Source organism: Grus americana, chromosome 6 (genome assembly GCF_028858705.1).
Source record: "Grus americana isolate bGruAme1 chromosome 6, bGruAme1.mat, whole genome shotgun sequence".
In the NCBI taxonomy this organism is placed as follows: Eukaryota; Metazoa; Chordata; class Aves; order Gruiformes; family Gruidae; genus Grus; species Grus americana.
The window spans coordinates 22,886,875-23,125,097 of NC_072857.1; the positions used below are offsets into that span (position 1 = coordinate 22,886,875).

Below are 238,223 nucleotides of genomic sequence, written 5' to 3' on the forward strand. Positions count from 1 at the left end.
AGGCTCGAGGGGACCCGAGAGAAGCAGCTGTCCTGAGGGAGAAGGTGTTACTCGTTCGCCAGCCGTAACCTGCCTCGCTGCAAAGCAGCAGCTCGCACCGGAGGAGCTGAAATTCGAGCAGGAGCCATGTGCCAGGCCCCACTGCCTCTCACCTGCCTCGCACCACAGGCTGAGGCTCCCGGCTGGGCACCGACCCTGACCTGTGCATCCTTCAAAATGTACCTCTCTGCCTTATGTTAGACTTAAGTGCAAACGTATCGGAATTTAAACCCAATTTTCAGTTTTTCCTTCCTTAAAACTAACATAGGCGTCACTGAGAACGTGAGATACACAGCAAAGTCAGTTCTGGAAGAAAGCCTTTTAATTTTATGAGCGCAGCTTAAGTATGACAATGACCTTGATTACTTAAAAAAAAAATCATGGTTTGCAGATATATTGCATTCTGCATATATAAATAAGTATATTCATCACCTGGGCATGGCGGTCATTTTGTGGTTGCTGTGTGGAGACATCCTGGCCATCTACTAACCTACTTTCCCCTCTATTTGAGAGCGGCAGAAATAGATTACTGATGTTGAGTTGCAGATTTGTGCATAACACAGATATTACCAATTCTTTCTTTTGCTTTTAAAATGACAGCTGTCACATTAAGATCTTCACCTCCCACAAGTATACAAGATAGCTCCAAGTTTCTTAGCAATTCGGTATTAACTTGAAGTAAAAATTAGTATGTTTACTTGCTAAATAAGTCTGTTCCAAGACGTATATTTAGTAACAGTTATACTTTTTGGTGGTTTGGGTTTTTTTTTTTTGGCAGAGAGAAGTGATCTGATACTTCAACCAAGGCTTACTTGTTTTCAAGGACTTGATCCTAGAGGGGACTTCTTAGGCTTTACCTAAGCATATTACACCAGGAAATTGCTAGTACTTAGGCATGAAGTAAAAACAGTGCTAGCTCTGAAATATTAATATTTAGCAGCTGGCCTAAAAACTTCTTGCAAGGTTAAGAACAAAACATACTCCTAATCTCACAATCCATATGATAGCATAAGAGAACATGTACCTCATTGCCCGATGAGTGTATCCTGCTGCAGCATGCTAGTTTTAAAATCTGCCAAGTAAGAAGTTAAAGAAATTAGTCTCTTTGTTTATACTTATTTGCATCCACTTAATACAAACCCCTGCTACCCTTACAAAAACATACATAACCAAGCATTCTTTCTGCCACTTTTTCTTACAAACTGTTGCCTACAAGTCATTCCACTGAAATGGTTGGGACTCCTTGTTTAAATAAAGCATCAGTCGCTTTGGCTAGGGGAACAGGATACGAAGAGGAAGATCCCATTCATTACTTCTTCTATCAGACAAGCAATTTAAATATTACCAACACGCCAAGATGTCTTTTAAACTGTCAAATTAACACTATGAAAAATAATCAGATCTTTGCGATATCTCATCATGTGTTAGAAGGCACCTGTCTGAGGGACCAGGAGTGAATGGGCACGTACTGCAGGACTGCCCACCAGAGCACTCATTAAACACTGCACTTGCTGCAAAATACAGGTTGGGGTCTCCTTTTCATAATACAGCAGAGCTATATCTCTTGTTTTTATGAGCTGTTGATGTAGATTGAAAACAGAGTGTGAATTATATAGATCATCTCCAGATGAGACAGTCTATATAACTTTAAAAATACATGGATACATATTTCAGCTCTGTAGCTCATAGAAAATCTACTTTCTAATGTGTAGAAGCTGACACTGATTTCAAGGTACCCCTTTATTTGTAAAGCCACATGGCTTCAGTGTTACCGGTTTAATAGTATCCCTACAGGAGAGAACATCATTAACACCTTTTCAGAAATTTTCAAACATATTCTAAAAGACTTCCTTTATTATATAGCATCGTAAACGTACATAAGGCTTTCCAGAGTCCCCAGCAATGGCCTGCCTTCATTTGGCAATAAAACTTCATGGTCCGGTGGCCAGATGGATAACATGTCACTCACAGTGGTGAGCAGTCAGCTCAGTGTCACCCATCCAAAATATTAAAAACTAAATCCAACTCAAATCATACCGAATAAGTATTATTCATTCTTTTAAAAAAGTATAAATATTAGATATTTTCTTTGCCTCGTAGTTTTCAGGAATAGTCTGCTATCAAATTTTCCCATGTAAACACTACATTACCACCACCATCAGGCATAACTTGAGGTAGTAGATACGGGGAAATCCCCTTTCAATGGGATTGCTCTGGATAATAATGAAGGTGCCACGTACCTACCTACAAGGGAAAGCTTGACTCCAGGCAAAGCCCAAGAAAGCTGGTTTAGTTTTGCTGACTGCTAAGGAAGAGGACCTGAAAATTCAGATCAGAACAGAGAGGAGTGAAATGCCTATGTGCTATTTTTCTCATGAGAATGTGTCAAATAGAAGTTAGCAAAGGTTTACCACAGTAGTAACCCTCAAATCAAGTAAGGACACTTGAAGAACAGAAAAGCAGCATTATTCCAAAGATAAAAAAGATAAAAAAGCTAAGCAACAAAAACCTGAAAAACATTAAAACTGTGACAGCTTTCAACTTTGCCACTGGAATTACTTGCGCAAGAAGCTTTTATCACAGTAAATTCACAGTGTACCCCTAAATCTTTGGAAAAGTAAGAGAAGTTAATGGCAGTTAGCAAAGGAAAGGGCTTTAAAGAAAACTGATGGGCTGCATAGTGAAAATAAGGAAGACTACATCTGGAAACATCTGCATTGCATCTATAAAGCTAACTGTGCACTCAGGTGAAATGTCAGTTTCAAAACTTTTACAAACATCCTTTACAGAACAAAGAGACATCATTTCAAACATTACATGTAGTAAAATCCAGAGTTTATCCCAGATGTTCTTGAGGAAGAATATGGTATTATGGGACCAGTTAAAGAGAGATTATAGTTTCTTCCCTATTCTGAGACCTTCATTGCTCACAGGCACCAAATACATTTTGGTGTCCTCATGAAAAATATGTACTCTATTATGTTCTTAATAACTGGGTATGTGTTATCTTTTCCCCACCAAACTGAATTTGATATTAGCTGGCTTATGTTTGATACAAGCAGCAGATACTGCAATACCTAGGAGTGGTGACTGATCAGGTCAGGTAACAGATTATATGAATAATGTATGTTTACATTACATACATTACATAATGTAAGTTCTAAATAAGACCATTTTTTAATTATGTCAATCATTAGAGGGAAGGCCTCAAATTCACGGGACAATCGGAAGAAGTAGAGGTAGAAGAACAACTTGATTTAGCAGGCTTGTACTTATAGGAAAGAAAGTCAGGAGTTTCCAGACTTACAACAAATGACAACATCCCTGGAAAAGTATTAAACTATATGCTTCTGACCTTAAATCAATCTCTATCAGCTAGAGATCAGGGAAATGTCAGGAATCAGAGATCATTAGTGGCTTTCCTTTGGATGCTTTTGGTATCTATTTCCTTCACCTGCTTCTTTTGATTAAGAGTTCTAAAATAGGCCCAAAGATATTACATCTCTTCTTTTTACCTTTTCATATATTTAATCAGAAATATTTAATATGTAGCCGTCTTCCATCTTCTTGGACTTGGAGCAAATTACCTGCTTCGGCAGACAGTGGAGCAACCCAGCCTTGTTTCTATCCTTTTCTCAAAAAAGCAATGCTCTTCTGTAAGCAATATTCAAGTCATTTGATTTATCCCATCAATTATTTGCAATGACAGTGAAACTGAGTTTTTGTTTGTTAAGAAGGCTTCAAATTCTTTGTAGGTTCCCTGTCATCCCAGCACTGTGGATAATAGACCTGTAGCGGTATTTTCTTAAAGCATAAGCTATTATAGTATGCCATGCTGTATATTTGCCGGTATATATGAATTTTATACATAGCTATATGTATACAAACGTATACATGCACTCACCTACCCCATATATAGAAGGACATACACACACCCTATAACTATGCCAGCACTAGCAGTCAATCTGATTTAATGATCATAGTAGAAAAATATTCTTGTAACTAAATAGACATACTGGTACAGCAGCTTGAGTAGAAAATGCCTAAATTATTTCATCATCAAAATGATATATTTATGACATTTCTAGGTTAGATGGAATGTAGTATGCTGGGAAAACACAACTTGGAGAAGAAAATACTGTTTTCTGTCTTGGTGAATGCTGGTAGTTTGTAGCTTTGACACTCTGTCCTTCTCCTGACACAGCTGAGCACATGTATGGACCCTCCCTGTATCAGACCAATGTGCTCCTGGCCAGTTTGGGCTGGAATGAAGGCTAGAATCTTCCAGTCTGTGTCCTGTAGCTCAGAAGATTCAAAATGCAGTTTTGGCATGAGTACAAGGTAAAATGCCAAGTGACTGTGACAGCAAGTGTGTGCTGTGATAGAACACCATCTCAGATTGTAACAGCTTCTGCACCTGATTCTCACATAGCATTTCTATTTATGAGCAAATAGGAATGTTTCAGTTGTACTAACAATAATTTTCAAGTTTAGCTAAAGTTTTCTAAAACTGATTGAGAGCAATAATATTTTTATAGGAAAAAGTTATTTAGATCTTGATTAAATCAATTTTGAGGCTCACTGAATTAGAGCTGTCTCGCTGAGCCATATACAGCACTACATGCTTTATAATTTTTTTAATATAGCACTTGCTAGCAACTCTGAGCTGCAAGATAACAAAAACATACATAAATAATATACTAGCAAAAATATCTTCCCTAAATATACCAGCATATCAAGATGCAGAGAAGCCAAAATGAAAGAAATGGTATCACATTAAGCCTACATTTGAGAAATAGACACAAACACCATGTAAGCACAGATCTATTTTTATCATCCATGTAATTGTCATAAACTGCATTTATCGTACCTTTGCTATCATAACCATCAGTCAGATCCAGTGATCCACCTCTGCTATGATTATTTGTACTCCAAAGCTCTAAGAAGCCTGCAAACAGCTTCCCTTCAAACCAAACACAGAAATTAAACAGAGGGGTTTTTTACCGTAGAAATGTTCCTCTCGACTCCAGTTTCCCTGCTCTAGCTACTAAGATCGTTAGCTACATTCCAGTCAGAATCAAGGACACTTGTACAATTCCTTCTCGTGTGTGTCATTTTAATAAAAAATAATTTGGTTTATAAATGTTCCCTGGTGAAGAAATGTAAAACCCCATCTTGATGGATGCTACATTCTTTTCCCCCACCTGTCTGTTTTCATTTCCTTCTACTGCTTTTCTTCCTGTGTCCCTTGCAATCTACTTGTCTGCTATTCCCTGCAATTTTTTCCTACACTCAGACTATTCCTTTTATAACGCTGCTCTCAGGTAAACAGGCCCCTCTTATCTGTCAGGCATCCTCTCCATCTTTTTTTAAGCTCATGCTTTTCCACACATCTTTCATACTTCTGTCTCACTCTTTACACCTTCTATCTTCTTTCCTGAAGTATCTGTCTTGCCTGGAGCTTATTTTGTTGCCTTTGATTTTAAGGCATTAGAGACAGACAGTGTTTGCAGAGAGCCATGTCTGTATGTGTTTTCTAATAGCAATGGGGCATGTCTTGATGCTTTTTTCAGGCAAAAGCCATACCAGTTTAGGGCTGTTGGTTTTTTTGTAATTGTTGAATAAGGCCTTCAAATTTTTGCCAAATAACATCAACAATAAGCCTGACAGATGATGAAATATTATATATTAAAATAACAGTATTATAATTTACAGATTCCTTGCCTCTGTTCCCTTCCAGCTCCAGCTGAGCTGGTCTACAGCTTCACTCCACAATGCCCCCTGTGCTGGGAATAGGGGAGCTGCTTCGCTCATCTGATCCGACACCCACCTAGTCCAGTGTCCTCTCTCTGGTTCTGTCCAGACACGTTGTACTCCTCCAGGAAGGTGGTAACAGCCCCATAGTCAGCAGAGTTGAGACAACTTTTCCTTCTCACCCGCCACCCCTCCACACAGACACAAGGTCCTGGAAAACAGCGGTATGGGAGACAAGCTGCCCAGCAGATTCCTGAAGGGTACTGAGAACAAGTTGTGATTTCAGACAGTTGAGGAGGTAACAGAAGAAAGGCTGTTTTGCTTATTATTTAGCTTGTCAGTTAATACTTCCTGATTAAGACAAAGGTGGAAGGTATACATACAAAACCGATCATAAAACAATAAAATTAATGATGCCAATGAAAGCGTGGAGTGGCAGAAAAAGAATGGGCTTCAAAAAGATTGTAGTTGGCTTAGGGAATGAATGGGTGGGTAGATCTTTTGGAAGAAATTCAGACGGAAATGGGAGCATAGGAGAGCTGACAATTACTGAAAGAAGCGTATTAAAGGCACGACAGCAGACTACCCTGATGCAAAGAAAGCACTGAAAGACAGCAACAAGGCTTCATCAGGAGCTATTTGATTAATTCAAAAACAAGGAATCACACAAAAATGTGGAAACAAGAACAGATGACTAAAATTGCGTTCAAAAGAATAGCACACTCACATGGGGAACAAATCAGGTAGGCTGAGGCAAAATGAGTTAAACCAGGAAAGGACCTGTACGCCATTAAAAGGTTAGACACACACACAAAGTAAGGGAGACAAAGGCAGGTTAAAATCCAGTATCTAACAGTAACCAAATAATGTGACACAGAGAAAAGTAAAATATTCAATGGTCTTTTTTGCCTAATGTGTCTACAAAAACCTTAGCATCAGATATGCAAGGCAATTAATTTTAACAAAGGTCAACAAGCACAGACCACAAAAGGGTGGGAATGGGTTAAGTGATATTAAGACATGCCAGTTTTCAATCCTGCTGATTTAGAAGTGTAGTTCAGAAAGCAGTGGATAAAGCCTGCCTCCCTGTAGCCTTGCATGTCCTGTTTGGATTAGCCCAGAGCAAAAACTCTGACTGAAATTTATGGTTGGAATATTTGTAATGTTGTTCGGTGAGTATTCCAATTCCTGATATCATGGTTTCATTTACACTGAATTCCTTGTTGCCATGGAGGACACTCTATTTACCTGCTCATTATCACAAAAACTGTAGGTACCTTTGAGACTACCACTACTCACTCGAGTTCGGCTGGAAAGTGAGCAACCAGTTCAAAAAGCACAGTGTGGTCTGACTGGTCATACAGTGTGATCATACAAACTGTGTTTCCATAGGAAAATGTGCTAAAAATTACCCCAGAACACCTAAAAAGATAAAATAATCTCTGACTGACGATTTGGGGTGGGGGAGGGTTGTGGTTTGGGTTTGTTTTGGGGGGGTTTTTTTTGAGAATTCATTCAAGGGAGGTCCTAGAAGATTAGAAAGGATGAAAATACTGCCTGTCTTCAGAATCAGAGTTCAATTGACTTAACTTTCATAAATACTTCATCCATCTCTGAGGGACACTATCATAGGTTATTAGGCAGTTAGTGTATAGGCATGCAGATAGCAATATGATATAAAAGAATTAAGCAATAAGATGTTAAAATGTAATCTTAGGATCATTATTGTGTCAAAGCTCTCTGATTTCCTTCTTAGGAAGGGCAACAGGCCTACTGAATAAGAAGGAAGCAGTAAATGTGATATCTGCACTTTAACAAAGCTTTTAGTTAGGTCCTCTCTAATTTTGCCTGCAATACAAAAAATAGCGTAGGTGAAATCAAGTAACAGTTAACACACAAGTAGTTAAATATTTCTCCCAAACAGTATTTATCAACAGTTTCCTGACAAAGCAGGATGGCACTGCAGTAACATCCTTCAGGGATTTCTCATTGGTCCTATTCTGTTTGATTTTTCATTGAACAGCTTGGATAATAAACCAGGGAGTAAACTTGTAAAATTTGCAAAAAATCTGGAAGGGGGTTGCAAACACATAGGAAAACAGATCAGAATTCAAAATATTGAGATAATGTGAGAAACAGTGTATCTGCAACAAGCTCATATTATATAGAGAGAAACTAAGTACTACCCATGACAAGAATAAAAGAGTATATCAATATAATATGATGCTTTAACAAGGCAACCGGATTACAGAAAAGGATAGGAAGGTTTAAGTGGATTTCAAACTAAATATGAGTCAACAACATGATGATGTTGCAGAAAGGCATTTCTCATTCCAGGATGTATTAGGAAGTGTGCAGTATGTGAGATGCAGGACCTAATTATTTTGCAATCTTCAGTGCCGCTGAGGCCTCAGCTGGAGCATTCTGTGCAATTTTGGACAATGCACTCCAAGAACAATTTCAACAATTTGGATGGAGTTGAAATGAAATCAACAAGAATGGTAAGTTATTTTGAAAATATGACTTACGAGGAAAGGTTGAAGGAATGGGGCTTGGCTTCCTCAGAAAAAGAAGACTGGGGGGAAAATGCCTATTTTAAAAGGTAGCATACAGAAAGCCATGATCAACAGTTGTTTGTACCCACCTGAATTATAACAAGTAATTGCTTAATTTGTAGCAGAGTAGACTAGAAGAAGAAAAAAAAAACCCCAAAGTTGAAAGGCTTTTTTTTTTTTTTTTTTTAAGTCTAGATTAGATGGAATAGGTTTATGGAGGTTGTGGAATCCCCTTCATTTGTGGTTTTTAACAGCAGCCTACACAAACATCTGTCAGGGATGACCTAGTTACCCATTTCCTGCCTCAGAACAGGGATGGACTCGATGACCTTTTAAGGTCTTTTTCTGCCCCTCTCCTTTTTTTTTTTTTTTTCCCCTGTAATGATTTCAGTACTAGAGAACCTGTTTCCTTTAACTTGGCTGCTATAGGTTAGTCAGTACAACTGCTATAGGCAGCCGAGGCTTTAGTAAAATAAAACAAACCTTCATGTAAAAGAAGAAATGATTCAGAAAATGAAAAAATAAAGAACACTAACTTTAGTAGTTTTAAAACATAAATGTGTCAAGAAAACCCAAAAACAAACAGATAAATAAACCCCAGATTTTTTATAGTGGAAAATGCTATTAACATTTTTTAACCAACTTGCACATATATATCTTTGCAAAAGCTTCATTCAATACTTACTATATTCTGTTCATAATGATGATAGAGTTGAATGTCATATTGAGTGATATGATCAACCACATGGCAAAAATCAGTGCTGTGTTATATTTAACTGAAAAATACTATTCTTGATTAATTACATTATTTCTTAAAATACAGTTCTATTGTCCAAAACATCCATTTTATAACCATCAAGATGTCCAACTGAGATTTTGAAACCTTTTAAAATAACCAGGGTAGTGAAAGGTATTTTGATGTTAATTCTTAATTTTAATCTGGGTTTATTTAAAGAGAAAAAAAATCTATGATTTTCAACAAGAAACAAAAGTGATACATGAAATACAGAAAAACAACTCACAGAAGAACTGTGAATGAAGCTCTGTCAGCACCTCAGGGTTATGATGGTATCATAAACCACATGAGAGCTTTTCTCCTGTGCTTAAGATGCTGTCATCAGAAACCTTCTGTGTCTATCCACAGTAGCCTTAGGTATCACTGTTACCAGTACTTAGATAATATCAAGCTATGCACATGCACAGAGGCACGGAGTGTCAAGCTATAGTTACAGTTGATCTGATGACACTTTCATCCTGGGAGCTAATGCAATCTCTTTTAAAGAAACAAAAACATTTGTGTTGAAGTCTTCATGACTATTAAACTTCTAGATGATTTCTAAGAGTTAATTTAAAAAAATACTTATTTCTTTTTCCATTTTTCATAACTACCAAGAAGGCCTCTTCCAGTTATTTAAGCATGAAAAAAATTCTGTTCCAGAATAACATTTTAAAATATTTATTAAAAACTACTTTCCTAGAACTCTAAAATGGTTATGTTTTCAGACCAAGCTTGTAGTTACAAAACATACATAGCATAAGAGGGTTTTCATACCTTCCAACCAACCAATCAGGAAAAGAATCCAATTCCTACTACTAGCCTGCAGTGGGATAAAAGGAAACGAGTTGGTAAACCACAGACGTCTGGTTCAAAATACGGGATGTGTGGCCAAAGGCCATAACATGTTCTATATTACCAAGATCCCCATCGAAAAATCTGATCAACCTTTCTAAAATAGTGTGAGTTATCAGAACTACACTAAATGGTAATTTATCCAAGATCAGTGTAATTCATACATTTGGCTCTCCTATTTCTGTAGACAGGCATGTTTAATTCTGTGTGTGTTTCCCAGACGCTGCTAGGTGAAAAGGACCTGAGAAGGAATTTACTGAAGTAGCAAGACAAGAAAGGAAAATGCCTATTGCTTCAGTTGGTGTAAGACATTTGTAAGGCAACTGAGGAAATTAGCTTTAATTTCCAGCCTTACACACAATTGCATGCCAGATTTTTACAACACAGAAATGTGAGCAGGAGGACATTGCAGGAACACTGACACATACCAATGAGTCTCTCTTAATTTTCTCTTCCCAAGCTTGTTTAAAGCACACATCAGAGATATGAACTATATAATGTAAGAATTAGAGTAATTGTTTGGGAAACATTGAGAAGAAAGTCCAATGGTTGTGTCTGTGAAAGTAGGTTCTTATGCATGCAAAAAACCAAATGTATACAAGCAACTGTGCAGTTTTTACCTACAAAGTGAAAGTTTGTGCCTATAAATACATGTTTTTGTGGGTGCAATGTATGTAGAATTGCTTCTTTTTAAACCAGCTCAAATTGAAATTGAATGTTAGGCCTTCCCATCTTTCCACCCCTCTGGTATAATACTGCATATAGAATGAATGGCATCGTAAGGGAATTTGTTTGTATCTCATCTCTTTTTTTCACCAAATTGTATTCCCAGACTGTTCTCAGCAGCTGTTCATCTAATTCATCAGCAAGAACTATAGAATATATTCAACAAGATTATACTGCTTTCATTTGGCCCCTTCGAAGCAGCAGAGGCAAAGTAGAGAAGTAGGAGAGGTAAGAATGCAATATGTGAGTGTATAGGAAAATAGAAGATTCCCACAGTCCTGCAACTCAGCTAAACATTAGTTATAGACAACCCCCCCCAAACTGCCCTTTGATGTGTTAATTGAAATCTAGCTTTCCACACGGTCCCAGTTTCTCCTCAACACAAGGGACACTAGCTGCTCTTGAGAAAGAAAAAAATTAAATGCCTGTCATATAGTTTTTCCTTGCTTACTTCAAGAACAAAGGGTTAAGACAGGCATTGAAAAAGCAACCAAGAGATTAGATAAACAAATAAAAATGCTTATGTATGTGTATATGTGCGTATGATAAGACAATTCCTAGACATCTTTCCCTCTCCTCTTGCTGCAACACAGACAAAAGATGGTGCCAAGCCTGTTAGGCCTCCTCCCTTTCTCTTCTGCTGCAGCTTTCAGTAGGCACAATGCTTATTAGTACCACAACAAACAGGGATTTTGTAGTTCAAATGAATCATATCTTCTGGGGTGTAATCAATGGCTAAATCAAAAAAAAAAAAAAAAAAAGGTTATAAGCTAAGGACTCAAACTCAAATCAACCCAGAAAGTAAAAGCAGATATTAAAACATGCCACAGTATGCAGAGATGGCATTGACTCCTCCCTGCACCTAATCAAAGAGGCTCGAAGATCAAACCAGACTCATTCATCTCCTGCTTGTAATGTGCTGTATGGCAGTCCAGCAGTGTTTCACAGAAGTATTAACAATCTTAAAAACTACAGATGGAAAAGAATTCTGCATGTCCTTCAGTCAATGCAGGATTTTTCATTTTGTATTTTTCACTCCTTGGTTCAGTATCAAGCACTGGTGTTTTTTAGCGGTGGATCTGCAACCCAGTAGCTTTCGGTACACTGGAGTATTCTTCATTATGGTCTGGCAATGTTAGCTTTGCTGATTTTTCTAGAAGGTAGAAGAGAGTTTTTTGCTGCACTCTCTCATTAGCTTCCTAATTCTCCAATAAATAGTAAGAGGGTTGGATTCATCATTCTTGCAATTTTAGTAGGAAGCAGTTACTGTCCGCTAATAATAAATATTTATATTTGCAGTTATTTTCTCTGTTATGTTACATCTTGACCCATAGCTGTTCTTTTCACAAACAATCCATATTTGTTGCATATTTGTAAAAGTCAGTATCAGTATGCAGATACCGTAGCCTATTTTGAGGATGTCTTGTTGTTGTCTGGATATATGTGCAATTTAAGTCCTCCATTATGACCTTATTTTGAGATATCCTCTATTTCCCATCTATGTTATATTTCAGTCCCCCTTTTTTAGATTGTCTCGTTTGTTGGCCCCATTCTGGTAATGAAGTGTCTCTAACTGAATGCTTCCAGTGTGGTCCAACAGATGTATGCCAGGATGAGTCTAGTATCATAGTTCATATATTAGAGAAAAATATCAAAACTGCATCCTCTGCAACATTGATTAAGGGACAGCTTGAATCCATAAGGCATTTCAGGGCATACTGCTAAAGATATTGCCTGTAAGAATAGGAAAAATTAATCTATTGCACATACTATAAAAAGCCAAATACTGGAGATACCAGCACATAGCCTGAAACACACCAGCGTGAAATGAGGCAGTGAAGTGGTCTCACTGTACCAAGCTGAGTATCTCAGGATGGTGACATCTAATAGTACAATGCCCAGTCTTGAGTAAAACTTCCAGTACTTTCAGACTCTAAAAGAACTCTGTCACCTCACGCTACTGTTCCATTCCAGAAGGTTTGATATACATACCTTTTTTTTTTTTTTCACTTCATTTTTGGAAATTATTCAATACAGTCCTTTTCTTCCCTTCTTAATTTCTCTCTACCATCTGCATAAACTCCTTCAAGGGTTTTCCTACTTGCAATCAAGAAAGTTCAAGTTTCTCAGGGAGGATCATTGCAAAGTTCTGGGGCCAACTTTAGTATAAGTCTTGTTTTACCATTTACTGTAACAGAAGAATTCCCTAACACAGAAAACAGCCGCTGCTGAGCTTAAAGCTACAAAGCACCACTTGATCTGAGAGTCAGCTGATTTTAAGTGTGCAATCAAATACAGGCAGGGAAAAACTGACTGATGTGTCAGAGTCTCCTTAATTTGGAAGAAGATATTACACAGTGCACTGAAGCACCCATTATGGCTGCTATTGCTGCATATATGTATAAGCTCAGCAGAAGGTGATCTCCATTGCTCTGGCAGGAGGCACCCAGACACTATTCAGAGAAAGAACAAGTGCTTCCATGTCATTATCGAGCCGAGAGAAGCAATCAGAAGTACAAAGTAGAGATCCAATTTCATAGGGAGAGGCTGAATTAAATTTCGGACTACTCTAACAAGTATCTGGGGAGCTGCAGGAAACTATTATGCAATATAATTTTATCTACAGGATTCATTCTCATGCAAACACATTGAGGAGTTATTTTCTTAGCTGACATCTAAACAGCCCTATCAAAAAGAAGATGTTAGTCTTACCTGGAAGATACAGAGCAACAGTCTTCAATCCATGACTTGTATGCACCATACTGGTCAAAGTCCCTCTGTAACGTTGCTGATGTCCACAGCACACTACCTGCTGAGCGGTGGGTCAGTGAAGACTGGGATCCCAATCAAGAGTCTTTTTCCCTCTTTCATGAGGAGCTCCCTGAAACGCGTGCATGACAATATCTGCCTTACAAAAGGCACGACCTGAGGATAGGACGCTAATAAAGAACTAGATAGAACCAAAAGAGAGCTGAAAAATTGAACAGTGCCTTGAAGGGCTTTAAAAACTTACTTAGTTATAAATGGTGTGCTTTATTAATAAAAATCAAAGAAGCTTCACCAGATCTGACATTCTTTGATAAGTTTTGAAAAAATACAAAAAACAAATGCTAACACAGTTCTAGAAAGAATCCCAACTCATTCTGAGTCTTCCTCACTGAGGTACGAAGAAAATAATCTTAAACACACCTGGAAAGCTGGTGACTAACATTAATATCCTGCTCGACAGGATACTTGCATCAGCTATTATTGGCTATGGATGTCATTCAATGTTATCCTCTTTCTATGCTATTGCATTGATGATGTGCTGGCAGAGGCTGTATTTTATACATTAGCTTTCCTAGGAAAGCACAACTGCACCTTAGGGGTAAAATTGTGATCCTACTGAAGTCAGTGGCAAAGCTCTCATTGTTATAAATAGGGCTAGAATTTCACATTAGGAGTTATTGTACGGAGAGATGTACTAATCCTTTATTCCTCATCTGTCTCTCTAGGGAAAACTTATTCTCACTTTTGCAAAAATCTTATATAAGACTCAATGCCGACACATAAAAGAGCGTATCTATCAGACCTGACCACTAAAAGACAATGCATCTCATTTTCTGCCTTCCAAAGATAGATTCACCATTCATATTAAACTGTCATAAAAACAACAGTGAAAGCAATGCCTGTTTCAGATGATGGGATTCAGTCAAGGTTTAAGGATCCTAGGGAAGCAAAGGCAACAGTTTTCTCCCAGATATAATCAAGCATATTTGTTATTCGCATACTTAATAAAGCTCACAGGTGTCAGGAACAGCCAAAATATTTGTTTCATTGCCAACAAAACTTAACCTTAAAGCACTAAAATCAGTTTGCATTTTTTTCCACAGAAAGTCCTACCCAATTTTCCTATCAGACAATTCCACTTCAGGTAGCAAGGGTAAGTGCCTAATAACACACAGGGCTACTTCAGCTACTTGCATGCTAACAACTAATATAATTGTGCCTAGTTTTTTATTTTAAATGGAGACTACCTGCTTCCCATAATAATGGTCCTTCATTAGAGGACATGTTCCATCATGATTTGTATGATACCTACCCAAGTTCCAATGGGAGTTGTATTTTGGATAATAAATGTAAATTCTTTGTTCCATACAGATTTTGGGCCAGTTCTAGCTCCTTTTCACTTATTCTAGTCACTATTTTGATCTTCTTTTTTATGATAGTACCATGGTACACTCATAAATTCATGTGCCAAGTTATTAAAAAGTTTAAAAAAAATCCAAAGAAGTTATAAAATGTCCTGTAAACTTGTTCCAAATCAAGTTTTTAGATCCTCAGGGGTAAAGGATAATCCACGGTCAATCGCACATACTCATTTATTTATAACATTGTTTAGAGGCAAACAAAATAGCAGCAAGACATTTTGCACATTATTTTCTACTTTTTTTATGTATTTCTGTATTGTTTTCTGACCACGTCTCAGGCACGCGTAAAGCAACACAACTGCTATCTATCCAGTTCTAAGAGTTTGTCTGCATGGAGCCAGGAAGAAGCAAGTCAGCTTGCTTTGTTTTGGAATTTTTATTTTGTTTTACACATGCCTGCACACAAATATGGGTACTTATGTTGGAGCACAAAGCATTAAAGAAATATTCCTTTCCTGAAGCTTCTGATACAGAACTGAACCATTTCCAAAGACAACTCTGTTCTAACACAGTCCAGCTTTGCTGTTACTGCAGAAAGATCTGTTGTTCTAGATGACCCATGGTTTATTTCTGAGCTTTAGTAGATCCCTTAAATACCCCAAAGCTCATTCCTGGAGTGCCTAGAGAAAATAGAGCAGGATACTGATGCTCATTTATTATTCTTTGAACAGGCAGAGCAAGGGACAGAAGACAAATGGGCAGTATCCTCCATCTCTGGGAATACGCAGCATTGTTCTATGCTAGCTGTGAGTTTTACGTACCAAAGTTACTGCTACACATGTTATCCTATCACCCTTGCTCTAACCCAACCATGAGCTGATTATTATTCACCAGTATAGGACAATTTCTTAGACAGCCTCACAACCAATTACAGGTAAGCAGCTGTACTGAATCCCAGGACTGCAGCCAGGCCCATTTTGCTGATGTGACAGGTAGAAAATATCCAGCTTCTTTGAGAATCCTTTGTTTATATACGGCTTTAGTGGTCCTTTATGATGGAGGTTATCCATGGCTCTTGTTATTTGGTCCTGATGCCCAGCAATGACAAACTGTTTACTGGATAGCTTCTTGGGGTGGGATTCAACAATCTGAAAGCAAAGTCTACGTAGGTTTTTTTGGAGAAAAAAGTTACGATTTCTCTTTTATAGAAGCTCTCGCTCTTCAGTACTGTCATGCCAAACTCTAGCCCTTCTACCTTCATGTGGTAAAGGGTAAGACTAACCGTTTTGGCAAGGAATGCCACAGGGCAGTGGAAGAAAAGGTCCATCTGGGGACCAGGACACCAATAACTGAGGCTAGCACACATTCAGAATAACTCAGGAGATCCCTGACTGTGGCTCAAAAGAGCAATTGCACTGTTATTGCAAAGTTCCCATAAAGAGAGCGTGAGCACAGGGTTGATAAAGACATTAGCTTTTTCCTGCTTTTCAGGATCAGAACTGAACTGTCACCCTGCCTTAACACAAGCAAGTAGTTATTGCTATGAATAAACTCAGCAATGCTACTTATAATCTTATGTGTCTAATGCTGGGTATATTAAGTAGAATATTAAATTCCTAATCTCTGTGAGTGATTATGGGTATTTTTCCACACAGCACTTCCCGAACATAATTCACAAACTAGATTCATGTCTGATTTCAATATGTTTTTGCTTTTGCATAAAAATCATAAACAAACCCCTGAACATTACAGGTCTCAAAAATCTTATTAAATACTACATTGTCCATAAAGACTTTGTACCTGAGAGATCTACACAAAAATGCTGAAATGGAAAGGGACTGAAACAGGCATATTTATATAGAGGTCCCACACAAACAGCAAGATTTCTCTTACACTTCTGATACAGTTTTCTGTCTGACCCCCAGGGCAAAACTTCTCATGACCAGTATCTGCAGGAAGAATTTACTGTCAACATATACTGTACACTAGAGGGAAAAAGAAGAAGAGCTCAGATCACATTCACACCAACCCCACAGCTCCTTAAGGCACTCAGTTTCAAAATATTTTTGTTCAGTACCATGAGCTTTGTTTCAAGTTTCGTTATGGCAGGTCAGTAGAATAAAAATGAAGGCAGGTTTGCTTACCACTCAAAGCACTTGCCTTCTTTTTAATTTCTCCTGGGAATGAAAAGTACATTCAGCTTTTCCTCCTTTGGCACTACACTGCCCTCATGGAAGATTACTGAAACATGAATTTGTGAAGGCTGTTTCAAGCAGAAGCATGTTCCTATGTATAGGAATAATGTTAATTCCTGTCACTCTGAACATCTAAGCGAGATTGTTGTTAAAGCTGCTTCTAAAGGACCAAGGGAATTTATGCCATTCAGTTCAATGACTTTCATCACCTCTATTAGACTAAACACAAATGTAATATAGCCAAGCCAGATTCCAAAGGTTAGTCTTTCATTTAGGCAAAGTACTGGGGATGCAAAAGCTGTGCAGCATTTACAGGAATCTAACACGGATTCAATAAACCAATTGAACATGAAAGGAACATCCTTTCTAAATGCAAATTATTCAGGTGCGATTTGAGTTCTGTAAAGGTTACTCTTCCGTTCCCTCTCTCTGTCTAATAAATGAGAACACAGAACAGCTTAGTTTCCTTTCTCAAAATTCTTTGTATTAAGTCATCCTGCTGCTTCTATTACAGGCCTTTACTATAAGGAGCAGATACAGACTCTGGACTGCTTCTGTCCTGTGATTGCTGAACACCAACATTAATCTTTTACTAAAGCACTTCTGAGAAGAACTGAAAAACTAATTTTAAAAAGCGAGTCTGACAATGCAGCAATGCACAGACGAACTCAAGCTGCAGGATTTTCTCTTTTCTTTTCATTTTGCCAAAAAGAGCCCACATTTTCCTCTTTGGAAGAATAAAACCACAAATATCAAGAAGGTCCTTGAAAAAGCAGCCCAACAATACTTGATATTAAACTGATCAAAGTGTCAACAGATCTACCTGAACAGGTATGCACAATAGCTGCAGATCCGAGTATGGAATTTCTTTATGATGAGATCTTGTCTTGAGTGAAGTTGGTGGCAAAACTTTTAGTTGGTTCCTGTGGGTCAGAACAGTATTTGTTATATCAGTTTTGAGCTAGGTTCTTAGGAATTGTGGGAAATAAAACTGTTATGTTATGTCATATATGTCATATTAGAGATGGTCTTTACAAGAGGGACTATAATTATGCATAAATTAAATGCTGCATAATAGTCGCCACTGACTAGGAAGCTGTTGTGGGCCTTTCGTAACATTGGCACATTCATTAGAGAAATCCACATTTTATCTGCAAAATTTGCATTTTATATGGAAATTTGATTTCACTTCAACTCATATAGCAGCATCTTCAGAATTAACAGGGATGACTGAAACTTCGGAGCCTTCAGATGAAGAAAAAGACTGAATGAAAATGGCATTAAATTCCACAAGAAAACAAAAACCAAATGATACTACTGGGAATTACTGCCACCTAACTGGGTATATCTCTCTGTTAAAGACACAGGGAGATCACTTCTACTGGAGAAAAGAAGCACAAGCAGTTTTGTGGATACAGGAGATATTTTGCATTTACCATGTTTCTTTTCATACAAAATTCAAATGAAACGTAACAAGCGGTCACACAATATTAGATTTTAAGCTGGAATCATGACTATATTTTAGACAATCACTAAGTCAGGTTTTGTATCTCTGTCTCATCTCAGCTGCATTCTGTGATTATTAATAGTAGCACGCATGCAATAGCTAGTGTTTTGAATGTTGTAGGTATAAAAGAGACAAACAACAGTAAGAAGTTCAATTAAGAAAAACAAACATATTCTGGTTTTCATCATGTGCAAAGACAGCACCCAAAATAAAGAGAATTATAATAAAGACTGGTAATAAAGTCACAAATCAATACCTTCAGCATACCGTGCATAATTGAAAGCAGGATTCAGTCCTCTCCAAAAAACACATTAGAAAGTCCCACATAAAGGGCTGGATAATATAACATTTACTCATTTTCCTCCTAGTAGAATAAACCAAGACTTTCTTGCTTTCTTTGTATCTATCGCAGGCAGCAGAAATACACTTGTAGGTCACGTGTTAGGCATTTATCTTCTGGGGCCCAGAGATCTTGACTCCATCTGCATGCTGTTGAGAAACTCCAAGAATTTAGCAGGTGTTACAGAACAACGGACAAGAAGTCTACAGCTAGGGGCAGGCTACTAACGGTACCTTTTAAGACAATTGTTAGTGCAGAAAGTTTAATCAGAAACAGATTCTTCTCATCATTCTGCTGTAATATTGTCAAGAAATCCCCTTCTGTTGTAAAATTGTCTGTCTGAGTCTTACACCAGTTGGAAGGAAACTGATAAAACTGGTTTTCAGCTAGAAGCAAATAAAAAAATACTCATTTCAAATTTTAACGTCACTTGCTAACTCGTTGTGGTTTTGTAACTCACACATGGCTGACTAACTTTTAAAACCTCAAGCTTTGCATGTTTTAAGTTCTCATAGAAAATGAGGGCACAGTCTCATTTTGAAGCTCACATCTTATAGTAAGGTAATGACTTTTTTTTTTTTTAAACACTAACCAATCAGCAGCACATGAACTGCCAGTGACAAAAGCACTGCATATTGGATGCAATGGCTAGTAGTTTGTCGCTTAATACAACTACAGGTTTTTTGCACCCTGTTAAGAAGTTCTGTTCCCAGCTATTTCACCTCCAAAAATAGCTCTTGAAACACTGTAGGTACTCAGGATGAAAGTTTAAGACAAAAAAACTATTTTCCCTCAAAACAGTCTTCCCTCTGCTGCTATCCGCTTGCTAGATATCCTTCCCTTAATTGAAAAATCACCAAGAGTTTTGCCTACCTGGACTGTAATCAGTCTAAATAATGAAGCATTTGCTTCACTTAGAGCAGAGCCAGGCCCTGGCGCGCCCCTGGGCCATACCTGGCCTGCCAAAACAATACCCATCTGACCTCACATCTCGTTCAAAGGCTCACTTTCCCCCAAAACCTTGGTAGCTGGGTGGGGAGGCGGCACCTACGCTGTGCATGCTCTGCAGCAGCAGGTCTCTGCGGAGGACCAGGAGCAAGTTGTGGCACCTCGGTGGCACCCAGCAGGCTCAATGGCTGAGGTCTGCCCTGGCAGAGAGGTGCATCACCGCTGACGGCAACGTACAGCCAAAGTGACGTAACTGTTGACCAGACAGGATTTCTCCCTCCCCGCCCCACGTTTTCAGGTGGGGAAGCACTCAGCAAGCATGCCTTTGGCTAGGATCTATGCAGAAGGCACAGAATGCTGTCAAAATAAAACACTGAATCACCGATGTAAAATCTCACTTTTTTAAGAGGGAGGTCCTACAACATAATGCTGGATTATACAAATTTATCTACAGTGAAAGTGAAAACGCCTTTTTGTCATTCTGATTCTCTGTCACAGCATTTTGAATGTCAAAGGTCCTATTTTAGCAAAGTTCCCAAACAAACAAACCAAAGTGTGCAGAAGCTCATCAGAAATAAAAAAATCACACCAACCAATGTACTGAATGTTGGTATAATATACCAACTACAAAATTAAAGTTAGTACAAATCTTCTCTGATATGTCTTCAGAGAACTGACAATTTCCAGGCAGACTCCCACAAACTCACACTCCTCACCTCCTGAACACAATAGCTAAAACTCAATTTAACAGCCAAAATTCACCCCTTCTAAAGGCTTAACCTAAGCATCCTTCTTTAAATTAGGTTGCTCTTCTATTCCCTCCTGCAAAGTCTACTTGTTCCACCTCCTCTGCATAGAGCAAGCACACGAGCTATCCTGAGAGTTTTGATGCTTAGCAGAGACTGAAACTTACCACTCTTTATATTTCTTTTAATAAATTTTTAATTCTAAGTAATCATTTTCTGTTTGTCATAGGAGCTACGATTTTCAGGAGTACATGTAATACAGGCACGGCTTTGGTTCTGAGATGAGCACTGTTAAAAATGGAATAATTCAGGTCACCAAAGCTGCATATGAGTGTCCGCTGTTCCCAGATTAGGGCTTTAAATGTTCACCTCTATATTTAGAAACCTAAAACCAAATGGCCAACTTTCCTGATGACTCAGCACCCATACTGACTGCAGAAGAATGTGGATCCCCAGCAGGCCCCTTGTATAAAAGTTCTTAGAAAGTCCAAACATGAAAGTTAGGGTTTATACACTTTTCCAGGCCAAAACCTGAAAGTTGATCAATAACTTTTCTTTTACTTCTCATCCCATACTACCATCAGTTTTAGGAAGAGCTTCTAAGCATACAACCTTTCTCTTTTACCTTACGTTAAATGCCTCTTTAAAGAATTTCTTTTTTCTCATGCCTGGACTTTTCTTTAATTGGATACCAGCCAATTTCCATTTCTCTACCTCCCAACCTGCTGATGTTCTCTGTGCTCATTTTATTTTTATACACACACACACATATATATATGTATGTATATAATCTAAGCCCTTTAGGCTTCTCTTTGGCAAGAACTGTTTTGTTGTGTTTAAAAAAAAAAAAAAGAAAAAATCAGGGAGCACTGAAATACTTGGCAGCACTCTTGGAGAGATAAAAAAGTCGCTCTAGGCTCCCCTAGGGAAAGTTTGCACGTTCGTTGCTGATCTCACCTAGTAAGCTGGGGATGGAAACCAAGAGGCCTGAAGCTGTCACTGTTCATGTAGTACACATGGAGATTTATGTTAAACTTTGTATTTATTCACTTTACAAATACAAATAGTAATACTTAGATAATGTAAGTAATATGTAGGTAATACTTACTTACATTTCACTTGGGAGTCTCAAAAAGCTTTATTAATGTAAATAAGAAAGTAGGGTAGCTGGAAACAAGAATGTGAAAATTATATGAAGTATCACAAACATACTTATAGTATACCTCTAAAAAAAAAAATGCCTGTAACATAGCAGATAAAACTGTCCCATTCTTGATCTCACAAATGGCAGGAAAATCCACTGGAATGTGGTTAACTGAGTGTGTTAACACTCAGTTAATATTTGCCTGCATTATCATCAACAATTTGTGGCTTTCAAAGAGTGTTAGTATGTTTGTTTTCTTTTTTAATCTGATGGACTGATTTAGGAAAAGGAGAATAAACAATTGTGAAAAAAATGGAAACCCAAAGCATAATGTAAGTTTAAATTATACTGCTTTACTGGTATCTCCTTAGAAACACATACTAATATGCAAAGTCTTTTGGTAATGGAATAACACAATTTCTATGAAATCTGAAAAGATAGGGAAACATAAATATGCATTTTCACTTCCTGACAATGCGTTAAAAGAGCCATTTTTCCCTTATTGTTTTTTCCAATCTTATCTTCACAAATTTTGTTATTTTGGACTTCAAAGAACTGTTAAGGTTAAGAACTGGCATACTTTCTTACAGGTACTTTCTCAAGTATCTGAGAGAGAAACATAGCAAAAATGAACACGTCTTAAGCATTTTATTGTAAATCACTTATCTTAACCTACCATGCTTATCTAGTTGGTTGTCAAGTTTCATACTACTTACTACCCATTAGAGAATGTTGTAGGATAAAAAATTCTTAATATTCTACACTAAAATATAAACACACATATGTGAGCATCTTAAACCCAAACCAAATTTATATATTCCCTTATACGAGGAGTGAAAAATTCTATTGTCTCTGTGCAATTGATTTTTTAATTCAATTTTTTAATGATGAATGTAGATGTTCTTACTGACAGAATATTTTTGTACTTCTATGATTGCATTTTTATTTTTACAACGAATATTAGGCACCAGTTAATCTGGATGCTATTTGCAATCAACTAATCTATATCTTGAAGTTTCAAAGAAGATGTTTCAAAGGAAAATAAATATTTACTGTTTCTGATACTCTGCCTCAAGCCAATTGATACAAGATGACAAGAGGGCAAGTTAGTAGTTTGTTAAATATCTTAAGTGATATAATAATACTTACATGCTTTGCAGACTGTGCCATGCAGTTTCTTTTTTCATCTGCTTTAATTTGTTATTAAAATAAGTACATGCAAAATAAAAAGAAACTAAAACCAAGGTTCTTGTTGATTATATTGATTCCTTGTAAACTTCAGTAAAATAGAACATAGACTTATTGCCAGCATGATTATGTTCTTCTCTCTTTGTATAACCTAGCTCAGACTGTTTCCAGTTTAAAAAACAGACCTTATTTCACAGTTTGGTAACTATCACCAAGTATTTATTCAATTTACTAATATTTGCTCTTGAATAACAAGGTGAAATGTTTATCTAAAATAAGGTTATGAGTGTGTTTGTCATAATTTTTATCTCAAAGCAAGTCATGCTCACTGACAATCACAGCTTTGACACACCATCTTTTATTAACACAAACGTCTTCGGTTGTTAGATCACAAAACTTTAAAAAGGATTAAATGATTGATTTTGAACAGCATTGTGTATCACCTTTGGGTCTAGCTCAGCCTCTGTGTAAACAGGCTTAGCGTTGTCATTGAGAATTACCTCCATTTATGCTAGGGATTAACATGCCAGGGTGTCTCTCTGTGAAATCACAGCTCCATTCTAAAGATGCAGCTTCTTGCTACTGTCATTTTCTCTTCATTTTACATAAATGCACATTTAACTACAGGCTGCACTGGTAGTTTGCAGGGATGGAGATTAAACCTGAAGTGAGCGCAGAAGATTCAACTCTGCTCTATTTCAGAGTAAAAACTGTTTCTCAGAGGGATTGTCACCCACATGCAAGTGTTGGAGTGCAAACCTCCTCCTTGAAATGCCTCACACTGTCTTTTCACTTCTCCACCCACCACTCTTTCTCATCCTCTCACTGTTGAGTGTAATCAATGTCATTGGAAACTAAGCTGCCCGATTCCTCAGAACGACATCTGACTACTGTGCTTAATAGGGTATGTAGCAAACAGAGCCATTAAAAATGGCAAAGCTTTTCCTAGCGTAGAATAAAAGACCAGTGGTAGGTTCAGATTCTCTAAGCCCATCTGCTAAACCCTATGCTGCACAACAACCCTTTTATTCAGGTTCAAAGATGCAGCTCCTCCATTTAAAGAGCACTTGTTATTTGGGAGGAAATGGAGGCTGGAGTGTTTGCCTGACACTAAAGAAAGAAAAAATGAATGTTGGCTCTGCAATGAAACCCTCCAATACAGCCAGCCTGACCCAAGCAGAATTAATCAATTGTATGCTCTTTTAGGAAACCAATTACTTTTATTCTTTGGCTTTTGGCTTGTCCAAATGCCAGTTTATAGTGATACTGTCGTAAGTGACAGGAAAGTGTGGTAAGACTGATGTGTCTCTCCCTCTCTCTGGCAGGCACTGTACTGGATTTGTCATTCTATATAAAATACTAACTGCTGTATGATTGCTACAGGACTACATGTTGTCATGCCAATTAGTATGCTCTCTTCTTTTCGACTTTTTTTTCCTCTCTATCTTTTCTTAATTCAGTAAACAGTGCCTACTAGACCCATTTTGTATTCAGGTTTATTCTCCAGCTCCACTGCTGAGCAATGTTAGGATCTCACAAAAGGTAATGAGAAAGGTTGTAGTATTGTTTTGGTTTTTTTTTTTATTGGAGACACTTTAAAATCTTAAACAGTAAATAAGCAGATTTTCCCTTTCACACATATAAAAATAAAAAAGGAAAAATCTAATATAAACCATTTTTGGTAACTCACCAATCTTTTAGCCTTATGAACATTGTGATTCCTTGTGTTTTTTATAGGGCACACTGTATATATTCATCAATTGGTTTGTTGCCTGCCAACTTGACTAATTTACCTTGCTTTTTGTATCGTGTAAAGGGATAAACTAGACCTTCTAAATACTAAAATATAACATTATATGCCATGCTCAAGTTGTCTATCATTCATTTCCCTAACCTGCCTTCATATGAAGTTTTTTCATGTCTCTAGGAATTTTCACCATCTATTTCTACTGCATCTTTTTTCTAGTTGAACAGGACATACTACAGAGAAGACTATACACTGGATTTATGCAGTAGCTATAGAGCATTCTATTTTTACATCACATTTACAAATATATAGCATTCTATTTTTACATCATATTTACAAATATACAGCATTCTATTTTTACATCATATTTACAAATTTTAACATTTTGGTTGTTTTTATAACTAGCAGCATACACCAAGCCTGGGTTTTTAATGAACTTAAAATTTCAGTTAGTATCAATACACACGAATGCTCAGATTATTCGTTGAGTATTTATTAAATTGTATATGTCATCAGTGGGTTTTAGCCATCACTAAACTAATTCACTTGCTTTCTTAATCTTTCATGTTCCCTTCAAAATTGTAGTAACCTGATCAATAAAACATCCTCTGAAAATGGGACTATCTTGTTGCTAACTCCTTTTTCACAGTAACAATTGACAAGATACATCTGGCTACCATTAAGTATAAGAAGCTTTGTAACACAGATATTAGGTTTAATATTCTTGATGATGTACATAATACCTCAAATAACCTAAATTTTCAGCCTCTTGGATGAGCACTCCTTTGCAACTGTGAGAGTGTTTTAAAATAATAAAGATATTCCTTCTCTAAACTGTTGTAATCCCAGAGAAAGCCTAAAGATTATTCTGCTGTTTTCCTTTTAAATTGTATTTCTAGTTTATACAAATTCATTTAAGTTCTGTTGAACAGATGCAAGTATAACAGAAATTGAGACTGGGAGGCACTTCAAGGTGATAATCTGCAGATATGGTCTTGATTTAAATGGGACAACATCAGAACATATGGAGTAAATTTAATTGTCCTACCTTGATTGAACACAATCAGGATGCAGACACTTCTGTTATTCTTTTGTATTTGCTTCCCAGGAGGTTAGGAGTGTAGCTTCTGTCACTATAGAGTTCTACTTGAAAAAAGGTAAAAACATTGTTCCCTCAGGAAAAAGCAAAAGCAGGTGTATCATAAACCTGCCTGTGCTGCTGCAAACATGTGCATAGCACATATAAACTACAACAAATGAAACATTCCATCTTTGTAATAAATTGAAATACATAGTGCACATATGGATGAAAGACAAAGCCTATAATATTCCACCAAGATGTGAAAATACAGTAATGCTTGGGAGAAAAAAAAACTTTGAAGATAGGTCTTTCCACCACCAATCCTCACCCCAATTTGTTTACCCAGGTTTCACCCTATTTCTGTGACAGATCAGTCCCCTTTTCCCTCTTGCCTCCTCCTTTTCATTTCACTTGTCTCTAGGCCCAACATCCTCACCCTGCCACATTGTCTCCTGTTACACATCTTCTCCCTATACAGTGCCCATGGTGTTCTGTTCCTCAGTTCCCTGTTCAGTTCTGCGTCTCATTCTTCTTGTTTTGTCAGTCCATCCAAGCTTCCTCCTTACCCCAGTTCCCAGAGGAAACACTCACTCGTTCTCTTGTCAGCCTTTGAGCTGCATCTTCATCTTCCTCCCCTCCTGCCTGTATGGCTCCCACTTTCAAACCAGGCAAGCTCTTCTTTTAGTTGCTTGGTACTTGCAAAGGGTGGAGGATGGTCCTTATAGCAGCCTTCCAGTTTCTGAAGGGGACCTACAAGAAAGCTGGAGAGGGACCGTTTACAAGGGCATGGAGTGATAAGACAAGGGGTAATGGGTTTAAGCTGAAGGAGGGTAGATTTAGATGAGGTATTCGGAAGAAATTCTTTACTGTGAGGGTGGTGAGGCACTGGAACAGGTTGCCCAGAGAAGCTGTGGCTGCCCCCTCCCTGGAAGCGTTCAAGGCCAGGCTGGATGAGGCTTTGGGCAAACTGGTCTAGTAGATGGTGTCCCTGCCCATGGCAGGGGGGTTGGAACTAGATGATCTTTAAGGTCCCTTCCAACCCAAACCATTCCACAATTCCATGGTCACTAGACAGAGAAGTTCCCTTCTCAGCTCAAAGCCCAGTCCAGGCATGACCAGCAGATACAACAAAGAATCTGCTAAGATGCCCATGGCAACCCATGTAGTTCTTACTGACTATATACTAACTGCAATTGTGTTTAGCAGACTTGTCTGATTTCTGGCTGATTCTCAAGTGGAGGGCAACTGGCACACAAGTGATATAAAAAAACCCCACATGTTCAATCTTTGTTCCAAACACAGAGAGAAGTTTACAGATACTGAAAGGCAAAGTGACCTGTATTATTAACAATAGCAATGTTTAATATTTTTATAATATGTATATATGTTTTATTTCCAAGGTTGTTCAACCACCCATTATGAAGACGCTCTATGAAGAAGAGATGGTTTATGTATGAACTGTCTGCTATTATCACTGCCATTACAAACAGCATACCCTAAGGTATATTTGACTTAAAATAATTTAAAAATACAGCCAATACCACTATATTAACTTAGCATCTATACAATTCATTGCATTCACACAAAAAGAAAAAGCAATTTGTGTTGTACAGAAGGAAATAAAACTCTCTTGCTTCGATCCTAGAAATAACCCAGCCAGCAAACTTTCTGCAGATGTTTGTGTATAGAGCTCCTGTGGAAACTGCTTAATTGTCTGCTATGCACAGGAAAAAGGGGAAATGAGGCATACGTCAACAGATCAAAGAGCACACTGGAGCAGTGAATAAAGATCACACCACAAATCAAAATGAAGTAGCAAAATTTATGTTAAGTGATTTCCACTGGTGTTTAATACAAATTTCAGGATGGTTTGTTACAAATTTTTAGTCATTATTAAACAGCAGAATCTGCAATCAGCCAAGTCACAAAAGGAAAAACAGCAGTTTCCAATACAAGAAACTTTTTCCTAGTGTCACTAGAGTTCCTGCTGTCTCCCCGTCTGCCCTGCATTTTGGTTGTCCTCTTCAGATTCAGTGGATTTGTAGATATCGCACAAGCCCCTGCCTTGGTTTTGCTGAAAAAAAAAAACACCACCATTTTTTATATGAGTTAATTGTTATTGACTAGATACTTCAGAATTAGTGTAGGAAAAAAGGCTGGTTACTTTCTTTACTTTATAGCTGTCTTGTACTTGCTTAAAAACTAAGCAAGGTCTAAACCAGTAAGCACCATTCTCATGTATCCCTGTACCAGCGGAAATGGGCAAAAAGTACACCCTATTGATAAAGCAAACCAAAGCCAATGAAGCCAAAGCCCAATTCTAACAAGATTATCTTTCTCTAATTGACATTTGTATACATTCACAAGTCTGCTTTACCAGCATAGGAAGTCATGCTGAACCAAAAAAAAAAAAAAAAAAAAAATTGCAATTAACAATTAAAATGTTTTGTATTTATATAATGTGTACTTCTATAAATTTATGTAATTAGACATTTCAGGTATATATCTGACTAAAGAAGCAACTTCAGATTTCAAAAGTGAAACTTACAGCCTTTTTTCTACACTGGGCACACTTTGTTTGCAACACCCTAATTTTTCTTTCCCCCAGAAATTAACAATAAGCCATTTTAAACTGCATTTCCTATATAGTTGTCTGCGTCTCCTTTCTTTCATTTCAGTATTTCTACTTGCCTTCCTTTTGCCAATACTGTAATATTATTTTTCTCAAGTAATATAGATAATTTGAAAGTATTTTAAAAACATGCCCTTGATTAAGCTTTTTGAAAACTGAAATGCTACAAAGCCAAAATACAGAAAGTCCTACGCAGATTCAAAAGTTCCTATCGGGAACAATGTCTTTCTCCATTTCCCCTTCTTACAACTGTTCAGACTAGTTACAGTTCACTTTACAGTGGATATTCTACACTTACAAATAGGAGCTGATCTTCTAAAACAGGCACCATTTTTCTAAAAGAGCCAGCTAATACTTACACTGCAAGCTGTGGAAGAGAAACAGCCAATTTTGCTCAAGGCTGTACAAGAATTCAGGGTTTGGTTTCTTATGATGTCACATTTTTGTTAAACTAACAACACAGCATATTAAAATCTTGCCAGATCAACATATCAGTGTGAAAGCCAAAGCAAACATTTCATTAGCCTCTACACATGGAAAATCTGCATCACACACATGAATAAGACTGCATGATGCTCAAGAGCTTATCATCACCATCTACCCCCTGGAAAATTCTACAACTGAAAATGCTTTGTACTAGACTAAGAGTTATACATACTCAGAAGTCACGATTAATAGCATAGGGTAGCAACCTAATTAAAATATAAGCAGTTATTTATTTAAATTTCCCATGCAGATGCTGCAGACTCTTAAGACTTGGGGCTTGAGGAAACACAGCTGTTTTAACCTTTGATTTATACCACAAGAGTTTTATTGCAGGTTACAATAATGCCATTGGTAACCAAAGCTTCCTAAACCACTTAACTCATTAAACAGTATCTTAGTCTAATGGGAGTTTAGAATACACCAGAAATTCAGGATCAGATCCTACTTTCAAAGATACCTTATTGCATCTCATTCTTGAAACAGATCTGGGTTTACGGAAATTAAGCAGGTCCCTCGTGTTGTCAAAGGGGATGAAGATACTTAGCATCTAAATTTTTTTCTAGAAGACAATCAGTTCTACTTAGCTTAGCAGCTAACTACTTGCAAAAAACTGGGTTGTCAGCTGTGACATGCTTACCCTTCAGACTAAAACAAAAGCAAGAAAAGAGACTTTGAGAGTGTCACTATATTAATGGCACTCAAAACTGCATGCATGTTATAGATTACATGCATTCTATATCCTTGTTGAAGAGATTTATTTTATTCAACTGTTTCTTGTCCTCTCCTCCTTGTGGCTAAGTGATTGTAAAATTACATTTAAATAGCAGAAGTGGCATCTTTAAATACTAGCTCAGAACACAACTGCATCTGAAAATAGTGTTTGCATTTTGGTTTTCTTCTTAAAAGCACCTGACTAGTGCCGCTCTGTCCTTTTACTGTCTCTCCGCAGGGTCAATACAAAAACATTGCATCTTTGGCGTAGATCGCCATTTTAGTGTGATTACATTACTCCGTAACAACATTAATAAAATGCACTCTGGACTACTCTTTTTGCTCCTCCCTCTAGCATATCTGACGTACCATAAAAATAATGCTTGTATTTATCCAGGCAAATGTTAACTATTTGGTTTCAGCACAGTTTTGGCATTTTGGTAATTCTTTTCTACACAATGTTCAGTTTCTAACCTACAGCACTTTAAATATAATACACAGTGTCACTAAGCTGTTGCAGACACTTGAGTTTGGTACGTTTCTGATAAGCATGTAGATGGGAAGGGGAGACTTCAGAGGAATAAGTCAGTTGCAGTGGAGGATGCCAATCACTGACTAATCTGATACCTATGTATATGACATGCAGTTAGTATGAGACAGTAACTTACATGCAAATCAGAAAGAGATTTTGTCTTCATTATTTATGCACCAAGAAATTTTCCCCCAAAGAGGAAATACAGTTGCAAGATACATAGTCTTTAAAAGAGACATGAGTCAGAAATTAACATAGCATAGCTTGTAGTGATAGTGAGAACAGATATTCTGTTTCTCTTAGATCTCTGAAACAATTATGCTTCAGTCTAAAACTTTTTACATACAGTGAATTTCAACAGCAACAAGATACATGCTTATACGTATTGACTATTCATATTCAAGGAAGTAAAATAGTGCCTGGTCACAGTTACAAATAGTAAATGCATATCCCTTTATGGCACATAAAGCAGAAGTCAGAAATGCTTTCTTCCCTCCCCACCCCCCCGATCATTTTCACACACATACATTTACCAAAAAAAATCAGGGAAAGCTTTTCAGTTCAATATATTTCTCCTTTTCAGTGGATAACACAAGATTTACAGGAAATATACATACTCAAATTTGCTTCAGCTTCTGGAGTTCGTGGTGCAATTATCCCTAAGGGTGCCTTTTGGTGGTTTCTTCAGGAATATTCAGAGATAGCAGCAATGGTTTTTGGAACTTGCTTTGTATCCATACTCGCTGCATTTTCACTTTTTTCTTCCTGTTTACTTGCAATCGCCGATCAACTAAATTCTGTACTTCAGTTAATCCAGCCAAGTTGAACATGTTCCATACCTCATCTATTTTTCATATGAAGAATTATTGTAATTTAAAAAAAAGACAAGACATTTGTAGAATGTAGTAATTAACAACCTGCAGTTCAACCAAAGATGGAACTAAATCTGTTTTGTGATTTGAAAGACCAAGGAAACTGCCTGTAAGAAGTCTTTTGTTATAAATTCATTTTCACAGCTCTCAATTTATATTACAGTAAAAAATGTTATGTTGAGGCCCAAACCATGTTGGTTATTACTCACAGCATTCCTAGATCCCCTTTCTTTAGGAGGATCAGAGAAAAAAGAAAAAAGATAAAAAAACTATTGTGATGCTCACTTTCACAATTTCCAGCAGCTGGCTTAAAATATACCAGTCTAAGCTGACTGCCAACAGAACCAAGCAAGTGGATGGGCAAAGAGCAATAGTATCCATAACCAGGAATTTAAGTTTAGCTCCTGTAGAAAGAGCAGCCTCACAGCCTAGATTCACCAACACAGCAGAACAAAGTATCAGAGCACTACTATCAACTGTGCTTCCAAGCATGTTTATCTCAATTTTAAGAAATAAATCAAGTATGTCTTTAAATAACAGAATTTGAGCATACCGTTAGACCCAAGATGCTTAGACAAAGAGCATCCTGTGATGTCTGCAAGCAATCTTGCAGGACCCCAGATGCAACAAGTGTACACATAAATGGAGTTGTTTTCTTATAACAGTCAGCTTTGGGCTTTGTAAAAGCAGAGAATTTTAAAAAAAGGCAATAAAACCTTTTTTTAAATTTCTGTTTTAAGATGAGCTTTTATAACCCTAATCATCTCAAGAGACACTCAACCCTTTCTATAGAACTATACTGTTTCATACCTTTGGTAAAGAAATATACCCTGGTTCCATCTCCTCGTACGTAAAAGTTTTCTGACAAGCAATGACCTAAGAAATTAGAGCAGTAATGAAAAAGGACATGTCACTTTATTTCAAAAAAAGTTAAAATGAACAGTGAACTACAAAAGCATTCAGGAATTACCTTTTTTAAAACGAAGTTGAGCTGTATCATATCTTCCATAGTCTCGAAATAACAACATTCCTCCAGGTTTCAGGAGTTTAGCCAATCTGTTTACAACACCTTGCATCCTTAGAAAATAGATGGGATACTGGTGAAATTTGCAAACATAACTGTTTTTTTCTAGATGCTTGGAATATACATAGGTTTCCAAAACTACTGTGAGAAGATGTGTCTATATTTACTATAAAAAGGCCAGGCACTAGTAAACAGGAAGAACTCTTTAGAAAAAAAGCATCTAGACCAAAAATTTAAAAGGAACTGTAAGAGAATACAAACTGGAAAGAGAAAAGGAGCCCTCCTCCTTCACTTCAACAGAATCTAAAGGATGAATTAAAACACAGGTTTTGAGTATATGGGTCATATGGGTCAGTGAATTAACAGTTAGCTATGTGCACTGGTGACCTAGACTGAGCCTTCTTGCTGTACATTGCAAAATCAAGGGCTTGGAAGGCAGACAAAAACTTACCTGATTTCTGATCATACTCACAAAATCAGTATCTCCACACCTAATGGTTGAGGATGGAAAGAAGAATCTGAATAGTATCTCAGGAGAGGAATCTGGCAGAACTCTGTCTGGAGATATTACTAATTAGAGGAGGAAAGTCTGCATCCTCCAAAATGCTGACAAGTTTGTGAATCTTGGCGGTATCATCAGCTCTTCCTTATCAAGATTACACCAGCCTGCTGTATGTATGACAGGAATAAGTACCATACACAGTACTCTTTCCTCTTCACTAGACCAGAGCATCTTCATTCTCTTTCTAATCTTACCTTGGAGCTTCTTATAAATGCATTTGCATTATTCTGCAAAATACGTTACTAATGAATAATGGCTTGGGTTTACCTCACTCTTTCAGAATAAACTGAAGGACTCAGGTTTTCCACATTCATGAAAGATCACAGAAGGCAGTCTGCACCTGGTGGGCTGCAAGGCAGAAAAGTCCACTTGCCTAATTCAACCCTTCTTCCTACAGGGAAGCGGATAGACCATGGAGAAGATGTGGAACCAGAGTGAATGCAAAATGAATGGAAAGGAAAGGCAGGGTGCTGTATCTGAAAAGAGCTAAAGAAGAGTAAGTCCTACTTAACTATACAAAATCAGCATACCATTACTGTGTACCAAGAAAACCTCCTTACACCATCCCTGTCTCTCAGATGGCCTTACCCCCTTGCCCCAAGAATGTCAGAACTCAAGCACTAATGCAATTTGGTCCTTACACAACAGCAGTGCAGGCATCTAACTCTGATTTTGACGGGACAGAATTAGGAGGTAGTTCAGCAGAAAATAATATATCTACAAACAAATTAGAACAAAAAGCAGAATACACTTTTTAAACACGGAATTCCCTTAGAAGCAGCGAAGTGCTTTAAAAGTTGTCCTCTTTGCTCATAGTCAACCCAGGCAACCAAGCGTGCTGCCACAAACAGAAAAGGCAGCACCACCTAAGAATAAGAGACTGCTCAAGACAGGTAGTTGTGCACAGAATTACAGACTTGCCTATATAAACATAAGTTTTGTACACAAAGAAAAAAAAGTACATGCATGAAAAGTGAAAGTGCTTTGAGAAATCTCATCCTATAGGACTAGAGCACATTATATGGCTTGAAGAAAGTTTAATACCTTTCAAATTCTGCAACCAACTTCTAGAGGGGCCTTCTAGCAGAATTGAAGTGTGTTAAAAGTGGGGTACAAGAGCAGCAATTATCAAAAACTAAACACAACAGCCTGAAGAGAAATCATGAGGTAACAACTGTACTGAATACAAATGTGTCCTTCTTACGTGTATTTTCAAGGTCTCTGAAGTATTTAAGTTCTGCATCCTCATTTTCTTGGCTTTCTTTTTCATTTCCCACTTTCAAAGCTTCCAGAAAAAATGTATACTGAGCAAGATCAATCTGGATTACATTTGCCTTTATGCAGTCATTTTAATTCTATGAGATGACGGTAATGACTAACAAATCTTTGAAAAGTGGGTCTTACAACATAGGTAATTACACGGAAATCTTTATGTGTGTATACGCACACACAAAAGCATCCATGTCAGCCTTTAGATATTAACATGGGGGCGGGGGGGAAGAAAAAAAAAAAAGACAAACAGATTCTCAAATGACTAATAGGAAAAGATCCACCAAAATTCTGACAGAACATCTGATTACTGCTTCTACAGGCAAAGCAATTGAATGAATGCATCTCTATTGTTCAATTTCTTCCTGGCAGCATCACCACAGTTACAGAGATCTGAAATCTACTGCTTGAATTGTTTTTGAAATCTGGACCCAGGCTTTGCATGACTCAAGTGCTCATCTCTGAACAAACAGGAAGGAGCAATATCCTATATGGGAAAGATTTTTCTGTAAAGCTAATCATTAATAACTTAGGCAGGGAAACAGTTCTCAGACTAAGGCAAATACTGTTCTGTTTGCCAAGCCCATTTTAATGACATTCTTAAAGTAATAAATGTATTACCACACATACAGCATGTATTTCCCTTCATATGATCTAGTTAAAGGAAGAGTCAGGGAATTTAACTTACGAGCCCTCTTCTGCATTTTTCCCATTAAAAAAGGGCATTTTCACAATCAGCCAGCCTTAACAGTCATAAAGTTTGGCTCATTAGACATTGAGAGACATTAGTAACAAGGCTAACAGCACTCAGCGTAACACTATGCATGAAAATTAGATCAAGTTTTCTTAATCCAAACAAGTTACAAAATTCTGAATGCATTTTGATTTAAAAGGCCTGCATGTAAGCATTTGCATGTGGCTACATAAGCAACCTAAGTCTCTATCAACACATTGTAAGGTGTTAAATCATGAATGTTTGATTTTGATCACTAAAAATAATTTTCTTCTAGAAGACTAGCAGTCCACTTTTTTAATTTGTAATTTTCTTGAATCACTGTTACTTTTAATAGGGATTTATTTAGTTACATTATACCCCTTGTATTTTGACAGAGACAGGAGGCTCACTAATGAATTAACCTGACCAGCTTTTCTCTTGAAGCCTAAAAAGGGGAAACAGCATTTAAAATACCTTGTTTTTTATATATATTGTAGCTTAATAAATAATAAATTAAAGATTCATCACCTTCTTTTACTATTCTTGAAAACCTTCAGTGATAAAAGAGATTTAACCCATTTGCTTTGCCCTTTAGTCTTCATTTACCTGTCAGGATGAATAGTAGAGAGCACAAAGACAAGGAGAATGACATCCAGGATCTCATCTGGAAAAGGATAGGGTAAAGCATCATCACACACATCATGAACAAAGGCAGAACACCAGGCTGAATTGTAGGACGAATGTGACTGTCAGGAAAAAGATGAAAAGAGGCACAGAGAGAACAGTAGTAGTTAATACGTTTACTGTGACTCAAGAAACTTTTTTTCTTCAATTATTCAGCATTGTAAAACATCTCATATAAAAGCCTATTCTGTCTGCTATCTTACTCAAGCTGAGAGGCAAGCTCACTGATGGTATTCATTCCTCTCTGCATAGAGTAAGACTTTGTTCTTTGGAATATTGAAAACTTCAGTTAAAAGTTGTCAAAGCCATCACATTCTTTTTCATGAAGATGGCTTCCTGGCAGCCTCCTGAATTACAGGCTTAGAAGGTACTCTAAAGTGAGCATATGAATTACCTTTACCAGCTCCACTGCTCCTGAAGCAAAATCACAACAGTATAGAAAGGTTCCAGGTGTATTGCTAGGAAAACAAAACCAACATCAGTTAAAAAATTATTATTGTAAAAGATGAAAGTCTACATCAGTGTTCATGGAACTACAGAGGGCCCTTTGGGGTTCTCCACAGGTTCGATCAAGCATGCCTTATTGATGTCTAGCACATGGAAAGCCACATAGGTTGTAATGAACCAATAGGGCAGACAAATTCATAAGAATACCAACAGGCAGTTAGTATAAAAAGGAGAACTATAGCCTTGTCAGGGAGGAAGTGAAAAAGAAAAGAAAGAAGGTCACAGAAGGCTGTCAGGATTGATGACAAAGTCCTGGTGTTGTATTACATAAATATGTCACATTTTCTTACAGAAGCACTGCATTAAGTCTCTCTCATTAGCCCATGTATGCAGTTTAATTAGCAATATGATTTGGGCAGGGGAGAGGTGTTGCAAAAGTCATCCACAGTTTTGTAGAGATTTGGGTTCCCATATGCCACCTTGCTGTGCTTTTGATTATGATTACGCAGTATTGGTTGTTTCCCTCCATTATCCTTTATGTTTTGTAAGCCAAGATGAATAACAATTTCCTGTGGCACTGTTTTCCCTTCCTCTCCCATCCAAGACCAAGCCAGCTGCAAATTTCCTTGTACAATTCATCAGATACTAGTAACTGTAGGGAGAAATTTTTTTAACCTCCAAAAAATTAATTTAAGAGAAACTGAGCAAGCCCCTCAAAACCTACTGAGGGATGACCTCATGGTCAACTCATGATCAATTAATCTCTCTTAAAAAATATTTGAGATTTTGGACAGACAGTTTCTTTAGAAAGGGAATCAATAAACTCTGGCAGTGCCTATAAAATCTCACAGTATACACAGCTGAGTTAGTGACCTCTCTCTAAGGGCTCACAGGAGAACCCTTGTGGACCAAAATATATTCCATCCTCATTGCTGAACAAAACTTTTCTCAGCTCTGTGCCCACCATGAGAGTTGATGAGTTGAGATATTTATCATGGATGAGGACAAGCAGCCTGTCTTTGGACCTAGCCAGTCCCTTGGCTGATTACCTAATTGACTTGTCAGGATGTTATTTCATTTTTTAGAGCAGAATAGGAGCTATGTAAAAAGTCAACTTAAAATAAAGACACAGCTTGATCTGGATGGTGATTTCATCATGCATTGTATTAAAAAGCAGTAACTTAAAATTTAAGGAGGGTAGGGGGAAGTGGTTTAAAAGTTACGTTACAAACCTAAGTCCAAAATTTTTTTGCAACCAGGGTACACTCAGACTTGACAGTGGCTTCTTTTTATATGTATACAAAAGGCAATTTTTGTATTATTAAATTCAGAGTAAACCCAAGTGTTATATAAAGCCAGGCCTGCTAAGAGATGAGAGATGTTTCCACCAGGTCATATACAAGACAAATGTGTGAGTTGTTCAATGTATCAACCAATGTGATTGACTGAAAGGTTTGCATAAGAATAGAGATCTCCAGGAAAAATACCCAATGAACAGATTCTTAATTATCAGAAATACCAACCTATGACTGATGCCTCCTATGAGGAAAACACAAACGTTTGTCTCATCTTTTTTAATACAGCCACATGATATCCTTTCCCTAAATAGTTTTACTTTCCAAAGTTTTCACATGAAACAGGGCTCCCCTTTCATTACATGCTGTCTAAAGCAAAGCATTTGTTGTGGGATGAAGATGCAATGCTAACACAGGTTTCATGACCCTGGTGCATCACTCGATTCCCCTACACTCTGTTTCCATATCTGCAAAATGGAGTATTTTTGTATAGTGGTGATGCTAGCAATCAGAATTCATTTATAGAATAACAAACTATGCCACACTCAAGCTCTTGAAGGTATGAATAAAAAAAAAACAAAACCAAAAGGAAATCTATTTCAGCCCTTCATACACACACAGCCTTTCCAATAAAACCTTCCTGCCTACATGGAAGGGAGGACATGCTGTCGTAACAGCTTTTTCTAAAACCAGGAGCTAAGTGGATTAAGATGTTTCAAGGAATTAAGGAATGCAGTACAGGACTTGTGCCTTCCTTGACACTAAAACCTGAAGCAATATGACAAAACGTACCAGCCAAATTCAAAAATAATACAGCTTCTTACCAGTAGATCACATGCCATCTACTGTCTCTGATTTTGGCCTTTTGAAGATACATCTGGTAGCTTTATTGCGACATATAAGACAACAGAACATTTCACCTGCCTGAGATTATCTACAAGTATCGGTCTGAATGCACCTGAAGACAAACCTCTTGAGCAAATATGGTTCCCTCCAAGACTAGGGTTGACCAGTACGAGGAGTATCTGATCCTACCAACATTATCTGTGGTCTGCTAGCAATAAGAATTTCAGGGCTCTAAAACAGTCCACTCAACACTTCCTGCAGCACTGGTCTGGCATCAACATTTAAAGAAAATTAAGATGATGAGAACAGAACTTTCATATTTGAAAATCCAGCACTACATACCATAGAACTTTCAAAATAGGAAAGACACTGTTTCCAGCACCACAACCAACCTAAAATCAGAAGAGAAACAAAAAGTTAAAATAAATGAGCAAATAAAGTCATGTATTTTTTTTATTTTTGTCTTAAATTAGTTGGTAGGTAGGACCCACTAGACTTAAAGGTATGTTGGACAGAAAAGGTATAAAGAGCTGATACCACAATTCTCAAATCTCTTCTACAATCACATTTCTCCTCAATGTCTTTCTAAAGTTAGGAGAGAGTTCATCTCACAAACTAAACAGGAAAATGCCATATTCTTGTCCAATTTCACCATTTGGCAAGAATGCGTCAAGTACTTGTGCTTTAAGACAGAGCACTTTAAGACATAACTTTCCTTAGGAAATTAGAAACCCAACTTCCAGTGAAAACAGAATCTGACAATCTAGCCCTAAACTCTGATTTGAAGAAACTTTAAGGGAAAACAAAGCCCAGATCCTAGGTTTCTCTGAAAGTTTCTGCCATAAATGAACATAGTACATCAAATTCTAAATGTTTACTTCCTCAATACTTACTAAGTATCTTTATCAGGCTTTTGAGCAATTAAGTGGAGTTCTATATGATGGGTAGAACATTTGCAGTGCATTACCTCTAATATTCTGTAAGTGGCATCACTACCAGGGAAGGATTCTAGCCTGCCAAGTTCTTCTCCACAGATTTTACCCTGAGGATTGTCAGTAGGAGATTTTGCTTCTTTTTTATTACATACATATCCTTGTACAGAAGTAGAACCACCTCCATAATTTTTCTTCCAATATTTTTCTCCTTCCTCAAATATTTCATTTTTGTCTGAAAAACTGTTGGTACTATTTATTTTTGTGCATTCTGAAGATATTTCTTCTGTTTTCAACTCTTCTCTCTTTTTTTCTGGAAGAATTTCTGGAAACTCCAGAAACAGCCAATTGCGATCCTTGAAAAAGTTATTTTTATGAGTCTTGTAAAATTCATTCCAATATTTACTGGCTTCTCTCTCATATTTATCTGAAATTAAAACAAAACCTTGGTGAATATGAGCTTAGCTACAAAATATTGTAAAGCAATATGGAATTTGATCCCCAAGTATACAGTTTAAAAATCCGTAGTTTCCCACATTGTACACATTTAAATAAAAACATATGGATTTTGGATCTTACCTTAATCCGTGCTCAAAATAACTCCCATGAGGGCTTAATTAGATTTTATGTCACTTAGGATGGGGCAGACAGGTTTTCTGCATCATCATTATTTTTACTTTTCTTTAATGTAGTGACAAAATAGAACGGCATCACCAAAATATGCAATCCTAAGTTTCTTACACAACCTTTCATGTCTCAAATTATAAAAGCAATGCATCTTTTAAATTAAATGTTCTCCATGTTTTTCCTATTTAAGAAATATTAACTTGAAATTAATTTCATGATTTATGAAACTCTATGAACAATTGCAAATTTGTTGGTAGCTAGTCATTTGTCAAAAACCCCATCAATTAGAAATCCAGTTCTGTGAACTGGAGTGATAAATGCTACTGCATAGCCAATAGACAGTAATTCACTCTTAACCTTTCAACAATGCAGTTTTGACAGAAAATAACAATACAGTCAGAAGCAACATACTGGCTTTCTTACTTTCAAACCACTTCAGAGAGTCTTACAATAGACTTTTGTGTTAACTTTTAATTCACAAAACATTCTAACTGAATATTAGAATGTCAAAGAATAGGACTGGAAGGTATTTCACCCAGTCGGGGAATTTATACCCCTTCTCCACAGAAATTTGTCCAACTTGTTCTTAAAATACCACCTTTCATATAGGTTTGACAACCTTCTTCTGTAATATATTACAGTCCTTCACCATCTGTACAGTTAAAAACCTTTTCCACTTCCTAACCTGAAATTTCCTTATTGCAATTTAAGTCCAGTAATTCTTGTCCCATTAACCAAGCAGATAAAGCAAAGATTATTCATTTCTCTTTGCAATACCTATTTACTTATTTCAAGTCTTTTACTATGTCTCCTGTAAGCATTCTCTTTTCCAGATTGTCTAAACCTAACTCTCTTCTTTGTTTCCACAGAAGTCATGATTTTTAGACTTCTGATCATTTTCATTTTTCTTCTCTAGATTCTATTCAATTGATTAACTGCTTTTTGGTGCTGTATTCTGGTAAAGGCATTATCAACGCAGAGCAAAAGGAATATTTTACGAGGCTTACAGGCTGTAATCCTGTTTATAACTCCCAGCTTGCCATTTTGCAACAGCATGACACTGCTGATTCAGCTAGTGATTCACCACAACCCTCAGATCATCTTCTGCAAAATGACTACCTAGGCAATTGTTCCAGAACCTAGTATTTTTTTCAAGGAATTATTCCTAAGCAAAGTATTCCACATTCATTTTTAGCAAATTTATATCTTTCAGATCGTTCCCCCCTGCCACCCTGTTTGTCTGGATCTTTCTGAATCCTAATACTGTCCTCCATCATACTTGAAACATCTCTTCACTTAATATCATCTTCTAGTCTCCCATTTCCTGAGGTCACTAATGAAAATAGCAAGCAGAACTGGACACGGAACAAAATGCTTCTCTGCCCAGCACAGCCTTCCATTCTGAAAGGATCTCTCTAGGCATTCATTCACCCAAAAGCAGTTTCATTAGCTCTCACTTGCCTAACTTGCTTATGAAAATGTCAAGTAAAGCAAGTCAGAAGCCTGACTAAGGATAAATTTCAGGACGTCTGCTGTTTTTTCCTTATCCCCAGGGCTTGTAACCTTCTCCAAGAAGGAAATTAGCTTGACTTTACATGATTTATTCTTGAAAAATATTTGTTGGCCAGTATTCATCTCCTTTGTTTTTCCAAACCCAGTGTCTGCAAGCTCTGGATTATCTCTTCCAGTATTTTTCCAGGAATTGAAACTAATTATGTGACTCTTCTCTTTTCCCACCTCCCATTTTAAAAACTAAATATTCTCTTTTCTGCTTCCCCAGTCATCCATGTACTCTATGGATGTACTTTGTAACCTGCTCTTTCTCAGTACAAGAACAAGATCTTTCCTCCTTCTCACTAGCACTAATTGTGCTAGCCACTGGACTGCAGCTAACCTTTTCAAAGGAAGGCTGATAAAAAGATAAGAATTACAGCTTTTTCAATGTCTCTTTTGTTGATGGCTTTCCCTTCCTCATCCCTCCTAAGTAGCAAACTAAATCTTTTTCTTGTTTTTTTCCCCTCATTCCCAAAGCATTTACAGAACTGTTTCTTGTTACCCTTGATGTCTCTTGCTAAGTGTACTTCATATAATGTGTTGCCTTTTTTATTTTGTCCCTGCTCACTTACACTGACCCATTGCTTCTTTTAATATAAACGCACAAAGTAAATATATGGTGCACTTCTACTACTACTCTCATTTAAATCTTAACATACTATTTCTTAAATCGCTACAGCTTTTCAGAGATAAACAAGGCTGAGAATTATCATTAGAGGCACAGACAGGCAGTGGGAAGTGGCAAGGAGGTGGCAGAATGCCTTGTCCTAGAAATCTGCATAATTTTTTTAATTTAGCATTTAATAAGTCTAATTGTATTATTAAAGGGCAAGACCCAACCACGCAGAGTAATTGTACAGACTTGTTTTATCATTTAAGTGCAGAGTTGATTGAGGTCATATATCCCAGATTTCAATAGTGTAAGTTGCACATTCATAGACTGCTCAGCTTCAGTATAAAAAACAAACCTTCTACTCAAAAGGTTCTTAAATCATTATCACTCCCTGTTGTAGTCACTACTTCTCTACAAGTCTGCTCAGAACCCTTGTACTTAAATTCCCATCAAGTTTTCCAGATTCCAGAACTGAAGGAAAGCAATGGCTAAAGTCAGCCTTTCAAATTGTTTGTGTGGTATTACATAGGTTCAAGTGAAAGAACACTTTACTTTCCATTCTTTCACTGATCACTCGTGCACCACTGTGTAATAACCACACATGCAGTATTATTATAATCAATTTTTTTGTTTCATTTTGTATATTTAAGTAGCCCGACAACTAAATTTTCCAAAAGCATGTTAAAAGGACAAAACTAATAAATGTATAACGTTCTGAGACAAAAAATCCCTTACTTAGTCAATTGATTTTTCTCCTTAACAGAATCTTTCAACACTAGCACGCATGCCTGAGAAGAAATTGGACATGCTAGTAAGTAAATCAAATTCCTAAAGGTAGTATCATGAGTTCATTCAGCTTAACTTCTCTTAATGATGCTCACCAGAACTATTCTATTTTAGTGATGTAATAGTATTGTTGAAATCTGTCTTGTCTTTTTCCCTTACTGTAGTTTCCAAGGCCTCAAAATAACCTGCTCATTAGCTTCAGCCTAGTTCACTGTTTACACAAATAGGCCAAAATGTACTTCTACTTGCAGAATGAAGCTGAAGCTTTCTGAAGGAACGCTATCAGCAATGCTCACCTATTCAAGTTCTAAACAGAGGGGCATTCATAGGAAATGTCCTTGGATTCTGGTATTTCTTGGCAATAGACAAATGCCTGATTATTCCATTTCTCACCAGCACAAACTAAGTTCTAATTGATTGTAGATGAAGAATGAAAGGTTCCATGAGCCACATGGTCACACAGCTTACTTTCCAATTATGAACTATTTTTCAACTTTTTATACAAACCAAATGAAAATATTAGATGTCATTTTTCAAAACCAAACATTTTACTCCTGTATTTAGATAAAGAATGAGAGACTTAACAGAAAGAGGCAGGATGACAATCCCAGAGCATTCAAAGTGATGAAGAGCACACAATCCAAGACACATTCCCAGGTAATTCAAATAAACTCCAACACGTGCCCTAGGTACATCAATGAAACTGAGCACAGGATCATAATAACACTATCTGATTTGACAGGTTCAAGACATGCTGAGTAAACTGAGGCCCAGGACACCCAAGTAATTGTTTTCAGAATATCTTTCTAATAAAGGAACAAATTAAGAGTCCAGTCTTCTATGTTACTATCAGGCTGATACTCCAGGTTTAGTATACATAACTAACCTAGAGTTTAGTCTAGGGTTTGGTTTGCCAGTTTGAACCTAGAGCTATCATTCTTCAGAAACGCAGAATACATTAAGTTTCCCTTCTGAAGACAGCCATGAAATTCCTTAATCATTTACAGAGCAGACTCTGCATGATGTATTGGAACACCATCCAGACAAAGCGAACTCACTGATTCCTGAAGCACTCCCAGCTCAGCCTGGCCAAAGCAGCAAGCTGGGACCAGCTAGGACAAGCACAACTTTCATGGCACTTAACTGAAATATGGCGCAATGTACAAACACTAGCTCTCTAAACAGTCCACAAATCATTAAAAAGCATTTGAATATTGTACATGGGAACTTTCATCCCCATCACCCTAGCTGGCTCTAAATTCATTCCCTTTGATGAAGTAACAGTCCTGTGTGGTAGGAGTTTTATGCTGAAGAACTGCAAAAGGAGCCAGAATGTGCAACTGCACCATACTGATATACTTGTTTTACAAAGAGCCTATTGCCCCTGCAAATGCAAAATTGCTCAAAGAAGTAACTGAATTGCTAAAAAACCACAACACTTTAAGACAATCTTTTGAGGCAACGAAGGGAAAAGAAACCCAAAACAACCAACCAACCAATTTAGACAGGAGAAAGCAGAAATATAAAGAGTGTTCCTGGATTTTAAAGCATCTTTAAACGCTCTAATAGCATAAAATATGAATTTTTAAGCCATTATGAATTTGTTACCTTGGTCTTCCCATTGGACTTTCACAAGTGAATTCTCTGCTGCTCTTTCCTTGGCATTTTCCTCTTCTTCTCGTGACCACTGCATGTGGTCCCTACAAAAGGCAGTTGAAGAACCAGTCTTTAAATAGGATTTTCCATAATGTTTTTCCCAAACAGTCACAGATTAGCTACACTGTCTCAAATACATTTTCTTTTTGAATGCAAGCAAATGACCACAAGGAGACTGACAGTTAAAAACTAAGTTTCAATGCATGATAGATAAAAATTAATTACCAGTTAGGTAAAACTCAAGTGATTAAGAAAAATCTTCCAACTGCAAAGAGACTGAAGTAGTATGCATTTTTTTCTTAATAATAGGATTAACACATATCTTGTAAACTGAGTGCATTTATAGGAATGTATTTTGAGTATCCCATTAGAATTGTGTTTAGCTGGATATAATAATAGACCTATCAACAAACACCCTGATGCAAGAAACTTCTCACATTACTAATGTTTATGATGAGGAACAAAGGTCATTTAGCAAAGGAAATCGGCTACTCCTGAACCAGGGAGCATAATCCACCTATTCAAGTGGAACAGGTGGAATTGATGAACAAGATTTTACTTATTTGGGTAACAGAGACAGGAAACATTTAGAAAAAAGAAGAATGAGTCATTCATAAGAAAAGACAAGCAGTGCTGCAATGGTTCCAGAGTCTACGCTATCTACATATATGTGAAGTGGTTCACCAAATGTTATATTAATCCATTAAATGGTCACAGAACCAAGCCAAGATCTGACCCTGATGACTGAAGTGCCTTCCCTGCAGATTCTGTGTTTGAATTGGCCCACAATGAGGAGTGCCCAAAAATGTGTTGCCGGCAGCTTTTAAATGCAAATTGGCTATCCTTCCAAATCGTCCAGTCACAACAGTTTTAGAAATCAGATTAAATGAGATAATATAATTCAAGTAATCTATTAGATCCTAATCCTACTGAAATCAATCAACTGAAAGCCTATGACTAAAATTCCATCAGTTACTATGGGAAAAGGAACAAGGTGTCAACTTGAAAAGAGTTGATTGTCTCTAAAAGCTAACAAGCATCTTCCTGTTCCCCTCTTGGTGACATATAGGTAATTTAATTCTTAGACCTTCACTGTTCCTCTTTTGTTAATTGTGGGAGACTAATTGGTATGTATTTGTCTGCTTGCCTCAGACTTGATTTCCGCATCTTTACTGAAATATTTCTCATTATTGTCCCCAGCAGGTTGCCTCTCCCCTTCCTGTATTTGTTCGTATACCAAATGTTCCTGTGCAGTGTCAAGGCTCTGACAGACATGCTGTAGTAGAATAAAACTGAATGACTGAAGCATTACTAGGCAGCCATCCTCTTGGAAAGACTTGCTTCCCTCACTGCTATCACCATTTTTGACCTTGCCTATTCTAGCAAGCTGAAACCAAGGACTATTCAGATGGCAGTAATATACAGTCAGCCCTTCTGACAGATGACCTGCTGTGGTGTAAGCTTTAACTGATCATTTTTAATCCATCATCATGTGTCTGTCAGAGCCCTTAAGGGTTCTACACACAATACTATAGGTGCCTGAAGTCCTCCATCTTCATCAACAACTTTTTTTTCCTTTTGTCCCTGCTTGGAAATTCATGAAGTTGGAGAAAGATCTTTTGGCTCTTTCCTAGAAATTTCTATATGGAATACCCCAAACAACAGGACTGCAGCAGCACTTCTTGATCAAAATCTGAAAAAGAGGGGACATAGCATAGTTCTTATGCAAACTATTTACATAGTTTGAATGCTTCAAATAAGGGAGCTCCTTCAGCAATACAAGCTGTCAGGAACACAGAAGAATTCTAAGCACGTGAGTGTTTAAAAACAGCAGTGTTTTAAGCTGAACATTGTCAGCAGCAAAGTAAGCTATCCATTTTAACCACACCAGGAACTGTTAACATGAGTAGGCCTGACATGAGATCAAGTGATGCTACTTTCAGTTCAGCTTATTCAACTTAGCCCTTTTCCATTAACTTGTTTGCTAACATAGAGTTTAATTATCTCTGAAAACTAACATGTGAAAACTATGCCAATTACTAACCTGAATAGAAGCAGACTTTTTTTTTTTGCTCCAGTGTTTAGCATCATTCATTACTTCTCTCTCAAAATGACAGAAAAGCACCACAGCAAATATCTAAAGCATTAGTTCCCAAATTTAATTTGCTTAGTATTCCTAGCAGCAATGGTAGCAGCTCTTGGCTCCCTGCCAATTCACACACAGGAGAAAAGAAGGATGCCGTTTTATGAAGTACCAAAGTTGATCAGTGGAAAACAAAAGGACATAAATCCTCATACATCAATGGTAGGGCAGATGAATCTCTTATGCTCACTCTGCATGGTCTATTTAGCTCAACCACCACTCATCCTGATCTTCCTTATCTCCCCACTGAGAACCCTGCTGATTCAGTGAGCTTCAGATCCAAGGACTCCCCCCACTTCATAGCCAGGTTCTTGATTTACGTCCATGCAACCTCTGCTCCTACTCAGTTTCACCTGTTTTCCCTTCTGAGCTACGTCGATTCATCTGCAGATCCACTTTCTGAACCACCCTGTTCCTTTCAATCCCATCTTCACGATCCATACCAACCACCTGCATCGTAGTTTGATAACTCTGTATTAGACTGTCATCGAATGCTAGCAAGAAAAACTGAAGCTACACATGATCATTTATTTGGAAGGAAATTAAAAAAATGAAACAAAACTGAGTTTTGTCAAAGTACAATGTTACAGAAAAAGGGTGACCTTTTTATTAAAATCTTCTCCTACCTAGACTGTATAGCCTACATTTGAATCATCATTCACACTAGTGAAGGATTTTTCCACCTAGCAGGAGGTCCTGAGTCTGGAAGATGCTTAAGAACTCCACTGCATATAGATTTATGAAACACGGAGATAAACTTTACCCTCTTTCAACACAATAACCAGCCAGCTTCCAGCTTCCTTGACCAAGGAACTTAGAGGATTATGGATAACTCCAGATTTGGCCTTAAAGTGGTATGTGTTGGGGACCATGGCTTGGGGACGTCTAGTTTAGAAAACAGTAATAGGTGACCAATCTATTTGCATATCTTACCTCATGAATTAAGCCTAAATTTACAGACTAAAAAGAGTAATGAAGCTATTAGTTTATTAACCAGAAGACAATCTTCCATGTCATATTCTTCTCTTAAGACCTTTTTATTCATCAGAATTTTATTAAACTTTTGAATTAATTTAGATTAAAAAGTAAAATGGACCAATTAACAATTAAAATGGACTACTGAAAAGAATAATAATTTTTAAAAACCCAGCAAGTTGGGAACTTCATTTCAGAACAAAAGCCTGCCCAGTAACTTCTCTGACAGTTGCCAGCAGTGGACACCTCTGAGGAAGGTATAAGAACTACAGATTACTTTTATGAAGTAAGCTTAAGCCCTGAAACTTGTCCTCTGTTACTCCTATGTTATGTTACCCATTGGTTATCATTAGCCACATCCAGTTGCTTTTCTAATTTTGCTAAATCCTTGCTCTCAAAAATGGTGTGTGGCAGCAAATATATTTTAAAATTATGTAGAAAATAATTTCTTGTATAGCTTCTAAATTCCCCACTTTTCATCAATTATTCTTTGTTCTTAAGTTATGAACTATAGGAATAAAAATTCCTGGTTTTCCAAATATCTTACTTAGATGTTCTTCTACTTTCTAGATAGATTTAGATATTCTTCTACCCTTCTAACACTTCCTGTAACACTTACTGTTTTGTAATCATCTCCTTTCCATGCTCAAAAATCCTAGCCTTTTCAATCTCATTTTTCCCCACTGTGTTGACTAGCATTCTCACTCATTTCTGAGCCCCCATTAATCATAAAAATACCTTTCAGAGAAGGAGATGTACTGCTGCAAATCAGGGCAATTCTTATGCTTGTTAATATTTACATGATAATGTTTTCTCTGCTATTACATCACTTATTTATGTTAAAATTCAGTTTACTTTCTTTGACAATTGTGCACTGCATGGAAATCTCTGCTGAACTATCTGTAACATCTTCAGTATACCTTTAGAAGAATACAAGAAATTTACATGTACCTTTTGAAATGGTGTCAATTTTAGAATACAGCGCTAATCCAGTATGCAATGTTACTGTACCTAACTACTAACTTCCTGCCATTTTAACATGGACTACTTACCCTCCACACTTTCTGTCTCCTAATTCATTACTGCTCTATAACAATATTTTGCCTTTCACTCCATGACTAACTACTTGCTCAGCAGCTGTTTACGCAAGTCACTGAGAACTCGTAACTGTCAGGTTACTGCTGATAGTCTCGAGTTCTCTCCAGTGCTACCTTAACACGTCTCTCCTGGCAGTTCATTGTTATATATACACAGAGACACACCATTATTCACCATAGTAAATCATATACAAACATATATGAAAACCAGCTGTGAAGAAACATCTCACCACATGTTATGCTCAAAAACCTTAGAAGGATCAGTTAAAATCCGTGATCCAAGTGGAACAGCTGGTCGTCTCGTACTTTGGTGCCTCTGTTGCATCTTGCTTTTCCTCAGACATAAAGCAGAAAGCCTTGTAATGAAATTCATTTTGTTCAGAGACCTGAAAACAGAATTAACTCAAATTACAGTTTTGCTGTAACTTAATTGTTTATGTCACTTTCATGAGAAACTGGTCAAATAATCAAGCACCAATATCAACTTTAGTAATAATATTTTACTATAATATCAATTTAAATGCTTTTCAGAAAGTAGTAACATCCCTTCAGTGTGCTGAAAGCCCAAATAATCCCAAAGTAGGCTGCTGGAATTAAACCAGTTTAAAGATAGATTATTTGGTATCATTTCAAAGTCCCATTAGGCAGGGAAAAAAAAAGAAAAATAAATATACAATAAAACAATAAACCAAGTTTGACATTGTACCTTTAAGAAGGCAAGCAAGAAGTGATCAGTAAAGAAACCACTTGTTCTAGTGGGTACACACTGTCATTGAGATTGACATTTTTCACCCCACTCACTAGGTAACCATCTTCAAAAGATTTCATTCTAGAACTGTGACTGTAGTTTTAAGCTTTTAGAGAGGAAAGGGAAGATTTTATTTTTTTAAAGTGTAAACATTACACACCAGAAAGCCTTCCAAAATTTCTGCCATGTATTCTCCTGATCTCTGTTTAATGCCCTCTTTGAAATGAATGATTTAAAATGTTAAATTTCTATTCATGCAAAATTATAAAGTACTTGAGATTCTTCTGTTACATGTATAATTCTGTCTTATACTACTATATTTTACTTTACTTGGAATCTCTTCATACAGCATTAACAATAAAAGATAACAAGTGCGCGTACCTAGTACCAGCATTTTGTCTTCTAGGGGGTTTTTTAGTTTGGTTTTTTGGGGGGAGGTGGTTGGGGGTTTTTTTGTATATTCTTGTTAATGTAGGCTTTCTAGGAGATGAGTAAAACGAAATACCCCTCCTACTACTTTTATCCTGATGTGCCTTTGTTCTTTTTTCCTTCAAGTGCTCTGCATATGACTTCAAAAATTACTGTAAGTCCTATTCCTGCTCCCCTCCCCCCCACAACTGTTGCTTCTGTATAAACCACACATAAAAATTTAATGCACTGGAAATACAAAATGTAGTTACAAAAGAACAGGCATAGTTTAAATACAGACATTATTAGAAAACATTCTGTGTGAATTGGTTACAAAATGAAGATTTTTATCTTGAGGAAAATAGTACTATTTAATCACAAGTCTTATACTGTGAATAAAAGAGATTAATTTGTACACATCAATACCAAGTCTGACAAAGGAATGACTTCAATTAAATGAACAATTCCTCATTTAAGGTGTACTTTTGAATGAGTCATGCTTTAAAAAGGGCATTGTTTATTCATTTTAAGCCTACAGAAAAAAAAAGAGGAAAAATATTTAAATTTCTTTTTATTCATCAAAGATTAAATAAAATGGAGTTTGCCTTTTGGCTGTCAATGCCAAATAAAACCACTGGTAAATTTTGGCTGCTGGGACTGCAATGTTACCAGGATACAGGGCATCGCCATACAGTGAAAATGTAACATTTAGTGATATTAAAAACTTAAAACTTCTTCTAATTTTAACAAGTTTATTATGGCTTTTTTTAAAAATTAGTCTCAACAACTAAACCAATTCCAGTTTATACTTTAATTACTACTAACTGTTCATGCTTTGGTTTTGAAAATATGTATGCAGTTTTCATAACAATGCATAATTGCTAACATACATGGACTATTATGAAATTATAATTATGAGACATGAAAATTAACACATCATGACAATTTCTGCAAAATGTGTAATTTACATAAGGGCAATGTTCTTGAAAACAAAAACAAATAGCAAAACCCCCCAAACCACAATCTGATCTAAAATTATTATTAAATTATAGAAATGCCTGGATAAAGATTCCATCATTACACTGCAAACTGTTTACAAATCCTCTTCCTCCTTCAATCATTCAAAAAGACCTGAGTTAGTATCTTGCATTTCCTGTGCCAGCATTGATATTCAACATAAAATACAATGATTCAGCTGCTAGGCTAGTCACATAATTGTTTTTGGCTTTCTAAATATCTCAGTAAGAACATGAAAAGATGCACAGATGGGAATTATAGTCAGATGACTAAGATGATCTTGCATCACTAAAATCCAGAGATGCAGCTCTTTTTATAAGAATGCGATCCTTTGGGTGATAATTGCACAATTTTAGTTGACAAATTCTGAAACATCAAGAAAATGCAAGGAGAGCGGGGTAGGTGGGGGACTGAAGTTTACTGTTGCATCCAGTGTTAAACGTGAAGGAACTCCTTGGAGATATGCATGTATATCCCTGGGAGTTAGTGTGATCCATAGATCATGAGATTAATGGGCAATCTGGCTACTAAAAGTTCCAAAAGCATCTAAATGGCTTGGAAGCCTAAACTACATTTTCAGAAGCGAGTCAATGCTCGATTGTTTCACTAATTGATTTTGTTAATGAAACAGGCAACCACCCTTTCTCTTTGTCAGATAAGATGATCATACCCTGAAGCCATGACAGCAAGAAATGTTGTCTGAAAGAGTTAGGAGTTATTTCCTTGTTTGGAGCCACAGTCAGGAAGGCTTTAAGTTTTGTTATTAATCAAAGCAATTCAACCTTCATCATTAAGGATATTATCATGAAACTGACTTATATTAAAAATGCCTATATTTTGTGGCAGCATAACTATTTTTCAGAAAAATACTTTAAAGAAACAACACTCTTGGTACCCATGCTCAAAAGCAACAAGGAAGATTCCCCGCCCCCCCTCCCCAGGGAGCACTGCCTTTCAGCCCTAAGAATTTTTGTCATTGTTACAAATACAGATCAGGTCCTCAGTTTGGTTCAAAAACTTTAATAAAACAGCCTTAAAGCTCCTCCCTTCCCCAAACAATCTAACGCAGCACCTTTAGTACAGCTTTTTGAAGGTGGACATACAGAAGAAAGTATACACATCAACTGACTTGAAATAATACATTTCTAATTGATGTTGGCATTAAAACCTCTGAGCAGTCACATCCACAGAGGAAAAACTAAAGACACAGGAGAAAAGAACTGTTCCAACCTTGTTTTTTAAATAGGGACTTACACACCAAAACATACATAAACCATTTCACTGATGAGTACAATCCTTGAGAAGTATCAGTTCTGAAAGACATGTCTGAGGGGAAAACAACAACAAAACCCAGAACAGAAATAACCTGTCATTTTTGTCCAAGAACCCAGTTCAATGAACTTATTGGATGAAAATATTTTGACATTTGACTGATCTCCAGCTACAAAGCTAACAACTTTTTCCATCTCCAATCACTAAGCCTACCTGTAGAGCCTCCATTACAAAGGAAAAAATATAGGCTATATTAGGGAGAGTACGTGCAGCTTATGTTAGATTTCCAGACAGAAAAGTATTGTGGAAACAATTGACTTCATACAATTATGTCTTCTGCTTGGCAGCTAGAAGCTTATCTACGCAACATTTGACAATTAATGCCCAATACTCTCCTGTAAAGTGCTGCTGATTTATCACCAAACGCTACCAGAACTCAGAACACCTTACACAAAACAGATGCAAGTGGCCATCGTGGATACTGAGTGAAAAATTCTTCGAGATAATAACACAGAAGGTGTAACTATGAATTACCAGTGGTTATTTTTAAAACACATATGTATTAATATTTCTTAATATTTCAAATTGGGGGGTGGGGGGGAGAGGAGGAGGAGAGGACTTTACTATCAAGCAGACTCATTCATTAAGTGAATGCTAAATGCTATTCTATGCTACCAAGTGACTAAACATGCCCTCTTGGGGCTTCATGATTAGTCTTTCAATGATATACTTAAAAATCCCCCTGTGCACATTTGAAACAATAGGATATTTCGCAACTTTTCCAACTCAGCAAATCTAAAACTCTCAACTGTTTTTCCTTCTCATGCATCATCACCGGGAATGATGCAGGCTCCCTGTGGGCACACACCAACTTCAGTAAAACTACTGCAGAGCACTGACTACCAAGGGGAAAAGAAAAACAAAAAATTATTTTTATTTATTCTGACTCCTGTAGAGACAACGCAGTTAACATTGGTTAAAAAGCAACAGCAGATAAAAAACAAATAAACCCCATCAGATATGATTTTAACCACATGTACGGAAAAGTTGAGTAAGAAGAACCTGTTCTTACACCACCTGCCAGGTAGCCTGTTAAAAAGTCAAGCAAAGAGGAAATAGTTTATACAATGGTAGAGGGAGGGAGAGAGGGAGATAAGACTATTTATTGAAAACATTTACTTGAATCACCATACACCCAGGAGATCAGCAACAGTACATTATTTAGGATAAAATCATGTATGTAGGTACTATATCAGCACTTCTAAAAGTAAGAAAGCAGACAAAGAGCTATTAGGGACAAGCAGAGAGCTGAAAGTCCTCGAGGGTTTAAAAAAATATTATTTAATTCCCTAATTTTTTATTCATTGAGAATTGTTTCTCAGCCACTATTCTCCATTTTGATACTCCTGTTGGAATTATTCTGCTATAGAAACCATTTTTGCAATATCTTATAAAACTACAGGTTTTATAATTGTATTTTTATTCTTTTATTTTTAAGAAGCAATCATACCATTGCTATAGAAAAGGGAAAATGTTCTTCAATTGAGACTATGAACTGCAACATTAATTCTTGTTGGCATATGATTCTATTGATCTCGGAAGACAGTGGAAGCAAAGAAAGCTTTCTCTGCAGTACTGAGGGAATCAACTGTAACAGTTAATATGTTTTTAATCTAATGAAGACAGTTGAAAAAAATGCAACCAAGGATAAAATAATGGCAACTGCAAGAGCAGGGAGCCATGAATGGCCAACAAGGAAGAAAGAAACAGGTTCCTTAGAAATATAGATGTATTTTATTTACTGAGTCTTTAATCAATTAATGTGAACATGAAATAACTAACAAAAGCATTTTATTTGAATTAATTGTATGGATAAAATGTGGAGTTTAGTTGCCACAGGTGACTGATGTAATTTGTCCTGTCCTAAACTAAACCTGAGCTCCTATTTCTTTTTTCACTTGCAAACGCAGGTGATGAAACATTCTGACAGAAGCTTGTAAAAAAATGCTGATTCAAGAAAATCACAGTATTTTTTAAAAAGTAACAATTCTGTTGACACTTCAAAGATTCAAACATTTTTATTATTTTTTGAACATTGAAAGATTTTGTTTTGATCAGAACAAGTGTTTTGTTGAAATTGCATTATTACAATTTATAATAGAGGTGTTCTGACTTCACTATCAAAGACTATTTTGCCTTAAAAATGAAGCTTCGATAAAGTATTTTAACTGAATTCAAAACACTTCAACTTGTGAAGAATGCTTTCATTCCAACTGAAGCTAAAACTATATTTTGATATCCTAGAATCATTCTTGGAATGGAATTTCCACTTTTGTACTGAATCTATTTATAGTAACATTTTCAGTGTTATTTATTCTGCTGTTCCATGTTTGTAACACCTACTAAAGGCACACTCAGAAAGTGTAATTATAAATATTATTGACTGAAATAATTTGAATAATAGAAATTAAGAAGATACCAGTCACTCCTAGTACAAATTTCCTAAATATTGCATAACATAGAGGAAAATTCATAAATAATTCTTTAGGCTAGAATCCTGCAAATACCTGTACACTTACTTAACTTTACAGAGAAGTTGGCTTCGCACATATCAATGAGTGTTTGTAGGATATGGGATTTAAATACTCAAGTATTCTGTGCAATCTTTACTTTTTCCCCCTATTTTCCCCCTTTTTCCATGAGTTAATTCACATCTTTTCCTGTTATTTATACAGCAGAATACAACACAAAACTGATTTACTAAATTAACCTGTTCACAAGTTTAACATCAAGAGGAAGCCATCAATGTTAAACATAGCTCAGAAATAAGGCTTCCTTGTTAACCTGTGCACCCTCTGCTGGCTGGTACTTACGTAGGAAGGAAAAAAGAAAAAAAAAAAAGAGCTGTGTTGACTTTATGTGTACTTAAACATACACAGTAAACATACATTTAAGTCTCCAAATAGATCTTTCGATCACTTAAATTGTTTTTCAAACCTATTTTCCACAAAATACTGAGCATGTAACCATATTGCCCAAGAAAAGATGATTTGTCTCAACACAAACCACATTTTTCTGTTTAATAATAGAACCCTGCCCCATCAGCTCTGACGTCACTGGCAACATTGCAGATCCACCAGACAGTACGCAGAGCATACTGTCCTAACCCGCTCTTCGGAGGAGCAACTGCAACCATCGTGTTTTGTGTGTTTAGTTCACTTCAACCAAATAACTGCAGAGCACCAGAAAATCACAGGAATCTGTCTTTTGTTACAGTATCAGTGAAGATTAAAGGTTCCGCTCAGAGATCCTGAAGAACACACACAGAAACACATAACAGATCAGCAGCTTCCACATTACCCCATTTGGGCGCCTGGCCTCTGGCAAGGAAGTGAAACGAGTCCTTCCACAGACTTCAGTTGCTCTGCTGGCAAGTAGCCGTTGATGATGGCGACAACTTTTGGGACATTGCTCTAAAAATATAAAAATGGAGCGTCATGCATCTCAAGAAGTTGCCGTTGGCCCTGGAGTTTTACACAAATCCTTTAAAATCACACACACACACAAGTCCGGATACACTCCACTCAACGCAGCAGTCTCCAAAATCACTCGTGGTCGATGCCACAGGCACGCGGCACCGCTGGCCACCGGCACCCGCCACCGGCACCCTCCCCCGCGCCCCGCGGGGAGCATCCCCGCTCTCCGCCAGGGGGCGCCGCCCCTGCCGCGCCCCCCCCCCCCCCCCCCCCGCCGCCCAGCGCCGGCGGGCTGTGCTCTCAGCAGGCAGCGATGAAAAGAAAGGAGATAGAAGTTCCCACTTTTTCTCAGCTGAACTACCGCTAACAAAACTTTCCTGCCTTTATTTTAAATAAAGGCAACGGGTAAAATAGTTCCATTTACACGCCCCGCATGTCGATGCGCACTGCTTTTACTTCAGTCCCTTCAGCGCTGGGAAAGGCAGCGGAGCACGGCCTGGGGCAGAGGTCCCGCTGTGCGGGCGGCTCCGCCGGTACCGGCGGGCCACTACTGCTGGCGGCTCTCACCGACCCTCCTCCTGCCCCGCGATCCTTCGTGCGGCGTTTCACCAGCGGCAACGCTGCAGCAGCCACCGTACCGGGAGAACGACCCTGCTCCCGCCCGCTGACTGAGGGTACCCACGCGGCCGCAGCGGGCTGCCGCGGGGCATGGCGGGGGATGTAGTCCGGCCGCGCCGCGGAATTCCGCCCGCCAAAACTACAGTACCCAGCGGGCCGCGGGGGGAAGGCGGTGCTGGTGCTAGGCTGTTGTCGTCTGGTGTTTGTTATTTAATATTGGTCTGTGATGGCGGGGGAGACGCGGTAGGCACCGGGCCAGGTGCCTACGCGCGGCCGCAGTTCTGGCCCCACCCCGGAGCCCTGTCGGAAGGCCTCGGCTTGTGTCTCTCGGGAGTCAAGACAGCAAGGGGCTGTCCGGGCCTTTTCCCGCTTCGCTTCACTTCTCGCCAGGCAAGGCGGGCGGTGAGAGAAATCCAGCGCGGGCCCGGGCCCTGCAAGGCTGCTCGCCCCGCCAAGAGCGGGCCGGAAGCGGGGGAGAAAGGCGAGCCTGCCCCGAGGCCCAGGAATGTGCCCGCAGGCGGCCGCCGGCGGGAAGAGGGTCGCCTCCCGGGCGCCCGGGGCTCACAACGTCTGCCGTGTCCTCACCCGCAGGGCCCACGGCTTTTATGCCAGAGATGCCGGTGTCGCCCACAGAAAAAACCTGGGACTGCTCAGAAAGATAATATGTCAGGTAATAGCGGCGCTTCCCGGCGCTGGCTGCGCCCCTGCGTGTACTGGCTCCCAGCCGGGGTGGTCTGAGCGTCGGTCCTCAAGCCAGGTGCTCGAGAAGTCCCTGGTCACGCTGGCTAACAAGTTTGGGGAGAGAACGGCTGCAGTTTTCCTGGAGAGAGTTACGAATGGCTACATTTATTTCATGAGGCTCAGACCTAGAAACGTAGAGAGGACTGTGCAGTGGCAAAGCTGCAGAAGTACTTGTAAATCTAATAATCATGTTACAAATAGTCTTCTATGAGATTTTATATCACTTATTTCTTTGCCTAAGGTGGCTTAATATTTAATACCAATATTAAATTCATAGCGGTTTAGGGAGGATCAGTGTTAAATTTGAATGTAGTTCTCAACAAAATAAGATAATCGGCAGAGGTCTTAAGGTAAACATACCCCTAATGTGTCAGTGAAATTCATGTTACAGAAAAAATAGGAATTGAAGAAATTACAGACTAAAGTGAACTTGATTTTTTTTTTTTATCAAAGCGATTATTGCTCCTATGCAGTAGTTGATGGAAATGCATTGAAAGTGAATATGTGGAAGTAAATTTGCAACTGCGTTATCTTGCAAATATCTTCACTGGAAGTCAGCTAAAGTGTGCACTTATGCAACTAGATCAACGGGCACACAAGGTTTATTGAAATAAAAATGAGTACATCTGACTTAGGCAAATACTTATTTTTTGTAAGACTGGAACCTTTGTTAGTGGTATAGACCTCCTCATGTCTCTTAAGATATGCAAGAAACTTTGTGTGCAGTTTATTCCATTAGCATATCAGGCACTTTTTGCAAATAACTGTAAACACGTTTTTCTACTTTTCACACAAAACACCAAGAGCAGAATGGAGTCAGATGTTCAGTAAATTCAATTACATATAAAAGAGTTACGTGCATATTTACACTCTGGGGAGTTTTGTCCTTGATTTTAAAAGTTACCATTAAAGTTTAGTTCTCAGTTTTAATTCTAATGCAGGCAGGTTAATGACAAAATATTAATTACCAATGCTGTCCATAACAGCTAATAAAAAGATCTTTTAAATTGGTGCTTAATAAACACAAAAATTCCCTAAAAAATGGGGTTTGTTTTTTAAAAAACAAAGATTTTCCTTTATGTATTCAACAGCAAATGTTCAATTAAAGTAAATTATTAAGCTGCAGGAGGCAAATTATTTTCCAAAAGCAAAGTTTGTTACAAAAACCATTACTGTCTGTTTCAGGAAAGTACTAAATTCAAGAATGTTTGGACAACTCATTCTTTATCTCCTATTGCATATGAAAGAGGAAGAATTTACTTAGACAATTACCGGTGCTGTATTAGCAGGTAATGAATTTACCATTAAAAGTTAGCCTGGCTTACAGTTTTAACACTGTCACTCTGTTTTAGACATGTCACTAACTCTACTCATCCAAATAGCCCTTGTGAATTGAATAGAATTTGCTTATGAACAAAAAATAACCAGGTACATAAATCTTTGATAAATTACAATCAGATGCCCTTGTGTCTAAATGTGACACCCGCTTTTGTGAAGGAAAGTCTGATCTTACTGGTGCTGCATAACTTCAGCTTTCAGAGCACTTTCATAGCAGTGAAAGATGATCAGCATTTTATAATTTTGCACTAAAATGTTAAATGAAAGGTCTGGTAACTAGCAGCATGCTAAAAAAATGTGTCACAAAATCAGCCTATCTAACAAGCTTGGTACTATGTCTATAAATTCTGCTTTGAAGAAGTAAATTATTGTTCATGTAAACGTACAGCGTGCTGACTATTTGCTGGTTTTTTTACTGTATTTTGCAGATCAGTTCTCTGATCTGATGTACTCTCCTGTTCCATTATCGGCTGCAGAGGTACAGCTTGAGGGGCAGCACAGGGCAGGGTAGAGGACGGGAAGCCCTGTGTACACCAGTCCTTGTCCTTGCCCGTCCCTCTGGTGAGGGAAGTAGCAGGGACTTGGAGAACTGTGTTGCTGAGTAAGGTGTGGTCAGAACAGTTTTGAGACAGTGTCATATGATACACAAAAGATAAATTACTCTGTCAGTGTAAACCCCTGAGAGTTAATTAAATTAACCTATCACAGCAGAGATCTAAATCCACTTAGGAGCATTTTATTCCTACATTGTCTGAATGCTTTCCAGTACTGGGTTAACCTGTCCAACATCTTTTGGGTTTATTTTTGTCTCATCCTCTCCATGAGGGGAAAACCTGTGCACAGTACGAAGCTTTTATTCTAGTAGTAGGGGTTTTTTAAAAGTAGCTGTAAATGATGCCGCACCTTTATATTATGGAAGGCAACACTGGAAGAGCTTGAGGGGAAGATTCCAGGGGATCGTTAGTTTCTGGAATATGCTTTCTTTTTACTACATATCACCGAAGTAAGAATGTTACTATTAAGTTTGCTATTTAAAAAAAAAAATTAAAACCAAAATAAAACCACAACACCAAACCACAAAATACAGAGGTTAGCTTTTAAATATTACATTATGCCAACTATTGTTTATTAGGCCTTAGTTTGAGAGCAATTTCAGGTTATAGTTACAAAGTAAAAATAAGATGTTTAGATTTCTGACCTGCCTAAAGAGAAGGCAGGATTTATAAAACTGTATGAAATGACTTGTTGATAGAAAGTTGTTTATAAAGTAGACTAATGATTAGCAATCATTTTCCTCCAGCATTGCACAAGAGCCAAGAATACTTTATCAAAAGCCAAAGTGTTCTAAGTCAGAAAAAATAGAAGATGCTTTATTATTGGAATGCCCACTGGTAAGATTACTTTTTCCTAGAGCATTGTTGTGCAAAAAACCAAATTAATATATTTTAGTGAAACATATTTAGAATAAAGCATTCTTTCCCTGCAAACTATTTTCTCAATTTTTTAATGGAGTTAGGTCATTTAAGGTTTGCAACGTATGCTTATTTATTTTGACTGAACATTTAGAGGTATACTTCTCTGAGTTTCTTAATACCACATTCAAATGCTTTTTTGTGAGCTTTCGTGGAAGATTTTACAAATGGTGCCTTTATGCTTATGCAACTAACTAATTCCTTACAACATGAATTCTGTTTAATTTTTTTCTTTATTTTTTAATTAGCAAGGGCAGTAGGTGGGAGTTTTAGTTTTTACCAGGTCTGTTGACATTTAAAAAAAAAAGCAGCTAAACTGAAGACCCATTAAAGCAACTCTGCTCAAAAGCCGTTCTGCTGTTTCTAGCTAATAGATTATATAATTTCCCTCCTCCCTGAGGAGTTTTTCTCTCATCCAGTGTCCACAGAGCTTAGGAATATTAGCTCCATCCTTGAGGTGCCTAAAAATTAAGTAGTGTGAATACCATTCTTAGCAGTTACTGTTGAGTTACCACTGAATGTCTTATTCTGCAATACTTAAACAATTGTCTCTTCAAGACTGGTATCAATAAGCAGTTATACTTCATTTTTGCAAGGCAAGGAAGTTTTAAAATGTTTCTTTTCTAGAAAAGGTAACTGCCTTGCAGAAAGTGTGACAACAGATTATTTATGTGATAGTCAGATGACTATTTGGCACAGACGTGAGCTTAGAGATCCTGATGTGTTTAGCAGGCAGCTTTCCACCTTTAGTTTTCAAGGAATGTCTATTAACTTTTGTTTTCTTGTTATTGTGTCAAAATGTTATGTATACTCCTGGTACAAACTTTTTTCTGATAACCTTTTGTTATGTAGGGGGAAATGCTACCAAGTCCATCGGACTATAAATCTTCCCTGATAGTCTTGACAGTGCAGAACTGGCTTCTACGTCTCTCTGCTGATAGTGGAGAAATACTGGAAAAAATATACCTTGCCGGTTCCTGTTGCAAATTCAGGTATTAAACATTGACTAGGCTTTACCTAATTAACAGTCATTAGTACTATACTGGAGAAAGGGAATTGTGTTTATTTTAGTACTCTCCTATGCCTGACTTCAGGTTTGTTAGTCTAGCACATTACCTGGAGTACTGTTCCTGCATGCTGTTTCCTAGAGAGGAATTTCAGCAGCTTAAGTATTATGGTCTCAGATTTGGTATCAAATTCCACAAAAGCCACAAAAAAATAGGCTACTATTGGCTTTTCTCTGACAATTTTACAGCCTTTAATACTGCAATAGCAACTTACCAGGAGAGGACCTTTAAGAGCTGTAAAACAAACTTCACAAAACATAAGAAAAATACGTTTAAGCCATTTTTAACTTGCAAGCATTCTTTTCCATAGGGTAGCCATTTTGCTCTTTAAAAGCAGAGCAGTTACTGCTTCTGATAAACTTCATCTTTTTTTAGTTCTCAGAAGAAATATTTCCTTTAGGCTGAAGGATAAGAAAGCAGTGATTTGTGAAGGGAAAGAGACAAATTAAGGTAGTGAATGTTCATACTTTCAGAATTTTTCTCACAATCCTGTGTGAAATAAGCCACTCCTAGTTCCATAGGTTTTGCATTATTGCAAACAGCAAACATCTCGGGCAGCTCTCTCGAATCAGATACTGAACAGTTTGCCTGGACACAGGGATTTGCCTAGTTATGGTAGATTATATTTTATGTGAAATAATGTATTTATTATTAAATGTTTTTTAAATGATTAAGATAGACCTTTCTTGTCACAAATAGGTATCTGAGCTGGGATACTCCTCAGGAGGTAATGGTTGTAAAGTCCTCTCAGAATAAGCTCCCTGCAGCAGCACGGCAGGTAAGTTTGTTGAAAAACTGTCATTCTTAAATTTTTACAAAATTGATCAAAAAAATTTACAAGGACAGAGATGGAGACATTATGCTTTGTTATTATGGCAGAAGATGAAGATGTCCTACTGTTAATAAATGCCTCAAGTATAATAACTATATTCAGTATTGTTGTTCCTTCCCAGGCAGGTATCCAACAGTCTGTATTGTTCTATCTTGCTGTATTCCAAGTTTTGCCTCTTTCATTCATTGGAATGCTAGAAATAAACAAAAAGGTAAGTTAATTCCTCTGTTAATCCTGATCTGTACTGTAGTTGTATAAGAGGCATAGTTTAGGCAATTGTCCCAGAATTTCAGATGTCATACAGCTCGTAAAAGCATAGTGCCCTGAAACATTGATTTGTTCTTGTGGCTGATAGGAGTACTGGGGGGAAGATTCTTAATTCACATGCTCAGAAGAGAAAATACAAATGCATTCTGCTGTTGGGTTACTCTTTGACATGTAGAAGGACTTTAGCGTTTACTTATAGCAATCATAAAAATTAGGGAATCCTAAAGTGTTTGTACACTTCACCTCTTTAAAGAAAGATAGATGTGCCTCTGACCCACTCCTAGTAATAGTCTGTGAATTCTATATGCAGTTACAAATTTTACCAAACTTGTATTATCATTGATACTGAATGGCAAAATTTAAATGTGTCTTGCTTTATCAGTCAAGAGCAAACAACCTTTCTGAGGTCAATTTGTGACCTGTAAGTAAGAGTGTACGTGTTAGGAAACCTCAAGCCAGATGGCAAGTTTTACTGTTCTGGTGAAAAAACAAGTCTATTTTAAGTCAAGAGAGCTCTGGATACAACTTGTAAATGGAACAGTACAAAGATGCAAACTCTGTCTTCAAAGCTCTGTGAGCTACAGTCTCATTTGGGGTCCAGAGGGTTTTAGCTGGTGCTGGGTTGGGTTGAGGCTGTAATTGAGGTTGGGCTGGCAAGCAAAGGAGTTGGGTTAAATATTTTTCATTTGGGCCCATGAAAGTTTAGGGGCACTGTTTATTGTTCTGTTCAAAATTAATATTTAGGACTGGAAAAAATGTTAGCAGTATCAAAGGTATTCTCAATCTGGTTAGGAATGGCATGCCAGATTCATCATGGTCCTAGTAGGCGAAACACCTAAAAGAGTACTTCTTCACTTGGGCCTGTACTGAATATTCACCAGAGTAATTGTTACAGCTAGGAATAACGTCAGTGCAGAATTTGGGATTTGAGAATACACCCAGCAGAGGAAGCAACCAGTGAATGCAATGCCAAGCCTGATACAGATCAGTGGAACATATCTGTTAGATTAGAGTTAGGGTTATTGTTCCAAGACTGCAGAATGCATCTAATGCATCACGTTTACTGAGATTGTACACCACAATAAATTCTGAGTCCAGACTAGCTAAGGTCTCAAGGATAGGAGAGGTTAGGGCTGGAAGACTATTAGAGTTTGGGTCTGGAAGACACTGGAACCTAAGCTAACAAATGTATTGAGAAAGAGCCATAAGACTAAATAAAAGGCAAGGTGTCAGGAACGAATGTAATTTTGGGGACCAAACTGATCACAAGATCACTGATAAGTGTTAAGATTTAGGAGTATTACAGCTTTTGGATTTCTTTTTTTGTTTGTTTTAAATTGTTTTTAAGCCCATTTTAACCCTGTTTTAATTGCTTTTTCACATAATGATTCAGATTAAAGAAATAAAAACTCTACATTTCTAAGCATGTCTATTAAAAAAACCAACAAACTTCATGTGTTGTTATTCATTAAATGTAAAGAATTAGCTTGTTGGGTTTTTCTCGGTGGAGATGTGTTAAGTAGTAGCACAAATGAATACTGCACAATTATTAAAAGGGGTAAGTCAGCTTCTCATACATGTGTCTAATTTGAATTCAGAGAGGATCCTGTACTCTGTGACAGCTGGAGAATGTAGTTTTAGTACAGCTGTACACAGTCATAGAGCCATGATTAGGCTAGTATTTTACCCTGGTGATGCAGAAAGAACAGAAGATCTGAAATCAGTACTTTTAGATTGAGTTGTTAGCTTTCCTAACATTCCTGTGGGATGTTGGGTAATATAATCTATTCATGTATGATAATAACTGGGTAACAGGATATGAAGATATACTGAGAATTGGTTAGAGAATAAATCTGCTTGCAGAGTATGAGTAATCTAACCTCAGGTGTTACTGCAGTGCAAAGTATTATAGCAACTCAGCAGAACAGATGAGTTACAGAAAACTTCATGAACTAAAACACTGATTGTAGGGTTTGGTCAGAATAAAAAATTAAAGCAATTGCAAAATTAAGGACATAATGTCAGTATTTTGCATTGTCTTTCATTTATTCCCTAACAGAATATTTTTCTCTTCCTTTTTTTCACAGATATTTGGCAATAGTGTGACAGATGTTGCTGTTTCTAATGGAATTCTGATTGTAATGTATAGCATAGGTCTGGTCAGGCTCTATAACTTCCAGGCCATCTCTGAACAGGTAATGAAATATGAAATTTTTCGTACAGTCCATGCTATTTTGGAGCAATAAACCATAAATATCCATGTAATGCCACACAGGTAGACAGGGAATGTGTCAAAGGATAGAGTTCTTGCCTAAATCTATTTACAGTTGGAAGATGCAATGGGTACACTATCAGAAAATTCTACCCACACCAGCTACAGGTGGCAAAACGTAAGAGATACAGGGTCAGACAGGCACTTCAGCGCTTGTACAGAGGAGCTATGTAAATGCTAGACCAGGGTGTGCTGCTCTTCACACACCTAGTCTGTAGTTACAGATGAGCGATAAGGCTAGAAACTGATGCGCATAGAAGATTGTTTGATCTGAAACAGAACTGCAGCGAGACTTTTGAGTTTATATTCTTCCAATCAAAAATCAAATGTTAATTCAAAAATAAGACTTAAAGCTGTATCTAACAAGATAAAGAATGCAATAGTAACAGAGCAGTAAAACTAAACAGCAGGTAAACATGCATCAATAAAGCTAAATTGTTCTGTGTTATTTTAGTTCATGGAACAGCCATTTGATTTGGGACATGAATTCAACTGGAATGGTCAAGTGGGAGTTGTAGGAAAGTATCCATTTGGTCTTCCATGTAACATTAAAATAACAGGTATTTATGATCTTTGTATTATCTTGGCTGGTGGCTTTTATGGATTAATTATGACTTATTTCACACCAAGAAAAAACATTAAAATTACTGTATTTGTATTGTGCTGTAGCTATATTTCTGGGTTCACATCATAGTAAAAATGTGCTTTATTTCTAATTACAAGAACTTACCTAGAAAACTAGTACAGCAACTAAGCTATTTGAGAAACTTCATAAGCAATGCATGAAGCAGAAACCCCTTCCTTATTTGTGAGACAGCTGCTCTTGGGAAAGAGGAAGGGCTAGGACAGCTGTTAGTAACACCCAGAAACAGTATACAGTATGTAAGCAAAAGATGTGAGAATGTTTAATCTAACTTGCCAAGGGAATTAAAGGAGACAGAATATAATTTGATATTTTGATGTCAAATTTTGATATCAAAAACATTTCCATTTTGATAATTCTAATTTGTCAGCAATGTACCAGTTTCAATAAAATTAATTCCTGAGGAGAGAATAAATTTTCTATTAAAAACAATTCTTATGCCTCAAATCATTAACTTATGGATGTTCTGCTTTATGTAATGACTTTAATTTCTCTGAAACCAAACAATAATTTTTGTTGGTGCATTTGAGATTAGAATTTGGTGCTAAGAATCTTAATGAATGTCCAAAGCCTGATACTTTCTTTAAGACTTCTTTTTTCTTAACTTTAAAAATACATTCTCCTAAGTTCACACTTGAGGCACTTCCAAAAAAACCTGAAATAGGAGTTTTCATCAATATGAAATAATGCATACTTTTATTTCTTTAATTTTGAATGTTTCTGTATTAAATGGTTTTAAAGGTGACTGTCCACATAAAAAATGCTTTTGATCTTTATGTTCACAGTGTCAGATAGTAACAGGCAGATTTACATAACAGATCAGATTTACATAAACCTGAGGAAATAAAGATAAAATACAGACTTAGTGAAGGCTTTCAGTTACAATGCTATGTTTTATCAAAACAAAGAGATAGGCTGCTATAATTGATGTCTCAGATTCTGCAAAGGGAAATTTCTCTTCATTTTCCTCTCTGTCTCAGTCTGCAAAACCACAATTTCATGTTAGGGGCCCTGTGGAAGACATGCTGTGGGAGCTTTAATAGGAAGCCTATACCAAATTTGCTCTCATGTCTTATAGATCAGTCTAGTTTTTACGTTTGAGATTTACAATCGGTGTACTAGAGAAAACATTTCTGATCTTGAATTATATTAAAGAGTTTGTGGTTACGAAGTTTTGAACTCATGAGAAACATTTGCCATGGTTGCTCTTTGCAGATAGTTGCATTCCTGTGGGTTTTGAGCTCTTTTAAGAATGCAATGGTGGACTGAAGCCACCTCTGTAGCCCCCTCGCTACCAAAACGTTGCCACACAAACCAAATACATCAATGTAATGTAATGCTTCAGTGAGTGAGTTTTTAACAGTTTTGGAGTTTACGCTTGTATTTACTATAATTTAACTACGTGTAATTTTCCTGCTTATTTAGTCCTAGCCTCCCTACAGAAATTGTGTGAAGGGATGACAGTTATTACAGTGCTGGTTTTATGGTGTGTTAGGTACCCAAGAGGAGGTGTGTAGGGATCAAAATTTACAGCCTACCATGTACTTACCACGTCATTTACAGCTATTGACTGGTAAGGAATTAGATTTTGGTCACAGTGGAAGGAATGGAAAGGTACCTTTGAATCTTCGTTATGTCACTTTTTGAAAGGTCCACAACTTAAAACTGTAGTTTGATTTATTATTAGAAGATACAGTAATTTCATAAAAAAACAGGAAGATACTTTGCTGAGGTTTTTTGTTTGGTTTTTTTTTTAACGTTCAGAACAAATACTTGTTAATGCTGCCAGGAACAACTTCATGGCTTTATGTTTAGATGAGGCTGGAGAGTTTTAAGGAAGTGAACAAAGAGGCTCAACTGGAGATTGAAAACTGGCAATGATAGGGAACAGGACTTGTTGAGCAACAAGAGCAAGTGACACAGAGCAGGAGGGAGGGAGTTTGAGGCAGCAGAGTCACGCTATCACAGTGGTTTGGGTGACTATGGCCTTGCAAATCTTTGCCAAATGAACATAAAAAGAAAGGCATATTTTATCAGTAGCCTGTACTGCTTAGGATTGATACATAATTGAAGTGCATTTAAATCTATCATTAAGTCCATCTACCAGAATTTTTGAGGGGCCTTGCTATATATGCTTTATTTAAAAACAAAAAGTTGATAGGGTAAAATATTAAGAAGTTTTCTTGATTTGTTTTTCATTTCCTGACAAATTTTAATATCAGTAGGTCCTCTGCTTATGCCTCCATCTTCAACATTCTCTACATTTTCAGCAGATGCCTCCGTTTTTATAACCTTTACTTTGTTATATCTTGCACAGAACCTCCCATTTCCCACGTGTTAGTCCAAAAGACAACTAGAAGACAGCCACTTTCCATCTTAGGAAAGACTTCATTTCCATGGGCAGTAAACTAATTCCTTTCAATTTAAATGGCTAAGTTACTGGAAACATGCATGAAGGAAAAAAGAGAGAAGCGCTATGTAAACATGATTTCTGATGTCATGTGACATCTTAGCACCATTGGCTAGGATCTGGAAAATTTTCTAGACTAAACAGGACAAGAACAAGTCAAAATTTGGATGAGACCTTTGGGACACAAAAGTCCAGAAAGAACCTTGTTCTCCTCACAGCAATTCAGCTTGAGTTTTTTAATTCTGCCTGTTTAAATGCCCCTTGTAATTGCAGATTTTCTCCACATTTTGTCAATTTTTTTTTCCAGCACTACTTTGCACTTAGAGCTGATCTTCAGTCTAAAATTGATTCAATTATAACAGCTGTAGAAATTGCTTTTATTCAGCTAGTTGGTAGAAGTTGTAAAGCTCTGTGCAGTCCATTTTGTTCAAAGATGCTTCTCTCATGTAGTACGCAGAAGACCTGTAAGAATGGCATATTACATCTGTATAATTTATCCCAGCTGAACTGAAGGGAGAACTAGGTACCTTTAGCCATCAACTACAAAAATTCCTAGATTTTTATTGATTTTTATGAACTCAGCTACAGATTGCATTCATTGTGGTCCACACTTTTGTATTGCACAAAAGGAGAGGGAATACTCAATTTTGGGTATCCTTCTGCATTTAATTCTGTTAAATTTGAGGTTGCTGCTGTTAGTCTGTTTCCAGCTATTTATCACATTCTTCCCCAAGAGAATAGTGACCCCTTTGATACACTGTTTGATCTGTTCATGTATATGTCCTTTCTCATTCAGATGAGCTGGATTAATTTTAATTGTTTGCTACATCTTTGCTTATCCTGCTCATTTGGAATGAAGTAAGTCCAAAGGTATCAGAAGAGCAGTTCAGCATGAAGAACTGAGAAGGCAGTAACCTTCCACGGGGTATTGCAGATGTCTGCCTGGATGCTAGGCAAGGTAGCATAGCTGGTGCTAGAAAAAAAGATCACAGCCAATTATTTCCATCAGTCTTCAAAAGTTCTGAAGAATTAATAGCTTTATTGGAATTTAGAATTGTAAGGATCAATGGAATTATGATTGTTCTGCTACTAATGGTGTTAACGTTACCGAATATTTGCAGATACCCCACCTTTGCTATTTGAAGTATCTTCTCTGGAGAATGCATTTCAAATTGGAGGTTTTCCTTGGCATTATATCATCACACCTAACAAGAAAAAACATAAAGGAGTCTTCCATATTTGTTCTCTGAAAGACAATGCTTTGGTAATATATTCAGATAGCAGCTTCTCTGAAATGAATGTGTATCATGTTTGTCTTCATCTCTTCTTCTGAGTAGTGCTCGAGGTAACAATACCCTTGTTTTCCAGTGTGATGCTCTCACAGGGATCACCCCGCAGTGTTACATCTGCTATCCAGTGGAGTCGTGTAAAATGTTTTCTTCTGAATTAGTACTGCTTCTGGTACTTCCTTCATCCCAATATAATCATAGCACTGTCAGTGCTACACAGCACTGTATTCTCAGCTTAAAAATTAAGGCTCAAGCAGAATCTCAGAATCTCATTACCTGATTCCTTGCATGGTACCATCTTAATGCACTTCTGACGAGTCAGCCTACCAAATGGCATGGCTAAAGAAACATTGTAAGTTTTAAGAAATTGCAGAATAAGTTTCCTTAATGTTTGTAGTTTATCCCTGATTTGAATCTCTCTCCCTAGAAAGATTTTATTACTCAGTTTAATCCCTCTACCTAGAAAAATTTTATTACTCAGTTTAATCCAGCATTCCCAATTATTTTTGTTTATGTACTATTCATCATATATTCTTTTGCGTGAGCTCTCCATCTCATCTTTTATTTTGGATCTGGATTTTACCTGAAGACACTTCTGTAACACAAGAAGCTTCTAGGCCTGTTAGTTCAGGGTACTTCACTGAAAAATTTCTCATCTGTAAACGTCCTCATCTCTTTTACTAGCCTGATCAAATCAATGACCCACCTCCTATCTCTTATTTTCAAAACAGATCTGTCACAACCATATCTGAGGATCAATTTTGATTCGAAGGGACTTGTACTATCCTTCCTCACCTAGTTTTTTCTACATGGGTTCATACATTTGAAAATCTGAATGATCAGGGTCAGCTAAATTTAATAACAAAAAGCCACTGCAAAAATGCCAAGATTTTGACCAGCTTACAGCTGAAATCACAAGCTATCCCAGGCTTACATGCTCCACAAATATTTGCACAAAAGAGGCTGAGCCTGAGGTTGAAGCTCAAGTCGAAGTTTGTGCTAATGCTTTTCTCATGTCTTGACGCGTCTCATGTCTTTGACACTCAAATTGCTGGAATTGTTGAAGTGTTTGCAGAGTGTAGGCTAAATCTTCAATTTGCTTAGTTTCAGGAGAGGTAGGACCATGGATAGCTGTGGTACAAGGTCATTGCTTATTGCATATTTAAAAAGTTGAAACTGTTCCATGGAATATCTTGAGAATTGGAACTGAGTAGTGTTGTTGTTGTTGTTGTTATTCCACTGCCATTCTTTCTGGTCATGATTAGGAGCAATACTTAAAAACCTTCAGAGGTATGTGGAAAGGAGCTGAGTATTTCCTCTGTAATTGGATCTCTGAGAATTTCAAAATACTAATATTCTAAGCTTTCCCTTCTTCAGGCAAAAAATGGCATCCAGGATATGAAATGCTGTTCACTGGAACCTGATTGGATATATTTCCATCCAGATATGTCAGGTAGAATAATCCACGTGGGACCAAATTTGATAAAGTATGAGCCTTTTTTTCTCAAATCTTATTAGAGGAAAAGTTGCATGACTGCATAAATTCAGTAGTTTGACAAGTTGCAGGCCAAAACACTCATCAAGCCCTAGAAACTGTAAAATTTATTAATTTGTCAGAATCAGAAGTTCTGGTAGAAACATGCAGATTTCTACATGATGAATGTGGGCACTGGCAGGCAACACTAGATTTTGTTATGAAAAATGTTCAAGGACCACTGTTAAAATTCCACTGATAAACAAATTACAAAAATAATTTATTTCAGTTTCAGTTATTTCTGATGTTTCCATATACCTGATTTTTTTAAATTATAAATATAGAAGTGTTGTAGTAAGTGGATTAGAATACATGACTTATTTTGCAATTTCTGTTTCTTTTGTAGAGTCTTGAAGCTTAAGGAAGTTAAAAATGATACAGATCAAATGGAGGTTGCAGAAGATTTTACAATTGTGGCCAACAGAGAAAAATGTGTGAGTTTAGTGTCTGAGATCACAACATATGATTTTGAGCAATACACAAGGGTTCTGCGTATGTGAGTAGTCACTGTGGTTTATGGGCTTAATTCAGAGTTTATTGAAAGACATTCCTTGTCTTCATTGCACTTTAAGCTGTATAAAAAAAAAATGCAAACAGTAACACTTACGTGATAGCTTTCTGAAACCTCCAGTCTTTTCTTTAGTTTTCAGCATTCTTTATGGTGTACAGTGTAACCACGTATCACTGATACCAAACATACTTAAAAGATGGTGACAAATTTCCTTCAAAAGAAGGTGCCACCAAGTGATAGTTGTGTGCATCTCTGGTGTTCAGGTAAGTTGATCATACAAATGTGAGAAATGTTTCAAGTCTCTCATAGCTTAGGGGTTAAGTCTTCGTAAGACAACAAAGACAATACATTGCTTCCAAAAGTCTGTTTCTTTTCCTGGCCGTGCACATCTGTCGCTCCCTTGTGACAGGTTTGGCATTCGTGTAACACTTGATGAGCCAAATCACTGCACTGAAATAACAGAATAATAACTCTGCAGAAAAGGTGAGTACTTTTCTGCTTGCTTGGTGAGCTGAACTGGAGCTGGAACAGAACTGAGTCATCAGTGGGTCAGAAGAATGCAGAAGGGTAGAACCAAGTGGTGAGGGAATGATGTAAACCTCCTGGTAGAAATGAGCTGTTATATCACCTCAGTTGCTTTATGAAGTCTTTTGTGATAACAAATCACAAAGTCAATCTAAATGTCAAAAAGGTTAAAGAGACACTCGTGAAGAAAATTTTTTGGCAGTGCCTGGAACTGCCATTTTGCTTGAGTGTACAAAGTTATGTCTTCCCTAAAAGCAAGTTTTTATACTTTATGAGTACTGTACAGTCCCTGGAAATCAGTGATACTAATTTTGAAGCTTCTGCAGAAGAAAAGTTTGTGTATTAAAAATCTACACTAACTCAGGAATAAAACTTCCATTGAATTCAGAAAAGATAAGCTTTATCATCTAATGACTTGCCATGCTTCCAGGGTTTTTTAGGGTTTGTTTAGGTAACTTTGGTTGCAGTAATAGCAAAGAAATACGGGTTCTAATCCTGTCTGTGCTGTCCCTTTTCCTTTTGACTTCCATTAAGACAATGATACCCCAGTTTTGAATGTTTATGGTGTTAAGCCCAGCGGAAGCAGATGTGGTGGTTTAAGATGCTACTTTCCCCATTTTCTGGAAATAAGAGTTTAAGAAACAAATTGGTGGTGACTTAGCTGTCTTAATTCTCATTCTAGCATCTTGGCTCCAGTCACTTCTGTTCTAAAAATTATGGTAGCTGAGAACCTTTGCCACCTCTACAGGACTGAGAACCTCTGAATATAAGTAAACATCAATAATAACTAAAGCCACCGAGTTCATGAGCCCTCATAAAGAAGAGATAGCGACACTAGGGCCATGCATAGCTAATGAGCAAAACAAGATCTGAGAGACTAAAACAAGGTCAGAAAGCAAAAGACATGAAATAGATACATTGCAAATAGATAGGAAGAAACTAAAATGCTCTGAAGTCTAAAGCTGCTTTTTTCTTTATCTCCAAAGGTGCACAACGCTGTTACTGTAACAGCTTCTGGTCGAGTGGTGAAAAAGCGTTTTAACTTGCTGGATGATGACCCAGAACAAGAGGTAACTGATGTAGTGAGTAAGAGCAGTTTGTGGATTATTTAATATGTTTAGCTAGCCAGAAGTCATTCTTGTTTCAGGTGCAATGGCTGCATATTAGCTGTGTTAATCTTTGAGTCCTTTATTCCTGTTCTGTGGCTGTCGTCGTCGTCTTAACTTCTAACTACTTCATTTCCCCTCTCTCTCAGTCATCTTTTCTCCTTGATTGACATTTATGCTTTGGATAGCCTCTCTTTTTTTAAGAACTGATCTTATGCCCCATGATACTGTCGTAATTCTATGCAACTTCAGTGGCACCGACATGAGATGCTAATGTGACGAAACATTACTCTTCTCGCCATTCAAACATCTCCTTCAAACATTTCTTACAAAGCATTTTATGAAATGAAAGAAACATTGGGGTTTTTTTTTTCTCTGCTTTAGGTTTCTCTAGTCTTTGAGATAGTATCTGCATACTATATTTTTCTCTCCCAATTACTTTAATTAGATTGCAGGATAAGGTATTTACACTTCCTCCTGCTTCTTGAGAGTGAAAACACCACATGCCTTGATGTTGAGTCTTTAAGAGGTTATGAAGAATATTTTTTAGCTCTCTGTCTAGAGCTGGAGCTGTAATTGACATAAGCACAACAGTTAAAATTCATCAGTTTCTGGCAGTCATTTCTATTATTTTTTCTGAGGAAATAGATTTTACTATGATAAAAATACAGGACAGTCCAATATAACCCTTATGGTCTGCAGTTCATTTCTATCTACTTTTTTTTTAAATAAAAACTAGAGTCTGCACACTATGGTTTTTTTCCTGCTGTTACACTTTATTTGTGATTCCAGTAGATATTTTTCCATTATGGAAGAAAAAGACTGGCTTGAATTTAAAGAGTATGGTACCAGGTTCATGACAGTGAGATAGAGGCAATTAAGGCAGTTACAGTCTTCACCTTTTGGTCTTAGTTCTTCACGGTCACATACTCTGTGGAGTGAGAGAGAACTTTGAACAGAACATACAGGTGTTCATGTGAATGGAATTACCCGAATATACCCATCCCTTCAAAACCAGTAATGGTTTTAAGCTACACTGTCTCTAACATGTCTGCTTCAAGAGAGGGCATGGAGTTTAAATATGCTGCTTCTGCCACTTTCAAAGTACTCTTTTCTATTTCCTGTGTGATATATATAAATAACATCTACTTGCACATTAGGATTGTTCAGAACATCACTTTGTTCTCTCCTGTCTTCAGGAATTTTGCTGAAATACATTGGACAACTTGTGTTGGAAACAATGCCTGTTGGGTATCAGGCTGGCAAAGTTTTCTTTATCAGATCAGAAGATTTCCAATTCTGCTTTCATCTGAAAGAAAAAGAGCTGTGCAATTTAGGTAGAGAGAAATGTGAATTTGTGTTTGATTTGTAAACTTGAGGTTTTGTTTTTCCTAAGACATTCAAAATTGTGGACTATGAAGATGAATTGGATTTGTTATCCACTGTGGCAGTTACTCAAATAGGAGCTGATGGAAGAGCTCACCTTGACTTTCATTGTAATGAACATGGGATTCTACTTAAGAGTATTCCATTACTGGAGTCCTGGGATGTGGTGAGGAGAATTCCTGTCTTTTGTTTACGCTAACACTTCCCCATACCCATTTACCTACCATTTTTGGTCAGATTTGAAGCAGATATATACATAGTCTTGCCAAGTGCTGTAGATGAGATTTGTACAAAATAATAATTGGAACTCAAAAATTTTAAGTATTCCATCAAACAGTAGTTCGTTTGTCTGAAAATCTCCATGATTTGAAATTAAGATTATTTTTTTGTTATTGGTTGATTTGTTTGGGTTTTTTGGTTGGGGGAGGGGTTGTCCTTACGTATTTCTGAAGTATTTATCAACTTGAATACTAACCCTCTAGCTAGTTATATCAGCTTAATTTTACAACTTGTAAATAGTCTCACTAGCATAACTTGAACTACTCGTGCATATAATTAAGCATGGACCTCACTGTGAGTATATTTGGAGAGATGTAATGGGCTGTTCATACACTCCAAGTTTAGGTGGACATCCAACTTAGATGATCTGAAATGTTCAGCACCTTTGGCACCTCTTTTATCATTGACTGCATATAGGCAACTTAGGCTCTGAATTGCACTTAGATTTCTAAAACAGCAATGTGGGAAACCTCTCAAAGTTTTAAAATTATGTCTTTTATCTGGAAGAGCTGTCTGTGTGTATTCCCACAGAATTCCTGTCTAATCATGGAGGTCACCAATGTTAAATATTTTTTGTTCCCCCAAGGAAAATGGTATGGGTATTAGCAAGTCATGGAAATGGGGACTGCAATCAGATTTTTTTTTTCTCATTTCAGACTTACAGTCATGAAGTTTACTTTGACAAAGACCTTGTATTACACATAGAACAGAAGCCTAACAGGAGGTTCAGTTGTTACGTTTACCAAATGGTCTGTGATATTGCAAAAGATGATGAATGTTCAAGCCACGAAAAACCAGAAAGAGTATTTTGTAAAAAAGGAGGGAGAATTTTTGAATATATTTAAGACATAAACAGCAACTACAGAGACTTCAATTTGGATGTTATTTAAGGACTTCATACAGGTAAATTAGTCAACTACTGGTTTTCAGGCAGGATTTAATCTTAACATTTTGTACTACTTACTACATGAGGTTTTATTTCCTTTTTTCTCTGTAATATTGTGCACTTGTCTGTAGTCCATAATGGCTTTTCATGTATTCACCAGTTCATCACTAGATGCAGCATTTATGCTTCTCTGCAGCAATTGGATTGAAATACCAGACATCAAGGAGAAAGATGTGGATTTACTGATCATGTACCATCTGCTGCTGTCTGTCTTACGTAGTTTCACCTATGCAACTTTAATACAGGCTATTATTTTTAAAAAGTATGTAAAACTATATAGGATAAATTCTATATGTAGTATTAAAGTGGCAGACTTACCATTAAACCACTTAGCAAAATCCTTCTGTTGGTTTTGTGTGAGAAATAAAATCACTCAGGTTTTCTGGTTGTGTTTGGTTTGGTGTAAAGAGAAGTATTAATAAATGATGTATTTTTACTGCCTTTTAAATATATCTTTATTTATATATTTTATATATATTATATATATATATATGTAAAAACCCAAGCAATTCTCTGGTTCTCACTGTGTCAACAGTGAGGAGTTGTTCAGTCTGAGCCAAAGCTACCAGCTGCTCAGCTGGATCACTACGTGCAGCCTGTCTGATGCACGGGGGTATATTCAGATTCTGCAGAATACAAGCTTTCATTTTAAATTAAGAAACACACAACAACACAACACAGGCTGTAGGTTTCATGGAGGTAAAGAGTGTTTCCAAATGCAAGCCAAAGATGGGCTCAGGAGAGTAGCTCTTGGAGGGATGACCAACATCCCATTTCTCACTGCCATCACTATCCTCATGAGTGTGGTAATTCTAAACCCAAATATTTCTCTTCACTGCAAGCTTCACTAATGAAGTGTGGATCATTCTAGCTGATGGAACAGTGTAGAGCTCTAGAAGAATTCTATAAATTATCTATTGTATTTATAAAAAGTGGAATGCAAAGGGAAAAGTGAAATACAGTCATGGAAGGAAAAAGCAACACAAAATGGAGACCTAAGAAGGTAATGAAACAACAGTAAAAATAAAGAGCAGCAGCAACACTCTACTTCCACCCTAGCATCGCTAAGTTTTCACTTAGTATCCAGGAAAGAGCACATGTGCATTATCTACTACTATACAAGTAAGTTATGAGGGTCAAAAGTGATAGGAATCTATACTCTTGGGCAGAAGATCCAACTCTTAAGCAGATAAGGATATTTTATGCTCATTTCTGTTTGAATTATTAAAGCCATTCCTCCCAGAGCAAGACATTTAAACTTCATTGTTTATTAAATAGTGCAAGTACTGCTCATCAAGAGTTACTGTTATGTTTAAGTTATTGCAGACTTTTGCAGTGATATTCTGCTAAATCAACAATTGTACATCAGAATCCATCTTTTGAAAGATGCAGCAATTTCTAATGACCAAAAGGCAGTCCGGACTTCGATTAACATGATTATGGGCTTTGTGTAAGAAATTGTATCACAGTGTGTTGCTGCACTACAGATAATGGCAGATGTTCCATCCTGGAAGGTCACACATAGACATTTTCATTCAGAAACAGGAGAGCTGTTTCTGTTTAGTTTAAAACACCGTGAAAGCTATTTAAGAATAGAGAATCCAGAATTGCAAGCCCTGGACACTTCTGCGAGTACATTCACAACCTTACGAATGGGCTGGGACACCAGAGAAGCAGAATCACTAAATGCTTATGGGTTGTGCTTTTCAAGCTGTGAGCAGCAGTGTTGCAGCGCCCCAGAAAATTCTAAAAATAAACTTCTATTTGAACTGGAGGAAAATCCTGACCACAAACCAGTAGTTTTTTACATTGTTAAAAATAACCCTGTATCTGAACCAAACACAAATACCCACATGCTTGGTGGCAGCCCACCTGAATCAGCAGCTTTTATTTCAAGTTAAATTTTGAAACAAACCCCATCCACCAGAAGAAAGGTAGTATTTTACTTTGCCAGATTTTATAGGTAAGCATTTTTTTGTAACTGCTGCTGGCAGGGCTGTACTATTGCGCAGTATCAAATTGATACAAAATTTGAATAAATGCATTAGATCTGACCTGTAGACCTACAGTTTGATGTCCATTTATGATGATTCTAGAGCACTTATCTTTCTCTTTTTCATCATGTAAATTAGGTACTTGGAAATCTCTTACACAATCTGAATAATTCAGTATACTAAAGAATAACAGTATTTGTAAAGTGGAGAAGTTCTGAGGATACTCATGTGGTTTCCATTACAGAGGGAAAATATTCTTGTGCACATGCCCAGCATAATTATCTCTGCAGTACTGAAGTGTGACATTAGTACAAGAAAAGAGAAACAAAATGACTTTCAAAAAAACAGAAGTAACTTTTTCAAATGTAGTTTATTTCCCATTTATAAATTCAGAAATTAAGATGAATAAAATACAGAAGACAAAAATATTCTTCTTCACTTATGACAGGCAGTAGCTAACTGCTTTATGACCAGGAAACCCATTTACTGATAGTTTTCTGTTTTACAAAAATCAGACTACGGAACTATTAGTGGGAATTTCTGAGTTCCCTTACTTCCTCTGTATTTCAGAGCTGCTGACCACTCATGCCATGTCTTCCAGAGTCTGCAGATAAAGCCTCAAGTAATACATTCTCAAGTAACTGGACCAAGAGCATATTTTAAAAGATTGAAGCTGAAAAGATTGTGCTTCCATTATTTTCACTAGCACTGGATACCCAAGGAAAAAAAGAATAGATATATATACACACACACATATATATATAAAAATATAAATATATATATGAACTGTTAACATGAGTATAGATTCTCGAATGTATATTTCAAACATAGAATTGAAAGGATCTTAGTCACTTTTGCCAACATTCCCAATTAGGGAACTTCACCCAAACTTTCTGCATTTTCAATGTGGAGAAATGTTTATTCTTTTTTCCTGGATATGTCCTGTTACTTTAACAGTACAGTTTCTTGTTCATTTTATTCTCATTTACTCTTTTATTTTCCTCTTATTATTGAGAAAAATGCCATTTATATTACTTAACAGTAACTGAAGACTGCCAAAAACTCACCAGCCGGAAACTTTTTTTCCTTATGGAACTGTGACAGCTATCCCACACGATGGAACAGCTAATGAACAAATTAATTTGCTTCCCCATTATGATAATGATTGCTATTAGGAATATCTGCTAGAAAGAACACCGTATAGGGTGGCATGTAGACTGGGTGTTTTCTTAAAGAGCAGTTGTGAAGAACTGCTGTTAGCTGCTTACAGCAAAGTCTCTGGGCACCCTGCCTGCAAAAGGGAAAATGTTGGTCTAGTAAGTAAAAAGGTCATGGGCTAGTGAATTCATATTGGGTTTCAGTTAAGGTTGTTTGATACAAGCTTTCTGCTGTTGCTGGAATGTACAAAACCTAAATGATATGAGCAAAAAAAGGGGAAGAAGTAGTCAAAATGTGGTTTTCTAAGGCTGAACCACAAAAGAATTTATAGTTCTTTCATAACTGCCAAATATTGCTGCAGTCACCCAGTATAAAACCTTTAAAGAACTTTTTTTCTGGAAGGTACCTTAATTGATCTGATATGTATGTAGCAATGCCTCACTAATAACAATTGCATAGCATATCTGAACCTTTTCTTTCTCTCCATGAACTGGAGAAATGTAATTAATTCATACTAAAACAAAGAATTCAGACACTTCCTGCAAAAGTGTTCCTTTTGAAGAATGGATAAATAGTACTGTAATTGTCAGCTAGCCCTATTCATACCTGAAGAACATTTCTGTGTATCAATATGAATTCCAGATGTCTCTCCTGATACACATACTGAATAGGTTAAAAGAAAGAAACAAGTATTCCAGTATTTAAAATCAATGTTAGAGATATTTAAGGGAACACCTTTGTTTTGCAGCTATTTCACATTCTTAGATTTTCAGAGAGGACCACTTGAAGCTTTCTGGTTGCTAGACTTGGCATTTATGCGACTATAACTTCAGTATTTATTTCTGCTTTACTGAAGTTACAAAATTATGACCAAAATAATCTTCAGAAGCTCCAAAAGAATGTTCTGTCATCGCTTTCTAATGTTTATAGATTCAATAAATTTAAAGTAGTCAAACTGTTTGCTTCGGATAATAGGAGATTAAAATTAACTGCAAAAATAGGGGGGTTTAAAAAATAAAAGGAACTAGGTATCCTAGCAGAGTGAAGAGTTACAATGATACAATTGGTAAGAACTGCTTTGGTTGGTATAGCTTAACATCTCATTTAGTAAACTGGGAGTACGAATGCCTTATTTTTACCTGAGTGGGATATTAGATTTTTAGGGAAGAGTAAGTGCACATTCTTCTCAGGAAGAGATAAAGGAAGCATGGAAGGGGAAACTAAAATTCACTGGAATTACTCCACAGAGTGGCTCAAGAGCTCTGGCTTACTCACGATGCTGGAGGAGAAGCAATGCACTCCACGGGATCCATAGGACTGCAGGCTCACCAGCCAGTCCCCAATAACAGCTGCTTGCCAGAAGCCAGATGGGAAAATTATTCTGTTAACATGTTTACTTGGATGCTCCACATTCAGACTCATACATTGGCAGTTTTTCTGATTATCTTCTGGATTTGCAGTTAGCCTCAACTTTGGGTAGGTATGCATGTTGTCTGCCTCTAATACGCAACTTGCAGCATGGTTGCAGCACATTTCCATGCTCTGGGGCAGAGATCTAAGAAAATCGTGACTGTTGGCACCATGTTCTTCCTATTTTAGCCCTTTATAATGCCACTGCCTCTTCTTTCTACTGCCTGGAAGGTGACTTGATTTTATAACGGTCTTACAAACATTTCTTTTGTGGACCAAAGCAGCATACTTCCAGCATTTCTACTTCAACAAAATCACATTTTTTTTTTCCACTTCACCATGACATCTCAATGATCAGCTATCTGGACAGAGAAGCAAAACTAGGATCCCAGAAGTGCTACCCCTATCTGTATTTGTATTTGATAAATGTGGAAGGAATTTCCCAGTCAGCACCTAGGGACTGAAAAGATAGGAAGGACTGATTTCTCTTGATAAGACTTGCTTTGACCATAAAAAGAGCGCACATCTTGTCTTATCATTGATTATATATTCACTGACAAGGCTGCTGAGCAGTGGGGAAGAAAATGAGAATGCACAAGCTAAACAAAAAGCGCAAGCAGTAAAATGTTATAATCTTCCTTTGGCAGTTCCAACTTCTGCCCCGTGGTTCCACAACTTCAAATTTTTTTTACAAAAGACTTTAAATTATTAGAAAAATATTTTACAACTCACAGAAGCAAAATGTCTATGCATTGAAGCACAATAAAGAGTCTCATTGCACAGGTAATAATGACTGGCCTATAACCAGTATAGAATTTTGGACAAAAGCTGCACTATGTGCCTTATTGTATCTCAGTGAAAGCTCTCTCCAGCGTGGAGTGTAAGTAAAGATTACTTCTAGGAAGGGTCTCATTCAATAGTCACAATTCTTGCAAAGATAAATTAGTGATGCCCTCAACAGCAAAGGTCTGGTTCTGCTGCTTAGACATGGAACTCAGTGCCAAAAAGAGTGAAAGGATCATTCTGGTTTGTTTGTGCCATTCAAACGCTAATTACTTAAACTAATTTGTCAGTATTACTCCTGGTAAGATAACTTCTGAGGGGATATTTCTAAAGCTTCCACAAGAGTCGGTTAAGTTAGCTGCCAGGACAAACCTGGCTGGACTATCTCAGCAGTTCTGTTTGTTTACAAGATGAAGAGCCATCAGGCTTCTGAAAAACTCATTCGAATGCTTTGAGGGACACTGCAACTCATTTGGAATGTCCAGTTGTAAGGCTTGGATCTTCAGTGACTTGTCCAGCATGGAAAAACAGAGATAAAGTTGTAGGTGGTAAAAGACTCTAACCTTATTCTAACTACAGCTCTGAAAAGTCAGTTACTGGTCACTGGAAATTAGACACACTTCCTATATTTAAGAAGTTGCATCAAAAGCACAAAATAATGCTCTATGGTGATATGGTGTGTTGCGTAAACATTCACATACATTTATGTCTAGGCTGCTGCTCTCAAAATGTATGAATGATATAGCAACAACAACAGAAGTTGCCAAGTAGCCATGTATCGCAGGCACGGTACAGGCAGGAGTCCATTGCTGCTTCTTCCGAATAATCTGTGAATCTTTGTCTGTTTTGTAGGTCTTATGTTGTCTGTCTACTTTGTAGGTTCTTCCAGGTCTGAAGTCACAGTCATCCTGACAATGCAGCAACCCAAAGAAAGAAGTGCGTATTAGGCGATGTCCTGACAGAACTGCTAAGACGGAGCACCACACTGACAGAGTGGGGACTGGACTGGAAAAACATCAACGTGCTCTAGAAGATGGAGGCTTTGGGAAATCTAGGGATTACGACTGGGTTTCATTTTTCAGTTCAATAAAATTCTGTGTTTGCTCTTGTTATTGGCTGCTTTAACAGGGTACACCAGTTTGCTACAGGAGTTCATGACGGTCTTCTGAGATACATAGTTTTAGGCAGAAGTAAAATCCACTTGGGTAGAAGTGGGTTGAAGTCCTATATGGGACTGTCAGGGTGACTGGATGTAATCACAGCTTGTTAAAATCAGTGGGGACTGGAAGTATTTTGGAATTTGGGGATTTAGGTTCATAGAAGGCAGATTAAAAGAAATACTTGTTTTATGTTAGTTTGTAGGCTTTACAGAGACAAAAGACATTTTATTAGACCATGTCATATAACTGGAAAGAATGGACACATTTTGGGGCCTATGAATCCTTTTTTTGGAATTACATGTAATAATTTTGTGATTCCCTATATGGAACTGACAAGCACTATGAAACTGATGCTTTGTGAACTGTAACATTTCAACATAAATCTGAAGGTTTTACGATACTCTTTAACTAAACACTAGTTTTTTTAAAATATAGGAGAGATTATTTGATTGTTTAAAAGACAATGAGTAAAGGATTCCAGAGAAGTAGAGAAAAAGTATTTTTAACAGGTAAAAATACTCCCAAATTGATCATGTATAAATACTATGCTGTTTAAACCACATGACATTGTTCATGCATAAGGAGGCACATTTATGTTTTTATTATATGCTGGTTTGCAAGTAAAGAATAGAAAGATTCTGGTGCCCACCAGAGCCGCTCTCTCACTCCCCTCATTCACTAGACAGGGGAGAAAAAGTATAACAAAAAGCTTATGGGTTGAGATAAGGACAGGGAGAGATCACTCACTAATTATTGTCACGAGCAAAACAGACTGAACTTAGAGAAGAGATTCATCTAATTTATTACTAGGCAAAACAGAGTAGAGGAATGAGAAATAAAACCAAATCTTAAAACAGCCCCACCACCACCCCTCCCATCTTCCCAGGTTCAACTTCACTCCTGGCTTCAACCTCTGCCCCCCCCGTGGCACAGGGGGACGGGGAATGGGGGTTACGGTCAGTTCATCTCACGGTGTTTCTGCTGCTTCTTCATCCTCAGGGGGAGGACTCCTCTCATCGTTCCCCTGCTCCAGCATGGAGTCCCTCTCACGGGAGACAGTCCTTCACGAACTTCTCCAATGTGAGTCTCTCCCATGGGCTACAGTCCTTCACGAACTGCTCCAGCATGGGTCTCTCCCACAGGGTGCAGACCTTCAGGAGCAGACTGCTCCAGCATGGGTCCCCCACAGGGTCACAAGTCCTGCCAGCAAACCTGCTCTGGTGTGGGCTCCTCTCTCCATGGGTCCACAGGTCCTGCCAGGAGCTTGCTCCAACGTGGGCTTCCCACAGGCCACAGCCTCCTTCAGGTGCCTCCACCTGCTCCGGCGTGGGGTCCTCCACAGGCTGCAGGTGGAATCTCTACACCCCCTCATCCTTCCTCCATGGGCTGCAGGGGGACAGCCTGCTTCACCATGGCCTTCACCACGGGCTGCAGGGGGATCTCTGCTCCGGCGCCTGGAGCTCCTCCTGCCCCTCCATCTGCACTGACCTTGGTGTCTGCAGAGTTTCTTACATCTTCTCACTCCTCTCTCCGGCTGCAAAAGCTCTAACTTTTTTTTTTCTTCTTAAATATGTTATCACAGAGGCGCTGATTGGCTTGGCCTTGGCCAGCAGTGGGTCTGTCTTGGAGCCAGCTGGCATTGGCTCTATCAGACACAGGGGGAGCTTCTAGCAGCTTCTCACAGAAGCCACCCCTGTAGCCCCCCCGCTACCAAAACCTTGCCACGCAAACCCAACACAGCAATCCACAGAAAACTTAGTCAAATTTTTATGAACATAATATTGAGATGGCCTGCTTGCCTGGTGAACTAATGACAATCTGGCATCCTTGGAAGTTCATGCATGAGTGCATTCATCAGAAGATTCAGGGCTTAGATCTTCACTTCTCTTAGATGCTGTGACTTGTGAAACTTAACGATATTGATATTCTAGTTACCATTGTGACTGGAATTGTCACCGAAATCTGGGAATAAACCTCATAACACCAATGTAGTGTTAAAAGGCAGGCATTCTTTATTGCAGCGCTGGATGCACGGGGGATAGCTCCACCCAATGTGCATGCCAGGTGATCACCAACACACAGGTTATGTAGGATCAAAACATACATATCCATCGTCTATCTCAGAAAGGGCAGTCCTATGATAATCAATTCTTAGAATGCATTTCCATATTCTCCTCCCCGTCACGCATGCTCAGTGATTTGAGTCGGTGGTCCTCAAGGGTCTCTGGTGGTCGTCAGTGGTCTCGCACCCGTGTCCGCTGCGTGACCCTCTTCTTGCAGGCATGTGCAGTATCCTTGCTGTGGATGCGCCTGTCCATAACGACTTACTTCATAAGATTAATATCTCCAAACCTATTTTTCAGTTTGGTAGGGACTGTACATGGAACATAGCAGCATTGTACCTTGCCATGGTCAGTTAGCTTCATTACCTATTACCTTGGTTACAAACTAATTATCTCAACCTGATTCTATAGTTTCTGTTTCACAGCCCCTATTCCACAGTTACATTTCCCCCCTTTGGAAGTTTTGAAATAACTTTTCAATACTTCCACTCATATTTTCCTATCCTAGACACATTACAGATGTTCTTAAACTTGTAACCATAGCATCTACACCCCAGTGTGTCTGCTCATGTTTCTCTTTTGCAAGTTCTAACATAACTCGTGGAGTTACTATTACCTGATTTTCTGGTGTTACCCACCATCCTTCCGTATTCTGAGATGCTTTTAAGTGCTCTGCCAATTGTTCATCTAGTTTGCTGTATCTTGCTTTTAAATTTGGAATTTTCATCTGTTTTACTGGTACTGGTGCAAAGATACCTTGTCCTGCAGCCTCCTCTGCAGCTTTATCTGCCAATCGATTACTGTCTGACCAAACTGATGAGCCTTGGCATTACAGCCACTTCCTTCAGTTTCTGCACATCTTGTAGGAGTTGAAGAACTTCCTCCTTATGCCTTATTGGTGATCCTTGGGCTGATAACAGTCCTCTTTCTTTCCAGATGGCTCCATGAGCATGGATCACACCAAATGCATATTTGGAATCCATCTGTATGTTTACCCTTTTCCCTTCTGCCATCCGTAAAGCCTGCTTTAACACCACCAATTCTGCTTTCTGCGCTGATGTATTTGCAGGTAGTGTCCCTGACTCCAATACCTTGTCGGTGGTAACAACAGCATATCCGGCCATTCGCCTTCCTTCTTGCATGAAACTGCTTCCGTCCGTAAACAGTTCCAGATCAGGATCCTTCAAAGGTTCGTCTGTCAGGTCTGACCTGCTGGAATAAACTTGTTCAATGGTTAGCAGGCAATCATGTTCCAATTTCTCGGTAGGATTTTTTGTTGACAGGAACATTGCTGGAATTGCAATTGCTCTTGTTTTTAATTCCACATCATCTTGTTCCAATAGTATAACCTGGTATTTCAACATTCTGCTAGGGGATAGCCAGTGACCCCCCTTTCGTTCTAAGACAGTTATTACCATATGTGGTACATATACCACTATCTTTTGGCCCATAGTCAATTTTCAAGCTTCCTGAATCAGCAGCACCGTTGCTGCCACAGCACGCAAACATCCCGGCCATCCTTTACTCACGCTGTCAAGTTGTTTGGAGAAGTACCCCACCAGCCGCTTCCAAGATCCCGGCTGTTGCGCCAGCACTCCAAGGGCCAGATGTTGCCTTTCGTGCACAAACAGCTCAAAAGGTTTGGTTAGATCAGGTAAACCCAATGCAGGGGCCATCATTAATGCCTTTTTGAGTTCTTTGAATGATTTGTGGCATTCAGGTGTCCAAATCAAATATTGGTCTTTGGATTCCTTCAGGGCTTCATATAGGGGTTTCACATACAGTCCATAATTTAGAATCCAGAGTCAACACCACCCAATCATTCCCAGAAAGGCTCTCAGTTCCTTTGGACTGTTAGGTTCGGGGATCTGACAAATGGCTTCTTTCTTTCGTTTCCCAATTGTCTCTGTCCTTGAGATATCTCAAATCCCAAATAAATCACTGCTTCTTTCCCTATCTGGGCCTTGTTTCTGGAAACTCTATATCCTCCTTGGCCCAGGAAATTCAATAAACTGATGGTCATTTCAAAACATGTTTCTTTGCTTTCTGCTGCTATCAGGATGTCATCCACATACTGTAATAATATACCTTCTCCTTGATTCTGTTTCTTCCACATTTCTAACTCTTTTGCCAATTGATTTCCAAATATTGTGGGGCTATTCTTAAATCCTTGCGGAAGTACAGTCCATGTTAGTTGCATTTTTCATCCTGTAGCAGGACTTTCCCATTCAAAAGCAAATATGCTTTGACTTTTTGTATCCAGAAGTATGCAAAAGAAGGCACCCTTTAAATCCAGTACAGTAAACCATTTATGTTCCTCCTTCAAAGATGTCAGTAAAGTGTATGGCTTGGCCACTACTGGGTGTATATCTTGAACTATTTGATTTATGGCCCTCAGATCCTGAACCAATTGGTATTCCTTCCCTCCTGATTTCCTTACTGGTAATATAGGGGTATTATATTCTGATTCACATTCAACTAACAGCCCATATTCTAAAAATTTTGTAATTAATTCCTCTAATCCCTTTTGAGCCTCCCACTTAATAGGATACTGTTTTTGTCTTACCGGCTTGGCTCCAGGTTTTAAAGTCACCTTTACCAGTTCTGCCAGTTTGGATCATCCTGGAACTTCACTTGCCCATACCAAAGGGGTTAGTGCATTGTCGACCACTTCTGGAATCTGTTCCTCCTTGGAGGAATCCTGTAACATAAACACTCTCGCCTCTATGGCTTTTGATTCTGGTATTAGTAATCTGATTTCTCCATCTTTAAAAATTATTTGTGCATCTAATTTGCTTAATAAATCTTGTCCCAATAAGGGCAATGGACATTTGGGCATGTACAAAAATTGATGTGTTACCCACTGTTTTCCCAGCTTAAATTTTAATAGTCTCAAGAAAGGCTAGTTCTCTTTTCGCCCCGCCGCACCAACACCCTCTGCTGATTTATGGCTGAGTTTCGCTTTACACGTTTATTATTCTCAGTCAAGATTGCCAGAATTTTTCCATCCCTTTGCATTTGTCTGACTTCTTTTTCTTTTTCTCTGTTGTTATACACAGTCCAGGCTACTTCAAGCATTTTACCTAAGTCTCTGGACTCAGCCCCTCCCAGTTTCTGGAGTTTTTTCTAGGGCTGATTATCCCATAAATATAGAGGCCAATTTTATAGCTTCTTCCATGGTGTTTTTTGGTTGGTTGTTTTTTTTTTTTACTCTGGGTCAAAATTAGTGTATTTTCTAGCAGTCACCTTCAGTCTTTCCATAAAGGCTGAAGGGGACTCATTTAATTCTTGTCTCACTTCATAAAGTTTAGACCGATGAATGAGCAAACATTTAAATCCTGAGAGCAGGTCACACCAAATCCATGCAAATTAAAGCTAAAGGTATTATACAAGTGATGCACAAGTCAAGTTTTTCTTTAAAATGTCAGAGCCCAACATCTATTTTTAGGAGACCAAAGAGAATAATGAAGAAATATATTTGCATCCTACTCCAATCTGGCTTGGTCTTCATGTCTCTATGTAGATGTTTCCAACACTTGAGTAAGCACTGGGTTTGAACTGGCAGATACTCTACTGAAACTATTTTAAGTTCCATAAAACTGTTTCTTTTTATTTTTAAGCCTTGATTTGAGCATGAGATATCAGACAGCTCAAAGACTAGCCAGAGGGAATATTATTTTTTTCTCTCAGTTAATGAATTTCTGATTCATATCTATTTTGACACTATATATATTTCAAAAGTAAGCTCATCAAATACCAGAAAAGTAGTGTTGAATATATGTTTGGGCATATCCTCCTACTACATTTGACAGGCTTCAGAGCCAGCTGAATGCTCTGCAGCAAAGGAAAAAGTGACTGAATACATGATTTGACAAAACTGGTCTAATCTATCAAGTTACATTTCTGGCTAGCGACGCCTGTTGTCTCTTTTGCAATTCTGTTTTGTTTTCTTCTGTTTTCCTCTATAACTTCCCTGCAATGGGCCTTTCCATACCTGTTGGAATTCTCTTAAGGTTTGTGCACTCCCTTTCTTAGCTAGTGGACATTCGATGTATTTGCTGCTATTCAACGGAACAATGCCCAAATACTGCTGCATACTTAGGCCAGAGGCCATATATAAAACTGGTTAGTATCTGGTTTACATTTACAGCACACAGGGAATCCAATGGGAAGTAAAGGGGATGATCATGACAGAAGGAGTGCTCCAAGTACAGTCCATCAGTGTCTTTAAGCACACTCCTACTCCACATTTTCTGCATGCCCTCTCTGCCTCTTCATCACAGCAGCGTTCCTGCTTTTATCTGTTAGTGCTTATGGTTATGTTGGCTTATCTTTATGGCGGTTCTGTAAATGCCTGCCGCCTATCAGCGTCCTCACTCACCACACCCGCCAACTCCACTCCGTCCCACAAGCATCAGCTCCCACACTCCCGTGCCTGGAGCCGGCGGGGAGAGCTGTGGGGCCGGCGCCCTGATAGGGACGGGCTGACACAGAAACGCCTTTTCTAAGGCGCAGTTCTGAACGCGAGGGAAAGAAACTCTCGGCAAGCTTGGAAAAGCTGCTTTAAAAAAGAAAAAAAGCAACACCCTTCTCGTGAAAAAGCAGTGCCAAGACCGCCGAGGGACGCTGTCCCGACGCCGGGGCTGGGCAGCGTACTGCGGGGCGGCACCGCCCGCCGCTCTGCCGGCCCGGGGCCGGGGCCGGGGCCGGGGCCGCCCCCGCCCGCCCGGCCACCCGCCTGGCCCGCCCCTCCTTTGCGGCGCTCGCTGCCGCGCACGGGGCTCGGAAGATGGAGGACTACGGGCGATTCTTGGCGCTGCTGGTCTCGGCGCTGCTGGTCGGCTTCGTGTCGGTCATCTTCTCCCTCGTCTGGGTCTTCCACTACCGCGAAGGACTGAGCTGGGACGGCAGCCCGCGGGAGTTCAACTGGCACCCCGTCCTCATGATCACGGGCTTCGTCTTCATCCAGGGCATCGGTGCGTCAGGACCCCGGGGCTGGCACGGAGGGCCGCGGGGCGGGGGACAGCGGAGCGGCGTGGAGCCGCGGGGGAGCCGGGGCTGCGTGGGGCCGGGGCTGCGGGGAGCGGGCGGCGGGGCGCTGGGCGGAGCCGCCGGGGCGGCCCGCGGCCGGTAGCGGGTGACAGCGGGAGCGGAGCAGTGCGCGGTGTACGGCTGGAGCCGTCCAGGGAAGCCAGCGCTCCCCGAGAAGGCACAAAGAGTCCCTTGTAATAAGCAGAAACTGCTATATATGTTTTTTTGTGCAAGCACTTGTTTACCCTGGCCTGGGATTGCCTCGCACTTTGAGTAATGCTTGCGAGGTGTGCTTTCCTAGTCAGCCTGAATTTATGCAAGTTGAGAATCGAAAGGCCAGAAATGCTGCCCTAGGAAACTTTCTCTCTTTTGGCTTCCTCTCTTTTGGCTCTCTCCCGTGTCCCAAGAGGAGAAAGGAAAGTTCAGTACCACTGAAGCTAGATCCAGGAACGGGGTTTGTGCCAAAGAAAATGTAGCACCATAAGCATCGTTAAAATGCAATTCATCAGCCCAGACTTAGCGTAAATTATTTTCTAAAATATATCTTTAAAATTCATTCTTAATTCTGTTGCCTAAAAAGCATACAATGATTATGATGCAGTGGTGGTTTTTCAGGTTTTTTTAGAGTGTATGAATTTTTGATTGCCTAGAGTTCAGCCTTGGACAGACTTTTAAATGTTTCCTATTACACTTACAACATGAACAGTATCTTTTTTTCCACCCCACACAATTAGTACATTAGGCCTTAAGTGCAAGGTTGGTTCTTGAGGCCAACAGGAATACTGGAGCACCACAGAGGGGCTTATCTGGCCTGTGTATATGTTTAAACTAGAGCTAAATATTGCAAAATAAGGGCACTGGATTGTACCTTAAAAATCCTGACATTTGGGAGTGTCAATTTATGCTAATGGTATTAAAACTAATGGAGAAATTTGATGGAGATAACAGCTTCCAACAGTAATTTTTTATAAAGTCATTGACAAAATTCTTGCTAGTTTCAACATGAAAAGAACTAAGTGAAACATTAGTAACATCTCCAAGAATTGGCAGATAAATACTGCAGAGAACAGTGGAAATTCTCCCATAGTTTTACCACTGACTTTTGAGGGGAGAGGATGGGAAACTTGTTACTGTTCTCAAGTAATGAAGAACTTCTGGAGACTTACAGTATAAATGTAAGCAGGAGTATTTTTTCTTTGTAACAGAAGACAAACTAGAATTTTGTCTAGACAAACTTAGAATTTCATTTTTAATAACCTTATTTACATTTGCTTCATCACTGAATGATATATTGCATTTGTCCAGCCAGAAAACTTGTCCAGCACATCCGGACATTCATTCCAGTGGAACATGTTGTTTGCATCACATGTGTGCTCGTTCGCTCTCTCGCTCACTCTTCAGCAGGAGCCCAGCCCGTCAGAGGTTGGAAGATGCAGGAGGAGTGGGTGGCTGTCTAGTTCTGGCTATGAAGGGAATGTTGTGATTTGAACATAAGCTGTACATTTCATTTTTTCAATGGGAGTGGGGTGTGTACTCAGTTTTGTGGCTTCAAGTTACAAATTACTATTGAGCAATAAACTGTATTTTGAAGTTGGTTTACATAATATTGCTCAATAGGTCATGGGAAGTGTAATTTTAGGCTATAAATAAGAAATGAGAAACACCTGGTGAATTCACTAAGATACATACTGCTGACTGTGATCAAACTACTGTATAGACTTTTTGAAGAAAATAGGGGGAGGTTTTCTGCAACTTTTTTCCTACACATTTTCCTCTTTTTCCTCTGAAACTCAGTTTTTCCCTGTGTTACAGAGTAACGATGTTGCCTCAAGCCTTGTGTCAGTAAGGATATATGTAAAGTAAATGGAAGTTTACCACAGCTCAAAAAGAAAGGGAACATATACAAGGAATTAACTGATAATTTGGGGAAGAAATCATATTATGTAACAAGAAAAGCAAAGTCAGAGACTGAAGTTTTGTAGTAAATCAGATGAAATATCAACAGATAAGATACCACTGTGGATCTGATTCAAATTTGGCTGAGCAAAGTCTGCCACTGAATTCAAAGTAATTTGAATGAGACTGAGGAATAGGATACCTCTCTGCAGAAATACAAGAAAAAGAAGTTTTTAAGTAGTTAAAAGTAGAAAGGAATAGCTAATAAATATCTTGGTTAAAATTGTGTGAAGGATTTGAAATAATAACAAAATCATTAAAGTCTACACAAAGGATAGAAATGTTGTATTGTTGGTCTGTAGTTGGTCAGGTAGAATGGATGACGATAATAATGTGCATATTGGGAAGTAGACATGCCCTGATAAAAGTGTTGTATACATCTTGCCAATCAAATGAAAAAGTTGTAGGCATGTTAATATTAATACTTACTGTTGGTGGATCAGCACCTAAAGGTAAATGATACCTGACAAAACACTGTCAGTGCATAGTAATTGTCCAGATGATTTTCAAGACTTAAAGTGGGAAAAACACAGGCAATAAAAGTCTGTGTGCATATTAGTACAGCAACATTTTTGAAAAGAGTAAGATAGGAAAAAAACATGAGGGAAAAGTGAGTTTTAGGAAGAGCTTGAAGGAATAGTAGTGTGATAGAATGGGTTAAATAAGTAAATAAGGAATTCTGTCTTATTTTACATGTGGAAATGACCAGGGCATGCTCCAAAGGAGTATTTGGATGATAGTTCATGTTTGGCCTGCAAATGATAATGTTTGGTTCTCTCCCAAAGGACTAATTAAGGAATCCATCAAGATACAATGTGGAATAAATGATTTTTGAGGGTTTCCCATTACTCACCTAACAAAAGAATACTTTCTTCTACAGAGTTGCGACAATCTCTGTTGCAGACTGAGAAGCAGCACGGTGGTTTTGGGGGTTGTGTAAAATTGAATGAAAAGTGAGTGAGAACAAGGAGGGTGCAGCAGTCCTTGTCTCCCATCCTCAGATCAGTCTTCTACCGCTTATGAGTCACGTGTAAACTCTATACAATAAAGTTGTAGGTCAATGCTATAAATCCTGGAAGGTGCTTGCATAATTAATATTCCTTATCATATATGATTTATAAATATCATACAACTTGTATTTAAACAGGCTTAAAACATGAGGATGTAGCCTAACGTCAGCAGTATATTAATAAAGGAATACAACAGGAATGCTTACTTAAGAGTTCAGAAGGAAAAATCCTGGTCTGCCACATTACCATGTGGTGTTACAGAGTCAATTAAATTTCATCTGTATGGATGAAATTACCTAGGTGGGTGAGGCAATCTACCAGCTCGCTGTGGCTGAAATATCCCTACTTTTTTTCCTCCACTCCTCCCTTTCAGCTTTCTCCTTGACTCAGACTTCATCTTCCTGCTGGCTGGTTTGTGTCAGCTCTGGCCCTTGTCAGACCCATAAACTGAATTAACTCGACTAGCAGAAAACTAACACCCACCCACCCCAAGTACAGTTTTAGCAGGAATAGAAAGTTGAATTGCCTGCACAAAGGGTCTCAGAAGTGCCACAGATGGGAGAAGGGGGATGGTGGACAATGTGCAAGAGCAAGGAGGAGTGCAAATCTATTTTAAAGTAAGCATAGTCTTTCATCTTGAAATCACATCTAAAGATAATGCTTGCTTTGAGTTATCTGACAAACATGATTACCTCTGCTTCAAACATAACAAAACTACTGTTCAAAGGAAAAATGGCTAATTGTTGGAGTTTCTAACATCCAATGGGCTGCAGAATTCTCAAGAACTGGAAGGGCAAATGACTGCTGAGCTGTAAGGGTCTCATCACAGGCAGCTTGTGAAGAGGCAGCTCTTTTGATGAGCTTAGTTCAAGTCCCTTTGAAATCATAAATGAGCACTTGTCCCACTGCTTCCCAAGGAATCTAGTGGGCATTCAGTACTTGCTGAAGGTAAGCAACAGGATCAGCCAAGAAGGAGCATGAGAGGAAATGGGAGGAGTGAAGAGGAACATTCCTTTTGGCAGCTGTGAGATGCTGTGCAGGGCACCCCCAGTGCACTCACAGAACCACACTGTGCCTTCTAAGGTGGAAGGCATCTCATGAGCCATCCATGGCACCTCCTTACAGCACGTGAAGCAAGTGCCAGTCAGAAATACTAGAGAGCTAACTCTAGAATTTTGCTTGGTACCTTTTGCAAAAAATAAGTGTCCCATGCCACATAGAAGATATTGCAAGATCACTCTGCCCTATGTGACATGCTTTAAAATCAGGATTTTGAAATATCCCAATACTATGGGCCGTATTGTAAGATGGAGCAAGGAGGATTTACTGGGAATATCCTCATGGGATGCTGAGGTTTGTTTGGGGCCTTTTGGCATACCTGCTTTACAAAATTAGAAATCATAATCATTAGTACTAAGTTAACAGTCTGATGCAGGCAATTCTTTCAGTATTAACAAGATATAAGACTATCATATAACTTTTGGGGAACTGTTGAAGATGATCATAAGCTTGGTGTGCTGATTATACCTACTATATAGGTTGATTACTGTCAAACTCTCTTAAAAACAAAGCTTCTATGTTCCTGATTTTGCAGGATTTACTATTGTTACTTTTTAAAAGTAGAAAGCTGAGAACTACAAAAGTGCCGTATATATTTAAATATTCTAAGGGACACTTTCATTCCAGTATTATATTTTCACACAGTATGTAACAGCATACATTGATTTAAAATTTGATCGTAGTCTGGAAATTTCACTTGTGAATAGTGTTTTCGTTGTGAATTATTTAGTGCAGTACTGTATTTCCTGGCATGCATGCAAGTAAACAAAAATGTGTAACAGAACTTTGAAATTAATTTGTCATTTATTTTTATTCATCACAGCACACAGAATTAATATCCTATTTATTTTCTATAACCTATGCTTTTTGCATAAAAATCTGGGGTTATGGAGAAATTATGAGTAAGGCACAGGAGAATCACTTAAGTAAATTCTTAATCTTTGCATTTATCAGGTAATACTTTTTTTTTTTCTTTTTGGGGCACATCTGTTTCTTAATGGTTGGAACAGGAACTTTAAAAAAACCTGCATATATTCTTATTCTTTTGTTTTAAATATAGCTAATTATATATAAAGATTTGAATGTAATTTCATAAGCAGAAACTTTAAATGAGGATGTGATGAATCAGATGAATGGAGCTCAGTCTTTTTGCTCAGGCAAGACGTTATGGATGCGGGCATTAGCCTTTATCGGTCAAGTGATTAGGTATCCTCATAAATATTTGTCGCCTGTTATCTGAATATACTTATGTGCTGTCACACATCCAAAATTACTACCTAGTTTGTAACTGGATGTACCTGGGGCTTCAGTGATCTAATCTGGTCTCTGTGTGTCCCCTGTGCAAAGTACCCGTGTCATACGACAGGCAGGGGACAGTTGTGGCAGGGAAGGAGCAGTGGGGACCTTGAGGAAAGAGCTTGGCAAGAAGCAGCTCTAGGTTAAGTTATTTTTATGGACCATCTGGAGTTAGATCACTAGAAATTGTTGTTTTGTTCAGGCTGGACAAAACGCTGTCAGCAAGAGTTATTAATGCGAATACAGGCAAAAACCCCTTACATTCATCCAACAGTGTTGGAAGAGTTGTAATTGGCCAAATCCTTTTGTCTCTTAAGACTCAGATTATGATTCCCTTATGCTGAGTAGCATTTTCCCATTTAAAGTAGTCCTATTAATGCAATAGATAGTCATATAAATATCCACACAATTAGTGAATAGCATTATCCAAAGTTGGCAAAGAGAATAAATATTACAAAATAGCCTTACACACTTTCTCAGTAGGTGGTCTTCTGGATATAAGAATTGACTTGTAGCAGAAAAATCAAAATCCTATGCAGAATCCCTGTTAGATCAATTTAAGGAATGAGAAAAAGATGAGAGCAAGTTGTTTACAGTTCTTTTTTTTTTTGAAACACGCTTAAGTTTTGGTTTTTTAAATTGGGAAGAAATCTCTGTAAAAGTTATATTTAAGCCTCAGTTGTATATTTGGAATATGCTATGCTATGTGTAGGAGAAAAAGCCTTTTAGAGGATTAAAGGTTGGATTTGCCTGTAATTTACAATGGAACTATGTGAACAATGCATGATTATTAAAATCTTAGAGAAGTTATCCTATAAGGCATAAAATCTTGTTTCTGTTCTTTCTTCAGCTATTATTGTGTACAGGTTGCCCTGGACCTGGAAGTGCAGCAAACTCCTAATGAAGTTCATACATGCTGGATTAAATACCATAGCTATGATTCTTGCAATTGTTTCCATGGTAGCCGTGTTTGAATACCACAACGCCAGGAACATTCCTAACATGTACAGCCTGCACAGCTGGATTGGGCTGACTGCTGTTATATTTTATTCGCTCCAGGTCAGAATCTAACTGTATTTATAAACAGGTTGTAAATTTGAAGAATGTGTTGAGTAATTCAGGCACAATAGGCCCTCACTAATACACTCTAACTACTGGGATACCCATTTTACATCCTGTGATTTGACAAATTAGCATGTAAATGTGCAAATAGTGGATCCCTGACTTCAAAGAAAAATGTATTTTAAAGCATGTTTTGTTTATTTGCTGGGATAATGGCAGTTTATTTACTATTCAGTTATATAGCAGTGTGTGCTCTATAAAGTGCTGAAGCTAGAGCGAGTGATTTGTTTTGTTGGCAGCATATTTAAATACAGTTAGAGCTTTTATTAAGGACATCTTAAATGAAGTAATTGTTTTTCTTTTTTTCCAGCTATCATAATTTTAAGTAGTCACTTCTTGGCCTCAAAACTTTTGTTTATCAGCAGAACAAGTGCAGCAGGGAGCCGTGCAGATCTAAAGGATCTGACATCTGAATGAGCTACTACTAGCTAATCAGTTTTCCTGAATCAGCAAAACTTCTATAAATGTTTATATGCATGCTTTTAACTGCTTCTATTGGCAGAGAATTAGAGTTATCATAATCTAAAATGAGCTAACTTAGTCTGGTTTGCATTTGGCATGGAAGAACAGGCATGCCCTAACATTTAGTGTACACATACAGGTGTGATGTTTCTGCATATACATTCTGAATTCCCTATATTGTGTTATTACACTATGGAAATTTATTTTGTTCCTTCAAGTTGAGGTTCTTATTTTTTTTGCCAAAACACTAAAAAGAAAAAAGTAAGACTTAATTATCTGGTGATCAAGCATGGAAAATCCCCAGATGAGGGATTTGGGTTCTGGACTTTTATCCTTCACTGCTCAGGCTAGGAGGTACAGGAAATAGTGTTGAAATAGTGTTTTTAACACTTAGAAAAAAGAAAGTGTATCACAGCATTGTTGAGTATATACTCTGTAGCTGAACAACAGCTAATGAATAAGAAGGAACAATGTTAAGATTTTCCTTGTCCTAATAATGCAGTTATTTCCGGGAAATCTGTGCTGCCACACAGCATTTTTTCTAATGGTTAAGATAAAGAATCGTGAATAAGATCTTAATTCTACTTTTCATTTTGCTACTATAAACTTAATGCCTTGCCTGTCTCATCAATAGAACTGTGGTGTTACTTCCTCCAAAGTGGGATGTAAGTCTCCAGTCAGAGACTGACTTTTTTAAGTGATTGAGCACTGTTGTTAAAAAATAGTCATAAAGTAGTATCTCTGTTCATAGAGAAGATACTTGGCATTTGCCAGAAATGGCATGTCAATCTCAGAATTGAAAAATTCTTGAGGGGGGATGCTCACATAATACTATACCTATGGGAACAATAGTGTAAATATATTGTATTTAAACCAAATGTATGTTAATACAGTATAGCACAAGGACATAAATTTAAGAGTAGGGCAGAAGTGTAAAATGGAGACTGTCTCTTGGAAATCAGTGTCTCTGGAAAGAAGTACTCAAAGATGACATGAAGCTCAAAATGAGTTCTCACGATGCTATGACAACAGGAAAAGTAAATTCTCTAATAAGAGATTGTCTTAACCTCCACATATGGCATTGGCAAAACTACTATGAAATACTATGGATTTTTTTTAAATGTAAAAAATTATAATAATAATAAAAAAATCCAACAAAGAAAGTCGGGAAAAGTAATTTGAGAGCTGGAAAAACTATCTTCCAGTGAAAGACTTAAAAAGCTCCAACTGTTTAGCAGATCTAAAGAAGATTAAGAGATGACTTGATTATAGTGTATTAAAAAGCTTCCTAGGGAGAAAATACCAGGCTCTTTAATCCTGCATGGAAAGACAAAACAAAGGCTAAGACTGGAAGTTAAAGTAAGATGAAATACAAATTCATGCACGATTTCTAATTTAGCAGCAGGGGTAAGTAACGGTAGAACAAACTAAAGAAGGGATGCAAACCTCAATATGATTGGGCAAGTCGGTGACTGAAACCATGTGACGTGACTTATTATCTTCCATCACAAAATTAGCGCTAATGGGAGGACTCATGTCACCTGAATAACTTCACGGCACCCACATGCATCTTCATTCCATAAATGCCAACTGATTGATATATCAAGATATAGACCATTGCCCTTCTAAAGACATGTACTTTAACCAAAATTCTAACAAGGTACAATTTTTTAGTCCACTCAAGTCATAACATTAGACTGCCTTCTGATCTTCATTTATGTGTAAATCTGTAACAGAAGCAGAGAATGGGACTTGATGATGAGAGGGCTGGAGACTCTCCTATGAAGACAGGCTGAGAGACTTGGGGTTGTTCAGCCTGGAGAAGAGAAGGCTCCAGGGAGACCTTAGAGCAGCCTTCCAGTACCTAAAGGGGCCTACAGGAAAGCTGGAGAGGGACTGTTTACAAGGGCATGGAGCGATAGGACAAGGGGTAATGGCTTTAAGCTGAAGGAGGGTAGATTTACATTAGATATTAGCAAGAAATTCTTTACTGTGAGGGTAGTGAGGCACTGGAACAGGTTGTCCAGAGAAGCTGTGGTTGTCCCCTCCCTGGAAGCGTTCAAGGCCAGGTAGGATGGGGCTTTGGGCAGCCTGGTCTAGTGGAGGGTGTCCCTGCCCGCAGCAGGGGGGTTGGAACTAGATAATCTTTAAGGTCCCTCGCAACCCAAACCATTCTGTGATTCTATGACTTGAAGAGACTAAAAACGTAGCTGCTCATACCTTTAATATATTACTGAATTAGTGAGACTGAAAACTTGTGTTTCCCATACTTGGTTTGGTTGCAGTTTTAGTATTACCAATAAGTATGGACACTGATACTAGGTGGGATTTTTATAAAACATTTCCTGTCTGCTTCCCAGGTGCCAATCCAGAATTATTGCTTTGGTTTTGAAGGGAAACACATTCAGAAATGCCAGGTTTTTTTCAAATTTGTACCTGAAGACATCTCAAAATGGAATTTTTATGATGATTTTTATTCTGCTTGAGAAGTGCAGCTTGTTTCCCATATAGCTTTAACTATGAATTTGTTTTGTGTTTAGCTTTTCTTGGGTTTCGCTGTCTTTCTGCTCCCGTTTGCTCCAGTTACCCTCCGAGCAGCTCTCATGCCAATACATGTTTACTCGGGTCTTACCATCTTTGCAACAGTGATTGCAACTGCTCTCATGGGAATCACAGAAAAGCTTATCTTTTCATTGTAAGTATTTTTTTCCACTTGTTTATTAAGGTTATTCATTGCAAACTGTACTTCTGTTTGCAGAGAATAACAGCCTTCTAGTACTGGGACGTTATTTTGGTTTGTTTTAAAAAGACCTCCTACCTAGCACGAGACTGCTGGTTTTAGACCAGGATTGTCTTTAAAACAACTGACTTTTTTTTTCCCTTCCAAAGGAAGAATCCTGCATATAGTGCATCCCCACCAGAGGCAACTTTTGTCAACTGTCTTGGTCTTTTGCTTGTCATATATGGTGCACTTATTTTGTGGATGGCAAGTAGGCCCCATTGGAAGCGCCCCCCAGAAGAGAATGTTAAAGTTCTGCGGCCCATTGGAGGGACTCCTGAAGGCACAGAAGTGGAATCCACAATGACAGATGGTAGTAATGCAGATAAATCTGATCTGAGGGTCACTAGTGAAGCAGCAAGAAAACAAAACCTCAAATTTGATGAAGCAGGCCAACGATCAACTATGTAAACAAAATACACAGAATAACAGTACTATTATAGTGCCAACTCCTCTTTTCCTTCCAATTTAGTTATACCGATATACATGTAGGTTGGGGGTTTATTTTCAGTATGGCTTGCTTAAAGATACTCAAGTTTTCTGCATATGAATTTAAATTTCATTAAGTCCCAAACATATTGGTTCAGGCTCAGTCCTCACTTAAAAAATGAGAGTGTGAATGACATCACATAATGGGAAAATCACATAACTGGAAAATGTTTTCCATATCACTTCTTAATTTAATGCTTCAATCTCTTATAGTCATGAAAAGTTAACAAAATTGAGACTAAATTTTGCTCTGACTGATTTTGCACGTTATGAATCAGAGTCATGAAGTATACCAGACAGCAGAATTTAGTTGGTCACACAGTTTTTCTGGTAATGTTCACTTTGTTAAAGCCCTGATTTCTCAAGCTAATTAACCCACTCACCAGCTGCTAAGATCTATGGGATTTGAGGTAATTCAGCGCTTCGCTGAGTTGCACCATAAAAACATTTAGTCTAAAATTTTGAATCCAAAAACAGAAATTAAAGTTTGCCTGAAATCTTCATTAAATGTTATCTTTCCTTTAAAAACTTCTAGGTTTTGGGTTTTTTAATCAGACTTGACTTTTTAATCAACTCTACCAAATATATTGTATACAGATAACATTTGGCTTTGGCTTATGTGCAATCATTACTGAAATCTAAGGAAATTCTAAGACATCCAAATGCAGAATTTATCTTATTTGGAAAGCTATGGATACACTCTTAGAAAAATATGTATCACTTAAACCAAGTCTTCCTTTTATCCCAGAAGGCAGCATTTTACTATCTTTATTTGATTGCACAGTTCTATTGATTTATGGCACTATACTAGAAATTAGCAGGTTAGAAACCAGAGAATACTGCTAGCAGTCTTACAGAAGAAAGGAGCTCAAAGTGAGAAATGCTTCCTCCAAGAAACAGCTGAACTTTGCTGATTTGATTAAAATGCTACCCATTAACTGAAAGCCAATTTTGGTATCTCCACACTGGTGTCAAAATCATTATCGTCATGGGCATGAAGACATACTTTAGTGTATAAGAAAACTATAGAAATTCTATGACTTTTAAATTTGAAATTAAAGTGTTAAATAATGCAGTTTGAACCTCTACTGGCACTTTACTTTTATAGCTCTCTCTCGTAATCAGACTACTAATGTATTATGCTCATTCATTATTTTCACAGATATAAACAATACTTATTTTTTACTACTATAGAATAATAATTATAGTAGATTATTTTGATTGCATATGTCCAAAATGATGAGCCTTTCTATTATAAACTCTTGTAAAACCTGCAGAGCCCACTGCAGGTCCATGAACACTGTTCATGTTGCAATATAGACAGTGTCAGACAGCATGTAATTTCCTATTTTTTAAAAGGCTACATAAATTTTTATCTACTTCAGCTTTTCAAAATGTTTAAACACATTAAAGTTTAGCAAATATGCAATTTTTGCAGTTCAGTGTTAAGTTAGTACAAACAGTTTTGGTCATGAGTTATTTTTGATCTGCTCTGACAAGAAGCACCTCAGTTCATGTTATTTGATTTGTAATAACATTTAATTATTTAGTGAATGCAGTATAGAGCGCTAGCATACTGAATTATATGAAAAACTTTTCTGCTGTACCATTTGGTACTCAAGGACTACATCCCAGAGTTCTATGTTTTCACTTACATATGTTTGTGGATGACTGGGACCCACCTTGCATTTGTGCATTGTTTCATTTGAGAAAATACATGCTTTTGAATGCCTTAGTGTAGAATTCTGGTATGACAGAAGGAATACTATCCTATTGTGTGAGCACTCCTCCAGTCCCACTGTGTGCAATGGATCGGAGAGCTTTTGCCCTGTTTTTCAAGTTCCACACAATTATCTGTATACCCTAAAATTGTTCTGCACAGCTTCAGCATAAAATCCAAACAGTACTGATAGCAGCTTTCTGAGAGAAGAACGAGCACTTGTTTTACATGACATTAGTGCTCAACTGACACGACACGATTATGCATCTATTACAAATTTATATATTGAACATTAAATAGGAAGAGGGATTCACAGTAGCTTCTGGTGAATGGTAACTGTACTGTCTTTTTTTCTTCTGATCTTGTTAGGTTCTGCTCAACAAGTCTGCTTTTTTTTTGGTGAAATCAGTAAGCATCTGACAGCTGGTGGATGCATATTTAGGTTTTGGGAGAGATTCTCTATTAACACTTTCGAAGTGTAACAGGTGAAGTGAATAAATGAACTCAACTGTTCTAGTAATTTACTATGCTAGCTTTCTATACTGCACTCACACAGGCAGCAGCATTTTGAGTTGGTATGTATTGGCCTGTTACTGTGTCTCATTCACCTGTGAAAATGAGCTCATTCAATCCTTGCATAGCACTAAGTCATCAAATAAAAGCGTGTGTTCATGTGGAAGGTAGTCACTTGTCTAAGGATTGTTCTGGAAAAAACTCTAACCGTACAGAATATTGGGAAAAAACCCACAAAACCTGTGTTTTGTTACAATACTGACTTGGATGTATTGAAATCAACAGCTTTTAGGTAAATGGTTCTATATGCTGTTAAAGTTAAGCTATAGCAACCATATAGTAACTTCTGTTTTCCATTTTATTCCATGTACTGTTCAAGAGTAATGATACTTGAAAAAGAACAGTGGCATTTCTTTTCTATTCTGATAATAGAAAACTAATTGAAAATCGAGGATTAGCAATCTTTTGAGGGTAGTCTGCCAGACTGTATTTTTGTTTTTCAACTTTGAGGTTAAACGTGATAGTAGAAACTCAGCAGGAGCTGGAAGATTCCATTCTGGGAAATTACCATAATCAGCAATATCTCATGTGTATGAACTGTGGGCTTCTGGCTGCTTTGGTCTTTGGAAGGTTCCCATGAGATGCGGTAGTTGTGAGCTCCTCAACCTCTGTGTGTACAATTTAAAACAGACTGAACATGCTATAGACTTTTGGCTTCTATTCTAAACTGGTTTAAAAGGGTTTTAAGTGTCCTTGCAACATATGAGTTTAGTCCAAGTGCTAAATAAAAACACATAGGACTTTGAAGAGTAATTTTCTCTAGGAAAAAACATATTCCTAAAGCTGCTTCTCAAAGTGGCCTTCCATTAACATTCCTTTCATGCAATTTTTCTTACCTGTATTTATGTGTAATAGTAGCAACACAGGAAATAAAAAGGTATCTTTTCAAAGATATAAATGGAAGGTAGAACTTTAGCTTTTTATCAGGATTTTTCTGCATGTTTGGAAATGTTCTACATTGTTGTTTTTACAGGGACATGATTGTAGAGCTTACATTCCAAGTTTGGATTCCTATAAAAATATAGGAAGTTACAAAACCTAACATGAAAAGTGCTATTTTTTTAAGATGCCTGAAAAAAAATATTTTTTCATGTATTTACGTGCTGTCATGCAGTACTGCACACAGAAGCAGAACAGTGCTTTTTCCAACATTAATGAAACTGAGAAGTGATGGTACAAATTAGATTTTAAAATTGAATGTACAGTAATTACATGTACACTTTTTACTAGATGTAACCAAGATTGCATATGATATTGTAAATATGGATTACTTGTTTACATGGATATTTTATTGAGAGACTAAAAGATATTGCCAAATATTTTCTATTTCAAAAGACTCTTTCTTTTGCTTCTGTTTCAGAAAATTCCTTCCTCTGTTTCTAACTGTTCAGAACTTAAAGGATTGTTTTATTGTTTTGTTGCTCGCAGTACTTATTTGTAGATGAAAGCAAATGTTTAATTACAATGTCTATTTTTCTTATTCTTTTCTGTATGTTAACAAAATTATTTTTCAAGGTTATGATACCACTGACAACAGATTTATATTACGGTACTAAAAATATAACTTTCTAAATTTGGCAAAAGATCAAATTATTCCTACGATTATTTCTTTGAAAACAGGAGGATAGTTGTACAAAATTCCTTAAATAGTTCTTAATTCCAAGTATTCCCGATGATCTTCCTGATGAAATTTATATACTCTGTAGTGTTAGAAGGATAATCAGTATATAACAGAAATTGAAGGAATTCACCGTATAAAGAAACTGTCTTTCACCTTCTGATCATAATAGAAATTCCCCATAGCAGTTATTAGAGGGGAAAAAACCCCAAAACTATCCTCAGTCATGAGACTGCCATAGCAAATAAGGGAAGATCATAAATTCTGATGTATGGTGGTCACATAATGCACTGTAAGATCCAAATACTCTCAGATAAATAACAGCCAAACCGAATGCAGAGCAAAAATTTTGACCCCATGGAATCTTCTGACCCAGATTTAACATCAAGTTACTCATCAATAGCTTATTGATCATAAAATGCTATAAATGGCAAAAACATCTATATGAACATATCTGTAATAAGTAGGAATTAAGGTGAATACGTTCTTGAGCTTAGTAAGATTAATTGGAAACTCTTTTAAAAGTGTAAAGCATAAACTGATTATTCCTGAGTATCATAGAGCTGTTGGCTAAAACCTTCCAACATCCTCATCATCCTGGAAGATTAAAAAATACTGTTACAATCATCAGTATAGCAGAAAACTTGCTGTATTCAAACCTGACAATTCCCTGTTGCTTATAACTTCTCTTAACTGTCTCCTGTAGGCTGGATTTTTTGGAGAAAGTTCTGGTAAAATAGTCCATATTTTTTCAATATGTTGATTATTACAAAATTCAATAAAAGCTCAACTGTGTTCACACTTGAAAGAGGAGGCTCAGAAATTTGGCAGGACGACTGCATTTGTGTGAAATGTTTTTTATAAGTAGCTGATGGAATCCTTATAACTTATGTACAGATTCTTGCATTGTGTTATGGTATGAGCAACACATTCAATCTCTGTAAGATTAGTGGGCAGTAATGAAGGGTAAATTACAATACAGGAAGAGAGTAAAGTCCAGGTCAAAAAAATGGATGACAACCATTCCAAGCGATGCAGCTAACAGAAGAGAGGAGGTAAAGTTGAGAAAATCCAGTTATTACTGTACACGTATCAGAATTTTTGCTGCAACAAAAATGACAAGGCCACAGCCAACCCGAATAGAAGTAGAAACCACTGGTATAAATTTCAATGAGCTCACTTACGTTTGCCGAATATGGTCATCATAGACTACCAGCCAACATATGTTAGCTTGGGGCTTGAATTTACAGTTGAATCCACGGCCATATATACTGACTACTTGTTGGGTCTCAAATTCCACCTGTTGCCTATTGCCAAGTCAAGCAATAGCTATAAATAGAGCTATCAGAAAATGGATAGAAGTTGTGAAAATGTTTGCAATTTTTATTTCTATTTTCACATGCATTTCATTCCAACAAAAATGTTTCCATCTAGCAGTACTCGAAGTCTCCAGGATATTATTAAATAGTGTGATTAATAAGCAGATTTTCAAATATTTTTGTAGCAGATGATCCTTCTCATATGTGTATACAACCAGTAATCCACTAGGTGGCAAGCACTACCAAAACGGCCTTTGGCAGATGCTAGTCTATTATTGCTTTAGATGATACAATATGATGAGTCATCTGCCTAAAAATAAAATTACGAGGCTAGTAGACATAAAACATACCGTCATGTCAGAATTTATATAGTTAGTTTTATATTCTTTTAAAGGACTCACTTAAAATACAGTATTTCTTAATTTCTGATGTTGGAAATTGTTCTTTATTGTGCTCTACCTCAGACTTCTTAAGCTCCTGTTTGTAACTTCTGTGTGAGTACAAGCTTGGTTAAAAGATGCAACAAAGAGAGCATAAGAGCATGAAAGTTTAGGGATAAGCTCATATACAAGATATGAAAGTAGCAAGAATTAGAAAAAAACAGGAACTTCCAGTACTTTTGCCATTTGATCTTGCAGTCTCACATAAAATTTGACCCTGAAAAAGTGAATATCAGTGCCAATTTCAAACAATCGAAAAGTAAAGTTTTCCCCTCCGATACATGCTAACAGCTCCTGCTCTTAATTTACTCTATTTGAGGATACTGACTTTGTAAGCATGTTTTCTGATATGTTCCACTGAATATACTAGTTTCAGTACTACTGAAAGCTATTTTGTACATGGTACGCTAGTGCTACTTTTTGATCTGACTTGCTGACTTAGTCCTCTCAGGCTACACTGGAAGATATTTTGTCTCCTATAGCTAACTATGGCAGTGATTTCATGGTGTCAGTAACAGTGGGAGTACTGATATAGACAGGGCACTGTGGTTTTTCACAAAGCTTAATATTCATGTTTAGGTCAACAAAATAGCAAAATTCAGTGTAATTCTGATTCTCCAGGACACTACTCTCATTATTGCTATGACTGTTGGATCCGGTAGAAATACTATGTTAAAAGATCTCCAGGATAGGTATTATCCTAGGAATTCAGCTTCAGTGCTGCATCTTTTTGTTAAAAAACTGACTGCTGTTGCAGTTCAGGGATAGTGCATAGATCACTGTGGCAATGGGAGCCCGACTACTGTCTGGCTACTGTTTCTGAGCAAATGTAGAGAACAGGATTAAAAATACAAGAAAATGTACATCAGTATTTATTGCTGTTATTACTGCATCTGTAATGAGGAATTTGAACAAAAGTTCAGTAAAACACGGCCCCTGAATTCATTTTAGTCTGTCCTAAATGCAAGACTTCCAATGGCTACTAATTTACATAATGTTACAATTGTCAGGGCCCTGAACACACTAATAGGCGCTGATGTCCCTGGCCAGCCTCACATGGGACCCTCACCCACACACCTCTGCCCACAAGCCCAGGGGCTCTAAGCTCAACCTGGGTGCTTCAGTCCTTGCCTGTGCCCCAGTGGACCTGACCTCCTGGCCTTGTTTCTGCCTGACTCCATCCCCATGGACCTGCCCCATGATCACAGGACTCTGACCCTCACTGGGTCTGGTTATGACCTGCGGATTGACTTTCCAGCATGACTATCAATACCCGCCTCAGCACCATGAACTTGCCTGATGATGTTGAACCTGGCTGCCATTTCCACGCCTGCCCTGCTCCCAGACAGCCCTCACTGCTCCCTGACAGCAATTTTCTTGTATATTTACCTGTACTCTGAACTGGATAGATCAGTCTTCATGGAGTAGTTGCTGTAGGCAGGCAGTGGCCTCTCCATTTATAACTATTTCTTCTCTTCATACGGTTTTATGGAAATACTTTGCTTAAAACCCCTTAAAGTTACATTTTAGTTATAATTCACAAATAAGGGGTGAGGTGCATGAAAGGAACAAAGATGCTTGCTGGAAAGTTGCTCAATAAAAAATAAAGCACTTTTTTTTCTGCATTTACAGAGCGATACAAAGTGATACCATCACTTCGCAGGTCTCCATACCTAATAAGAGTAGCACCTGGAAATGTATGAGTATGCTTCTTAAAGTTTGTTGCAATGTAAAATCAGAGATAAATCTTGTCCTCACTTCACTGCATATTATAAGCAGAAGTTGGAAGGGCCTTGCAGAACAAAACTGCAGCAGCTTTCAAAATGCCGCAGTAGAAAACTTCCTAGACCTTTTGTCTGTACTGACAGTTACACAGTTGGTGACTGGAAATGACGACCGCTGCCCAGCAAAGGCACCGTTATACATGGATTTGGATGAACTGTTCTTTGCTACCAAGCAGTGGGACCCTGACAATGGCACTGCAAGTGCTTGGGAAAAATTTGCCTATCCATGAGACTGTAAGTGTATAACCAAAAGCCGTATTTGTCTCAAAGAGTTTGTATACGGAGCTAAGTTCACAGGCAATACTAGCAGTCAGCCATTCCCATACCAAGAAAGGTTCAGATCTCCCGCAGTAGTGTTACTCCACTTTGAAAAAAGGTATCTTTAAGTAGGAGTTGCTTCCAGATTTTTTTAGTGGACTTCAGAGACAGTAGGCTTCAATGTTATTCCTATCTCTGACTGCACCTGTATTCTATTTGTACCTGCTTTTTCTATAAAATGAAATATTCTTGCACAGAATTACATATAGTGCTTATTTTGATTTCTTCCTTCGTAAGCCTATGCCAGTTATCAGGGAGTCCTGCGTATTCTGACCCTCTCTGTAATTTTCAGTTGTTACTCAGGTACTAACGCAGAAATGACTATAGGAACCTCTCTCAGGGAATGGACACATGGTTTGAGATCTCCACAGCAATTCCCCGGTCTCCTTCCTAAGTTACGAGGTGATTACAATCCTGTGAGAGTTCAGACATTTCTTCACGTTTTCCCTACAAATTGCATTATTTTGCACTTACTAACGTTAAGCCTTCCAAGCCGCTGAGTTAGACGTGCTCCATTCACTAAATAACATTACTTTCTTATTCTAAGCTCCCTTCTTCAGTTCTTCTAAGGACATTTTATTCCTAACTTTGTATTGTCTGAAACTCTGCTCTAGCAAACAAAATCTTTATATCTCTGAGTATGTCTTCTCTGTTTTATAACCCTGGTAATCAGTCCCTCATTTTGGGGAGGGCAGGTTAGTTTAGTATGAATAAGACAGTTCCTCCTAATGCCTTAAAGGACTAATTCACTCTGAAGTAAGCTCTTGTGGAATGTAATAACTGGATACAAAGACATTTTGTACATCAGTCCAACACGTACAAATTCAGATTATATTACAAACCACACTTTTAGTTTTATTATGTTCTCAATATGTTTATATGATAGTTATTTGTATTATACTTAGTCTTCCTTTGCCTATCTCTAAACAGTTAAAATACCCCTAATCAAATTACTGGTAATATTTTTTAATATGTAGGACTGTAATTATAAATAGGTTGGGGGGTTGATCTAAGATATTGAATTTTCAATTAAAAACATTTTTTGTGGCTTTAGAGTCAGTCTGTATGTAAAATACATAAAATCCATCCCACCAGCTGCATCCAACAATTTTGGTTACTTGAAATCTATAATTTGAGGTCTGACCCATTTTGAGACAAGACAGCTTGTGTAGCCTCTATGCAAAACACTAGAAAAAGCAGAAACTTCAATTTGTTCTCTTAATAGATTTGTTTATTCGGAAAGAAGCTTTGAAATAAAAGGCTTTGAAAGGCTGGCAAGCTTGCTGAACAATGAGTTGTTATACTTTGAAGGCATATTATCTTAAAAAATTACAAAAAACCCTGAGTGTTTCTAATGAGTAGAAGTCTTATTTTTGAGAGAAAATAAATGGAAGAGCTTGAGAGGATTTTTTTTTTGCTTCATTTTTTGTGTTTTGGTTTTTTTCCTCCTGGGGCTGCCTGTTGCTCTTATGTGGAAGTTTCCTGCTGATTTGACTTTTTATTCCACTCTGAGACTGATGCCAAGATTTACATGATTGCTGTGGATAGGAACTGGATTTAGCATAAGGAAGATAACTGCTTTTCCCCTAGGGAGAGACAGAAAAGGGAAAGACAGAGTGGGGCACACAGACAATATTATCTGAAGCTATATTCTTGGTCAATTATTTTATTCAGCCTCTATTCTATACTATGCTGCAACTAAGAAAAGGCAGGAAAGCTACTTGCCTCAAGCCGGGAACACAGATAAGCAAAGAAACTATTTGTGCTTTAATGAAAATGTTCAACTACAATGGAAGGAATATACTGTTTTTATATAGAGCTGACCATAGTGCATCCTGTAACATATGTGTAATTAAGAAAAACTGTCATTAGAATTTGCCAGGTGGAGATTTGCCTTATACACAGGGTTCTTCTGCAGAGAGAAAAGGGTGATTGTAGAACTGTGCATCATTACAGTTATTTTAGCAATTCATTGTATAGTCTTTTGCACATTCTTTTATTTTGGATTACATGCTCCGAATCTTAAAACAGGGGTTAAGATTTTTGCTTATAAGGCAGACTTGTGCAACATGAAATAATTTACAACCAGTTGTCAGACTCTTGTCTTCTGTTAACCTACAGTACCTATGGAAAGTGCAATGTTTTGAGATGCTGGAATATGTTTGCATCACAATGCAGGGAACGTCACAAGCAAAGCAAGACTCCACACTAAGCAGACAATAATTACTGAGGCCAGAAGGCAGTTTGAAGGAGTTTAGCACTGAGAGGGTACAGGTTTTCAAATATAATTATTAACAGATCATTTAACAAAATTTTAGTAATTTTTCTAGTTAAATCATATACACTGAATAAATAAAATTAAAACCAATAATTAGTCAGCAATTAGACAAACCAGAAATAAATATTATCTACTTGGTCTAAAAGTTTAAATCCAGTAATTGGAAGACAGTATCATATTACAGAGGTAAATATTCTGGAGTTCCTGAACTAGATGTATATAATAGAAAAATGGGCAAGAATTCCTATCTTTTCCTTCAGGTAGTTGCATGGACAACAGTTTATCCTGACATTAAAATCAAATCGCCTAACTAGAATGACTGATTTTATGTTTTTGCATCTTGTTAATTGCAAAGTTATGATTATCTCATGAAATTTAGTTATTAAGGATAACTGATCCTTTAATTATGTTTAAGCTTCCTGGAGTTTACAAGTTTATCTGAGCAATTGGTACTACCCAAAGTCTTAGTGAACACTCCATTCCCCTGAGACTCCTCTGAACACAGAATTATTTTGAAGAGAAACCTAAAAACCTGATACGGAGCTACAAAATTACCATGAGGGTTATGGCAAACTCACGAGCATTGATCTACCTTTCAGAACAATTTATTTTCTTTTCAAAACATGGTAAATCGAGACTTGGTTTGGGGTTTTACATTTTCCCCCCCTTTTTAGAATGGAGTGATGACATGGTGATTCTCTGTTTCAAAACCTCTTATTTTTTACTACCTCCTGCTATATCACATTTGACTTTAATTTCTCTTTCATGGGGAGGAGAGCACTATGGGGAACAACCGGTACCCTATTTCTCCCTTGTCTGTTTTCCATGGTTGGCTAATAAGATTCCGAATGATGAAATTCAGGGCAAGAGGTTTCATGAGGAAGTTCAGAGAGTGTGAAGTCCAGCTCCTGTGCACTATTCTGACCTCCTACAGGTTACAAGTTGTAGGCCTTTAATCAATAATTCCCATATCAGTTCAGAAATTGTGCCTCAGGTACACAGAAAAAAAAAAAAAGCAATTAAAGAATTTAGATGATAGAATATTCCTCCTACCCTAGATACATTGTTCCAAATTGTAATGAATCAAATCTTTTGAAGTACCTAATTAACTTATCTACCTTCAGCATTTGATCATTGGACTTTTTCTGGTAACTAAAGGATCCTCTACTATCAGCTGCTTTTCTTCTATATAGATATTTATAATTAAGACCAAGATAACCTGTTATCTTTTCTGTAAAGGCAAATGGGGAGTCTGCATATCAAAAAGGTAGACTGTAAGGAATAAACTGTTCATTCTTCTGTCCAAAATGAAAGAACTCACCTCACAAAACTGACTACACAGAGGAGGATCACTTTACACCCTTACACAGGGCTATAACCAAATTAAACCTATAATAGCTCAAGGCTGGGCTTGTCACTGCTAGCTCAAACTGTCACCATATTCGTTATGGTCCAACAGAGTCCCTCAGGCTCACTGCTGAGGCAGAGCAAGTTCACATTTATTCCTGAAAAATACAATATAAAGCTATCCTATATAAGGTGGCTTTACGAGTTCTTTAAGACATATGTGCTCAGATAAATTTTCACAATTTCATTTGAAAAATAAAGTCATTTCTAGTTTTGTAAAGATTTGGAATAAAATTGACTTTTGTAACAGGGTAACAAGTCTCTTTCTTTCCAGTGGTTCTTTTGGCCATTTTGTTCATTCGCATGGTTCAGTGCAGGACTAGGACAAAACTACCAGCAGCTGACAGCACCTCTTTGCCTCAATTCTTTTCTACACTTGCAGCACAAGTCAGGGAGGTGACATTATGAAGATGAAAGACAATTCATCTGATTGATCAGAAAGGCAAAACATCAGATCCTATTTCCACCCAACACAGAAACCTGTCCAATGAGATTTTTTAAAAGCAACCAACTGGCCATGATTACAGTAAGCAATATAAGCAGGAGAGCCTTTCTGAAATGAAATGAAAAAGTGTCAATGAAAAGTAAACAGTATATGTAACTATATACACACCACATCAGTGGAAACTAGCTAGAAACATACTGCTTTCCTATAAAATACGCAAAAAATGTCAAAACTCTTAAATACACGTACAAACTGGTTTTCAAGCAGAAAAACAGAAGTCTTGCTGGCAGCTTCCCAGCCTTCCAGACTGCTGCTGCTTTATTAACTGGGTCCTATTGAGCTATTTTTGCAAAATGATGAGCATGTTGCTCCTATACTTAATAATAAAATATAATTAAGTATATACTGCAAGGATATTTTCAAGAATATTCCTGTGTGCTGTTTCATACCAGGTAAAAAATACCTGGAAGGTAAACATGAGTTTATAACAGTATATAACATCTTCCTGCACTACCACTGTCATCTATATCAATCATCTATATAATTGGAAATTTAGAGATATGAAATGATGCTTTACCAATTAATTATGTAAATGTCACTGGTTAACCACATTATTCCACATTAGTTTTAGGGCACTCAATTTTGTTTTGTATGACCAACCTATCTTTGGCAAGAGACTGTTTGTTTTGACGTAGCTTCAGCTGACAATGGATCAAATGGTTCTTGATCACTAGACTCTGCCTCATCCTCCTCTTTCTCTCCCTGGCTGTAGCAGTGGTCTACCAGCAGGTCTAGCTTCATCTGCTGCCAGATTCAACTGAGTATTCAGACCTGGACTGAGGAGCTAGTCCAGTTTCTGGTAGACATACAAAATGGGTAGCAGAGATAAACTACTGCAGTCTGTGGTTCCATATATAATTCCTGACATATTTGATTTGGGTATACTTTCTTCTCTATTTGGAACGCATAGATTTCTGCACCGACAATCAAATACTCATGCATCAGAGATGCTTGAAGTATTTTATTATTTTTTCATGCTCCTTGACTCAAAGGTACAAGCATGGATATTCTCACAAAACAAGCTTATCTGCTCATTGTCACTTAATGGATTTTTATAAAAAAATTTTGCAGTGAAGAATGCTCACAGCTGAGGCATCTATGCAGTATGTAACCCTCTCTGTATATAGGCAGGTGGTCTCTGGATAATTCAGAATGACATGGAAGGACAATGAAGTGGAGAAAAGTAAACAGGTAGGCAACTTTTACAGTTGTTCTCCATTCCAGAGACTGCTACTCTCTGAGATAACTACTGCTTTGGAGTGCCATGATCGCTTTGCAATTCCAAACCAAACTGATGATCGATAGTTGTTAGGAATGTCTTACAGTGTAAGTTAAATGTACTATAGGACATTATAGGAAACATACAGAGACCGAGGCAGAAATTACTTTTTAGACTGAGATTTCCAAGTATTAAGATTCTTCTTCAAGTGGAGTTTCAATGAAACTCCAATTACAAAAACTCTACCAACATATTACAATAAACTTGTCCTGTAATACAAAATTCAGACACCAAAAAAGACAGAAACAGAAGTTTTCTAGAACATGCCTTAGGGTGATAATTCCTGACAGTGACTAACCTACCAAATTCTAAGGTATCTATAAAACTATAACTTGACAGAATTCAATAAAATTTAGCTTATTTGGAAGTCAGATGGACTCTCGAATCATAGAATCATTTAGGTTGGAAAAGACCTTTAAGATCATCAGGTCCAACCGTTAACCTAGTACTGCCAACTTCACCACTAAACCATGTCCCTAAGCACCACATCTACACATCTTTTAAATACCTCCAGGGATGTGACTCAACCACTTCCTTGGGCAGCCTGTTCCAATGCTTGACAACCCTTTACGTGAAGAAATGTTTCCTAATATCCAATCTAAACCTCCCCTGGCACAACCTGAGGCTGTTTCCTCTTGTCCTATCGTTTGTTACTTGGGAGAAGAGACTGACACCTGCCTGACTACAACCTCCTGTCAGGTAGTTGTAGAGAGCAATAAGGTCTCCCCTCAGACTCCCCTTGTCCAGGCTCAACAACCCCAGTTTCCTCAGCTGCTCCTCATCAGACTTGTGCTCCAGACCCTTCACCAGCTTCATTGCCCTTCTCTGGACACGCTCCAGCACCTCAATGTCCCTCTTGTAGTGAGGGGCCCAAAACTGAACACAGAACTTGAGGTGCGGCCTCACCAGTGCTGAGTACAGGGGGACGATCACTCCCCTAGTCCTGCTGGCCACATTATGTCTGATATACAGCCAGGATGCTGTTGGCCTTCTTGGCCACCTGGGCACACTGCTGGCTCATATTCAGCTGGCTGCTGACCAACATCCCCAGGTCCTTTTCTGTCAGGCACCTTTCCACTGCTGGAAAGAGGAAAGAGGGCCACTCTTCCCCAAGCACTTAGTGTTGCATGGGGTTGTTGGGACCCAAGTCCAGGACTACTTTACTTCCTCTGCATTTGAGGCTGCCTCCTATCTCTAATACACAAGAAATTAGAGTCTGACCTTAGTTATACACTTCAAATATTAACTTAAAGAACTTCAGAGTTTATGGATATAAGCTCCTTAAACATGACTGTACTTCACAAGTAATCAAACTATCGATACAAAATATGAAGAAAGGAAAAGAACAAATGCTAGGTGAAGTCATATATTCCAAAAGTTCCTTGACTGCAGGGAAATATTACACTTTTTTCTTCCTTTTACGCACCTTACTATGTATCTAATTTTTCGTGGTTTGGGGGTTGGGGGTTTTTTTTGGGGGGGTTGTGTTTTTTTAAAATTATAACTAGCTTCCACAGCCCTTGATAGCAAAATATTTCCCTTGGCTCATCTAAGTTTTTTTGGTAGTAGAAATTTTCCATTTTTTGTTGATCTAGGGATGCTGCAGTAATACAGTTATTTGAAAAGGAAAATTGGACGGCTTTGCATTGTATACAATATTTGCATACCTCAGGTTTTTTAACTGATTAATTCCTGTGCAGAGTAGCTAAAGGAAGGAACTCTACTTGGAGTTTAGACGTCTTTTAGAATGAAAGAACACGCAGCAGTGTAGGTGCATACACACACAAACACACATCCATGTGGCCAGCTGGTGCTAGCTACTTTGTAGGAGATAGACATACATTCTGAAGTCCAAATTTTTCATAACAGCTTCTGATGCTGTGTAAGTAAAAATCTTGTAATAGGCTACACACCATACAGGTGTACATAAAATGTCAGGTTTTGCCCCAGGCAGTAGGTACTTTAAGATATCTAAAAGCCAGCATTTGAGCCTACAGTTTGTCATGATCCAAAATTTATGGATTGACTTCAACATCTTAAAAAAAGTTATCTATAAACATGCTAAATCTATTATTTTTGCCAAATGTCAAATTGTCTTTTATTTTGGACTATTTAATTACACATCTAGTAATGGCCTAATAAATCACCTCCAACTGCATAAGCAACTGTAGAAAGGCACAGGTAGCTGGATTTCACAATTAGAGAGTTCCATTCCTCTTCCTGGAAGTACAAAGTTTTTTCTTTAATGTGTATCCTCCCAAGTGAAAGATACTACACAAATAGCTTAGAAATGGCGTAATTCTGCAGATTGAAGGTTCTTCTGAAAAGGAATTGCCTTGACTACTGGGGTGGGGTGGGGTGTGTATGCAGAGTGTATGTGTATACAGACATATGCACTGCAGTATATATACTGTAGAATCCACACTTTGCTACAGTTGTTCTTCCATCAACTTCTGTGGAGACAGGAGTTGAAGCCGTGTTCTGGCCAACTGTCATCTTAGACTTTCAGGTGAAATTACTAAAGAAGGGTCCTAGTTCAGAATGCCATGTTCCACTACTGTTTTTACAACCATACAACCTTAAGAAACTGACTTGGAGATGCCACTGTTCACTCTCTTACCCCTGTCCACAGTTCTTGCTGACATTATAAGTAATTTTATACAATTGCAGCATTGCGTAAGCCATGGACTATGAGAAGCTTGAATGTTCAAAGTTAAACTGAAGCCACAGAATATAACTATTAGAGCTGTTATGAAGTGCTAGTTAACAAAAAAAATTAAGGATATTCTCCCTGAAGGCACGTTTGGGTTTTTTTGCTTTTTTTTTCTCAATTGTATTGAGAAGGACATCTTAAGATTGTTGGTCCGAAGACAACATAAGTATTTAAAATTTGTTTTTGCTTACTGCCAAAGTTATCAGATAAACAATATAAGTTGGATTTCAGCGTGTATTTTACTCTGAAACAGGTTTTTTGATACACTGAAGTGCAGCTGCATTTTCCCCCTGAAATAAAGGCATAAATGGGGTTCTATGAATACTGTCCATATTTCAAAGACTTATAAATCCAGTATGTCTATTGTTTATGCAACAAGATTTTTTTCCCAACTATTCACCTCAAACTTGACTTAGAAACTGAAAGTTAAACATATTTTTTCCATATTTTGCCCTAGCAGGGCAGCTTTACATGCCATCATTTTGTTTGCACTGATGGAACTGACTTTTCTTCTAAATGGAAGGCAGTAATTATTTTTTAATGCCTTAAAAGTATAATAAAATCCAACTAATGCTTATTCAAAGATGTACCTACACTGGAAAATTACTGCATAATGAGATATGGTAAAAGCCAAATACCCAAGTGCTACTCTGCACAGCTGCCCTTCAGGCATTTTTGATGTATATTTAAGCGTGGGTTAGCTTCTGCCAGTTTGAGAGAATTCATCCTTGTATTCTATTTGTAGTAAAAGTAAAAAAGCCAGCCAGAACATATAAACATTTGCCATGACTTAAGTGTTGCCTACCGATAGACTTATCATCAGTTGCCTAAGCAGTTGTCTAAGCTGTTGGGATTCAGTTTTGCCAGCTCTCTGGGGCTTTTCCCTTAAACTGTCTTGTTCTGTGACACTTACCAAAACCTGACAGTCTTCAGCCACTGATACACTGAAATCACTATCTATCATACTAGCCAATACTGTCTTGGATTTTTAATACTAACCTGTCTACCTCTGTCCAACCTATTTTATACTTGGATTATAGAGCCCATCAGTAAAGAACCATTTTTTTTCATTTTTATAGCCCATTGTACAGCAAATTCCTTGATCCTGACTAGGGCCCCTATTTATGTCAGTAATACGAGCAAAATAATAAGAAGAAAGCTTTTCACTGAGTACAGTAGATAAGGTCCAAAGTATTGACTTCAACTGAGGTGTATGACTGAAGGCTTAAGGGGATCAGGCCTACATTTCTACAGTAAAAGTGTCTTTAAATCACCTCAAAGATGAAATTATGGATAATTCTGCTTTGCTTGAAATAAACACAGTTTCTGGATGAGATTTTTCATTACATTCCACAAGTCAGTGTTATTACAGTGTTATCACACACATGCAGCCATTTGTTATAGAATAAACAAAACAAAAAATCTTTTATGCTTCAGTGGGTCAAAAATCACTAGCAAAGATGAGCTGCAATTCATTACTATGTTACTGGAAATCTAGCTTTCATAAACATGAAGCTTCCTTTCTGGATATATAATCAAATCACATCAAATTTGATGTCAGAGAGCTTATCTAATTAGTTTTCATTGCCTTGAATATATGTTTCTTAGCTGCTGTTGTAAGTATTTTTAATGAAAAACAGTATTTTATACATATTATACGTATATTATTAACATTATCTCTGACTCAGTTAATAATCTTGTTAAGAGTATCCAATTTGCCATTATCTTGTTCAGCAGCTCTTTCTATTTTCTATGCCATATTAACAAAGGTATATAAATATCTTTTCTCTCTTCAACTCATTATCCATGGATAATTTCTTTGCTCTGGAGGGGTCTAGCACGGTATTCTGGAAGTTGAGAGATATGGAATATATGTAGGATATTGCTGCATCAATATATGCTAGCACCATCATTTTGGCAGATACTTCAGTACAAAATCAGTTCTGATTTATACTTAACACCTTTATTCTGTGGCCTCAGATATTTCTTCCACCACCCTTCCCCAGTCTCCTGACACCTAGTTTCACAGATTTGGTTGTCTTTCTGTTACTTGCTTTGGACAGTCTCTTTCCATGTCAAGCTAAATATGGAATAAATTATTTCTTTGTAAATGCTTATCCTTTCTCTGTTACTGTTACTCTTGCAGGCTTGCACATTTGGTAGCATTTTAGAACTTTCTATTTATCTTTCAAGCCATTTCAGAATATCATGATATTTTTGTCTGTATTTTAGGACATTTAGAAAATCAGAACTTCTTTCTTGCATTCAAATACAAAGCAACAGCAAAGAGAACCTAGCTGTACTTTTAAAACCTCAGAATACCAAGGTCTGATTAGTATTCTGAAAGAATACTTTAAAAAGGGAAATCTGGTGAACATGTACTTTTGTGCACTACAGTACAGTACAGAGATCTTTGGCATAGTGATGACAGAACCTGCAGATTCCCTTTTAGCTCTCTAGGGAGTCCTACAAATTTCAGATGCAGTAGTCCATGGTTCAATTTCTTGCTGGAATGGATTCTTCACAAGTAGGGATAATCCTTCATTTGATGTTTACTCACTTGGATACATTTCTGCATTCCAAACTGGCCATATCAGGCTTTGCAATGCTTATTTAGTCTTGCCAGAATGCACTCCTGCATTAGCTGATTTTATTACACTTACATGGTTGAAATGGCACACTTACTCTATGACCTTCGTTTCAGTAGCTTAAAATAACTTTTCAAAACAATTACTTGTAGGCCAGTACTCCTCATGCTTGTTCTTCGAGTAACAGTTACATTTTCACCATTTTTAGTTTGAAGAGAATGCATTCAGTAGTTTTCGAGGATCAGGCTTTCACATATATGCAGAGATAGGTGTTTTTATTAAGTATTTACCAATTGCAGTAGTTCCTTATTTCCATTTCAACTTGTTATTTTTCCCCTCCTAATTGTAAATAAGTAATATATAATAACTCCTCAAAACTACTTTCAAAAATTTTTTGTTTTGAAATTCCTCCTGAAGCTGGTATCCTCTCTGGTTCTGTTCAAGTCATAAGGTATTTAGAGCATCTTTTGACTTAACCCAATGTCTGAATTTATTAAATAAAACTAATAATAACCTCAATATCTTTATTGTATGAATTATGCATAAGTCAATATATGTACTAAATGCATGTATTGATATATTACCTACATTACATAATTGTAACTTATATAATCATAAATATACTGTATTATAACATCTCAATTAAAATGTATCTTAATTACATAAAATAGATGATAACATTGTAATTTTAAAACTATAAAAGCTATATAACTAGCTAACATTTCAAAAGAATATGCTGTTCTCCAGGTAAATACAGCACAGTGTAACATAATATATAACACAACATTATATCATCTCACGGTCAATATAAGATTTAACAATAATGCAGTTTAAGGAAACAGATTATTGAGCCTGAAAGACAGCATATGAAAATGGGAGAAATGGAAAAATTAGCTTTATGCAAACCTTATGCTGTACCACCTGCCAGCTTGTGTCATGTACTCTTCAGCCATCACTGCATCTCCTGTGAACAACAGAAGATTCAAAATAAATCCCAGAGTAAGTCACAGTTTTTACATTAAAAATTGCTTCATCTTCCTTAATGATTATATTTTGGGTTATCCACTATTACTGAACCGACAAATTTAGTATTGGTTAAGAAACTTCTAAAAGCATTTCCAACATTTTCTTAGCAGACACTGAATCAGAATTTTCAGTTGCTACAGTACCATATGAAGAGTTTATTTAAAATGTATTTCAGTCCAATGCCTGACATAGCAATTTCTCATCTCTCAGCTTCCTAGTACCAGCACTGTTCTTCATAGTGCAGAAACAATTAAAATACACAAAAGAGTCACATCAGCATTCTGTTGAGTCCTACATGTTTCAGCAAATAAAACAAGGTGATTTGACAATCCCAGCTATAGCTTAATCTTTTTGGATAAATAAAAAGCCAGTAAATTAAAGCATTTCCTTTCATTTTACGCAATATTGTGGAATTTATTTTAACAAGAGGAACTCCAATATCTAATTGATTGGTTTCCAACAGTAATTTAGAGACAGATTTTCAAAGGCATGAAAACCTATTAAGAACGCATCTAATCGATTTTCAGAAAGAGTTGAGGACTTGATCCTGCATTCACTGCAGTCAGAAGTGAAATTTCCATCGATTTAAATAAGAACAGGTTCATACCTGCAGAGACTAGCTGCTATTTATGCCTTTCACATTATCCCTTCCATAGCTAGAGATCTCTTCCCCCTTTTTTTCCCTCACAAATAATCTACGCACTTGATGTGAAGTGAAAATGCTAAGAGCATATATTCATGTCAAAACAAAAGAGGAAAAAATATGGATTTTGTACATACACTCAGTGTAATTTACCTTATATTATAAAAAATAATAAGCCACATTTGAAAAGAAAGGTAATGAAAGTTTTAACACTGAAGATGAGTGAACACACTGCAACTGCCATTCAGTTTTATGGTGCCTCTCTTCACTGAAGTCAACGGGATTATTTATGAGTAAACCAACCAAAATATTGAATACATAATCTAGTTTCTAGGTATTTAGAAGTAAATAAGTTTACTCAAACAAGTTTGAGTAATTATACATAGAACAATTGCTTTACTGCTGCCAAAGTGAGGAAAATGTTATCAAATATTCAGTTACATCAAATAATCAAATACATTATCACTAAATGAAACACTGTCATCTTATTCTGCTTTATTTAGTAAAGAAATGCGACTGAATATTTAAAATGTATTACTCTCTAGGGAATAACTGGCTTTTAAGAGAACTGTCACACTGATATATGCAAAGATCAAAAAGTGGCAGTAGTGTTAGCATTCCAAATTCATCTAGATGAAACAATAAGATAATTAGGTGTAAAAAATTCACAGTCTTATGTTCAACACAGTAAAGGATCAATTTCATCTAAAGGCAAGTGGAGTGTACACCATATCATCTGATCCAAAGTACTGACCTTCTTGATTCAAATGCAAAATGCCTATTCCTATTGCAGATGGAATTTACCAGGACAAAATGTTCAATAGAAAGATTACATTTCCAGTGGGGCAGAAAGGTATTTGTCAGTGTCTCATTACAGCTTTGATACAAACATCTTGGATTTCAATTAGCTTTGAGATAGAATGGCAATAATCCAGCATTGAGACTACGGACAGATCTTTGTTTCTTACACCATTATGTGTGGATTTTTGTTTTATTTGAAATAAGATACTGTAAGATTTCCAAAAGAAAATAAATAGAAGGGAATAACATTCCAGTCATTTTAATGTCAGAGATATCACTTAGTGATGTCTGTCTGATAACTTTGCACTAGGAGGCGAAGGTGACATCATTTACATTTTTTCCGGCATAAATGAAAAGTGCTGAATTCCTTGAACCGTGTCCCATCAGTTCCTCTACCCTCACTGTCCCACCTCCTGTTATTAACATACTATATTCACTCTGATGCTTTTGATCCTTTTCTATAAAAAGTAATTTGCCTCCTCAATGGAAATAAATATGAAATTTGCTTTAGTGCATTTCAGGAGTTCAAACAATGGCCCATAGAAATTTCCATCCTATAGAAGTCATCCTTTAAGTTTACAAATTTATTGTTAATAACAATAGAACAAAAACAGAACAAAACCTGCCAAATAATATATGTAGATTTTTTTCAGGAAGAGTATCTGAACATATTCTATTTCCTGTAAAATAAATGCAAGGCCCCAGCTATAAACATATATTTAATATATTATTATAATGAAATGAAATTTAAATTTTACAAAAATATTTTTCTACAAGTATAATGTAGTTGAAGGATTTATTTTTTTCAAATTGTTTATTTTTTCAGAGAAGCAGTGTTTGATTGTAAACTACTAACACTGCATAGGATTCCAGATTGCTGTTTCACAAGAAGGTGTTGCATGAGAAGAATTACATCAGGTTTGGTTTTTTTGTTCCTGTACTCAAAGCACCATATGAACACAGACTTGGAAAGGACATCCAGAGATATAGTAGAACCTGCTTGAGCAGAATCAGTGTACTTTAACATATAATAACTTTTTGATCTCCTGTTAAAAATATTGAGATAGAAGAGATTCCAGTAGCAAATTTAACTAAACAAAAACACAAACTGCTTTCTCTGAGACAAACAGGCTCATATCTTATAAAACTTCTTCTGACAGAAATGACAGATTTGACTCCACAGAAAACAGAACACTGACACCAATCAAGACCTGTGGTGATGACGTGTATGGTTAAAAGCATTTATTGGATAAAAATTTGCCAGCAGTAGAGTATCCACTTATACACATACATACCAGCAAAATATACCTTATTTGCAGAAAATTGTATAGTTCTTTCAGCCTTTAAAAACTGAAATCAGCAGCTGTTTAAATTTCTGACATTTTATAATGTGTGCACTTTATTGTCTTACAGTTTTCTTCAGTCTTAAAATCATGTGTCATGGGAAACGTACACTTACTTAAGTCTATACAAGTTCACGCATACATATTCCATTTACAAGCCTCACAGAGGGCCTTTTGCAATTTTTTCTCTTTTTCTGTCTTAATACAGATGCACTAACGTAATCAAGGGTATTGAATGATGTACCATTCAAACCTAAACAGATGACTTTTGTTCAAAATGTTTTTTTAAAAAAACAAACTACTTGCACAGATCAGACTATTTCACAAGAAAACATAATCCAAAACACTTGTCAAATAGATTAAATAACAGGATATTAATGTGGTCAAACTTTGTTCAAGCAAAGTAGAAAGATAAAATTTATCCTGATTTTAAAGAACCCAACAAACAGGTTAAGACAATATGACGTGTTTGTCTAGAAACCCCATCTATAAATAAACCAAAGGAAATCCTGTTTGTTTGGAGTACACAAAATTAAACTAACATGAGCCATAAACTAGCAAGTAGATCGATTTAGCTATCCAAATCATGTTTATTAACATTATATGTGGTTTGAATTTAAAACTTTTTTCTATTTTTTTTTCATAGGAATGCACACAAATTTTGCAGATTCTCAGTAACTTATTTTAACGTATTTGAAATGCAACAAAAATCTGAATCAAATTCAAACACAGTTTAGCAGCACTAGTCTTCATTGACAGCCAACCAGATTTTCAGAATAGAAGTTTTCTTACATAAAAACTGTTGCAACATCTACAGGAAATCCCCTTACAAACATTCCAAATTATGTAAGCCTGAAACATCACTGTTAGCACATTACTTCTGTGAACGAGGAGGATGAAGTTATATCATACTCTGTTAAATATTCAGCCAGAGAGGGGCTACTTCCAGTTTTGACCAAGTCTCTATAGATTTGTTTGGGATATGCAATGCATTCCTGTTATCTTGTCCCTTCTCACTGCATTTGCTCCGCCACTTGTGATATGTTCCAGCAGGGTGCTTAATATAAACCAGATGGCTGCAGTAATAGATACAGGACATTTACTACACCATCTCCTTTCTGCTCAGGTGTTTTATAAATAAGGACTAGGAGATCAGGTTCTGTTAGTAATAAATACATTTCTAACTATCTACTGCCTTGCAACTTACATTAAAAGTAAAGATTTAAGTTAAAAAATAGGAGTTATTCTGAGAAAATTTTTATATTAAAAATTGTTTATGTGTTTGCTCTATAGTTTAATTCCATGTAATTTTTCAGACCTTCTTCCAACACATTAGCAAGTTTCTTATTAAAGACCCAAAAAAAGAACAAACTCTATCTTTACTTATGCTGCAGTAAAATGATTCCATGGCACTGGTCTTTATTGAATAGAACTGTCAGGTGCTGTGAGTCAGTGACTTAACTAATGCTCAAAAGAATGAGAAAACATGAAAAGTTAACTGTTACAGTTAACAGTTACAGAAGGATAAATATTACTTTGTGGTAAGAATAGAAGACCGGAAGCTAGGAATCCTAAATTTGAATCCCTGTGGTCTTGTCAGTTAGTCTTTTTAACTCCCTTATTTCATTTGTAAATAATTATGAAGTACTTGACATGGGGAATTATTTAACATTTCTAGAATGAGAGAATTGGATGTCCCTAGACGAAAAGTACATTAATTTTTAGTAAAAGTATTTTAGTGTGCCTTTGTTCATATTGATTCTAATCTAAAATATACTTCAGATTATAGAAGATACCCCTTTTGCTCGCATACAAAAAAATAATTGAATTCTTAATGAAAAGTTAAAAAAAGTCCCTGAAAATTGAACACACTCTCTCTTATTTATCCTATTATCTTTTTGGCTAATAACGCTAACATAATACATACAAAAGGAACTCTGTTATCATCTTAACAAATATTCAAATATATTCACCCTTTGATGAATACACAAAACTTCCATAAAGGTTAATGGGAGACAGGTGCACAAACTAAGAGTAGAATATAGCCTGGCATACAACATATCTGAAAAAAGTTCCGTTTGGCTGATCTCTTGGCAGTTTTCATACTCTTTCTTAAAACCATTAGAACTAGTGCAGGGTTTGTTGCATTACAGGATCCCTTAAGAAGCTCTCATTATCTCCTCTCTTAACCACATCACAGAAGAAAAAAAAGAGTACCATACATAGACGGCACTGAGGAAGGAGAACTTGCCTTGGAATTTTTCAACTGGTAAACCTATTTTCTATAGTGCTTAGTAGTGAATCACTCAAGTGCTGGGCCATTCAGTAGTTTTGTGCCAAAGGTTACCAGATTGCAAAAGTGTTCTCATCTCAGGAAGGACCTATAATTCACCATCACCTTATTTTCACACAACAGAAAAAACATACCTCTACCTAGCAGGAATAGGAAAGGGGGGAGAAGGACAGAGAAAAACCTATATTAGCAATGCAGCAAATTTTCTAAGGGAAAAGCACGGACTATTAAATAATACTAGAAAAGTTATATCTTTATATTACGCTGTTGTGGTTTAACCCAGCCAGCAGCTAAAACAACCACATGGCCATTTGCTCACTTCCCCCACCCTGTCAGTTGCCATTCTCAGTGGGGTGAGGGAGACAATCAAAAAGGAAAAAAAAAAGCAAGACTTGTGGATTGAGATAAAGACAGTTTAATAGGACAGAAAAGGAAGATTAATAATAATAATATACAAACCAAGTGATGAATAGCACAATTTCTCACCACCCGAAGCCAATATTCAGTTAGTTCCCAAGCTGTCCCACGTCCCGTCCAACCCCCAGTTATATATGGAGCATGACGTCATATGGTATGGAATATCCCTTTGGCCAGTTTGGGTCAGCTGTCCTGGCTGTGTCCTCTCCCAGCTGCTCAGGCACCCCCCGCCTTCTAGCTGGCAGGCCAGTATGAGAATCTGAAAAGTCCTTGACTGCTTGGCAACAACTAAAAACATCAGTGTTATCAACATTATTCTCATCCTAAATCCAAACCACAGCACTATACCAGCTGCTAGGAAGAAAATTAATGCCATCCCTGCCAAAACCAGGACATATGGGATGTCATCTTCCTGATTATTTCAATTCCAGTAAGTGTGTAAGATGGACTTTTAATTTTCCTGAAAAATGAGGAAAAAAAGAAAATTAAAATGGAGCCTTAATGGAGAAAGGTAGGCCAGCTGCCTTTTCCTAGTCTCTCATACTGCTAGAGAGGACAGCACAGCAGTGGCTGTTACCTGAAGACGAAACTTCCCCCTCCAGCATAGACTTTGGGCTCATGTTCCAGAGCAAATCACTGTTCCCCAGCAGCACAATGAGGTGACAAAGCAAGGTGAGGGCCCACTTGCCTTTGCTGTCTACCCCTCTTCTGATTCAGGCAGCACGGAAGTCTAATGTTCTCCAAAAGACAAAAGTAGAGGCTCTCCTGAATTGAATGGTATCTGCTTGTTTAGTCTGGATTTCTGCTCATCTGCAGCAGAGACCTGATTTATCTTTATCATTCTTTTATATGTCTCAGAATAACTTCTCAGTAAAACACTGATTGTGTTTCATGGACACAACGACTGTTAAAGCTGGTGTTCACATCTTAACCAAGCTGTGTTCATCCTCGACCCAATGCATAGGATGGGTGCATAAAATCCCCTATAAGCTGCTTTCCTGGTCCTAGATACAGAAAGAGTACACCTCACGGTATAACTTCTCCACATTCTTAGAGACCATTATAAAATTGGCATTCGCTATACCAAAAGATACCATTACCAGGAAGCTGAGCCTAGAAGAAAACACCCACTTGTAAACATCTACAACCAGTATGCTTTCTCAGACTTGTCCTCCCACCATATATCTCATGAGCCTTCCAGCTAATGAAAAATGTATCAGAGTATTTCAATTTAAACTGCTATTATTTCTGAGATCAATGATTGGTAATGTATATATGATATATATATAATAATGTATATAATGTGTATATATAATCTATACAATGTGTTTGTATAGAGTTTGCATTCTGTCAGTGTCACTGCTAAACTGACCCAGAGAGAGCTATTTGAAAACTATAGCCATCATTTACAAAGAAAAAGGGGGATGTCTGCTGCAAAATTTAGCTATTGTAGTTACTGTGTTCTAAAAGGAAAGATTAATGGAAAAAATGGAAAAAATAACACAACCTTCAGCAAATTTATGTAGGCTCAGGATCAAAAAATACATGTCAATGTTGAAGATCAACTACCAAAAATTAATTGGCTAAATTCATTACAAATGTGAAATATCTGGCTCCTACATTCATAATTTTAAATATAAACTTGAAAAATATTACTGGAAAGCTTCAAATAGAAAATTAATATTTTATGGCCAAATGAGAAGCATATGTAAAATACAGAAATAAAAATAATAAATAAATAAAATAAAAATTATATTCCTGTTCTCAGGTGCACACATTATTCCAAGCGATACTAGAAAATTCTGGCAAATAAATTCAAAGACAACAGCTGTTTCTAGAAGTTCATTACTATCATCTTCATATTTCCATCTCTGAAGAAAAATGCAACCCCTTCTGCACATCATACAATTTTCTTTGACAGTTTCACTTACAGTTTTTCTGAATGGTAACACCCATACTCTTACAGAATGCATGGGGATTATTCAATGATCAGAAGCCATTTAGATAACAGACAGTTTTTCTAATTTTTCTTAAGGTATAGTATGAACCCTGACTCACACTGAAGACTACAGAGGAGTAAATAATCAACACTGATTCCTGCAGCAAGTTCTCCTGGGAGCTATCCCAGCAAAGTACCAACCAACTTGTTCAGTTTATGATACATAACAGGATTGCAGCCTGACAGAGCTTGACTGCAAATGCAGTCTTTTTCCAGTGCTTGTCAGCAAGAGTTCAGAAGATATACTTACCAGACACAAATGTTTGTAGATTCAGTGATTTTAAAGAAATTATTCCAATTTGTAGTAGCAGAAAATTTAACCCTCTCTGGAGCTGACAGTTACTGCCTCTAAAAAGTTCCTTTCATAGAGTGTTGTGAACACATTCTCCACTTGAGCTACATTAGCTGTCAATGTTAATTCTGCTTGGGTAAGCACAGTTTTGGAAGATCAGCAGTCTGAGGAATCAAGCACTTCATTGCGATAGTGGTCAAGTAGCACTAACTCAGCAGTTAGGAAAAAAAGGTAGAAAACCTTGATATATGTTTCCACAGGATACAAGTGGCAATATACTTATGAATTTAGGACAATCAGGGAACAGCAAAGTCACTTACTACCAGTTCATACTTGTATCAATCAAAGTTAACCAGGTAACTTCATTCCTGTGTGACGCTCATTGATGCAGTTTGTGTTTGGCACAGCTTTACCCCATTCAGCACACATAATGAAGCAGTTTGCTAATGTATAATGCCGTATCAACCTGACAACCTAACTCCGCTTGCTGACATCCATGCAAAGCAGATCTAGCGTGGGTAATTTTGTCCCTAGCCTGACACCCACAGCAAATCAGGCTTTTATACATTTTATCCTCGGGTCACTGAAGTGATGACGGCCACCAGCCTGTCTAGCCTACGATTAAAATCAGTTCATCCAGTGCCCGCATCGGGCTGACTCGTTTCACTGCTTGGCTGCTGGCACGGCGGTGGCTAGCGTGGATCCTCGCTCCCCGGGAAGCCAAACCGAAGGAGAAAGTGAAGCCCCGCACAGAGGTCCCGTCCGGGCCTGTTCTCCTCAGGGCCGCCCGCTGCCCTGGGCCCCCCGTGAGGCGACACCGCGAGACCCTGTCACTATCACCATCCGCGCGCTCCCGCCGCCGCTACCAGCTAACCAAAGCAGAGCGCGCATGCGCGCCAGCCCCCCCGGCATGCGGTGTCGCTCGCTTCCCGGACTCCCCAAAAAGACTACGGCTCCCATCATGCAACGCGCGGCCGCGCCACACACACGCCATAGGGCGCTGAGGACGAGGCCCGCCTAACGGGGCGCGCTGCATGTTGGGTGTCGTTGTTCTCAAAGCTGCTTCTCCAGCGCCCTGCAAGAGGGGTTCGGTGTTAGGCCTCTGGAAGCACCCTATCTTCGCGCCGCTTCGCCTCGCCTCGTTCCCCGTGTGAATTCCTTTCAGATCGCTTTCCCTGACGGTGCGAACGGGCGGGGCGTTGGTGTCTGAGCGCACTGCGCTGCTGTATAGGCCTCCGTGTCCTTCCGCAGTTCCTGTAAGTTCCTGTAAGTTCCTGTGCATCCCGCAACGCTTTCGGGGCTAGTTTGGTCCTCGGCGCCCGCCGTAGGCCGCTGCCTGTCAGCTGCCGGCGCCTTTGTGAGGCGGCGCAGGCGGAGCGGGGTGCGGTGGACGATCGGAGCAGAAGGAGGTCTCTCTGCCAGGTGCGCGGGGGCCCCGCGGAGGCCGAGCTGCGCCTGGCGCCGCTGCCCCTCCCGGCTCGGCGTCGCTGCCTCGCTGTGGGGACCCTCTGTCTGTCGGCCTCGCCCTGTCGAGTGAGGGGTGGGGCCAGGGGGCGGCCCGCGCCGGGGCTCGGCCCTCGATAAGTGGGAGAGGGGCCGGGCAGGCTTCGGGGTGTTCGGTGGTGGTGTCGTCTTCTCCTGGGCCTCAGGGTGCGGTAGGGCCCTGTCAGGGTGGGAGTGCGCTGCTACGTTCCTTCCCGGGTACGGCCCATGTGGGATTGGGGTGGGGAACTTGGTCCTGGCGGCACCCGGTTCGTACCGCTGTCAGCTTGGGCGGGGCGGGCCCCTCCTCAGGGCTGGCTGAGTTTGTGCCGCTTCGCTTTCCTGGCTCCGCGTTAGAAAGACGGGTGGAGGTGGGAATTCATGGCGTGGTGACAACGCGCCTTCCTAGCGCTGTTTTAAAGCGACACCGGAATGCCATTTGATAGTGCCGCCAGTAGATTTTTTTTTTTAGAAAAATTTATTTACTAGCACTTAAACATTTGCAGAATGGAGAAATACATGCATTTACCTCAGTATACATCCTACTAATTATATTGGGGTAGGTGTATGAGGCTTGCATCATTTTGCATCCTTTTCTGTGCATAGATGTATCATGCAAACACTTGAAGGTATTCCTAATTTTGTATTAGTGAATAGTTATGTTACTAATGCTTAATCTGGTATCTCTGTTATCAAGCTTAATGTAAAAGCATTTATAGATCCCTGGTCTGTTGTAGAACCACTTCTGTGCTTTCTTTACTGACATAGATTTGCTTAAAAACAGTAAAATTAAGCTTTTATTCACTCAGCCCATTCACACAGTTTTTCATACCTGTGTTCTAAATCTTTGTTAAGTTCTGAAATGGGTGGGGGTTTTTTCCACCTTTTGTTTATTGTTGACCTTATCTGTATTTAATTGAGTTAGTTATGTAGCAAAACTTCTAGAATTTTTGTCTTTAAAATATCCACCAGTTTCTTATCAGTGTACAAAAGGTTTGGGGGGAAAAAACTGATAATGCATGGTTTTTTACAGGTTTTTTGACTTTTACAGTTGTACTTACTTTGCCTTGCAATTTATAGTAATCCTACTAAATCTTTTAATAAATCTGTATTTTGACTTCTACAACTGTATGTAGAAAGATACGTAGCTTACATACTGCTAAGTTATAGCATGCCAATATTTAAGCTGTCGAAGTAGAAGATAGATACTGTGTTGGTACTCTCCTTGCTGTTTTCAGTCTCATAGTTGGCTGTAGCTGTACAGAATCCTATGGCAAGATCAGGTAGCCCTGTCTTTGGTGCCTAACATTTCTTTCAAAGCAGTTCCCTCAAACAGCTTCAGAACTACCTTAGGAATGGATGCTGTCACCATATCATAGTTCTGTTTGTTTGTTTTAAATCTTTAGTATTTATTGAGAATGTGTTAAAGGAATGTGATTTTTTTTTTTAATTATTATTTTAAGACTTCTCAGAGTTCTGGTTTGGTAAGCTAGTGTAGTTCCTTTAATGATACCTCCTTTAAAGGAAAGCTGCTATCTTAAACAGACAAACAAAAGCACAAACAGTGATGTGATTTCTGTTGATCAGTGTTTCAGCCATGTCTGACAAAAGTGAACTGAAGGCGGAGTTGGAGCGTAAGAAGCAACGATTAGCTCAAATCAGAGAGGAGAAAAAAAGAAAGGAGGAAGAAAGAAAGAAAAAAGAAGTAAGAAATAATTTTCTCTTTGAAATTTGACTGTTTGCATGTGTAACTTGCCCAAAATTTAAGGGTAGGTTTATCATTTGCTTAATCATTTGCTACATGTTATTCAGGGAGTGTCTATTTAATGGTCAGTTGCTGATGCAAATATAAAACTTTTCTTTTCTGGTAAGAGCAAACACCTACTATATGGATAATTCTAAAGAAAACAGTAAGTTAGATTTTAATTTTTTTAAAATCCTACACTTGCATAACGTTTGGATTTCTAAAACTACGTGTGTGGGGGGGGGACATAATTAATCAAATCACTGTGAAGTATTACATAAAAGCTCTGCTTCATGAGTTGTGATCGTGTTGTTTAGAGAACTCAATTCAAGTGCAGTTCTGAGATATCCATGTGAATTGTCTGACTGTCAGTATTATTATCGTACAAACAATGTGCTACATTCTTCTGCTCTTTGACTCATCTTTAGCTTGAATTTTAACATCAGAGCAACACTCAGGATGTATATGCTACTTGTGTGTTAGACATGGTTTGTTAAGTCTTCTGGATTTCTCTCTGCTGAAGTATGTGACAATCAGTGATTTATTACTATGTTTCTCCTGAGTGCAGATTATACCTCATGAAATAAACTTTTGCTGGAATGTTTTGGAGTACTTTTTCAAGGCTTCTCTATGTTTTGGTTAAGATCTTGTAGGTGTTCTAAATTAGTGTATGACTGAAGACTGAGCAGCTGCCAACTACGTGATTCAGACAAAAAGGAGAGGGAGGTATCTCAGATTATGTTCTGATGATCTTGTAACAATGCATTGCCTGTATCTGAGATTCCACATGTGATGCAATAGTTTATCAGTTGAGAATTTAATCTGAAATTTGGGAAGTGCTTTTTTAAAAGGAATTGTGCAGTAGATTAGAAGCATAATGTGCAGTCATGCAAGGAACAATCTTTAATCATGGCATAGGGATAGAATAGCTTGGTCTAGATTTTGCTGCTTCTGTTAAAGACTTGTATTTGTATCATCAATTTATATTTACAGAAATATTCACTTGCCAATGACTGAGTTGTGAACACCTTAAGCTGTGACTTTTCAATATCTTTCACAGTAGAGCTTGTGTTATTTCTAAATTATGAGGATGGGGGTGTACTTTTTTGCATGAAATCTAGCAGATTATAACACAACTTAAAGAAAACTACTTAAATGCCTTGCATTGTAAACTTTAAGTTGCTGCAGGTTTTTTTTAAGACCTGAGGTTCAAAAGAAAGCTTTCTCACTAAACAGCTTGTTGATGTTTTTGTTTTAAAAAATAGCTTACAATGTACAAACAAACAAACATCACTTATACATATTTTCTTAATTGCTACACACTTTAGTATGTCCTCTATCTAGCCAAGTGTCCTAATAGTTTCTTGACCAAAGCAGGGTATCTCTTACTGTCATTCTAACCATATAGTGTTTTCTTTGACATGGTTATTCTCATTTCAAAACTGGAAAAATATGGCTGTGTCTTTAAAATACTTTTATACACAGGTAAATAACACATTTTTTTGTCTTCAAATTTTACAGCACTTTTTTACATTAATGCTAGTAATCTTATGAAGTGTTGGTCATTTTGACAAATGAGAAGACACTTTTTGCATGTTATATATGTCTCTTTAGGACAGTACCAAAGCTACAAAACTTGGTGATTCCTGTCTGTTGTTTACGAAAGGGCCATCAGAATTACTAGAGTTAAATACCTAACCTGTATGATGATAGGTTTCATTAGCATAAAAAAAATCTCAAAAAAAAAAGAAACCATTTTTAATACCTGTTAAATGCCATAACTTAATTATTGAATTATTTTTAGACTGATCAGAAGAAAGAAGTTCTTCCTGTACAAGAAGAATCTGATCTTGAAAAGAAGAGAAGAGAAGCTGAAGCATTACTTCAGAGCATGGGGTTGACACCTGAGTCTCCTGTTGGTAGGAATGTTAATATTAGTTTGAGATGAATGTTTGGGAGTTTTTGGTTTGGTTTTTTTTGGGAGGTGGAGGTGGAGGGGTGTTTTTTGGTTGGTTGGTTTTTGTTAGGATTATGGTATTTGTACAACTAGCATAAACATTCTCTGGCCACTGTTTTTTGGGGTATACGTGTCTGGGTTTTGTACTATTGTCATGCATGATCTCTGTTACAAATGTCAGGTGATGTGCTTCAGTACACATTAATAGTACTATTTTGTAAAGATGTGTTTTACACTCAGTGGATTATTTGGAGTCTTTTCGTTAAAATATATAAATATCACGTATTTGTTCTTTTTTTTTTTGTCCTATTTTCCCCATGCATTATTCTTCTGTATTTTTTTTCTTTTTTTCATAATACCAAATTTTAATTCTGATTTTTATTTTTTTTTGTGTGGAGTTGGTTTGTTACCTTTCTGGATCTTTTACACTGTAATTCTCCTTATCTCAAATACCTGACTGACTTTGGAGTAATAGCAAGGCTAAGTATAAAATTTAACTATCAAGGATGATGATTCATATCTGTGCCACTGTTGGATGGGTTAGCATATTGGTTATTGCTTTTTGCCTTTACATAGCCACATCTCTCTGGGAGATGAAAGCAAAGAGGGTGATAATTTAACTCCACTTTTTGTCTCTAACCCTGAAATTTAAGGGGTTTAAAACTTATTTTTCAGTTTGGCTCAGTGGTGAGGGTCTATTTCAACTGAGTTTGCAAATAAAAATAATCTGTGATTGATAGAGTGTATCTGTGACTATATCTTCATAATTGCTTTTGCATAGTCCTCAAGTGTTCAAAAGTGAACACGGAATAAACACCAGTATAGCTGCTCCCATTCCAACAGCCACAACGGTCAGTTTTAGTAGTTTGAAGTGTTCTCATGGTTTAGAGACTGGATTTGGGCTATGTTATCACTAGTGTACAGCATTTTGAGTAATCAGTTCTTACCTACTAGAGATCTTGTTTGGCAGACTAGGAGTTGAATGCTTCCTTGTGTGAGGTTTTGCTAAGGCAGATGATGACACTCTTTCAGAAATGCATGTGGCTGTTGGTTTGGTTTGTTTTTTTTTTTTTAAATCTATGACAGAATCTAAACCCCACAGGATAGTCAGTCCTCGAAGCAAGCTATTGCATAGACTTCAAGTAGCTGTTTGTGAAAAGATTTTTTGGGGTGCTGGCGTGTAGGACTAGAGCGCACCCCTGCAAGTGTTGTGTTTAACTCCATTGAGCATCTACTTAACCACACTCTTCAATGCACATGGATTTGCAGGGAATTCATTCTGTTCCCTTTCAAGATACCCAGATCCTGAATCAAGCTAAAATGTCCTGCTTGCTACCTCTCAGTAGCATGTCTGAGGCACAGGCTCAGTCTGCCAACTGGATACTGGTGAAGTATGATAGTACAGTGATCGTATACCTGAACTGAAACTGCCTCACAGCTGACCAGCTTGGTATGCGGATAGCTTGAGCTCACGTTGTTGGTGAAGGTGGATAGCTTGAGATTAGATTCCTTCATAGAAAATTGTATTAAAAATTCCTAAGGCAATTCCTGTCCTGTTAACTGCCAGAGAGGTAGCTCTCTTATGGGAGAAGGGACATTAACGATGTAAGTATGTTTTTGATATCTACCATACTCGTTATATAAGAAGCCATAAGTTAGGGAACCAAAATAACTTTCAAGAAGGTATTATAGTTTCATCCTCTGTTGGGGCAGGTGGAATTTTACTTGGTCTTTTAGTAAGACTGTTGGTCTTTAAATAGGTTTCACCTCACTAATGAAAAGACAAGAAACAGTTTGCCCCACAAGAGGGTGCTGTGACATCAAAACTGAGCTACTGGATTCCTTTGGCCATGGTTACTGCTAGATAGAGCTGGCTCGCTTTTGTACGTGGTAGCAAGATATGTTTCTAATGTCACCTCTTCAATTAAGAAAAGGTGACATTAAAATGTCATCTTTTCTGATAATGCACAAATATAATGTAGGATTATAAAGGCCTATGGGCATTTCCTTTAGTATAAATTATTCGGTAGATGGGGATGATGAGTTGAAGAATAAATATATATACTCATATATACACATATACACCCATATTTATATAGATATATGTATAAACTGTAAGTATGTGTATGTATGAATTTATGAAGTATAACTCTAGACCTATATAAAAGTATGTCCTGTAGGATGAATGAATTTTTAATAAATCAAAGTATTCATTGTAGTTTTGTAAATTTAGAGTAGAATTTTTGTCAACCAGTGTAATGTCTCTGTTTTGGGATGGGATGGCAGCATTCTTCGGAACTCGCAACATACTTGTGATTTTGGGAAACTCTCTAGAAATGTTACAAATCTAAATTCAGAATTCTCCCTTGCCTGACACCTGACAGATTGGATACCAATTTATATACATATCTTGTGTTCAGGTGGTAAAAGGTTCTTTTCAAGGGTTGCTAAGGAATGAATGTGTTGTATGAATGTTTTGCATATTGCTGAAAAATGAAGCATATAAGGACCTTCAACACACACCCTGATTCTTAATGAAACTTTAGTTTATGCTTAAATAATGAGTTTCACTATTTCTAAAAAGAAAAGTTGAAATAGATATCGAAATGGCTTTGTGTTTGTATCGGATTGCATGATATCATTCACTATTATGTATCAGTCCCAGAAAGCATGTTGCTTTTTAAATGGTAATTGCAGTCTTCATCTACATGATGAAAATTATCTGGCTTTTAAGAAAAAGTTTCAATATAACAGTAGTAGACTGTTTGTCAAGTAAAAAGAAAGAAAACATGAAAATCCCCCAAAAGCCAACACTAGAAACTTTGTTGTAATACACAGGATTTATGTTGATTTGATTCAAATTAGAACAAAAATAACAGTATGCTGTATGACAAAGCCACTTTTTTTTGATCGACACTTCAGTGATTATATATTTTGAAACAAAATAACCGGTTAAATACATTGAATGTCTAAATTTTGAGAAAAATGTATGTCAAAGCTACATTAACCGCTATCTTCCTTTTATGTTTAAGCAAGATGATTTAGTGGAAATTACCCTTTGAAAATTGATGCCATCATTTGTCAGAAGTTCAGTTATAAAATATATTTTCAATTCATTTTTCTCTTAAATGTCTTTCCCTCCATGTCTTTTTGTATGCTCCAGATGCATAAATGCCAAACAATTGCATGAAAGTCCAGCATGAATTGTTAACATTGTCTTTTCCCCTCTCTTTCTACTATTCATTTTCATCCATGTATTTTTTGTTTGCCATCACTTTTTTTTTTAATACTTCATGTTAAATTAATTTGAAAACATCCTAAGCTGTGCAACCTCTGCGAGTAGTAACAGCGGATACCTGTCTGTTTCACTATTTAGTCCCTCCTCCTACCTCTCCGTCTTCCAAATCTGTGAGTACGCCAAGTGAGGCTGGAAGCCAGGACTCTGGTGATGGCGCTGTTGGATCTAGGTATGTCGCTCTCCTTGTCATATTCCTTTGCTTAATACTTGTATTCTGAATAATTAAGCTGTAGAAGAAATCAAGGTTAATCACTTGATTATAATATAATAATATGAGGTTACAGTGTTACTGAATCTGTAAACAGTGACTGTTTTACAGAAATACTCTGAAATTTGAAATGCAACTACGCTTCCTAATTTGAAATTGCTAACATTAACATGGAGTTGTTTAAACTTGCAAGTTTAAAGTAAAATTACGAATGTCTTGTGGTAATGTTCTTGTAAGTATGAATGTCTCAGGACAATAGAGAACTGGAAAAGTCCAACTTCTGGGCTTTTCCCAGCTTCTTCTAAAGAAGGGTGTGTATGGATGATAGGCTATTTCCTTTTTCCTCTATTCTAGTTGGTCTAATAAAAGATACTGTCTACAAACTTTGCCTTGCTTCTGATTTTACTTTTTTTTCCTTACTCAGAACAGTATTTCTCGTTATTTCACTTTGCAGCCATCCCTGTAACACAACTATACCACTTAGAATCTCTCTCGTTTGGCCAAAACATAGGACTATGTTAGTACAGCCACAGGGTTTTTTTCGGTTCCAGTACTTCCCACATCTATTTGACCATTTTTTTTGTGCATGACAGCTTGATAAATGCTTCTCTAAAGAGAGTCAGATAAATATTTCTGTTAAACTAAGAATTCAGAGTGGCAATATATGGGTGATAAGGTGGGAAACACTACTTCCAAAGGGTATTTCTACCATTTCCCATGCACAATCTGGGAATAAGAGCAGTATTTGCCTAATTAATTTTGGTAACTTATAGTTTCTCAGCAAATTCAATTCCTGTACTTAAAATTTACTGTGTATGCATTGTGGAGAAGTTTAGTTAAAATAGAGTTATTAAAGCAGTGATCATCATTTACTTTTGTGCTTATTTAAGTAGCTGTTTTGGAGAAAGAGCGAATACTTAAACTGGTTTGAAACATCTTTTACAAAGACTGCAGTAATGTCTGGTCTGTGTGTGGATTATGCATATATAACTATACACAATCTTAGTCTGAAAATATTCAAGGTTTTAATGACCTGAACAAAGGTTACAAGGTACTTGTTTCTAAGTAGCAACCATTAAGTTAAAACAGAGAATACATCAGGCAGCAGATATGAACCCAAACTTTTTTTAAACAGTGCCCAGGTGTGATCTTGTGCATAGCTTATTCACAATATGCAGTTGAAGTTAACTGGTCATGTTAATAAAGAATGAATATAATTGTTCCTTAACTGAGTAACTAACAAGCAAATTTTAAATTATTTCAAATATGTGATTATTGCTTATTAAATTGTGATTTTTATATTTAAATTCACTATCTAGAAGAAAAAGCAAGAATTATTTGATGATGACTTTTTAAAATGTTTTCTTTCCATTCATACATAATTTCCATTCAGTATGAAACAATATGTATAGGCCACATGTCTGCATTGAGTGCCATGGTGTGTACTGAATTTATCTCCACCTCATAGGTGTACTGTGCTCTCTGACTGTATGTTCCTTGGGCATAGTAATATAATGTTGTATGCATACATTTTCTTATGAAGCCTTGAGAAAACTCACATTCTAAGCCTCTATAGCTTCATACATTTGCAAACTTTAAAACTAAATCTGTCGCTTGACAATTTCCCGGACGAGGAAGCGTAAAAAGATTGTGGTCTGGAAAGCGTGGATGTATGAATGTGTAGCTAAATTGAAGACTGTGTAGAGTCACTGTTAGAATCCCCTTGCTTATTCTCCAACCACTGGATAACATTCTTCACTTCCCCCAGTAAACAGATGTCCATATCCTAGTCTATTAGTACAGGTTTGTACAGGATTCCTAATGTACACATACACTCAAACCTAAACATTAATGGGAAAAGTTGGACTGTGTGATATCCCTTAGTGTTATACCTGGCATTTCACAGGTGTCTTTCATATCAATATGAGATGTGTTAGAAAGCCCAAGTTGTTCCACTGTGCTTGATAATCTTAAAACAAAACCTTTCATATTAGTGTATTATTTCAGTTCATTTTTATTTCTCTCTTTTTTTTTCCTTTTTTTTTTTTCTTTTTTTGGTCTGTGGCCATTTGTTCTCTGGTCATGCTGCAACTATACTTTACGAAGATGATCTCCTTTTGTTAGTTTAGTCTCTTCTCCTCTATGATGCTGGATCTTGTCAGTAACTTTACTTATTTAGTAATTAGTAGAGCAGTGTTCAGATTGTGTTTCTGCTGTTACTTCCACCTGTCTTGCTTTATTTTCATCAGTAAAGAGTTTTGGTTCCCAGTTTGGTACTGTTCTTTCTCTCTTTTTCTGAGTTAAGAGTATAAATTCAAGACTGGAAATTAATACTGTTGGCTTACTTTTAAATTAGGTGGATGCTTCATAGAATTAGTTTAAATGCAGAAAATACTTTTTGAGATCTGGTAAGTGTTAGGAATGTGCCTGGATATAGAGAAGTTTGGGCATATATAGAAGAATAGGAACTTCTGTTCACTGAAGCTTGTAGATAAATTAATTTAAGGCATAATAACCATTGGGAAAGCAAAAGGAACAATATTTTACATCATTTTGGTACACATATAATAGATGAGTTTTATCTCAGAATGTATCCTTTATTTTAAAAGAGTGTCTCTGAGAAAGATTTAACTGTATATCCTGTACTACTTGTGGACTTGAACTATTTTAAAAGGCAGACTATCCCTGGTACCACTGAAGCAACTGTCAAAAGTTAAAAGAATGCTTTGAAAGCAGGAAAGCAACCTGAGTAAGGGCTAGGTCTTAAGCGGGCACAAAAGTCAGAGCCTTTTAAATTCATAGCCCTCTTCCCAAGTTCCTCTCAAGTGGGACTGATAAAGTTGAGAAAACATTTGACAAGTATTATGGTAATGCAGCTTTTGGATCTGTAGATAAGTCATCCTTTGCAGAAGCAACATGAAAGTTTGAGGAGTGGTGGTGGTTTGGATTTGCTTTTTTTTTTGCTTTTTTTTTTCTTTTTTCTTTTTTAATGTATGCTTGAACAACATACGAGCAATATCCAGCTTGATGTCTCAGGCACCAAATTAAACTCCAAGCTTAAATCTATTTGGTCAAGAAAAATAGTAGAGACCTAAAGAATAAGTATACTCAAACTAATTAACTTGACGGTAAAATGGTGTGTTTTCTGATGCACAAAATATATGGAAAGATTTTAGATATTTAAGTATTAAGCTATTGCTGTGGATACTATAGCAGTTATGTAGAATTACTTGCTAAACATGAAGACAGTGGATTTGTAATTTTTAATTAAACTATCATTATTTTTCTAATGCACGCTTTCTACAAGAACAAGGTAGTGCGTGACACAACCATATTTATGAGGTTTTATGGCCTTTATCTTTAGAAATGTTCTCATATTACCAGGTATGGGATGGAAATGGAAATGGAAAATTACCCGTTACTGACTTATTTTAAAATATCACATATTCTTTATTTTTATTTGTTATAAAACATTATTTTTAAAAGAAATATAATAGCATCTAAGAACTTCAGAAAAACCATGTATGTTCATCTGTTAATCTCTCTTATAAGCTTGTTTTAAAATTCTGCCTGAGCCTGATAGCTGGCAGTAGACTAAATGAAAATTTGTGGAGAAGGGATGAAGGCTAAAAATGAAGGGAGAAAGAAGATTTATTTCCCCCTTCATATTTCTTCTGATACAAAAGTGACTTGAAATAGATCTATTCTGTTCATTATTCCATGTCTTTAAAATGTGTTATTAATATAAAGCCCACTATTTCTAAAAAATTTAAATATCTGAAATGGAGTTGGCTCTAAATCAGATGACACTTAGAAGCCCAAGGCAGTGCTTAACCCATAATTACTGCAATGTCACATCTTGGAAACTCTAGCAGTTCTCTATCCCAGTGGAAGTGCTTTTTTGCCCCTCTACCAAAAGGCTTATGTGTTGACTCATTTCCTTTACCAATATGACAGTTTCCTGCACATATTTACTGCTCTGGGCAAGATTGCATTACGTTAACAAGTCTGTCTTCATATGACATGAACAAATCTGAACAGCTTTTAGAAGGAATTTGAAGTTTTTAATGGGTTCTTGTTGGTATTTAAAGTATTTTGATTTGCCTCTCATAAAGGCTACATTTGTTTGCAGATCTTTAACTTTCAATCTTTAAAATAATTTATTTCTTTTCTAATAGCTCTGAATTCTGTTTGCTTTTTAACTTTTGTATTGACTGCATGTATTATTGCACTGAATGTTTGCTGAATTTCCCTTAACTGATGTTACATTGCTTTGTTTCTTGTGAACAATGAAATAACTATAAGCTTACTGTAACTCTAGATTTCATAGTGTGTATTTGCTTCACTAATCTCTGGCCTTTTTTGCTAATGCTGCATGATTGTTCAACCTGGGGTATCAGGACGCTGCATTGGGATACTGATCCATCAGTTCTTCAGCTCCACTCTGATTCCGATCTGGGGTATTGCATAGATTTCTTATATTCCCTCTTTCATGTACTTATGGATAATAAGAGTTTATTTTTTCTTTAAGACTTCAAGTTGTTGTTAAGAGACTGTTCTGTAAGTAACAGAAACTCACTATCCCTAGACCTAGTGCAGTTTGCTTGCAATGGGAAATTTTTATATTATTTAATATACATAAGATGCTTATTTCTAATAATAAAACTTACTCATGTTTTTCTTTGAGTCTTTCTTTGGCAAAATGTAAACTTTAAAATAAAAAGCTTAGAATAGCTGTGGCTCCCATCTTTTCTTATAAATATATGTTTATAAAAGCTGTATATTATAAGCACTTACTAAAATCCATATCGTGCTATAAGAAATATGATTCTACCCACTAAAACTTTTCAAAAGGAGTTACTCTTTTGCTTTTATCTTTCAACAGAGGTGGATAATAAGAAACTAGATTTGATATACGTAAATTATTGTTGGATCATTGCAGTATCACTACAATACATACTGAAATTAGCTTTTATAGGAAGTTACAATGACTGAATTAATGTTGTGTGGGTTTTGGAAGTGCATTATGCATTGCAGTTGGATCCTAGCTATATCTGCATTTATGGGATCTTCCATAAGCTAAAGTCAGAAAACTCAGGTTTTCTGTATTGTATTCTGGAGTAATGTATTCTGGATGAATCACTTGTCAGTGTGTGAGTTTAAGATTAGAGTTACAGTTCTGCATTCTAAATAGTATCTTAGGGGTAGGCAAAAAAGGGCAGCAAAGTTAAAAGGACTAGGAAATGCTTTTTCATTCAGAATAACTAAGCTGGTTTTTAAGCTTTAAAATCCTAGAACCGTTGTTGTACAAAGATGACTCGTGAGCAGATCTGTTCCACTGAAAATAAGGATATGTCATATATGTAGCAGTACCCTAGTCAACCACAAAGAGCAAAACTTTAAAATTATGTCCTGTAATCCAAATATATCTATTTGCACCTTTCTTTTTATTGCAGATGTATAAATAGCTGCTGATTTCAAATAACAATGATGATAACATATTAGCCATAATTGTGTGACTTCATCAGAGTTAAGTTTCCACTGGATTTAAGCTTGACTAAGCAGTGCTGCGACATGATGACTTGGGTATTATTGTAGGCAAAATGTGAAGTAATTCATAAAGTTAAATATTTTTTCTGATTTCTCTATTAATTTTATTTAGACGTGGACCTGTTAAACTTGGAATGGCCAAAATTACACAAGTTGACTTTCCTCCTCGAGAAATTGTTACATATACAAAGGAGACACAAACACCTGTTATGACTCAGCCAAAGGAAGGTGAATCGTTAACTTCTTACTACCTAAGTTATTTTTCTTTTTTTAATTATAATAACGATGACTGAATTAGAACTAACACTTGTGATCTTGAAACTTAATGAGGTGGAATGAAGGTTGATCTGTGAGATAATTGATATAAATTCTATTATTAAATTCATATAGGTCTTGCTTAAGAGTGTTACTGTCATTCTGCATCTGGTTTAGCATTACTCTTACTACTAATACATGGTATTTTCTCACTCCTATTAAATGTTCCCGAGTCGCTTAATTAGCTGACAACTGATAAATAAAAGTGGAATATATCTTGCATTTATGACACTTAAGAATACACACACAACTTACTTGAAGGCTGTGTATCCGTACAACAAACTTAGCAGTTAAACCACCCAACTTTTTAAGAATTTGAATTTTTTATACGTGGAGCTTATACATTGAGTTTTAAAAGAAGGAACTAATTTCTTTATTAACTCATGCAGTTTCTGTTGTCAGCAATTGAACATATGCTTTCTTTTAGTCATGACTTCTTTGCTTTTCAGAAAAGAGAGTTTTTCTGAAGAAAACATAGATAGTTGGCTAATAAATTTGCTTTTCAATGTTGAAACACTTGAATTTAGCTGCAAATGAAAATACTAATCTTGACCTAGTTTGTATGTAGTTTCACAACAAAAATCTCTTAGTTTATTATGACTGACTTTGTGTCTTTGCTAGTGATTTTTAGGACCTATTTCTACATTCATAATTTTGCATTTTCCTTCTCTTTGGTATGTGAAGTTTTGGGTGTTTATGCAAGGAGATAAAAGCACTTTTTAAAACCTGAAGAGAATACTCAACTGAAATCTTATGCTGGTGTTTCCAGAAACTGCATAATTTACCTGAAAGCATAATACAGATAATAAAGAGTGTAATGCGTAATAAAGTGATGCAGAATTGTTGTTGTTGCTCCAGTCTACATCAATATGCTGCTCTTGTCTGGAGTGTGTCTTGAAGTCACTTTGGCAAGTTTAACGAGATGCAAATGCCACTGTCAATGAGTTTAAGTGGGGAGGAAAGGGGAGGGGAAAGAAAGGAAGAAATTGCAACAGTACTCTGTGTTGAGAAGTTTCTTCCCTTCTGTCTGGGTATTCAGTATAAGGGATCAGTGTGTCTTCAGAACACCAAACAGATCTTTCAAACTTCATTATTCAGTGAGCCAGAACAACAGAGGATATGCTTTTTTCTCTGACTACGTTTCTTTTCCATTCTTTGTTTTATTTGTATGCCTGCACAGATAGGCGTTTTGGGTTTTCCTGCTTTCATTTCTCCCATGCCCCCTACCTTTTTCTTTCTCTAATCTCTCGGGGATTTTTTCCTCCCCTCTGTCAGGTTCATGGAATCTGAAGACTTAGTTCATAGCTTCTGTGCTTGAAGAGTTTTACTTCTGCCTGCTGTCAGTGGAAATTGTCTGGGATCGTATGATCTTAGTCTCACATTCAGTGGATAGGCTGTAGTTGAGGTTTACTGTAGTGGAGCTGGAAAAATGGGTCATCTGTATTACTGCCTTTACCAGAAAGCTCTCTCATTACAGATGTTGTCTTCTGATCCATTGCATCTTAAAAATAATACTGTTTTCTTGAGGGTCGTCATCATTATTTTATGCATGTATACTTCACAAAAGTCATGGATGCTTTTTCATCATTTCAGTGTTGAGGATCCTTTTAAGGTCTGTTTTGAGACTGCCTAAATACATTCATAAATAAGCTCTCTGTTTACAATTTATAATGACATCTGAAATAGGACATGGGTTTTAAAAAAAAAAAAAAAATCACACAGCCTCCAAGAAAAGGAGTCGCTAGGTGAGAGGTTTTGGTTATGGGAAGAAAATTTTGAAGTCTTTAAAATAATTGACAAAAGCAATATGCTGAATTTTCAGAGTGCAGTTAGATGCACTAATTAAAATCTCATTGATTCTTATTTCTTCTCACAATCTGAGCAGTTGTGGGTTTTAAATTTATTTTAGTGAGTATACTGTAAACTAAAGATAATCTTACAAAGTACATGTGAAAGTTGAGCTTGCAACTGAATTTACACATACAACTAATCTTCAGTAGCTCTCTTTTACAGCAACAAGTTGCATCTCAGCTAGGTTAGATCCAGTGTTCACGCTTTCTTATAAAATGAAGTGGACCATACCTGTCTTAATTATCATATCTTGAAATTTTAAAATGCTGTTGGAGCTATGCTTTTGAACAGAGGAAAATAGAAGCAGTTTTATTAGATACGCTGTGCAGTCATTCTGCAGGTTTAGGTCTACATGTGCTGTAGGTTGAATTATGCTAACACTGATTTTAAGGAAAAAAGAAAGAAAAGAACAGTGAATGTCACCCCTTCAAACTAAAAACCAAAAAAAACCCACAACCCAGTCCTCTTTGTTCCACTTCTGTGTGCCACAATGGTTATGTAGTTGTATTGTAACCTAAACTGGGAAGCATTCAAGCTACACCTAATCTGTCTGGTGGGACAGATAGGAAGTAGGAGAAAACTACTTTTAAACTAAACCAGTTCTGAATTGTCATGGAAATGTTTATGGCAACACAAAACGAAATCACAGTTACATAGAGGAGGCTTCATATCTTCAATTTTAAGTTGACCTTTGGAGATGCGTACTTTGGATTCAGTGTAATAAACAGTTAAATTTAAATAATTAGTACCTTTCACCTGAACAGTTCTGGCTTTAAAATGTGAAGGTCACTCATCTCAGAAGTTGATAGAAAAGACTGCATTCAGTAACGGAGAGATCCAAAGCAGGAAAATTCCATACTTAGAGAAAGGAGGCAGACTTAAGTTTATATGTTCATGCTTCTGTATAGTGCAGGCATGTTGCACCATCATAGACAGTATTCAAACATGAAGTAACTCCCCCTACTATCTTTACGATAGGAGGCTTCTTGGCTGCAGCTGTTTTGAGCTAGTGATCCTTTCCATTTGTAATGAAAGAACGACCAGTGTGCATGCAGTCCTAGATGGTAGAGCTAGAATGTGACCTCAGTGCTAGTGGCACTATAGTCACTTTATGCTAAGACAAAAAGTATCACTGCTGGAATTACAACTTTCCCACATTTCTCCACCCCTTTGAACTGTTGTATCCAAAATAGTAGATAGCCTTGTCTTTCTCTTATACAATGCCCAGCTCTTAAATTTGGAATGAGACAGTTTCCTTAGGAGGTGGAGGCATTTAGTGTGCTAACAGTTCTCACAACTTCCATTATTTTATTGCAGTACTAATATTTATTTATTCTGACCACAAAGTATTTGAGAAACTGCCTGTCTTAATAAGATTGATTCTTTTTATAATACTGTAAAACAATAAAATCAGGATCTCTCCTAGAAATCAGTTTCACTCTGTGATTAGAGATTGAGTCATCTTTAGAGCACTAAGTATTTTGCCACAGGAAGTCATTTGCTGTATTCTGAACAGTATGGAATATTAAATTTCCCCATTAACGGAAGTTAATAAATGTGTTGCACAGTTCTTATAGGAAGGTGCCCACATCCAAAGTAGAGTTGGAAGGTAAATCTGCAATACGTGTTTTATGGGCTTTTCATATAATGGGTGCAACCCACAGCTGCTCTTTCCTCAAGGTGCCATGAATACAAGTGAGTGACTAAGGATATAGAAAAAGAGAAACACAGTAAGAAATGGTGTCAGGGTGGTGGTCTTGATGCTCTCAAACTTCTTGCTTTGATGAAAATACTGACATGTGTCTGTCTTCAGTACTTCATTTATTTTTTTTTCACACTTTTTTTTCTCCAACATTTTCAATAGGCTTAGTCTTCTAACTCTACTATTTCTGTAGCAGCTGTATTTATTATGTAAAAGAAATGAAATGAAATGATCAAATGGCTCGCTATTCTGAGGATATATAGCAGAGAAAATACACCTTTATTTTTTTTTCTTGTTCTCTTTGCACATCCTGTTCCTGGTTTTGGGGATTTTGTCATTCTGTGATACAGTAATGATGACTATCTTTTTCGTTTAGGGACCAAATAAACTTACTTTGGCTTTAAGCTGAAGGAGGGTCGATTTAGATGAGATGTTAGAAAGAAATTCTTTACTGTTAGAGTGGTGAGGCACTGGAACAGGTTGCCCAGAGAGGTTGTGGATGCCCCATCCCTGGAAGTGTTCAAGGCCAGGTTGGATGGGGCTTTGGGCAATGTGGTCTAGTGGAGGGTGTCCCTGCCTGCAGCAGGGGGGTTGGAACTAGATGATCTTTAAGGTCCCTTCCAACCCAAACCATTCTATGATTGCTAAGTGTTGTGCCATACTCAGTGCTGTCCTCCCTTTTTTCATAATTAATAAGCTTAAGCATCTATGCCATTACTACACTTTAATAACTTTTGTCATCATCATAACATGAACATCCTGTGTTTAGGCTGCTCCATTCCCCAGCATCCTTGTTCTGCCATCCCCTTTTCTGCTATCTAAATCCAGTTCTTACTGCCTATGATGCTGTGTATAACACTGCTCCCTGCTTCCCTCATTGTCCAATTTTGGAGGATGTGTTTTTTAGTTAGTGTGGTCAACTGGTTATTAGGTCTGTTATTTAGCCTCTATTTGGCATGCTCTATCAGGCAGCAGATTTTCACATCTACTCTCTGAAAATACATTTGAAATTGTGTTCCCTTTATACGCTCATTTCTTCCTATTGGGCAGCACAAGCAGTTTCAGAAACAGAGATGCAATTCAGATGTGAACTGTGGTTTATGTCTTAATGTTCTGCAGGCTCCATGTTGGCCACCATGCAGAGTACTGTAATCATTGGTGCTAAGTTTTTTTTTCTTATCTGTACTTTTTGCTACACTGTTCTCTACTGTTCGATCTCTTCCTTTGTGATTTGCTAACGTCTTGTTCAAATTCCCATGGGAAGAAATTTGTCACCAGTACACTCAATAAAGATTTGTTGTGAGTCCGTGAAGTAGTTGATCCAAAGAAAGATAGGCATATAGGGGAAATAAGATTCTCCTCAGCTGTTACAATTAGGGCTTCTCCTGGGCTAATAGTATACTTGTTATTTAGTGCTGCTGTACAATATTGTGCATGTGCAATCACAACTAACTGCAGACAGTATTATTGCATTAGCTCCAGTCTTTGAGGAATTCTTGTCTGTTAAAGTCTCCAAGACACAGAATGAAAATATTAAGCATTATTGTCCTTTTAATTCTGACTTAAGCAGAGTAATAACAAGTTGGTGTATAGGATTGGTTTCTTGGATGCTGTTACAGTGAATGTAGTATTTTTACTTTTTAATATTTTAAAAAGAAATAATGGACTCTTACGTTCATGTATTATCCTGTACATGCCCTAAGTGTACAGTGAAATATAGATGGGAAAACTTGATACGAAGACATTCGGTTTAACAAAAGCCACCCATTTCACAGATGATTTAACTTTGATTAACCTACTCTGCAGCAACAGATTACTCAGACAACTGGAACTTCACTCTGTAGTGTTATTGCTAGGTGCAGCCTAATGTACAGCACTGTTTTCCTTTCTGTCTTGCCAAAATACATCACAATTTTGATGTTAACTCAAAGTAAAAATTCAGTGGTTCATTAAACCTGTTGTTAGCATTCATTGACAAGAAGTTTGTTGATATCAAAGTAGCTGTTATTTTTATGCAATCTTTACTGTTCCGTTTGTAACCTTAGATCCCCTGTGCGCCTGTCAGAAATAACATGTAGTTAATCCCTTAGCATATTACAGTGAATATTCATCAAAATGTTGATGTGACATAGAGTCCCATTTCCTGTCTTCGTGGCCCTGTGACTAAGTCTTAGCAGCCTTTTTTAATTGTGAGATTGTATTTGGTATGCTGACAATGAAGTGGCATAAAATGCCAGTAGGTACAGTCAGTAATGAATGAGGATGAAGTTAGACAGTGCCTTTAAGGTTTCCAAATTCATGTAGCTGACTTGAAATAAATGCAGTACACTACTGTATCAGGGGTTCCTGACTTCCTAGAAATACTTTTCCAGAAATAGTATGTCCAATCTTTCAGTGTTTGCTGGGTAATAAAATATTGTTATGTCAGTTCCTTGCAAATACCAGCCCCTGGCCTGTTAGTTAATAAATTTAACATAAAGGAGAGGCAGGAGAAGTAATTAAAACAAAAATTTCTTACCTCTTTTGTTGTCTAAAAGCTTCATGCTGCCTTTTTTGATTGTAAACTTCTGTGAGAAAGCATTCTAGTTTTGGATAATGAAGTCAAAAACTTGTGTATGTGGGGGGTGGTGGTTTGTGTTATTTGTTTTTTGTTGGGTATTTTTTTTCCCTCCAGATCCCTTAATGAGAAAGTTTGCATATGACTTTTCTTTTTTAGAGAGAAGGTTTTAGACTTATGTAGTTACAGATAAATCACAGTGAGATGACATGTTCAATTTCAAGTCTGATACTTTGAGAATATTAAAATAAGTGCTGTATCCTGCATTTAAATGCAGTAATATCAGCTGGCTGTATGCAGTGAAAGTACTATGAAGGAATTTAGATCTCTGTATAATATATGCCATTTATGTTTCAAACATTAAAAGGCAGGAGCAATCAACTATATGATCTTTTGAATAAAATATGCAGATTAGAAGGTCACTTAGCACTAAGGGGTTGACCATCTGCATTTGACAAGAATTTGACTCCTGTCACTGAAAATGGTACTTAGAATCAGTGTAGTATGACTAATGGGGGGTTGGGCTGAAATTTCTAATTTGGGACTTTCAAAGCTAGAATAATGTATCTAGGGTGACCCAAAACCAAATTTCTGAATTTGAAGGCATCATTTAAATCTTCAAGATTGATTGGCAGGGCGATCAAGAGAGGGATTTTTATCCAAGTGGCTGTAATGTGAATATGTGGTCCTGTATTTGTTGTTCCCAAAATCATGTGTGTTAACTCATATTACATTTTTAATTAATCAGTGTTCACATCTATAGTGATTTGACATTAAGAATTCCATTCTTTAGAATTGCTACAAGTTACACAGTTTTTAGATTACTAGTCCGCTGTACATGCGAATCCTCTAAAAACAGAAAGACACTACTCCTTTCTCTGCGTGATTATTTTGCCCAAAAAAGCTTTCATTTTTTTTAAGTAGCACAAAAGCTGTAATTGGCATGCTTTGTAAGGAAGTGTCAATGTGCAAGAGAGTGGAGATCACTAAGAATTCTTTTACGCGTTCTTTCCCCTTTGCACCACCGCCTCCTCAGCAGGGTCACTGAGATCACTAGCTTTTCTTGAAATGGCCATTTTCACTGGCAGGTGCATTATACCCTGTATTTTCAGATTGTTTTTCCATTCTGAATGTTTGGCAGGTTGATTGCTCTGGCTGCATTGACGGAGAAAGGGCTGACAAATGCGGTTGGGCTGGCTGAAAAGACAGTGATTACTGTTTTCCTTTGTGGCTGATTGAGGCCCTTGAAAGGAAAGATTTTAACCTTCACCATTTGGTTCAAAAGTATGAGCATATATTGAAATCATTCATGCCATTTATCCTAGTTCTGTAAACTTGTCAGAACGTAAAAATCGCTCAATTTCAAGTAATGTAGGATTGGCATACGTCATTATCATTTTGATTAAGTTGGAGTTTGTATTATTGTGTGCATTATACAGTGTCATTTAAAGCTTTCTTTCCTGCAGGTACAGTTATATTTTTATTGCCTATACTATGGAGTTAGAAAGATTTTCAGACCTCTTTAAACCTATCACTATGTGTGTGGTTTGGCAGCTGGTATGGCCTAGAAGCTGTATTTTGTTTGCAGGGTAAAGGCTTGTCTGTAGACCTCCTGGAGTGCTGGTAATTGCACAGGCTTGCCATTGGGGAAAGACATGATTGGAAGCAGTCAGGCAGAAAAATGTTGTGCCATCCCATTGCCACCTCATAGCAGAGAGACAATCCTAGCAGTACCATCTGGTTGCTGCTATCTAGTCAGCTGGCCTGGCTGCTGGGACCATGGCTTGGCAGCTGGTTCCCATCCCTTGACCACGCTTTTTTGTATGTGTGTGTGCATGTGGATTATTTTTTTTTTTTTACTTTTTTGTTGTTGTTGTTGTTAGATAACTTTGAACATGGGTCAGGGAGATGGCTGCAGCAAACAAGCCTAGTCCCTGTTGAATACTGTCTCATTACTTGTGATGAGGCATGCAGCAGCCTCCTGCTGCCATTCCCTTATAGACAGATGACATAGCTGTTTAACCAATAAAAATAGTCTTTTCAGAAGCTTGTTCTAGAAAGTGGATGAAGAAAAGCCAGGAAATGCATATTCCACAACACTAAGTAATTTAAAGTTATTTTCTGGTTTACAGTATTCAAAGAATAAAATGTAGAAATGCAGAAAGTGCTGTAAACCTTGTCAGTATTCCCGAACATTAACATTTTATGTTATTCATTGCAATTAGGGAAAACACATTTTGCTGTAAAGTTCTCATTGCCAAACATGATACAGATAATGAGACTTGCATTTAGAATGACAGAAAAAATGTAATATCCCTGCTATTATCTTTAGCAAAATTTGCCTCTCAGAATAGCAACCTGAAAGCTAATGTAAGCCATCTTCATGCCATGTGAAGACCCATTAGACTCTGATGGTTTCAGATCACAAGTAAGCAGCTGCTCTGTAGACTATTTTAGACGTTTGATTTTTCTTTATTCTGCAGCATTAATGTGTCAGTATGTTATACAGAACATGCATCCACCACATGGTTTTGTGTGGAATCATAAATGCTTGTAAGAGAGATTTCCACTTTGGATTCTTTACAATTTCTTATGTGTCTTATTTCAGTTTATACAGCTACATAATTTAGTGCAACTAAAATCCAGGTGTAGACAGTGTTCCAACGATCTTTTGGTTTGAGATAATGTTATCCTGGAGACTACATTTTACAAATATAACCATTTTAAGCTAAATGATACCATTTTACATCAGCTTATTTGAGATTTATATGGAATGTTACTGTTCCTCTCTAAAAACATTGACGGTCTCACCATAATGTTTTTCCTTAGATGAGGAAGATGAAGATGATGTGGTTGCACCAAAACCATTAGTTGAACCTGAAGAAGAAAAAACATTAAAAAAAGAGGAAGAGGAAGAAGGTACAGTTCACCTCAAGACATTCTGAGAGTGCTGTAAAGAAAAGCATCGATAAATTTTTAACTTATTTTCTCTCCATTAAGTTGAAATTAATTGGATTTAAATTTTAACAATCAGCTAGCAAAATAGAAAATGGAAAAATTATTTAAAATCTATGGATGTTAGGAAACAAATTTTCCAACGTTATGATAAATACTTTCTTTTTCTTTCTTGGAAAGAATTGGTGAAAGTATGCAGTTCAGACAATGTATGTATAATTCTTTTCCAGCTGCCCCTCATGAACTTACAGAAGAGGAAAAACAACAAATTTTGCATTCTGAAGAATTTTTAAGTTTCTTTGACCACTCCACAAGGATTGTCGAAAGAGCCCTTTCTGAGCAAATCAACATTTTCTTTGACTACAGTGGAAGAGACTTAGAAGACAAAGAAGGGTAACGTGAATATTGAATACTTTACTGGGAACGTGCAGTATTTGTAACTGAAAAAGCGATCTAAGATTAATATCTCCTAATTGTCTTTATAGAGAGATTCAAGCAGGAGCAAAACTGTCCTTAAATAGGCAGTTTTTTGATGAACGTTGGTCAAAGCATCGTGTTGTCAGTTGTTTGGACTGGTCATCTCAGGTAAAAAATAATGCTTACGTTACATAGTTATCTTTGTAAATTCTTCTAGTTCTATGCGCTTGACTCTTCTATAAGTACAGTTGATACAGGCTGTGTTTCTTTATGTGTTCCTTACATGCTCCATAGTTTGCAAAAAGTAAACAAAACTGTTAATCTTTTGTGAAAAGTAGCAAAAGGTTTGTATTATGACATTCAGTCTTTAGCATATTGGTTTATGGACTACTTTATGGAGGCAACTGTTAATTTCACTAATAAAAGCTCACTTAAAAGTACTGGGTTTTACATTTAAAAGAAAATTATGATGAAAGAATAAGACTCTAATGTGTACATTAATGCTGTTTTATGAGCTAAATTTGAAGCAATTACAGTTTTAAACTGACAACTCATATATAAATGTAAGGTAGCTTTTCTTTTTTGGTGTTAACCCTGTTTTGGAGAAAGAACAAATATTCTAGGATTGTCTGGACCATTAGCTAGTCAACTTGCTAACTTTGAGTGTTTTTCATTTATTTTACAGTACCCAGAATTACTTGTAGCCTCTTACAACAACAACGAGGATGCACCTCATGAGCCTGATGGAGTGGCCCTTGTATGGAATATGAAGTACAAGAAAACTACCCCAGAGTATGTCTTTCACTGCCAGGTATGATTCTGTCTCAGGAGGCTAAAGATTTTATGTTGATGAACTTGGACAAGTACCTTCCTTATGCTTGTCAACATAATGATTTCATTGGGCTGGCATTCCCTTTAACCATATGTATTTGCAAACAGATGTTGATAGCTAGAGATTTCAGTTTAGATACATTATTCTGTTTCAGAATTTCTGATGTCATTCAGAATTCAGTCTTGTTTGAGAACTGATTTTTCTTATTTTAATTTATTTAAAAACCAAACAACCTTCTTGTGTAATGGTTGAACCACGAAGAAGATTTGTATGTAAGGGGATTGAGTGAGATTGTATACTACTAGAGCTTAGTTTACTGAATAAAATGAAGATGGCCTGAGGAGATGGAGCAAGGATGAAAACTAGAAACATATGCATCAAGAAAAAGGAGGATGGAGGTTTTGTTGTAGTTTTCTGAAAGCTAAGGTATGCAAATCTCTGCCATTATGCCAAGCCTGGGATAGCCACTTTATTTTCAAAATGCCATCACTCTGAAAAATTACATAGTTGAATTAGAATTTAATCTTGTATTGTCAGAATACTAGTAGTCAAAGCCCCAATTGCCGAAGCAACTTTATTGTATCAAAGAGGATTTGTACGTTCTCTAAGAAAATGATCACAGAATGTGGCAAAACATTATTAAAATCCTGTGTATTACTGGGCCTTCCCTTGCTAACAAGCTGTGCTAGGAGGAATACAAACATATACATATGAAAGAAGCAAGGAGGAAAACTTCATTTTATGAATACCAATTAAAACTAAAAGTGTTGGGAGTTCACAAAGGCTTTGTGAATCCTTAAGTAATTGGACAGTGAAATAGTGTATCAAATCTAGGCAAAGAAGTTACTCTGATATTTGGTCTCATTTTCTTTAGTTTTAGACAGTGTTGTTGAATGATAGTTTTTTGTGTATTTTGTCGTGTTTGGTTTTTTTCTTTTCAGTCAGCGGTGATGTCAGCTACATTTGCAAAATTTCATCCCAATCTGGTGGTTGGTGGCACGTACTCAGGCCAGATAGTGCTATGGGATAATCGCAGCAATAAGAGAACCCCAGTGCAGAGAACTCCACTTTCGGCTGCTGCTCACACGGTAGGGGGTGAAATATCTTCAAGGACTGTTCCCTGTTGAGATGTATTTAACCTCTAGGAAACTCTGTCCAACACACTTGATTCATAATGCTTAAATGTTTATATCCATATTTTGTCAATGCTATCACTGAAGAACTGGGCTAGTCATAAAAATCAGTGTCATAAAAACAAGTATCAGTTTTATGGGGGAGTATTCTTTGTACTGTACTGTGATCAATCTTTTATGCTTTGATAAATTGTGAAGTTGTGTATTTTACTGTATATTAATTATAATACAACTGGTTCGTACTTGGAAATTCCTTTTTCTGATAGTATTTTACATTTCTTAGCACCCAGTGTACTGTGTAAATGTTGTTGGGACCCAGAATGCTCATAATTTGATTAGTATCTCAACTGATGGGAAAATATGCTCTTGGAGTCTGGACATGCTTTCCCAACCGCAGGTAAGATAACTGTTGATATATGTAGTATCTATTCCAGATTAATATTTTGTAAAAACTTAATGAATCTAAAAAGTATTAATAAACATTTTCCCAACACATAGAATTATCCTTAAGGTAGCTTGGTAAGTATTTGATAAAATATTTCCCCACCCCTGGAATTAAATATTGTCTGTTGATCCCTTTGTATATTTTTCTTGCACTTGTGTTAACACAAGTTTAACAAGAAATAACTTTCTTATTCCTGCCCAGTTCCGTACAAGTAAAATACAAAACAACAACAAAAAACCCTACTATTGTGAAATCTAAATTACTCTATAGATGTTAATATTTCAATTTTTTTTTTTTTAAGTAAGTTGCTGTTATTTTCACTACAGGATAGCATGGAGCTGGTTCACAAACAGTCCAAGGCTGTGGCTGTTACTTGCATGTCCTTCCCTGTTGGAGATGTCAACAACTTTGTTGTAGGCAGTGAAGAAGGCTCAGTGTACACTGCGTGCCGTCATGGCAGGTGAATACAAACTTTAATTATTCAAAGGAAACCAAAATAGTGAAAGGATAAGTCCCTGCACGCTTGACACTCCTAAAATTATTTATAATGCACATTTACTCCTTTGTCTTGAAGGAGTTCAAAAAAGCTGTATGTGAATTCCAGTGTGCATTTTTTCCTGAATAAGAGCTTCATTAAAACCAGAAGTCGTTGGAATATTGAATTGGTACTATGCTGCCTTCAGTTGACTAGGAGTTGTTTGTGTTGATGAGGGCAGCGCAGGTCACTGCAGTTTTATTCATTTGAATTGTAGCAGAACATTCCAAACTTCGTATCAGTTCTGTAGATAATTGTACAGTAACATCACGCACAATCTTAAATTGGCTAGCTTTTCTCCTGCTGTTCAATCTATTTTGAAATTGTCTGACTGTATCCTATCAATTGCTTTCTTAAATATAATTGAGTGTCCAGGTTTCATCTCAAATACACATCACCCTTGCTGCACAGCTTTTTGGTTCCAAAATACCCAAAATTGTATCACTTTTGTGTAACATCCTTCCCATCTCTTCTCCCCCTTCTTTTTCATCACTCCTGATAGGAGACTATTAGGGTTATATTGTTACTGTTTTATGTCTGAACTCTGTGTCCGTAAAGTACATGCAACTTCTCTTAAGTGTCAGTGGGAGTTTTATGCTCATTCCTGAGGACTGGATTTTTTTATTTGTATGAATGGAAGTTTTAGCTGTCGCTTGGAGAACAATGTAGTTAAATGTGTGGGCTGGTACCTGCTGAATGAGCCCCTTCTCCCTGTGGTATATTTTCGCACTTAAGGTTAGCAGAAAATAGAAGTTAAGGTCCATATTCAAGCCTGGTCTTCTGTGATCCTGTTGTGATGAAGCCTTTGGCAGCAGGGTAACATCCATACAAAGCAGCAAAATCTTCTTGTGGCTGTATTTAAATTGCATTTCAGCGCTATCTCTGTCTGCAGATGTGTGGTTTCCAGATAAATTAACCTTGGTTATATATTCTAAAACAGCAAAGCTGGAATCAGTGAGATGTTTGAAGGACACCAGGGACCAATCACAGGTATCAACTGCCATGCAGCAGTTGGACCTGTAGACTTCTCACATCTTTTTGTCACCTCTTCTTTTGACTGGACAGTAAAGCTTTGGACAACTAAGGTAACTTAAATAGATAGTTCAGTGGTTTTCTTCGTAGTTCTTGACACAAGGTGGTGCTATAATGTAAGCTACTTAAGAAACTTCAGTAAACTGAAATCAAATCACATGAACCTCTCTAGGTTCCTAGCAGCAGTCCTGCAAAGACAAGATAGCTGATGAACAAAGCTGTAGTTAACAACATAAAGCTTTGCTTTCAGATTGTATGTCATTTGTATATTTCTGATCCATTCTGTTCATCCTTTTGCCCTATGTTATCAATGATTACAATGTAGTCACATGTAAATCATGTTGTAAAACCAGTTACTTCATATTATGCATAAAGCAAATGTTTTGCTACAATCTTGTGGAGCGCTAAGGGACAGAACCAAAACTGATGTCAGTTAAACTCCATGAGGGGAGTTACAGTTACAGCATCTATCATTCCCATTGCCAGAATTACCCCTTTCTCTGTTAGTTTGATGCCCTGAGGAATGCAAAGCAGAGGAAGCAGTTAGAATCTCCCAGTTAGAGTCCAAAATGATGTCACTGAATTATCATTGGCTTGATTTACAAGATTCTTAATGCATTAAACTTACAATCTCTTACAATATTGGCTAGCTACTGATTGCTTTATAGTAGCAACCAGCAAAAAAGCTGCATGATTTGGAAAGCATCCCTTTAATAATAGCATTAATTTTTGCCTGCTTTTTGCAGAGGCATTTTTTAAAGTAAGTCAAAATGTGAATCACTTTTTAGTTATTGCTGATAATGCTGTCAAAGTTCTGTATTTTGCTTTACCTGTTAGCTTTAGAATTTTGAAGTGCAGAGTTTGGGTATTACATGATGTTTGCTTTTTTCAGAATAACAAACCTCTCTACTCCTTTGAAGACAACTCGGATTATGTTTATGATGTGATGTGGTCTCCAACTCACCCTGCCTTGTTTGCCTGTGTGGATGGGATGGGCAGGCTTGACCTGTGGAATCTCAACAATGATACTGAGGTGAGGCAGCCAGGTTAACAGTCAAATGTAGCTGGAAAACTGTTTGTACACTTTAAAAACAATGATGTCAAGAGTTTACCATAGCATTTTGGTTTGGGATTTTGTTGTTGTTCTTAAATATTCTGTAGTTCCAGTAGTTTCTGCATAATAGCTATCATTCTTTGATTGTGAGGTTGTAACTCAAATGAGTCCTCATAATGAATAACAGCGGTAATTAAATTGTTTTACCTGTAACAAAAGTGCAAAACATCTGTCAGTGTAACACTGACCTGTGTTGTGAAAGTGATTATAGAGCTCCCCCAGTATGGCCTTGGCAGCCTGTAGCTTAACAGTGTGAACAAACCTGTTACCCGCACACCACCGTTGTTCCTACTGCCATAGTAATACTGCAGGGAAATTGTAATTTGTTTCTAAACCTTAGAGAATTGAATGCTTGGGTTTTCTGGGGTGATTTATAAACTTAATTATAGTATAAATGTTTTTTGAGACTTAAACTTGTTGGAGGTAGGTGAGAGGAAGAACCTGACAGATACTCACCTTCTTAAAACTGCATATAGAAAGAGTAGTTCTGTAGCCTATGGCTTCAAATTGAAATTACCTGGTTCTGGCCTTAGGACAGGATGTGACCTGCCAAAGCAGCTGATTTCATCCCTGCCCTCTGTCATGATCTTTCTTGAGATCCCCGGGCTCCTCCTTGTTGTCTGACTGAATGCATGTCTATGCCTTCTGTCTCATGACAAAGGTGCAGATGTGCTTTTTGATAGAGGATGTTTGGCCAAGGGGCAGAAGATGTATTGTTTTGGTTATATCACTGGTGATCACTTAAGGCCACTGAGAGTCCTTGAGATCCTCTGCCTCAGTTGAAATGTTGGACACCTCTTTCGATACAATACTGAAGGATGTGTTCTGCAATCAGTAGCTTATGGAATCCTCATGCATTTTTAGCAATGTGTTTTAAATGGATACAGGTGCCAACTGCAAGCATTACTGTGGAGGGCAATCCTGCTCTGAACCGTGTGAGATGGACACATTCTGGGAGAGAGATTGCCGTAGGTGATTCAGAGGGACAAATAGTTATTTATGACGTGGGAGAGGTATGTAAACCATGTATCATGCAAAGTACATTACAAAACACTTAAGTTTCTTTAACTTTTACTCCTATTTAGCAGCTTGCTTTTAACTTTTTTCCTCTGTGATTAGAGGAATAAGGTTTAATTTTTATTTTCAAATTAATGTTTCCTTTTTGTGTCTATTTCAGGTATTCTAGCATAACTTTTTAGAATGCCATCTGGCAGCCAATCAAAAAGTAAAAACATTATTTTAAAGTTGGTGAAATAAGATGAGAGAGTCAATGATTTTGTTTGTAGAGATTTTTATCTTCTCTGTGACTGTGGCACATGTGAATTCTGACTATAGCTTGAGAAGTACCGAACAAAAAAATTTGCAGTGAAGCAGTCTTGACTTCCTACAGGGAAGCTGTTGCTATTACAAGTGCGTGTACTGTAGTAGTACATAACCAATTGATTGGTTGAGGACATGGCATTAGTGTTCCCCTTTGGAGGCAGTCTCTCAGATGGAGACGTATCATTGCATACTTAAATACAGGATTGTCAAATTCTGTTTCTCTTATTAGTTAGAGCTTTTGATGTTCAGACTATTTTACAAGTTACACTAAATAAAGGTAAGCTATTCTATTGGAACCTATTCTGAACATTACTTAAGCGCTCTGCTGTTCAAAATGTGCTCAGTTTTTATTTATCAGTAGGTTTAAATAACATTCTCTTTGTCAACAGCAAATTGCCGTTCCTCGCAGTGATGAGTGGACTCGCTTTGGTCGAACACTGGCAGAAATAAATGCTAACAGAGCTGATGCAGAAGAGGAAGCTGCAACCCGCATACCGGCGTAGATCTTTAAAATAGACGGCAGTGGTAGACTTGTGAATGATTTGATGCAAATCTTAAAAGTGTAAGCATGCGTCAGTTCAAGTAATAGCTTAAGGGAGGAATATATGGATTAAACTATGGACTTTGAAAATGTATTAAGATCACTGAAAATCAGATCTTGTATTGTCACTTTTTATATATAAAATTACAAGCACATTCTTGGGTTTGTGTAACTTTTAATACAGTTAACTTTTGACTTTGCAAGGAACTTCTTTTGCTGAAACACTAACTTGGTGTAAATTTGCTATTGGGCTTCTGAAATTTCCACTTTGTAACAGTATCTATTTCTGAAAAGTAAAACTTCTGTTTCTAAACTAAACTTTCTATATTACAAAAACCAACCTTCATTAGCTAGTAAATCTCAAAGCATTCTTTAATTTGAACTCTTCAAATTACTTATGGATATGCATGCATATGTTGTTTATATATAGATAAGCCTCAGACTCTGGTAATGGGTAATATATGTGAATAAAAATTTGTCTGTAGTTACAAAGTTATTTGATAATTGGACCTGAATTAACAAAATACATATTTAATACCAAGTTCTTTTGTTTGAATTGGTGCATTGAAAGATGAGACTGATTCATAAATAAATATTACATGAGCACTTGTCAGCTGCCCTGACCCCTAATCTGTGTCCCTTCAGTAGTTTGAGAGTGGAAAGTTCCCGGAGCTGCTGCTTTCATTTTACTACACAAATCAGAGTTGTTTTCTACACCCAACCTCCACTGCCTACTGTGGCAATCAGCCAAAAGGAAAAGGCTACTGTTGTCAAATTTTTCTTTTCCAAAGGGTGAGGAACTAGATTTTGACTTAACTTCTATAACATGATGAAGTGCATCCTGTTAACAGCAGACTTGCTACTAATTTTCTATATGAAGTTAAAGAAAGATGTTTTCATTGCTTTTTAACATTTTTATTGAAACAAAACCCCTCTGTTAAACTTTAAAGTTGTTTGAGTACATTTTTCTTAGGACACTATAAAGGTTCCCATCAAGACTGGCTTTGGGTTGGGGCGTTTTGTGTTGATTGGGTTTTTTGTTTGTTTTTGTGGGGGGTTTTAGTAAATATTCTGACTTGTACTAAGCCAGTATTGATGTCTTTAACTGAGGACTCTAGGTTTGTTTCTGGTATTCTTAATCTGCTACAAGCTTAATGTTTTGTCAAAAGAGCTGGTTTATATGCTTAAAAGTAGGAAATAGGTTTATCTTCCTTAATCAGCTTTATGTCCAGAAGTATTCTTATTGTTTCTTCATTGTTTGTGTTTTAAGGTGGGGAGTATGTGGCTTTTTCCTCGTTTTGGTTCTGTTTCGAGCAGCTCAGACACAGGCAGCAGTTCTGTCCTCAGGATGTTTTCTTTTTTTCAAAGGGTTTGAAAGTGAAATGTATTGAGGCTTCCATTGGTGTTGGCTTGTCAAAAGTCCCCCCTCCTCTTTTCAATGCAAAGTCATGTTGTTCAGTTTGACATTTGCCTTGTATGTTTTTCTCAACCTTATAACAGCAGCTGTCTATTCAATTGAGAAATATCTGAACTCTATAAAGAACAGGCACATCATGTGATGATTTTTACCCTTTAGGCACAATAATTCTTAAGGAACAGAATGTTCTGTTGTCTTGCTGTTTCTTTTTGAGTTTTGTTTTGTTTTTTTTTACTGAGATTGTTACTTCTCATTTAATAATACATTTCCTTCAGACTTATATTTTCAGAAATCCAGTCGATAAGGCTTTCTTTCAATGGATTGTGGCATAAACATATAGGTCATGTGGCATTAGTTTTAAGTAATTTCAACCTTTTAATAATTTTCAACAAAACTATTCTGTATTCATTCCTGCTTGTGTTCCTCCCTCACAAAATGTTGTAAACCCTGTACCTGCACCATTTAGGGACCCAACAGTGATGCGAGATACTGTAAATGATCATCCTGGGAGCCATACTGTCCAGTTTTGGAGCTGTAAGAAATACAAATGCTATCTTGCATTGTAAAATCTCTTAAGGCCTTGATCAAGTCAGTCAACAAGCTGTGACTAAGATTAAATGCCAGTGGGTACCTACCATTTTTGTATCTATTTAGAAAAGCACAGAACAAAATACATGGATGTGGGAGAGAGTTCCTGGGAAGCCTGTCTCTAGAAAACAGCACAGAACAGGTAATTGTTTAAACAGGAAAAAAACCCAAACCAACAACCCACAGAGACAGACAGGAAGCCTTCTAAAAGAGCTATATGGATGCATGATGCAGAATAGTGCTCAAACTCCCACATTCAATGTATTGTAACCTCTAGTTCACTAAATATTATTCAGCACCAAAAGAGTCTGCATCTTGCTTAGAGGCTAGAACTGAAGGAGGGCTTGTCTGTGTCTGTAGTGTTCTGTTTGTAAAAGCCATTTCTTCATAAGCTGACTGAAACTCTTCATATTGCTCTGCTGTCACCTGAGCAAGAAACTAACAGAACCTCACATCAGTTCATACCAGTGGGGCACATTGTGCTCCAGGATGTTTAGCCCTGAAAGAAACATGTAAAACTGAAGATTGGAGGTGGTTGTACTTCAGTATGCAAGGCTGGAAACCCACCCATCTCTTCTCTGTCTGGAGGGGTAGTATAACTAATTTTCCTCTAGGACTGTAAAAAGTCTAGACTCTCCTCTGACATTTTTGCATTGAAAAATAGTATCTGCCAAAAGTTTAAGCCAGAAATAGTTCAAGCTTTTTCTTTCTCCTCTCCTTTTACTTAGCATTCCGCTCAACTGGAAGTCTAAACAATGTTTTACATATTAAAAGAATATAAAAGTAAGTTTGGGTTCATTTGAGGTTTTTTCCAGAATAACCTCATCTTTCCATGGTAAAACAATCTAGAAATAAAGACAATGCCTTCAATTTCTTTTATAAAAAAAGGTTTGCATTCTGGGAAAAAAGCATTCTGACTAATAAATCCTGTAAAAATTGTTGAGTCCGCTAGCAACTGGCAAATATCTCATTGTGTTTTAAATATGCTACCATAGAGGTAAGATCTATTACACATTTAGTATTAACATGTATTTTGAGGGAATTCCTTGTTACAAAGTAGTGCTGCAAAATAAAATATTGCATGTGCTCATCTAATTACTTACTGTGTTCTCTTGCACTTACAAGCCAGCACATTGCCTTGTAATACCTTTGCTGTAACAGAGGCTACATCCTCTACTGTACATTCATTAAATGGGTGCAGCTAATCTTTAAATTTTAATCTGTAATCTGTGGAGGAAAAAATATATATCACACTTGCCAACTCTTCTATAAACACAAAGTAGTGAACCGACTTAAGTGTTTTTAAATATTTTATTGTCACGATTGTTAACAAAACGCTTTCAAAACATTCTGTACATTTCAAACTATTTTGAACTGCAATACCCATTATATAAATGTATGTGTATAGATGCCATGATGTCTCTGTACAAAGATGTACAATATGTACAGTAACATTAAGTGTAAGCTGTGCAAGGCAAAGTCTAGGCTACAGATTCATGCCACTGGTTAAAACAAGGCATAGAACCACAGCTTCAATCAGATCTTGTGTGCAAATAAACAAATAAATGCAGGTATGTATTAATATTAGAAAGGAGTAATTAGATTTGCAAGCTCCATTCAGCTAGAACAACATGCAGCTGACCGGAAAAAATACAGTACTACTCTTGTGAACTTTTTCCACTGCATCACTTTGTTAGGCTGAAACATCTTTTCAAGATTCAGCTGCTACTCTTTGGTTGAGCTGAGGCAATGCCAGGAGATCGAAACTTTGGAAGATATAAACCGAATTTATTTTCTATACCAGCAAATGTAGCTGTAGCAAGTCTGTATCCACCTATGTGCTCAGGGTTAACAGGAGGAAGATCTGAAATTCGAGTTTTTGGGGTAGGTTCTGATCCAGAAGGTTTGCTGTTTGAAGAAAGAAAAAGAAAAAAGCCTTTCCTTTAAAGTGTTTTCTTAAGCCTGAATAACTTTATGAAATCTAGACTAAATACTTAAGGCTTTTCTCAGAGTATGGAAGACTGTTAAAGCTGACTTTAATTAATTCATTTCTATGGTCAAGTAAAGTTGAGTTCAGACCACTACTTAATGGGAAATCAGGGCCAAAACTGAAGTTACATTTTTACCGATAGCTTTGTAGATTCTTTTAACTTCCAGTGACACAGGGAAAATGGAAAAATATCTTGCTACAATGGAAATACAAATTTTCTGTAGCGTATTAAAATAAATGCAAAATGGTTCTTTATCTCTTCATTTGTTTAGAAGTAGCACACAAGTTTCAATTATCTAAGGATGGGGGCTTTTTTTTTTGCGTACTGCAATTTTAAGTACAGGTGCTCAAAGTCACCAAGTTTAAGTTGTCCCATGATGAAAAAAGGTGACATTTATTTTTAACTTGGCATTTTTTTTGTGCAAGCTAAAAAACAAGTATTTGACTTACAGGCCTCCAAAATCGACATAAAACCATCTCTGCAGCAGTTCGTAAGTGACCAAAGTAACACCAAACTGGGGTGAAGATCTGAACACACGAGCTGTTAAATATTACAAATCATAGCGTCAAAGAAAGAAGAGTTTCTCAGGAGAGAAGCTAAACATTTTTAACAGGATGTTATGTCTTTCAGAATCGGACCTTGTAAATACTGCTCTATTTTGAGTCCTTAACAAAGCAAGTGCTAATTTGCAGACTCAGGGTCAGCCTCAATATTCAGAGTGTGTTTCTCACCTCCAGCTCCCTTCCAAAAAGCCGACGGGCCTTCTTCCCTCAGAATCTTTCCAAAGCAGTCGATAACTCCACTGTATGTTGTCTGACCAGCGCGAGCTGCCACTTGCAGTCTTGTCTTGATGACATCAGCAGGGGTTACCAAAGAAGCAGCAGGCACACCTTTTAGAAGAAAACCACATTTAATTTGCACAAAGAATCTTGTAAAAGATGAAATACTTCTAACTGAAAAAATACAACTGCAAACTTTAATATTTTTTGCAAGAATTGGGCATTACTAAAAATGCAAGTTCTTACACTTGATAAACTGTTGTTCTTGGTATAATCCTTTCGAGTTTCTTCTGAATTTAAAGGCCCTAACTGATAGTAATGAAAATAAAAACTTATCAACAGAAATTCTCTTAACATCTTCTAGTGGTCTGTCACTAACCGTAGTTTCAAACAGATAAGAGGCACTTTTCAATTCACACACATGCTATGTATGTAATAAGAGATATCCATGACAGAAATTAGTTGTGCAACCTTACCGTAGTTGCTAACGTTCTACAACAGATTTTGCAAGTTACGTAGACGACTGATTTGCAAACTTGAATCCTACACGTCCATTTGTTAAAGGTGTTAATAAGAAAACTACTACTTAAACCGCCTATTCTGCAGAAATAGGTCTGTACTGCTGTTTGGACTGTTCTGTAGGAGAATAGATGTTGCTTACTTCAACAGGCAAGCCATAAAAAGACTGAGGCCAATGAAGGTGTTTTACAAGTCTGCTCAGTACCAACAGCAGTAGCCAACAGTGAGAGAAGAACAAATCTCCACTTCCAAGGCACCACTCTCAGCTTTCTAGTCAAAGGAAAGGAGAAAGTTTTCAGAAATGTACTCCACAGTATTTAACTGTGTCATCTGAGCTATTTCTGAAGACTTCTGAATACTGTAAAAATGCCAACCTCTTAAAAAGAGGAACCATCTTTTGACTTTGAACAAACAATTTTGAAATTGTTTGTGACTTCTGTTCAACTTCTGTTGGCTAGCATTGAATTCAAAGCTTAATAAGTCACTGATTTCCCTAGGTGATCAAAACCTCTAACGTGTCACTGATCAATTCAGGAGGTTTTAAAGGAAAACAGAAGCAATGTAGTTAAGCCTACAAGCATACGCTAATAGCAACCATACCCAGGTTTTCCTTTACAGGCGGATACATTCAGACTGTATTCTTCCCTGCTGCACATGCGTAACAGGAACAGATCAAGCAATCAGGAATTTTAAATTTGCAATTCAGAAAGGCAGATTCCTGTACACGCTGTAAGACTAGGCCTACAAGATTTACACATGTTTTTAATAGGGCTTGTGACTTAGTACAAGTGACCCAGAAACAGTAACCAAACAAGCGAAAAGAAGCTGTGAAGTTTGCAATCTAAAAATAAAAACAGCAGGTTGTTATATGAGATACAAGTTAAATATTTATATGTGCTTCTATGAGCAGAGTAAGCTAAATAATTTTCCATTTCTGACAGTTCTGCATTACTTGAGAATAAACAGGGCTACGACTCCGTTACTAGTTTCCTAGCTGGTCTCTCCCTTCCCTCTGGCAGGAGGAACGTACCGACTGGCAAAGAGCTGGTGCGGCCGGGTTCTGTATCAAGTCCAAGATGGGAAACTGCTCTTTACACACAGCTCAGGATTGATGTATATATATAGTGATTCCTTACAACTGTAACAACTAGCAAAAGGTCTGTTCACCCAATGATGTTTCTAAACTGCAGGTTCCAACACTGAATAATTCATGATTGAAAGGCTGCAGATACCTGGTTTTCACCCTGGTGATATAATACTCAGCAGTGCAGGATCTGGCCTTTTGTATCCACATTTTTAAATATCCACTGCTACAGTTCCTACATCTAGTATTTTTATGCCACTTGCCATTTAGTAAAAACAACTTTTTATCACAGCTGTGTATTCTCTTTATACTAAAGATTTTTGAGAAGTCTTTAAAATATTTTAAATTTCAGAGTTTGATACTTCAGCTTCTTTACAAACTAATGCCCTATTTTTAGCAATTACATTTGAACAAAGTTTCTTCTCAGTTATTCAGGAATCCAAAACTAGGTAAGTCATTTTCTTCTTAGCTCTTATGATATCTCATTTTATGTTCATCAAAGATTCAAATTAGCCTTCAACTCTGAGAGCACAGTAACAAGTAAAACCCCATTGAGACAGACAGATCAAATTTGACTACAAGTTGCTGAGCTGCATTACGCTGTTTATCCACATTATGCAAATGTAATTAGCTCTCATCAAAATTACATCGCCTCCCACTAAGGATAACAGTGATCAAATTTAGATTAAATCAGATACAATGGTACAGTACCCTTCCTTTATATGGGGCTACTGAATGAATATTAAATATTACTCACTAAAAGAAAAAAAAATTACTTCTAGAAAACATTCTGCAAAATTACCTGCAATGGCTCCAGCTGTAAGGAGATTAAGCCCTCCCACGTGGCCATTTTCATCAGCGAGCATCAGTTTACTATGAGCATAAACAGGAAAGTAGATTGCAGAAAAGGGAATGTCTCTGAGGAAACATGCTTTGGCACCCTGTCACACAGAAAAGAGGCATAATACAAATAAATTTTGTACATAAGGTTAAAATTGATATCCAGCAAGCAGCCTGAGCCCAGGAAGTATCAACTCTTTTGATCTACCAGGTAAATAACACAGAAAATAAAATGTCTCAGGAAACAGAAGAGGTAGAGTTGAACTTGAAAAATGAATAAAGCACAGCTGAAGTAAGTTTCTAGAATGAGGAAGATTCAAGGTTCATGTCTAATTTCAGTAAGCAATATATGACATCAATGCTGACATCAGTACCTAGGATAAATACCTTTTACATATGATACATCCAAATGCAATGAAGAAAGCGACAAAGGTCAGTCCTTATGTCTTGCTGACAACAACCCACAACCACGGAAGCGCAAGACAAGTCCCTTGCATGCCATTTTTCCCACCAAACACAAAAGCACTACTAAAATACAAGGGAGGACTGTAAGACCTGTATCTCCACAGATCGTCATCTGGTTGACTGAGGAAGCTGCACTGGAAGGTTAGCAAAAAGAGGGAAACTGCCACAAAATGGGAGCTGTTTAGTAAGGGGAAGGTACAGGGAGACAAAACTAGCAGCCTATGATAATAGTGCAAGGAGTAGCTCCCGGCCGCAAAATGGCATTAAAGAGTTCCTTAACAGAACTTCGCACGCTGTAAAAACAGTGGAATAGTTGTAATAAAGCATATCTAATTTTCTTCTTTTAGTAACTTCAGTCATCAGTCTGTTACCAACTAAAATAACCCCTTCTGTACAAAGCTCAAATAAGCACTTATATGTTCAAAAATCCCATTTGCATACCCTGAAAGCATACCAGTTACAAAACCACCATTCCATGCCTAAATACCCAACCAGTATACTCCCAAGCCAGCAACCTCCACGCAACAGACCCACCTGAGGCCAGTCACCCTGTCGCTATATTAACAGAGAGCACACGTTACAAACACTATGTGGCTTAAGCAGAAGACCTGATAAAGAGAAATTTGTTCCTTCAGTGATTTTCACACAGATATTTTATGCTCTAAATTGAGTTCTTACAGTTATTCACAAATGACAATGCAATTCCAAAGAACAGCAGAATTTTTAGTAAGCTCAATTGTTTAATTACTGCGAACAGAAATGGTAATTTTGCCCTCTGTACCAAAACACCTGTGATCTTCAGGAAATGTAATGGTCATGAATCTCATCTACTGAATTCAAAAGAAAAGCTTCAGCTCCAAAAGAAAATTTGCACATTCTTACAGTATTATTGCAGGTCTATGGACAAAGCACGTAAAGCAATGTTTTGTAAGCGCACGGGTAATATAACTGCTGAATTTCCGTATTACCCCTTGTACTGGCAGAAGATACAGGAAGAAATACTCTTCCTTGTTTAAGAAAACTAATAGCTTCTGCTCCATTACATCTGATCTGTAATGATGGTAGTAAGTACACCTGCAGGGAAGGAATCTGTTGACTGGCATTCTGCTGCAGTACGGTACAGTATGGGCTTTTTTTAGTGGAATTCGTTATTGACAAATCCCACCACTTAACTTCTTAAAAATCTGAATCCTACTAAACTCCACTACTGTTTCACTGCCGTCAAATTATTAAGACAAAGAGAATATCCTGCTGCAAAGATAACAATAAAGATAACAGAGACTCAAAATAAATGTAAGAAAAACACACAGAGAAACCTAAAGAAACTTTTCACAAAACCCCACCAAATGAAATGATCAGTGCCAGAAGCCAGCAGGTCTGCAATACAGGACTCCCTGTAGCTTGGCATAAAAGCCCAATGGATAGAATGGGGGAGTATTTTTTTGTATCCCACTGCCATTAATATAGAAGTGGGTTTTCTTCAGTTTTCCACCATGGGGCTGCCCTGCAGGAAGAGATTGGGTTTAAATTCAAAAGATTTCTTTGTTTTTAACAGGTTTTGTTTCAACAATGTAAAAGTTTAGCATAAAACATAAAACGATGAAGCCACTCAAAGCAAAAATACATACCTTATAAAGACCAAGAAGGCCTAAATCTTTCATAACAGAGAGGGCACTGACTCTGGGTCCTGTAGTAATTTCTCCTGCTACCTGCAACCGAATCTTTACAATCTCCAGAGGATTAGTGAAGATGACCTGGGAAGCTCCTGCCTGCAAACCCAAAGAAAAAGAAAGTAAATTGTGTTACTAGAGCATGTGGCGACAGGTTGACTTTTGCAAGGTGCTGAATGCCTTCACTTCTCACTGCAATGGCTGATAGTATCATGTAAAAATACATGAGAGATACTTAATAAAGCACCTGTCTGGAAGTTAAAAGCCCCAAATCAGAAATCATGGGTTTGTAGGAAAGAATTTTTTACATGTTTATATTCCACAGAGGTGGATTAATTCAGTTTGTCTCTGCTTTTCTCCTTGACATCACTTTCTGAGTCGTGGCTATGTTTAAAAATCTATCAGATATTACACGAAATACTAAACTAAAATAATCATTACACTTGTGCTACTAGAGCATCAAACACATATAAAGAAGCCCTTATGTTTATTCAATAATAATCCATCACCAATGTGTAGACATGTTATTTGCATTTAGTGGTGATGCTGTTTAAAAGGTAAATTTGCATTTAATGGTGTAATTTAAAATTATTAGAAAAGGTGTTTGGAGTTTTGTTTAGCAGCCTTTAATTGTCCTGAGTGGAAACAAAATATAAAATTTAAATAGGAAGAGTAACATTTGAAAATATGACACTAGATGGAAACAGGAGTCATATCTTTCTCTGAGCTGAGCATGACAGATTCTACATGCGGGAAATTCTCTGTTAGCAGTGCTGAAGGACTCTCTTGCATACTTCCTAGCAATAATGTTACAGACCTGCTTCAGATTGTGCACTTTAACCAAAGGCTTTCAGAGAACTGTATTTCAGATTTGAGAGAGATTCAATCTGACAGTTCAGTTTCAGAAGCATGTAAACCTATTTAAAATGACATGTTTAGATTTCTCCCTGGTTTGCTGTAGGTACTACCATTCACTTCTGGAGAAGTGCGTGGTTAATCACAAACCAGCTAAATTTTACTAAGCTTTCATTTTCCCCTCTTCCTAAGCCACCTTTTTTCACCTAAAAATTAAAACTACTTCCTTAAGATTTATGGCATATAACCACTCGAATACAGCCAACTTTAAAAAGCATTTCTTCCACAATCTAAAAGGTCCTCTTAATTCTGATCTATTCCCCCAACCCATCAAATTTTAGTGAAGGAAGAAGATGCAGAACATCTGCCATTAAAGCTTTTTTCCACTTCTAAATTGCCCAGGAAATAAACTCTCTTTGTGATGCTGGGGGGGTGTGTGTGTGAAGGAAAATCAATAGTCTGCTACAGCACCTCTTGGACAGCATGCATGGTGTTCTTTGCTAATTGATTCAGAACTAATGAACGCTAATCCTTTCTGCCTATAGCAGAATCTTCCTTCTTCCAGCAGCAGGCAGAATAAACTTGAGATTAGCCCTGAAGCTATGCCTTAGTAGTTGGTAACCTGAATTATTCCAGACTTGAGACAAAAGAGCACTGCAAACCTCAACAGCTCTTACTGAGAATGAGCAAGCGCTCGGGCAGTATCTACAGTATGGGGGGCATGAAGCATCAAAATCTTCACTGCCCCAGCACCCGATACTTCACTGAACCTTTCCCGAGCACACTGCCACCCTTCTACTGCAAGCCTCATTTACTACTTCACTCAATATTGACATTTAAAATCATAATTGTTATAGCTTTACTAAAGCACCTTGACCCAAACAGTGGGAGATCAACCACTGCTTTTGATTAATTATCTCCACTGTAGTAGTTACTGCCTTTAACACTTCTCACTCAAATAATGGGTCTAGGTTGTTAATGTTCGTTTTATTCCCTCACTTCTTCACCTCTCTGAAAGAAAAATCAAAGGCTACATTTTGCTGGACACTTATTGCAACCATCAAGAAGATCACTGGAACTCCCAGCCGGGCCAAACCTATCCCATTTTCTCTGTTCCTTGGACTTCCTGCATTGTGTTTACTCAGTTACCTGACACACTCATGCCCAAAACCATTCTTCAGACTCTTTACTTCTCATGTCACCTTCTCCTTCCAGTTCATACACACCTACGCATGCAAGATGAAATGGCTGTCCTGCTAGGCAAAGTTCCAATCCAAATAAAATTCATATAATTCACATCTGGCAAATTCTGTTAAACAATAACCAATTTTTTTGTTTGCATTGCATTAAACAGAAAACCAATTTCAAATGTTTATCATTTCCCTCATCATTTTTTAAAATAATTTTGGTAGATAAAACATTAAGCAGAATGTTCTTACTATATAATACAATGCACCACACAAAAAATTCAAATAACTTTAAATTTAGACACCAAGCTAGAAATTCACTCCTTCTAGACAATTACCAGCTACCTGCCTATCAAATATGCATTCTTTGTTTACATATGTATGTGAAATTCCACTTTTTATTTTTCATGTTACAAATTAGCACATCCTGCAGAGCAGCCAAAATAACTCTTCCTATTTGCCTAACACCACCACAGAAACACAAATAGGCCAATTGTAAACATTTCTATTTTCTACCCTGAATTCAATCTTCCTGCAATTAACATTCTCCTCTCCTAGGCGCACAACTGCCTACCTTTCTGTTAAAATCAGCAACAGCCCTCTTCTGACACAGAAATGAAAAGACATTAAACACATTTTAATAATTTAGTAGCAACACTAAGTATATATATAATGTTACAAATGGTATATAGTTAATATAGAATTGTATATTATGACAATATTAATATTAAAATATTACTTGATGATTGGGTTATTGAACAAAATAAAATATAAGGAAAACTCTAACATATGCTTGTATTATCAGTAGAAAAGCTCTTTAATTACATTAACACTTTGAATATTGAGTATTTACAGTGGCGCCTAACTTCTCAACCGGCAGCTTTCTCAAAAAGAGCTGTGAGTGTCCAGATACTCAGTTAAATACTCCCTATTAGCAATATGTATTTCTATCCAAGTCTTAACTCTTCATACAGTTATACCTGGAGCTCAGCAAACTTTTCTGCACAGCAGTGATTTGATTCACATGAAGAGGAGCACTGAATTCAGTGGAGTTGCATGAATGAGTTAGGTCCTTACACGTATCACAAGTACAGGCAAGACGAGCATTGACTTTAATAATGTAACACAATAAAACTCACTTTTTCATTGTATATTTTTTTTAAATGAATATGAGGGTTGGTTTTTGTTTGTTGTGTTTTAAGTAAAGGGTTGCCTATCTGTCTGAGGAAGAACATGTGAGGTGGAGAGCGCTGCCTGGGGAGCAGAGGAAGAGCACTCCCCTGAGGAGGGTGCAGAGGAGAATGACACAAAGGATCTCCAAATAAACATGAACTGGCAGCATGCAGGGTTGCAATACAAACCTCCATGCTTCTGTGAAAATCATTGGCAATCATCGTCATTCTTTTTCAAAGTATCTTACTTCAGTTGTCAGCTATGTATGTTAAGTACACATGCGCATGTATATACACACGGAGGTATACATTGCAGTCCTTGAATTTCTTTTGGAGAAGGTGCACTAAGTATAGACTTTTCTCCCATAAAAACCTCTCTTCACACATAAATTACAACAGACACTTTAAAAAAGGTTGACAAATTTGTTTCTGAATGGAGGTTATTCATACACATCAAAAATACCAGTAATAAAAGCTTCTACTTAACCTTAATGTCATGTAAAATAACTCTACAAGGAGCAAATAAAGGAACTAAATCTGACAGCAAAGGTTATGAGAGAAAAGATGTAGTTTGAGATCCCACAGCAAACGCCCCATGACATGCCAAAGGCTGAAGGAAATACACAAATGACCCTGCAACATGAGACCTCTTGCCCTTTCCAATTCCACCCGAGAGGCATATGCTACAAAGGAGGAGAGGCCTATTTCAAGCCCTTCCTTCCTTCCTTTTTGAAACCACCACATCCTGGACCACAACTATGTCCCATACAAGCAGCTAAAATAAGATGTTACTTAAAACAGTCTGGTTTAAAAACATCAAAAAACTTGCACTTCTTTCTCAAGGCAAAGCTGTCATTGTTCATGCACCTACAAGAAGCTTATTGTCTCTTCTTTGAAACAGTAATTTTCTCCCTAACTTTAAATGTCCACAACAGAGATCAAGATAAACCAGTAAAATTTAATTCTGCTTCTAACTTTATCTGTTCAAAGTATATTAAAAGAAGCAGAGTATCTTCAAGATTTTGAAGGAAAAGTAGTCTGACAACTATAAGCCTTTATTTTTGTGTTTGTTAAATAAAACATTTTAAATTATTTTTCAAAAAGAGGGATTTGACACATTCCTATTTGCCCGATAAGCCTATCTACATGTTTGTGTGTGTGTATGTATATATATGTATAAATACGTATGAAAATTATTTTTACAAGTACATCAAAATATTTAGACTAAATGTTAGATTTAATGTTTAAATATATAAAAGTTTTTAAATCAGTGGTAAATTTGGATCTCTAGGTGTATGTATGTGCAAACACACTCACCCCCTCCAACCCCTAACCATCAACAGATGCATCGCCTACACCTCCAAGAAGGGTTCTTAGACCCTTTTTCTGCCTGGCACCCCACATCCTCTTCCTCCCTGCAGCACAAATCGGAAACATCTTTGTGATGCAAATGGATGCATCCATTCAAAACGCTAAGCACCACGCACATTGCATTGATGAGAAGAATCCATTTCTTCCTGTGGAACTCACAGTAACTACAGCTTAAAATCAGGGCATCTTTGTCTACTGTAAGAGTACTTATGAATCATTTACATAGCATTAGACGTCTACTTCAACATCACTTCCCAACTGAGGGCGAACAGTTGCCCTGCAGCACCTTGCCCTTCATGATGTACTCACATGCGTCATGCGTGTAAGTTCCTTTGAGAAGCACTGTTCATATCAGGTGTGCGCTCTCTGCTTACCCAGCCGCTGTCAGGATACAGGAAAGCACTGCCAAAGCCTCACTCAGGCTCCCTGCAATTCAAAGCTAATGGTAGCTGAAAACTCCAAAAGCAGGAATGCAGGCTAATCACTGAATTACAATGAAATGTAATTCAATTAATTACAGTAACAGTAGGGAAAGAAATTATTTGCTCTGAACATGCGTAAGTGTGGATAGTGCTGTTGATGATTAACAAACCAGCATGCTCTCGGGAAGGTAGGAAGATGGGATATCAGTTTCACCCATCAGGGACCAGAGCCCTTTCCCTGACAGGTATGACCTGACCGCTGTAACTGAGCTGCCCCACATAGCTGTTCTGCAGATTTCAAATACAGCTACAGCTTGGGAGCAGCTGGGAATATTTGGGCTCTGAGAGAGCAGACCGTACACTTCCCAATGACATTTACATTGCCCAGCGGCTAGCAGGTAGGTTTCAAGGAGCCCAGGGCATAGGCTGCCTGCGGGAGGTCCCTGCCCTGCAGTAGGGAAGGAAAGACAACACTGACCGTATAAACAGGCCACTGCGTGGGTGGATGTCTTTGTTAACAGCTATGAGAATGGAGACATTACCTCTTACTCGGAACAGGGGTTTATTCCATAAACCTTACAGGAGCTGAGAATAATAGGAGCCTGAGAAGTAAGATTTTGGCCAAAGAGACCCAGTCTCTTGGAGTTACCATTTCCGGAGGAGGCACAAGCCCGTGGGTAGGCCCTTTGCTGGATTGTACAGCCCTTCTTGCAGACACTCCAGAGCTACACAGCCTGTGCAGGTTCTCTTGAATCACCACTGTCTTAATGTCAAAGGTTTCACCTGTCCTCACATGTGGGTCCTAGAAGACTGTAACTCCATACATAGGCTTTGACATGGCACTGCCATGCAGAGAGGAGAATTTGCTAGGTCTGCTGGAGCCTTTCCCAGGCTGCCTCTACTTCCTCACAAGAAATTTTTTTGTTCCTGGTTGAGGACTGTGGCATGTACAATGTGCTTTTGTACAGCTTGCAAGAGGGTGGGCTGTCAAAGGTCAGGAAGGCCTCTGCTGGAAACTATAAAATGTCTGAAAATATGGCTTGCTCATCTTGTTCATTCACTACCAGTTCCATACCAGAAATGATGAAAAAGTGCATTATTCATGTTAATCAGGCGAAGGTTCAACACTAAACACAGGCAAGTGATGGTCAGAGATAGTAATAAGTACATCGCTGAGAACTACATACAGGTATAATGCTGTTTCTTCTGACATTGTGACAAGGTGAAAAGCATGTTTTGAATTTAGCCTATATTTATAGTGTACAATTAGCAAAATATTTAAGTGTCGAACAATAAAGCTACAAAAAACCAAGCTACCCAAATTCAGATGCTGAAAATAATTTGGCATACATAAAACCCAAACAGTCCCACAGTAACCCATCATTTTGTACTAACAGAGAGAGAAGGAATAGAATAAAGGAGAAAACGAAGAAGAAAGGTAGCATCACCCAAACAGAAAGTCTTGCATGAACCTGCACACAGAAATGGACTAAGCTTACTTATGGCACTTCCTTGGATATAACTGTTGGTTATGTCTCATAATATTTTGTAGAAAAACAGTATACAATGAACACCAGAAGGTGGAAGATCAACATTATTTCCAAGTAAGTCAACAGAGAAAAGAGCTGTCACAATGAGGATGAAAAGGACTGAGGATGAGAAAGACTAATGTATCAACTTGCTACTGCTTTAAGTCAGCTGGAAGTTTCAGACTTTTAGAATAAACTTTACAGGCTTGCTAATAAAGATTCTGGTATTTAGGAAGAAGTGAAATTACTAAAATGGAACTAAGCAGCAATACAGACAGACAAAGTGATCAACTGGTAAGGTATCAGATGATCCAGAGGAGGCTACAAAGAAATGAACATCCCTGAGGTTGCTCAACTGTGGCCAACTCCTCTCCTATAAAAGCCAGCTTTGTTTAGAATTCTCCCAGATTGACCGAGATAAGTATTATCTCCAAAAAGGAGATGAGAATATCAGCTAAAACAGTCAGCTAGAAGAAAGGGTTGTGTTTGGACAGATTATACATCTGCTCAGCTTCACAGAAACATCCAAGTTTCTGAAAGCTTATCTGAAACTCAGATTTTTCCCCAATTTGTGCATGTTCACTACACTAAGACAATAAATTTATTTTGAAAAAGGGGTACCTACCAGGAAGTGGAAAAGCCTCTAATGTAGATTGAATTTAATATTATACATTTCAGTACAAAAGGATGTAAAATAATAAAACTGATTATCAGATGTTTTATTTTAATTATGAATTTAAGCACAACACAGAGAAAGACACTAATGAATTATATTCACTTCTGTTATAAATGACCCGTATGTGCTTTCTGTGTTACTGAGCTTTCCAGAAAAAGGTTAGTCTTCTGCTAGCTATACATCACAGCTGCTTTCTCACATTTCTCAGAAAATAAACTTTGTACACTGACAGGTGAAGACTCAAGCATGTACCAGGCTGCCAAATTCAATCAGGCAGAACTATAAGCAGCCTCCCTTCAGGGCTGCTTCTTTGAATTAAAAGTTTGCAGAGGTCAACAACCTTTCTGCCCCAGGTTTTGTTGTAAGCTGAGGAGGTTTTATACCAGCCTGTCAGCCTACTCAACTGGAAGTTATTAGTGTTCTCTGCTACAAAAGAAACCTAACTCAAGCCTTAAACATTTTATAGGGTTAACAACTGCTGGGGAGTCCCACAAATGAAATTAGCCAATGTGCAAAACAAAACAAAACAAAAAAATCTATCAAAAAAAAAATCTGACATCTTATACAAAGTAATTTAAAGAGAAAATTCACTCATACCTGTTATCTGAACGATAAGACTACACTGTTCAGTTTCTTCACTTTTCCACAAAAAGAAAAATTTCACATACAGCAAGTTGAAGATTGTGTTTCTTTTCCTTCTTAAAATCTCCAGCAAGAAAGAGACTTTTTAAACTGTTCTAGCTCCCCACCACCAACCCACTGAAGGAAACTCAAACATGATCACTATAATCCATTTTCAAGGACTACCTGTATCTTTCCAAACTAACCATGAATGCCAACCCAAGTAAAAGTATGGAAAGACACCCATCCTCTCTTTAGCTTTTTGTGAATAATACCACTGCTGAAACTGAAAATTAGAAACTGCGCCAAAATAAGTTGTTCAAGCACGTAATTCCAAGGGAACTCAACTCAGAAGTATGCAAAGCTTTCCAAAGAGAAAAAGTACTTTTTTTTACTTCTTGTGACTGGGAAAAAAAAAAGAACAGTTCTGTTCAAATCGACAAAGCACACCTATTAACTGTCATTCCAACTATACTGCATGTGACTGAGAATCAATTTTTCCTAGGAATACATGACAGATACTTACACAGCCTCCAGCAAGGACCTCTGCAGGCAGTGGAATGGAACCATCCTTCTTAGTAAATTTGTCTCTGACAAAGTCATTAACCTAATGAAGATACAATACATTACACAAAATTTTAAGTTATTTTTTCCTCCTTATTAACATATACTAAGTACATCTGTAACCATATATATTAGAGTGCTTGTAAGCAGTCATCTTTCACACATTTTAGGAAATAAATCCTGTGTATGTTAACAAACAAAAGGATGCCGGGGAGGGGGGGAAGATACGTACAGTTAGCTTAATAGCCTTTTCTGGAGCAACACCTATCAGCTGTGGTAACAAGCCTATAGGAACAAAGACATCATAAGGCAACATTATCCTCCTAATACAGAAGATAGTATTTTACAAGACATCTACAGAAATGCCTTTCTGCACATGGGATATATTTTGAGGTGGATGGCATTTATGTATGTGATGCTGCTAGAGCACTGCATATTCACATCAATCCAATTTTATATTGATTTCTGTCGAAAATGGTAAGAAAAAGGTGACCAGATCTGCCTTCCACAACCAACTGAAACCTGATGCTGTTGCTGTACAGAAGGTAAAAAAGGGCAAGGACTGAACATACACCTTGGATAAGTCTACTACGTAAGAGTTCATTTGACATTTTAGCCCCTTAATATAATTTTCCCATAAAGCTTGCAATTACTTTTTAAAATAGGAGAGTAATTGTGAGATATACACATGACTCTGATAAATTGCCAACTCAGTTCTACTTGACTCACTAACCTGAGTTTTCTGAAGGCACCAGTCAACTAAGGATATAAAGGATTTTCTCTTGATCAGCCAAACATGATAGCATAAAAAACTTCCTTAAAACCTATTAAGTATTTTTTATCTCACCAAGAAGAGGTATTAATGGACAGAAACCAATTTTGAAAAGGCCCTTGCTCCTGGAAAATAGCTACTATCAAAATGAATTGCCATTTGACTAAAGCACCATACACTTTTCTAGGAACTAATAGGTTTAAGGAAAAAAATCAGTAGATGGCAGTCTTAACGTTCTAACATACAAGATTATAACAGTATGTTATTTTTAAATCCATTTTCTCCACAGTCACTTCGGCATATGTATAGATTATAAAATTTAAAAGATTATTTTTATTAGAAGTAGTCACTTCCTAATGTCATTCCACGGTTCGGGAATATCAATTTGTCAAAAGCATTTGCCAGTTAACTTACAAAAAATCCCATGCTAATTATATCAAATATCAGGTAACAGCAACAAAATTATATCAATGCAGCTTTCCGCTATCTGTTAAGTGAAAAGAATAATAGCTAAAAATTCATAAAGAATGTTCAAAATTCGCAAAAGTACTCAGCCTGCAGAATTTTTATACTACTTCCTTAAAAGGAAGCTCAGAGCAAACATACCTAAGTAGAAATTGCAGCAGTTAATATATGCAGTGTAGGGTTTTCTTCCAACACAGTACTTTCTGTGCGACTTACAGACTTACTATGCTGAGGAAAGGTAGTTATTAAATCCAAAGAAAGGTTGGCAATAACAAAAAGAAATGATGCCCTCCCAGCCTGAATCTCTGATCTACCATGAGATGAAAATCCAACTCTGCAGTGCCTACATTTTAAAAACCCAAAGCTACCAGACAAAACACTACAAGACAATCCCCCCACTCCTCTATTTATGCAGCTGAACTTGCTGGACACACACATTTGGTGTGTGAGAAAACCTGGGACCCCGCATGGTCTAGTGAAGGACCTCAGAAGATACTTCATTAGTTCTGAATGTGGATGCCAGGATTCAAAAGTATCATAATTTTCTGGACCAAAAATTTTAAGTTTTTATTCAAAAATATGAACTTTCCAGTAGGCATTTAGATCTAATTTTTAAACTGTGGTAAATGACTACACTGTACTGTTATATTACAATACAATTAGGATAATCCATCTCAGGAATATAAGAACCCAGTAACAGATCCACAGTCAACTCCATAAATGTTTCTGTTGTTAAGCTTCTGTGGAAGTTTATACTTCCACAGACCATCTAATTCATTGAGTCCAAGACCTTAGCAACATGCTGACCATTAAGTGTAACATGCTGACCATTAAGTGTAACATTTTCAAAACAACTACTTGAACTTCTTATGCTAAACAACCTTAAAGACAATTATTAAACAGACTATTAAGAAGTTTAACAAGCTGACATTCTTTCAAACAAGCACATTTTTTCTCATGTGTAAAGCATTGCTTTTAACGCAGCAATGGAATCATCCTTGACTTCAAAGTGTTTGAGAAAGGTTAGAAAACAAAAATAAAAATATCAAAATGATCAGTTTTAGAATCTGCTGTGCAAAACCATGTGGTTGGGGGGGGCAGGAAAAGGAAGAAAACAGTACTGTAGAACAGCACTGTAGAAATAGTCTCATAAATGTAACTCAAGGAGTATTTGCTTTTGTGAAAGATTTAGCAACAAAAAAGGAAAACAATTTACCCGTAAGACGTAATTTACGGAGATTGCAGCTATTTCATTAACATTTTCACTGACATATTCCTCCCTCTACTCATTTGCATAGCAAAATCCTGCAAGATTACAAAAAACTCTTTAGCCAGAATCCACAGACTTTCATATCCAAAAATGTCTCAGATACTGTCCTTAAAGGACACTGTCCAGTGTCTTCATTGACAGAACACATTGCAAAGTAGAAAAGAAGGCTGTGACCATGACAGAAGTGAGTGACTTGGCTCCAACTAAAAAAAAAGTGTGCCAATTAATAAATACCTTACTGATCGTTATGAAAATCGTGCACTTCATTACATTATATGAAATGACAATTGAAAATAGAGAATACAACTAAATATCAATTTCAGAGGACTGGCTAGCATGTACCTTCCATGTAAGTCACCTTATGGATGTGATAAAAACCCTTTCAGAATCTTCTAAGCTAAAACAAGATATAAGATAGCTTTCAGTCTAACTGATAAAACTGATAAAAAGTTGCTTTGAATTCTTAACCTGTATTTTAGAGGAGTTTTTTTTCTTTTTTTAAATTAAAACTTTTATGAGTTCCACTGTTGATATTTTAAAGTAAAATAGAGCAACATAATACAACAGCATTGCAGGATGCAATTTCTTATTCACAGGATAAAATCATAAAACAAGTCCCACTACCTGCAAAAGTATGAGGCATAAGGTCTGGCATCCAGTTTAACAGGTACATTTCAAAATGACTGTCTTTTGTCTCTTTTAACAAAAAAATATTTGCAGTAAAATGGATCTTTATTCCTCAGATGCAAATCTGCTCCTGATGTTTGTCCCCAGCCAAATGTTACAATTCTCAATTTGTGAGGTAACGATCATGTCCACAACACTTACATCCCAGAAATTGAGGACTTCAACCAACCTAAGCAGCAAACAGCAAATCAGTAACAACAAAAATATGCCCAGTTTTTCTCAGCATTTGTTTATGACAAACAGTGTTTGAGGTAAGATAAATATTCAGCTCTATGAAACAGAAGCAATGATATCAAGTTTCCTGGTTCTCCCATAAGAAACTAGCTGTTGAGGTATTTAAAAAAAACCAAAAAGGGGGGGGAAGGCAGAAAATCCCTAACTTGATGTAATTTTTAATCACTTACCTCTGTAAAGACCAAAAAAGCCTTCAAAACGCAAAACCTTTTTAAAGCAGTCAAAGCTGTTTTTATACATCAACTCTCCTACGACTGAACCAGAGGAGCGCTGATTCTGCATGCGAGTTTTCACCAGGTCTATGGGATATACCGCAGTAGCACCAACAGCTGTAAGAAAGCATTTGGAATACTATTTCTGCAGCATCATTCTTGGTGTAGTATATAATTCTTATGATGATTTTCTACAACATTTATTTAAACACAAAGAATATATAAGCTGGTTAGATCCGTGATATGTTGGAAGTAAGAAAGGTCAATACTGAAAGTCTAGAAAAAAAGTCTCAAGCAGACTGGATTACACTCTTACATAAAACAAGGTGCATAGAACAAAGAAAACCAATCTGAATTACCAGTAAGGAAATTTGTTACTGGAGTAGAGTTTCAGAGGACTGTAGTGGGATACTAGAACAGAAGCAATAAGGAAAGAAAGAGAATGGCACAACCAAAAGCAGTTCCACCCTCCAGTTCTTCACATGTATAACCAAGAAATGCACCTTACATAAGATCAAGCAGTCTGGCAAGACAGTGTTAAACTAACCCAAGCTTGAAAACAGAAAACAGAAGTATTACTCACCTCCAGCAATTGAGCCCAAAGTGAACCTGTAAGCTGACTCAGCTACCTGGAGCCAGATAGGCCTGCCTAACTCTCCAAAAGATTGCTGTGTGAGGAAAAGAAAAGAAAAAAAAAAAGCTTGAAAATCTGCATGGGAGAACAAAGATACCTGTGAATTGGCTTTTATAATGTTCCAGAAAGAATCTAATAAAAATTGATAACTTTATGTTAAGGAGGAAAAAAAAAAAAAAAATACTATCTAATTTCCACTACACTTAATGAATGAAATACATTTTTCAAATACTCCTTTCAGAAAATATTCTTCCTTACATATTTCTAGTATAACTGAAACAACTATGGTCAAGATAAAGTAGACAGAAAGTCAAATCAACTTTGCTGCTTTCCATTCTGTTGCTTTTGAATTCATAAAGCATGGAACCCCCTCTTGGCTCAAATAAAATTCAGTATCTCAAAAAGAATTCAGTATCTCACAGACAGCATCTATCAGCATGGGATATATTTAAAGATTACATATACATTAATACATAGCATAAGCATGACACTTCATGTCTTCAAAACAAGCAAAAAGTCAATTATTCCCCAAAGTATTCTCCACAAGTCTTTTTCAGGCAGTTGATAATTTAGAGACAAAATGATGACCTCACTCACTTCAATCACATACACTACTATAAGTGTATTAGTGTTTTAAATAAATACAAGTCTGCACAGAAAATATTTGCAGAGACTCATAATCATATTATTATATGGTTATTAGAAACAAGGTAACTGGTAAACAAGATGTAAGTGTTCACAAACTTGCACTATAAAGTATGCAAGATGGGACAAGTTTTCTTCCAAACATAAAAAAGATTAGAGAAAAATTTATATTATGCAGTATAACTTGTCTGGGTTATATAAGTGGCCAAGATATTACCTGTTAAATTCCGTATTAAAGCAGATACTAAAGCCTATCTCCCAAACACAAACTTGTTTTTGTTAAAAGCACCCTGTATTGTTAGCAGATGTGCTCCTGACAGCACAACTGGAACGTATACAGACCTCAGACTGCCTCAGGAGGCTTTGCTCTGATGCACATTATGAATTCACCACAAAGATTATCACATGCACATTTCACAGCTAACTCACCAAGGCTACTTAACTAAGTTACATTCAGCTTACTGAAGCTCTGGAAAGTGGAATATCCACAGAAAAACAGTGTGTACCTCAGTGTAAGCTACTCTGTTTGGACTGGTATCACATAGGATGTGCAAAAACCTGCGTTTGTTGCATAATGTTAAACTCTATGTACACAATGCAGGACAAAAGCCTAGGAGATTAAGATGGGATCCTTACCTGTAAAAGAACATTAACTATATTTTATACATTTTTTCCACAGAAGAGAAAGATACAGCTACCACCATTTCCTTCCACAAGACATTTTCCTACCCCAACAATATAGCTTAACAAAGAACAGAGGACTTCTGGACAGCACCAAAATTACAAACTGCACATGTGGACCAGCATCAAAAAAAGTATAAATCAAACATATTGCCTTTACAAGCAAAGAGAAGCAATAAATCTGAATAATGTCCTCAGTAGTCTCAAAACACTATATTTTTCTGATCTAAAAAAAATAAAAAATCATCACAATAAAACGAAAATAACCACAAAAATAAATTCTAAAATACAGATATCTGTCTTTTGATTCATGTAAATAAAAGACACATGCAATAATACTACCCAAAAGGCTTAGAGACAGGACTGGTTCTTCATTCCAGAAAAATTTTCTCCTAGTTTGGCACACCTGCTTCCTTTTAGTTGTTTTAAGGTTATTCTTTTTCTCCTAAGTTCCACAGAGTTCTCATCAAAATCAAATCATTACATTCAGACATTAATTTTAATGAATATGTCACTGGATGTTAAAAATCAAACTCTTTGTGAAGGAAATGGCACTTTTATATTATTAAATAACTGTCCACAAAGTTTGCAGTTTACTTGTGTGTTCAGATGGATATGTAAATGAATGTAATTAATGCTATAGCTTTCAAATCATGAATATTTATAAACAGAAAATTGCTGTAGCTGTCATACTCATAGGATTTTCAGCTGCTAGGCTTTAAGAAAATCTTACACAATGAAAGAATTGACAATAAAGTAAACATGGTTGAAAGCAGGCTAATTTCCATTTCCACCAAATCTACAAAGATTGAGTGAGTTCATGTAAAAATTTAGATGTTCCTTTAAGCAGGAATTTTAAAATCTCATAAAAGTGATTACAGACTTGTTTTTATTTTCCAGAGACAGCTGGACCTGACTGGAATGATATTCTCTCGTCCAGAAAGAGATATCTTTCAATTTAGCAATACAGTTAAATAAGGTAATATAAAGACAGCTTAGGATAAGGTCTAGTAAAAGACTGTTCCTTACAAAACAAAGAAAACAAAATTACTTTGCTTTCTGATGTGCTCTCTTAACACAGAATGTAGAATAGGATGAAAATACAATGTATTACTCCAAGAGTGTGAAAAGAGTATATTCTGTTCTAGTGGTGAGTGAAACTTTAACCAATGAGCCTGTTTTATAACAGTGCTGAGCTACAAAGGTAATTCTGAAGTGTAAACCAAAACAAGTTAGTATTTTGTCTGCTCAGAAAGGTAAGTGCCACAAAGACACCAATTAAAACCAAAGTTGGCAGTTTGGAATGTAATTACAAAACTTCATTAAAAATATTTCTCATTAGTCTGGATATACATTGTATACACATTTCTGCATCAATCCATTCCATCATTCTTGTCTTGAGGAATCCATAGGAAGGCTGTTACCACCAAGCAGGTTTTGGACACTTATTTCATTGGTTCAGATATATCTAATCACCTAAGGGCAACAGATCAGTAACATTAAGAAGAGACCAGACACCAAGTTTCAGACCAATTTGTTTGAAAGAGAACTGAATTATCAAATCCACCCATAGTAACAGTAACCAAAATACACTCAAAGTCCTGCATATGGAAGACTTGCTATATTCCATATAGGACAATTTTTCAACCATAGCAGTTGAACTAATTCAAGATTTTCCTGTCACCAATACATAACCTAGATTCTGTAGTGGATATAATTGCTTAAAGGAACCTCTTTGCAATAGGCATAAAAAGTGAGCTGAGAAATAAGACTTTAGAAACGCGAGCTTTCATGTTCAGACAGACTCCTGAGACCCCTCATCTACTGGCAAATAAAGGACATTCACATGGTGAACAAGCCACAGGTGATTCTGTCACTACACTGCCACTTTATCTCAGACCACCCTGCACCAGCGCTATCTGTCACTGGCATCACCAGAATAGAGAATCTGAATTTCACTTTATGGGAGACAGTGTGGCTTGGAATGGCTGACAAAGTTATTGCTGCCAGCTGCATGTCCTCCTGCTCCAACAGCCCAGATAGCTACTTGGGAATCACTTGTTGAATCACTGCAATTCAGAACCAGCGTTTTAACGCAACTCATCACCAGTGTCAGATTGCCATAAATGCTGAGCTGCAAGAGGTAGCCATTCAGCAGCTGATTTGTAAAAAGCTCAGCTGTCTGCGTGCCAAGCACAGAGTGGGCAACTGGGAGCAGAACGCAGCCCAAGCCAGGCTATGGCCACTTGGGAATCAGAGGCCTTGGATGTCTTGATAGACACCCCATAAGCTTTTAACACAGACTGAAAGAGAGAGAATTGGAGAATTTACCACCTAAAAATAATTTCATAATTCCACAGTTAAATTACTTAGTCAAGGCTTTTTCAGGAGTGAACATATGTATTCACAGTAAGGAATCCAAGTGTCTATACATGCTCATATCTACAGCCATCCTTCAATATGACATCTAATATCTTCTTTAGGCACATACTCAATAGTCTGCCCCATTTCTATCCTAGCAATACAGCACATTTCACTTGTTAGGAATCTGTTTAAAGTGTATTATTCTTATTTTTCATATGCGACTACATGTAAACATTCACTTAACTTCAACAATTTTATTGTGTATATCACTTCTACCTACCTGCCTCTGGAGTTCTGCCAAGTTGTAAGGTAATGCACCTTCAGCCAGCGGTGCTATTCTCTCGATATCTGCCAAAGTTAAGCGCCTTTACACAAGACAGAGAAAAGCAAATTACTGTTAGCTAAAACATCAAACTCATTCAATACAGTGTTCCTGGCCACACCCCACAGAATACATCCTGAGTTAAAAAAAAAAACCACCTGTCATATTTGAATGCACGTCTAAGAAGTCTGCTACACTGCAATAAAGAATCCTTGGAGTTAAAAGGGCATTCTCTTCTTGTAGCTCACAAGTGGAGAAAAAGGGAGCTGGGATTATTAGCAAGTTCTTGATTATTAGTAATAAAGGATATAATACACAAGTTAAACTATTTATAGGTATTCCTACCTAAGATTTCACATGCATTAAAGACCCATGCAAAACATCGTCAATACTTCAAGTTAATAATACCAGTGTATTGCAGCCTTTTGGGACTACTGTAATGTATTTTGTATTTTATATGTATACCTATAATAGAATAATTAATAATTGTGTTTGATGTACACAATTCACTTACAAAACCCATGCATACACCAATGACAGTTGACATTGAATAAATTACTGTAACGAAATACAATGGAACACACAACTTTTTAAAATTAAGATGAAAATGAGCAGTGTTCACACAGAAAACAGCAAAATAATGATTGTAAAATGATAAAATTATTGTTACCCAGTAACACTGTATAAATCTGCAAGTTGGTAGAGAATATCTATTTCCAGTGGTGTAACTTGTCCAAATCGTATTGCAGAGTGAGTAAATTCCTCTGGATTTAAAAGGGAAAGAGAAATAAAGCAATTGTGTTATTTGTCAAATTTCCTTTTTAAATGCTCACAAATAACTTTAATACCATAAAAATGCAATCTATCACCGAGAAGCAAAATCCACAATGCAAAGGGAAAAGATATCTTTAGAAGAACATCTATCTTGAAACAGGTCTTTTCAACACAGAGCAAGTCTGACTCCATGAGTCTGATTTACAGTAAGAATTCATCCAAGTCAACAAAAAAATCTCATATTAGCAAGCTTAATAAAACCACACCCACGATTTGTGATTCTTGGTTTTGAAGTTCTGCAAAACACAACAGAACAGAATAATGGTCCATTATTCACAGCATTAAGGGCAACTGACTCATCTATTGCCATCATGCCCACATTTCTTTCTCTGCTAGCTCTGAATGACCCCAAGCTTAGGTATTTATCTAGCCAAATTACATGGCATAACTAGCAAGCTACAGCAAAGAAGTCTGAGCAGTGAAAACACAGTAGCTTTTTTCCACAACACAAATCCAAGCAAGATGTATTCATGCATCTGCACCAAAAAACACTGCTAGGCAATTTGTTACCACAATTTGGAGGATGAGGACAGGCATTTTATGCTTTCCGTTACAAGCAAAAGTATGGAGAGCATATGAACATAAGCCAAACAAAGAAGAAAAACAATGGAACTTGGCATGGTTTTTAATCACACATAGGCTTGGCTGATCCCATCCATACAGGTAAAAAAATCAGTGATAAAATCTGTCATAAAATGACTACAAAAGCAATCCACTCACAACTGTGGCAAGACTGAAATATGGCAAATTTTCATATGCACAGGGATTAGCTACGTCCCAACAGACATAAATGATATATGAAACCACTCAGACAAGTAAGCACTAAGAAGTTATAAATTATTGCCATTTTTCTAAAAAAGATTTAATCATGGATAAAGTAATTAGAGCTAAACCAACATGGAGATAACTGATGATGGATTTTCAAACTTAACCCATTCTATCACATTCCCTAGGAACTTTCTATCTCTAAGCAGCCATGCATCTCTTTCAAGGAGTGGTAAAATCCTCAATAATATACTGACTTGCAGTTATCCGTTCAAATTAATAAGGTCAACAGGGCTCCTGCCAGAATCTCAATTCTTCTCCTTAATGAGCTAGCTGAAAATCATTACTAACCTGTGAGGATGAAAATCATCCTTTAAACATTTTCACAGTAGCCCTAAGCTTGCATACTACTGCAGCTTCTGACTTGCTTTAACCCATATGCAACACCAGATTACAAATTGGACAGAACTAAAAAATTAATAAAATGTAGGAAATATACTTTACCTTTTGTGACTTCAACATCTTTTCTTGTACCTGCTATGTTGCTGTATATCTTCCTAACAAGATCCATGTTATTCAAAAGGCCATTAAATGCATTGAAATAGGAGAAGCTGACCTGATGTGAAACAGTCCCACCAGCTACCTTTAAAAATTAAATGAATGCAGTTAAGTGCCTTAAGCCCTTCTACAACATCTTATTACAAATTATAGAAACATACCTTTGTGCAAATAAGGAAGGAATTACAGATATCTTTCTATTCCTGCAATTTTAAGATATTTTTAATAGAAACATGAGGGAAGAATTATTAGACAGGATAGTATTTTTTGGTAAAAAATTAACATTAGGAAATGATCAGGAAATAATCATCTAAGTAGATTATTATTCAATTTATCTGATACACACACTAAATGTGTCACTGAGTATTTTTCTAATAGAGAAATACATATAAATGCTACTTTAGATAAAGGCACTAACTGACTTCTTGCATCACGTACAGCAGTGACCACTTATTTCAAAGTCTAAAGTTAGTGGATACTATAAATTTTACAGAAGACAGTATGTCTTATTGGTTAGGCAAGGCAAGATTTATAGGTAAAATAGTAAGATAAAAGTTATTACTTTATATTTTATGTAACTTTCATTCTTACATACTTTTGTATAGTATATATACTTTTAGTTCATAACTTTTATGTCATTTACTTTACCTACAGATCTTGCCAGACTATCATGGCTGTAACCATTCTACCTCTAGAATCTATATACTGATTTTCCAAATTCTGATCTGAAAAAGAAAAGAAGAGTATATAAAAGGACAGAACTGTAAGTAGTCTCCACCTTTGGAGATCTGTCATATACTCAAATACAAAAATCAGACGCTTTTGTCCTAAATGAATGTTCTTTCTGTGTCAAGTACAGTTTGCATTGCTTTAGAGGAAAGTATAGTAGATTAACACACTGTTTCCAACGGCACTTTAAGCATGTAAACCAGACTGCCAAGCTTTCCCACTACTGCAGCCAAGGAGTGCTGCCATGTTTCACCGTGCCCACTCTATTATGAAGGTGATAATCTCTAGCACCAAGGCAGTGATAAACAGGTAGAAGACAAAGTGGGAGAGAAGCAGTAACATACAATTTTACAGCTATTAAACTCTGAATTCAAGGCACTTTTCTTTACACTTACCGAAACTAAATTTTCTTCCACAAATGGAGTTAGCATATGTGAGCGAAGAGTAACCATGATGTCATTGAAGTCCAGCCCAGTTATCATACCACTTTTATTTTTGTCCTTCAATGCAAAGGCTTGTCTTGCATGTTCTGACTGCAGCTCCTAGAATGAATATTCAGAAATAGCAGATTAGAAGCAAATTCTGTAACTCACTGTTCACAGAACTCTCACTAATTTAATATTCCTACAGCATGCCTCAATACGTCTGTGCATGTAGACCACAGCACAACTGAAGTTTAAACTTAAAGGCCAGCTCAACTAAAACAAGAAGTCTGCATAGTGGTTTTATCCATAGATTCATTCCTCTGTCAAAGAAAAGCCTCAATTCAACTGTAAGAAAATATGCACTTTCACTAAATGATTTGAGAAAGAAACTTCACATACCCATGTTCGGTCTGCTATCTGTTCCTTTATTAAATACTTAACTGCTAGAGAAACTTCTGATATTGATCTTAAGGACTCAAAGTGAGCCGATCTCTTACACATCCAAGATGAAATATGACTGGGCTATTATAAACCAACTCATTGAAAAGCACTTGAAAATAAACAGGAGGACAGTGAAAATTATATAATATAGATTTAGATTGCCCCCAACAGCTACCTCCCATAATGTCAGAAATGGTCACTCATTTCAGGCAATTTAAAACTCCTATACAATCTGTAAAAACCTTCATATAAAGCACACTGCAGTAACCTAACCTCAAAATAATAATGATGGTTGTAAATTCTATGTCCAGAAAAAGTTGTTTCCTTCTATTCAAGCAAACAATAAAGCACATTCAGCTGTCATTCAGATCTCTAGAAGCAGCTAAAATAATAACCATGTTCTGACAGACAATAAGAAGAGGGCAAACTATCTAGCTTATATCACCTCTACAGTAATTTCTCAAGTCTTATAACCTCAAGATCAAGGTTTTCTAGATCAAGGTGCAACAAGCCTGCTCTGATCCAAGTCCCAAACCCCACAAGATGCTGTTAAACCAAATGAGAAAACCAACCTGATCTAAAAGGAGAGGCAACAATATCCATTACTGCAGCCCATACAACCCTTCCCTACTAAGGGTTTTTATTATATGATGACAGTAAGAGGTTACTGTATCTTACATGACAATATCTTGGAACAATAAACATAAAAACAGAACAGGTATTTATCACTTTGCTCTGGGTTCATAACAAAAATATTCTTCTCACTAGCAATCTGTGTTTTTTCCACATTTGTGCCTGGGATCACTTAAAATACATAGTGTCAAATGCAGGACACAGTTTATTCCTTGAAAGTAACATCAACTTACGCTGCAGCCTTGAAAGACTGTGCCGAACTCCACTATCTCAATTTACAATATAGACTTCAGATCCTGTCTAGTTGGACATGTTTTTCTGGAATCTGCTCTAGATCTATTCTTACCTTGACAATAATTACAGATTCTACAAAAGCACATCTGTCACTCCGTACTTTTAAGACTGCATATCCAAAACTATTTAGTACCAAAGGCCAACTCTGGAAGTACATAGTCTTTTTTTTTATTCATGTCTCCTAGACAGAAAACTGTAAGTAATATCATGACGCAATCACTGCATGTTAATTTATGGAACTCAGTGCAATGACCTATAATTCTGCAAACTCCTTTCTCACGAGTTATAACGTACATTTCTCCTACTTTCCTCTTCCTACAGCCCTTATAACTGATGTCTTCCTCTACTTCCTTCTAGTATCATGTTCAATTCATAATATGATTTTACCGTAACTTTTTGGCTTAGCATAAAGTCCAGTTCTAGGAGCGAGCTCCTTTAAAGCCTAATCCCTAGAGGGTCTTTCAGCAACATCTCAGGAAAGCAGATTTGCCTCCTGCAAAGTTGGCTGCATTTAAGACCAAACTCCCAATATATGTGTGGTAGCACACACACCAGTGAGAGCAAAAAAGGGTAAGTATTAGGATAACATTTATAAAACCAAAAGAAATGTTAAGGAAGCTAAAACCTTTATATGGGAGGTTACACAGTTAGTAATAATTGGTTATATTAAGGATGCAATCTTTCCCTGGTAGAGGTTAGTTTTGCTATTAAATTCCTATGACAGAAAAAGTGGACCCTCAATCTAGTTTAACAACAATCAGTAAAATGGTTCATTTCATTAACAGTATATTTAGTCGCATTCTTTCATAGGATAGTATAGTTAAAGCACAATGAGTACACACTGCTAATAGAACTGGTATGGAGAAATAACAGTTCATCATAACTATCAGAATTAGTATCAGTCAGTGATTATCACTACCAGAATAAGCTCAAAAATTATAACGGTATTAGTGTATTATAAGAAGTGAAAATGAATTTCAGTTCTACTTTGGAAGAAGGTTAATAACTGACCTGAAGAAACTGAGTGAACTCTGAATAGTTAAGATGCTTCTTCCTGTTATGTCCAAAATGCAGTCGAATGAACTCACAGTCCCAGTTGAAGGGGATTTGAAGATGAATAAGAGTTTGTTCAAATATTTCTTTGACATTTGCTTTGGGGGAGGGAAAAACAACAAGTGAGCTTTGGGATACAGTAAGTCTACAAACATTCCAGGAAGGATACAAACAAATAATGTTCTAAGCAGCTTTAAGAAGTGTTTTAGTTTGTTAAGAATAATTGCTAACCGAACCTTTATAGACCTGTATAAGAACACATTTGCAACACAACATGATACTTTCTCTATTACTGCATAAAACCTTGGAGTGAGTGTTTTATTTAGTTTTAATTAAGAAGCAATTTCCCTCATACATGACAAATAAGAGCTATTTTGCATTCTGATATAAAAATCAATAGTGGTTCTCCGTCTCTGCTAGGAGTCAAATTAAGCCCTTTATCAAGAGCACGAATACCTGCATTACAATCTCACGCAATATTTGTCATACTAAGTATGGTTTGATTGAAACTTGATTATTACAATCACACTGTCTGAATATGTCTATTGAAGATAGGTATAAGAAATGCCATCTAAAACATATCATTAACTCAGCAGAAAGCACCTTATTAAAAGCTTTTGATAAGGCCTTAGCACAAAAATCAAATCCTATAAAACATAATTGGTAGTCTCAGTTATTAAAATGTTTTAAGATAAGTGAAGATAGAGATGTCCTCTTTTAAATGAAGTAAAGAAAAAAACTGTCATTTCAGAATATGGAATTCTCTGTACTGTACACTGAAATCCCAATGCCAAACTTATTATATGAATTCAGTCAAAAACCTCATGTGAAAAAAAAGCATGCATTATTCATACACAGCATTGCCATGCTGCAAAACAAGCCTGGGTTTTGCGCAGATTATCCGACCACATAACCAGTATAACTGGACAACTATCCATACCACAGGAACACTTTTCAAAATCTACCTCAAAGTACCTGAATTGATGTGTTTTAGCAACTATTCTAGAACCTGCTAACAACCAAAATAAAATGTGGCATATAGCTTAAATTTAAAACAAAGTACAAAATATTTTAGCTGAAAACACACGTCTTCTTTTCTATGTTTAGAGTAAACAGTTCTGCTAAATGACAAAATGCAATGAAAACAACTTAATGCCATTTGATAACTCCATCAAGAGCTATCTACTTGCAGTAAATGTATTGCTTTCACTATGCTAGAGGACTACTTCATTCGTTCTTTCAATTCTATAGGCATTCTACTAGTTCTGGATCAAATCTAGGCAAATCACTACACGGCTTTATCCTTTCAGTGAGGATAGGAAGGGGAATGTTCAGAACAAATCGTCTCAGAACAGGGACATACAAAGTAGGATTCCTTGGCTAGATCACCTGCTTCACAGTTAGTTTGAGATTACATATTCAAAGGGCAGATTATAGCTAGGAAGTGATTTAACCGTAATTTAACCCTTACTTAAAGGTCAAACAGAGATTATGGTAAAAAAAAATGCAATTTAAACCATAGTTTCCACTCCAAGGTAGGCTAAACGAGTTGTTTGGGTAAACAAGAACGTAAAAAACTACCCTGACTACCGTAACTGTCTACTCATATCTATCCACCGTTATCAATGTGCAAGGTGAGGGTTAAGAAAATGAGAGATAAAGCACCCAATACATAGTGCTGAACTATTTTATTTTGCCATACTTCCATCGAAAGATTTGTCTGTAGTAGATTTATTCATCATTGCTAGAGATCAAGGAACCAGGAGAGGTAAATTTAAATCCCCCACCTACCACTGGTTTACGGCAGCTTCTGAACAAGCTACCTAGAGTATTCGTGTACAGCAAACACAGATCAGTGCAGCTCACTATTGAGCCTGCAAAATGGCACTGAACTAGGAACAAAAGACAGGCCTGCTTAATTGGATCTATTGACTTGGCTACTAATGTACAAACAGGGTGCCAACCAGTGACTACTTATACATCTGTAAAATGGACTTCTAATACACACTGAGTTCTCCTAATGAAAACTTAGGAAAGAACATGCTGAAGCAGCCAGAAAAATGTAAATTGTGTTTTCCATTGCTTCCAATGATTGCTTCTTTTAAACTTAGAGAAAGCTTTAAAAAGTCTCACTTTTTTCTTTTAAGAAATTATTCATACATGCTCATATAGACTGATCTTCCAATTATTTTTAATGAGACTTAAGCCCCTGGTCTTTACATAAGTCTCATTCACGCATTTAATTGTACACTTAAACAATCAAGAATCGGTTCCCTAAACTATTGATTTTTCCTTCTTAAAAACATCTACAACTAGTCATCAACACACCACAAGTCAAGATTCTTCAGCACATAAAAATAATAGTGGTAAATAAATTAATAAATTTATATTCAACAGTTGAGCGTCTTGGCACCTGAAGAATCCCAGTAGTGGCTAACTAGCTTTAAAAAACAATATCCAGATTAGCCTGTTGCTTCTCTGAAAACTGAGGTGCCTTATTAATTTTTCTTCCACAGGCAATCACTCACCATCAGTAATGTATACTGCATGTATTACAGTAGTCTGGGTTTAAGGATATGCTATTGTATCTAATGCTTAATTAATTCCATGTTGGCTTCATTTATTAAACATTTGGGGTACGGAGGCAAAACCATGTACCTATTGCGAATAACTGACACAGTTAAAGCCATTGAAACTTTTTGAGTACAATTTTCCAAAGCCATTTGGGATTCTCAAACATCTCTAGATAAGCACTAAAATTTACTACTTCTACCCAAGAGTAGAGATGCTTTCCTCACAATATATCAAGAGTACCTTTTTAATCCAATTTTGTTGGCTATTCTTTTATATTAAAGGAAATAGCCATCACCACAACTAACACCTCACGTGATGAGAAGCAGCAAACAGACAATCACATTTCAGAAATTATACATAATGTGACCATCACCAACACTTTCACCACTTTGAATTGTGATCAAATGTCTTATTTTTAATTTATTTTTTCACAGCAGAAGCAAAGCACTGACAACAAAGAAAACAGGTAACATAAAGGTAGAGATGCTGGTGGGGTTTGTCTTTTTTTTTTTTTTTTATCTCCCTCAGTCAAAACCCAGTAATGCTTCTAAATTAAGATAAACTACAAGTACTTCAAATTTCCAACAGAGCTATTCTGCAGGGGGCAAACAGCGAATTATTTTTAAACCCTTTCATTTTAGTATGACATTTTACAGAATGCATTCATTGTCCCTGTCAATACATGTTGCTCATTTACTAATGTCTTCTCCTACTCTCTGCTCACCTTTCTGCAGTAGAATTCTTTCCTACTGAGCTGATAACTTTCTTTCCAGGTTTATAGCAATACATTTTCTTCTCAGATAGGCATACAAGTCAGCAGCCTGATGACATACTCAACTTACCATCAGCCCCAGGAACAATAAACCTACTACTCTAGTGCACTAGTACATTACCTCCAAGGCGACATGCATTCTCTCAAGATTGCTTCAGAATTTCCCCACCCAATCATTTTAAGCAAATTATAGATGCCTGGAGCAGCTATCTGCAGGCAGCATACACATGACTGGCTCAGCCTCCATCAAACACTGTTACCTATCGGGCTCAGAAAAACGATATAAAAACCCCAAAGTTTTTAGGCAATACTGAATTTCGCAGGAGAAGGAATACTTTAAGTTACAAACACTATGATGTCTTGTTGATGGCCCATGGTGGGGATGAGTTCAGTACCCCAAGTAACCCTTGAGGTAGTACCTATTATTTTGACTTATCAGCTTTCCCAAGAAGCAGGGTGGAAACCCCACTCAATTCCAGTGCCATCAGCCTGTTAGCAGAGTTTGCTGTTCCCTATTACCAGTGATGGAACATCAATTGTGCTTGTTAGAGACACAAAAACCTAAATGTGATAGTTTTAAATACTAGCATAAGTATGCTAAAGGTTTGTTGTTTAATAGTTTTGTTTTGGTTTTTTTTAAATCTGTCTACTGAAGTCATCTACAGACCCATTTGTACATATTTCAGCCTTAATGTACATATGCATTTTAACATATTCTATGTTGCTATTTTTCACTATTTCTGCTAACAGCAAATTTTACATATTTTCACTTTCAAGCATAAAATAAAAAAAAATCAGTTAAAGGCAAAAAGACTTTTTTTGTAGCACCTTATGCAACAGAAGTATATTAAGAGTGATCCAAATGTAAATAATACAATAACTACTTTGACATGAAAGCGAAATGACAAGTGGCAGGAAAAGTGAGAAAGCTAATCTAGAAATAGTTACATTGTATTTCTACTCTTATTTTAAAAGGATTAGTAATTCTGTTTAAGATTAGTGACAGCCATAACAACAAATTGCCAATATATATAATTTTAATGTGGAGTTCTCCTTTTCTGTTCCCTCTTGCTGAACTATGGCTTTAACCTTATACTATATTATTATTATTATAAAAAAATTAGGGGCTCCCATCTTGCCCTGTTCATAAGTGTTTAAAACTGTGGTTTAAACCTGAAATAATCATACAACAGAAAAGGAACAAACAAAACACATGAGGACAAAAGAAACTCATAACATACAGTGATGTTTCCTACATTATCTATATGCAGTAAGCAAAAGACATATTGAAAACACGCAACTAACGTATGGCTACCAGGCAGCCAAGAAAAATAGCAGTTCTAGTTTACAGTACACTTGATAAAAACAGGGTGTTTTTCTTATATCCTCAGATCTGTAGCCATGAGATTATAAGATTTTTTTTCTGTTTACATTTTAAAAGGTTTCTAGCCTTTATGGTTGCAAACAATATTTTATAAAGCAGAACTCTTAAGATTAAATCGAAATTTTCAATCCAAATGCTCTTTCGGAAATGAGGGAGGAGTGAGTACTAGCGGTGATCTGTTTTTCTTGAAAAATAATAAATACTCAAAAGCAAAGAACTGTAACAACATATATTCCACTCCTTTCTCTTGTTCTTCTCACTCACCTTCTTCCAGTGTTCTCAAGCTCTCTGTCCTGATTAAGGGAAATCTGAGCTTTCTCTCCCAGATCAAAATTTAAGAAAATAGATGGATGAGATTTCAGTATCACTGTATATCCAACTTCCAAAACTATTACATTGATGTTTACTATTTCAGTTCATCACTATCATGGTCATTTCCACATAGTTGCATTACTAGGATTGGATCCTTCCAAACCCCTTGCTCCCCCCAGTGCCTTTAAAGAAGAGGCCATTATACTCTGTAAAATATTTTTAATTAGATTTTGAGCTGCAGGATGTTTTTAAAAGCCTTATGTTCAGTTCCATAAATATTTTCCAATTATCTCCAAAATAATGTAAAAATTCTGAATACAGAAGAATCACGAACATGAAGGCACTAAAACTGTTTCAAAATCTCATTATTTTAGCTCTGTCTTTCTATCCATACCAGCATGGGTATTTAACTAAAAAAGTGCCTCTGAAATTCCCCAGTTTGATTATCAGAGAATGGCTTTCTTTGTGGTGACTCTACAAGGAAGAACAGCTGGAAAAAGCCTTGAAATTGTACATGCCAATTAAAAGTGATACAGTCCAGATCACCGTATGGTTTGCCAAAGGGATAAATTACAAAGAATCCTTTTACTTCCAGTTAGACCACCTATTTTTGAGAGAAGTTTCAGTGATAGTCACAGACTTCACCTTTTAACCAGTCAGGATTATCTACTTCAACACTGAAGCAAACCAAATAGCTTGAGCAGATTTAACATTCAGGTTTGCTTTAACCTGAATTCAGGTTAAAAGACCTGTGCAGAATAGCAATAAAAAGAAGTTTCCTTGGTACAAGAGCATTAATTTTATGGAGTCCTTTTAAATATTTCACTTATGTTAAGTAGCTTTAGTTAATTACATCCCATGATCAAAAAAGGAAAGTGGTTGTCAGTCTTTCCTGGCTACAGATAGCAACCCATAACAAGAAAGACAATGCATGGGGAAAAAAAAAAAATCATCACTTTATCAGTTTTAGCTGTTACCTTTTAAATATCTGATAGTTAAAGCAATATTGTAAGGGCTCATCAGCAACGCATTTCCCATCAAATATTCACCTAGGAATCATTTATGAAGATGTACAAGCATTTGATCAGGAGAAGAAATGCTTTTTTTCTGTTTCTCCATGATGAAAAAGTCATTTAAGCTATGCTATACTGTCACTTGTATCAATGGGTTATTAAAAATAGCCATTTTATTGCTTTTTATTCACCAAGCTGACAGCAAGTCCAGTGCAATTGAAACAGAGAGTACTGAGCATGCTGTACAGTTTGCTCATACAAAGTAGGTCCAATTTCATGTTCTTGCAATGGACCTACTATACAAATAATTGCAGCGTACTATCTGCACATTTATGGTAGTCACTCATACAGGATTTCTGGATGTCCAAAACTCTTGGAAAAATGTTCCAAAGCAGTAAAAAAGTAGATTATATTAAAGTGACAGAAGGCTTCCTGTTTCAACAGTCCCAATGAACATATGATATTGCACAAAGACATTAATTAGCATAGCATAACTGACAAGTATTTCTACCAAATAGTTTCTAAAGAATAATAAAGAGTTTCCTATTCAAGATTTATCAGCCTTATAAAAAAAAATTCAGCAAGAAAGATATGGAAAAATTTGTGCAATTTTCTGTTTCACAGTTCCTCATTTGTGTTGTTCTTTTAGCCTTTAATATAATGATGTACTCATAAAAATAACAATCCTTGATCTGACTGAGGAATTTGTACACAATCTGAAATTACTTTGTGTTCATTTATGGAACCAGCTATTTCAAGTATGTTCATGAGAGCTACAAAGTGCATATCCCCATTTTGTGAGATTATGAAATATACCATCATTAACATGGTCACACTGATTGTAGTGGTTTGTCTACTTCCTAATGACTACATTTACTGACTTCACCTTTACTTAAGTTCTAAAGTATTTTCTTTTCAAGATGTTGTGTATCCAAATTGCTTAGTATTTGACCCATCAGTTAACGATGTAATTTAACAGACATCATAAGTCAAGCAGTGTGTTTCCATAAAAAGACCTTTGCATTTTTTTTTTCAACAAGTTGCAACAATTTTCATAAGAATGAAATAGTACAAACAGCAAGTGGTTACAAATCCAAGCATAGTTTGTATTTTCTTTATTGAGAGTTTTATTCTTTTGGGTAGAAATAACATTTAATTCTCATTCCATTTTATTAAAATTCTTAGCATTGATTTATCTAATTTTCAGAAACATATGAAGTTTAAAAAAAAATCTAGTCCTTCATAAACTGCAATGTTAATAACAGTTACCAACATCATAAAGCAGTATAGTTAGCCTAAAGAATTTTATCGAATTACTATTTATGTGATTAGGAAAAAAAGTAACAAAACTAAAGTCCACATTTTCTTCCTAATTTTTCAAATATACGATCTAGTTGGAAGTTACACTCATAAAGTTAAAGTAAGATTTGCTCCTCAAGAAAAGGAAAGTTAAATTAGGAATTTAAACGATTAGACCTCCTTAATTTCTATATTGTGCTGTTAGTGTATCTAATGACAATTCTTCAAAGATATGGGGAGATCCAGAATACACTTTAAAAATCCCTCATTGTTGAAGGAGTTCAAAGCCCATGACATAGAATTTTACTTAAGACGACACCGAACAAAACAGCATTGTATTAACTACTTCAGGAACATGAAAAATCTTGATTCAAGAAGACAAAGCAAAATATATTTTGTTTCTGTGTATTTCTTAAGCTTGTATCACTTGAAAGAAAAAAAAAATGGTTTACTCATGCAAACTCTTAGGAAATGAGTACAGTACTGCACAATATGCATTTCTATGCACCAATGGTGAAGAACCATTATTACGATCTATCCTAATTACTTTTTTGAACTGTTTTTCTTTAGATATTCTTACCAAATGTTACTTCTCCATTGCCACTCTTGTCAAATAACTGAAAAGCAACAATGAATATTGCATCTGGAGTACACAAAACAGACTCAAATGCCAAAAATTCTTGATAGGAAATCAACCTACAAAAGGAAAATACAGAAGTTATAAAGATTTCAAAAAATTATTCATGATACCAATGATATTTTGTGTTTGATGCTCTAGAAAACTGTATGATCCAATTATTAAAATAAAATTCTAATATAAAAAAGTTGAGTCTACACACAAGTATTTGCTACATTTAAGTAGTTACTTAACCTTTATGCAACTCAGTTTCTTTCTCTATAAAAGGACCGAATTCTTCATATCCATCAACAACAAAATATAAATAATTCCTAGTGAATACCTACAACTTATTATCTTCTAATTGTAAATGTAAGCAGACAGCACTTAAAAATTAAGATATAAAAAACCCACAGAAATTCTACCATTATGAAATTTACAGGGCTGTCATTATATTACTAATTTATATATGTATTTCTACTGAGAAATAAAAGATACTTTAATGCAAGTGTGAGAATATACTATATATGTATTTTCTTATAACAACATATAACATTCATAAAAAACAAACAAGTTCAGAAAAAATTATACTTTACTATGTATATAGAAAAAATATTACACTTCAAATATAACATGAACTGCAAAGTCATGTACTTGAGGACAAGAAAAACAGAAACTATAAGAACATTTGGACATAAGGACAGTTAGACATGACCAAGGGAGGGAAAAATTTGAATGTAACAGCAGGTCACAAAATTCTGAGCTGTGTAAGACAGTCACCATACAGAAAAATGCAACTCAGAATGCATTAGGAAAGCAGTTTCTGTGCAAGACAAGGAAGCAGCAACATCCCCGGCTAGGGTTCCCACAACATCTCTGGAATGCTGCATAGAAATCTATGGCCTTGTGTTCAATGCATGTAAACTCAGACGTGAATGTATACACAGGTAACTTATTAGGATAATCATAAATAACTTTTCTAGAGGAACTCAGCTTATTCTGACTAACAGAAAAAACATTTAGAAGGGTTCCTAATGCTGAATGTAAGAACAGTTGCAGAAAGATAAACCCTAAGCCAGGAGAAGGTCCATAAAGATATTCAGAGCAGGCACATACTGTCGCCTTTCCAGAATACTGCAAGCAAAAGCCTTGGGTTTTAACAGCAAACTTGGTTTACTAAAACTACTGTGTGTTTTCACCCTTGTAAAAATAGGGGACTTAGCTTGATGACTTAGAATATTCCATCCAGTTACAAGTTCCTGAGTTCAGTTTACAGAAATAAATGATGGGATATCTGTTTTAGTATCAAATAAATTATCAATGGGAATAAGAATTTTAACTACATTTTTAAAATCAAACAAAAAAATTACTAGTTCTATAGATGTTGTTAAAACATAGAATATCACTGTAGATGATACATTTTCCTAGAAAAGGTACATAATTGATCTGAATTTAGTACTCTTCATAGGAGATCATTAGCTCATAGAGATTACTTCACATATATATGGCTTACTGCTAAAAAGCCAAGCATAAATTCTGTTCGCTACAGGGGAAAAAAGAAAAGCGAAAAAAAAATCAAGCCACACTATTCATTAGTTTATCTAGTCTTTCTCTGTCAAAGTACACATAAAGCAGAATTGAGATACTTTAAATAAGGTTACATATGTTAACATTCTTGCATATATGCATTATACAGAAAATACAGAACAAATGTTGTGATTTTGAAAGGAATTAAGATATGGCAAATACAGAATTATGATATTAATTTGTCATGCTTTAACAAGGAAAATCAAAGATGTGAGAATGGTTCTTCAGATGCAAAGTCAATTTCATCCAAAGGATAATCTTGATAAATAAGGGTTTAGTATCAGAGAAACAGAGTATCCTTTAAAATACTTGTAAATACTATCATTTCAAAATATACCTCGCATACAAGCATAAACCTGACATACAAATTAATTCCTAATCAGGAAGCTTTATAACTGACAGAATCGAGTGATGATCTCTGTAGAATGCATTTGTAGAAGCCTGAACCTGAAAGAAGCCGTCTTCACAGGTCTCATTTTAACAGTGCCTACAGCAAAAGGAGATAGACACATTCAATTTCCTTTCCATATATTCAACTCGCAATGCCTAAGAGCGGGGATATCCCCTGTGGTCCTCTGTTACCCACTAGGGTGGAGATAACAGGAGCTGGATTAAACAGAATGATGGAGCTTCCCACCCAATCGCTCCTCAAGTATCAAGTATCAAGTATTCAGTGAGCCCGCTGCATTACAGAGTCCATAACAATATCAAATCACTCACCTTTCATTTTATCTGTAACATTTTAAAAAATTTCCTTTCCTCTTATTTCTTCTGTACTGTTACCCTTCAAAAGCACACAAAGCAAGCCATGTGTTTACAATTCTTCTCTAGCCTTCCTTTTTTCCAACTACAACTCTTTGCTCTTCCCCCCGACCCCAACACAGCTTTTAGATGTTATGGATAGCTCTGTTGTGACTCTCTATTACATGAAACATCAACTCTTTCTTCATGACTTAGCTTAAGAACACACTACCAAATTTTAAGAATGATATGCTGATAAAAAGAGTAGCCAGAAACAAGCAACTAAAATGAAGAATTTTGAATGACTACTGTGAAATTTTGAAGGTTCAAAGGGAGAAGAAAATCTTTGATTTTAAAACTGCAATACCTACCAATGTTAATTGACTGATATAATTGGGAAGCTGGGTTTGGCACACATATATATATGATTCAGAGATAATGCTTATCCTCATTTCAAAACCAGTGCCTGCAGCCTGAAGACATAGGAATGCCTACAGCATCAGCAAAACCCCACTGTATTAAACAGCAGACAAGGCAGTTTAGGCCAAATTCTAATTCAGAGCTCATCACATTAATTTCTCAGAACATGCATTTGCAACAATGAGGAATAAACACTTTGAAAGTTAAGAGTCATTTGTTTTAAGAACTACCTTACAGACTTCCACTAAAGCAATCCAGTCTTGTACTGCAGTAATGGGAGAAGGCAATAGTACTCCGGAACAGTTAAGTAAGGATCAAGTTACCATCAGAAAAAAGTAAAAACAATGAGTTTTTTAAACATTTGCCTAGCGCCAGCCAGTTCCAAAATGCGCTTTTTTTCCTGAAGTGCCAAACTTAAACCTAAATGAAATAAAAAAATATTAACAAAGAAAGGTTACAAAGAACACTTTGAGTATTTATCTGAAGGGCAAGCAAGGCTAAAGAGAATATGATAGCAGATACAGGAATGAAATTTCGTAACAGAACCCAAAGCTTCTCATTGACTTGCTGTGTGACATTGGGCTGTCATTTAATTTACAAATGTATGTATGGAATAGGACTACTGATACTTCCTTGGACTTCACGAAGTAACTTTAAGTCCTTGGAAAGACGTAATGCATTCCGGAATTCAGTTGAAGATTACAATAAATATTCATGCTACAGATTAAACTCTCTGTGCAGATGATACAGTTATTAGTGTCTAGATTTTGATATATTACAGCTCACTACAAATGGAAGAATGTGAATGTAAAAGTAAATAAATAAACCAATTATGATAATGGGGCGATAACAACATCTTCACATGAAATACAGATTAGAGATAAATATAGATTAAAACATTTAAGAAAATAAGTTTCAGACAAGTATTCAGACAGCCAAACACTTTGCTCTGCAGACCATATGGTAATAATTCCCATTCTTACTGTTCCCATACAGAAGTAGATAAAGCACACTTACCCGTATTTGATTATCTCACTTCAAATACTACCCACATTTAGGAAAAAAAAAACAAACAAAACAACAAAAACTTACATTCACAGGGAAAGCAACAAAAAAGTGATGCCTCAATGTAAAGTTCTGTTGTGGCAATAAAACAAATTATTGATTTCTTACTGTAAAAAAAGATCCTTTTATAAGACATTTTCTGAAGAAATGCACACCGTAAAAGATAACCAACACCTTTCAGAGAAACAAGATATTCAACATGTTGGTTTACTAGTCCTCAATTAGACTATTATTTCAACAGATACATACAAAATAGCCTTTTCAATCCATAACAATGCAACAAACTGCAGCTGTGTATTGCAAACAGGTTATTTGGATTTATCAAATGTATTATCAAAATGCTGCAGCTTTATTAAAAAAAAAAATCATGTAACATTACATCAAACAGGAGATCCTACATTTGTCATTTAGTGTAAAATGTATACAGCATATATAATTTTATTTGTAAAGCACATATACTGTGCAAGCTGCTCAGGATACTATGCAAGCTAATAAAATATTCTAAAGTAGAACACAGGAAAACAAAAACATTTAAGTGATATCAAAGGTCAGATTTAGAGTCACAAATCCAAGGGAGTTAAGAAGCTTTCAATTTAAAATAAGTTACACCTATATATTTACAAACATGTTGTATACTATTTTAACAGCAACTTTCTCTTCTCTCTGAAATACCCAATCCCTTCTGTGTACTTGACCTGTTCTCTGATCCATCTTAACCGTCTCACTTCACTTTAACAATGTCCACACTTCCTACTACAATCCAAGGCCAAAGCTAGAAGCCTACATACAGCAAGAGAAAAGACTCTGAAGATCAGTGGGTTAGAGGGTACTACGTCAGTGGAGTGGACATTTTGTAAATTAGTTTCAGAGAACTGTCTAAAAGCAAGTAATATTATCTGTAAGCAGAATTGGAAAAGCTTTATGTAGTGTGACCTTATCTTGATTAGGCAAACACCTTCTTCCCTCATAGAGCCATTAGTGTCTCTCTTTCCTAAAAGACAGCTCTTTAAAAAAGACCTCAGTGGTTTGATTTGAATTGCGCACTACAGAAATAAGAAAGCTTTTCCTATTTCCATGTTTAATTACAGGTACTAATACATAGTATCTAATCATGGATGTGAGTATACAGAAAATAACTTTTCCAAGGCAACCATACTATGTTAAACCTATTTGCAGTTCAACTTCCTCTGCATTTGTAGTAATTGTTAAAACGCCATTAAAACAAATGTTAATTTTAAAAATGTATGTTAAACACCTTATTTTTCTCCATTTCCACAAATTTATAGTGTATTGTCCTTGAGAAAAAAAAACTATCTAAATAAGCCGGAAGTGTAATAAAAGCAATAATGTATTTTAGAAGATGCAATTATCAAACTCATTAACTCATGCATTTAACAATGTATTACAAGCTTCTTATGGAAAGCAAAATTCTCACCCATCCTTTGTCTGATCTGCCACTCCAGCCAACAGCTGCACTGTTTTAGGATTGTAACGTGGATCTGTATAAAGTCCAAGGTATTTCTGCACAAAATCTTCTGGGGTCATGTAATGCTCACCATCTTTCTCAACACTGGCATACTAGAGTGAAAATACAAAACAAAACCACACAAACAAAAAGGAATCCATTTAGATGCTAATTATCAGTGATTACCAAACTAGTATCTTTACTGACTGTCACTTAAAATGGTGCACCACTATCTGCACATAACAGCTCTGAAACTAAAGGGTTTGATTAAACTAATAGCATCACTGTACTAGTTGCATACCACAACAATCAGATTATCCCTGTAGAATTGGTGTGTTCACATAATGACCAATATCTTCTAATAAAAAGACAATTACATATTTTCAGAAACTGTCAGGTAATTGCATAAATTTATAAAAATTGCAGCCATGCTGTAGCTTTCCATTTACAGCTACACTGTGAAAACACAGCACATAAATTTTCTTACAATTTCTAGTAGCAGATATCTTCTGAGTAATTGCTCCTGATCGTTCTTATAGTTAGCTTGGAAAAATATATGTTATTTCTTTTCTCTTTTTGTGAAAGATAACTTTTCAGATTATTTTTTTATCCTGAAACTAATGGTTTTGGCATTCTTCATTTAAGTAAAAATTGACACACAGACAAAAAGAGTAGATTCCATGCCCTCAGCTATCCAGTTATGCTCTGTAATACTAATCTTGAACTAAGAACATGAGGAGGCAGCAGTAGAAAGCATCACAAGTGCTAAATAAAAGGGAAACGTATGATGGAAGTTCATACCCCTCAGATCTTGTTTCAAGATGGCAGTATAGCTGCAGGAAAAAAAATTTGTAATTTATTTATGATATGACAGTAATCTTAGAAATAAAACCTAAGTTTTCAGATTGCTAAGTTAAAGTATGTTTGCAACCTGGAACACAGGGAAGTAGCTCACAAAAGACTTTTAGTTCCCTTAACTACTTTGACCCAACCCAGTTTGATGACCAAGTTTGTTTCTCAGCATTTTTTCTCACATAACCTGTAAGCAAGCTTATTTAATAATTTAAAATCCATCTCTTCTGTTCACTCTCTACTGTACAGTCTACTTGTACATACAATGATTTAGATGCAGACCTTCAAAAATATACATAGAACTGCGTTCATTCTGAGAAAGTGAAGTTACAAAACTATACAGCTGTTTAATCAGAATTTTGATTTGCAATAAAAGTAGTGATTTTTAATTAATTTGTAAAAACGTAATTCGCCTTTCTAGGTTCTAGTCATTAGAAGATGACTACATAACTGTTCTCTGCAGAAAAAGAAATGGCAATGCCCCCCCAAGGCCTACAGTGCAACATCTATGCTAGTGAATTCAAACTTCAATTAATGGCCTTATCTGCAATTTGTAACTTTTCCACCATATACTGCAGTATCTTGATTCAGTTGACATGGCTTTATGTGAAAGAGTAATAAAATGAGACCTTACTCTGCCAGGAACCCACGGGAATTAGAATACTAACAATAAGACCCGTTAAGGTGTAATACTCCATTACGATAAAGGGGACAGTTCACATCTCATGCTTGTTTTGGCTGTATGCAACCCAACCAATTCAGTCAGGACAGTATTTCAGCGTAAAGGAGCTTGCATCAGCATCAATGCCTGCTAAAGCATCTCCTGTATCTCTTCCACAATACCAGCCCTTCACATCACTTCATCACCTCTCCCTCTTCCACCCTACAGCTATGATGACAGCCGTTTGCAAGACTGTACTGTAAACCAGATTATTGAACTAAACCAGAATTAAAATACATTATTTCTACAAAAATGGGAACACAAAACAGTGGACAGGAATTCTTTAATTCAGCACTGCTGCCAGCATGACAATATAATGAAACTGTGGCTTCACTGAATCAACTCAGAAAGGTTCTCTTCTCAGTCGTATACACAAGTGACTAAAAAATGCATTATGAAGCACGATTCTGCTGCAAGACATACAATCCAAAGAAAGTTTTATGTATGAAGGACCATCCAACATGCAGAGTATTGAGCATATAGAGAATAATGGAATTCAACCGTATGACAGTAGAGTGCATTTGAAAGAGTCAAAATCTAAACATCATCATATTTTTTTCTTCAGATACCAATTTATCTGAGTTTATTACAAATAGTGTATTGTTTTACAATAAATACTGTGTATGTGAAGTTTTGTTAATTATTTTTGTCTCAAAAAATTTTAACTGACAGATAAATTTTGCTCCATATGAGAAGGTCATGGTATTTTGAAAGAGCTTGGCAGCAAGCCAATAAATTAAGTCCTGGTAAAACTAGCTAAGCTATTCCCTTTTGGCACGCATTTATATTTGTCCTGAAGTTACCTTTTCACCATACAACTTAGGTCAAGAATCTTTTAGCACAAAATAGGCAATTGTAAATTACATCTTAATTTGCATATAAAACATAACACATCAATTAAATCTGTATTTTCCTGAGTCTTGAATTATAGCACTTTATAACATAAAATTCTTACTATACATTTATAGACCACCTCAGGTAAGCACTTGGTGAATTTGCAAGAGACTTTTTTTTAAACATCATCACATAACACGAACACACAATAACCCTATTCCATCTGTACAACATAGTGCTAGGTATCGCCACACTTCCAGAAACAATGCTTTCTTTGAAATATTGGTCAGTTTTCAATTTAAAGGGGTTTTCTATCCCAATTATTTTATCTAGGCAGAGGAGAAATAAGTTCCAAAACAAAAGAGACCTATGGGTACTCTTAATTTTTTTTTTTTTAAATTAAGCTACACTATGAGCAAGAGATTCAGGACATTTTTAAGTGGGGGGAAGGAAAGTTTCCTGTATTAAAATTGGAAATTTGTTTTGTTTCTTTCTCCACCTTGGTGGAACAGGTTCCAGTTGCATTCAGCAGGCAGGGAATAATTCGACTATATTCCCTGAGGTCTGACTGTGTCTTGCCTAAGAAAAAAGAACGAAGTCTCACTAAGAAATTGGATAAATGTTGTTCTACATAACTCTTTTATCCTTCAGTGAATTTCTATTTTGTTCTTTTATGGTTGTTACTGAACTCAGTGGTCAGCAAACACCTGAGAAGTAACTTACTTGATGGTGAATCAACATGAAATTTCAGTGCCTGCATTTCATAGTTAGAGGATTACATACAAACAATCTCACTTATTTTTAATACAAATCAAACTTAAAATTTTTAACAGTTCAAAATAATAAAAAGAAATATATAGCAAGCTTCAGAAATTCTAAGAGAAAGGTTTATATCAAGCATCCATTAAGATACAACTTAAACTGGATGGACAGAGAACAAGTATCACATTAGAGGATACACATGAACAGAAGGAAATTTAAGCACACTCTCTATGAATAAGGTGGATGACGAAGAGGCCTAGAGTTCACATCTTCCCTTGTGCCTGTTTCCACGGGAAGCCAAATTTAGGAAGGAATGCACGCCCTTTAGCTGAAGCTCACAGAACTGGCCAGCACCCTCTGCAAAGAGCACAACGTACCTGACCCCTGATCTGTGCAACACTATTGGTATTTCAGAACAAGACTCTGTTGGTCTTGGAACAACTTAGTCTTGGAAAGAGTGAGTTCTCTTTTGATTTTTTTAAAGTTTGCTTGCTATCTATCAAACAAAAAACGCAATTTCAAACTCAATTATAATAAAATATAATCCAAAAGAAATATAAACTCTCTTTCTATGCCAGTGGTGTATGTATTGTTTTGGGGTTTTTTTGAGATCTGCAAATCTCAGATATTCAAGAGGATACAGGAGAGCTTTTTTATTTTTCATTCCTCAGAGCACAAAATCTACAACCTAATTTGTATGTTTCTTTGAAGATTACAAGACAGACATTGAGAAGACCAAAAAGCTGTTGTAAAACCAGACTGTCTGCTTTTTAGGTCAATAAAACATGCAGTCAGAGAGACAATTCCAAGATCCAGTTGCACAATGTTCTTCCTCTCCACTTTTCTCTATATGACCAAAATCAAGGACTTCAAACAATTTACTTATTTCCAGAAGAAAGCACTTCTACTGACTGGAAGTCAAGAATCATAAAAAGTCCACATTTACAAGTTGAATAGAGTATTTTGATACCACATTTCACTTTTTTGTAATCAAACGTGCAAAAGTATCTTGCAAAAAGCTGGAAAAGAGTTGTGTGATGTTGGAGAACCACATTTTTGTATTGTATTAATATATATTTTAAAAAATAATAATTACATGTTGCTTATACTATTAACATACTCTACTGTATTCCTTACCCACAAAAGCTAAATGTCATGTCAAAAATAAATGAATCTGTGAGGGAAGATTTTTTACTAGAAACTAAATCCTGGGCTTTCACAGTTTGATTCCAGCATTCTATGTTTTAGCACTCAAGCACTGTTACCAGTGTAGACCAGTATGCAAAAGCAAAAATATGCCAAAGTTATTGCTGGGATATAACTTCTCTCTCTGAGGCAAAAAGGTGTCTCTGTCTACCTATCATATGTGGGAATTGTTAGATAATACTTCAGGACCGAAAGACAAATGTGAAAGATGAAATAATAGATTTTATTATTTACATTATTAGCTCTAACACTTTTATATTCTTTCTTTATCTTTTTCATAGATATCATATCAATGGTCCATCTATGGACCTGAAACATAACTGTTCTTATTTCATCTGCCCAACTCAAACCTTATGATCAAAGTTTAAGGACTGATTGGATTTTCCTCTCAGATTGTGCTTCAATGTAACTAAGGGGAGTGGAGAAAGCTTCATGTTGTTATTTATATATGTTTATTCTAAGGCCCTGCAAGGGATAATGTTATAAAAGAAATCAATTTTAAGTTCTAAAAACATTGCCAGTCGTCCATCCATTTGTACAAGGAACATATATAAACCCCAAGGACAAAACATACAGCCATGGAAGAAGTTTTTTAGAATCTTGTGAAGGTGTATTTAAAAAATAATGTTTAGTTATGGTTGTAATTATTTGCTTTATGGGAAATTAGAAAATACCTCTGAAAATTATTTCAGATTATCGTTTGGAAATGGTTAATCACAACTGGCATCAGGAGCAGTTTCTCCTCAATGCCTGAAGGCCCTTTCAACATGCCATGCCTGCAAAGTGAATTTCTAAGCGTCCCACAAGCATGACACACGCATGATGCCATGGCAAACTGCTGAAAGGCCAAAAAATAAAAGTCTGTCAATCAAACTTTCTTTTTACCTGCAAAAAAATATTTCGTAGTTCGGCAGGATCCGCTCTTTTGGTTGACTGCACCTGTAAACACAAGCAAGTTAATGCTTCGCTAGCCGGGCTACTGACAGAGCGTAGATAAAATACGGCCTCTGCACGGACAAGGGCAGCAACGCCGGGTCCCGTATCTAACGGAACTCAACTAGGACCCCTCCGCGCTTTCTGCGGGACTCCACAGCCTCCAGCGCCGATGACAGCTGTCAAACTCCGGGCTGCCTGGAAGAGGCGCGGCGCCCCGGCCCCACGCGACGCCAGCCGTTACCGCCCGGCGGGCCCAGCCGTTACCGCCCGCGCGCCGGGTAACGGCCCTCCGCTCTGCAGGCCCCGCCCGCCCCGGGACTCCCCGCGCCCGCCGGGCCCTCGGCCCGCGCCCCCCGCAGCCTCGCCGCTTCACCTCAGGAGGCGGAGGCAGGGCAGGCTGCGCTGCCCCTTCCCCGGGGCCGCCTCGCCATCACCGCCCCCGTCGGCGGCTTCCCCCGGCCCCCAGCAGCAGCTGCTGCCTCCTCCCGCTTCCCACCCGGCCGCACCGCGCGGGCAGGCGGGAGAGGGGTCCGCCCGTCTCCTCCTGCGACAAGCGACGGAGGGGGAGAGTCACCTTGACCGCCATGCTGCTCCCGGCGAGAAGGAGGAGGAGCCGCCTGCCGCTACCCACCCGCCGCGCCGCCGCAACAGCCACCGCCTCAGCGCAGCGCTGTGGTAATTAAGCGCCCTGCCCTGCCCCGCCCGGCGCGGCGCGGCCCGCTCTCCTCGGCGGGCTCCCCTCAGCGGCCGCAGCGCCGGCCGCAGGGGAGCGGAGCCCACCAGCATCGCCGCAGCCCCAGCCTGGGGCTCGCCGCACCCTCACACCGCTGCCCCGGACCTGTAACCTCGGCCGGCGATGAGCCGGCCGTGACCCTACCTCTGCCCCGCCGGCTCTCGGCCGGGCACCTCGGCGGGCGCCCAGGGCAGAAGCGGTGTCCCTTACCCCCTCGCCCCCCGCGTTAGCCGCCACACGGACTCACCGCGGGGATGTTGGTTACCCCCATTAGTGCGGTTTGGACGGCACGTCACCCGCCCCACAAAGGCACCAGGAGTGCGGCTGTGGGTCCTTGCTGGGGGCTGCTGGTAGCACCGCCATAGGGCATTTGGTGGGTTGACCCTGGCTGGACGCCAGGTGCCCTCCGAAGCCGCTCTATCACTCCCCTCCTCAGCTGCACAGGGGGGAGAAAATATAACAAAAGGTTCATGGGTCGAGATAAGGACAGGGAGATCAGCCACTACCATCATGGGCAAAACAGACTCGATTTGGGGAAATTAGTTTAAGTTATTACCAATCAAATCAGAGTAGGATAATGAGAAATAAAACCAACTCTTAAAACAGTTCCTCCCACCCCTCCCTTCTTCCTGGGCTTAACTTCACTCCTGATTTCTCTACCTGTTCCTCCTGCAGCAGCACTGTGGAATGGGAGTTGTGGTCAGTTCATCTCAAGTTTTTTCTCCTGCTCTTTCCTCCTTAGGGGGAGGACTCCTCACACTCTTCCTCTGCTTCAGCATGGGGTCCCTCCCATGGGAGAAAGACCTCCACAAACTTCTCCAATGTGAGTCCTTCCCATGGGCTACAGTTCTTCACAAACTGCTCCAGCGTGGGTCCCTTCCATGGGGTGCAGTCCTTCAGGACCAGACTGCTCCAGTGTGGGTCCCCCACGGGGTCACAAGTCCTGCCAGCAAACCTGCTCTAGCACGGGTTTCCCACAGGGTCACAGCTTCCTTCAGGCACATCCACCTGCATGGGTTCCTCCAGGGGCTGCAGGTGGATATCTGCTCCACAGCCCTCCTCCCTGGGCTGCAGGGGAACAGCCCGCCTCACCATGGTCTTCTCCATGAGCTACAGGAGAATCTCTTGTCTGGCCCCTGGCGCACCTCCTCCTCCTTCTTCTTCACTGACCTTGGTGTCTACAGAGTTGTTCCTCTCACATCTTCTCACCCCTCTCTCCAGCTGCAATTGCCATTGCACAGCAGTTTTTTCCTCTTCTTAACTCTGTTATCCCAGAGGCACTACCACTGTGGCTGATGGGCTCAGCCTTGGCCAGCGGTGGGTCCGTCTTGGAGCCGGCTGGCATTGGCTCTGTTGGACGTGGGGGAAGCTTCTAGCAGCTTCTCACAGAAGCCACCCCTGTAGCCCCCCTGCTAACAAAACCTTGCCACGCAAACCCAATATAGTGCAAAACTGAACTTTTTAAAATGCTGCTGAAACTAATTTCTGGCTTAACAGATGCAGCTGTTCCCTTGAGAGTCAGCAAAGCTGTACCTGTTGATACCAGCTGCTGAAACTGTTTATAGACCAATACTCTGGCAGCATGGCTGCAAAGTGGTAGTAGCCCATTTCAAACAGAGAGGCACAAAGTAATCACTTCTGGCTGGAATTCAGTAGCTTCTGACAGACTTTCATAATACTTTAGTAGTAGAGCATGCTGACTTGCTTTATACCTCAAAATGAAAAACATACAGGCCATAGCCTCAAGAAAGCAGAAATGTATACTTTGTTTGGACAATCACAGTAAGTGCTTATAAAACCTGACTTAAATAATAATGCATGTTTTGTCTTGCTGTACTATTTCAAGGGCCCAAGATCTCTTTTATTACTTGTTGCTGGAAAACATAAAAAGCACAGCTTCTGTTATACTTCAGATAACACAGTGAGATATAAAACTACAATGTAGTAGTTGGGAGTTTATCGTGGTAGTCATGAAACTATGACTTATCTCTAAGTTTAAACCAAGTAATTTTCTCCAGAAAGCAGAACTTTTTTTGGCTCCAGGTCAACAAAAACTTCCTGAAGATAACTTGGACTTCACACACTATGTATGTGCCTACATGCCAGCTGACAGCAGAAATAGTTTTACTATATATCTGCCTATTTGCCAAGTATTTGACCCCTAAACCATCTTGCTCTGCAAGTCCATGTATATGCTAGTTGCGGAGTAACCACATCAGCAAACAGACCTTTAAAATTGGAAGATCTTCATGGTCCTTCCAGCAGTGGCTGTAACAAGTGGTTCAGCATATGGCTTCATTTTTTATTAATGATAAAGCTCTAGTTTTTCCCTCAGTTGAAGTGTAACAGCAGCACTGAGCCATGACATCTGTAGGTGAAGAAAAAGTGCAAGTAGAACAGGTTGTCCTGCCCGCTCCAAAGCGGGAAGGGAAGATGGTGTATCTTAGGCCTCTTCGCAAAGGGTTAACGTTCAGTTCAGCCCACGGGTTGGGGCCAGGTTAGACTGCTCACGTCCGAGGCACTCAGCTGCCCGAGGAGAAGGCACTCCTACACCGGAAACAAGTGACAGTGAGGGCCAGCGGGCCCGGCCCGGCGCAGCCCGCTCCCCCAGCACGCCGCGCCCCTCACCGCTGCGCAGAGGCGCTGCCGGAGTAGGGAGCACTGCGCATGTGCGTTGGCCCGTCCGAGTCAGCCCGGGCTCCTGGCAGCAGCTTCCTGGGGGCGGGGCTATGCAAACGAGCGATCGCGCGGATGCGCTTCTTAAAGGCTGCCACCGGGACCACACGGTGCTCGGGGTGGTGTCGGGTATGTGCCTAGACTACGTGTCTCGCACAGTGCAGCTATTGGCTCCCTGCTGCCTTTCGGCGGGCGGAAGCGGAAGTGTATGCGCGTGCGCTCATTTCCGCTGAGTGGGCGCGCGGGTTGATTCGTTCTGCCCGGGTGACTCGGCCGCCGCTCTTCGGAAATGGCGGGTAAGTCCCCGGGCCTGTTCTGCTCTGCTCTGCCCGCCTGCGCTCTGGGGACTGGCAGGGCCCGCCTTGCCACCTTGACCGCGGAGGGGAGGCGGCGGTCTGGCCCCTTGGGGGCTTTTGGGGTGCTGTGGGGGAACAGGTCTGGGCGCTGCCGTCGCTTCTCCGTGAGGGGAGTGGGGCCCAGGGGCGGTCGACACTGTGCCTCCCCGCCGGGCTCATGCGGGCGCTGACAGAGCCCCGGTGCCGCCCGTGCGTGGGAGCACTGTGGCCGGGACATGGAGCAAGGAAGCGGAGCATGAGCTCGGGGTGGCCGTGGCGGGACCGGCGGGTGAGGATGCCGGTGAGGGCTGACCGCGGTGAGCTCGGACGACCGAGGAATCGGATGTCTGGGTGGGGAGCGCGGCTGACTTTCCGCACCCCCTGTGGCTATGGCCATGCTGCTGCTGGGCAGGCAGGTATCCATGGGCTCACGGTCCCCACGCTTAGCAGTAGTAAGCCAGAGTATATACCTCCATGTCCACTAGTGTACGGGTGGGGGGAATCGAAAAGTTAGAGGAAGAACTTTCTGATGTGACTTCTGGAATGAAGGGAGGGAGCTGGATTTGTAAAGCACTTGAAAAAAATAGTATGGTAAATGATATATGTATTCTGCCCTGGATTATGCTTTAAAAACAGACTAGATACAATTTGTTTGTTATTTCTTTCCACATCTGCTCTGGAAGAGAAGTGGTAACTTGATAATTGCTGGTGGTATACATGCCACTGTGGTTCCTGAACACCTGTTTATGAAAATGACTTAACACAAACACTTGAAATACCTTGAAATGTGTTGCTTAATATGTTCTTTAAAAGAAACATCTGTTAGACTGAATTCTTGATTTATACTTAGAGCTTTCAAATATATTTTACTGGTAATAACTTAAAAATTTAAATATTTTTATTGTAATGCCCTTTACTCTCAGAAATTAAAAAGAGAGGTACCTGTGGTCTGTTTATTAGTTCCAGAAAAGTGTTTGAGATAAATATCTATATTCCTTTTATACATTGTAGCTTTTTTACCTCATTGTTCAGCATTTTTGGTGGTTTTGTGTTGTGTGTTTTTTCTGTTTTTGAGAACCTTTTTCTAAGCATGTTCCTTGAATAATAGTGACACATAGATTGCACATATTTTAACCCTTTTAAAAAAAAATCTTTTTCTTCAGGGCTTACTGCTATGGAGAAGAAGCTGGCTGAATACAAGTGTAATACAAATGAAGCAATTCAGCTGAAACTAGGTAATGTCACTCTGTAAATATTGTGCGTTTCATACTGGAATATTTGAGTACCTTCTTAAGAAACTGCCTTATTACTTAAAATCATGCAGGTTTTAATATGTACTTATTACTGTAAACATACAAACACAAGAATAGGAATACATAGTCTAATTTTTCTGAGTCTGTTACAATCAAAGTGCAATTTAGAAATTCAGTCCTGTCTCTGCCTATTAATGTCATGAGCAATTTATTAGCATGTTACCAGACTGCATTGGAATTATATCTTGTCTTATTTTCTTTAACATCTTTCCCTTTCTTCTTTCTTTGAGGGGAAAAAAGTAAAAGAAAGAAAACTGAAAAGTGGTGTTGGGTAGGGATTTTTGTTGCCCTTCCCCCGACATCTGGATTACACAAGATGCTTTTAATGAAAATTGCTTAAAATCTAAGTAGAAAAAATCTCACTCTTTTTTGAGAAATGCTTATTGCTCTCTATAGCTAATTTACTTACTAGGACACCCAGAATACAGACTGAATTACTGAATTCTTGGTGGACTTGCTTATATCTCAAACTTACATGCACCAGTAATAACTTGAAGAATAAAACATACCTGTCTAATTTTTAATCTTTCTAGCCCTTCAGCAATTTGTTCCCTTGGGCAGTAGAAATGCCATAATTCATTAAGGAAATAAAAGTAATGAACCTGTTAAGCACTTTTCATAACTACTACTAGCAATCTGTTCTGTATAGTTTAATAACGTTTTTAATACACAATCCCTTTTGGCATGTGAGCCAAAATGTCATTATAACCAAAATACTTAAGTCTTTAAGCCACTATAATTGTGAAGTATTTCTCTTCCTCTTAAACATTATTTCAAATAATGGTTTTATGACTAGATCTAAAGGTTTATTTTTCTTTTCCACCTTCCTAAAAACTGAAGGAAAGAATGAGAGATAATGATATCTGAGTGAATTTTGCTTAAAAAATCTGAGGAGCTACTGTATCACCTTTCAGGGAGACTGCTAGAGGGTTTTTAATTAAGGTACCCATTGGCAATCTTAGCTAATATTTTTAGCTTCTCTTTTTATTTTAGAGAGTGTAGGTGTTCCACATACAAATTATAGTCAAAGAAAAGACGAGAAGCTACAAAGTGGCACCGTTAAAAAAAAAAAAATGTATTTCTCATGTGCATATAAAAGCAGTCATACACTAGCCTCTTCAGGGTCCTAATTTCTTTCATTGTGACAATTCAGAATTGCTTTCTGTTGTTTGTTTTCTTTAACACTGCTACTTTGCCTCAAATCTGTTGTTCTCTGAATTAAACCTGAGAAGACAAGAGCAGCCATTCTCTTTTGCTTTTGAGAGGGTCAAATTTTTATCTTGTCACTAGAACACTCCTCATTTGCATATTTCTCTTTGAATAATTCCTTTCTAATATTAACAGAAAAAAACTTTTTTTCCTCATCTCCACTTTTACTACAGTAAAGCAGCAATGGAGCTTTAGTTCAATATTCCACATGCTTTTAAAAATTTAATTAACTCCTACAATATTGCATGAGTATGCAATGTTGACTCTTTCAACATTAAAAATGTGCAACTTGTCTTGAGCTACCTATGTCCCGTTAATGTGGCTGAATTATCACTTTAATGCCTAAGCTTAAGAGTTATATCCCTTCCAATTTAAGGTAATTTTTTTAACTGCAAATACACAGAGGATGTTTGTGAATCAAGTATCTCAGTCTTCTAAAATTTTCCCTAGAAAAATCCTACTTTAATCTCTAATTTCATGCACTAATCATAAATCATATGTTTTATGATGGAAGAATTCCTGTCACAATTACTGTGGAGCAACTGCTGTAACTCTATAAGCATGAATAAAATGCTTGTTCGGTAAGTTACTGAGTTTGGGTAGAAGCCATTATAGCAAGTATTTTTACACTATCAGAAAAGACCTCGTTTAACACAAGGAAAGAAAAATCATTAATTATTTTGGTACTATTGGTACAAGTACCAGTATACTATTGGTGCAGCTGTTTTGTATGTATCCATGCTGATTCTCCAAAACCTTAACATGAACATAAACATGCATAAACATTTCTTTCCATTCATCACTCCATTAAAAACCCTCTAGAGTGAAGTCTTCTCTCCTGCATGTAGGAGAAGAATGACAGAATGAGAAGGCAACATTGATTACATGATCAGCCTGGCTTAATAGGGCAATATCCACCTGGGCAGTGTCAGCAGTGTCCTCAGTGTTCACGGTGAAGTTAAAGGCAGTAACATTGAGGAGATTTTATATATATATATAAATAAATATATCTACATGTATACATCTGTGTCAATTTCTCATTTTTATTCTGCTTAATGATTCGATCTCTTCAGATCAGATAACATGCACCTAAATTGCACAAGATACCTTTATTTCATTTGTATGCCAGCCTAACGTGGATAGGTTCATAACTGAAGTTGTCTGACTCTGTAGCGAAAGAATGCATGAACACCTAGCAGGGCATCTATGGCTCAACAAGCTGAAGCTGATGACTTTGTGTGCTTTTTTTTTTCTTGCTCAGTTCGCTTTCCTGAGGATTTGGAGGATGACAACACAACATTTAATCCAGAGTATAGCCATCAAGTGTTTGGAGATGAGTAAGTTAAAGCATCCAGAATCAAATTAATAGGTCTGGAAGGGGGAAGTTGCTTCCAAATTGTTAGAAAACAAGAAATCCTGTCATACCGAGCCATTTTAAATGATACAGCAGTGCTTCGGTTTTATGACTGTATAGTTAAACAGTGGCCTTGGTGCCTAGCTCATAGAGTTTGAGCCTGTAGTCGTTTTATATGCTATTTTTAAGGTAGATTAGCAGAGAATTAAATACCTTATTTTGCAATCAGAATTACTTGTTTAAGTTGGTATTGTGTTCATGGCATTTTTCTAAGATAGTAGCAAGAACTGATAATTCTTTCTTAAACTTTCACAGTAATGTGTACAAAAAACCCCAATATCTAGCAACAGTACATCAATTTATTTTTTATGGTTACAAGAGATTTTTAGTGAATAAAACATAGAAGTCAAGTATTAAACTCACATTGTTGGCTCTTCTATATCATTGAATGTTAACTGTATTGAATTCAGGGGTTTATTTTCTCTAATATGTACACTTCTAAAGAGTTAGACATGCAGGGGTTACAGAAGCTACAGAAAAGTATGGGGTTTGGTTTTTGTCGTGTGTTGTGTCCCGTTCTCCCTGCGCGCGCGCCCCCCCCGAGTATGCTGACATTCATTAATATTGTAGGGAAGTTGACCATTAATATTGTAGGGAAGTTGACCACTCTGTCCCTACTGTAAAAGTGTCATTTTTATATTTTCAGTAGAGTGATATTCAACAATCTGGCCATAGTTTAAAAAAAAGCCAAAACCCCCAAAACCAACCAAACAAAACGCTAAGGAAAATCCACATGCATGTATCTGTGGACTTCCTGAAGTAGTTAAGTTTTTAATTTCCAATTCCTTTAAAAAGCATACTAAGTACTCCAAGTAGGATGAACTACCTATATTAATTGTAATAAAATTAGTTATGCTATTACACTGCAACTATCGATTAATTATTATACTTTTAGTAATGGGAGAACTCTCCAATCTGTCAGTATAACAAGAAAATTCTTGTTCTGGCACTTACACTTCAAATTTAAAATTATAAATGTGCTATCATAAAAGAAACATCTCAAAAAAAAAAATCACAACTATGCATTAAAATAACAAAAAAGGAACCTGTTTCTTTGAACATTACCATTTTCTGCAGTTCATTTTTTTTTGCCTGAAAATAAATTCTCTACTTCACAACAGTGTAGTATTTATGTTCAGGCAACTCATATTTTCAAAGTGTAAAAAAGGTATTTGTATTCCGTACCTTTTTTTGGGTATTTACTCAGTTCTGTTTGGATTGGATAACTGTATAGAAACTGTCCACCAAAACCACGCTTAGTGCTATGACTGGTTATCTGTCTGTGTTTTTATACATTACAAAATGCAGTAGTGTATTCCAAAATACTATACCACACTGCAAAGTAAGTTTTAATAAATGTTATTGGTCAATTAATATAAATAAATGTTAATGAGCTTAAGATATTGAAAAACATAAATGCAGTATTAGCTATTTTAGGTATTGTTTCTTGAGCTGTCATAGTATGTGCACAGACACTGCCTTGACTGAGTTCAGGAATGTGTTCTATTTCTCCACTAGAGGAGCAAAATAACTAGTAGAAATAGTGTAAAGCATTATCTCTGTTTAGATAGTGCACATCCAGTTTGATTCCCTTTTCCTATTAGGAAGCTTAGTATACCTCACTGGGAAAGATGATGTGAACTTCAAAGTGTATTAAATGAAAGCTCTGTGATGTCAATATTTTGCTGTGTAAAGAGTTCCTGATTGTTCTTTTCTCCTTCTTCAGTGAAGTTGCCTTTGGCTACAAGGGACTGAAGATCCTCTTGTACTATATCGCTGGTAACCTGTCAACACTCTTCCGCATCGAATATAAATCTAAAGTGAATGAAAAGTTTGACTGTGTGGAGGTAAAGACAGAACCAGACCTGCACTTAAAACATTGAGAAGTTAGTCAGGATATGGACAAGAATTCTAGGTTTAGTAATTGCCCACCCAAACATGATTTAAATTAAAAGCAAACAAACAAAGCTTCCTGTGTTGCTAAGCTGAAAAAAAAGCTTTGAACTTCATCTATGCATTTTCCCACTGTTCCTTTTTTGGCTGCAGTAACATCAAAATTGTGTCAAACAGTACAGTCAAACATAAGGTGCTAATACCAAAGCCAGTTCCACACAAAAAACACAACAACCTAGCAAGTATGTATTTTTGTGTTAACTGTCTACAGGAGGAGGACTAGCGTTGGTGTTTTCCTTTTTACTGAATTCTCTTCAATATAAAAGTTTCTGTAAACACTTCATGAGGTAGGATACCTGACTGTGTCTCTTTAAATGGCAAATGTGGAGAACAAGTAAGGCAGAAAAGAGATTGGAAACTTCTGGTTGGGTATAGTGTGTGTTTTACATATTACTTAAAGGAGGACAAGAATACAGTTACCTGCAGGATGTTTTGTTTGGGTTTTTGAGTTTTTTGGGTTTTTACTTTCTTTTTGCCTACAGGTTTTCCAGGCTTGTAGAATACTTGTAGAAAAGCTTATTTTTCTTCCTCTTCCTATATGCTCTTGAATATTTTTGAGATAACCCCATAAAAGCTAAGCTAATCAATCTTTCAGCCAACTGAAGAAAGGTGTATGGAACTTATAGGAATGAAATACCTTCTTAACAATGGTTTTAACTGTTAAATATTTGTATTTAACCTGTATGGTTATTTAGAAAACTAAGTTTTTCAGAGTGGTCTCTGATGCATTAAGAAAACTTAGTATCATCTGAGTTTTTCTTAATTATAAGGAAGAAAAAATTGAGTTGATTTCTTTCCAAAAAAGCTATTGATATGATTATTGATGAATTTTCATAATACTCTAGCATGAAATGGCTATAATTTGCACTGACTTCAAATTACTCTGCCTGAGAGAAACTTTTTTAAAATAAGTAAACATCTTTATGACTTGAAGCTGTATTTTAAGTTTCTAATTTCAAATTCATCAGAGTTAATTTAAATATCTTCAAGGAAAGACCTATTGTAAAAGAAAAAAAAATATTGAAATTACTTTGCTAAATGAATTTTAAAGATCTGCCCTTCCTTGTTCTGAAGTTGTATTAGAATATACTTAGTTGAAGTGCCTGGACATGTCTGAAATACTTTTGAGGCTAGGGCAACATGTCTTAGGAGTGAAAGGTCATGGTCTTCAATCTTTAGAAGGTTTTTAGAAATAAGGGAAAAAGGAAAGCCTGTTGGCAAAGTAGTAATCATATTAAAATCGAACAGTCCAACCTCTCAGCAATATAATTTCAAAATCATGTCACAACAGGAATCCACACCATAGCACCTCTTTACTCACAGTCTATTTTCTGTACAAATGGCAAAGCCACTTTACTTTTCTGGAGGTATGAGCAAGGTAAACAAGGTCTGTCTTGCCCTAAGCACACTCTGCAAAATTTTCGATTGCTCAGAATCCTTGCTTCCTTCACACCCTGTTTCCTATACTGAATTATTCCTCCAATTGTATAAAGGATTGAGATGAGGACAAAGAAGAGGATCTTTTTGGATGAGGCTTCTGTATGCTTTCCAGAGTATTTCCAGACTTTGACTGAATCGGAAGAATGTGGTAGCTTACCCTTTGTTAACACTGTACATCCAAATAGGCTGCTCGTATGGCTATATGTAAACCTAAGTAGAAGAAAGGCATGGTGGTCATCAATCTTGTTCTGCATTTGTATTTGCTATTAGCTTAATGACCTTAAGATATGAATGCATTTGCAGAGATTAAAACATAAGCTGTCATTATAGCAGGGTGTTAATTTAAATGCATATTAACATTTACTTTTCTAAGTTAACTGTTTGGTTGCTGATCTTGGCTCATTCAGGATAATCATACTAAGATGTGGACTATCTGCCATACATGACAGGTAATTCTTGTGCTGTGAATAATGGGGTTTAGGAAAGGACAGCAATTTTGCCTTTAATATAACTGGTTACAAGAGAGAAGTTAGTTTTAATACTTTGCAAATTATTCACAGCTTAATATTTCATATCTAAATACCCACACAAGACCCATGAAAAGCAGGTGGCTTTATTCTGTGATACTAAGTTTGGTTCCATTATTGCTAAATCAGCTGCTACAATCTCTGCTAGGGACTGACAGAAATATTCATCCCAATATGAGATAAGATCAGATCCTGAAATGTCAAGGGCCAGAACTCAGTCATATTTATGCATCTTAATATCATGTCCCTAAAGATGGATCTAAACCATGTTAGTGGCAAAGGCTCAGCAAAGTATGATCATGTGTTGAACAGAAGTTGGCACTTCATTTAATGAAAATAGACAGGTTTATCCTGTGGAATGGATTCTTTTAAACATCTGAAGAGAAGCTACTTTCTTCTAGCGTAAATATTAATAGCATTGACCTCCAAATTTCTTGTTGCTTTGAGATTTGCAGCTGGTCAAGTATCTTCCTTTTCATCTATATTTTATGATGAGGTAGGGGAAAGTATTTCACTAACCTCTGAAACAGTCTTTACTGTAAATGTATTCATCTTGCTTTGCAGCTGGTCTAATGTGTTTGCTTTACACAAGTTACTGAAAAATTGTAATTTTAATGTTGACCATCTTTTTTTGAAGTAATACTACTGATCACTCCATTGCTCCCCACTGGAATTAATACATGTAACTGCTAGAGAAATTCAGCTTTCAAATATGTTTCTATAATTATTGTAAATTAAGTCACTTTGAAACAGCATCTATATGGTATACAAATGTCATAACTGTGTGTTAGTACAAGAATAATCTTTATATTAAAATTATCCAGAGTTGAATGCAGTGTACAAGGAGACACTGCCCACTTAAATAGTCGTACTACAAATCAAGTTTAGTTACAAGCCTATACCAAATTCCCCATCATCACCTCTCATGATTCTGATTATGAAGGTAATACATCGCAGGCAGTACTACCAGCAACCATCAGCTTAACAACTCTTGGCTGGCTTCATTCAGGTTTTTGTATGCTTCATTGTAAGTGGCTTGGCCTATGTTTAATATTGCTGCAGTAGTCAGCTGGATTGTTTTTCTGAACAGAAACTTGTGTATCATCTTGTGCGTCCATGCCAATTGGTAAGATATGAGTGCCTTGCTCTGATAAGAAGTGAACCTCTCACCAATAGCAAAGAAATACACAAGGGAAAGGCAGTAAACAAATTTTGGTAACTCCTTGTATTATGAGTACCTCAGAGAGAAGTGTTCGGAAAATGCCTATTAAGTAATGGCTGTTTCCATTAAAAAATACAAGTATTAATGAAACAAATTATTTGTATGCTGTTGGTATTTCAAGATTCCAGTATTACAGAACTTACTAACTGAAAATTGTGTCACTTAAACTTCTGGCATCACTCAAATGGAGGATTTTGGGATTTCCTCTTTAAGAAAGGGAGATCCTGTTAACCCTAAAAGTAACTGAAGAATATAGTTTTTCTTAAATTATGTCAGGGCCCATTTCGAGGAGTGAGAAGCTTTAGGAGGCAGTAGGTGAAAATGGTGTAGTTATGTAGAACTAAGAAGGATTATCTACTGCTTTATCTGCTTAGCCTCTGTTGTCATGATTTAATTCTTTCTATTTTATGGAAAACAAGATTTTTCTATGGTGGCAGCCAGTGATGGATGCATTATCTCACATGCTTTCAGCAAGTGAAAGTTTGTCTTCCTTCTTACCACTAATGAAGTAAACTTACAAATGTGAGGGGAGCAACATTACTTAAATGTTATTTACATAATAGTTCATACTGCATATTCACCTTTTTTAGAGCTCTTCCACATAGTCTGAATTATTGAACTGATGCTTGGAAGTATTGTTTTAATTCTAGATTATTTTTACATGCCTTTTTCAGATACATAGAATGAAAGTCACTACAGTTTCTTAGTTGTGGTTTCCTACAGCTTTGTTGGCAGTGCAGACTTAAGATCTGTGTAAACAATGCACTTGCACAGTTTAAAAAAAAAAAAAACAAACACTTCTAAAATGTGTTCCATAAAAATACTTATGTAGTTCATTGATTCTGAAAGAATGGCTGATTTTTGTGTAATGCAGTTAAATCAGTAAGTGTAAAGAAAATGTTTGACTAATATTGCTTTAAGAATAGCAAAGGTTCCAATAAATGCATCTCCTTTGTTTTGAGAATGCGATGGATGTAAAGATTGTATGCATTTTAACTGGGTTCTTACACCAAGTATTGTAGAGCTATATTTTAACTGCTTAATAGTTCTCTCATATAAATATAAATGTTGGTAGTACCAAACCATTAAGAATAAAACTTGTTTGTGCTGAACTACATCCATCTTTCTCTACACTAAAAATGTAACTGAATGATAAAGTGCTATTCATTTGCAGGTGCATTGCTTCTACTTAAGGGACTGTGGTTGAAAGGACAGGAATTAGTAGCATGTTGTATTAGCCTTTTGTAGTGTATTTTGTTCTAAGCATCTTAATTTCCCTGTTTTGAATGCTAAGTAGCAAGGGTCTTGGTTTTGAACTAATACCCATCATGCATGTAAACGGTGTGAAAGAGCTGCTTAGTAAGTTAACACAAAGTGTTCTTGTGTCAGTCCTTGTGGAAATAGATACAATACAAACATTACAGCTGAACTCACGGCAAACTCCATTAAGTAAAAACCTGGATTCATTGTCCAGAAGAAAGTTTGAATTGAATGTAAGCTCATTTTGTTGAATGTAATGTCAGGCTTTTAGGGGTTGTATTGAGGACTATGGTTTTGTTAAGTTGAGACCAATTCATTAAGTTTTATTGCCTGGTGAGAAGCAGTAATACGTTATTGTGAAACTTCATCAAATATTCATGGTTAAAAAGAAGTAGTAAATGTATTCAATCAAGTGGTCTTTTTGGGGTCTGAAAAGGATTATGAAGTCTGCTCAGCTGATAGGCTCTAACTTGCACTTTAGATACCTGAAAAGAGTAATTTTAATCTCTGAATTTAATTTTGGTGTCAGAATATTTCATCTTCCCCGGTATGTTAGACTACAGGTCAGATTTGCTGACAGTATCCTTAAATTATTTTTTTATTATTTTATGTCAAACTTTATTTTCAAAATGTTCTTTGATTAGAACATGGGATGTTGTCTTCTGGGTTTGCAATGTGTTTTGCAGCTGATCCTATAAGCAGGCAGTTCAAGCAGGAAGACTTAAGAATGCAAGAGTGTGCTAGCTGTCACTTTCCTGTTTGGGAGCTACCATTTTTAGTCTTTGTCCCTTTTCCTCCACTTAGTTCTGCACCACCTAATACCTCTTGTAAGCTGCTTGTTTGGGAACCTGAGTTCCACCAGGCTGTGTAGCATAGTCTTGGAGAATTGCTGGCTGGAAAGTCTTGGCTTCTGAATATGCTGCACTTTCAGAATAGCTATCAACACTCTTAGGTTTTACTTGGACAAATGTAACAATCTCTAAACATAAAAATGTTCAAGAACTGTAAAAGCTGCAACTAAGAGCTTTTTGATGCTTACAGTGGCTGGATTGCGACCATTCTGGGTCTTGTCAGTGCAGTTCCTTTACTTGCTGGAAGGTCACTACTGAACAACAGGAATGCTTGCTTTTTCTTTTTTCCTTTTTTTTAAAATTACTTTAGGCCATAGCATCTTTCTTATTCATTTCTTATAGCACAACAGTGACATCAATGCTATCTCTTTCTAATCTTCCACTGATCCTGCCCCCTTTTGTAATCTCCAGGCAGATGATGTTGAAAGTAAAATTAGAGAAATCATTCCTCCTGGTTTTTGCACAAACACAGATGACTTTGTGTCTTTGCTGGAGAAGGAGGTCAACTTCAAGCCCTTTGGAATGCTGCTACATACATACTCTGTCCATAATGAGGAAGCTGGTGAAGATATAACATATCAGATATACAAGGTATGAAAAATAAGTTAAACTTCTGCTTTTGAGCAACCAAATTAAATTTTATTTTGCAGTGATGCACTTTCACTAATGTTTCAACTATGATATATAAACACTATCATTTTACCAGTTTATTAATAATTATAAGCATGCTTTTTCATATTGGAGAATTTAATTAGGTTTTTTCCCCCCTCCCTCTTACATCTGTGATAGGTTTCACCTGACTTCTCCTGGCTTTTTCCCTAGGCTGACATGACATGTCCAGGCTTTCGAGAATATCATGAAAGGCTTCAGACGTTCTTGATGTGGTTTATTGAAACTGCTAGCTTTATTGATGTAGATGATGAAAGATGGAACTACTTTCTAGTGTAAGTACAGTTCTAAAGCAACAGTGGACCTTATTACCTCCACAAAGCCTGCATTTTAATTGTGGCTGGCCAATTATTGGAGCAGTATAATGATATTTTTCCCAGGAAAGAAAACCCATTGTTTATGAGGCTTGAGTTTTCCTCCATTATGCTTTGGGAAAGCTTGAGAATAGAGCTGAATTAAATGCTGTTGTCCGTTAGAGCCCTGAATGTAGGCTTAAACAGTAAAATGAGCTTTGCCTGTGTTTTCTTTTACTTGCCACCTATTCATCTTTATAATAGGCAAGTGCACTGAAGTGCTGTAAAGAGGCCTGATTTATCCAAGTTGCTGCACACCAATTAAGTGAATTGTACATTCAGAACATAGCAGGTGTACCCATTGGGCCCTCACAGAGTAGCTTGCTGACACTGAAAATTCAGTTGGAGAATGGAAAAGAAAATGGACACTGCATGGGAGCGCGACTGTAATTGACCTGCTTGGCTTTCTGTTTTATCTGCAGATTTGAGAAGTATAATAAGGATGGAGCTACGCTCTTTGCGACCGTAGGCTACATGACAGTCTATAATTACTATGTGTACCCAGACAAAACCCGGCCACGTGTAAGGTAATTGGCGGCGTAACTCGTGCCTTGCCTTTTATTTCAGAAGAGGGAACTGCTGAAGTTCCCAATACTTGTTTATAATGGTGTTGATTTGTTTAAAAAAATCCTCATTATTAGCTGGCTATGCACTGATTTATTTCATTGTTCCCTTCTTGAAGCGGAGGGAATCTCAAACAAGTTTTGCATATTTAGCAATTTTAAGACTCTGTTAAAAATTGTATTTTAACATTAAGATTGCTACATGTACTTTAATCTCAAATGAAATACCATTTCATTTTTAAGCCTTTCCATTATAATGTTTGCAAATGCATGCATTTGAACAGAAAATAAATTCCTTTGTTTGTAGCCAGATGCTGATCTTGCCCCCATTCCAAGGAGAAGGCCATGGTGCTCAGCTGCTTGAAACAGTTCATAGATACTATATGTCTTCTCCTACAGTACTTGATATAACAGGTTTGTGTTAAATTTTTAACTTGGTTCACCTGTTTAACAAGCAACTTGTAGCATTCATGGGTTGTTAGCCTGCAAACTAACTTTCATGTTCATTTGTCAGAATTAAATGGCCTTTTGAAGATTTAGCTTCAGCTCAGTTCAGGATTAAAAGTACCCTGGTTTACAGAAGAACTGTATATAATGTAGCTCCTTAAATCCTTTACTTAGAGAACAGCACACCAGGAAAATTAAAATCCCTAGCATGAACGGATTACCAGCTAATTAGCCATTTTATTGTGAGATACACAGCTGAGTTTGCCAAGAGATCAAGCTTTGTCACATTCCTTGTTCAACTTACTCCTATTAGCCAAAACTCAAAATTGGGGGGGGAGGGGGATGGGATGACACCAAACTAAAATAGCATATTAATATTAGTGTGCAAGCCAAGATTTTACAGACAGTAAAAATCTGTAGAGAATTTGTGCTCCAGGAGCATGTATTGCTGGCTGAAGGCACCCATGATATTAGAGATAGGTGCACAAATATCTAAAGAAAAAAATATTGAGGAAATGTCAGAGAGGAAAAAGAGTGTATTTGCATTAAAATATAATGTAATAAATGGCTTTCAAGTCCAACATAGGAAGAAATGCAGTTCAAACGCATGACTTGACCATTCAATTCTAGGTGCTGTCTCAGACCTCATCTTAGTTAGAAATAACTCCCCCATTTTAATTAAAATACAGTAGAACACTTGCTTTCATAATGCATTGCTGCAGGATAATCCTAACAAAGTAATCCACCTCATAATTTTAATCCTATTCCTAGGAACCTAAGGAAATGTAACTTCATTTATGCAACAGGAAATCCTGTGCATCATGCATTTACTTTTTTCCTTTTACTAATACAAAGCTTTACATAGCTTTTATAGCTGAGGGTTAACAAAGTCTTAACATGGTACTGTCTAAATCATATGACATGTTTATGGCTTAGTGCCTTAAATGCAAGGTTGCAGCAAACAGTAAATATGCACTAAAATAAGTTTTAATTTCTGTATGGAATAAAGCAGGAGAAAGCTTGCAATATTCTGCATGAGACTCAAGTTATGGAAATTAAGGCTTTTACAAAATTATTTGTCTTTTTTGAGGGGATAATCAGACTGGACAACCTTGATATGGCCAGGATATTTAGTTACATAGCATCTAAAATTGTGAAGTAAAGCCTTTAACCTTTCTGAAAAGAGGAAATGAAGATCTATTTAACTTCTTCGAAAGAGCTAATGCTTTAAAAAAAAAAATACTTTGGAGTTTCCCACTTACAACAAATATTTTGTTCTGCTTAACTTGTCATCCTAACTGACACCAGTGAAATGTATGTTGATTGTGCTTACTATACAGAAACTGCCTCATCCTTCTTTTAATCTGAGCAAAAAGGAATGGAATCAAATAACTTTAGTACAGCCTCTCCAATTTATTTTGCAGAATAAGTGCTGTAAGACTTGCCATACAAGATTAGGCCACTCATGCACAAAACACTTTAACTGGTACAATCATAGGCATTCTCCAACCCCAAAAAAAAAATTGCCAGATATGCAGTGCTGCATATACACAGCAAAAACTTCTGTCCTGGTCCTTCTCAATAACTTACTAGCTTTTGATCACCCTTAAACAGCAAATTTCAACTATTCGCAGTGGTCCTCAAAACTAAAGCAAAACACAGCTGGGATATAAGCTGTTTAGCAATAAATTCCACGATGCTAGTCCATATGACTAGTGGGGGGGGAAACATGACCCTGCTACTTATACACAGTAAGCCTGGCTAAACAAGTAAGGAAGAAATATATTCACAACCTTGTAAGCATTTTCTTTCTATATAGGTCATCAGTGGTAACAAAGTTGCATGTGGGACCATGTTGATGTTCATCAAAGCTAGTTCTCAATTTAGGTGTTTTTTCTAAAGTGACAGTTTTGATAATTATGCTACCATTTTAAGCAAAACGGAAGTAACTTGAAATTGTGATCAGCTTTTGCTTAGGCCCTTCCAGCCTTTTAATTTTGGATAAGCTTGTCCTTTGGGTCCTTGTACCTTTCCTGATCTTCCTTGCTAACAAAGACTATAACTTTTGGTCAGTAAACATCTTCATCTAGTTTAGTCATATACAGTAGGATAGTTTCACCAGTCTCTTTCCACATAGTAAGTTTGTGTTCTAGTAGTTCTACCACTCTGTCAAATATAGAATAGGTGGAACATGCAAGAAAAAGCATTCGTACATAGAGTATTGTCTTTTCCCAAAGAGTTAAATTGGATTAAACATGTTTATTATCAGTCTCTTAGAAATGCATGTATAATACTGTACAGTACACAAAATATTAGTTTTTCTTTCTGCAAGCTCTTTAATGTCTACTTTCAAACATCTAAAACTTTGATAGCAGTGCTTATGATTAAGCATCAGTTGTTCATATACTGATGAATACTTTTCCATAGTTCTCTAATTACATACCAGAGATGAGGAAACAAATAATGCTGATACTAACTACATGCTTTTCTTTATTCTTTCTAGCTGAAGATCCATCTGAAAACTATGTGAAGCTAAGAGACTTTGTTCATGTAAAGCTCTGTCAAGATTTACTTTGCTTTTCCCCAGGAAAGTTAATGCAAGGTTTCAGTCAAGAAATGGTGATGGAAGCCCAACAAAAACTGAAAATAAATAAGGTATTAAATCAGAACAGTTGTAGTTGGACATATTCTTATCAAACTAGTAGAATAACAATTTAAACAAAGAGATGGAGACTTGGAATTTACATACTCTGGCTTATTTCAACAGATTTTTTTTTAGATATATCTGGAAGGGAGATACCTAGCTCTGGTTTTAGATTATTCTTTTTTTTTACCTACTAATTCTGTTGATGTAATAGAATTTGATGTGATTTCCATTTGTCTCAAGTATATTTATGCAAAGAACAAGTAGTGTTTTGGGAATGCAGAACACTTTAGCAAACAACTGCTACTAAGGCAGCTCTAAACGCTTGGAGAACTAAATGGTTAGATTGAACAATTAAATTTGCTGGTAATATCAGTAAGTGATTAAACTCAGTGAGCATGGTGGTGAAAAGGCAGAGTTGCTTCATTAAAAATGTATTTCATTGTGGCTCAATGAAAACTTTGAGGCTTGAGGGATGGGAGTGTGAAGCCATATTCAAATGTGTTCATGAAAATGGTATGGCTTTTATAAGGAAACTACATCTGCAGTCTTCTATGTGTGGTATCTTAAACCTGAAAGGATGAATAAGTTGAGTTTGGGGGTTTTTAACAGTATCTAAACATGTGCTAGTGTAGCAAACAATCTTATTTGTGTTCTGTTGCTCAGCAAAAGAATACTTGGTCTTAAATTCTGTTTTCATACAGATGCAACAGTTAGTAGTATTATAGTAGCAACATAACTTTTTTCTTCCTGGGTGTGATACTAGCTGATCCTGGTTCCAAAAGCATTTCAGTTTTTCCATTTACTAATTCTTTCATTTTCTTCCCTAGTAAACAGAAAACTTTAAATATTGTTGTTTCATTCTCATATTTAGAACTTCCAGGGGACCTTGTGAAGGGTAGTAGGTATTTGGAGATTATTAAAATTAGCAAAATAGATACTGTTTAGTAAAATATTGCTTAATGTCACTCTGGTTGCAATCCCTCAGTTCTTTGAAGTATTTTTGGACTCTGGCTTCTGGACTTTCTGCTGCTTATTTACAGCAGGTCCTTGAAGCACCTCTACAGCTCTACAGCACTCGGAGATCAGAGACTGGCTGTGTGGAAGAAAATGGTTTTGAAGAAAAAACAGGAAAGTTTATTCATTTAACCCACCAGATAGGAAGACAGGTTTGACAGAGGCTTTGTCCATGCCTCTGACTGTGTGCTGATAAGCTGAGGAACTACTCTAATATTTCAATATTTCTCCACTTCGAGTTCTATTGAGTGACCTCCTTATTCAGACATGGTTTTTATTCTCCTTTCTGTGCATTAGCAACACACGAGACGAGTTTATGAAATTCTCCGATTGCGTGCAACAGATATGGGTGATGCAGAACAGTCCAGAAGCTATCGGTTGGACGTTAAAAGAAGACTGATTGGCCCCTATAAGGTGTATATGACTTAAGTATCATTTAATACTTATTTCAAGGCTAATTATACTTGATTTTACTTTCATTTCCATAAATGTAGTTGATGCCAATTATGTTGCCAATCAACTACTATTAGTTATGCAGTGTTCAACTGACATGTATACAGATGCAGAGAACATTCATATATAGCAGTGCTGAAGATCCTGTGTTTGGCTTCTGACTATTTCCTGCCCAATTCCAGCAGGAAGTTACTACTAAGCTTACATTATCTAGCTACAAGTGGCATTATGCCCAGGTAGGCTTAGGGGGGAGAAAAATGTTAATTTCTTGAAAAGGTTAAAAAAAAAAATCTTAGACAAGCCAAATATTTGGAGAGGTAAATGCTGTAATAAGTTGACACTGCAGACTAGGTGTAGTTTAGACTCCTGTTCTACTTGTTAGTTAGGTCTTAACAAAACAGCTTGCTAGAAGTAATCGAGCCATGTCAACATAAAACTCTATGCAGATGGAATATAAAATAATTTCAGTAGTAAAGTTCAAGCAAGTACTAAAGTTAGTGCAAAGTAATTTTCTCAGTTCCTATTAAGTACACTTCTCAGGATCTTCAGTATAGTTTGTCCATGTTCCATAAACTAACCCTTTCAGATGCAGATTAAAAAAAACTATATTCTCGTTGCTAATGGCATCAGTCTTTGTGTTAAGAGTCAAAAGACCACAACAGATCTAGGGTTAGTGCAATAACTAGCATGTTAGCTACTCTCTTCAATTAAGTACTTGCTAAGCAACCCAAAACCCTGTTGGGAAAGTTTCACAAAGTATGAGAAGTACCTTGATTAGCTTGCCAGCCTTCCTAAAGCAGCACTTACCCTGTTATACCAAAATAGTAAAACTTTGATTGTACTCATGTTGGACTTAGGGGGGCTGTTAGCAGAAATGAGAACCCAGCACTGTATTAAATACTTGCCTAATTTGGAGATAACACCATGTCATGCTGAGCGGCAGGACCTTAATCAAAACACTGCCTATTCTTTCTTGAGTGTCTGGTCTCATTTGCTAAATTTCACTCAGTGTCCACTACAAATAAGGCCATGTTTTTCAGCTAATGACCGTTACATGGTTTCACTTCATTCGCTCAGCACTGAAGTCCTATGGGGGAAATCCAAAATTCCATAAGCAGCTTCAATTCTAGTGCTTCTAGCAGATATTTCCACTTCAGTCTTTGCATGCAATAAATGCATTAATAACGAATGGATTTTGTATTGCTAGATATGCAGTATTGCTGCTTCAGAATATTGCATTTTTAATTTTTCAGTTACTTCAATGAGGATTTAAAAAATCCTTAAAGCAGCCAACACCTTTTCCCTGACTTTGTTTCATGTTCTGAAATCAAGCTATTCTGTTTATGGTAGTTCTACCTAGTAAACAGCTTATGCACTAGTTTTAAACAGTATTTCCAATAAATTTTAGTCCTGGTGCTGTTTTCAAAGACTTCAGAATTGCAGTTAAACTAACTTTTATTATGTGTGTATGTATAGTAATTTGCAGGGAGGAGAAGCAAACTTTAATAAAGAATCAGGAATGTTACTGCATACTCTAATGCTGGTAGCATTTTGTAATATAAAGTAGTTGATAGCTTCATTTGAACAGTGCTGTACAGATGTAGAATAATTCTAAATTGCCACTACCTTAATTTAGTAAAAAGAGTATTGCATCTTACAGCTATTTCCTGGCTAATGTAGTAGAAACAAAACTATGTATGCAGAAACCTCAGATGAAAAAACCTGCAATACATCTATTCCCCGTGAAGTCTTCACATTCACAAGGAGGCTGTTGCTAAAAATACCGAGATTTTTATGTATACGGTGGCACTGGATTGGAATAACTGATACAGCAAGCTATGTTGTTCTCTGTAGAAGTATTACTAATACAGGAAGTAAAAAAAAGTTGGTATCTTAGTGAACAGACTATTGCTCTAAGGTATTTCAAAGGGTAAGCAGCTTGTGAAATTTCAGTTTCACTGTGGCTTCTCCATTTCTGAAGACTCCGCTTTCTATGCTCATTAGTGGACTGTGCTGGTAGACATGTCTCCTTGATCATGTCTTTGTTCTTCATGTCATCCCTTTTGGAAGTAAATACCTCTGCTATGCTGGTTTTCTTAATCATAATACTTTGTTTGTGTTTGCTACTTGAGCAGAACATATTTTTCTGCCCAGCCCAATAACTTACTCTCAAAGAATCCTCTTAACTGCCCAGGTAAAATGTCACTGATTGTAGGTTTCAGCGTCTTGTGTACCTGGATATGCTGGTAGTATATTTGGAAGGAAATGGATATTGAAACAACTGGTTATCTGAAACATGTGGAGGGAGTTTGCTTTTTACCTGAACTTGGAACTTAGAGATGGCCTAATGCTACAGTGTCAGATATAATGGGCATTTAAAAGCTGACACCTTTTTTCAGAGCTAATATCTGTAATGTTAACAGATATTCCTGTTAATTAAGCAGACCTTGCATTAATTCTAGAATAAGGGTTTTTAGGTTTTTTTTCTAGTGACAGAAGGTTACTCAGAAAGTACTCATCTATTTTCATTTGGGCAACTCATCACATTTTGAGTATCTTACTCATTTTGACTAGATAGAGCTAACATGAATCTAAAATATGAACAGCTATGCTGCTTTTGACATCCTTTCTACAAGGAAATGTTTCTTGATTATTGGTCAGAAATGTCCCTGGATGCCGCGTCAGGACTCTGATACAGGACCTCCTTTTCTGAACCGAACTTTGCCTATCTGTGGGAGATTATAAATGTTTTTCTGATCTTAATCATTGACTGATCTTACTCGTTTACAGTTTACTGTGATCTCCATTCCCTCCTCCTGACCCTCAGCATCAATCATAGAAAGAAAACAAATTTTCCTTTGAGAGATAAGTGTAAAATAAATACAGTACAGAAGGGTTTTGATTTTGAGACTGATGGTAGAAGTAGAATAGTTTGGGAAAATTTTGTTGTTTTAACAAACTCTGATTCCATTGGCATTTCAAAGATTTATTGATACGATGCCAGGCATACATAATGCATATATTTTTTTTAATGAAATGTTGAATGACAGTCTGCTCTTACAAAGCAAGGGAAGACTGAAGAATAGAAAGTAACTGAGGAACTGAGCAGTTCAGAAATAGATATCAGCTGTATAAAAGTATATCTGGGGAAAGGAAAATCACTTCAAAATACTTTCGTATTTAATAAACAGGTAAAAATATCACACATGTGACACAGCCAGGGGAACTCCTCATCTTCATGCTGTACAAATGTTATGCTTGTAAATCTTGTTGCATTTCAGTGCTGTTACTGCTAATCCCTGGTAACTTTTGAATAACTTTTAACAACTTGTGAAGTATTTTCTGTGTATAGGAGACTTAAAATTAATTTTTGATAGTCAATTATCGGGAAATTAGTTGGCTGAAGAACCACATGATGGGACACCAGTGTGATTAGTGTCAGCATAGGACTGAATATCATGGTCAATTTTTTACAGTCTAGTTTTTTCATGCCATACATCTTCAGTAGTAGAAGTACCATTAGACCTGATCTGTTTGGTTAAGGGAAAACTTTGAAACAGTTTTTCACTTCACTGGTTTGTTGGTAATACAGAAACTGAGGCTTTAACAGGAAAGATGTCCTAGTCAAATGCTGTTACTGTTTTTCCTAGGATTAGGGACATCTTAAAGAACTAGATACGGAAATTGAATAAATTTAATGAAATGCCATATGCTTGATGATTATTGGTTGTGTTCAAACTACTATTTGTTTGATTGCTTAGAAGAAGCAGAGAGAACTTGCCAAGATGAGAAGGTGTCTAAGGCCAGAGGAACTGACGAATCAGTTGAACCAAATAGACCTAAACATGCAACATGAACAGTTAGAAGAGAGCTTCCAACAACTGGTTTCAGATTACCGAAGAGTCCTAGAACGACTTGCACAAGCATGAGGATCCTGCCTGTACAGGAAACTTGCAAATTTCTATACAGTGTTGTAAAGCACATCCTTAATTGCTACTTAACTGCAAAAAAACATGTGACGTTTTAATCACATTAAAGGTGACTTGTGTTTCTGTGCATTTTGAATATTTTCTATTTTTGTGTTGTAGATTTTTAAGTGTTGTACTTTAGGTTTGGGGGCACTTATTGCTGAAATAAACAATGTAGATTCTCAGATACAGTCTCACTTTAATTGTATGAATTTTCTTTTACCCTTCTCTTTTGCCTCAAGACCTCATAGATACCTGAATAGCAAGTTAATACATAAATCTAAGCAATATAAATACCACATCTCTTAAATTTCTCCTAACTTGATCCTCCTCGGACTGTTCTACTTGGATCCTATTTTACTCTGTAGGGCCTGTGTACTCCAGTTTAATGTCATATGAGCAGGTTAGAAGACTGGTTCTGTGGACTGGCTGGCATGCTTCCTGGACACCTGCACTCTGCCTTCTCTTAGCTTATGGGAGCAGGATCCCCTTTTATCACACCATTCTACTTAAGCCTCTAAAGGGTCTTGAGCATATTCTTTTTCAAACCACCAAGTCTTCAGGTTCACTATTTCAGGAAAATATGTTGCGGTGGGGGAAACAGACAAGGCTTTGTAAGGACTCAAAAAACCCTTCTAGTGTAAGAAACATGCATGCCTGTAGGAAGTGTATGCCATTATATAGTTCTAGACTATTCTGCTATCCATTACTTCTCAGGCTTGAGGTTAGTTCTTAAATATCCTGTCTGCTATCACCCCCAAGTTATACAGATGTCCCAAAAGGCCTGAGAAATGTCATGAAGTGTAGGCTTGATGCTAGAGGTAATGAAGGTTGCCATTTTCAGTTGATGGTACAGAATTAATATGAAAGAAGCTACTGAGATTTCCTTAGACAAATAGTGAAACTTTCACACTGATTAGGGCAGATTAATATTTTTATAAGCTATCAGAGTATTTTTTCCTTTTTTTTTTTTTTATGTTGACATGGTTAGAGGAGGCACTAGCTCACCTCTTTCAGTTCCCTTAGTGGTGAAGGTGCAGTCTTGGGCTGAGCATTGTTTCCCATTCCTGTATGGGCTGGGAACATTCTAAGCTGTTGGACAGCAAAACTTATGACCTGGTTTGCAGGAACTATGTTGTCACTAATTCTTGGCACCTATGAATAGCTATGAATAAACAGAGGCACCTGAACAGGTTCCCCAGAGAAGTTTATGTGATGCCCCCTCCCTGGAATCGTTCAAGGCCAGGTTGGATGGGGCTTTGGGCAACCTGGTCTAGTGGAGAGTGTCTCTGCCCATGGCAGGGGGGTTGGAACTAGATGATCTTTAAGGTCCCTTCCAACCCAAACCATTCTGTGATACAGGCACTTTGAATCCTGCCATCCAGCAGCAGATTACAGCTTCTGTAGCACTGCTGCCAGGAAAGACCATGTGAGTACTCCCTAATCCATTACAGTTAATTAAGCCAATTATCTGAAACAACCTTCATCAGCAAATTAAACTAGCCCTGCTGACTTTGCCTGAAGTGGTCTAAGAAGTGTCTGGACTATCCTTTCCCTTGGCAGAGAGAAAGGCAATAATCTCTTCTATAACAGCTAGAGAACAGTGTAGTTCTACTGACACAACTCCTTGGGGAGCATGTGCCTGTTTAGTTCAGTTGGGTTTTGGGGTGAGTCGTTTGACCTAACATTTTAGGAGCTAAGCATTAATGGTAAAGCTGACTAAACACTCAGGTGTCAGTGGATGCTACTGGACAAACTCCTAGCTTTCTGACCTGCCAGTCTGGATATTTTGTTCTGTGGTTTTCAACAGGATAACAGACTTCGTCTAAAAGTGAGCTGCAGGATTCTAGTCTCTGAAGTACACACAGCAGCAACCCCAGCTGTTCAGCCAGACCTATTTATGAAATAAAAAAGTTTAATACTGTTTATAAAAGTTTAGTAAGTTTCATGTAAGTCCTGTTTATATACCTGTATTAATGTCATTAAAAACAGGGACCTCCTACTATATTTAAACAAATAGTTCTCAGTCTAGTATAGAAAACAGCATGGCTATCACTAGTATTGTCTGACTTGTGCATGCTGAGAGAGGACCTGTGAACTAATATGAGCTGTCTATATAGAATTGCAATCAGGTACTGGGGGATCTCATTTTGTGGATTTGTGAGCTGACGAACACAGGCTTAGTAGCAACTTTTCATCTCTAGATGTTAGGAGTGTAGGAATTGGATAGCTGCAGCTGAACGCTAGGTAGAGCCCTCTGCTATTCTGGGCACAATAGGACACTAAAGTAATCCTGGATAAAAATTGTTTTTGTTCAAACACAAAATCTTATCCTAGGTTTCTTATCTTAAGCTGCTATTGTTCTTCTTTTGAGTTATTACATACTAACAGGAACTTAGAGCAAACACTAATAAGGGGTTTATGTGATTTAATTTACTCTGTAATTTTTTTCTGCATTTTGATTAAATCCAGATTCTTCAGTCACTTCACTCAAACATCAAGTGAAACTTTGCACAACATACTGATACAGCATTTAAAAGAATTTTGTGCATTTGAATATTCTTTGCAGAATGTATGTAAGATGTGTAAGTATATTTAAAGTTCTTCAGTGTAGACGCTGCTAGCATCAGGCTGCTGGTTTGCCCTTCCATCACTTACAAGTCCAGTCACAGCAACGGTGAATCTACTTTAAGGAAATTCAGTGGAGTATCTAAAATGGTGAATTTAGTTCAACTGGTAGAGACAAAGCTATTGCTAATGGTGCAAATCCAAGATTTTGTCCCAAGAGTTAAATCAAGCTCTGAAAAATGTGTATGTTTAGAAAACTGGGTCAAACTTCCCTCTTACATATTTTGAAACATAAAAGTTACCTACTGCAGATACTAGGAAATGACTTCTAGCTCAACAACTAATAACCTGAAAAAATACAACAGAATACCTATAGTTTCAGAACTGAGAAAGCAAGGTACCTGAAGCTGCAGGATTTGAAGGACACTTTACTTGCTGTAGTAGGGGGAATAAAGGTATATGCAGCTGAAGCAGTATCTTGGGCAGCAAATGCCCGTGCCTCCTGTGAACAAACACACAAAGCTGCTATGTGGCAGTTTAGGCAATTCAAGACTGACCTATTGTCTCTCTCTGCAATGTCAGCAGGAGGGTAAGCAGCCCATAATGTCTATACGAAGGATTTATGTCTGCTTATATAGATCATTTTTTTCAATTCCTTTTTGTCTCTCACTGAGACTTTGTTGCTCTTTATGCTTTGCCTTTATCATATTGTATGACTGTCAGACACTAGAAGGCTTGAAAATCTTAGGTTGCATATTTTGCTGTTTTACCTTTTCTCCCAGTGTCAGTTCTGACCTGATTTCATCAGTGTCAAACTGTTAGAGCTAGAAATACCTGTTATATTCGTAAGCCTATCGCCTAAAAGCTTGGAATCTCAGCTTTCAAATTGAAAATTATTATTCTTTAATGCTACTGCTTTGTGAAACATTGCTTGCTAGGATAATTTGGACTTGAAATTGACAAAAAGACAGCATGGTAAAATATTAAAATCTGTATCTCATAAGCAAGTATCTGTTGCAGATATTTCAGTTTTCTCAAAAAAATCAACTTAAAGTCATGGGGAACATCTTTTTCCTCAGGCCATCAGTATTTCCAGCCATTTTACACTGCTAGTTCCTTCTCCAATGATCAGAAAGATTTCAATCAAACCCTGAGTTCTATCTATTAAAACATTTCATTTACAAAAGCCTATTAGCCGCACCAGTGGCAGTATTTGGAATTGTGAGGCTAAAAATTTAGTGCAACCAGGAAAAAGGGAAGGCTATTACACAAAGCGATACAAACAGGTGCAAGCTCTGCTCAGGCAGGGCATGCTATCTGCCATCATACTGGCTTATATCTGTGTAGGAATGGGCTTGCCTCCCTATCACTCAAATCTTTTTTACAATGTAAAAAGAAAAATAATGCAAATACCAGTTTCTACTCAAAACTACTCATGTTCTTTGTTCCTTGCGCTAAAGCCTTCAGTAACAGCTATTGCAAGAAACAAGACTACAGACTCTGTATCTGAGCTTTCTTATAGACCTATAACGGTACAAGCAAGTGTAAAAAGGACTATTAAACTAACAATTTCCAGATTTCCATGTTCAAAATATTTTTAATTCTCCAGACTAGAGAAGCAAAGAGAAAAGGGGGGAAAAAATTTCCACCTTCCACTGTTCAAAGCTCATTTCAGACATAAGGCTCTCATCCACATTGATGGAATCTCAGGTAACAACATGACAAAGACAAAGCCTTGGGAAGAACATTGCAGAATTCCCTCTTTGCCATTGCAAAAAAATCTGTATAGCAGGAGCAGTAGTGTGCACTTGTTTTTTTCCAAGAGTAGCACTAGCTTCTTTCTTTAGTAAATAAAGAATATGTAATGCTGCAAACATTCTTTATATAGGAGGTATGTGCTCCATTTACAGTTGTTGCACAGTTTGAGCTGAAGAGATAAAATGTAAAGGAAATCTAGATCAATGGGAAGACCTTGACATCCCCTATTTTGTTTCTAAATGTTATGGCAATAAGGGAGGTATTCCATGTTCAATAGCTGCTATTTTTAGATGCTTGTCAGTCCTCCAGTTAAGCTTTCCTCAGAACTGTATGGGATGTTCATACTTTTAAAACTTCCATAGTTTCCTGAAAAAGATAAAATCTTTACCTGGAAGGAGTTCAATACAGTAGGGACTGTGAATATGTCATTTTGCTTTCCCAAGAGCTGTGATGTGACAGTTGGTGTAGCTTTGTCTGATTATATATATTCTCTATCACTGACATAGGAGGTTTTTGGTTTTTTGCAAGTTCAGGGCTCCAAACCATCTCACCATGGATCAGATGAACACCAGTGCTGAAAAAAGGACACCTATTTGTGATTAGAGCGGGACCCAAATAGCACCAGCCTCATCAGCAAAAACTGCTGTGGAACTAAATCATCTTTTCAGACAATCTTAGATAGGAAAGTCTAAGCAATCTAAGCCTAATCCCAGAAGTATCCAGCTGCTACACTTAAACAAGAAGCATATTTCTGTATTGCTTTCTGTAAAATTTCCTGTATAAGTAAGGCATAACTCTGTTATTTTATAGACTGTTACAGACTGCTTTCAAACTTGCATTAAAAAGCTTAGCTTTATATCTTCCTTAGCACATCTTCTGCTTATTTTAATATCAGCTTGTGCAATATGTTGGGATGAAGTAAAGTTGAGATTCAACATTTAGAACCTGCTGACTCTGATGGCGCAGAGCCAGTCTAAGTGAGATGGGATGTGCGAGACTCTCCTTGAAGAACATAACACTCAGATTTGGTAAAAAAAAAAAAAGTTATTTCTCCAAAGTTGCCTCTCAACCTGAAGCTCAGGACAGCTTGAGACATCACTGTCCATCTTAAACATTTCAGAGGATTTGCCAAATGTGAACAAAAGACAATTATATACATGAGGAAAAAGTGACATATGTTCCTTTGGTGACAGAACTTGAACGCAGCAGAGTATGATTTTTCAGGTTTGCTGTGTTAGGATATGGTGTATCTCTCCTTTTCTGAGATACTCATCCTCATTTTACTGATTTAAAGCTCCTAACAAACCTGTATCTCTTATCTATATTTCTTAGTAAAAGGAGAAAACCTGCATCTAAGCATAAATTAGAGACTACTGAATAATGACTGTTGTTGGGTTTAAGATTCATCCAGAGACTGCAAAAATTACACAGTTGTTCTCTTGGAATGCAATCGATTGTAATTCAATTGATCCCCTCTTGGTTTCTGATATGCAAAAGGAATCGGTCTATTCTAACCACTAGCACACACCTACAAGTATTTGTGAAAGAACTTGACACTTAAGGACAAGGTGATTACAAAGGTGGTAGCAGCATAACTAGTACTGTCTCCAGTTCCTGCATTTTGTTATGCCATCAACCAGTCTTCAGGCTGTTACAATATAGAATTTTGGTCCTATGGCTGCAGACAAAAGCCAAACGTTTGCTTTATTTTCTCCAACAGTGGCCTCTTGTTCCACTGAGTAGGAAATACTTATTGACTCACATAAGAAAGGTGAGACTAGGCTACCTTAGAGCACTTTTTTTCTCTCTAATAACAGTGCAGGAAAAGATGGTGACTTACTCATCATACATGGCTGCTTTCATGGGAAGTGTGCTGATCTTTGGGCACACACAAGCACACCCACTCCAGCATACATGTCGTTATTTATGGCAAGCAGCAATAATGTGCAATTGCTTTACGCTGTACATTGTTGTCATACAACCAACAGTTGGGTGCCTGCCTTGCCAAGGTAGAAAATAAGATAAAATGATGCCTGATGAGATTCGAACTTCTGAAAGA

At 37.1% G+C, this 238,223-nt stretch overlaps 6 protein-coding genes and 1 pseudogene across 33 annotated transcripts; 4 read left to right on the top strand and 3 right to left on the bottom strand.

The window, feature by feature from the left end:
- Positions 1-14,972: 14,972 nt before the first annotated feature.
- Positions 14,973-117,603, bottom strand: METTL8 (methyltransferase 8, methylcytidine). 13 transcript variants are annotated; one of them, XR_008577550.1, is made up of 17 exons: positions 55,748-55,829; positions 54,994-55,106; positions 48,419-48,574; positions 43,926-44,017; positions 38,773-39,164; positions 38,148-38,197; positions 35,612-35,675; positions 35,140-35,279; positions 31,934-32,040; positions 31,774-31,839; positions 30,709-30,935; positions 26,322-26,491; positions 25,698-25,792; positions 21,683-21,737; positions 18,793-19,025; positions 17,853-17,952; positions 14,973-17,075 (listed from the first exon to the last, which is right to left on the bottom strand). XR_008577550.1 is itself a non-coding variant. In XM_054829320.1 (13 exons), the coding sequence occupies exons 1-12, from the start codon at positions 55,817-55,819 to the stop codon at positions 30,751-30,753; spliced, it is 1,431 nt and encodes a 476-aa protein (XP_054685295.1). In that variant the 5' UTR covers positions 55,820-55,833; the 3' UTR covers positions 27,539-27,804; positions 30,709-30,750. The 13 variants fall into 13 exon arrangements, 9 of the variants coding, with proteins under 9 accessions (XP_054685295.1, XP_054685301.1, XP_054685294.1 ...); XM_054829320.1 differs by lacking the exons at positions 14,973-17,075; positions 17,853-17,952; positions 18,793-19,025; ... (1 more) ...; positions 25,698-25,792; positions 26,322-26,491 and adding exons at positions 27,539-27,804; positions 32,460-32,541 and having other exon boundaries at positions 35,140-35,197; positions 35,618-35,675; positions 55,748-55,833; XM_054829326.1 differs by lacking the exons at positions 14,973-17,075; positions 17,853-17,952; positions 18,793-19,025; ... (2 more) ...; positions 26,322-26,491; positions 55,748-55,829 and adding exons at positions 27,539-27,804; positions 117,566-117,603.
- DCAF17 (DDB1 and CUL4 associated factor 17) lies at positions 55,959-74,793 on the top strand. 3 transcript variants are annotated; one of them, XM_054829315.1, is made up of 14 exons: positions 55,959-56,397; positions 57,654-57,757; positions 59,107-59,197; positions 60,131-60,270; positions 61,045-61,123; positions 61,299-61,388; positions 63,532-63,639; positions 64,171-64,276; positions 67,891-68,033; positions 69,436-69,545; positions 69,939-70,026; positions 71,615-71,698; positions 73,131-73,286; positions 74,056-74,793. In XM_054829315.1, exons 1-14 carry the CDS (start codon positions 56,233-56,235, stop codon positions 74,242-74,244), a joined length of 1,653 nt encoding a protein of 550 aa, XP_054685290.1. In that variant the 5' UTR covers positions 55,959-56,232; the 3' UTR covers positions 74,245-74,793. The 3 variants fall into 3 exon arrangements, with proteins under 3 accessions (XP_054685290.1, XP_054685291.1, XP_054685292.1); XM_054829316.1 differs by having other exon boundaries at positions 74,446-74,793; XM_054829317.1 differs by lacking the exons at positions 57,654-57,757; positions 59,107-59,197.
- On the top strand, positions 87,301-102,851 carry LOC129207823 (plasma membrane ascorbate-dependent reductase CYBRD1). Its single transcript, XM_054829332.1, has 4 exons — positions 87,301-87,889; positions 94,116-94,324; positions 97,390-97,544; positions 97,739-102,851. Exons 1-4 carry the CDS (start codon positions 87,703-87,705, stop codon positions 98,037-98,039), a joined length of 852 nt encoding a protein of 283 aa, XP_054685307.1. The 5' UTR covers positions 87,301-87,702; the 3' UTR covers positions 98,040-102,851.
- Positions 111,822-126,755, bottom strand: LOC129207853 (uncharacterized; annotated as a pseudogene).
- Positions 126,245-159,561, top strand: DYNC1I2 (dynein cytoplasmic 1 intermediate chain 2). 11 transcript variants are annotated; one of them, XM_054829304.1, is made up of 17 exons: positions 126,245-126,739; positions 128,543-128,660; positions 130,504-130,618; positions 134,033-134,123; positions 138,563-138,622; positions 139,825-139,940; positions 148,967-149,056; positions 149,323-149,485; positions 149,578-149,677; positions 150,195-150,320; positions 151,283-151,429; positions 151,758-151,871; positions 152,246-152,379; positions 153,395-153,539; positions 154,379-154,519; positions 155,488-155,613; positions 156,313-159,561. In XM_054829304.1, the coding sequence occupies exons 2-17, from the start codon at positions 128,553-128,555 to the stop codon at positions 156,424-156,426; spliced, it is 1,890 nt and encodes a 629-aa protein (XP_054685279.1). In that variant the 5' UTR covers positions 126,245-126,739; positions 128,543-128,552; the 3' UTR covers positions 156,427-159,561. The 11 variants fall into 11 exon arrangements, with proteins under 11 accessions (XP_054685279.1, XP_054685282.1, XP_054685286.1 ...); XM_054829307.1 differs by having other exon boundaries at positions 126,245-126,729; XM_054829309.1 differs by lacking the exon at positions 126,245-126,739 and adding an exon at positions 126,740-126,749.
- Positions 159,562-159,766: 205 nt separating this feature from the next.
- Positions 159,767-207,931, bottom strand: SLC25A12 (solute carrier family 25 member 12). 3 transcript variants are annotated; one of them, XM_054829300.1, is made up of 18 exons: positions 207,772-207,931; positions 206,741-206,794; positions 201,451-201,593; positions 196,167-196,282; positions 188,191-188,330; positions 185,782-185,928; positions 184,604-184,742; positions 183,171-183,264; positions 182,459-182,543; positions 178,438-178,522; positions 177,813-177,971; positions 174,447-174,499; positions 174,177-174,257; positions 165,776-165,916; positions 163,645-163,783; positions 161,192-161,350; positions 160,910-161,000; positions 159,767-160,377 (listed from the first exon to the last, which is right to left on the bottom strand). In XM_054829300.1, the coding sequence occupies exons 1-18, from the start codon at positions 207,793-207,795 to the stop codon at positions 160,188-160,190; spliced, it is 2,040 nt and encodes a 679-aa protein (XP_054685275.1). In that variant the 5' UTR covers positions 207,796-207,931; the 3' UTR covers positions 159,767-160,187. The 3 variants fall into 3 exon arrangements, with proteins under 3 accessions (XP_054685275.1, XP_054685276.1, XP_054685277.1); XM_054829301.1 differs by lacking the exon at positions 207,772-207,931 and adding an exon at positions 207,366-207,443; XM_054829302.1 differs by lacking the exon at positions 207,772-207,931 and adding an exon at positions 207,165-207,240.
- On the top strand, positions 207,373-232,023 carry HAT1 (histone acetyltransferase 1). 2 transcript variants are annotated; one of them, XM_054829329.1, is made up of 12 exons: positions 207,373-207,466; positions 208,267-208,347; positions 211,699-211,770; positions 214,319-214,394; positions 216,198-216,318; positions 222,136-222,315; positions 222,547-222,668; positions 223,169-223,273; positions 223,617-223,723; positions 226,260-226,411; positions 227,715-227,831; positions 231,632-232,023. In XM_054829329.1, exons 1-12 carry the CDS (start codon positions 207,376-207,378, stop codon positions 231,797-231,799), a joined length of 1,392 nt encoding a protein of 463 aa, XP_054685304.1. In that variant the 5' UTR covers positions 207,373-207,375; the 3' UTR covers positions 231,800-232,023. The 2 variants fall into 2 exon arrangements, with proteins under 2 accessions (XP_054685304.1, XP_054685305.1); XM_054829330.1 differs by lacking the exons at positions 207,373-207,466; positions 208,267-208,347 and adding an exon at positions 210,354-210,496.
- Positions 232,024-238,223: the final 6,200 nt, after the last annotated feature.

What these genes read in the sequence shown, in the direction of transcription:
- METTL8 (XM_054829319.1), bottom strand. Translation starts at nt 55,819, where the DNA reads ATGCCCCGCGGCAGCCCGCTGCGGCCGCGTGGGTACCCTCAGTCAGCG. An exon ending in AGTCCAATGGGAAGACCAAG is followed by an intron (nt 39,165 to 43,925) that starts GTAACAAATTCA and finishes TTTTAATTTCAG; the next exon opens with ATAAATATGAGAGAGAAGCC. An exon ending in TCAACTTCGTTTTAAAAAAG is followed by an intron (nt 31,840 to 31,933) that starts GTAATTCCTGAA and finishes CTAATTTCTTAG; the next exon opens with GTCATTGCTTGTCAGAAAAC.
- DCAF17 (XM_054829315.1), top strand. Translation starts at nt 56,233, where the DNA reads ATGTGCCCGCAGGCGGCCGCCGGCGGGAAGAGGGTCGCCTCCCGGGCG. An exon ending in TACCGGTGCTGTATTAGCAG is followed by an intron (nt 57,758 to 59,106) that starts GTAATGAATTTA and finishes ATTTTCCTCCAG; the next exon opens with CATTGCACAAGAGCCAAGAA. An exon ending in TCCCTGCAGCAGCACGGCAG is followed by an intron (nt 61,124 to 61,298) that starts GTAAGTTTGTTG and finishes GTTCCTTCCCAG; the next exon opens with GCAGGTATCCAACAGTCTGT.
- LOC129207823 (XM_054829332.1), top strand. Translation starts at nt 87,703, where the DNA reads ATGGAGGACTACGGGCGATTCTTGGCGCTGCTGGTCTCGGCGCTGCTG. An exon ending in CGTCTTCATCCAGGGCATCG is followed by an intron (nt 87,890 to 94,115) that starts GTGCGTCAGGAC and finishes TTCTTTCTTCAG; the next exon opens with CTATTATTGTGTACAGGTTG. An exon ending in TTATATTTTATTCGCTCCAG is followed by an intron (nt 94,325 to 97,389) that starts GTCAGAATCTAA and finishes TTTTGTGTTTAG; the next exon opens with CTTTTCTTGGGTTTCGCTGT.
- DYNC1I2 (XM_054829304.1), top strand. Translation starts at nt 128,553, where the DNA reads ATGTCTGACAAAAGTGAACTGAAGGCGGAGTTGGAGCGTAAGAAGCAA. An exon ending in ACTGCGTGCCGTCATGGCAG is followed by an intron (nt 152,380 to 153,394) that starts GTGAATACAAAC and finishes ATTCTAAAACAG; the next exon opens with CAAAGCTGGAATCAGTGAGA. An exon ending in TAAAGCTTTGGACAACTAAG is followed by an intron (nt 153,540 to 154,378) that starts GTAACTTAAATA and finishes TGCTTTTTTCAG; the next exon opens with AATAACAAACCTCTCTACTC.
- HAT1 (XM_054829329.1), top strand. Translation starts at nt 207,376, where the DNA reads ATGCTGCTCCCGGCGAGAAGGAGGAGGAGCCGCCTGCCGCTACCCACC. An exon ending in CATCAAGTGTTTGGAGATGA is followed by an intron (nt 214,395 to 216,197) that starts GTAAGTTAAAGC and finishes CTCCTTCTTCAG; the next exon opens with TGAAGTTGCCTTTGGCTACA. An exon ending in AAAAACTGAAAATAAATAAG is followed by an intron (nt 226,412 to 227,714) that starts GTATTAAATCAG and finishes TCTGTGCATTAG; the next exon opens with CAACACACGAGACGAGTTTA.
- SLC25A12 (XM_054829300.1), bottom strand. Translation starts at nt 207,795, where the DNA reads ATGGGGGTAACCAACATCCCCGCG. An exon ending in AGTTCACTCAGTTTCTTCAG is followed by an intron (nt 185,929 to 188,190) that starts GTCAGTTATTAA and finishes TATTCATTCTAG; the next exon opens with GAGCTGCAGTCAGAACATGC. An exon ending in TTTGGGCTCAATTGCTGGAG is followed by an intron (nt 177,972 to 178,437) that starts GTGAGTAATACT and finishes GCTTTCTTACAG; the next exon opens with CTGTTGGTGCTACTGCGGTA.